Source organism: Leucoraja erinacea, chromosome 17 (assembly GCF_028641065.1).
Source record: "Leucoraja erinacea ecotype New England chromosome 17, Leri_hhj_1, whole genome shotgun sequence".
In the NCBI taxonomy this organism is placed as follows: domain Eukaryota; kingdom Metazoa; phylum Chordata; class Chondrichthyes; order Rajiformes; family Rajidae; genus Leucoraja; species Leucoraja erinaceus.
Window position 1 is genome coordinate 19,974,298 of NC_073393.1, and position 251,317 is coordinate 20,225,614.

General features: G+C 43.9%; 6 protein-coding genes, 2 long non-coding RNA genes and 1 gene segment (V, D, J or C); 6 read left to right on the plus strand and 3 right to left on the minus strand.

Moving 5' to 3' along the window:
- Positions 1-68,073: 68,073 nt before the first annotated feature.
- Positions 68,074-86,554, plus strand: LOC129705500 (tyrosine-protein phosphatase non-receptor type substrate 1-like). Its single transcript, XM_055649089.1, has 6 exons — positions 68,074-68,119; positions 69,060-69,212; positions 76,710-77,030; positions 78,040-78,354; positions 80,884-80,982; positions 85,828-86,554. Exons 1-6 carry the CDS (start codon positions 68,074-68,076, stop codon positions 85,851-85,853), a joined length of 960 nt encoding a protein of 319 aa, XP_055505064.1. The 3' UTR covers positions 85,854-86,554.
- Positions 86,555-87,020: 466 nt separating this feature from the next.
- LOC129705501 (Ig heavy chain C region-like) lies at positions 87,021-106,734 on the plus strand. The segment is given in 6 exon segments: positions 87,021-87,113; positions 92,111-92,252; positions 101,205-101,510; positions 103,093-103,197; positions 104,392-104,435; positions 106,615-106,734. Coding segments are annotated over 6 exon segments (810 nt in total).
- A 12,132-nt stretch (positions 106,735-118,866) lies between these two features.
- LOC129705256 (H-2 class II histocompatibility antigen, A-Q beta chain-like) lies at positions 118,867-126,926 on the plus strand. Its single transcript, XM_055648753.1, has 5 exons — positions 118,867-120,603; positions 120,725-121,036; positions 121,834-122,142; positions 123,681-123,794; positions 126,127-126,926. The coding sequence occupies exons 1-5, from the start codon at positions 120,558-120,560 to the stop codon at positions 126,132-126,134; spliced, it is 789 nt and encodes a 262-aa protein (XP_055504728.1). The 5' UTR covers positions 118,867-120,557; the 3' UTR covers positions 126,135-126,926.
- Positions 126,927-132,813: 5,887 nt separating this feature from the next.
- LOC129705258 (septin-7-like) lies at positions 132,814-156,026 on the minus strand. Its single transcript, XM_055648754.1, has 13 exons — positions 155,778-156,026; positions 151,509-151,611; positions 147,444-147,550; positions 145,883-145,983; positions 145,428-145,562; positions 143,835-143,952; positions 142,992-143,084; positions 142,278-142,374; positions 140,463-140,514; positions 139,412-139,537; positions 136,397-136,532; positions 135,788-135,933; positions 132,814-135,418 (listed from the first exon to the last, which is right to left on the minus strand). Exons 1-13 carry the CDS (start codon positions 155,814-155,816, stop codon positions 135,379-135,381), a joined length of 1,293 nt encoding a protein of 430 aa, XP_055504729.1. The 5' UTR covers positions 155,817-156,026; the 3' UTR covers positions 132,814-135,378.
- A 2,725-nt stretch (positions 156,027-158,751) lies between these two features.
- Positions 158,752-195,535, minus strand: dnaaf1 (dynein axonemal assembly factor 1). 4 transcript variants are annotated; one of them, XM_055648757.1, is made up of 17 exons: positions 195,192-195,535; positions 193,558-193,626; positions 192,234-192,405; positions 189,743-189,880; positions 185,779-186,012; positions 182,914-182,987; positions 181,251-181,425; positions 180,186-180,277; positions 175,536-175,757; positions 173,486-173,652; positions 171,674-171,795; positions 170,272-170,438; positions 168,299-168,634; positions 166,953-167,062; positions 165,855-165,923; positions 164,695-165,100; positions 158,752-159,826 (listed from the first exon to the last, which is right to left on the minus strand). In XM_055648757.1, exons 2-17 carry the CDS (start codon positions 193,598-193,600, stop codon positions 159,732-159,734), a joined length of 2,622 nt encoding a protein of 873 aa, XP_055504732.1. In that variant the 5' UTR covers positions 193,601-193,626; positions 195,192-195,535; the 3' UTR covers positions 158,752-159,731. The 4 variants fall into 4 exon arrangements, with proteins under 4 accessions (XP_055504732.1, XP_055504731.1, XP_055504733.1 ...); XM_055648756.1 differs by lacking the exon at positions 195,192-195,535 and adding an exon at positions 194,074-195,164; XM_055648758.1 differs by lacking the exon at positions 195,192-195,535 and adding an exon at positions 193,740-194,061.
- A 3,479-nt stretch (positions 195,536-199,014) lies between these two features.
- On the minus strand, positions 199,015-204,124 carry LOC129705261 (uncharacterized). The gene is made up of 2 exons (XR_008724869.1): positions 203,246-204,124; positions 199,015-200,105 (listed from the first exon to the last, which is right to left on the minus strand). It is a non-coding gene; the product is annotated as an uncharacterized LOC129705261 (long non-coding RNA).
- A 122-nt stretch (positions 204,125-204,246) lies between these two features.
- Positions 204,247-214,052, plus strand: LOC129705260 (glutathione S-transferase A-like). Its single transcript, XM_055648759.1, has 6 exons — positions 204,247-204,599; positions 204,716-204,781; positions 206,590-206,695; positions 210,538-210,656; positions 212,969-213,057; positions 213,596-214,052. Exons 1-6 carry the CDS (start codon positions 204,432-204,434, stop codon positions 213,726-213,728), a joined length of 681 nt encoding a protein of 226 aa, XP_055504734.1. The 5' UTR covers positions 204,247-204,431; the 3' UTR covers positions 213,729-214,052.
- Positions 214,053-228,605: 14,553 nt separating this feature from the next.
- On the plus strand, positions 228,606-229,190 carry LOC129705262 (uncharacterized). Its single transcript, XR_008724870.1, has 2 exons — positions 228,606-228,714; positions 228,802-229,190. It is a non-coding gene; the product is annotated as an uncharacterized LOC129705262 (long non-coding RNA).
- A 6,928-nt stretch (positions 229,191-236,118) lies between these two features.
- On the plus strand, positions 236,119-239,344 carry ccl36.1 (chemokine (C-C motif) ligand 36, duplicate 1). Its single transcript, XM_055649075.1, has 3 exons — positions 236,119-238,350; positions 238,764-238,872; positions 238,957-239,344. The coding sequence occupies exons 1-3, from the start codon at positions 238,272-238,274 to the stop codon at positions 239,051-239,053; spliced, it is 285 nt and encodes a 94-aa protein (XP_055505050.1). The 5' UTR covers positions 236,119-238,271; the 3' UTR covers positions 239,054-239,344.
- Positions 239,345-251,317: the final 11,973 nt, after the last annotated feature.

Sequence of the window (251,317 nt, forward strand, 5' to 3'; positions counted from 1 at the left end):
TGAATCCTTATGTAGGCTTCTCTCCCTTTCCAGCATAAGGCATGTGACTGTGTCACCTCCCCCCCGTCCATCCCCTCTCCCACCCTCCCATTCTATCCCCTCTCCCCCACTGTCCATAAACCCCCACTTCCACGTACTATTTCCCTAACCCTCACAGAAATACCCCCTACCCTTCTTCCCAACAGATAGATGGTTTTATGCCACTTCTCCCCCTCCCCCCCCACCTGCCAACATGACCCCACCGTAGTCGTGGCCCTGACCCTCCCCTTTTCTACGCACAGTTTGTGTTTGTGTTTGATGATGAGAAGCCATGCGGCCGAAACTAATATTTATACGCAATGACGCATGCCTGTATGTACAGGCAAAGTAATTATCTTGCGTAAATTTCTTGGTGCGCTGTTGCAGATGGGATGTGTTGAAGATGTTCGCCTATTTAGAGCATACTGCACCACCATGCTACAACTGCTTTCCATCCTCTGCGGAGCCCATGATGTACCCTAGGTCGTGGTCGAACTATGCAAAGACAAGTTTGCAGAGACTTTCCCTCAAAGGAGGGTTTATATTTTTTGCGAATCAATGAGAACACTGCTAAGGCAACGGATGGTTGTCAGAGTGCCAGTAATATGTTTGTGGCTGCAGACAGGAGCATGCCAGTTACTTGTGGAATGGCTATCCTAAAAATCAATCACATGTATAAGGATCGCCTTTCCGCATTTGCAGGATAACTTAATGCTCTATGTTTGAAAGATGTAATTATTTGGCTGGCCCCATTGTCAGACAGCTAAGGTCAGCTACACGCTACCGAATCCCAGTTGTGGAGACAGTGGTTCGTTACTGTCTCGTTGTAGGACATTGATCATGTTTTAAGTACATGAGCTGGATCTTTTTTGCCGTGCTTAACTTATGTATTATTTGACCTTCCTTGCGGAAAACATGTTTTCTATTTTTATTTTTAAAAATATAATTTATGATGCTTTTATAAGTGTCCATACTAAGATCCACTTACCCCTGTGTGCTTAAGATGATATTTTTTTAATATCGCAATGCGTTTTTTTGTCCCGGTATGTAATGTTGCCCCTGAAAAAGACGGTTGACGTCTGGACCTCGAGTCCGTAATAAAGATTATTATTATTATTATCACTCCAAGGATTTGAATCTGGCTTGGCATCAAGCGTCTACCCTATGAACTAAACATGTCTACTCAACAGACCTGTTTTCCAATGCCGAGGAGCTCGTTTTGAACCTCACAAACGCTCAAGACATACCCTTCAGATTTAAATTTTGCATCCATCTTAAAGTGTTTTTCGCCTGCTTTTTTTATTATTGTGAACCTTTTCCTACAGATCGCCATCACCGACGGATTCTGGACCGCGCTCCAAGCCTAACTGTTGGCGCCTTCTGCCGTCAAACTACATGGGAGAGATGTGCATATCACCTTCCGACGATCTTGGCTGCCAGATCAACATGGGGCAAAAGGCAGGTTCCGGGGGTGCTGAGGTACCATATGCTGCTGCTCCGCCCACGGGCTGAACCCCCCGCCCCCTGCCTGCCAATCCCGATGACCCAGCCTGCAGCCCCATGGTCCAACTATTTGGCCCCTGACCCTCCACCCCCCCCCCCCGTTTCCCCCCACCAGCAGGCTTTCATTTCCCCAAAAGAAGGTGATCACACGCAGACTCCTCAGATTCTTCGATCTGCAGCGTCCAACTGTGGTTACGTGCGACGCTTCCCCTAGGTGCTGCCTGCCTGCAGCTCTATGATGATCCCTCGTGCATAAATCCTCCTAACCATTACAGACAAGGACAGCGCCGCCTCAAATAGAAAAAGAGCTTCGTACGGTTGTGTTCGCCTGCCCAAGTTCAAGATTATCTCCCCCTGACAGCCCTGTGACAGTTCAATTGCACCCGAACTAGCATCCGTTTTATATAGGTCCCTAGTTGCCTAGTAAGAAAACCCGCAACGATCCTATCCTTTTATGCCCATCCACCTACACCAGGGCCACCGGCAATAACCTTAAACCAGTATTCCCTTGGATTATTCTGCTATTCCTATCGCGTACCGTTTTAATCATCAAGGGTAACCCGAGATCGCAACTGCCCATCCTGGAGGTCTGTCTTGCCCAAGAACAATTTTTTTTTGGGATCGTCTCTCCCCAAAGTTACATTAAGGCCCGTGTAGCCAGGGTCCTGATTAACCACTCTGCCCCAACTTCACAGCGAATACCCTGCCCTGACACCCCTCCCTGAATTCTTCGTCTTGTTGCAGGCCTCTCGTGGCCCTTTGCCGTCCACATAAATGGCATTAAGCTACGATATGGCTTCAGACCAACAAGTCGGCCGTCAGTTCACACAGTGCAGATAAGCTCGCTTTGTCTTCACTCACACCAGCTCCCCGGAATCCGTGTTTGCTGTCCACTCGTGGCATTCCGGGTAACAAACCAGGGGGGGACAATACCAGCACAGTCTGAGTCACCGCGTTGTCTTCGCCCACCGATGCCGATCGCCCAGCAAGCCCTAGTGCCCAAGCCTCCTCCAGCTGCTGCCGTCCAGCAACTATCTCTTGCACGAAACACAGCGCCGCCTCCCAATACTCCTGCCGCCCTCCTATCACCATGCTGACCAGGTCATCCGCTTGCAGACAGTCCTCCTCCCTCGGCAATCTGGTTGGGGTGGACTTTTTGCACCCTTGGTGGACTTTGAAACTTCTACCGCCGTAGCCTCTCAGCCTCTTTCTCCACCGTTCGTTTCAACTCGTCTTTGCGCGTGTCGAGCCTACCATTATAAACAATAATGTAGCTACCTCAACACCACTAACCACGCCCAGTCATACCAGTATAACTGTGATATCTTCCCCTTGTTCCTCCCTTTTGGTTCCAGTACGCCTGAAGACTAGATGCAGTCAGTGCTGGGACGTGTGTAACATGTGCTTTAATAAAAGACTCAGTAAAGGTCACAGTGTGTCAGACTGGACTCCTTTACAGTTCACGTCTATCACATAGTCACCAACTGATGTCAATGAGGAAGCTTTATGATTACTGTTTAGATTGGCACAGTGATGTAGTGAGGCGGGAGATGCGTGCAGCTTACAGGTGCGTTACCTCAACTCTGGAAGCCACGGTTAAAAGATGGCCGCCCGTGGGTTTTTTTCCCCGTTCTCCATTTGACCACGTCATGAGGTCATAAGCGATACGAGCAGAATTAGGCCATATGGCCCATTAAGTACATTCAATCATGGCTGATTATTCTTTCCTGTTAACCCAATTCTACCCATAACCTCTGACACCTGTATTATTCAAGAACTAATCTCTGGCACCTGTACTAACCACGTGCTACGTTAATTCACATATATCGAAAAAGTGAGAGTCGATAGGATAATTGAATAAGGTGTCGCGTTGTGTTGGTGGGTGATGGAACGGGAGAGTGAATTGATATGGATTTTGAGAGAATAAACCGGTATTAATGTACGACCTTGCTTGACACACGAGGTCGTTGGACCAAACAAACTGCGACGCCAGGTATTATTTTGTGACAGTGCATAGAAACGGACGAAATTAAACAGTTCTGCGTACTGATACAACAGTCCAGTTCAACCCTCTTGTTCAATCCATAGACGCCAAACGGCAATATATCCATAATGGATTTTAATGCAAGTAGTTTAATTTAATTAATGTGATTATTCTAATTAAATACCTTTGTTAAATTGCGGTCATTTCAAATGCGACCACATCATTCCGAATTGCAATTCGAAGTTGAGAACAGTTAAAACTCACTTTAACATTACAATTTGAAGAATAACCGTGCAACCAATATGTAGGTATGTTACAAAACCTACCTGAATCGTGGCTGAGCATCTGCCCCACCCCTTGTGTGTGATTTTGGAGCTGTTTGGAGGGGGCGGGTTTAAAACCCGATTTTACTAGGCTGTTCCAATCGCAGATGTTCAGCCTAGTAAATCATTAACGGAGAATCGCTGCAAGACCCGGTCCCAAAAGCTATTATTAGTTTTATAGGCCTCGAATAGTAGATATAATAAATTTAAAAGCTGTCGTTCAATTCGCAAGCTTTCGCAGCCCCAGGGTTTTATAAAGCAAACAATTAAAGGTATGTACCTTATTTTTACATTAAATGGGGCATGTATATAACCCTATAATTATAATTATCTATAACGAATAGCTCATTTTGGGCTTTTTATATCCCGCAGTATTTTTCTCGGCATTTGAGGGCACTAATCTAGCGCGCTGTCAACATTCTAAACCTGCGCGTTCACAGAAACCCACTAGAAAACCGATTTAAATGGGCATTTATTTACAGCAATTGAACACTAAATTCCTTCCATTTGGCCTATAAATTAATGTAAATTAGATATAAAAATCATGTTATATTGTGAATTATTTGTGAATAATCTTTGGACACTTAGGCTATTTAAAAATGTTAATCTTTCCTTAAGAAATGTGCTTTTGACTATCTAAGATCACAGCTTTTTTGTAATGCCCATTGAAAATCAATAGGGAACAAGATGCTAATTTCCGAGTATGAAAATGGTCATAACTTTTTTAATACTTGAGATATGAAAGTGAATTAGGTGTCAAATTAAACTTATTGTTATGCTTTATCTGATGGGATAAATTGCAGACTTGATTTCATTTGAATCTCAAAATTTTGATTTCACTTGAATCTCAAAATTTTGTAACATTGCTACAATATGAGCTCGTAATCGAATTAGTTGTGAAACTTTCAACACAATACCTCATAGCATTAACTACACGACGTTTGACAACCTGCAACATGAATTTGAAGATAAATATGAACAATGCAGTCGGTCGGGGGCGCTGCAAGTCGGCAGCCCTGCCAGCATTCTGTCCGTTTTTTCTACTTTTTTTGTTTATTTTAGTGTGTTTAAATGTGTGCTTTTGATGTTCCTCTGTGTGTCTTGTGTGGGGGTGGGGAGGTGGGGGGGGGGGGGGGGGGGGGTGGGGGTAAGGGAGAAACCGTTTCGGTCGCCTCCTCCATGGAGAGGCGACTTTTTCCATGTCGCCTCCCCCGTGGCCTAACATCGAGGATCGGTGCGGCCTTTCCGGGAGACCTGCCCGGGGCTTCAGCCGTGGGCGCAGCGCGGACTCTCGGCCTGGAGCGGGCGAGCCCTCGCCGGCGCTCGCCGGAGGGGAGCGCTCCGTTCACTGGCGCGCGGCAGCCTGAAGCTGCGGTCTGCAGAGCTCCAGCTGGCGCGTCGTCCTGGGCCTGGGATCCCTCGACGGGGACCCGGGAGGAGAAGAGCTCCAACCGCCGGACCGCGGCCAACTTCGCCAGCGGGCGCGGTGGGGACTTACCATCAGGAGCGGGGTCCCTCATCCCTGGACAGGAGCTTCGACCGCCGGCCCCGTGGTCTTCGATGCTTCCTGCTGCGGCGCAGCGGGAACTTTAAATCTTCGACCGCCGGCCTGTGGCCTACACCAACCTGAAGTCGCGGTCTCCGGTAGGGGAGCACCGATTCAGGACTTACCTGGACTTTTTACCTTGTCCGCACATCTGGACGCCCGCAGCGGCGGTTGCGGATGGTTGAGGTCCCGACCACGGAGGACAATGGAGGAGGACTGGCCAAATGTTGTGCCTTCCACCACAGTGATGAATGCTGTGGTGGATGTTTGTGTTCAATTTTTATTGTGTTTTTGTGTGTTCTTTTTCGTTGTACCGCTGCTGGGAAATTCATTTCACTTGCACTTTATGTGCAAGTGACCAATAAAACTGATTGGTTGATTGATTGAATGCTTTACATTTACTTACTCTAATTTAATATTGACGTTAATCTGTGAGCCTGTCGCCCGTTTAACATCTTAAATATAAGCTTTCCTAAAATGAGGGAAAAATGTACTCGGGAGGTCCGCTTCAGTTCATGTAAGGTCTCGTAATTAGATTAATATGCAGCCGGTAATGAAGACCTGTTAGTTTACTCGCTTCAGGCGGAGTATAAAAATAAGGACATTTGATTGAGTGAATGAATACGCTCTCTACATTATTTTACTTTCGTGCGGTTTAATTATTGCCTGACCTGTTCCGGATTGAGCCACGCCTTTAGTTTCCATTCTTCAAAGTCCCTGCAAGTAAGCGCGTAAATGTTCTGTGATTGCACATGAAGGAGATCATTCTAGCAGATGCAGAGCCACATGATTGACGTATTCTTTCCTTTCAGATCAGAAAATTAATTGCCTATTTTTTTTTTTGAACTCATCTCAACTTTAGGCGTGTTTCCTCTGCGGATTTTGCATGTAGGTACAGCTTTTTTTTTACAAAAAATAGTTTCAATTTGTGTTCATGGGTAGCTCATCCCAATTACTAGTATGTGTCAGGTGACATTGAAAGCGAACCACATTAGTGGGTCGAAATTACATTGCCTCGATTGGGGCAAGGTCATCCTATGAAGGGCTTAATTGAGCCACACGAGATTTCAAGAACAACCCCGCAATTTAATTATCATTAAGACTAAATTATTTTAGGAGGAGGGGGTCTTATTTGGCATCTTATTTTAATTAGATCCTCTCACGAGGCCGAAAATCGAGAAATGATCGACGTGCGTACTGTTTGATGTCCTCAAATAAAACAGCCTTCTATTTCCTGACTCCATTTCCGCCTTCAGGCACTCAGCCAAGCCCTATATTAAAAGCAACGCATTTCTCGACCATGTCATGGGGTGGCCGATGTGATGAGGAGTCAGTGTAGAATATACCGTGACGATTATTAACCAGACCTTCATCTTTCCCAGCCAGGCGTGCTTAGTAGTCGATATGTTTCTGAAAGTGTCACTTTGGACGATGTATTTCCTTGGAATTGTGAATGCGGGTAAACTAGGGCTTCTATTGTTTTTTATTTATGTGTCTTCAAATTAGGCAGATATGATGTTGTGCCTTATAATGTCATGCCGAATTGTCCATAAAGTCATTGCTGTCGTATGAGTTCTGGGAAGGAGGGTAATTTACGAAACCTTTACGAGGACACAAAAAGCGGGCATGATTATTATCTGGGCTTCCATTGTAAATATTTGGGCTGAGTGCAATAAGATTTTTGCCTGCAGTGTTACATTTCCATTGCTGTATATCAATGACTAAACTGGATTTGCACCATCTATTGACAGCTGCTGAGAACAGGTCGGGCAAGACGATATCGAATGTTGTTCAGAATACGTTGATCAGTGGCATAAACTTTACCTGTCGGTGTTCCTTCCCCTTCAATGTAAATCTGTCAATCCTGGAGGTTTTCTGGTGGAAAGGTGGAAATAAAGACTTCCTGAAAGAAGATAGCAGGAAAATCTTCACTATACGGGCAGGAGCCCCCTACCTGCACCTGCTGAATGTCACGGTCTCGGACGCCGGAACATACCATTGTCTTGCAAAACAAGCGGGCCGACCGGTTGGGACGGGAACAGGAGAGCAACTGATCGTATATGGTGAGTGAGCGGTACTTTAGTTGCTAGACAAAAGTGCTGGAGAAACTCAGCAGGTGCAGCAGCATCTATGGAGCGAAGGAAATAGGCAACGTTTCGGCCCGAAACGTTGCCTATTTCCTTCGCTCCATTGATGTTGCTGCACCCGCTGAGTTTCTCCAGCACTTTTGTATACCGTCGATTTTCCAGGATCTGCAGTTCCTTCTTAGGTACTTTAGTTGCAGCTCGAATTTGAATTTTGCTTCTCAGAAGTCTTTAATCCAGAATACAAATGTGAATAACGTTGGAAAATTATTCGAGATTGGTTCGTTTGAAAATATAGGTCAGAGGGCATGACAGCAATTATATTTGAGTTGATGTATATTGAAGGTAGTGAGTGTAAGTTGAACAAATACAACGGTTTCAATTTGACACCGAACGCCGAGGCGGGATCCTACTGATGTTTTCCTAATGATAATGTTATCAACATATAATGCTGTGTATTGAAAGAGCGAGGTTTTTACTTCCACAAAATTATTGAAATATAAATTATATTTCTTGCGCCGAATTAGAAAAACAATAAATGTTAGTCAAAGCATTCTCTGTAAGACAGTCCAAGTCTGCAACTGTTTATGACTGCTTATATTGGGGAGTTGAAGTATTCACAACAGTACTGTGCCTTTGAAGAGTTCAAACTTGAAAGTTGATTCGCGCATGTTAGCACAAGAAACAAGTATGCAAATTAGTGCTTTTTTCTTACATTAAATGTCAAGGGAATGCGTCGGGGGGGGGGGGGGGGGGGGGGAGTCCATTGCGATGAATTACACCTTCATCTGGCTCCCGATTTTAAAATGATGATGGAATTAAGTAACGTTGGAATAAATGCGATTAGATGATGTAATCGACTCTTCCCCTTTCTTTTAATTCTATTCCTCTTTACCTAGCTGTCCCTTCTCCTCTGAAGATTGTATCTGTTCGATCTAGAAATGCTGCGACTGATTTCCTGAAAATGCAGTGCAGAACAGCTGCCTTTTACCCGAAAGAATTTAATCTCACCTGGCATAGAAATGGTTCCGTCATCCAATCTGGATTTCGGCATGAACAAAGATCAACGGCAGACGGGTTGTATGAAGTTATCAGCTTTTTAGAGGAGAAACGGCCAGTCAAAGAAGGAACCGTTTACACATGTAAAATTATTCACCGTTCTATGCTAACTCCAGCAACTGCCAACTACACGGTTCCTCGTGCAGGTAACGTGTTCCACGGATAGTATAATGGATAGTCCACTGAATAATAATATTCATAGTAAAAATAAAATGTGAGGATTTTTAAAAGACCGAATTTTCTGCAGCAAATGTATTCACCTAGAACTTGTGCAATTTTCCTATTTTCTGCCAACGTAGATGGACGCTGTACAGTCCATCCAGCCTATGTTGCTTCCCAGAAAAAGTCCATCAATACCCTTCCCGCAATCGATCGCGCACCTGTAACCTATTCCCTTTCACGTGATCTACAAGTCCACTCTGATGCCCCCACAAACATCACACCTTCCCGAGAAATAATGTAAAAATAATCAATTAACTCACCAAGCAGTTCCTTGGTAAAATATCAGAGAATGTGGAATGTACATGCAGACAGTTCCCGAAGCCAGGCCTGAGCTCCGATCACCACTAACTCGGTGAAGGTTTTCTTTTTGTTTGTTTATGGCTGAAATTGGTAACCAATTGCAACACAGACACAGAGTCTACCTAAAATTAATCTGCGCAAATACCGAAATAAGAAGTACTCCTCCTCCAATTTGTCTGTGGCCTCACTCTGGTAACGCAGGATGCCCAGAACAAAAAGGTTAGTGTGCGAATGGGAAAGGGATTCTAAATAGTTAGCAAGGGCGAAATCCAATAGGCCTCGGCAGGAAGTAGCTCCAGCGTATTTGACGATGTATTCGAGACGGAGTTTTGAACAAGCACTGTACCATGTAACCAACACAAATGTAGCCAGTAGCTGTGGCTGATGTGAGTGTCTAGCTGCACCTTTAACTTGGAGAAAGTGAGAGGAGTCAAAAGAGAAATTGTTGAGGGTGACGATAAATTCCTCTAGACACAGGGGATTGTTCGTAGAAAAAAATATCTTTGGTCTCTTTTCAAGGAAGAAACGGAGGCCATGATATTTTCGTGTTCCTAACCACTCTACACCTACTACAGATGTCGGAGGACATTGGGAGAAAGCAGGAGAATGGGGTTAGGAGGGAGAGATAGATCAGCCATGATTGAATTGCGGAGTGGACATGATGGGCCGAATTGCCTAAATCTACTATTGCTTATGACCTTAATACCCCTCCCCTGCCCTCCCATGCACAGCTCCTCCCAACCCCTCCTCTCTGAAGCCCACTGGCCCCCACGCCCGAGCCTGCTTCTGCACCTCTGCTCGTCCCTGACCACAGCCCTCATCCCTGTCGTGTTTTCACCACCCCCTGACCTCCTTAACAATACAGAGCGGCCAGTCCTCGACAATTAGTGCTACATCCTACACCCGTGGAGAACTCAAATTCACCACTTATTTGCACCCTGCCCTCAAATTCACCTGGACTATCTCTGATACCGTTCTATGCTTCCCTTCTCTCTCTCTCCATTCACCCACCAGCCTCCGCAATCCTAAACATCAACTTCGGACAGTTCCGTCGCCTCTAACCTGATCCCACTATTAATCACAAATTTAAATCTCCATGCCTCTCCGCCTTTTGCAGACTGTTCCTCCACAACTATGGTTCATTCATCCCTTTAAACCCAGACCACCCCAACCGGAGGTACTTTTCTCTACAACTGCAGGAGATGTAACACCTATCCCCGTGCCTCCTTCCTCGCCTCTATGCACGGACTCCGACATTCTCTCCATGTTGGACAGTAGTTCACATGCACCTTCTCTAATCGCATCTACTGCATCCGATGGTCTGGATGCGGGGTCCTGTACAATAGTGTGAAAAGCTGTGGATTCTGCGACCATTTCGCTGAGCATGCTCAGACCTACTGGATCTCCCAATAGCTAAGTATTTTAATTCCCCTTTTCATACCTATACTGACCTCTCTGTCCGAGGACCTGCCTTACACAGAGTGGCAAAAGCAAATTCGACGATTTCACTTGTCTAGCATACAAGCCAGCGGCATGAACGTTGAATTCTCTCATTTTAGCAATGTCCATAAGCACTCACCTCCCTCTCCTCTCCCTCGCTCCCCCCCCCCCCCCCCCCCCCACCCCCCATTTGCCCCTTTTTCCTCTATGGGATTTACGTCCCACAATTTGCAACAATGTATCCTTCTTGGGATAACGTCGGCCTATCAGGGAACCTCCCTGCGTGGGGCCATATAGTGCTAGTCCCGATCCCTCGTGTTTTTTTATTGCTCCACCACCCCCCCCCCCCCCCCCCCCCCCCCCCTATCAGCCTGAAGAAGTGCCCCGACACAAAAAAAGTCTCCTCTCCAATTTCTCCAATTATGCTGCCTGACCCGTAGAGTTACGCCAGCATTTTCAGTCCATCTATGAGCACTAACTTGTTGGCTGTTGCATTAATTGGGGACGGTTAGTGGGGAGAAGACGTCTATAATGAGTCATCCGGGCCAGCGTCAGTGACATTAACATCTCCTTCGAGATTTGGTGAGCAGAATATATCCAAATTAATGTATTATGTTCTACAATTTTCTGTTTCCTGACGGTCAATATCCCACAAGATTCAGTTAAGATCTATTTCACTTGTAATCGCGCTATAAATCGATAATGTTGGCTTTTTCCGCATTCCACGCGGTTCTGGTGAAATCCAATGAGTGAACATTTGAAATATCTTGCTATGTTTCCCGCAAAGTCTACTTTAAAATAACGTAATTAAATATAAACATTTGGTAATCGGTTTAACTTCCCACAGCTGTCGAGGGTTTATCTGCTTCTCTAATCGCTGGAAGTATCGGTGGTGCAGTATTAATTTTAATGTTCATCGTTATCGTCGTGATGACAATTATATATAGAGGTATGTTTCTCAACCATTTTTTAACATTATCACCCCAGTATAATATTATAACATAATCGTATTGGTAATTACACGATTCTCTTGATAATAGAGGAAATGAAACATTTACACGGCCAAAATGTTTGATTATAGTAAACAGCACCGACTTAACGAAGATATTCAATTTTGCATTTGACTACTGTTTGATGATCACATATTTTGAATTCTATGTATTATTTCAACACATCATCACATAGCAGCCAGCATGTAATTGTACCTAATGGTCAAGATCTGAACATATGTGAATTTTGTGATAAAAATGTGTTCCATTGGTTGAAAGATAGCGCAGAGAAACAGGCCTTTTAACCCATCGCTTCCACGCCGGCCATCGATCATCCGTTCACACTAGCTCTACGTTAACCTACTTTCGCAGCCACTCAATACACAGTGGCGGCAATTTACAGAGGTCCATTAACCCGCAAATCCGCACATTCTTGGGATGTGGGAGTATACTGGAGCAACGGATGAAACCCACGTGGTCACAGGGAGAACGTGCCTCAAACTCCGTATTTACCTGCTGCTCCACTGTGTCGTTCAACATTTTGGAAAATGCGTGGCACAAACAACGTGGTTTAAGCCTTTATTCATATGTAGTGAAGCCGAATAAAGTGAAACTCTATCGGGCAATTATCACATGATATTACGTTCTTGGCGTGCAAAAAAAACACCATGTCGCACGGCCATTTATCACTATTTCCTTTTTTCCGAGCAGGTGCAAAGAAGCGTACAGTAAATACAAATCGGACACAAAGTTGGGTAAGGCTAATTTAATATGTGACTATTCCATTTGTGAAGGACAGGATTGTGCCTTTGTTGAAACCAAGCCGTTTTAATGAGGACCACGTCTTATTCTGTTTGAACGTATTCCCAATCAGTGAAGTTCACAGTACCCTACACAATGGAGGACATAAAGAACAATACAAAATGCATTTACAGGATTTCGCATTGATTATGAATATCATATATATTGTTTACACCAGATGTAGTGAAAGGAATATTTTCATTGCATCTTACTGTATCTTGTCCAGCCACAGGCGAGATTCCGGAGTACTGGAGAGTGGCCATGTTGTTTCTTTGCTTAATAAGGGAAGTAGAGGGAATCCAAGGCTCAACCAGTTGTGGCTAAATATAGGTCGTTTAACCACACCTTAGTGGTTGGTAACCAATTGGAAATACTTCTTCAAGAGAGGATCTACTGACATTAGGAAGAGAATGAACGAATTAGCGACAACCAGCGCAGCCTAACACGTTTTACTGATGTAATTGTGTTTTCTGAACAGATGACAAAGGAGATCGATGAAGGCAGGGCAGTAGCTGCTGCAAACACGAATCTAAGGAAGCTTAGTTCCTTTAAAGATAAAGTTCCTCATGATAGGTTGATCCAAAAATATCAAGATATACAGGATCCACTGTAATTTGGTGATATTAATTCAGAACTGGCTTCTTCAGAGCGACAGAGGTTTGTCGAAGGAAGATCTGCCTGAAGGTCTGTGATCAGTGGAATTCCACAGGAACCTCTGTTATTTGTGATATATATAAATGACGTAGACATAAATCTAGATGGGTTGTTGAGTAGATTTGCTGAACAACAGAACAGGGGGAGTTGCAGACAGCGAGGAGGGTTGTCGGAAGATACAGAGGGTTATTTATCATCGACAGAAGTGGGTGGAGAAATGGCAGCAGATGGAGCATGATGGAGTATAACACGAGCTGTCTGAGCTGTTTCACTTTAACATAGAAAGTAGGTGCGAGAGTAGACCACCAGGTCCGTCGAGCCCGCACCGCCATTCGCTCATGGCTGAACACTAAACAGACACACTTACCCACAAACAGTAGCGACAAGACACAGAACACAAGACACTACCCTCCCCTTTATACCGCTATCACCCCTCTCCACCCCAAGAACCTCGTGATCTCCTGGGGGAGGCAAAAAACCGGATAAAAACCCAGGTCCAATTCGGGAAAAAAAATCCGGGAAATTCCTCTCCGACCCCAATCCAGGCGATCGACACTTGTCCAGGAGATCACTCAGGTCTTACTATACTAACCATACCTAGGTCCATATCCCTGCCCTCTCCCCGTAGCCCCTTATCCCCTTGGCAGCTAAAAAACCATCTATTTTAGTCTTAAATATATTTAAAGTTTCTGCTTCCACTGCTCCCTGGGGCAGTGAATTCCATAAATTAACCACCCTCTGGGTGAAGAAGTTCTTCCTCATCTCAGTTTTAAAAGAGCCCCCCCTTATTCTGCAACTATGTCCCCTAGTTCTAGTTTCCCCGATCATTGGGAACATCCTCGGTGCATCCACCCGATCAAGGCCCCTCACGATCTTATATGTTTCAATGAGAGCGCCTCTCATTCTTCTAAACTCCAAAGAGTAGAGTTCCAGCCTACTTAACCTTTCCTCATATGTCAATCCCCTCATTGCAGGAATTAATCTTGTAAACCTTCGCTGCACTGCCTCCAGGGCTAGTACATCCTTTCTTAAGTATGGACCCCAGAACTGTACACAGTATTCCAAATGTGGTCTCACTAATACTGTGTACAGCTGCAGCAAGACCTCCGTGTTTTTATACTCAATCCCCCTAGCAATAAAGGCCAAAACTCCATTGGCCTTCCTGATTGCTTGCTGCACCTGCATACTAACTTTCAGTGATTCATGTACTAATACCCCTAGATCCCTTTGCGTTGCATTACAACTCAGCTCCTCCTCATTTAGAAAATAACTTGCCCTTTCATTTTTTCTCCCAAAGTGAATGACTTCACATTTATTAGTATTAAATTTCATCTGCCAAGTTGTTGCCCACTCACCTAGCTTATCTATATCCTTTTGCAGACTCTTCCTATCCTCCTCATCCCCTACTTTTCCTCCCATTTTTGTATCGTCCGCAAATTTTGATATATTACACTTGGTTCCCTCCTCCAAATCATTTATATAAATTGTGAACAACTGGGGTCCCAGCACCGACCCTTGCGGAACCCCGCTAGTTACCGGTTGCCATCCCGAGTATGAACCATTTATCCCCACTCTCTGCTTCCTATTTGTTAGCCAATCCTCTACCCATGCTAATATATTACCCCCAATCCCATAATTTTTTATTTTTAGCAATAGTCTCTTATGTGGCACCTTGTCAAAAGCCTTTTGGAAGTCCAAGTATACCACATCCACCGGTTCTCCTTTATCCACCCGGGTTGTTACTTCCTCAAAGAATTCGAGCAGATTCGTTAAACAGGACTTCCCCTTCACAAAACCATGCTGGTTCTGTCCGATGAAGTCATGTTTATCCAAGTGCCCCGTTAGTGTTTCCTTAATAATTGTCTCTAACATTTTACCCACCACCGATGTTAGACTAACTGGTCTATAGTTACCCGCCTTCTGTTTACTTCCTTTTTTAAATATAGGTGTTACATTGGCCATTTTCCAATCCACTGGGACCGTTCCTGCCTCCAGGGAGTTTTGGAAAATTATCACCAATGCATCCACAATCCCCACCGCTATCTCCCTCAAGACCATTGGATGTAATCCATCAGGCCCAGGGGATTTATCCTCCTTCAGTCTCATTAATTTCCCTAATACCACCTCCTTGGTGATCTTAATAGTATTTAGCTCCTCCATTCCTACCGCCCCCTGTTTATCCAGCGTTGGAATATTTTTTGTGTCTTCTATGGTGAAGACTGATACAAAATACTCGTTTAATGCCTTTGCCATTTCCATGTTCCCCACCAACAACTCTCCAGTCTCACCCTCCAATGGACCAACGTTCACCTTAGCCACCCTTTTTCTTTTTATATAGCTATAAAAACTCTTACTATTAGTTTTTATGTTGTTCGCTAAATTCCTTTCATAGTCTATTTTCCCCGTCTTAATTCATCTCTTAGTTATTTTTTGCTGACCTCTAAATGCTTCCCAATCCCTTACCCTCCCACTATCTCTGGCTACCTTATATGCCCTTGCCTTCAGCCGAATACTATCCTTTATAGTTTTACTGAGCCATGGCTGACTGTTCTTACCCTTACCCCTTTTTTTCTTCATAGGAATAAATTTTTCTTGAAGGTTATACAGTATACCCTTAAACGTACACCACTGCTCATGTACCGTCTTATTCTTGAGTCTGCTATCCCAGTCAACTTTGATCAGCTCAGTCCTCATACCTTCATAATCCCCCTTATTTAGACTAAGCACCCTAGCCTGAGTTTCAACCTGCTCCCCTTCTATTTGAATATGGAATTCGACCATATTGTGGTCACTTGTTCCCAACGAGTCCCTAACTATGACATTTTTAATTAATCCTGCTTCATTACACAGGAACAGATCCAAGATTGCCTCCCCCCTTGTCGGTTCTGTGACATACTGTTCTAGGAACCCGTCTCTAATACATTCTATAAACTCTTCCTCTAGTCTACCCTGCCCAGTTTGGTTTGCCCAATTAATATGAAAATTGAAGTCCCCCATGATTACAGTAGTTCCCTTTTTACATGCGTCAACTATTTGCAGATTTATGTTCTGACTAACAGCGTCACAGCTATTTGGAGGTCTATAAATTACACCCACTAGTGTTTTTTTCCCCTTATTATTCTCTATCTGTACCCAAGTTGTTTCACTATCCTGATCCTTCAACGCAATATCCTTCCTCTCTATTGCCGTTATTCCCTCTCTTATTAAAAGGGCCACCCCTCCTCCCTTTCTTTCCTGTCTATCTTTCCTAATTGTCGAGTACCCCTCTATATTTAACTCCCAGTCCTGATCCCCTTGCAGCCATGTCTCCGTAATGGCCACGATATCATAACTATATATACTTAATTGCACCGTTAATTCATTTATCTTATTACGAATACTCCGTGCATTGAGATAAAGCACTTTCAGATGATTTTTACTACCCTTCCTTTCCGGTTTTGCCCCTTTTACATCTAAAGCTTTATCTTCACACATTCTGTCTCCTGTCACATTTTGACTTTCCGCTTCCCCACTGATACCCTGCTCTATTTCCTCTACCCCTGCCGTTATTACCCCCCTTGATACCTCCCCCCCGTTACTTAGTTTAAAGACCTCTCTACTGCCCTAGTTATATGATTTGCCAGGACCCCAGTCCCAGCACCGTTCAGGTGAAGTCCGTCCTTACAGAACAGATCCCCCCTGTCCCAGTTTAGGATGGCGCATGTAAGGATAACCTCAAAATGCTAAAGTGAATTGATGTGCAGGGAGGTCACAGAGTCCAAGTTATAGCTCACTGAAGACTGCAGCACGAAGAGATAGGCTGGTAAAGATGGCGTATCATATGGTTACCTTCATTGCTACGGCCGTGATTATAAAAATCAAGAAACCATGATACAACTCTATAAGACTATGGTTAAGCCCCATTTGGAGTTTTCCGTGCGGTTCTCGAAGCCTCATAACAGAACGCATTTGGGGAAGGTGCAGAAGAGGTTTACCAGATGCGCTTGGATTAGAGAGGCGCAAGTGACCGAAGGGGTTGTATAAACTTGGATAGTTTTTTTTCTGGCAATTCGGTGCTTAAGGGCAGAATTGATAGAATGAAGCATAGATGGGGTAGACCGGCAGAACCTTTTCCACATAATAGAAATGTCCAATGCTAGAGGGCATAGCTATAAGGTGTGTGGAAGAATGTTTGATGGAGGTCGACACGACAATGGCGTTTAAGAGGCATTTAGATGGACATCTGCAGAAGGAAAGGGATATGGATCATGTACAGATAGATGAGATCGGTTTAACATGGCATCGTGTTCAACACAAACATTTTGGACTGAAGGGCGCGTTCAGATGCTGTCCTATGTTCCATATTATGTACTGTTATCATTTTTTGATCTGTTCAGTTGCGACTATTTTCCCCACAGTCGATTGGACTCTGGAAATTGGTCTTCATGCAATAAGTCACTCGAGACAAAACGTAAAATAATTGTCCCTCGTTTATTCTTGCCAGTGCATTCCACGAGAAGGCTTCATCTGTATTATAACTAATCCTAAAATGTTCATGAGTTTCCAGGAAGAAGGTGAGAACGTTAGCCATAATCCGATGTACGCCCATTTGGATTTTGTCCGCTCCAAAGAATATGAGAAACCTGAAGAGCACGCGAAGAGCCCAGTGTATGCAAAGGTACAGTTCGTTTCACGCTTTTACTCTACACATCTGAGAATACAGATACGTGTTGTTACTTGGAGAGATTTGTCGTTTTCTTGTCCAATTAACCTATAGCAAACATTTGTGCGCAGATCGCAATTATGGCTGCTGCTGATACCCAACTGGCGTACGCATCCTTGAACACGTCAAGCTCCAAAAATAATTTGAAACGGCAACATAAAGAAATAAGTGTAATATATAGCGGGGTGAAAAATAACAACTAAATTCGTCGGGCTATATGGCAGCGAATCGAAAAATGTCAGTTACTCTAGAAATGATTTATTCGCTAATTTGATTATAATCGTAATATCATTGTGTCATACAATATGGAAACAGACCCTTGGGACAAACTTCATGCAGTCCAATATGCCCCAATAATCACACCTACCCGCTTTTGACCCATATCCCTCTAAACGTTTCCTATCTATGTACCCAAATATCCAGTACATGCTGTTATAGTATCTGACACAACTCGTTGCAGACACCCGCTATGTGAAAGCAGTGCCCGTCAGTTTTTTTTTAAATTAAATTTCTCTTCTCTCACCTTCAACATGTGTCCTTAACTTTTTCATTCCCGTACTTTGGGCAAAATACTTTGTGCATTCGGCCTATCTATTCCCAAAATGTAATTCTTAACTTTCATTGCCGTAGGCCTTTTTGTGTACTGTGAAGTTATAATAAGCACGTTTCCTCATATAATAAGCACGTTTCCTTTTTCCGGTAGGCGGCGCGGCTCTGGCCAGCAGCGGCCTCTGCAGCCTGTCCGCGTTTTTATTATTTTTGTCTGTGTTTTTATGTAGTGTTTGTTATTTTATGTTGGGGTGTGTGTGTGAAACTTTTTGAAACTTTTTGAATCTCTCCCTGCACTGAGACCCGACCTTTTCTCGTCGGGTCTCAGTCGTCGTTGAGGCCGTAACGAGGAGCGGCCTCCAACAGGAAGAGACCGGGGACTCAGGTGTCGACTCACCTCACCGTCGCGGAGCTGGCCGAGTCCGGAGCGGTGGAGGAGCGCTGCTGCTGCTGCTGCTGCTGCTGTTGCTGCTGCCGGAGAGTCGGAGGCTCTCTACAGGTCTGTGGACGACGGCGCCGAGCCCACGGCTCCCTGGGGGGAGACCGCTTTTCGGGGCTTCTGCGGCGGCGACTTCTCCCGCCCGAGTTGCGGGGTCGAAGAGCTCCTGGAGCGGGGCCTACATCACTGCCCCGCGCGGCTGGAATGGCCGCGGGACTCTGCGAGCGCACACCGGGGGCTCCAACATCAAGACCCGGTGTGCGACCTCGCACCACCCGGCGTGGCTTTAATGGCCGCGGGACAATCGCCATCGCCAGCCGGGGGCTATGACTTTGACTCTGACATCGGGGGGGGGGAGAGTGCAGTGGAGAGATACGTTTATTTGGCCTCCATCACAGTTATGTGATGGATGTTTATGTTAAATGTAATTATGTTGTGTCTGGGGTCTATTTGTGTGTTATGTATGGCTGCAGAAACGGCATTTCGTTTGGGACCTCCAGGGGTCCAAATGACAAATAAATTGATTCTGATTCTGATTCTGATTCTGAGGGGGCTCACACAGCGTGGCTAACTTATAATTGGTCTAAGACCATCTCTTTGTTATTAAAATTCCATTATTCCTCATTAATTATGTTTACGTTCGAATGCGTGAGTCGGCATTCCGAATTAATTTTTTTCCTTTATTAAGCTTGCTGCAGGTGGTTATCAATTGATTATTTTCTTTCATACCAAATAATTATTTCAAGATTCCGATTAGTGAATATTAGTGAATTCGATATTTTATGCATCCATAATCCTTCAATCGCATGACTTGTGGTTTTCAAATGTTGATAATAATGATGATCATAATAATAATAATAATAATAATAATAATAATAATAATAAACTTTATTACAGACTCAAGGTCCAGACAAGGGGCAACATTACATAAAAAATGCATTGCATATTAAATATCATAAAATACATATAAAATCTTAGTATATCACTTATAAAAACATCATAATTTATATATATTTTAAAACAAAATACATGTGAAAAATCCAGATTAAAAGAATGATCAATGTCCTACAACGAGACCTGTGTCTCCACAGCTGGGATCCGTAGCGTGTAGTGCTGACCCTTATGTTTGACAAGGCCACAAGAAGCACATTTTTAGAGTCATTTATCCTGCAAATGAATTTATACATGTGATGTCTTAGGGTAGCTTCTAAAGTACTCACTCCTACAGCCACAAACATATTACTGGCACTACACCGTCTAGGTTGCCTTAGCAGTGTTCTCATGGCATCGTTATATGCCACCTTTAGTCTCTGCATACTTGTCTTTCCATAGTTTGACCACAGGTGCGCAGCGTAGAGTGGTATGCAGTATGCTCTAAATAGCGACATCTTCACCTCATCTGCACACGCACCAAATTTATGCAAGAGAATATTCGCCTGCACATACGGCATGCGTCGTTGCCTATAAATATCCTCATCATCTGTCATTTGTTCTGTACTAATATGCCCTAGATATTTTACCTTATTACAGACACTAAGATTATTGTCAGACAATTTAAAATCAGGATATTTTAGGCATTTATAACCATATGACCATATAACAATTAGAGCATGGAAACAGGCCATCTCGACCCTTCTGGTCCGTGCCGAACACGTATTCTCCCCTAGTCCCATGTACCTGCGTTCAGACCATAACCCTCCATTCCTTTCCCGTCCATATAACTATCCAATTTATTTTTAAATTATAAAAACGAACCTGCCTCCACCACCTTCACTGGAAGCTCATTCCACACAGCCACCACTCTCTGAGTAAAGAAGTTCCCCCTCATGTTACCCCTAAACTTCTGTCCCTTAATTCTCAAGTCATGTCCCCTTGTTTGAATCTTTCCTACTCTCAGTGGGAAAAGCTTATCGACGTCAACTCTGTCTATCCCTCTCATCATTTTAAAGACCTCTATCAAGTCCCCCCTTAACCTCCTGCGCTCCAAAGAATAAAGCCACAACTAGATCCCTCTGTTCACCTGCATGCTTCAATTCCCTACCATTTACCATGTACGTCCTATTTTGATTTGTCCTGCCAAGATGTAGCACCTCACACTTATCAGCATTAAACTCCATCTGCCATCTTTCAGCCCACTCTTCCAACTGGCATAAATCTCTCTGTAGACTTAGAAAATCAACTTCATTATCTACAACCCCACCTATCTTAGTATCATCTGCATACTTACTAATCCAATTTACCACATCATCATCCAGATCATTGATGTACATGACAAACAACAGTGGACTCAAAACAGATCCCTGTGGTACCCCACTAGTCACTGGCCTCCAACCTGACAAACAACCATCCACCATTACTCTCTGGCATCTCCCATTCAGCCACTGTTGAATCCATCTTGCTACTCCACCATTAATAACCAACCATTGAACCTTTTTTAACCTCATTTATCCTCTTTGGTTCTACAGACCATAACAGCACTCTTACTAGCATTATTTTTAATGTCATGTTCCACACCATACACAGAACATATAGTAAGGAGCTGCTGGAGACCAGCGCTAGATGGACTAAAGACCACAAGATCATCTGCATACATAATATGGTTCACTAAAATATTACCAATCACGCACCCAGTGTTACAGGCTTTCAATTGTTTAGACAGATCATCAATATATAGATTAAAAAGGACTGGGGACAAAATTCCTCCTTGTCTAACACCATTGCTAACCCCAAATGGGGCTGAGACCCTATTGCCCCATTTTATTTGCATAGTCTGGTGGGAATACCAGTAGGCCAGAATTCTAACAATGTATTCAGGCACCCCTCTTTGACTCATTTTACCAAACAGCTTTCTGTGATTAACACGGTCAAAGGCTTTGGAAGCATCAATAAAGCACATAAGGATTGAAGAGTTTTTGCCTCTATATTTGTTTACAATCTCCTTTAGGGCATATATGCATAAGTCAGTGCCATGTTTAGCTTTAAAGCCAAACTGGTTATCTGTGAGGTTAACAAACTCGTTTATTCTATCTAGCAGAACTCTTTCTAAAACTTTTGACAATATGCTGGCTAAAGCTATGGGCCTGTAATTATTTAGGTTACCTACTTTACCAGCTATGTCCTTAATGACCGGCACTAACAGGACAGACAACATTAAGTCTGGTAACAAGCCATGAATCATAAAGCCAGTAAAACAAATAACTAGGAGAGGAGCTATCCTCATACTCGCATACTTAAGATGTTCAGCAGAGATATGATCCAAGCCACTTGCTTTGTTGTTGGACAGCTTGTTCATGGCATGATACACCTCATGTGACATAATCACCATCGAGTCATTACTCTCAATATTGTCCACCCTACACAAGTCGCCTTGGACACAGTTGAATAAAGTGCTATAATGTTGTCGCCATAACTCCGCGATATTAGCTGTTCCGGAGATTCCATCTACAGTACATGGTAGAGATGTTTTGCAACTGCTAAGGGCTCTCACTTCCTTCCAAAAATCAGTATCATTGTTACTTAGCAGTTTCTTAGCCATGGAATCAGCCCTCATAGCTTGCTCATTTTTACAGATGAAGCGAACAGCATACTTATACCTTGCATTAGTGAGCTTCTTGTGCTCAAACACAGGCCCCTGTCTGGGTCTACCTGCCATAGCCCATGATTTGGTGGCTTCAGTATGATACTCAGCTACATACTTATTCCAGCCAGGTCTGATGTTATGTGTCTTATTTTTATGCTTGCAGTAGGGCTTACTGCCTACATATAAGGCGCTTACTATATCATTATACATGGAGCAGATATCTCTCCTATGCTTCATATATTTACAATTAACATTACTACATATTATTGCATCTTTAGGTAGATGAATATTGCTTAAGGATTTATCTGTATGGGCATAATAGGCTAGGATGTCTTCCTTTGTAAGCGTTGACCAGTCCAGTTTTTCTGTATTAGAGCTACTTCTATCTCTGGATACCACAGGTATGTGTTCAACATTTATTGTCATAGCAACAGGTATATGATCAGTCATTGCTGCCCCGTACAGCATGCTCATACACCCCAATGAGGCATGTGCATCAGCTGTACTAATACAGTGGTCCAGCCATGATGTGGTGTGCCAGGCCTCACTAATATAAGTCTAGCTATCTGTAGGTAAAAGCACTTTGCTTGACAATATTATTATCTTGACAGAACGGAGCCATATGATTGGCAAATAATGAGTTCCTACCTGAGATATCTGCATTCATATCCCCAATGACATATACACTACAATAATTATTATTTTGAATGAAAGAATAGATGAAAGCAAGTCTATTTAAATATTCATCCTCATTCTGATGGCATTCATAGGGTGTATATACGTTAAGGATAACAAAGTCCTTGTCGTTGTGAGTAAAGTGCATGGCAATGCACCAGTCAACATCAAGCCAAATCAATTTACTGATGAGTCAAGCTTCTTGTTCCATAGAATAGCCACACCACCTGGTATCCTACCTTTCAAGATTCAAGATTCAATTTAATTGTCTTTTGGACCCCTTGAGGTCCAAACGAAATGCCGTTTCTGCAGCCATACATTACAAACAAATAGACCCAAGACACAACATAATTAACATTTTACATAAACATCCATCACATCGTTGTGGTGGAAGGCCAAAAAAACTTATCTCTCCACTGCACTCCCCCCCTCCCCCCCCCCCCCCCATGTCAGAGTGTCAAAATCAAAGCCCCCGGCTGGCGATGGCGATTGTCCCGCGGCCTTTAAAGCCACGCCGGGTGGTGCAAGGTCGCACACCGGGTTCTTGATGTTAGAGCCCCCGGCGTGCGCTCGCAGAGTCCCGCGGACATTCCAAGCCGCGCGGGGCGGTGATGTCAGGCCCCACTCCAGGAGCTCTTCGACCCCGCAACTCGGACGGGAGAAGTCGCCGTTGCGAGAGCCCTGAAAAGCGGTCTCCCTCATGTGACCCGCGGGCTCCCGGTGCCGCCGTCCGCCAGACCCGCAGTTGCAGCCTCCGAATCTCCGGAGGTCGGGCCGCAGCAGCAGAAGCGCCCCACCACCGCTCCACCCGCTCTGGACTCGGCCAGCTCCGCGACGGTGAGGTAGTCGGCACCAGAGTCCCCGGTCTTCTCCTGTTGGAGGCCGCTCCTCGTTGCAGCCCAACGACGACACGGAGACCCGACAAGAAAAGGTCGGGTCTCCCGTGCAGGGAGAGATTTAAAAGTTACCCCCTCCCCCCCCCCCCCCCCCCCCCCCCCCCCCCCCCAATAACCCCCACCCCCCCCCCCCCCCCCCCACACACACACACAACCCCAACAAAAAATAACAAAAACTACATAGAAACATAGACAAAAAATAATGAAAACGCGGACGGGCTGCAGAGGCCGCTGCTGACGAGAGTCGCGCCGCCTACCGGTGAGTATTCCCATGGAAAGCCGGATTAGTGAGATTGCAGACGATTTAATTGGGTAATATTGTAGATAGCGAAAATAGTTATCAAAGGTTGCAGCAGGATCTTGTTCAGTTGGGCAAGTAGGCTGATCAATGGTTAATGGGTTTAATGCAGATACGTGTGAGGTTTTGTATTTTGGGACGTCAAATGTGGGCAGGACCTGTATAGTAAACGGTAAAGCGCCAGAGAGTTTGTAGAGCAGAAGGGTCAAGGTGTGCTGGTACAGTACATGGTTCCTTGAGAGTGGTGTCACAGGTAGACAAAGTAGTTAAGAAGGCTTTCGGCACACAGGCCTTCATCAGTCAGGGTAATGAGTATAGAATTGAGGATGTTGTTACAGCTGTATCAGGAGCTGGAGAGCCATTCCCCACATGATAGTGGGGATATGAAATGAGGCTGAAACTACAACAACATTTAAAGGCCATTTGAACAGGACATGGATGGTTTTGGAGACCAAACGCCGATAGATGGTACTAATGCAGATGGGATACCGTGATCGGCATGATGCAATGCAGCCCCTCTGCCAACATATCTCTGTGTAAAGAGCTTGCCCCATATTTCAATATTAAACTTCCCCCACTCAGTTTATATCTATGCCCTCTAAAGTTGGACATACCGCATCCTAAGATAACATTTGTGACAGACTACCCTATCTATGCCCGTCATATTTTAAATTTTTATTAATCTATTGTCCACTGAGCTTCTGACGTTCCAGAGAAAATAATACAGGTTTATCCAACCTCTCCTTGTAACTGAAACTCTCTAATCCAGGCAACGTTCTGGTAAACCTCCTCTGCATCCGCTCCAATGCATCCACGTAATTCCTGTAATGGGGCAACCGGAACTGTATGTAATACTAAATGTAGCTAATCAATCCAAAGTAACAAATCACCATGTCTCCCACAAATTGAAATCTTCTCCATTAGCATTCAATTACTGAATTTCTGGAAAAGGTGGACTCTTCAGTCATCTGGGAATTCGATTGTGGCTTAAGTGGATACGAAAATCCTCATCAAAGGCATTGCCATCTCATCTCCTCCCTTGCCTCCCTCAATAAAAGTGGGCAGATTCCACCGGACCCTTGGAATTTATGCACCTTAAGGCTTTTAAATTGAACCAACACCTCTTTCTTGTTCTCAAAGTGCACCAGCATATTGTCACCTAATTCTAATTTACAATATCTCAGGTTATCCAATCATTCCTCGCCTATATAACGTCATTCCTCCTCCTTACTGGCGTATACTGGTCCTAATTTCTGATCAGTTGGCCTTTAATCGACTCCACCATGTCCAATGTAAATGTACCCAACAACATCTGCTCACCATCTCCCCCAATATCTAGATAGATCCTTATTCGCAGCTGTCTTAAAACGTATGGACTTATGATCAGGGATCCCAAAATACACTTCTACTAAAACATCAAGCTCATTTCCCAAAGCAAGGTGTAACATGGTCCGGCTTCGAGTTGCAATATCCACAGACTGTTTCATGAAACTACTTTGGACACACCTAACCAAGCTTTGCTCTTTTTAGATTTTTCACATGAAGGAAGTCACAGTCAATAATGGGGTTTTGTCACCGATCCCAGAAACTTGATGTTTTTACATCTTTCTCTAATCTCCCCGCATATCTGTTTCTCTCTCATTCACAGGCAATAGGGTGTAATCCCATTAGAGTTGTTACACCTCTCTTCATATTGTGTTCCACTCTTATTGCCTCAGTAAATGAGTATGTGAGTGCCGCTGACATTTTCCTGATTTGTAATGCAATTCCTGTATCTCTTGTACCCCAATCCCTATAATGTATGAAACATCAAAACTCACAAATGTTGAGTTAGCAGTCTACGATCAAGTCAAGTCAAGTCAAGAGAGTTCATTGTCATGTGTCCCAGATAGGACAATGCAATTCTTGCTTGCTGCAGCACAACAGAATATTGAAAGCAAAAATACAGTACAGTTCAGTTCAATAGCTGTGTTAGTTGTGAGGAGGATGCTAAGAGGCTACACCATACCTTTGATCGGCTGGGTGAGTGCGCAAATGCATGGCAGATGCAGTATAATGTGGATAAATGTGAGGTTATTCACTTTGGTGGCGAAAACAGGAAAGCAGACTATTACCTGAATGGTGGTCGATTAGGAAAAGGGGAGATGCAACGAGACCTGGGTGTCATGGTACACCAGTCATTGAAAGGAGGCATGCAGGTGCAGCAGGCAGTGAAGAAAGCGAATGGTATGTAAGCATTCATAGCAAAAGGATTTGAGTATAGGAGCAGGGAGGTTCTACTGCAGTTGGACAGGGTCTTGGTGAGACCACACTTGGAGTATTGCGTACAATTTTGGTCTCTTAATCTGAGGAAGGACATTCTTGGCATAGAGGGAGTACAGGGAAGGTTCACCAGACGGATTCCTGGGATGCCAAGACTTTCATATGAAGAAAGACTGGATAGACTCGGCTTGTACTCGTGAGAATTTAGAAGATTGAGGGGGGGTCTTATAGAAAGTTGAAAAATTCTTAAAGGGTTGGACAGGCTAGATGCAGGAAGATTGTACCCGATGTCGGGGAAGTCCAGAACAAGGGATCACAGTTTCAGGATAAAGGGGCAATCTTTTAGGACTGAGACGAGAAAAACATTTTTTACACAGAGTGGTGAATCTCTGGAATTCTCTGCCACAGAATGTAGTTGAGGCCAGTTCGTTGGCTATATGTAAGGAGGAGTTAGATGTGGTCCTTGTGGCTAAAGGGATCAGGGGGTATGGAGAGAAAGCAGGTACAGGATACTGAGTTGGATGATCAGCCACGATCATATTGAATGTCGGTGCAGGCTCGAAGGGCCGAGTGGCCTACTCCTGCATCTATTTTCTATGTTTCAATGTTTCTATGTTTCTAATATACACTTAAATAAGCAGATAAAGTGCAATCGGCTGTTACAGTTCAGAGTCTGTTTGTTGGCGAGTTTCATAGCCTGATGGCTGTGGGGAAGTAGCTGTTCCCGATCCTCGATGTAACAGATTTGAGGCTCCTGTACCTTCTGCCCGGTGGTAGCGGAGAGATGAGTGCATGGCCAGGATGGTGTGGGTCCTTGATGATCATCCGCTTTACCTGAAATGCTCCTTGGAATAAACACATCTAAACCGATCTGTTTCAACGTGTTATTTAGCCTCACTCAAAACACACTTCAGAAAATCCATCTTAACATTTTTTTATTAACCTTTTTCTGTCTCACCTCCATTTCAGACTAATGGGTCATAACCCCGATCTTGCCACTGGGCCATAACTGGATCATAACCCCCTATCCCCCCTTCTTTAACGTAGTTTGCCATGGGCTGACCTGCTGCCACACACCCCCCCCCCCCCCCCCCCCCCCCCCCCCCCCCCCCCCCCCGTGCTCACTTCACGCCACCCCCCTCGTGCATAAATCCTCCCAAGTAACTGCAAGGACACCGCCTCTACCTCCCAGTTCAATTGCAACCCGTCCGTTTTAGATAGGTCCCATTTGTCCTGTAAGAATACCCAATGACCCATATATTTTATGCCCTCCCACCTACACCAGGGCCCTAGCCACGTATTCACTTGGATTATTTTGCTATTCCTTTCGATACAGTTTTATAATCCTGACATAGCAATACAGGAGGTCTTGTTTCTTTCACCGAATACCGAACTCCCTAAATTCTCTTTGCAGCCCCTCGTGTCCCTTTCTACATATGGCATTGATGCTAATATGGACCACGAGATATGAGTTCTCATCCTCCAGTCTCACAATATTCCGTGTTTGCCACGTGACATCCGTAACATCAGACAACAGAGTGAGGACAGAGCATTCTTGAGTATCTCTTGCTGCCAGTGATACTATTGACTGGAGGCGACTGTCACTATTTCATTTGAACTAATTTAATAGTGACGTTCAGCAGATTTAGATAAACAAGTTGTTTTCATACTTGTTATTTCTTCTCTGAATCACAAATATTTGATCAGAAATACGCTGAATGAGTTAACATTGAGCCTTTCTCTGACTGGCGGAACTAATTTCAGACGTTCAAAGATAGCTCCCGTCTATCACGTATTCATCAGCTGCTGTCAGGGCCGGATTTAGATGAATAGAGGTCCTAGGCTGTTCCACTTGTGAGGCCCCTCCCAATCCCCCACCCCCACCACTAGAGGAAGATGGTCCACCAGATTGACAGCGACACCGATTTGCAGCCGAGCGTAGCCAATGAGATAAGGGGCTGGAAAGCTGCGTTATTTAATTATTTAATTATTTATTGCCAGTGTCGGGTTATCGGCTTAAAGCACTATTATTCTGAAAAGGAGGGCAAGGAAAATCTGGACTTTCAGAAGGCTTTCGCCAAGGTCCCACATAAGAGATTAGTATACAAACTTAAAGCACACGGTATTGGGGGTTCAGTATTTATGGATAGAGAACTGGCTGGCAGACATGAAGCAAAGAGTAGGAGTAAACGGATCCGTTTTGCGATGGCAGGCAGTGACTAGTGGGGTACCGCAAGGCTCAGTGCTGGGACCCCATATATTAATGATTTGGACAAGGGAATTGAGTGCAACATCTCCAAGTTTGGGGATGACACGAAGGGGGGATCTTATAGAAACTTACAAATTCTTAAGGGGTTGTACAGGCTAGCTGCAGGAAGATTGTTTCCGATGTTGGGGAGTACTAAATCCATGAGTTTGGTGACCATGGAAAGACTGGATAGACTCGGCTTGTACTCGCTAGAATTTAGAAGATTGAGGGGGGATCTTATAGAAACTCACAAAATTCTTAAGGGGTTGGACAGGCTAGATGCAGGAAGATTGTTCCCGATGCTGGGGAAGTCCAGAACAATGGGTCACAGTTTAAGGATAAGGGGGAAATCTTTTAGGACCGAGATGGGAAAAACCTTTTTCACACAGGGAGTGGAGAATCTGTGGAATTAACTGCCACAGAAGGTAGTTGAGGCCAGTTAATTTGCTATATTGAAGAGGGAGTTAGATGTGGCCCTTGTGGATCAGAGGGTAGGGAGAGAAGGCAGGTACAGGATACTGAGTTGGATGACCACCATGATCATATTGAATGGCGGTGCAGGCTCGAAGGGCCGAATGACCTACTCTTGCACCTATTTTCTATGTTCCTATGTTTCTATTATTTCTTTCCACTTCCAAACAAAAATGTGGTTGGATTATTCAGCGTATGATCAACCTCGGTGAGACCAAGCGCAGGCTTGGCGTGCGCTTCGCACAACACCTCCGCCCAGTTCGACGTTGAGAACAGTTAAAACTCACTTTGTTGCATCCAGTCATCATTACAATTTGAAGAATAGCCGTGCAGCCAATATGAGCTCGTAATCGAATTAGTTGTGAATCTTTCAACTAAATACCTCATAGCATTAACCACACGACGTTCGTCAACCTGGAACATGAATTTGAAGATAAATATAAACAACGCAGTTTTTGCTTTACATTTACTAACTATAATATAATCTTTCTGTTAATCTGTGAGCATGTGGCCCTTTTAACATCTTAAATATAAGCCTTCGTAAAATAAGGAAAAATGTACTCGGGAGGTCCGCTTCCGTTCATGCAAGGTCTCGTAATTTGATTATATACAGCCGGTAATGAAGACCTGTTAGTTTAATCGTTTCAGACGGAGTATAGACATAAGGACATTTGATTGAGTGAATGATTACGCTCTCTACATTATTTTACTATCGTGCTGTCTAATTATTGCTTGACCTGTTCCGGATTGAGCCACGCATTTAGTTTCCATTCTTCAAAGTCCCTGCAAGTAAGCGCGTAATTGTTCTGTGATTGCACATGAAGGAGATCATTCTAGCAGATGCAGAGCCACATGATTGACGCATTCTTTCCTTTCTGATCAGAAAATTCATTGTCGATTTCTTTCAACTCATTTCAACTTTAGACGTGTTTCCTCTGCGGATTTTGCATGCAGGTACAGCTTTTTTTTTTACAAAACATAGTTTCATTTTGTGTTCAAGAGTAGCTCACCCCAATTACTAGTATATTTTAGGTGACATTGAAAGCGAACCACATTAATGGGTTGGAATTACGTTGCCTCGATTGGGGCAAGGTTATCCTATAAAGGGCTTAATTGAGCCACACGAGATTTCAAGAACAACCTCGCAATTTAATTATCATTATGACTAAATTCTTAATTTTAAACAAAATATAATTTCCATAGCGAAATTTGAACCTAGCCCTTACTAGATGATGAGCTGAATAAGAATGCGCCTTCACTTTACCTCCCGATTTGTTTTGTTTATTCTCTGATACCTTCAACACCGAGTCCGTGATTAAGTTCATTATCGAGAAGAAACACAGACATCTTCATCGCTAAATAAGATCTTGCGCCTAAGGTGCACATCGTCAGTAGTAGTACGGTGAGAATCAATACAGGGTCCACCAGGGAAACGAGGAGGATAATAAATATGTTACTTCGCCTTATTGAAATAATTATACATTGTTGAATTCAGGGCTGTGGAGTCGGAGTGGGAGTCATCGAGTCGGAGTCGGAGCAATTTTGATGCGGCTGGAGTCGGAGTCGGTAACAAAGTTCCGATTCCGACCTCCACATAAATTTCAGAGACTACGTAAATTGGAAAAAAAGAATCCCACTTTTTAAACATGCCGCACACTTTATTTCCACCCGAGAGAACGAGAAATCACATCGGTGCAGCCATCTGGCGGCAGAACGACCACAAACAAAACGTAAACAAACACCATCACCAGCTGATTTATCTCCACCTGCTACTGAGTGAACATGTCTGGATAATTTCTGAATTCAAAAGGTAAATGTAGTCATTCATTTATGGGGAAATATATTATAAATGAATACAGATTACGAATTTTCATGATTTACTGCAAAAGAAATCGTCAGTGATGATTAATTCCGCCTCAACAGCACTAAACACAGGGGGGGGGGGGGGGGGCGTCCCTTTGACCGCCCTAATCCATTAAAACAAGTTTCCTTAAATTATTTAATTATTACCTATGAATAGAGACTAGTAGTCACTCACTTTAGTAGAGTTAGTAAAGGTAAGTAAAGTGTGCTCGTTCTTCCGCCGGTATTTACTGTACTCTAACCTCGTATTTTGAGATGTATATAAGATGTTAATAATTCAATTTCAGGACTGAATAAATCACTAATGTCATTAATTATTTTCTTTTTCAGGAAAAACATTTGAGTTAATTCAAAATTACCCAAGTTAGCAAGTTTGAAATCTAAAGCCCCTTTCACAATGGCAAAGAAAACTCCAACAAGATTCTGCTTTTTTTGATTATTGTACAATAACTACAGATGAAAAACGGTTTGTGTGTCAGTGTATGATAGAGATGATGATGATGATGATGATGATGATGAAAAATTGTGTGAAACAAAACTCATTGTTTGTCTTGCTTTTATAACAATTGTAAATGAGAAAGATACAAGAACCGATAAAAATCTTACATTAAATGTCAGCAAAAACAACTTGAATCCGAAACTTTTTGTTGCTCGTGTTGATAAAACACGAGAAGTTTGGTTTAATGATGTAATTTATGTTGCCCATTACTCTGGACCTATGGGGGAAAGCGACATCCGATGCTGCTCAGAAGACGCAGCTCAACAAAATGAACGTTACACGCCAATTTCCATTCCTCTTCGATCTTAATCAACCCAACGTAACGGTGCACTGGCAAAAAGACGGAAATAAGAACTTCCTGAGAAGAGATAGCAGAACATTACGGGTAGGGGGCGCAACCGTTGTAGCTGAATGTGAACATGAACAATGTACTTCCACATTCCACAAACTTGCGGGTTAAACGGTTTTAAATGAAACCAGTCAAGAACCTATCATATAATGTGAGGGGCGATTGAATTTCAAATGTGAAGCACACGGGTGTTGCTGAAGGATTAACATGGTTTTCATGCAAAAAGACGTCCATAAAAATGACTTTTTTAATGGATTGGAACCATATTTGATGAGAACAGACCCAGCATGTATGCGGGATTTCCAAAGTCTAATCGGTATATCTAAAGCGCAGCAGTGCAATAAGATTCAAGTGTGGCAAGGTGGCGTTGCGGTATAGTTGCTGCCTTACAACGCCAGAATCCCGGGTTCGATCCTGAATACGGGTGCTGTCTATACGGACTTTATACGTTCTCCCCGTAACCGCGTCAGTATCCTCCGAAATCTTCGGTTCCCTCCCACACTCCAAAGACGTACAAAATAAGGTTAATTGGCTTGGTATTAATGTAAACTTGTCCCTAATATGTGTAGGGTGGTGTTATGGTGTGGTGGTCGCTAGTCGGTGCGGGCTCGGTGGGCCGAACGACCCGTTTCTCTTATTTAAAATTCCGAATTATTAATCAGAATTTAACTTTCCTTGTCGGACTTCAATCTTCGCACAAGTTTGCGGGTCTCCATGTTACTATCCAGCGATTAAACATTGTGCCTCCATCCTGACACAGATTACATCAAACGTGGCAAGGACTATACGACCGATGTTATTTGATTGGATCTTTATGAAGGATAATAAAATAAATACCTCGGAGACTAATATATTTTGAATGTAAACAACATGCGTTAGCATGAATAGTCAATTTGTACATATTATTCACCTAACTGATATTTTTTTTAACTGTCCAACTATAGGTAGACGCAAAACGCTGGAGTAACTCAGCGGGAGAGGCAGCATCTCTGGAGCGAAAGAATGGGTGACGTTTCGGGCCGAGACCCTTCTTCAGACTTTCTTCGACCCGAAACGTCACCCATTCCTTCGCTCCAGAGATGTTGCCTGCCCGCCTGAGTTACTCTAGCATGTTGTGTCTACTTTCGATTTAAACCAGCACCTGCAGTTTTTCCTGCACGTTATGTTCAGCTATATATATATACGGCCTGCTCATAATACCTGTAATTCAGACATCTTAGTTAGAACGATGGAAATTACGAGGACGAAATCGGTCTCAGTAATCGATTCAAATCTTCAAGATCGACTCATTCGATTTAGTGGGAAAATATTATCGCTGTTTCAACAGAATGCCATGGAGTCGCAGACTTCGTCGTTTGCTGTCCCGGCAGCGTTGACAAAATAGCACGATTTATCCAGTAGCTCTTTGGCATTGTCTTCGTATGTGGACTGCCAACAGGATTATGTCGACTTCCAACAAGTTTAGGGCGACACAGACTATGCGCTGCCTCACAGCGCCAGGGACTTGATCTTGACGACGAGTGATGTCTGCATGTTCTGATTGTGATCGTTGGGTTTTCCCGGCTGTTCCGTTTTCGTCCCACATCCCAAAAGGCTTGCAGGTTTAAAGGTTAATTGACCTCTGTAAATTCTCCCTGGTGTGTAGAAGAGAAGCAATATACAGATGATCGTTGGTCGGCCGGACTCGGCGGCCCGAAGGTCTGTTTCCGCGCTTTATCTTAGCTAATCTAAACTAAGATCAGAGAGGTAAAATAATATAACGAGAACAGGTCGCCTGTGCGTAATGCAATAAATAACATTGAAGCAGAGAGCAAGATATTCTTCACATTGATAACAAGGAAGAGAGTAACTAAATTAAACATTTTGCCGCAAAACGAATGTGTGTATTATATTATTCATGGGAGAAAAATGTGTCAAGGATTATAAATAATTGCTTAGTATCTGGTTTTCACGGTAGAGGAAACTGGGAACATCGAACAATAATAACTAAGTAGAAGCCATGGCGATAGAAGAACGTTCTCGGTGATTTAACTACGAACCTGTGAGGTGACTGGAGATGTGTCGGGTTCTATTTTGTACTGAAATAAAAATCCATGGATGTTGAATAGATCTGGGAAAACTGTAAATGTCATGACAGTGTAAAGACAAGAGGGGCACGAATAGGAGGAAACTATTGGCAAGGTATTCTGTCAACTGCTGTTGGGAAAGTGTTCAAATCCATTACTGATTAAAGTGTAATCAGTTGATGAAACTATGTCTATCAAGAGTCCGTGGGTTTATGAAAAACACACATATTTTGATACATCTTCTAGCACCATTTCACGATGGAGGGAGCAATGTGAATAAAAGGGAACTGCGAATCTGGATATGGATATCCTGAAGCACTTTATAGTATTCCCTATAAAAGATATCTGATCAAGATAGGAACACGCGAACGTGTTATGGATATAATTTATAAGGAAATGGATGCTATGGTGGTTAATTATCTGAAAAGGGCAATGGGATGAATGGATGATTGCTAGATTGACTAACAGTGAATGGCGGAATGCCACAGCATTCGCCACAGCAAGGTACTCAGGCATAACTAATTAAATCTACAGTTATGTCGTGATGGACTACATAAAACAAGAGGTGATCATATTGAAACATATAAATCCTCCGGGTTGTGGGCGGTCGGGTTGATTTCCGGAACGTACTTTTTAGTTAGGGTTTCTAGAACGAAATTTAAGGAAACCAAAGGGTGGAACACATGCTAAACAGAAAAGAGAAAGATTTGGGCGGGCGTTATTGAATGTATACAAGGCGAAATCTGAGCACATAAATGAGTTTTGAGGGTCGTTAAAGGGGAAAAGAACAGAAAAGCAGCGTTTGAAACAAAGATTGGTTCATTCATGGCCTATCAATTTCTCGAGGGAGCAATTTTCTTATTTGGCGAAAATCGAGAAATGATCGATGTGCACACTGTTTGGTGCCCTCAAATAAAACAGCCTTCTATTTCCTGACTCCATTTCCGCTTTCAGGCACTCAGCCAAGCCCTATATTAAAAGCAACACATTTCCCGGCCATGTCTTGGGGGTGACCGATGTGACGAGGAGTCAGTGTAGAAGATACTGTGACGATTATTAACCAGACTTTCATCTTTCACAGCCAGGCGTGCTTCGTCGTCGATATGTTTCTGAAAGTGTCACCTTGGACGATGTATTTCCTTGGAATTTTTAATGCGGGTAAATTAGGGCTTCTATTGTTTTTTTATTTATGGGTCTTTAAATTACGCAGATATGATAGTTGTACCTTATAATGTCATGCCGAATTGTCCATTATGTCTTTGCTGTTGTGTGAGTTCTGGAAAGGAGTGTAATTTACGAAACCTTTACGAGGACACAAAAAGCGGGCATAATAATTCGGTTCAATTCATTGTACGTTTTTGGGCTGAGTGCAATAAGATTTTTGCCTGCAGTGTTACATTTCCACTGCTGTATATCAATGACTAAACTGGATTGTGCACCATCTATTGACAGCTGCTGAGAACAGGTCGGGCAAGACGATATCGAATGTTGTTCAGAATACGGTGATCAGTGGCATAAATTTTACCTGTCGGTGTCCCTTCCCCTTCAATGTAAATCTGTCAAACCTGGAGGTTTTCTGGTGGAAAGATGGAAATAAAGGTTTCCTGAAAGAAGGTAGCAGGAAAGTCTTCACTATACGGACAGGAGGCGCCTACCTTCACCTGCTAAATGTCACGGTCTCGGACGCCGGAACATACTATTGTCTTGCAAAACAAGCGGGCCGACCGGTTTGGAAGGAAACAAGAGAGCAACTGATCGTATATGGTGAGCGAACGGTACTTTAGTTGCAGCTCGAATTTCGGTTTGCTTCACAAAAGTCTTTAATCCAGAATACAAATGTGCAAAACGGTGGGACATTATTCTGGATTGATTCGTTTGAAAATATAGTTCAGAGGGCATGACAGGGATGATATTTGAGTTGATGTATATTGAAGGTAGTGAGTGGAAGATGAATAAATACAACGTTTCAATTGGACACTGAATGCCGAGGCGGGGATCCTCCAGATGTTTTCCTAATGATGTTATCAACATATAATCCTGTGAATTGAAAGAGCGAGGTTTTTACTTCCACAAAATAATTGAAATATAAATTATATTTCTTGCGCCGAATTAGAGAAACAATGAATGTTAGTGAAAGCATCAAAGCATTCTCTGTAAGCCAGTCAAAGTCTGCAACTGTTTATGTGTCACAGTACTGTGCCTTTAAAGAGTTGAAACTTGAAAGTTGATTCGCGCATGTTAGCACAAGAAACAAGTGTGCAAATTAGTGCTTTTTTCTTAAATTAAATGTCAAGGGAATGCATGTCAAGGGAGGGGGGGGGGGGGGGGGGGGGGGGGGGGGGGGGGGGGGGGGGGGGGGGGGGGGGTCAATCGCGATGAATTACACCTTCATCTGGCTCCCGATTTAAAAATTAGGATGGAGTTAAGTAGCGTTGGAACAAATGCCATTGGATGATGTAATCGACTTTTCCCCTTTTCATTCTATTCCTCTTTACCTAGCTGTCCCTTCTCCTCTGAAGATTGTATCCGTTCGATCTAGAAATACTGCGACTCATTTCCTGAAAATGCAGTGCAGAACGGCTGCCTTTTACCCGAAAGAATTTAATCTCACCTGGCATAGAAATGGTTCCGTCATCCAATCTGGATTTCGGCATGAACAAAGTTCAACGGCAGACGGATTGTATGAAGTTATCAGCTTTTTAGAGGAGAAACGGGCAGTCAAAGAAGGAACCGTTTACACATGTAAAATTATTCACCGTTCTATGCTAACTCCAGCAACTGCCAACTACACGGTTCCTCATGAAGGTAAAGTGTTGCACGGATAGCAGGAAGTAGCCCCAGCGTAGTGGTCGATGTATTCGAGAACGAGTTCGGGGGTAACGCCAGCGGGTTCTATTTTGTACTGAAATAAAACTCCACTGCACAATGTAACAAACAAATTGGTAGCCAGTAGCTGTGACTGATGTGACTGTCCAGCTGCAACTTTAACTTGGAGAAAGTGAGAGGAGTCAAAAGAGAAGTTGTTGAGGGTGACGACAAATTCCTCTAGGCACAGGAGATTGTTCATAGAGAAAAATATATTTGGTCTCGTTTCAAGGAAGAAACAGAGGCCATGAGATTGTCGTGCTCCTAACCACTCTACTCCTACTACAGATGTCAGACGTCATGGGGAGAAGGCAAGAGAATGGGGTTAGGAGGGCGAGATAGATCAGCCATGATTTAATGGTTCAGTGGACATGATCGGCCGAATTCCCATTTCTACTATTCCTTATGACCTTAATACCGCTCCCCTGCCCGCCCATGCACAGCTCCTCCCAACCCCTCCTCTCTGAAGCCCTCTGTCTCCCACGCCCGCAGCCTGCTTCTGCACCTCTGCTCGTCCCTGCCTCCGGCCCTCACCTCTGTCGTGTTTTCACCACCCCCTGACCTCCTTTGCGATACAGAGCGGCCAGTCCTCGACAATAAATGCTACATCCTACACCCGTGCAGAACTCAAATTCCCACTTATTCCCACCCTGCCCTCAAATTTACCTGGACTATCTCTGATACCGCTCTATGCTTCCTTCCTCTCTCTCTCCATTCACCCACCAGCCACCGCAATCCTAAACATCATCTTCGGACATTTCCGTCGCCCCCAACCTCATCCCATTATTAACCACATATGTACATTTCCATGCATTTCCGCTTTTTGCAGACTGTTCCTCCACACCTATGGTTCATTCATCCATTTAAACCCAGACCACCCCAGCCCGATGTACTTTTCTCTACAGCTGCAGGAGATGTAACACCTGTCCCTGTAGCTCCTTCCTCGCCTCTATGCACGAACTCCGACAGTCTCTCCAGGTTGGACAGTAGTTCACACGCACCTTCCCAGTAGCTAAATATTTTAATTGCCCTTTTCATTTCTACACTGACCTTTTTGTCCGAGGACCTGCCTTGCACAGAGTGGCGAAAGCAAATTCGACGAACAGCACCTCATATTTCACTTGTATAGAATACAAGCCAGCGGCATGAACGTTAAATTCACAAATTTTAGTAATGTTCATAAGCACTCACCTCCAGCGTCAGTAACATTAACATCTCCTTCGAGATTTGGTGAACAGAATATATCTAAATTAATGTATTATCGTCCACAATTTTCTGTTTAATAACCGTCAATATCCCACAAGGTTCACTTAAGATCTATTTATTTCACTCGTAATCGCGCCATATATTGAAATTGTTGGCTTTTGCCGCATTCCAGGCGGTTCTGGTGAAATCCAATGAGTGAACATTTGAAATATCTTGATTTGTATTCCGCAAAGTCTACTTTGAAACAACTTAATAAAACATAAACATTTGTGTCATCGGTTTAACAGCTGTCGAGGGTTTATCTGCTCTAATCGCTGGAAGTATCCGAGGTGCAGTATTCATTTTAATATTCATCGTTATCATCGTGATGGCACATATATATATAGGTATGTTTCTCAACCATTTTATAACATTATCATCCCAGTATAATATTATAGTATTGGTAATTACACGATCTTGATAATAGAGAAAATGAAACATTTGCACGGGGAAAATTTATGATTATAGTATAATAATTTATAGTAAACAGCACCGACTTAACGAAGATATTCAATTTTGCATGTGACTAATGTTTGATGATCACATATTTTGAATTCTATGTATTATTTCAACACATCATCACATAGCAGCCAGCATTTAATTGTACCTATTGGTCAAGATCTGAACATCTGTGAATTTTGTGATACAAATGTGTTTCATTGGTTGAAAGCTAGCGCAGAGCAACAGGCCTTCTAACCCATCGATTCCACGCCGGCCATCGATCATCCGTTCACACTAGCTCTACGTTAACCTACTTTCGCAGCCACTCAATACACAGTGGCGGCAATTTACAGAGGTCAATTAACCCACAAATCCGCACATTCTTGGGATGTGGGAGTATACTGGAGCAAGGGATGAAACCCACGTGGTCACAGGGAGAACGTGCCCCAAACTCCGCATTTACCTGCAACACCACTGTGTCGTCCAACATTTTGGAAAAAACGTGGCACAAACAACGTGGTTTAAGCCTTCATTCATATGTAGTGAAGCCGTATATAGTGAAACTCTATCGTGCAATTATGACATGATATTACGTTTTTGGCGTGCAAAAAAAACCCACCATGTCGCACGGCCATTTATCACTATTTTATTTTTCCGACCAGGTGCAAAGAAGCGTACAGTAAATACAAATCGGACACAAAGTCGGGTAAGGCCAATTTAATATATGACTATTCCACTTGTGAAGTAGAGACAGGATTGTGCCTTTGTTGAAACCAAGCCGTTTTAATAAGGACCACGTCTAACATAGAAACATAGAAAATAGGTGTAGGAGTAGGCCATTCGGCCCTTCGAGCCTGCACCACCATTCAATATGATCGTGGCTGATCATCCAACTCAGTATCTTGTACCTGCCCTCTCCCCATACCCGCTGATTCATTTAGCCACAAGGGCCACATCTAACTCCCTCTTAAATATAGCCAATGAACTGGCCTCAACTACTTTCTGTGGCAGAGAATTCCACAGATTCACCACACTCTGTGCGAAAAAATAAATTCTCATCTCGGTCCTAAAAGACTTCCTCCTTATCCTTAAACTGTAACCCCTTGTTCTGGACTTCCCCAACATCGGGAACAATCTTCGTGCATCCAGCCTGTCCAACCCTTTAAGAATGTTGTAAGTTTCTATAAGATTCCCCTCAATTTTCTAAATTCCAGCGAGTACAAACCAAGTCTATCCAGTGTTTCTTCATAAGAATGTCCTGCCATCCCGGGAATCAGTCTGGTGAACCTTCTCTGTACTCCCTCTATGTCAAGAATGTATTTCCTCAGATTAGGAGACCAAAACTGTACGCAATACTCCAGGTGTGGTCTCACCAAGGCCCTGTACAACTGCAGTAGAACCTCCCTGCTCCTATACTCAAACCCTTTTGCTATGAATGCTAACATACCATTCGCTTTCTTCATTGCCTGCTGCACCTGAATGCCTACTTTCAATGACTGGTGTACCATGACACACAGGTCTCGTTGCATCTCCCCTTTTCCTAATCGGCCACCATTCAGATAATAGTCTACTTTCCTGTTTTTGCCACCAAAGTGGATAACCTCACATGTATCCACATTATACTGCATCTACCATGCATTTGCCCACTCACCCAACCTATCCAAGTTCTGTTTGAACGTATTCACAATCAGTGAAGTTCACAGTACACGACACGAAAGAGGACATAAAGAACAATACAACATGCATTTCAGAAGTTCGCATTTATTATAAATATCAAATATATTGTTTACACCAGGTGTGGTGAAAGGAATATTTTCATTGCACCTTACTGTTCCTTGTCCGGCCACATGCGAGATTTCGGAATACTGGAGAGTGGCCATGTTGTTTCTTTTTTTAAGAAGGGAAGTGGAGGGAATCCAAGGCTCAACCAGTTGGATCTAAATATAGGTCGGTTGACCACACGTTAGTGGTTGGGAACCGATTGGAAAGACTTCTTCAAGAGAGGATCTACTGACATTGGGAAGAAAATGGACGAATAGCGATAGCCAGCACGGTCTAACACGTTTTACTGATGTAATTGAGTTTTCTGAACAGATGACAAAGGAGATTGATGAGGGCAGGGCAGTAGCTGCTGCAAACACGAATCTAAGTAACTGGCTTTTGATAACGACCTTCATGATATATATTGAAACTTGGGGTTACAAAAGATCACCCTCAACATATGCAGGAACTACTCCAGAATGATATGAATTTTGAACTGGATTCGTCATGCAGCCACAGTGGGCTACGAAGGAAGATCTGCCTGATGGTCTGTATCAGTGGCAATCCACAGGGACCTTATCGTTATTTTGATCCATATCAATTGACCTAACATAAATCCCGGATGGGTGGATTTCGTAAATTTGCCTGAACATCAGAACAGGAGGAGGGTTGGCGGAAGCTACAGAGGGTCAGATCATCGATAGAAGTGGGTGGAGAAATGGCAGATGGGGCATGATGGAGTATAATCCGAGCAGTCTGAGCTGTTGCACTTTAGGATGGCGCGTGTAAGGATAATGTCAAGATGCTAAAGTGAATTGATGTGCAGGGAGGTCATGGAGTCCAAGTTCATAGCTCACTGAAGGCAGCATGAAGAGGTAGGCTATTTAAGATGGCGAATGATATGTTTGCCTTAATTGCTAGTGGATTGAATATAGGAGTCAATAAATCATGATACAGCTCTATAAGACTATAGTTAAGCCCCATTACACGATTTCCGTGCGGTTCTGGTAGCCGCATTACAGAAAGCCTATGGGGAGGGTGCAGAAGACCAGATGCGTTTGGATTAAAGAGGTGCAAGTGAACTAAGGGGTTGTATAAACTTGGATTGTTTTTACTGGAAATTCGGAGCATGAGGGCAGAATTAGTACAGTAAAAGGCGTAGATAGGGTAGACCGTCAGAACCTTTCCCACAGAATTGAAATGTCCAATGCTAGAGGGCATAGCTATAAGGTGTGTGGGATAAAGTTTGATGGAGGTATACGGGCTAAGCACATAGCGATTGTTGTTTGCCTGGAAGGCATTACCAGGTGTGGTAGTGGAGGCAGACACGATAGTGGCGTTTAAGAGGCATTTAGATGGACACATGCCCGTGAAAGAAAAAAAAGGCATATGGGTCATGTACAGATAGATGAGATCAGTTTAACATGGCATCGTGTTCAGCACAAACAGTTTGGGCTGAAGGGCGCGTCCCTATGCTGTACCGGTCTATATTCTATGTTATGTGCAGTTATCATTTTGATCTGTCCAGTTGCGACTGTTTGCCCCACAGTCGTTTAGACACTGGAAATTAGTCCATGCAATAAGTCATTCGAGACAAAACAAAAAATAATTGTCCCTCGTATATTCTTGACAACGCATTCCGAGCGAAAGCTTCATCTGTAGTATAACTAATCTTAAAATAAGTTCATGAATTCCCAGGAAGAAGGTGAGAACGTTAACCGCAATCCGATCCACGCCCATTTGGATCTTGTCCGCTGCAAAGAATAAGGGAAACCTGAAGAGCACATGGAGAGTCCAGTGTATGCAAAGGTAAAGTTGGTTTCACGCTTTCACTCAACACATCTGAGAACACAGATACGTCTTATTCGGAGAAATTTGTAATTTTCTTGTCCAATTAACAATAGGAAACATTTGTGCACAGATCGCAATTATGGCTGCTGCTGATACCCAACTGGCGTACGCTTCCTTGAACACGTCAAGTTCCAAAAAGAAATTGAAACGGCAACATAAAGAAATAAGTGTAATATATAGCGGGGTGAAAAATAACAACTAAATTCGACCATATAACCATATAACCATATAACAATTACAGCACGGAAACAGGCCATCTCGACCCTTCTAGTCCGTGCCGAACACATAATTTCCCCTAGTCCCATATACCTGCGCTCAGACCATAACCCGCCATTCCCTTCCCATCCATATAACTATCCAATTTATTTTTAAATGATAAAAACGAACCTGCCTCCACCACCTTCACTGGAAGCTCATTCCACACAGCTACCACTCTCTGAGTAAAGAAGTTCCCCCTCATGTTACCCCTAAACTTCAGTCCCTTAATTCTCATGTCATGTCCCCTTGTTTGAATCTTCCCTACTCTCAGTGGGAAAAGCTTTTCCACGTCAACTCTGTCTAACCCTCTCATCATTTTAAAAACCTCTATCAAGTCCCCCCTTAACCTTCTGCGCTCCAAAGAATAAAGCCCTAACTTGTTCAACCTTTCTCTGTAACTTAGTTGCTGAAACCCAGGCAACATTCTAGTAAATCTCCTCTGTACTCTCTCTATTTTGTTGACATCCTTCCTATAATTAGGCGACCAAAATTGTACACCATACTCCAGAATTGGCCTCACCAATGCCTTGTACAATTTTAACATTACATCCCAACTTCTATACTCAATGCTCTGATTTATAAAGGCCAGCACACCAAAAGCTTTCTTTACCACCCTATCTACATGAGATTCCACTTTCAGGGAACTGTGCACAGTTATTCCCAGATCCCTCTGTTCACCTACATTCTTCAATTCCCTACCATTTACCATGTACGTCCTATTTTGATTTGTCCTGCCAAGATGTAGCACCTCACACTTATCAGCATTAAACTCCATCTGCCATCTTTCAGCCCACTCTTCCAACTGGCATAAATCTCTCTGTAGACTTTGAAACTCTACTTCATTACCCGCAACCCCACCTATCTTAGTATCATCTGCATACTTACTAATCCAATTTACCACACCATCATCCAGATCATTGATGTACATGACAAACAACAGTGGACCCAACACAGATCCCTGTGGCACCCCACTCGTCACTGGCCTCCAACCTGACAAACAACCATCCACCATTACTCTCTGGCATCTCCCATTCAGCCACTGTTGAATCCATCTTGCTACTCCACCATTAATACCCAACCATTGAACCTTCTTAACCAACCTTCCATGAGGAACCTTGTCAAAGGCCTTACTGAAGTCCATATACACAACATCCACTGCTTTACCCTCATCAATTTCCCGAGTAACATCTTCAAAAAATTCAAGAAGATTAGTTAAACATGACCTTCCAGGCACAAATCCATGTTGACTGTTCCTAATCAGACCCTGTTTATCCAGATGCTTATATATATTATCTCTAAGTATTCTTTCCATTAATTTGCCCACCACTGACGTCAAACTAACAGGTCTATAATTGCTAGGTTTACTCTTAGACCCCTTTTTTAAACAATGGAACAACATGCGCAGTACGCCAATCCTCCGGCACTATTCCCGTTTCTAATGACATTTGAAATATTTCTGCCATAGCCCCTGCTATTTCTACACTAACTTCCCTCAATGTCCTAGGGAATATCCTGTCCGGACCTGGAGACTTATCCACTTTTATATTTCTCAAAAGTGTCAGTACTTCCTCTTCTTTGATCCTCATAGTTTCCATAGCTACTCTACTTGTTTCCCTTACCTCACATAATTCAATATCCTTCTCCTTGGTGAATACCGAAGAAAAGAAACTGTTCAATATCTCCCCCATCTCTTTTGGCTCTGCAGATAGTTGTCCACTCTGACTCTCTAATGGACCAATTTTATCCCTCGTTATCCTTTTGCTATTAATATAGCGGTAGAAACCCTTCGGATTTACTTTTACCTTACTTGCCAAAGCAACCTCATATCTTCTTTTAGCTTTTCTAATTTCTTTCTTAAGATTCTTTTTACATTTTTTATACTCCTCAAGCACCTCATTTACTCCATGCTGCCTATAATTATTGTAGATCTCCCTCTTTTTTCCGAACCAAGTGTCCAATTTCCCTTGAAAACCATGGCTCTTTACAATTTTTACGATTTCCTTTCAACCGAACAGGGACATAAAGATTCTGTACTCTTAAAATTTCACCTTTAAATGTACTCCATTTCTCTTCCACATCTTTCCCATAAAACAAACTGTCCCAATTTACTCCTTTTAAATCCTTTCGCATCTCCTCAAAGTTAGCCTTTCTCCAATCAAAAATCTCAACCCTAGGTCCAGTTTTGTCCCTCTCCATAATTATATTGAAACTAATGGTATTGTGATCACTGGACCCGAACTGTTCCCCAACGCATACCTCTGCCACCTGACCCATCTCATTTCCTAACAGGAGGTCCAGTACCGCCCCTTCTCTAGTAGGTACTTCTATGTATTGTTGCAAAAAACTATCCTGCACACATTTTACAAACTCCAACCCATCCAGCCCATTTACAGAATGTGTTTCCCAGTCTATGTGTGGAAAATTGAAATCTCCCACAATCACTACCTTGTGCTTACTACTAATATCTGCAATCTCCTTACATATTTGCTCTTCCAATTCTCGCTCCCCATTTGGCGGTCTATAATACACCCCTATAAGTGTTGCTACCACTTTCCCATTTCTCAGTTCCACCCAAATAGCCTCCCTAGACGAGCCCTCTAATCTATCCTGCCAAAGCACTGCTGTAATATCTTCCCTGATAAGCAATGCAACACCTCCTCCTCTTGCCCCTCCAATTCTATCACACCTGAAGCAACAAAATCCTGGAATATTTAGTTTCCAATCACAGCCCTCCTGCAACCATGTTTCACTGATCGCCACAACATCATACTTCCAGGTGTCAATCCAGGCTCTAAGTTCATCCACTTTTCTTACAATGCTCCTAGCATTAAAATATACACATTTAAGAAACCCACCCTCTCTTCTTCTCAGATTATTTTCTTTTTCTGCTTTCTCCCCCTACATTTTGGGTCAGAGTGCTACCATTCTCTGCCCCCTGCTTCACACACTGACTGCTAGCTTTCCCAATTTGAGTCCCTCCCCCCACCCATACTAGTTTAAAGTCTCCCCAGTAGCCTTTGCAAATCTCCCCGCCAGGATATTGGTCCCCCTTGAGTTCAAGTGCAACCCGTCCTTTCTGTACAGGTCGCACCTTCCCCAAAAGAGGTCCCAATGATCCAGAAACTTGAATCCATACCCACTGCACCAGTCCCTCATCCACGCATTTATCCTCCACCTCGCTCCATTCCTACTCTCACTGTCGCGTGGCACAGGCAGTAATCCTGAGATTGTTACCTTTCCAGTCCTTCTCCTTAACTCTCTACCTAACTCCCTAAATTCTTCTTTCAGGACCTCTTCTCTTTTTTTACCTATGTCGTTGGTACCTATATGCACCACAACCTCAGGCTCCTCTCCCTCCCATTTCAGGATTTCTTGGACACGTTCAGACACATCCCTGACCCTGGCACCAGGGAGGCAAACTACCATCCGGGACTCCTGTCTGCGTCCACAGAATCGCCTATCCGACCCCCTGACTATAGAGTCCCCTATTACAATTGCCCTCCCCTTCTTTTCCTTACCCTTCTGAGCAACCGGACCGGTCTTTGTGCCAGAGACCCGGCCGCTGTCGCTGCCCCCAGGTAGGCTGTCTCCCCCACCCTTACTCAAGCATGAGTACTTATTTCCAAGGTGTACAGCCACCGGGGTACTCACCAGTCCCTGCCTCTGCCCGTTGCCCTTCCTAACTGTGACCCAGTTTTCTGTCGGGCGGGCGATGTGGCAGCGAATCGAAAAATGTCAGTTACTCTGGTGGAAATGAATTATTCGCTAATTTGATTCTATTAATAGAGTCCTAGAATCATAGTATCATTGTGTCATACAACATGGAAACAGGCCCTTGGGACATGCTTCATGCCGTCCAATATGCCCCAATAATCACACCTACCCGCGTTTGACCCATATCCCTCTAAACGTTTCCTAAATATGTACCTACCTAAATATAGAATACATGCTGTTGTAGTATCCGACTCAACTCGTTGCGAACCCGCTATGTGAATGCAGTGCCCGTCAATTTAAAACAAATTAAATCTCTCTCCCCTCACCTTCAACATATGTCCTTGAGTTTTTCATTCCCGTACTCTGGGTAAAATACTCTGTGCATTCGCCTATCTATTCACAAAATGTAATTCTTCACTTTCATTGCCGCGGACCTACTTTTTTTAATGTACTGTGAAGTTATAATAGGCACGTTTCCTTCTTGATTGAGGGGGCTCGCGCAGCTTGGCTAACTTATAATTGTTGCAAGACCATCTCATTGTTATTACAATTCCATTATTCCCTAATAATTATGTTTACGTTCACATGCGTGAATTGGCATTCCAAATTCCATTTATTGTTTTATTTTGAAGCTTGGTGCGTGTGGTTATCAATTGATTATTTTCTTTCATACCAAGTAATTAATTCAAGATTCCGATTTAGTGACTGTTAATGAATTCGAAATTTTATACATCCATAATCCCTCAATCGCATGATTTGTGGTTTTCAAATGTTAAGCATTTTTATTTCACTGGATTACTCTCGTCAAACTGACAGCACATGCACATTTCGCGCCGTGATATTAGAGACACTCTTATCACCTCCTCGTTTGATCCAACAATAAGCTAAGGAATTTTAGGCACCAGGTATTAGTTCCCCATTGCAGGCCTCTTAGATATCTAATTCAATATGGTGAAATATTCTGGGGCTCAATTCTCTTTGTAACCATTAGGCTTTTTGTAGGAGTGGGCTCATAATCAATTGGCTGTGAACGTCGTCTCTTAATGTCTTGTAGTGGAACCAAACTGGTCTGTCTTCTCCATTAGAAAGATACTCAAGATTTGGAATAATCGAAAACACTCAGCAAGTCAGCCAGCGGGTAGACAAAAATGGTGCAGAAACTCAGCAGGTGAGGCAGCATCTATGAATCGAAGGAAATAGGCAACGTTTCCGGTCGAAACCCTTCATTAGACTGATGTGAGGGTGGGAGGCGGGGGGGGAAAGAAGAAAGGAAGAGGTGGAGCCAGTGGGCTGAGGGAGAGCTGAGAAGGGGAGGAGAAAGTAGGGACTACCTGAAATTAGAGAAGTCAATGTTCATACCGCTGGGGTGCAAACTGCCCAAGCGAAATATGAGGTGCTGGTCCTCTAATTTATGGTGGTCCTCACTCTGGCCATGGTGGGGGCCCAGGACAGAATGGTCGGATTCGGAATGGGAGGGGGAGATCAAGTGCTGAGCCACCGGGAGATCAGGTTGGTTATTGCAACCGGAACGTAGGTGTTCGGCGAAGCAATCGCCAAGCCTACGCTTGGTCTCACCGATGTAGAGCAGCTGACATCTAGAGCAGCGGATGCAATAGATGAGGTTGAAGTAGGTGCAGGTGAACCTCTGCCGCACCTGGAACGACTGCTTGGGTCCTTGAATGGAGTCAAGGGGGGAGGTGACAAGTGTAGCATTTCCTGCAGATGCAAGGGAAAGTCAGGCAGCATGTGTGGAAAGAGAAATAGTTTTAATGTTTCACGTCGGAGATTGTTCCATTAGAACTGGAAAAGAGAAATTAAAATATATATTTCCAAGTTACAGGACGATGGCAATCCATCCCTCTTGCAACCTTCTCCAACACGTACACTTACTGTTTTTTATCTTTATTTCCCTGTTACAGCAGAAGCTCGTGGTTGAAACATATACCGTTTTTCTTTCCAGAAATGTTATCAAACCAAATGAGTGTTTCCAGTTTATTATTTTTTAATTCACATCTATAGCATTTGTATATTTTATTTTAAATGTATGAAAATCTGCATATCACATACGGTTTTAAATGATAATCATGTTGTTCCTTAGAACAGTGAGATGAATGTTAGAGGTCTGAAATATTTGGTTTTCTATTTGAATCAAACATTCTGAAATGTGCACTGCGACTTCTAAGCAATTCACGTTTTCTGAATTAAATATTTGCTATCCTTTATCGAAACCTAATTTTGGAGGACATCATAGCATTTTTCCTTATCAATTAATCAAAACATATATGTCACAATTATGCAGAGTGGTTTGTTTTGGAGATATGATTCCAGGTCAAAGGTTCACAAGAGGCATATTCACACCAAGATTATTTATGCCGCTGCAAAAAATCCTAATCTCAATGTCCTTACCAATGGAAAACTATTAGATAACCGAGAGTCATAGAAATACACAATACGAAAAGGCCAATCTAATTGACATTGACCATCGGTCTCTTTGTCATATTCCTTCACTGGGACGATTTTATTTCCCCAGTTTCAGGACAAAGACTCTCCCCTCCCACTCCCCGCCTCGACATACATTCACACAAACACGTTGTACTTCTCGACCACACCCTGTTGGCAAACTTTGAGTCAGTGGACTGGTGCATATTCATGGATACGGCTGCTAACCTGAATGAGTACGTCACTACTGTGACTGACTTCATCAACGCAAACACACACACACACACACACACACACAAGCGCACAGGCACACACACACACGCGAGGCTTTGGAGGCTTCAGCCATGGGCCCTGTGGACCAAAGATATTATCTTTGCTGTGGACTGTAACATCGGGAGCTGACCTGGTTGGCGAACGACTCCGAACTCCAGCAACAGCAGATTCGTCCGCCCCGAATCGTGGTGCTTGAATCGGCCAGTTCACGGGGCCTTTCATCGCCCGACGCAGCTTAAAATCGGCCGGCGGGGGCTTCAACATCCGGAGCCTCGATCGCCTTGATACTGCAGTTTGATCTTGAGTCGCGCCGGGCGATGAAAAGATCCGCGAACGGGCGAATTCAGCCCTTAGAAAGCGTCTGATTCCCGCTTGAGTATATCAAAAACTACAATGGATCACAATGTGATAAATAACACTTAAACAAATAACACTGAAACAAATAAAGGCAAACAGAAGAACCATCCTTGGAAGGGGGAGAGAGAAAGATGGGGGGAAAAACTAATTAACGTGCGTGACCGTGAATGAGGGACTTACCTGCAAGCCAGCCAGGAAACCTGTTCAACCGGAGCCCTTAATGACCTGCCCCCTTTAAATCGGATACCAATTAAATCTTTCCCATCCACCAATACATCTAATTAGCTCAAATGGTAATTATGCCCGCATCAGACAGCTTTAAGAAATTCTCTGTGAATACCTTCAGTAATACTTTTATTTGTTTATTTGTTCCGAACAAGTAAAGACATAATAGGAATAAATAACAACAACAAGATCGAAATAGTCAACCAATTGGACATCCCAGGCAATATTTGCAAGGCATAAAGCAAAATTTAAATGTCCAACACTTTTTCTTTAAAAGATCGAAAAGGAGTGAGAAGAAGAATAACTTATTTAATCTCACCCCTTCTCCCTAAACCCTTCTTCCATATTTAATAATTAATTAATTAATAATATTAATACCCCAGACAATTTTTAGAGATGCATACAGACATATATATACATACAACTGATATTCCCCTACAAGGGGAATGAAGTAACCAAACAACATAAATAAATAATAAATAAAATAATAAATAAACATTAACCCCTGTTTGTCAACCATCCCCTTCATCCCTGTACCTTGTGAAAAAAAGTTTTTTGTATGTCATTTTGAACTGGTTCATATTTGGACATTGCTTTAGCTCCACATTCAAACTGTTCCACAATCCTACTCCACAGACCGAAATACAAAAAGTTTTTCTGGTCGTGCAGACTCTTTGTACCATAAAATTAAATATTCTTCTTAAATTATAACCCCCCACTCGCTCATTGAATAATGTTTGTATATTTCCAGGTAAGTTCTTATTTTTGGCCCTAAACATAATCTGTGCTGTTTTAAATGCAACCAAATCTTCTAATTTTAATAATTTTGACTGTAAGAATAATGGATTAGTGTGACCCAGATACCTGACATTGTGAATAATACGTATTGCTCTGTTTTGCAGAATAGTTAATGAATATAGCGAACTTTTATAGTTATTGCCCCAGACTTCTGCACAGTAATTTAAATAGGGTAAGATTAGTGAACAGTAGAGAATGCGGAGTGATTTGTAATCCAGAACCTGCTTAACTTTGTGTAATACAGAAATGCTTTTTGCCAGTTTGGATTGTACATGTTTAATGTGTGATTTCCAGCTAATTCTATCATCCATTATAACCCGAAGAAATTTATTTTCATGAACTCGTTCAATTTCAACCCCATTTATCTTTATATTTGCTTGTGTGCTTGTTCTGCAATTACCAAATAACATTATTTTGGTTTTGCTCAAGTTTAATGATATTTTGTTCCTGTCAAACCATGTTTTCAGTTTGCCCATTTATTTTGTTATTTTGTCCAGTAGTTGTTTTAAATTCTCCCCAGAACAAAATATATTTGTGTCGTCTGCAAACAAGACCAGCCTCAAGGCATTGGACACATTACAAATGTCGTTTATATACATGATGAATAGTTTTGGACCCAACACTGACCCCTGGGGGACACCACAAGCAATGTCCAAACATGTAGAACTGTAGCTATCCAGCTTCACAAACTGTTGCCTGTTGCTTAAATAGCTTTTTATCCAATCCAGTACTAGACCTCTGATGCCATACCTTTCTAATTGTTTTAATAAAATATCATGATTGAGCGTATCAAATGCTTTCTTTATATCAATAAATATCCCAGCTACATATAGTTTATTGTCAATAGCGTTTATGATATCTTCAATTGATTCTATTATTGCAAGTGATGTTGATCTGTTTGATCTGAATCCATATTGACTTTCAGTGATTCATTTATGCTTTTCTACAAATATGTCTAGTCTTTTGTTGAACATTTTTTCTAGTATTTTGAAGACTTGAGGGAGTAAAGAAACAGGTCTATAGTTTGTGAAATGATGCTTGTTCCCAGTTTTGTATATTGGTATGACTTTTGCTATTTTCATTTTGATTGGAAAAGTACCGGTTTGGAAAGATAAATTACAGATGAATGTTAGAGGATTGGAAATCCCCTCAATCACCATCTTAACTAACGACATATCAATGTCGTTGAAATCAGTAGACATTTTGTTTTTATATGTTTTAACAATATCCAACAGTTCTTTTTCATCTACTGCCATAAGAAACATAGAGCAGGGATTTCTCTCCAATAAATTCTCAGGAGTTTCTCCAGATGTCCCTGGATCAGGGATTTGTTTAGCCAGGTCTGGTCCAACATTTACAAAAAAATTATTAAAGCTATTAGCTACATCCTCCATATTATAATTTTCATTGTCCTTATCAATAAAATACTTCGGGTAGTTTGTTTTCCCCGGGCCATTTCTGATAATACTATTAAGTATGCTCCATATTATTTTTATGTTGTTTTTGTTATCATCTATTTTTTTCTTATAATAATCTTTCTTGCTTGTTCTTATAATATGTTAACTTATTTTTGTAATTTTTATCTTTATTTTCTGTATCTTTAGTTCTCTGTCTTATGAAATCTCTGTATAGTGCTTTTTTTGCACGCATTTTGTAATCCCTTTGTAATCCATGGACATTTAGTATTTGTTGATTTTCTGTTATAACCATATAACCATATAACAATTACAGCACGGAAACAGGCCATCTCGGCCCTACAAGTCCATGCCGAACAAATGTTTTTCCCCTTAGTCCCACCTGCCTGCACTCATACCATAACCCTCCATTCCCTTCTCATCCATATGCCTATCCAATTTATTTTTAAATGATACCAATGAACCTGCCTCCACCACTTCCACTGGGAGCTCATTCCACACCGCTACCACTCTCTGCGTAAAGAAGTTCCCCCTCATATTACCCCTAAACTTCTGTCCCTTAATTCTGAAGTCATGTCCTCTTGTTTGAATCTTCCCTATTCTCAAAGGGAAAAGCTTGTCCACATCAACTCTGTCTATCCATCTCATCATTTTAAAGACCTCTATCAGGTCCCCCCTTAACCTTCTGCGCTCCAGAGAATAAAGACCTAACTTATTCAACCTATCTCTGTAACTTAGTTGTTGAAACCCAGGCAACATTCTAGTAAATCTCTTCTGTACTCTCTCTGTTTTGTTGACATCCTTCCTATAATTGGGCGACCAAAATTGTACACCATACTCCAGATTTGGTCTCACCAATGCCTTGTACAATTTTAACATTACATCCCAGCTTCTATACTCAATGCTCTGATTTATAAAGGCTAGCTTTCTTTACCACCCTATCTATATGAGATTCCACCCTCAAGGAACTATGCACGGTTATACCCAGATCCCTCTGTTCAACTGTATTCTTCAATTCCCTACCATGTTCTTGAACCATTAACATGTTATGTTATTTGATTGGACAGTTTTTATCATATTGTGTCTTAAACATAGTAATACATGATTCATAAGCACTGTCAATGTCTCTTTTTGATATATAATGTCCCAATGTTGTGCCAATGGGTCCCTTTTTAGTGCATTGATAGCTTCCTCCGATCTCACTCGTCTATATTCTGTTAGTTTGTTTGATTTGTTGTTCCTGTGGATGTAATCATAAACTATGAAAACTGGCAAGTGGTCACTTATATCGTTGATTAATAATCCACTTACTGTTTTGTTTTCAATGTCATTGTTGAATATATTGTCAATGAGTGTAGCACAATGGGAAGTAATTCTACTGGGTCTGGTGATTTTGGGAAATAGACTCATACTGTACATTGTGTTGCCAATGTCTTCTGTAAGGTTATGTTGGTTAGGATTTAGTAGGTCGATATTGAAATCTCCACATAAAAAAACTGATTTGCTACTTGTTATTGAAAACATACTGTCCATCCAGCACCTGAAAATTTCAATACTTGACCCCGGTGCCCTATATATGCAGCTAATGATGACATTTTTATTTCTACCGTTGTATATTTCTATAGTTATGCATTCCTGCAGATTGTCAACCACAGTTGTCATATTATATAATACCCTATAATTCAGAGTTGTATCCACATATAGTGCTACCCCTCCTCCAAGGTCAAAACACAATTGGTGACCCATCGTGTTAATACGATGTTAACAGAAACATGTAACAAGTGATTAACAGTGACACCCCCTCTGTCTCGCGGAAAGCGAAGAATTTAATTGATTTTGTTTCACCGAATTTCAAAATCCGGATTACAAAACATGGGAGGGATTGTCCCCTATCATTCAAAACATGGGAGGGACGTGTCCCCCCACGTACCCCCCCCCCCCCCCCCCTTCCCCCAGAATTTCCGCCCATGCCTGCCAACATCTCCGCAAAGATGATAATGCGGATAAATGTGAGGTTATCCACTTTGGTAGCAAAAACAGAAAGGCAGATTACTATCTAAAGGGCGTCAAATTGGGAAAAGGGGAAGTACAACGGGATCTGGGGGGTCCTTGTACATCAGTCTATGAAAGTAAGCATGCAGGTACAGCAGGCAGTGAAGAAAGTGAATGGCATGTTGGCCTTCATAACAAGAGGAATCGAGTATAGGAGCAAAGAGGTCCTTCTGCAGTCGTACAGAGTACTAGTGAGACCACACCTGGAGTATTGTGTGCAGTTTTTGTCCCCTAATATGAGGAAGGACATTCTTGCTATTGAGGGAGTGCAGCTAGGTTTACAACGTTAAATGCCGGGTTGGCGGGACTGTCATATGCTGAGAGAATGGAACGGCTGGGCTTGGACTCTCTGGAGTTTAGAAGGATGAGAGGGCATCTCCTTGAAGCATATAGGATTGTTAAGAGCTTGGACAAGCTAGAGGCAGGAAACATGTTCCCGATGTTGGGGGAGTCCAGAACCAGGGGGCATAGTTTAAGAATAAGGGGTAAGCCATTTAGAACAGAGACGAAGAAACACTTTTTCTCAAAGAGAGTGGTGAGTCTGTGGAATTATCTGCCTCAAAGGGCGGTGGAGGCTTGATGCTTTCAAGAGAGAGCTAGATAGGGCTCTTATAGATAGCGGAGTCAGGGGATATGGGGAGAATGCAGGAACGGGGTACTGATTGGGGATAATCAGCCATGATCACATTGAACGGCGGTGCTGGCTCGAAGGGCCGAATGGCCTACTCCTGCACCTATTGTCTATTGTCTATTGAAATTATTACCTTCATAGAAACATAGAAACATAGAAATTAGTTGCAGGAGTAGGCCATTCGGCCCTTCGAGCCTGCAGCGCCATTCAATATGATCATGGCTGATCATCCAACTCAGTATCCCGTACCAGCCTTCTCTCCATACCCTCTGATCCCCTTAGCCACAAGGGCCACATCTAACTCCATCTTAAATATAGCCAATGAACTGGCCTCGACTACCCTCTGTGGCAGAGAGTTCCAGAGATTCACCACTCTCTGTGTGAAAAACGTTCTTCTCATCTCGGTTTTAAAGGATTTCCCCTTATCCTTAAGCTGTGACCCCTTGTCCTGGACTTCCCCAGCAATCTTCCTGCATCTAGCCTGTCCAACCCCTTAAGAATTTTGTAAGTTTCTATAAGATCCCCTCTCAAGCTCCTAAATCCTAGCGAGTATAAACCGAGCCTATCCAGTCTTTCTTCATAAGACAGCCCTGACATCCCAGGAATCAGTCTGGTGAACCTTCTCTGCACTCCCTCTATGGCAATAATGTCCTTCCTCAGATTTGAAGACCAAAACTGTACGCAATACTCCAGGTGTGGTCTCACCAAGACCCTGTACAACTGCAGTAGAACCTCCCTGCTCCTATACTCAAATCCTTTTGCTATGAAAGCTAACATACCATTCGCTTTCTTCACTGCCTGCTGCACCTGCATGCCTACTTTCAATGACTGGTGTACCATGACACCCAGGTCTCGCTGCATCTCCCCTTTTCCTAGTCTGCCACCATTTAGATAATAGTCTGCTTTCCTGTTTTTGCCACCAAAATGGATAACCTCACATTTATCCACATTATACTGCATCTGCCAAACATTTGCCCACTCACCCAGCCTATCCAAGTCACCTTGCAGTCTCCTAGCATCCTCCTCACAGCTAACACTGCCCCCCAGCTTAGTGTCATCCGCAAACCTGGAGATATTGCCTTCAATTCCCTCATCCAGATCATTAATATATATATTGTAAATAGCTGGGGTCCCAGTACTGAGCCTTGCGGTACCCCACTAGTCACTGCCTGCCATTGTGAAAAGGACCCGTTTACTCCTACTCTTTGCTTCCTTTGCCAGCCAGTTCTCTATCCACATCAATACTGAACCCCCAATGCCATGTGCTTTAAGTTTGTATATTAATCTCTTATGTGGGACCTTGTCGAAAGCCTTCTGAAAGTCCAGATACACCACATCCACTGGTTTTCCCCTATCCACGCCACTAGTTGCATCCTCGAAAAATTATATAAGATTCGTCAGACATGATTTACCTTTCGTAAATCCATGCTGACTTTGTCCAATGATTTCACCACTTTCCAAATGTGCTGCTATCCCATCTTTAATAACTGACTCTAGCAGTTTCCCCACTACCGATGTTAGACTAACTGGTCTGTAATTCCCCGTTTTCTCTCTCCCTCCCTTCTTAAAAAGTGGGGTTACGTTTGCTACCCGCCAATCCTCAGGAACTACTCCAGAATCTAAAGAGTTTTGAAAGATTATTACTAATGCATTCACTATTTCTGGAGCTACTTCCTTAAGTACTCTGGGATGCAGCCTATCTGGCCCTGGGGATTTATCGGCCTTTAATCCATTTAATTTACCCAACACCACTTCCCGGCTAACCTGGATTTCACTCAATTCCTCCAACTCCTTTGACCCGCGGTCCCCTGCTATTTCCGGCAGATTATTTATGTCTTCCTTAGTGAAGACGGAACCAAAGTAGTTATTCAATTGGTCCGCCATATCCTTGTTCCCCATGATCAACTCACCTGTTTCTGACTGCAAGGGACCTACATTTGTTTTAACTAATCTCTTTCTTTTCACATATCTATAAAAACTTTTGCAGTCAGTTTTTATGTTCCCTGCCAGTTTTCTTTCATGATCTATTTTTCCTTTCCTAATTAAGCCCTTTGGTCTGCTCAATCCCATTCACCTAAATAGATCCGGTTTTTTTTTAGCATTTATACCATAGAAGGAACAATTAATTTTCCCAACATGCAGAGACTGAAATATTTTTTCCATTTTCAGTAGCGATTTTTGTGCACTTCCTCCGGTTTGACATTAAAATTCGGTGTTCACAAATCGTTCCCCTCTGCATTGGAGAAACTAAACTAGATTGTTTGGTGACTCTTCAGAGAGACTCTGAGCATCCGGTGGCGTCCCTCTCTCACTGACTATTCTGTTTACCCATCCAAATCCAAATGAAACTGTTATAAGAACGCTCAATCATCTAAGCACATTCCAGACCTCTCCAACTTAAGTAATTGAGACTTTATTTCCGTGTATATCGTAAGTCTACATACGTGGAAGACTTTTAATTTTCTGTTCTGATATAAAACCGCAGCCACTAGCATGAAGATCATTGGGAAACTCAGCAAAGACAAGATTCGTCTGGATGGATGGCAAATATGTGTTTGCATCATGGAACATGACATGCACTTCCAACAGGTTGTTTCCAGAATTTATCCCGAAGCTCATTTCTGAACAGCTGCAATTGGGTCATTTCGTATCGGAAGTCATTTCCTTCAGCCCACGTCAAATCGCGTAACCTTTCTTTCACAGCAGCGACATGGTAATGCATTGTGCAACATGTTCCATTTGACAAAGTCTTTCGAACAGAAAAGTCTATTTCTCTTTATGCAGATCATACTTGACTTACATGCTGCTTTCCGCAATCCCTGAGTGAATTTCAGACTTCCAATATCTAGGACATGATTTTCATGGTTCAGTATGCCTTTACGGGATGTGGTTCTGTTGTTATCGTCGCTCCTGATTATAAATGCAGGTATTTCTCGATTTTTCTTTTGTTTTTATCTTCTTACTGACCTACACCCTCTTTGATCAACACCCGTATATCGAACGCACATCCACATTCACGCATCTTTCAAAAGTGCGACTAATTGTGTCTGGCCTCGTCTGTTATGCGATAATTTTTGATTTTCTTCTGCTACAGTTGCCGTTGATGCTCACTACCAAGTCGAACAATCTCCGACGAGCCAACAAGTGATCTTACATTCAAATATCACTCTATATTGCCTTATTGGACTATCGCAAAATAGTCCACCTGTGGAATATTATTGGTGGAAACTTGGCGAACAGAACTTTCTGCAAACAGCCTCTGACAGTAGGAAGATATTTGTTCGTTTTAAACAAGGTGGAGCCTCCTTGCAGATATTGAATATCCGTGCAGATGATGCTGGAGTCTATTACTGCGGAGTGGGTATCCAGGGAAGTGAAATGGTGAATGGATCTGGCTCCAGAATCAAAGTCTTCGGTATGTGTAACAGTAAAAGCAAATGCGCTGCAATATGGAGATGTTATTCTATTATTGTTCAATTCTATAATTCGGGAAAGCAACGTGGCCTGGTTTTCCATTCGAAGTACCCACGTTCTATGTAATATTGTGTCTTAATATCCCAGGACAACTGTCTAATTGGTTGGTTTGTTTGCTGTTAATATGAGGACGTTGCTCCAAATTCGCCGAAACAGATTCCAACACAGTTACTATATTGAGCAGTACTTTCCGAGGCCGATTAATGCGATCTGATATCTGCACTGGGTGGGAGGTATAAAGCTGGAAGAGAGGAGGGGCAGAACAAAAAGTTGGATGTAATAGACCGACACAGTTGGGAAGCATTTCTTTGGACCATTTTATTATCAACTGCCGGTGCGGCATCAACGGCCGCCCTGTTACGGTCACTTCTCCCGTCTCCAACATTCCCCTCATCATGGACCCTCCCTACCGGCCTTCTACCATAGCTGGATTTTGTTTATATCCAACGCGGTATCAAATTGCCGGAGCGTTATCTAACGTCTCCTCATCTCCCCCGAGTAAACATATATGGCGACACCTGATATTCCTATGTGTTGGTTTTTTTTACCAATTAATTTGTTCTTATTTCAAGAAAACTAAGTAATATAGGGCGCTCAGTCTGGGATTTGAAAAACAGAGCAAAACCGTGAAGTTCCGAGTTAGTTAAAGATAAACTGACCATTTGTTGTAAAAAAAAAATTCAACAGAGGTAGCAATTCACACTCTTCGAAAAAACGATTGGAAGCGCTAAAAAAAGTTTTCATTCTTCTCAGATGTTTGCTGTCAACTTGCTCATTAAGGCTTTTATTTTTAACCCATGCAGAACTCACTGACTTCATCGGTTTCACCACGAACTTTCATCCGGCACTCAAATTCACCTGGACAATTTCCGACATCTCCCTACCGTTTCTAGACCTCATTATCTCCATCGCAGGCAACGAACTACTGACCGACACTTACTACAAACCCACTAACTCCCATGGTTATCTGGACTACACTTCTTCCCAACCTGCTTTCTGTAAGGACTCTATCCCCTACTTCCAATTCCTGCATCTGCACCCAGGATAAGGTGTTCCAAACCAGGACATCGGAGATGTCCTCATTCTTTAGGAAACGTGGGTTCCCGTCTTCGACTATAGATGAGGCTCTCACCAGGGTCTCCTCCATATCCCGTAGCTCCGCACACACTCCCCAACCCACCACTCATAACAAGGACAGAGTCCCCCTTGTCCTCACCTTCCCCCCTACCAACCGGCACGTGCAACAGATAATCCTCTGACATTTTCGCCACCTCCAATGGGATCCCACCACTGGACACATCTTCCCATCTTCTCCCCTTTTGGCTTGCTGCAGCGACCGCTCCCTCGTAATGCCCTGGTCAATTCGTGCCTTCCCACCCCTTCCCTTGAAACTGCAGGAAATGCTACACTTGTCGCTTTACCTCTGCCCTTGACTCCGTCATCGAAGGACCTAAGCTGTCTTTCCAGTTGAGGCAGAGGTTCACCAGCACCTCCTCCAACTTCATCTATTCCGTCCATTGTTCCAGGTGTCAACTGCTTTACATCGGTGAGGCCAATCGCAGGCTTGGCGATCGCTTCGCCCTCCACCTCCACTCAGTTCACATTAACCAACCTGATCAGCACTGCAACTACCCCTCCCATTCTGAATCCGACCAGTCTGCCTGGGCCTCCTCCATGGCCATCGTGAGTCCCATCGCAAATTGGAGGAGCAGGATCTCATATTTCGCGTGGGTAGTTAGGTATGAACGTTGACTTCTCAATTTCAGGTATTCCTTGCTTTCCCCCCTTCCCCTCCCCTTCCCAGCGCTCCCACAGCCTCTGTATCCGCCTCTTCCTTTCTTCTTCCCGCCCCCACCCCCCCCCCCCCCCCCCCCCCCCCCCCACCCCCACATCAGTCTGAAGAAGGGTCTCGACCCGAAACGTCACCTATTCCTTCGCTCCATAGATGCTGCCTTACCCGTTGAGTTTCTCCAGCATTTTTGTCCACCTACGATTTATGTTGTTGATATCCGAAAAAACTGCCGAAATAATGCTAATGCTGAACGTTCATGCACCATAACCGTGTAATTATGAGGTCGTCGACCAGTATTGTACAACATAGTTATGCCCGTGTAGTTGTTTTCCGGATCACAAATACATTTCTGTCTTACATTTGCAGTTCCGCCAGCTCAGCTCAGAATCTCCGAACTGCCTGATCAAAACTCCACCACATTGAATCTCTTGTGTCAAGCGGATGAATTTTACCCGGAGTCACTTAATCTTACTTGGTACCGAAATGGCATTGAGATTTTCGTGGACATACATACAACGGTAAAACTGACTATGATTGGATTATATGAAGTTTCCAGTCATTTAAAGGAAACAAGGACACTCCAGGGCGGGTCGATCTATACTTGCCAAGTGGCGCACCTCACTCTTCCTACTCCACTGACTGCAACGTATCATGTTCCGGATTCCAAAACAGGTAAGGTAGAAAGCATTAGAAGGTTCGATTGTAGCGGAATCAGATAGTCGTGTTTGGAGAGCGACGTGGCTTCGATGGAGAGGTTGATTGCTAAGTTGCAAAAGTAATGTAATTCTATCTTGCTTACTGCCTTAATTCTATTGTTAAACATAGAAACATAGAAAATAGGTGCAGGAGTACGCTATTCGGCCCTTCGAGCCTGCACCGCCATTCAATGTGATCATGGCTGATCATCGCACTCAGTATCCTGTACCTGCCTTCTCCCCATACCCCCTGATCCCTTTAGCCACAAGGGCCACATCGCGAATCCCTCATAAATATATCCAATGAACTGGCCTCAACTTCTTTCTGTGGCAGAGAATTCCACAGATTCACCACTCTCTGTGTGGAAAAATAGTTTTCTCATCTCGGTACTAAAAGACTTCCCCCTTATCCTTAAACTGTGACCCCTTGTTCTGGACTTCCCCAACATCAGGAACAATCTTCGTGCATCTAGCCTGTCCATCCCTTTAAGAATTTTGTAAGTTTCTATAAGATCCACCTCAATCTTCCAAATTCTAGCGAATACAAGCTGAGTCTATCCAGTCTTTCTTCATATGAAAGTCCTACCATCCTAGGAATCAGTCTGGTGAACCTTCTCTGTACTCCCTCTATGACAAGAATGTCTTTCCTCAGATTAGGAGACCAAAACTGTACGCAATACTCCAGGTGTGGTCTCACCAAGGCCCTGTACAACTGCAGTAGAACCTCCCTGCTCCTATACACAAATCCTTTTGCTATGAATGCTAACTTACCTTTCGCTTTCTTCACTGCCTGCTGCACCTACTTGCCTACGTTCAATGACTGGTGTACCATGACACCCAGGTCTCGTTGCATCTCCCCTTTTCCTAATCGGCCACCATTCAGATAATAATCTACTTTCCTGTTCTTGCCACCAAAGTGGATAACCTCACATTTATCCACATTATACTGCATCTGCCATGCATTTGCCCACTCACCCAACCCATCCAAGTCACCTTGCAGCCCCCTAGCATCCTCTCGCAGCTAACACTGCCCACCCAGCTTCGTGTCATCCGCAAACCTGAGATGGTGCATTCAATTCCCTCGTCCAAATTATTAATATATATTGTAAAAAGCTGGGGTCCCAGCACTGAGCCTTGCGGTACCCCACTAGTCACTGTCTGCCATTCTGAAAAGCAACCGTTTACTCCTACTCTTTGCTGCCTGTCTGCCAGCCAGTTCTCTATCCACATCAATACTGAACCCCAATACCGTGTGCGTTAAGTTTGCATACTAATCTCTTATGTGGGACTTTGTCGAAAGCCTTCTGAAAGTCCATATATATCACATCCACTGGTTCCCCCTTATCCACTCTACTAGTTACATCCTCGAAAAATTATATAAGATTCGTCAGACATGATTTATCTTTCATAAATCCATGCTGACTTTGTCCAATGATTTCACCACTTTCCAAATGTGCTGCTATCCCATCTTTAATGACTGACTCTAGCGTTTTCCCCACTGCCGATGTTAGACTAACTGGTCTGTAATTCCCAGTTTTCTCTCTCCCTCCCTTTTTTAAAAAGTGGGGTTACATTAGATACCCTCCAATCCTCAGGAACTACTCCAGAATCTAAAGAGTTTTGAAAAATTATCACTAATGCATCCAATATTTCTGGGGCTGCTTCCTTAAGCACTCTGGGATGCAGCTTATCTGGCCCTGGTGATTTATCGGCCTTTCATCCATTCAATTTACCTAACACCACTTCCCGCCTAACCTGGATTTCACTCAGTTCCTCCATCTCATTTGACCCCCGATCCCCTGCTATTTCCGGCAGATTCTTTCTGTCTTCCTTTGTGAAGACAGAACCAAAGTAGTTATTCAATTGGCCTGCCATGTCCTTGTTCCCCATCATCAATTCACCCGTTTCTGATTGCAAGAGACCTACATTTGTTTTAACCAATCTTTTTCTCTTCACATATCTATAAAAGCTTTTGCAGTCAGTTTTTATGTTTCCTGACAGTTTTCTTTCATAATCTATTCCCCTTTCCTAATTAAGCCCTGCGTGGATTTCAGATTGTACTAAATTGTAGTTGGAGCAGATAAAGCCCCTAAGCGACTTGGTTGTTCCATTTAGAGTATGAAATATATTTAAGTACAATACGTATCAGGAGAGATGGGCACGTGCAATGTTTATCCTGCGCTTTGTGGGAGACCAGCAACAATTCTAATGGCGCTCGCGGCCATTCCTTCAGGAAATGCATTAAACATCAGCGTCCGACTTAAGTTCTTGAGCATCTGGTATTTAGGATGGATTCGCTGTGCAGCATCCGCGGTGCTTTCGGCGCTATGGATAGCTTGTTTCATCGTGTGACCAATATTGATCGCTTTCGAAAAAAGACGTTTGGTGTCCAATGGCCAAAGTAGTAGCACAATCGGGAAGTGTGGATATGCATTGACTTTGGACTTTGGAAAAGTTTAAGGAGCAAGATCCCTGAAGTTGTTTAATGGAGAGTTCTTCCAGTACCTCTTGCGAATGAATATAGTAATAGGAGGATAGACCAGGAGAATACTTGGCTAAATATATCGTTGAAAAGGGAGATCTTAAGGGAGATCTGAAGCGCTTTGCCAGTGGTGGTGTTGGAGGTACATGGAAGTACAGGCAATAGAGGAATATGGATTATGTACAGGGAGATGTGTTCGGTTTTTGACGGCATCTTTAGCACAAATATTGCGGCCGGATTGGCCCGTTCCCGTGCTGTACTATTCTATGCTCAATGATCTATAGAATAACAATCACTTTGATGATAAACTGCAAATGTAGTAGCCCTACTATCAAATGTGTTATCGGATGTTTGCGTCACAGATGTAGGCAAATCAGAATGATTTAAGACTAATACTGTGTAAGTAGTTGGAAATTTCAAATAGAGCAATATTATTTCGAAATGTTTTAGTGATTTAGACCAATTGTGCCCAGAAAGACATTCTGAGCTAGAATGTACGTAATCCAATCGTGACGATGTTGAGCAGAATCTTAGGGCAATTTAAGGTAATTATACGGTCCAGTGGTCGGGGACAACAATTAATCTGTCTTGTTCTGGAAATGTCAGTTAATTCTAGTTATATGTTTTTCATTCTTTTATTTTACAGAGAATAATTCGACCTATTTTCTTATTTATGGATGCGCAACGGGTGGAATTATATTTATTCTTCTGCTTATCATTACGATGGTGTGTCGACACATCAAGAGAAGTAAACGTGAGCATCTAATTAATCGGCTTGTATTTATTCTGTTTCGTGTGTTTTTTAAATGGTCATAAGTGGGTTAGGGTTTTGTTTTTTTTTTTTGTTTGTTTTTTTTTTTTTTTTTTTTTTTTTTTTTTTTTTTTTTTTTTTTTTTTTTTTTTTTGTTTTTTTTTTTTTTTGTTTTTTTTTTTTTTTTTTTTTTTTTTTTTTTTTTTTTTTTTTGTTTTTTTTTTTTTTTTTTTTTTTTTTTTTTTTTTTTTTTTTTTTGTTTTTTTTTTTTTTTTTTTTTTTTTTTTTTTTTTTTTTTTTTTTTTTTTTTTTTTTTTTTTTTTTTTTTTTTTTTTTTTTTTTTTTTTTTTTTTTTTTTTTTTTTTGTTTTTTTTTTTTTTTTTTTTTTTTTTTTTTTTTTTTTTTTTTTTTTTTTTTTTTGTTTTTTTTTTTTTTTTTTTTTTTTTTTTTTGGTTTTTTTTTTTTTTTTTTTTTTTTTTTTTTTTTTTTTGTGTTTTTTTTTTTTTTTTTTTTTTTTTTTTTTTTTTTTTTTTTTTTTTTCTACTCCACTTTATGGCAACGTCGTGATGGAGGGAATTATGTGCTGACCTATACCCTGAATCTAGCTTTCACGTCTGTGAATTGCCCTCCTTAATTGCGGCGCAGAATGGGACATACACCAAGAATATTGATTAGTGGTGAGTTTCTCAAACAAGTCGGTTTATTCAAGGCATTAACAGCATATGCTGTGAAACATTCTGAGAAAACGCAAGGTGTTCCAATTATATTCAGCGCCCACGGGCTTTACATTCTCAACACGATGGTTCAATGCGGACTTTACGTATTTGAAATAATTTAGAAGTGACCAACGATTCTTTGTAACTTTCACCCTTTATTCACAGACTAATTTTCAATCTTCTTTGACCTGGTTAGGGTCAGGGTTAATTTGGTTAGGATCAGTATTATTGCACTCAGACAGATTTACAATCCACTGTGTTTATCTTTACACCATCACGCTATGCCATGCCATCTAAAACCTCCGTAAACGTCTATTCATTGCCTTCCTAGCACGACCTTTCAGTTATCTTCGCACAGTTGTTCTATCTTTCAACATTTTTCTTGGTGTTGAGTAAACGGACCGAGCTGCTATGGGAGGTGTTAGGAGCACGTAACATAACATTTTAAATACATTTGGACGGGTACATGTATATGAAAGGTTTACATAGATACCACCAAAGCGTGCAAGAGCGACTAGCGTGGTTGTGCCTTTTTGATCGACAGGAGCAAGTCGAGTCGAAGGTCTGTTTCCGTGTTTAGATTTTAGAGTTTCGACATACAGCACAGAAACTGGCCGTCCGGCCCACCGACTTAGCGTCGACCAGCGACCCCTGCATATTAATTCTATCCTACACATACTAGGGACAATTTACAACTTTACCAAGCCAATTAACCTACAAACCTGTACGTCTTTGGGGTGTGGGAGGAAACCGGACTCCAGGAGAAAACCCACGCAGGTCACAGGGAGAAACTACAAACTCCGTACCAGCAGCACCCGTAGTTAGGATCGAATCCGGGTCTTCGTCGCTGTAAGGCAGCAACTCAACCGTTGGGCCAACGTGCGTATAGAGTCACGCAAGATATAGTTATGTGTGGCTCTATACCTCCACGACTCTTAGTCTCTCTAACTATACTCTATCATATTAATTAATATATTCTGGGCATGCCCAGTCATTCGCCGTTTGATGATATACATCCAAACAGATGGCCATTGTTTGCTCGTCAATCATTTCAGCCGGGTCTGGAGCATTGTGTACTTTTATTCAAGCTGGTATGGGACTAATCTTATATTCTTCAACCGGTGTGAGGCATGGAGCATAACTCATATTATACATGCTCCCAGATGTCTATGGTATATTTGATCCCTTTGACTAGCTGTAGTCAGTGATCGTAGGTTGCAATCATTTCGCATATCTTGACTCCACTGCTTTAGTAGTTGAGTCGATATCCAATTGGCGACTTGGTGGCTAGTTAATTATAGAAAGCCTCCCGTCGCTTTGACCCTGGTCAGATGAGATTAACACCTCGCACATGCTCCCTATGTTCTTGCTGAAAAAATATTACTCACGCATTCTATCATTCTATTTGTTTTCTCCTCATATGCTTTCAGTATTTTAACATCCCTAAGAAATACTTGCGCCGCTTCTTCCCCTGCGTCACATGGTGCTTTTTGTCATTTTTAAATCACTTTGCCGCCACTCTCTGTGTCTTTTCCATCAGCTGTTATAATTGGTCATGAAATCAAGAATAGCCCCGTTGCATACACTGCTCGCATTATCTATGCATTATCTATGTTGATCCCGCTTCGGGTTCTGCTGCTGCCTTAACATATGTTGAAATAATTCCGCACTAGTGCATCATTCCGAAATGTCCAAAAGCATTACCTGAATGAGACAAGAATGGAGAATCAGGGTTACTTTTTCTTCCTTGATAGCCATCACGAACAGTCACAACCCACCACCTTAATATCCTGATCGTACAGAGTCGTGGTGGTCAAAGGCGAACATGGTGGACATTTATTTAACAACACCACATGATATTGGCTTTTCCATAATACTGTAATGGGGTCTCCGGTTCTACAACAAGACATAATAAACGTTTTCATCTCCCCATTTTAATCTCTAGAGAACTAAACATGACAATTCCCAAGTATATATTTCCGCTCATACAGCACAGTTTGTCCTATGGTTGGGCTGGCTTTATCAATGCAGATATTTGCATTTCTACTATCATTTATAACTTTATCCATTCCTCGGTTTCGGTCCTTATTCCAAATAGTTCGCCTGGTCGTGATCGTTATATGTGATCTAGTTGGAACGCTCATGATTCCAGCCTGATCCATGGTCGTACCCCTCAAAGAAAAAAAGAAACATATTCAGCCAACTGCCAGTAGTTTAAATTTCTCCTTAATAATTTCTACTTCTTCAACTGAGTCCAATCTTTCCGCCCTGCAATGTCCCTCCTGTCCACCAGGACATGTTTTTTCCTTCCACTCTACCGCAATCCCTCCCCTCTCACATAATTCATACAATTTCTGAAATGAACTCACACGTGATACTGCAAATTCATTTCACACATCGGAGGAGCATCATTCAGTCAGATCCTATTCCACCTGGACCATAGGATTCGTTCAACATGTTCCCCCAAAGCAGCTATAACAAACAGATAACAACCTTTGGACCCAAAACCCATCTTGATGAGATGCAATATCTGCAAAATAAAATGCTGCAGTGCTCCACAGCACAACCACGTGGAGTTTGTTTCAGCTCTGTCGCGAGCGTAATCATGCCTGACAGATATTGCTTACTCTGTGGTTTAGCGCAATATAAAGTTTAGTGTCTATTAAGATGACAGAGGAGCTGCATCTGAACAAAGCAAAAATGTGTTATTTACAGTCAATGTACTGCCAAAGTAGTGAGAATCAGCAGCAATTGTATATATAACGCATGTTTAAACATCGAGGCCTCAATTTACTTTCTATCAGGGAATGGACGGCAGGCGAACGCCTTAAATATTGCTGAAGACATGGTAAGCTAAGATTTTTACGAGTTATTTCAACCTATGGCATTAACGCTCTCCACTCAAGTACAGTAACCTGTAACTATATCGCATGAATATCGATTGGATTTATTTATGCACCTTGAACAGCTCTGACATCCTAGTTTTGAACTACAATTGTTTTGTCAATTGTGGGTTCCTTTTAATTAAGATGAACGTTTTAGAATGAAGTGAATTCAGTCGTTTTTGTAGAAGGAGCAGTTGAGACCTGAAAAGCACAGCAAGAGCAGACGATGGACGTAAATGCAATTTATATGTACGAAAATCTTTAGGATACCAAGGTAAATAGATGGGGAATAAGAGCAAGTGGTATTAATGTGCAAGGCCGTAAAGATCAGCATAGCCCGGTGGGCGGGATGGCATGATTCTGTGTGGGTACTACGTGATTCCGGAGTCGTACAACACAGAAACAATTAGGATGAGCTCAAATCGATTAACAAGCAGGACCCAAAATGTTCCAGCGTTTTAAAAGAAAAAGTTATGTCATTGATAAAATTAGTCAAACGTGTAAAGATTTTCGTGATGCTGCCATGGCATTTTGTTTTTTACTCTTTTGAGAAATTGCCTTTTTGCATTCACCGTCTGAATTCAATTGCATATAAGGAGTGATACATATGAATAAAACATTATATTGCAGCGAACGGGAAAAGAAAATGATGAGTTCTGCTCATATGCAGCATTGGATTTATCCAAGTCAAAGATGATTTCAAATATGAAAGGCACGGAGGAAAGAACCACATACGCAGAGGTAGGTTGTGGGTTGTCGCAAGTCATTCGGAACAGTAAACGTGGTTTCTTTTTTTTTTAAGTGGCTTTCTTCTATAAATAATGACCTTTTCGTAAACATTGTATTCACAGATTAAACGAGTGAAAACCAGTCAGAAGCTGATTTATGCCTCTGAGGAGCTGAATGGATTCTCGAAAACCGAAGGGGCCAAATCGAAGAAAAAATGAAGGAATAGAATTTAACGGCGTGCTTAATTTAAGACATCAACATAAAATCCGTGCCAAATTATGCATTATCAACGTGGAACATTTTTGTTGTCATTTAACTATATTTGTTTGACATCAATAATTTAGCTTGTGTGCATTTGCATTTTTATTTCTTGCTGTTGATCTTTTTCAAATAGAAATAACTCAATGGCGACCCTGGCAATTGCATTGATAGATGCCGTGTTTGTTCATCGTGAGTGGAAGTCATATTTCATGAATTCGTTGCAACTAAATGTTATGTCTATTCATAGCAAATCCCCCCTAAGTTATCCTTATATGAACTACGAAGATAACGATCAGCGCCATGTGATATGTTCCCTGAAATAATGTGTAGGCTGGCATATTAATTTACTCTACCAAATTGCACCTCAAACATTTCCGACTGGAGGGGATGTTCAACATGGAGAAGCTTATACGTTTAAATAGATACCACCAATAAAAGGGGCGTTCCCAAGTCTGAATTCTCCCCCCATTTAGAAAATAGTCTATGCCTTTATTCCTACTACCAAAATACATGTCTCCGCACTTTGCTATGATGTATTCCATCTGCCACTTCTCAGCCCACTCTCTCAATCTGCCCAATTCTTTCTGCAGTGTCCCTGCTTTCTCTACACTACCTACCCCTCCACCTATCTTCGTAAGTACCTATGATTCAACTGTGGTGATGTGGGTCAGAATAACTGTATACCATCTAACTTCCTTCATAAAACAGAGTTTGGAATATATCACGAAAATTATGGAGATTTGGTTGATGTGAGGGATGTTTCACATCATGTGGGGATTGTGTCCTTATTGTTTTCTTTAACCCCTGACCCTTTCCGGCCAATTCATTCATATGAGTAATATGAGTCCAAGTCATTGGTCTTGTGACATCTTTAGTACACGAGTTAAATATTGTAGTACTAATACTTGTAATGTTATATGTCGTGTTTATCTATGTATGTAATTCAAACTCATCTTGATATCTGCAGCTTTGCATTGTTTTTCTATTTGCACAAAAACCGTTTTCCCCACCTTGCTCCGCTTTGTCCTGTGCTGTAAATTCAATAAGTTTTGTTCAGATCGATGGTATATTTAAAAACTTATTAAGGTTTAAAAACCGTAAAACCCGCGACTGCGCATTTTGGGGACAGTTCCCGTGCGCATCTTTGCTGGCGTCGCGAAGGGCACCCAACGAGTCCTCAGCCGCGCCTGCGCAGTTGGACTCTTTCCAGAATTGAGATGGCGGGACGGCGACGACGACGAGCCACGCCAACAATCTGGAGCATGGGCCCTGAAGCTGGCGGGTACATTTTAAAGTGATCTTCCACGCTACATATAATTAAACACGGGTCAAAAAGATTATGTCTTTGTTTGAGAATTGCTTAACTAAAATAAGTGTATGCACAAATTCTAATAACAACAAATCCTTGTGCAATTGTGTCCCATGATAATATGGCGAGTATTTCTTTTGGCGCTAAATATAAACCAACAAGTATATTCATAGAAACATAGAAACTAGGTGCAGGAGTAGGCCATTCGGCCCTTCGAGCCTGCACCGCCATTCAATATGATCATGGCTGATCATCCAACCCAGTATCCTGTACCTGCCTTCTCTCCATACCCCCTGATCCCTAAAGCCACAAGGGCCACATCTAACTCCCTCTTAAATATAGCTAATGGACTGGCCTCAACTACCTTCTGTGGCAGAGAATTCCAGAGATTCACCACTCTCTGTGTGAAAAATGTTTTCCTCATCTCGGTCTTAAAAGATTTCCCCCTTATCCTTAAACTGTGACCCCTTGTTCTGGACTTCCCCAACACCGGGAACAATCTTCCTGCATCTAGCATCGGAGTGTTTAAGAGGGGATTGCAGATGCTGGAAAATCGAAGGTACACAAAAAGCTGGAGAAACTCAGCGGTGCAGCAGCATCTATGGAGCGAAGGAAATAGGCAACTTTTCGGGCCGAAACCCTTCTTTTTGATAGGACAATATTATGGAAAATTATTTGAATTTATATTTCTGTTTATGCATAACATTATTAAACAATTGAATTAGTAAAAACATAATAAAATATTGTTTTTGTTGTCTCGATGGAGCATTCCAATCTCTGTGGAGTCCACTGATCGTTGAAAGCCTAGAATCAACATTCCCTGCGCTCTCTTCAGTGTCACCTATGCAAGAAACATAGAAACATAGAAACATAGAAATTAGGTGCAGGAATAGGCCATTCGGCCCTTCGAGCCTGCACCGCCATTCAATATGATCACGGCTGATCATCCAACTCAGTATCCCGTACCTGCCTTCTCTCCATACCCCCTGATCCCCTTAGCCACAAGGGCCACATCTAACTCCCTCTTAAATATAGCCAATTAACTGGCCTCAACTACCCTCTGTGGCAGAGAGTTCCAGAGATTCACCACTCTCTGTGTGAAAAAAGTTCTTCTCATCTCGGTTTCAAAGGATTTCCCCCTTATCCTTAAGCTGTGACCCCTTGTCCTGGACTTCCCTAACATCGGGAACAATCTTCCTGCATCTAGCCTGTCCAACCCCTTAAGAATTTTGTAAGTTTCTATAAGATCCCCTCTCAATCTCCTAAATTCTAGAGAGTATAAACCAAGTCTATCCAGTCTTTCTTCATAAGACAGTCCTGACATCCCAGGAATCAGTCTGGTGAACCGTCTCTGCCCTCACTCTATGGCAATAATGTCCTTCCTCAGATTTGGAGACCAAAACTGTACGCAATACTCCAGGTGTGGTCTCACCAAGACCCTGTACAACTGCAGTAGAACCTCCCTGCTCCTATACTCAAATCCTTTTGCAATGAAAGCTAACATACCATTCGCTTTCTCTACTGCCTGCTGCACCTGCATGCCTACCTTCAATGACTGGTGTACCATGACACCTAGGTCTCGCTGCATCTCCCCCTTTTCCAATCAGCCACCATTTAGATAATAGTCTGCTTTCCTGTTTTTGCCACCAAAATGGATAATGAACATAACGGAAGTAGGCGAGCAGGCAATGGGATGGGCAGATATATAACCATATAACCTGTTCCCAGAATTTTCAACTTGGATCAAGAAGGTTAATCCCAGTCATTCAATAAATACAATTGGGCACATTTATGTTTCACTAAATCGTTGTATATGCGAGACAAGCGACGAACATCTTTTTAAATTGCTATTATCGTCTACAATCCACTGTTCATGTGATTTGCTGGGTGCCGAGAAACGATCATCAAAGGTCCTTGCCGGTCAATATTCCCATCGTCCAAAATTCGCTAAACATCACTGACGAATATTTTTAATAGGTAGAACTGTAGCACTTCCACGACCTGCTTTCCAAAACAATAAATGTCTAACAATGTACTGGACATTCAACGTGGAATATGATATCCAATAATAAATCCTTGCATTGTAATTTCATAATTTAATAGATGTTATTGATGAATCTAACACGTGTGGATGAATGGTTAGTGTCCTTCATTTGATTGTAAAGAAAACATGGAAATAAAAGATTAGTGCAGGAATATATTGTATCCATTTTCTGGTATTGTTACTAACATCCTCTGTAAGATTTCCACATTCTGATAATTTCACAACTTACTGTTTCACCGTCCTATTTTCATTATATCCTTAAGTGGCCAAAATGCGCCTGACATCCTTGCGATATTTACCATACTCGTTATGATAGACGATAGAGCATCCAAATCATGTTAAGAGAGTAGGATATATTCGGCGTGAATATCTTTACGTGGAGTCATGTTTCACCCAAATCTATTGAATACATAGAGGCACAGAGCTACACTGCACTGAAACCGGACATTAGCCCAACTCGTCTATGCCAACCGACCTAGTCCCGGGTGGCTGCTCCTACACCCCATCCCTCCATGTGATTCTTATCCATGTATGTCCAATGGTCTTTTAAATGTCGTAGCGAGATTTGTTTATTTGATGAATATGGTTCAACGCATTGTGGCAGACAGAATCAGCGAAACGCTATTGCTAACTTCTTACCACCATAAACACGATGAATGGTTTACTCATGGTGGCAGGCAATTACTACTAGCGTACCGTGAGGTATCAGTGCCGGGGCCTTATTATTTCACAATATATATAAATCTTTCTCAATCAGTTGCCCCGGCCTGCGCACACGCACACACGCACAGAAACGCACATACACAGACACACACACATCCACCACACACTTGAATGGGTTCAATCTGACACTGATGGAATGTGGGGCCGCACAATGGCACAGTATGTAGAGCTGTTGACTCGCAGCGCCAAATACCTGAGTTCGATCCTGACTTCAGGTGGTCTCTATGTGGAGTGTGCACGTTTCCCCGGTGACTGCATGTGTTTTCACCGGGTACGCAGGATTGTGGGTTAATTGGCCGCTGTATATTGTTCCTAGTGTGGTGACATTGGATGAGAAAGTGGGATAACCATAGACAGAGTATGAAGGGATGACCAATGTACAGCGTGGGCTCAGTGAACCAAGAGACTGTTTCCATGCAGTATCTTTAAACATTTAGAATACATTTAGAAATTATAAAACATGTTATTTGTTTAGTATGTCTTAAAGTCTGTTTTTAGTGTTTCTTAGTGTGTTTTGTGTGGGGGGTGGTGTGGGGGGGGGTAAGGGGGAAACCGTTTCGGCCGCCTCCTCCATGGAGAGGCGACTTTTTCCAGGTCGCCTCCCCCGTGGCCTAACAGCGAGGATCGGCGCGGCCTTTCCCGGAGACGCGCCCGGGGCTCGGGACTCCGGCGGCGGGTACAGCGTGGACTGTCAGCACGGAGCTGGGGCTCGCTGGAGGGGAGCGCTCCGTTCCGTTGGCCCGCAGCAGACGGCAGCCTGAAGCTGCGGTCTGCACAGCTCCAGCTGGCGCGGCGTCTACAGCCCGGGATCCCTCGTGGGGGACCCGGGGAAAAGAAGAAGCTTCCTCCGCCGGCCCGCGGCCATCTTCTACCGCGGGTCCGGTATGGACTTACATCACCCCTGGAGGGGAGCTTCGACCGCCGGCCCTGCAGACTGCGGTGCTTATGGCTGCGACGTGGAGGGAACTTTAAATCTTCGGCCGCCGGCCTGCGGCCTACACCAACTAAAAGCCGCGGTCTCCGGTGGGGAGGAGCCGACTCTGGACTTACCTGGACTTGTACCTTGTCCTTTTACCATCTGGACGCCCGCAGCAACGGCTGCGGAGGGTTGAGGTCCCGACCACGGGGGGAAATGGAGGAGGACTGGCCAAATTGTGTGCCTTCCACCACAGTGATGAATGCTGTGGTGGATGTTTATGTTAAAAATTTATTGTGTTTTTGTGTGTGCCCTTTATCATTGTATCGCTGCTGACGTATCATTTCACTTGCACTTTTTGTGCAATGTGACAAATAAACGTTGTATTGTATTGTATTGTATTGTCATAATGAAAATCGGGTTAGGTTAAAATTTCTCCCTCTGTTCGACTTGAAAATCTATCGAATGCTTCACGGCTATGGGCAGATAAGCAGCTTTGATGATAGTCCCATGTAAGCTAAGGTAAACTAAATTTTACACAAGACGACAATAATCATATCATACGGAATTAGTCTAATCTTGAGATGATACCAGAAATAAGTTCTGCATCATGTTCGGAGCAGATATACTTGGCCAAAGGCCCGTGCCTATGCTATACTGTCCTTTGTACTTCTCAAAGGCCTTGCTAAAGTCCATTTAGACGACGTCTATGTCCCTGGCACCAGCAATCTTCTTTGCTGCTTCTTCAAAATACTCTGGGAAATTTGTCACTCATGCACAAAGCCATGCTTACTATATCCACTGTACGGATACCATTCCAAATACAGGTGTATCTCATCCCTCCACTTCACTCTGATTCATTTGTTCACTGTTCTCCATTCTGATTCAATGAATCAAACGCGAATCCACATTGGTATTTTCCCATATATACCTGTGTGTCCTTACGTGTGTCCAGTCACCTCTTTGTTAATTTGAGCAGTCAGGTGCGGGATTAACAACAATAGACAATAGACTACAGGTGCAGGAGTAGGACATTTGGCCCTTCGAGCCAGTACCGCCATTCAATGTGATCATGGCTGATCATCCACAATCATTAGCCCGTTCCTGCCTTCTCCAGGCCCGAAACGTTGCCTATTTCCTTCGCTCCATAGATGCTGCTGCACCCGCTGAGTTTCTCCAGCTTTTTTGTGTAACCTTTTCCCCATATCCCCTGACTCCGAAGAGAGGTTAGTCTACGTGGTAGTCTGGGGTACGTCCGCAACTCTCTGTAATTTCTAGCTGTCTTGGGAGTAGCTGTTCCCAAACCATGCCTTGATGCGGCCCGATAAAATGTTTTCAATGACTCATCTTTTGAGGCTGGGCTGTTGGGGACATGCGTAATTGCCCAAGCCTTCTAAGAGAGTAGAGGTATTGGTGTGCTTTATTTGCCATTGTATCGACGTGGCTGGTCCAGGACAAATTGTTGGTGATATGTATTCCTAAAAACCTGGAGCTTTCAGCCATCTTTACTTTAGCAGCGTCAATGTATATCAGGGTATGTGCACCGCTTCGCTTGCCGAAGTCGATCATAACCTCTTTGTCTTTCTTTCATTAAGAGAACGGTTATGTCATGATATAAGGAAACGTCTCTGTCCAGAGTCCCTTAGTCCTTGTAATATATGGATTTCCATGGATTATTGGGATTCAGGCATTGATTGACAACCAGCACACAAGGATGTGACAATACTATAGTATAAACCCTCTAATTCAGGTCAGCACTTTCAACTACCTTAGGCATTTACTGATCCAGGTCATTACTTCCAACTGTGGCACCCCCCTTGCATATACAGTAGCTTGTAGCACCGTGTACGTAAAGCAGGACTGCGCCTCTTTGCTTTCTGATTGCATTCCATCTGGATATCTGTGGAGTCTCCAGTTACCTTCAGGTTTCGCGTCCACAGGAAGTAAAGCAGTTCAGACTACACTGTCCGAAGGACTTATGCAAGTGCATTGGAGCATCTTGGAAGATAGAAAAATAACTAACAGTGAGGTACGGATTTCCCTGCATCCCAGCAAACTTTGCCAGGCTATTTTTATATAACCACAACTCATACAATGACCGAAACTTGGAGATGTTGCATACAATTCCCTCGTCCAAACCATTAGTATATAGTGGAAATATTGTATATATTGTATAGCTGGGGTCCCAGCACTGAGCCTTGCGGTACCCCACTAGTCACTGCCAGCCATTCTGAAAAGGACCCGTTTACTCCTACTCTTTGTTTCCTGTCTGCCAGCCAGTTCTCTATCCACATCAATACTGAACCCCCAATACCGTGTGCTTTACGTTTGTATACTAATCTCTTATGTGGGACCTTGTCGAAAGCCTTCTGAAAGTCCAGATATAACACATCCACTGGGTCTCCCTTATCCACTCTACTAGTTAAATCCTCTAACATTTCTATAAGATTCGTCAGACATGATTTACCTTTCATAAATCCACGCTGACTTTGTGCAATGATTTCACCACTTTCCAAATGTGCTGCTATCCCATCTTTAATAACCGACTCTAGCAGTTTCCCCACTACCGATGTTAGACTAATTGGACTGTAATTCCCTGTTTTCTCTCTCCCTCCCTTTTTAAAAGGTGGGGTTACATTAGCTACCCTCCAATCCCCAGGAACCACTCCAGAATCTAAAGAATTTTGAAAAATTATCACTAATGCACCCACTATTTCTGGGGCTACCTCCTTAAGTACTCTGGTATGCAGCCTATCTGGCCCTGGTGATTTATCGGCCTTTAATCCATTCAATTTACCTAACACCACTTCCCGGCTAACCTGGATTTTACTCACTTCCTCCATCTAATTTGACCCCCGGTCCCCTGCTATCTGTTTCACCGTGCCCGCCCACCGCCATCCTCGTCGATTATGGATTTTCTCACTGAATAATACAAAACCGTTTCACCAAACCGACGTAACACTGAGAGCTTTTCGGTGGTGGCGAAAGCAGAAACGCCGACAACAAAAGAACGAATGCCTCAGAAGCAGCGGTGAAGCAATTTATGGCTGTTTCCTGTTAAACCCGACGCAGTTTTCACCTGCAATCTCTATTGAATGGCGAATACCTCCCTCTGTTATGAACTTTAAGTATGTATTATCTATTTCTTTGCTAAACTATAGACCAATGGGTCTCACCAATCTTATCTGAAATGATTTCGCAGACTTTTCTGCTGAAATGACGCAAACTTCCGCTATCATTGCACAACCGTGTACCGATGTTTTTGCAGAGACTAACTGAGCAAAATGGGACTTTTCTCTTCATCCTGTGCGGAAAATCAAATGGGGACTAGCGCTTAAATGTCGTCATCATAGCTTGTGTTATATTTGTTTGGTGTATTGATTTCTCTTCATTCAGTGAAAGTCCACAGCAGATTGTGCCGCTGTTGACAGCAATGCAAGTAAACTTAAGTCTCGCCACATCGACATGAGCCGCGCTGCAGTCACAGAAGGAGTGACGTGCTTCATCGTCTGACAATTCAACCTTCAGATACGTTCACTGCTCCACACGCCCTGTGATCACTTGCTGCAGAATGTTGTCCAGTATTGCACTTCGCTGTTTCTCTTTTTGGGGGATAATTTTCACAGGTACATGGCATCCCCATAAACCGTTTATACAGACTAAAACCTACATCTATTCAAGGTTTCTTTAATGCGTGTCTTTATTTCCATCTGCAATTAGCCCTGCTCTTGCGTTTAACCTTCTGGTGTGAAATATTCCTAATATGGCCTGTTTTTCTTTCCTTTAGGCTCTGGGGAAACTGCAGACAATGTAAGTCAATTTCCTCAAGCAGTAAATGTCTCGACGGGCCAACATGCTTCGTTTCACTGCTCTCTTCCCTTCTTTCGTGAAGGGCCCAGCGTAAGCGTACATTGGTGGAAACAGGGTGAAAATGATTTTTTCATCCCAGGCCCTGACGGGAGAACGATTTCCGGCGTCAGCACTAAATTCAGTGGCTTCCTGAAAATAGCCAATGTGAGCCGACAGGATGCCGGAGTATATTATTGTACCATCACCCGCCGAGGCACTTTAGTTGGCAACGGAACCGGATCGACATTAGTTGTGTTGGGTAAGTATGTTTAAACATGTAACGAATGCGATTTCGCGACTGTGATATTGCCCGCAAGTAACGTGTTTTTTTCAGATTTTAATCATTCATACAGCCAGATGAATACTATAAATATTGTAATTGGTAAATCATACCATAGATGGTCTGCATGCTGATATGTATAAACAAGACGTATTGGCGATATTAATCAAAACGTATCTTATGTATTGGATGTTTATTTCCAAAGCACAGCATAACATCTGTACAATACAGGTAGCATTGTAGTGCCCGTCGTGAATACGTAAAAGACATATGCAACTATGATAGTGGGTGACCCCATACGATATACCATTTCGCCTGCGTTAGAACAAGTGTTTGTTTATATATTGGACGTTAGAGTCATTCAATTGTTCATCCAATTTGCGGTGAACCTCACTTTGACAATGGAAGACGCCCAGGACAAAAAGATCAGTGTGGGAATGGGAGGGGGAGTTAAAGTGTTGGCTAGTGGTGGGATCCCGTTGGAGGTGGCGAAAATGCCGGAGAATAATGTGATGTATGCGACGGCTGATGGGGTGAACGGTGAGGACTAGGGGGACTATGTCCCTGTTGCGACTGGGGGAGGGGGGGTGGGGGCAAGCGCGGAGCTGCGGGTTATCGAGGAGACACCAGTGAGGGCATTGTTTATGATGGAAGGGGGAAAAACCCTGTTTCCTATTGCATGAAGGCATCTCAGATGCCCTGGTATGGAACACCTCATCTTGCGCGCCGATGCGGCGTAGACGGAGGAATTGGGAATAGGGGATACAGTCTCTACAGGACGTAGAGTGGGATATACATTTACCATCATGTTTTTCTTCACTAGACAGCACGAGTAAACGTCATCTCTGATTTCAAATCGGGTATAAAGATTCCGTTTACATTATTATAAAAGCACAATGAACGCGCGAATCCGCCTCACATTAACCATTCGCACTCCGCGCACTTATTTTCTACTAATATAAACGTATCACTGACCTTCATTCCCTAGTTCCGCCAACTCCACTGAAAATTTACTCTGGAATTCCCGAGAAGACGGAATCCTTCTTTATTCTCTGCGCGACATCTCCCTTTTACCCAAAGGATATCAGCTTCATCTGGTATAAAGATGGTATAAAAACTACAACGGATTTAGTTAATAGCAACAAGCCCACCGCAGATGGATTGTATGAAGCTTCCAGCCGATTAAAGGTGACACAGTATGGCCCGTCCGGCACCGTTTACACCTGCCTTGTGAATCATGTAACTCGCAGTGTTCCTGCAGCAGCTACTTACGTTGTCATCAACTCCGACACAGGCAGGACAGGTAAGATCTCTATTACCATAGAAATATACGTAAAGTTTGAGATTTCACAAAATGTTGCATGATATGAATTACCGTTAGTCCGGGCCTGAAACTATCAACCATGAAGATCCGTCTATTATAATCACATCCGCTCGATTTCCATGTGGCTGCAAATGTTCTCATCAAGTACACGCAAAATTGTATTTTGACAAGTTAATTGGGAGCTGCGAATCTCAAGAAAGCTATTCCCACAAATCTCCTCGATACGGTATAACCGCTGGTTTTCCTTTTTCTTCAGGGGGAATAGGTTGTAATTGCCCCAGTAAAGCATCCTCCGTGACCAACTGCCCTTCATTTCTGCCCAAACGAGAAGACCCCAAACTTCTCCCAACTCTTCACTGAACCAGCCACAATGATCTCATCTATCATTCTCGCAAACAACCTGTGCATAGCCCTAAATTAAAAATTAGTGATTCTCAACCATTTGTCACGGTATCCTGTCCTTTGGATCCACTGCTTCATCCATGAGGTCTAAAGTTCCACGATCTGCCTTAAATCTTTTATCAGCTTACCAGAATTGTGTAATATTTCCTCTTTCCCGTACGCTTCCAAATTCCTCAAAATATAAGCATATCTTGGCTCATTTGTCCAGTCTAACAACGACCTTCTCACGTCTCCTGTTTTTTTTTAAATGTAGGATAACAGCACTCCCATAACAAACACAGAAACCATTCCCCGCCACCGCGAGGGTCAATTGTTTGATTCTAATCAAAATGCCGTGATCCCGATATCCGACTAACATATCTCGCTCTGCCGCCATGTCTCCACTGCCGGATGACATCTGCTCCTTGCCGAAAGTCCAAGGAGCTGAAACGGTGTCTCCCGTTCCCTGAACATGACATTACTTCCTACAGATCAGAAATGTTGCAAATAATTTAAAGCTTCAAATAAAGTAACACGCTGAAAATATTCTCATTGACATTCCTGAATTTTAAAGCGAATATAATTTGTGAGTCGGACAGACGGTTTGCTGTCTCCGATTTAATCAGGAGTATCTCTCATATTGAACTTTCATTTTAATAAGGAATAAGTGAACACCGGTTCGTTTTTTAAAGCTGTTGTTCTCGTAGTAAAGTATGAAAAACATTATTTCTCACTTATATGAATAGGTTCAGAAAATTACGCCTGAAAGCATGAGCAAGAAAGCGTTCGGCACAGTAGCCTTCATCATTCATAATATTGAGTATAGAAGTTAAGAGGTCGTGTTACAATTGCACGGGACATTGGCGAGGCAACATTTGGAGTATTGTGTTCAGTTATGGCCATCCTGTTACAGGAATTATGTTGTTAAACTGTAAAGGGTGCAGGGAAGATTTACGAGGGAGTTACCAGGACTCGAGAGCCTGAGTTATAGGGAGCGATTGAACAGGCTCAGACTTTATTCCTTGTGCTGCAGAAGGATGAGCGGTGATCTTATAGAAGTTCTCCGCATTAGGGGAACAGATAGGGTAAACGCACGGTATTTTTCTCAGAGGAGGGGAATAAAAAATTAGAGGGCAAAAATAAATCTGGACCAGCGCATGGAAAGGATAGTTTTAGGAGGTCATGGGCCAAACGGCAGGCAAGTGGAACTAGTGTGGATGGGCTATATTGGTCCGCGTGGGCAAGTTAGGCTGAAAGGCCTGTTTCCACATTGAATTACTCTTTGACTCCACAAATGTTGGTGGGTGAACATTTAGGGACCAGTAACTACAGTTCTATTTGCGAGAACATAGTTTTGAATCAACACAGGGTTCGTCCACAAGGTTAAAGTCCGAAGCTGGTGCAAGGTCAACTTTGATGGTATTCGACAGGAATTTACAAACGCTTGGTGGAGGCTTGGAGCAGACGCAACCAGGATACTTATTGACCAGCAGAGTTAATCCAGCACTTTGCATCATTTTAACTTACAACGATTGAGTTGAGTAGGTTATTTGCAGCCAAAGCAGCTTTGGGGAAATGGAATGCTCTTCAAAGTGCAAAGGCGAGAGTTCTAAGCATGCATGTTCATGCTAAAGTAATAGGTAAGACAAATGAGAGTAAAGAAGCCCAGATGACATGCAAATTTGAGTCTCTGGTCAGGAAAAAAAGGAGATATGGGCCAGTTATAGGCAGCTGGGATGAAGCGTATCCTTGAAGGAGTTTAGGAGACTGAGGAGCATAATTAAGAAGCAAATCAAACGGGCAAAAAAAAGGCAATGGATAATTCTAGCAAATAATATTAAGGAAAATATGAAGACATTTCGTGAGTACACTAAGAGAAACAAAAAAGGTAACTAGACAGTGATATAATGCCTGCTGTAACCTTTGACAACCTTCCTCCCAACCATCAATTTTATTAAATTTATTAAATTCAAATCTGTCAATTGTATTTGTTTGCTTTTCGCAAATGTTCAAATTATTAGTAGATTTCTGAGCTTGCAGCGTAATACATCAGATTCAAGGGAGAGGGATTTTCCGATTTCAGGAGCTACGATATTCATATGTATCTTATGTATTTCAATCTTACAGGTATTTACACCATCAATTGTGTCAGGATAATGTGCGGTTTAGTAACGTTACTACTGCCTCTTCTCGTTGCATCATGTTGTATTGCAAGAAAAAATAAAGGTAAAGAAAATTTAACCCAATTAAGCATTTTGTTCAGGGAGCTATAGCTATAGAAAGGGAAGCTCGTGATGTCTCTTTTCTTGGGCAAAATAGCTTAATTTATCTTGTCATCTCGGTCGACAAAGCCATTGTGGGCCGAGGGGCATTTTCCTATGCTGTGTATTTATGTTTTATGTTACAATGAGTGGTCTCCCTTCCATGAAAGTATTCATATTCGCCATTCCGCCCATTTTTAAGTATACTAATATCCTACTGTATCGTGCTGTTCCCCTCAGTACTGAAGATCAATTATGTGTCACCTGTCCAATTATGTGTCACCCATACTTCAGGAATCAGGTTTGATTCTGGTTCGAACAATTTGCAGGACTGGAAGCAACACAACTGCGCCCATTGCTTTCTGTGAGCAGTTGAGGTTTAGTCTCTTTCCCGCAGCCAGCCACGAATCGATCTGCAAATTGTCTCTAATTACGTATGCGCAGATCTTTTTTCATGTGTCATATGTTGCCAACCTATCTGACATTCCTTTGGAAATCTAGACAGTTTACATTTGTTTTCATTGTCAAAGCCCTGCCTCTCCGTATTTGCTCTCTGCCAGGTCAAATTATATGAATCCCAGCAATCGGGAGAGAATGCTAACTGGAGATTCTATTTAATTACCAGCGGCCTGGCTCCCGAAAAACACTGACTAGAATTAAAAGGCTAACGACATCAGCATATTAATATCGATTCGGGATAAAGCCATGTCTTTGCATATGATCGTCTCCATCGATCTATATTAACCACCAACTCTATGAGAACCGTTTTTTTTCGGGTGACAAAATGCCATTTTTGTAACTTGAGAATAAATTAGTATTTTTAATTTACCTGGTACCCAGAAGGAAGGAGAAATGTCTGATATTAATGGTATGTACTCAAAAATGAAGCATGGTCCTAAAAATAACTGTCGGTAGTCTGGGATGCATTTAATTGCCCTTAGATTAATCTGAAGTAACATTTCACATTTACACGCCCATGGAAGAAGTAAAGTTAAAATATCTGTGTTTGCCTTCAATACAACGGAAATTAGATAGCAGTATCGTTGCTACCAATACCTCTCGGTAGCAGCCGTTGAAAGGGTCTTGTACGTTAACACGATTGCTAGATGAAAACCCATCGCCAAGATGATATATTGCACTCACTTCTAAAAATTCGTGCCTCGTGTCAACAAAATGTCTAAGGTCTGTTAAATGCTCGTACATCCAGAGCAAAAACCTGAATGCCTACCACGGATGCATATATGTGCCGTTTTTGCCTTGCACCCACTGCATGCCCAGTAATTACCATGTGAAGACTCGAAGACAATGGTAGGACGTCCAATCAGTACAGAATCAAGCTGCCCTCTATTTGCGCACAGAAAGAAACCCCAATGCACCCGCAATCATCTCATTGGACCTTCTCTGAACTGTGTCGTGTAACGTTCTTGCGAAGAACGGCACTATCAGGCTCTAAAATGGATCCAGACGACAGTGTTCCTTAAGCGCATCGAAACAGACGACGTCTTTGCTACTTTGCACACTGACAACCACTTGGAAACAGAATTTTGATGTGAAATGAAATGAAAAATCGCGTACGCGATTATTTCCGTTCAAACAGTTGGCTGTAATTTGCTTATTTGCGCTTGTAAATGCTAAGATAAAGCAAAGACGTTTACGAAGATAATAAAGGTCATTTACGGCTAGGAAGCCTTCCCCCGCCATCCCCACACGGCGATTGTTTTAGCTAATCAGATCTACAGTGCCCTCCATAATGTTTTGGACAAAGACCCATCACTCATTTATTTGCGTCTGTACTCCACAACTTGAGATATTTAATGGAAAAAAAATCACATGGGGTTAAAGTGCACATTGTCAGATTTAAAAAAAGGCGTTTTTATACATTTTGGTTTCACCATGTCGGAATTACAGCAGTGTTTATACATAGTTCCCTCCCCCCATTTCAGGGCACCATAATGTGTGGTGCACAGCAATGTCATGTAAATGAAAGTAGTCATGTTTAGTATTTTGTTGCATATCCTTTGCATGCAATGACTGCTTGAAGTCATCGATTCGTTGACATCGCCAGTTGCTGGGTGTCTTCTCTGTCGATGCCTTGCCAGGCCTGTATTACAGTTATCTCTAGCTTATGCTTGTTTTGGGGGCTAGTACCCATCAGTTTTCTCTTCAGCATATAAAAGGCATGCTCAATTTGGTTCAGATCGGGTGATTGACTTGGCCACTGAAGAATTTACCATTTTTTAGCTTTGAAAAACTCCTTTGTCGCTTTAGCAATATGTTTGTGATCATTGATTTGCTGTAGAATCAACTGCCGGCCAGTTTTGATGCATTTGTTTGAAATTTTGCAGATAGGATGTGTCTATACACTTGAGAATTCATTCTGCTCCTACCATCAGCAGTTGTATCATCAATGAAGATAAGTGAGCCAGTACCTTCAGCAGCCATACATGCCCAAGTACTGGCTCACCGATGAGGTGGTATGCATTGGATCTTGGGCAATTCCTTCTCTCCTCCATACTTTGCTCTTGCTATCACTCTGATATCTTAATCTTCCTCTCATCTGTCTCATCTGACCTTTTTCCAGAACTGCGGTTGCTCTTTTAAGTACTTCTTGGCAAACTGTAACCTGGCCATCCTAATTTTGCGGCTAACCAGTCGTTTGCATCTTGCAGTGCAGCCTCTGTATTTTTGTTCATGAAATCTTCCACGGAGAGAGGTCATTGACAAATCCACACCTGACTCCTGAAGAGTGTTTCTGATCTTTCGGATAGGTGGTTGGGGATTTTTCTTTATTTTGGAGAAAATTCTTCTCTCATCGGCAGTGGAGGTCTTCCATGGCCTGTATGTCCCTTTGCGATTATTACGGTCAAAAATGCACTCTTTCTTCTTAAGGATGTTCTGAACAGTTGATTTTGGTAAGCCTACGGTTTGGCTGATGTCTCTAACATTTTTATTCGTGTTTCTCAGACTCATAATGGCTTCTTTGACTTTCATTGGCACATCTTCGGTCCTCGTGTTGTTAAACAGCAATACAGGTTTCCAAATGTGATGGAAAGACTGGAGGATAGACTAGGTGCTGAGAACCCCCTTAAACACACCTGAGCAATTACAAACACCTGTGAAGCCATGTGTCCCAAACATTATGGTGCCATGAAATGGGGGGACTATGTATAAACCCAGCTGTAATTTCTACATGGTAAAACCAAGATGTATTAAATGGTCTTGAATAAAACCTGACAATATGCACTGTAACTACATGTGATTTTTTTTTCTATTACAAATCTCAAATTGTGCAATACAGAGTCAAATAAATAAATGATGGGTCTTTCTCCCAAACATTATGGGGGGGCTCTATTACTCGCTTTTTTTAGTACTGTTGGAGCAGCAGAAGTGATAGACACGTCTATTCCTGTAATGGGCCATCGAATCCATTTTAGAGCCAGATTGTGTCGTTCTCCGCAAGAATCAATTCACCTTTGTTTAGAAGATTTCTCGTTTAGTCTATGGAAGCGATTGTGCCTTATTTTTAGTTTAGATTAATTTCGTTTAGTTTAGTTTAGATATATTTTGTTTAAGTTTAGTTTAGATGAGTTTAGTTTAATTTAGTTTAGTTTAGATTAGTTTAGCGATACAACGCAGAAAAAGGCCCTTCGGCCCACCGAGTCCATACCGGCCAGCGATGCCCGCATACTTACCATATCCTACACAAACTAGGAGCAGTTTTACAATTATAGCAAGCCAATTAACCTACAAACATGTACGTCTTACGACTGTGGGACCCGGTCTCTGGCGCCGTGTGGCAGCAACTCTTACGTTGCGCCAACGTGCCGCCCCAAATCTGCTCTAAATTTGAGCAAATCTAGGATAAATCGAATGCCGGTGAATCAAGAAAGGACAGGTACTCATACATGTACGCATTCAGGCTAGACATCAGTACCTCCGCCCTTCGGCATGCTTCGGCGTTCAATAAGGTGATGATTGACCTTAGCTCTGCGTTTACCACTGCCAACCGAAGTATTGACGGCTTTACTTATTTAGTACATATTTCATCTCCTGACAGAAAATATAAAGTGGAGAAAAAAAGTCAAATTCTTGTCCTTGCGCATAATGTATCAAATAGATTTATATGGCAAAGTTAGACACAAGATGCTGGAGAAACTCGGCGGGTCAGGCATCATCTCAGGAGAAAATGGATGTGGCGTTTCGGGTCCGGACCCTTCTTCAGACTGCATGCAGCAGGGAGAGTAGAGGGAACATTTGAAAGCGAAGTAAATTAGGAAAAGTCGGGGCCAGCTACAGATGACCTCAGGTAAAGTGGTTTCCCGATGGGTTGACTGTTGGCCAGGGACGGGTGTGAGTCCAAGAGGGATGCATAGTTACGAACTGCCGAATTCGGTAACCAACCTTTAGTGGAGGGCGGCGAGGGGCGGGGGGAGAGGAGGGTTGGGGGGGAGGGGTGTTGCCGGCCTTGATTGGTCCTGTTTTTTCTTCACCTCAGTTCCGCCTCCCCACACAAACACGCGCGCGCGCGCACACGCACACACACACACACACACACACACACACATAAGACGGGTCCAGACCCCAAGAGTCACCTGCCCATTTTCGTCATATATGCTGCCTGACCCGCTGACTCACTCTAGCACTTTGTGTCTATTTTTGGTATAAACCAGTATCTGCCGTTCATTTTTATTACTTTTAGTTGGCAGCCTGTTGTAATAATTTCTGATCTTGCGATGCTCTCGTGTCTGCATGAGATTTAAAGCAACTTAAAAATTAATTAATGTTCTTCCCCCTAATTTTCATCTCGTAGACCAAGCAGAAACCGACGCATGCTAAAGTGATCTACGCTCCGCTCGTTACGGCAGGAAACAAGAAAAGAGAGCAAACAATTGTACGGATAATGCCACTGACAACTAACAGCCAATAAAGCAAATGCGAGGTGCTGATGTAATCTATTCAGAATGGAATCCCGAGTAGTGTCCGTGCTCAAAGTGATGTCTTGTTATTTGTGTAATTACTTATCAGCTCGTCCATTCTCTGACAAAAAGCTGCAACAACCCTCAGAGAAAGGACGAGATTACTATATTACAAGCATGAAGCACTGATTTTACGTCAAAACTCCTAACCAACTGAGCCCTTCACCTTCAACACTTGGGGTGATATGGGTTGCAAATGATTGACAAAGTTATGTTCAAGTAAGTTTCGGTATCCATGCGTTTAGCAACTGTGCTCCCTGTCTTTGCATATCTTTTGTAAAGGTAGGCACCTAAATTATAATTTCTGTAAAATAATATGCACTCCCAAACGTGCTTTTACCGCATTCTTTCCAGTCGCTTTGCAATTGCTGAATGTTTGAAGATTAAAAACAAACATGATCAGAAATGGAAACGCTGTACATCATATGAATAAAAATCGAAACGATCAGAGACGAAACCAATCCGTCTTGACTCGGTTGGGGAAAAATAAACATGTAGTGGGAAGCCTTTTGTTGCATGCTATCAGTCAAAGAAAAGACTATACATGAGTACTATCAAGCCGTCCACCGTGTACCATTAAAGGATAATAGCCTTCAAATATCATTCAATGGGAAGGGCTGGAGCTTTGGGATTGCGAAATCTATAATATTGTAAGGGTCGGTGTTCAGAAGGACGAGGGGTGACCTTATAGAGGTGAACACGATCATGAGTGGAATGTGGTACTTTTACCCGGAGATGGGGAATGGACAAGCAAAAGAGGTCGGTATAAAGTGAGTGTGGACATTTTTAATTAGAACCTGCGGAGCATCTTTTTTACACAAAGGGTATGCGGTGTGTGGAACGAGTAGCCAGAGGTGTTAGTTGAAGCAGATACTGTAACAATGTTTACAAAACCTTTAGAAAGGTGCATGGATATGATAGGTTTAGATGGTTAAGGACCCATGCAAGTGGGCCGAGTGTAGATGCGGCACGTTGGTCGGCGCGGGCAAGTTGTGATAAAGGGCTTGTTTATAGGCGATGTGGCTCTATGATTCTCAATAAGTCTAACCGCAGGAAATGCAACACCTGTCCTTATACCTCCACCCTCGCCTCCATTCAGGGACCCCGGCACTCCTTCCAGGTGAGACAGAATTTCACGTGCACCGCCACCAAACTTATGTACTATATCCGCCCTTCCCGATGTGGCCTCATGTACATCCACTGGGCTGAATGTCGTCTCTGCAACCATTTCGCTCCTAACACTTGACATAAGTGCTTTAAGGGTGTAGGGAAGAACTACAGATATTGATTTACCCAGAATATATGCTCAAAATGCTGGAGTAACTCAGCGGGACAGACAGCATTTCTGGAGAGAAGGAATGGGTGACGTTTTGGGTCGAGGCCCTTCATTAGACTGAGAGTCAGGCGACAGGAATTCTAGAGATATGGAAGAATATGGTGTGAAAACGACAGATGTGGATAAGGAATTGTAGAATGATAACGCCCTCTGCGCAAAGCGGAGAGGGGTGAAGATGGGAAGATATGGCTAGTGGTAGGAACCCGTTGGAGGTGGCGAAAATGTCGGAGAAACGTGTGCTGTATGCGAGGGCCGATGGGTGAAAAGTGTGGACTAGAAATGGACCATATCAGGGGTGACAGTGGAACAGCAATGGCAGGAATTTCTGGGAATAATCCAGGAGATGCAGGATCTTTTCATTCCAAAGAGGAAGGAAGCTTCTAGTGGGAGAAAGACGCGACGGTGGCTGACAAGGGAAGTCAAGGACAATGTAAAACTAAAGGAGAAGGCGTATAACAAAGCAGAGATTAGTAGGAAGCCAGAGGAACGGAAAGATTTACCGAACAATAGAAGGTGCATGTTGGGGAAGTTCAGGACAAGGTTCCCGATGTCGGGGAAGCCCAGGACAAGGGGTCACAGCTGAAGGATAAGGCGGAAATCCTTTAAAACCGAGATGAGGAGAACTTTTTTCACACAGAGAGTGGTGAATCTCTGGAACTCTCTGCCACAGAGGGTAGTTGAGGTCAGTTCATTGGCTATATTTAAGAGGGAGTTAGATGTGGCCCTTGTGGCTAAGGGGATCAGGGGGTATGGAGAGAAGGCAGGTACGGGATACTGAGTTGGATGATCAGCCATGATCATATTGAATGGCGGTGCAGGATCGAAGGGCCGAATGGCCTACTCCTGCACCTAATTTCTATGTGTCTATGTTTCTATGTAACTAAAAAAGGCAGAACATGCAGGGAGAGAACATGAAATACGAAGGTAAAGGGCCTGTCCCACGAGCATGCGACCTGAATGCGGCGAGCGCGACCAAACCAGAAGGGAGGGGAGGGGGGGGGGGGGGGGGGGGGGGGGGGGGGGGGGGGGGGGGGGGGGGGGGGGGGGAGGGGTGGGGGCGCGCGGAGGTCGAGTGAGTGACGTGAAGTTCGAGCGAAGTCCGCGGGAAGTTCGCGCGTGACGTACGGCGTCAAGACGCTGCGTACGGCGTCAAGACGCTGCGTACGTCGTCGAGGCGGCTGCGGGCCTCGCGGAATCTTTGGACACGGTCAGTTTTTCGGAGCCCCGCGCGGTGTCGGGACCAGCTCCGCACAACTCCATACGGCTCCGGCGATCGAAGTGGGATCGATTAGGTCGTGCTTGCCGCATGGAGTCGCATGCTCGTGGGACAGGCTCTATAGATAGCCAGTAAAATAAAAGACGATAGTAAGAATGTCTTCAGTTATATAACGAGTAAGACAGAAAATAGTGGAAGTTGGGTCTCTGGAGAATGATGCAGGAGAAGTGGTAATGAGGAATAAAGCAATGGCAGAGGAGTTTCATAACTTTTTTGCATCAATCTTTAGGAGGGATGAGTCATTATTGAATGGCAGACTAGACTTGATGGGCCGAATGGCCCAATTCTACTCATATCACTTATGACCTTCTGACCTTCTTATCGAGTCCACATCACAAGATTAGATAATGTACAGCCACAGCTAAACACACTTCTCGGCATCTGCATACAATTGCATCTTGTGTTTCTTGTGCTTCTTGTGCGTGGTGGTGGTAAGATGGGTGGAAACAGGGCTGCGACGTGAACGCTTTCCTTGACCCCACCTTCTGACCTTATGATCTATGACCTACTCCGTTTAATTTAGAATTTAGAGATCCAGCTACTAGGGACATTTTGTTTCCATTTACCAATCCAAGTATCCTACATACCTGTAGGTCTTTGGAGTGTGGGAAGAAACCGAAAATCTCGGAGAAACCCACGTAGGTCACAGGAAGAACGTACAAACTCTGTACGTCGGCACCCGTAGTTCGGATCGAACCGGTGTCTGCTGCATTTGCTGTAAGGCAACAACTCCACCGCTTTATGCACTTTAACTACATGTGATTTTTTTTTCTATTACAAATCTCAAATTGTGCAATACAGAGTCAAATAAATAAATGATGGGTCTTTGTCCCAAACATTATGGGGGGCTCTATTACTCGCTTTTTTAGTACTGTTGGAGCAGCAGAAGTGATAGATACTTCTATTCCTGTAATGGGCCATCGAATCCATTTTAGAGCCAGATTGTGTCGTTCTCCGCAAGAATCAATTCACCTTTGTTTAGAAGTTTTGTCGTTTAGTCTATGGAAGCGATTGTGCCTTATTTTTAGGTTACACAGAAAAGCTGGAGAAACTCAGCGGGTGCAACAGCATCTATGGAGCGAAGGAAATAGGCAACGTTTCGGGCCGAAACCCTTCTTCAGACTGATCAGGGGTGGGGGGGGGTGGGGACAAGAAAGGGAAAAGGAGGAGTAGCCGGAAGGCTGGAGGGTGGGAGGAGACAGCAGGGGAGCTGAGGAAGGGGAGGAGACAGCAAGGACTAACAGAATTGGGAGAAGTCGATGTTCATGCCCCCGGGGTGCAGACTCCCCAAACGGAATATGAGGTGCTGTTCCTCCAATTTCCGGTGCTGCTCGCTGTGGCCATGGAGGAGACCCAGGACAGAGAGGTCGGAGACGGAGTGGGAGGGGGAGTTGAAGTGCTGAGCCACCGGGAGGTCAGCTAGGTTATTGCGGACCGAGCGGAGGTGTTCGGCGAAACGATCGCCCAACCTCCGCTTGGTCTCACCGATATAGATCTGCTGACATCTAGAGCAGCGGACGCAATAGATGAGGTTGGAAGAGATGCAGGTAAACCTCTGTCGCACCTGGAACGATTGCTTGGGTCCCTGAAAGGAGTTGAGGGGGGAGGTAAAGGGACAAGTGTTGCATCTGCTGCGGCCGCAAGGGAAAGTGCCCGGGGAGGGGGTGGACCGAGAGGGAAGGGAAGAATTGACAAGGGAGTTATGGAGGGAGCGGTCTTTGCGGAAGGCAGATATGGGGGGAGATGGGAAGATGTGGCCAGTAGTGGGGTCACGTTGGAGGTGGCGAAACTGACGGAGGATTATTTTTTGTATGTGATGGCTGGTGGGGTGAAAGGTGAGGACTAGGGGGACTCGGCCCTTGTTGCGAGTGCGGGGATGGGGAGAGAGAGCAGTGTTGCGGGGTATGGAAGAGACCCTGGTGCGAGCCTCATTTATGGTGGAGGAGGGGAACCCCCGTTCCCTGAATAGTGAGGACATTTCAGATGTCCTGGTGTGGAACGCCTCATCCGTGGAGCAGATACGGCGTAGACGGAGGAATGGGGAGTAGGGGATGGAGTCCTTACAGGAAGCAGGGTGGGAAGAAGTGTAGTCCAGATAGCCATGGGAGTCAGTGGGTTTATAGTGTATGTCGGTTAGAAGTCTATCACCTGCAATGGAGATAGTGAGGTCAAGGAATGGTAGGGAAGTGTCGGAGAAGTGCCTTATTTTTAGTTTAGTTTAATTTCGTTTAGTTTAGTTTAGATATATTTTGTTTAAGTTTAGTTTAGATGAGTTTAGTTTAATTTAGTTTAGTTTAGTTTAGATTAGTTTAGCGATACAACGCAGAAAAAGGCCCTTCGGCCCACCGAGTCCATGCCGGCCATCGATGCCCGCATACTTACCATATCCTACACAAACTAGGAGCAGTTTTACAATTATAGCAAGCCAATTAACCTACAAACCTGTACGTCTTACGACTGTGGGACCCGGTCTCTGGCGCCGTGTGGCAGCAACTCTTACGTTGCGCCAACGTGCCGCCCCAAATCTGCTCTAAATTTGAGCAAATCTAGGATAAATCGAATGCCGGTGAATCAAGAAAGGACAGGTACTCATACATGTACGCATTCAGGCTAGACATCAGTACCTCCGCCCTTCGGCATGCTTCGGCGTTCAATAAGGTGATGATTGACCTTAGCTCTGCGTTTACCACTGCCAACCGAAGTATTGACGGCTTTACTTATTTAGTACATATTTCATCTCCTGACAGAAAATATAAAGTGGAGAAAAAAAGTCAAATTCTTGTCCTTGCGCATAATGTATCAAATAGATTTATATGGCAAAGTTAGACACAAGATGCTGGAGAAACTCGGCGGGTCAGGCATCATCTCAGGAGAAAATGGATGTGACGTTTCGGGTCCGGACCCTTCTTCAGACTGAATGCAGCAGGGAGAGTAGAGGGAACATTTGAAAGCGAAGTAAATTAGGAAAAGTCGGGGCCAGCTACAGATGACCTCAGGTAAAGTGGTTTCCCGATGGGCTGACTGTTGGCCAGGGACGGGAGTCCAAGAGGGATGCATAGTTACGAACTGCCGAATTCGGTAACCAACCTTTAGTGGAGGGCCGGGAGGGGCGGGGGGGAGAGGAGGGTTGGGGGGGGGGGGTGTTGCCGGCCTTGATTGGTCCTGTTTTTTCTTCACCTCAGTTCCGCCTCCCCACACAAACACGCGCGCGCGCGCACACGCACACACACACACACACACACACACACACACACACACATAAGACGGGTCCAGACCCCAAGAGTCACCTGCCCATTTTCGTCAGATATGCTGCCTGACCCGCTGACTCACTCTAGCACTTGGTGTCTATTTTTGGTATAAACCAGTATCTGCCGTTCATTTTTATTACTTTTAGTTGGCAGCCTGTTGTAATAATTTCTGATCTTGCGATGCTCTCGTGTCTGCATGAGATTTAAAGCAACTTAAAAATGAATTAATGTTCTTCCCCCTAATTTTCATCTCGTAGACCAAGCAGAAACCGACGCATGCTAAAGTGATCTACGCTCCGCTCGTCACGGCAGGAAACAAGAAAAGAGAGCAAACAATTGTACGGATAATGCCACTGACAACCCGTAGTTCGGATCGAACCGGTGTCTGCTGCATTTGCTGTAAGGCAGCAACTCCACCGCTTCGCCACCATGCCGCCATGTTGTAACTGGAGAGAGGGTCAGCAGGAGTACAGCTGCTGTGATACTGGGGAGACCCGGGTGAGGGCCTCATCTGTGATGGATGACGAGAATCCCCATTTCCTAAAGAATAAGGACATCGGGATGTCCTGGTTTGGCACACGTCATCTTGGGCGCAGATGCAGCGTAGACGTTGGAATTCGGAACAGGGGACTAGGACGCAGTGTGGGAATAAGTATGATCTAAATAGCTGTGAGTTTATGATATATGTCAATCGATATTCTGTTTCCTGTGTTGGAGCCAGTGAGATAAAGAAACAGAAGGGAGATGTCGGGGATGGTCCTAGTGAACTTGAGTGCGGGATGAAACTTAGTCGTGATGTTAATGGAGTCTGTGAGTTGTGCATGGGAGCCCCAATGCAATCATCAGTGTAATATAGATAGATTTCTGGGATAAGCCCAGTGTACGCCTTGAACAGGGATTATTTGACCTTCCCCGCAAAGATAGACATAAAAAGTTGGAGTAACACATGGACACGCACCTTCTCGATTGTGTTACTTATTGTAGCTGCAGTACTTGTATTTGGGTCAGTTGAGTTTATACTGAATGGTAGAGCCCAGCGTATTGATAATGGCGTCACAGGGGGGGGGGGGGGGGGGGGGGGGCATTGTCTTCATTGGAGGAAAGAAGATGAGACTTTATTGCCTTCCTTCACAGTGAGGAATGTGGTGGAGCCGCTGTGGTGGATGTTTATGTTAATTTTTATGTATTTGTGTCTTGTTGCTTTTTTTGGTATGACTGTATGGCAAATCAAATTTTCTGTATGTTGAAAAACACGTTTAGCTAATAAATTACATGAGTTACGAGTTACGAGTTATTAGCTTCCTACTGTGTTCTCTATAAATATCTGATCAAGCCTGGGGGATTTGTCTACCTTCACACAACTTAGGACGTTCAGTACTTCATCGACCGCAATGCCGACTTACCTCAAGATCCTTCCATTAACTGTCCCAGATTCTGAGATGCCACCGTCTTTTTCCATAGTAAAGCCTCAGTTTCGCTCATTATCTGAACTTCCTCACACTCAGGTGCCTTGCCTTTCATTCTAACATGAATGTGTCTGCCCAGAACTCTTGTAATCATAATTTCTAAAGCATTCAACTTTTCAAATGCTTCGTTCCCCGCAATTAAACGCGTGCAATCAACTGAAGCAATTCCTTGTCCAATACGATCAAAGTAGGCCCTGCCCTAGTTAGGTAATTTAACGAGCGGGGTGGCCCTATCTCTATCCTTAACTATCTTTAAACTATCTTTAAACTAATTGAACAGCAGTCAACGGTCGCAGAAGGCTCACACAAAGAACGCTTCAGTCACATGCTCTTCCCAATTTCTTAAGAGTAGATCAAGCTCTGCTCTCTACCATGTCGGGCCCTCTGCATGTTGCCTGAGGAAACGTTCCTGTCACATTTGACACATTCCACCCCACCTAAGCCTTTTACACAATGCAGTCCCAGTGTATGTTTGAAAGTTAAAAGCCCCGATCATGATAACCTTATTATTAGTCTTGCAGCTGCCAGCAATGCTGGGGCATATCTTCTCTTCTAATTCCTGTTAACTATTTGTGAGTCACAACAAGGTGATAATCCCCTTTTTTATGTCTCCACTCTACCCATATAGTCTCAATGGACGAACTACCAGTAATGTCATCTCGGACTAGTGCCATGACATTCTCCTTAATCAATAAAGCAACATCCCCCTCCTCTTTTACCCCAGACCTATCTCTCCTGCAGCACCTGTATCCTGGAACATTAAGTTGCCAGTCCTGTCCCTCTGTTAGCCAGGTTTCCTTAATGGCTACGGCATTCCAGTCGCACAGACCTATCAACACCTTGAGTTCATCTGACTTATCAATAAGGCCTCTCGCATTAAAAATAAGTGCAATTCAATCCAACAGTCCTTCCTCACTCCCTACTGTAATCCTTTCTATTATGTCCTCTGACCTTATTTCATCTCCATGCATACGGCTTCCAGCCTCTCATCTGTCTCAGTCTTCCTTCGGATCCCCCACCCTTCCAATCTAAATTAAACCCTTTAAGGGATTCCTGTTTCTCCTTAAAATTATACCTAATTTCTGCATTATGTTCGGAGCAGATATCCTTGGCCAAAAGGTCCGTGCCTATGCTATACTGTCCTTTGTACTTCTCAAAGACCTTGCTAAAGTCCATTTAGACGACGTCTATGGCCCTGGCACCAGCAATCTTCTTTGCTGCTTCTTCAAAATACTCTGGTAAATTCGTCTCTCATGTACAAAGCCATGCTTACTATATCCACTGTACGGATACCATTCCAAAAGCAGATGTATCTCATCCCTCCACTTAACTCGGATTCATTTGTTCACTGTTCTCCATTCTGATTCGACGAATCAAACGCGAATCCACATTGGTATTTCCCCATATATACCTGTGTGTGCTTACGTGTGTCCAGTCATCTCTTTGTTAATTTGAGCAGTCAGGTGCGGGATTAACAACAATAGACAATAGATAATAGGTGCAGGAGTAGGCCATTTGGCCCTTCGAGCCAGTACCGCCATTCAATGTGATCATGGCTGATCATCCACAATCATTAGCCCGTTCCTGCCTTCTCTCCATATCCCCTGACTCCGAAGAGAGGTTAGTCTACGTGGTAGTCTGGGGTACGTCCGCAACTCTCTGTAATATCTAGCTGTCTTGGGAGTAGCTGTTCCCAAACCATGCCTTGATGCGGCCCGATAAAATGTTTTCAATGGCGCATCTTTTGAGGCAGGGATATTGACGACATGCGTAACTGCCCAAGCCTTCTAAGAGAGTAGAGGTATTGGTGTGCTTTATTTGCCATTGTATCGACGTGGCTGGTCTAGGACAAATTGTTGGTGATATGTATTCCTAAAAACCTGGAGCTTTCAGCCATCTTTACTTTAGCAGCATCAATGTATACCAGTGTATGTGCACCGCTTCGCTTGCCGACGACGATCATAACTTCTTTGTCTTGCTTTCATTAAGAGAACGGTTATGTCATGATATAAGGAAACGTCTCTGTCCAGAGTCCCTTAGTCTTTGTAATATATGGATTTCCATGGATTATTGGGATTCAGGCATTGATTGACAACCAGCACACACGGATGTGACAATATTATAGTATAAACCCTCTAATTCAGGTCAGTACTTTCAACTACTTTAGGCATTTACTGATCCAGGTCATTACTTCCAACTGTGGCACCCGCCTTGCATATACAGTAGCTTGTAGCACCGTGTACGTAAAGCAGGACTGCGCCTCTTTGCTTTCTGATTGCATTCCATCTGGATATCTGTGGAGTCTCCAGTTACCTTCAGGTTTCGCGTCCACAGGAAGTAAAGCAGTTCAGACTACAATGGCCAAAGGACTTATGCAAGTACATTGGAGCATCTAGGAAGATAGAAAAATAACTAACAGTGAGGTACGGATTTCCCTGCATCCCAGCAAACTTTGCCAGGCTATTTTTATATAACCACAACTCATACAATTAGCGATTCTTCACAGAGAATTCACCATACTCACATATAGAACAAGGTTTTAGAAACCGGTAATTGTTGTCAGTATATTGCTCAAACGAGTATCTTACTAATATTATATTATAAATAGTCACAATCATGCAGTTTATTCCGCTGTTTTCCTAATCCTGCCGTATTTGGAGCAATTGGATTGCTTATGTGAACTGATAACCTGATAATAATTAATCGCTGAACGCCTTTATTAGCAATCAAACAGCTTTGCGCAAACTATAGAAACAGGTGTCCGCACAACCCTTGTGAATTCTTCATTGACGTTGACATAGTTTAACCTGTCTACACGCACTACCCCCTCCGCTTGCATCCACTCCCCGACACTAAACTACACTAACCGTGCCTGCATCACTGCCTGGACAATCACATTATGAAGTATTGAGTCTGGCTTGATTTCCTCCATGTTCAGCAATGTTTGGCACGTATTTCGGCATTTCCATCAGTATATGTGTTACGGCGGCGAACGCTATTTCTGCTTGGAAAACCTACAATAGTCGGTCCAAATCCCACCATCTGGACAACAAATCACACAGAAACACAGAAACATAGAAAATAGGTGCAGGAGTAGGCCATTCGGCCCTTCAAGCATTAACGCCATTCAATATGATCATGGTTGATCATCCAACTCGGTATCCTGTACCTGCCTTCTGTCCATACCCCCTGATCCCTTTAGCCGCAAGGGCCACATCTAACTCCCTCTTAATTACAGCAAATGAACTGGCCAGAACTATCTTCTGTGGCAGAGAATTCCAGAGATTCACCACTTTCTGTGTGAAAAATATTTTTCTCATCTCGGTCCTAAACGATTTCCCCCTTATCCATGAACTGTGACCCCTTGTTCTGGATTTCCTCAACATCGGGAACAATCTTCCTGCATCTAGCCTGTCAACCCCTTAAGAGTTGTGTAAGTTTCTATAAGATCCCCCCTCAATCTTCTAAATTCTAGCAAGTACAAGCCGAGTCTATCCAGTCTTTCTTCATATGAAAGTCCTGACATCCCAGGAATCAGTCTGGTGAACCTTCTCTGTACTCCCTCTATGGCAAGAATGTCTTTCCTCAGATTAGGAGACCAAAACCGTACGCAATACTCCAGGTGTGGTCTCACCAAGACCCTGAACAACGGCAGTAGAACCTACCTGCTCCTATACTCAAATCCTTTTGCTATGAATGCTAACATACCATTGGCTTTCTTCACTGCCTGCTGCACCTGCATGCCTACTTTCAATGACTGGTGTACCATGACACCCAGGTCTCGTTGCATCTCCCCCTTTCCTAATCGGCCACCATTCAGATAATAGTCTACTTTCCTGTTTTTGCCACCAAAGTGGATATCCTCACATTTATCCACATTATACTGCATCTGCCATGCATTTGCCCACTCACCCAGCCTATCCAAGTCACCTTGCAGCCTCCTTGCATCCTCCTCACAGCTAACACTGCCCCCCAACTTCGTGTCATCCGCAAACTTTGAGATGTTGCATACAATTCCCTCGTCCAAACCATTAATATATATAATATAAATAGCTGTGGTCCCAGCACTGAGCCTTGCGGTACCCCACTAGTCACTGCCTGTCATTCTGAAAAGGACCCGTTTACTCCTACTCTTTGCTTCCTGTCTGCCAGCCAGTTCTCTATCCATAAACACTGAACCCCCAATACCGTGTGCATTAAGTTTGTATACTAATCTCTTATGTGGGACCCTGTCGAAAGCCTTCAGAATGTCCAGATATAACACATCCACTGATTCTCCCTTATCCACTCTACTAGTTACATCCTCGAACATTTCTATAAGATTCGTCAGACATGATTTACCTTTCATAAATTCATGCTGACTTTGTCCAATGATTTCACCACTTTCCATATGTGCTGCTATCCCATCTTTAATAACTGACTGTAGCAGTTCCCCCACTACCGATGTTAGACTAACTGGATTGTAATCCCCGTGTTCTCTCTCCCTCCCTTTTTAAAAAGTGGGGTTACATTAGCTACCCTCCAATCCTCAGGAACTACTCCAGAATCTAAAGAATTTTGAAAAATTATCACTCATGCACCCACTATTTCTGGGGCTACTTCGTTAAGTACTCTGGGATGCAGCCTATCTGGCCCTGGTGATTTATCGGCCTTTAATCCATTCAATTTACCTAACACCACTTCCCGGCTAACCTGGATTTTACTCACATCATCCATCTAATTTGACCCCCGGTCCCCTGCTATCTGTTTCACCGTGCCCGTCCACCGCCATCCTCGTCGATTATGGATTTTCTCGCTGAATAATACAAAACCGTTTCACCAAACCGACGTGACACTGAGAGCTTTTCGGTGGTGGCGAAAGCAGAAACGCCGACAACAGAAGAACGAATGCCTCAGAAGCAGCGGTGAAGCAATTTATGGCTGTTACCTGTTAAACCCGACGCAGTTTCACCAGCAATCTCTATTGAATGGCGAATACCTCCCTCTGTTATGAACTTTAAGAATGCGTTATCTATTTCTTTGCTAAACTATAGACCAATGGGTCTCACCAATCTTATCTGAAATTATTTCGCAGATTTTTCTGCTGAAATGACGCAAACTTCCGCTATCATTGCACAACAGTGTACCGATGTTTTTGCAGAGACTAACTGAGCAAAATGGGACTTTTCTCTTCATCCTGTGCGGAAAATCAAGCTAAATTCAGTATGGAGAGCAGGGGAATTTCAAAATGGGGACCAGCGCTTAAATGTCGTCATCATAGCTTGTGTTAGCACAAGGACTCGCTGATTATTGGAGTGGAAGCGAGAAGGGACGAAATGGGCGGTGCGGTGAGGGGAGGGGGAGCGGTGGGTCGTGGTCAGGGATGGTAGCGATCCGGAGTGATGACGTTGGGATGGCGGAATGGGACTGCTAGGGTTGGGGTGTGTGGATTGATTGGGGAGGCGGAGAGTCGATTTAGTACAACTAGATGCAAAACGCAGGATTTTAGAGCTCATCTACGTTATATTTGTTTGGTGTATTGCTTTCTCTTCATTCAGTGAAAGTCCACAGCCGATTGTGTCGCTGTTGACAGCAATGCAAGTAAAATTAAGTCTAGCCACATCGACAAGAGCCGCGCTGCAGTCACAGAAGGAGTGACGCGCTTCATCGTCTGACAATTCGACCTTCAGACACGTTCACTGCTCCACACGCCCTGTGATCACTTGCTGCAGTATGTTGTCCAGTATTGCACTTCGCTGTTTCTCTTTTTGGGGGATAATTTTCACAGGTACATGGCATCCCCATAAACCGTTTATACAGACTAAAACCTACATCTATTCAAGGTTTCTTTAATGTGTGTCTTTATTTCCATCTGCAATTAGCCCTGCTCTTGCGTTTAACCTTCTGGGGTGAAATATTCCTAATCTGGCCTGTTTTTCTTTCCTTTAGGCTCTGGGGAAACTGCAGACAATGTAAGTCAATTTCCTCAAGCAGTAAATGTCTCGACGGGCCAACATGCTTCATTTCACTGCTCTCTTCCCTTCTTTCGTGAAGGGCCCAGCGTAAGCGTACATTGGTGGAAACAGGGTGAAAATGATTTTTTCATCCCAGGCCCTGACGGGAGAACGATTTCCGGCGTCAGCACTAAATTTAGTGGCTTCCTAAAAATAACCAATGTGAGCCGACAGGATGCCGGAGTATATTATTGTACCATCACCCGCCGGGGCACTTTAGTTGGCAACGGAACCGGATCGACATTAGTTGTGTTGGGTAAGTGTATTTAAGCGTGTAACGAATGCGATTTCGCGACTGTGATATTGCCCTGCAAGTAACGTGTTGTTTTCAGATTTTAATCATTCATACAGCCAGATGAATATTATAAATATTGCAATTGGTAAATCATACCATAGATGGTCTGCATGCTGATATGTATAAACAAGACGTGTTAGCGATATTAATCAAAACGTATTTTATGTATTGGATGTTTATTTCCAAAGCACAGCATAACATCAGTAAAATACAGGTAGCATTGTAGTGCCCGCCGTGAATACGTAAGAGACATATACAACTATGGTAGCGGGTGACCCCATACGATGTACAATTCCGCCTGCGTTAGATCAAGTGTTTGTTTATATATTGGACGTTAGAATCATTCAATTGTAGCCACATGAATAAGTTTGGACGCTAACGTTGCGGACGTAAAATAACGAAGAATCGGAACCTAAATTTCCATCAACATTTCAAATAACCTGCATGGTATCCCGGACATTCCACCCAAAATTCTCATATCACAACTAAATTACATTTTTCAGAATTTTGTATTCACATTTTTTATTCAACATTTCCATGTGTGGCATTTCCCCGAGATCTCAGTGTGGCAAGAACAACACATTTACCATCATGTTGCGGGAACTGCAGATGCTGGTTTAAACCGAAGATAGACACAAAATGCTGGCGTCACTCAGCGGGACAGGCAGCATCTCTGGATAGAAGGAATGGGCGACGTTTCGGGTCGAGACCTTTCTTCAGATTGGCAGGGGAGACGGAGACACAGAGATAAGGAAACGTGTGGTGTCAAAACGAGACAAAGGGGATGACGATCAGCGGGAATGTAGAATAGATCATTGTTAGCTAGGAGAAGGGAACAACAAAGTAAACAGAGATAAAATGTAAACGAGGACAGTCAGATTAATCGGAGAACTGGAAAGAGAGCGAAGGCAAGGGTTACTTGAAATTAGAAATGAATATTCATACCGCTGGGGTTTAAGCTGCCCAAGCGAAATACGAGGTGTTGTTCCTCCAATTTGCGGTGGACCTCACTTTGACAATGGAAGAGACCCAGGACAAAAAGATCAGTGTGGGAATGAGAGGGGGAGTTAAAGTGTTGGCTAGTGGTGGGATCCCGTTGGAGGTGGCGAAAATGCGGGAGAATCATGTGCTGTATGCGACGGCTGATGGGGTGAACGGTGAGGACTAGGGGGACTATGTCCCTGTTGCGACTGGGGGGAGGGGGGGGGGGGGCAAGCGCGGAGCTGCGGGATATCGAGGAAGACACCAGTGAGGGCATCGTTTATGATGGAACCCCTGTTTCCTATTGCATGAAGGCATCTCAGATGTCCTGGTATGGAACACCTCATCTTGCGCGCAGATGCGGCGTAGACTGAGAATTAGGGAGTAGGGGATACAGTCTCTACAGGACGCAGAGTGGGATATACATTTACCATCATGTTTTCTTCACTAGACAGCACGAGTAAACGTCATCTCTGATTTCAAATCGGGTATAAAGATTCCGTTTACATTATTATAAAAGCACCATTAACGCGCGAATCCGCCTCACATTAACCATTCACTCTCCGCGCACTTATTTTCTACTAATATAAACGTATCACTGACCTTCATTCCCTAGTTCCGCCAACTCCACTGAAAATTTACTCTGGAATTCCCGAGAAGACGGAATCCTTCTTTATTCTCTGCGCGACATCTCCCTTTTACCCAAAGGATATCAGCTTCATCTGGTATAAAGATGGTATAAAAACTACAACGGATTTAGATAATAGCAACAAGCTCACCGCAGATGGATTGTTTGAAGCTTCCAGCCGATTAAAGGTGACACAGTATGGCCCGACCGGCACCGTTTACACCTGCCTTGTGAATCATGTAACTCACCGTGTTCCTGCAGCAGCTACTTACGTTGTCATCAACTCCGACACAGGTAAGACTGTGTATCGCTATTACCATAGAAAGATACTTAAAGTTTGAGATTTCACAAAATGTCGCATGATATGAATTACCGTTAGTCCTGGCCTGAAACTTTCAACCTTGAAGATCCCTCTATTATAATCACATCCGCTGGAATTCCATGTGGCCTCAAATGCTCTCATCAAGTACACGCAAAATTGTCTTTTGACAAATTTCATTGGGAGCTGCTACCTCCAACATGTCAGGCGCTGCACTCCGATTCTGAAGAAAGCTACTCCTACAAATCTCCTCGATACGGTATAACCGCTGGTTTTCCTTTTTCTTCTGGGGAAATGGGTTGTAATTGCCCCAGTAAAGCATCCCCCGTGACCAATTGCCCTTCATTTCTGCCCAAACGAGAAGACCCCAAATTCTCCCAACTCTTCACTGAACCGGCCCTATGATCTCGTAATTCTCGCAAACAACCTGTGCACAGACCTAAATTAAAAGTAGTGATTTTCAAGCATTTACCACGGCATCACGTGCTTTTGGGTCCACTGCTTCTATGAGGCCCAAAGTTCCACGACCTGCCTTAAATCTTTTATCAGTGCACCAGAATTGTGTAATATGTTTTCCGGTTTACAGTGTGCTTCTATATTCCTCAAAATATAAGCATGTCCCTGTATGTTGCAACTTACACATGAACAGCTACATCGTCCGTTTTAAAATGCAATTGATCCGAGCCTGCTAATCTCTGCAGTATATCAACTACCTCGTCGCGTCTACTATTATTATTTTGTGTTTGAGGACAGCACTCCCCTAACAAACACACGAATATTTCCCGGCCACCGCGTGGGACAATTGTTTGACTCTAACATTTCCCGTGATCCCGTTGTCCGATGAACATATCTCGCTCTGCCATTCTGCTTCCACAGCCAGGTAAGTCAGCGCAGAGATGTAAGATGGATACACGACCTACTATCCGCTCATGGCCGAAAGGCCACAGAGCTGAAACGTTCTCCTTCATTCACTGAACATGACATAACTTGCTACAAGTCACGAATTTTCCAACAATGTGAACCTTGAAATAAAGTAACACACTAAAAATATACTCATTGAAATTCCTGAATTTTAAAGCGGATATAACTGTGAGTCGGACCGCCGGTTTGCTGTCTCCGATTTAATCTGAAGTGTCAACTAAATATTATCGCTAATATTGGCGTATCCTTTTAACAAGGAAAAAGCAAATACTCCGGATGGTCTTTTTAAAGCTTTTTTTTGTAAAGTATGAAAACCAGGCTTTCTCGTTTACAGGAATATTCATAAAATGAGGCCTAAAAGCCAGTTTTATTTGTTTGACATATAATATAGAACAGCACACCACAGGATCAGACTCTCCATCCCGCCATGTCCGGGCCGTACACGATGCAAGTTAAAATAATTTCCACTCCCAGCAAGTGATCTATTTCCATCCACACATTGTATGTCGATGTGCCTCGACAAAGCCCACGTTCGATTCTACCTCCAACACCACCACCCCTGGCAACGTTTTCCAGGCACACACAACTATCTGTATAAAAACAATACGGTATACCTGATGTATTTCAATCTTACAGATCACGTCAATTACGTCATGATTTCGATATGCGCAGTGAGCGGTCTTGTATCGTTGCTATTGGCTCTTGTCATTGCAAAGCGTTGTATTGCAAGGAAAATTAAAGGTAAGAAATAATGTAAGCATTTTTTCCCAAAGTGTTATAGCTCCAGAAAGGGAAACATAGGAACTCTCAAAGGTATAAACATTATTTTTCATTGCAGCATTGCGGCGCAGGCCGGAGTTCGCCCGCCTCTCGTACCTTCTCACAATTTCCTACAAATCTAAGACCATTAACCATGTCTCGCTTGCCTGCTCGGCTTCCCATGTCGTGCGTGCAACTCGCTGCACCAACTCACCTTGGTTCCAATATCCCAAATATTTTTTTCAAACGTAACGTTTCTTTAGTCCTACCTTCTAATGACCGTCTATGTTTTTGATCTTTCCCACAAGACGCGTCATTCTTTCCATATCAATGTTCTCAGAACTTCCATTAATTTTAAAGGCAACCTTGTCGTCATCCCTTATCTTTCATAACAAGATCAAAGGGACCGAGCGTGATCTTTATTTATACTTTCCTTATATGTATAGTTCCCATTTTCTTCAGGATTTGAAACCGGCCCCACCAGAACTCTCCTGGTTACATCGACCGTGGTCAATGTGCTTAGCATAATGTCTCCCGTTTTCAGTCTCCTGCCTTCAACCGTGTTTCATTTGTGTTTTATGAAATTGTGTTTTATGATGAAGAGCGCATATGGTGCGAGTTCTCTCTAATATCCATTTACTCCATATCGCATGGACTGGCACCTTCCAAGGGATTAGAACTGCATCTCTATTCATCATGGAAAATCATCACGGAGTATGGAGCACAGTGAGATCAATGTTCGGATAAGTGACATATTGGGCAGCTGAACATCAAGAAGGAAGTGGTGTTTGGGCCTTTGAAGAGCATTATAGTGGATAAATCCCATGGCTTGGTGGAACCTATCACAGGCTATTAAGAGCTGATCATTAGATTTTCTCTAGTCACAGCCGAATCCCTGTAGGACTGGGGAGCAGCAAACTTGATTCAGCAGCGAAACGGAGATATTCCAGGAAATACAGACCGGTGAGCAGCATGTCACTGGTTGGGAACCTATTGCAGAGGCATCGGCATATTTGCTCTATTATTAATAATGATTCGGCAATAAAGCCATCACTTTGCACATGATTATCCCCATCGATCTATATTAACCCCTAACTCTATCACACCACCGTCTTTTTCGGGTGAAAAATTCTATTATTTAATCTAGATAAGTAATTAATATTCATAATTGACCAGGTACGCGGAAGGAAGAAGAAAGATCCGATGTTATTGAGCAACTGGTATGTATGAAATAAGTAAAGTTAAAATATTGCGTTTGCCTTCTATACGACAAATTTATTAGCAGTTTTATTGCTCTCAGTGCCTCTCGGTAACAGCCGTCCAAAGGGTTTTGCCCGTTAAAACGAATGCTAGATGAAAATCCATATTGCCAAGCTGATATATTGCAATCCCTCCTAAAAACCGTACCTGTTGTCTACAAAATGCCCAAGGTCTATTAAATGCTCTTACATTATGAGCAAAGTCATGAGTGCCTACCACGGATGCATATCTGCCGTATTTGCCTGGCACGCACAGCATGTAACTACAGGCTACAAATAGTTTAATTTATGTTTCACCCGATGCGCCTTCCCAAGCCCATGGCCATAGTCGCAGGACAACACACGATAGATACTAATTGCAGTTCCAGCATGCTGTCGACATCTCAGTGATGAATTCAAAATTCAGGATCATATCAGGAGCCAAAGGCGACCATTAAGCCAATCGAGTCTATTTCCCCAGGCTTTCGGCTGATTCAACATTCTTAGTCCAATTCCTCCGCCATTCATGCATATATTGTGATTCTCATGCTGGTGACAAATATAATCAGAGTTTCATCTTCATGTTGCTTTCTCAATTTCTGATAGGCGAATTCACTCCCCGTTTCAATGTCAATGCCCCCCCTCCCCCACCACCACCCATCCCAATTTCCGGAAGCTGCTGCGGCTCCAAAATTCATTCATGACTATCAGCATCCCCGAGTGTTCATCCTGTCAATCCCATAAAACAGCAGTACATAGTTCCCCTTTCCTTCTCGGGATGGGGTGGGGGGGGGGGGGGGGGGTGGGAGTGTCCTGTCTTTCCTCATAAATTGAAACCCAAAACACCCGCTGGCATCTCAGTGAACATTCTCTGAACAGTCTTGTGTATCAATGTCCCTTGCTTTAAGTGAGGGCATCGAAACAGTCCACATATTTTGTTGGGCTGTAAGATAGTGGAGTCAGGGGATATGGGGAGAAGGCAGGAACGGGGTCCCGATTGGGGATGATCAGCCATGATCGCATTGAATGGCGGTGCTGGCTCGAAGGGCCAAATGGCCTGCTCCTGCAGCTATTGTCTAGTGCCTATTGCTGTAGTTCAAATAACGCTTAGTAAATTTGAGCTAAGACTTCTATACATTTTTTGCTGCCTCCCCTCAGAAGATGACAGGCTAATGATGCTGCACAGTCTGACATTCACTTAGAAACAGAAGCTGAATTGTGATGTGAAATCAAATGGAAAAAACGGGAAGTAGAGAAAATGTTCGCGTTCAATCAGTTGACTGCAATTTGCTTCTTTGCGTATATAAATGCTGAGAATAAGCAAATAAAGTCGTTTACGAAGAAAACAATTGCCGTATACGGCTTGGGACGCCTCCCCCCACCATCCCCAAACTGCGATTTAATTAGCTAATCTGATCTAACTTGCTTTTTGGGGTAATGTTAGAGCAGGAGGATGATCGACATCGTGCGCATAGGTTATTGGCATTGGAACTATTCATGTAATGGGCCCTCGAAACCGTTTTAGAGCCTGATAGTGTCGTTCTGCGCAAGAATCAACGCACCTTTGTATAGAAGATGTATACTTTTCTCGTTCAGTCCATGCAACGTGCGGGTGAAGCGATGGTGCCTTATGCTGCGCTAAATCTGAGCAAACCCCGGGAAGTTTCAAGGCGGGTGAATCAAGAAAGGACGCTGTATGCACAGGTACATTTTAACATACGAACTCGGACCTTCTTGGGCTCTCACCAGTCCCTAGCCGACAGTCAACCTATCAGGAACCAGCTTACCTGTCATCTGATCCAGTAACCCCCTCATCCCCGCCTCCTCTCTCTCTCTCACTCACTCATACACACACTCACACACAAACACACACAGATATACACACACACACACGTGCGCGCGCACACACACACACACACACTCACACAATCAGACTGAAGTAGGGCCCCTACCCGAAACGTCAGGTATCCAATTTCCCCAGAGACGCGACCTGTCCCGCTGACGTACTCCAGCAGTTCGTGTCAATCTTTGATATAAACAAGCACCTGCCCGTTAATTTGATTACTTTAATTTCTGATCCTGCAAAACGTTCGGGTCTGTGTGAGATTCAAAACAGCTTTAAAAATGAACTAATGTTTTCTCCCTAATTTTCATCTCGCAGACCAAGCAGAAACCAATGCATGGTAAAGTGATTACTACGATGGGGAACAAGACAGGAGAAATCGGCACAACTGCGCCCATTGCTTTCCGTGAGCAGTTGCACTTTAGCGCCCTTTCTTGATTCACCCGCACTTTAGTCTGCTTTCTTTCCCACAACCTGCCGTCAATCAATTCTGCAACCTGTCGATAATTACTATTCTCTGATCTTTTTTTTTAAATTTTGTCGCCAACCTCTTTGACATTATTTTGGAAATCTAGACAGATTATAATTTCTTTATTACCATAGCTGTGTCTCTCTGTAATTTTCACGAAGTTTGCTGTTGGTCCAGCATGATTCCCCTGCTGAGATCATCATGAGTACACATTGCTGTACACTTTCTTTCTATATTTCTATTTTCTGTCCGTTAATTATTGATCCTGGGTGAAATTTCCTGTTACCATGAAAGCTAAGCTTATTGTCCTTTTGTACACTGGACTCATTCATCCCCCGTTAGTTATTCAGTTAGCTGTTCGCCATTCATGTTTATTGTAACTTGAATTAGTCAAACAACGACTATCCAGACTGAAAGAAATACACCGGTAACTGAATCCCGACAGTTTGAATATCGGGATGCCCTCACGGCCACTCAATTTCACGGGGTGCTTGGTAGTTGCTCACTCCCAGGTCAAAATGTTATGAACCCCAGCAATTGGGAGAGGTTGGTAACTGGAGATTCAATTTCCTTACCAGCAAGAAGACTTCCGAAAACACGCTAGGATTAAAAGGCGAATTAATAATGATTCGGCAATAAACCCATGACTTTGCACATGATCATTCCATCGATCTATATTACCTCCTAACTCTATGTTCATCGTCTTTTTCGGGTGACAAAATTCCATTTTTTGAAATCTAGATAAGTAATTTTGGGTGAGTGGGCAAATCCATGGCAGATGCAGTATAATGTGGATAAATGTGAGGTTATCCACTTTGGTGGCAAAAACAGGAAAGTAGACTATTATCTACATGGTGACCGATTAGGGAAAGGGAAGATGCAACGAGCCTTGTGTCATGGTACACCAGTCATTGAAAGTAGGCATGCAGGTGCAGCAGGCCGTGAAGAAAGCGAATGGTATGCTAGCATTCATAGCAAAAGGATTTGAGTATAGGAGTAGGGAGGTTCGACTGCAGTTGTACAGGTTCTTGGTGAGACCACACCTGGAGTATTGTGTACAGTTTTGGTCTCCAAATCTGAGGAAAGACATTCTTGCCATAGAGGGAGTACAGAGAAGGTTCACCAGACTGATTCCTGGGATGTCAGGACTTTCATATGAAGAAAGACTGGATAGACTCGGCTTGTACTCGCTAGAATTTAGAAGATTGAGGGGGGGTCTTATAGAAACTTACAACATTAGGACCGAGATGAGAAAAGCATTTTTCACGCAGAGAGTGGTGAATCTCTGGAACTCTGCCACAGAAGGTAGTTGAGGCCAGTTCATTTGGTTATATTTAAGAGGGAGTTAGATGTGGCCCTTGTGGCCAAAGGGACCAGGGGGTATGGAGAGAAGGCAGGTACAGGATACTGAGTTGGATGATCAGCCATGATCATATTGAATGGCGGTGCAGGCTCGAAGGGCCGAATGGCCTACTCCTGCACCTATTTTCTATGTTTCTATGTTTCTATGTAATTAATATTAATAATTGACCAGGTACGCGGAAGGAAGAAGAAAGATCCGATGTTACTGGGCAACTGGTATGTATGAAATAAGTAAAGTTAAAATACTGCGCTTGCTTTCTATACAGCTCAAATTAATAACCTGTTTTATTGCTCCCAGTGCCTCTCGGTAACAACCGTCCGAAAGGTTTTGTCCGTTAACTCGAATGTTAGATGAAAATCCATATTGCCAAGCTGATATATTGCACTCACTTCTAAAAATCGTACCCGTGTCTACAAAATGCCAGGGTCTATAAAAAGGTCTTACATTCTGAGCAAAATCACGAGTGCCTATTACGGATGCATATCTGCCGCATTTGCCTGGCACGCACTGCATGCAACTGCAGGCCACAAATTGTTTAATTTAAGTTTCCCCTGAAGCGCTTCCCCAGGTCCATGGGCATCGTCGCAGACCAACACAAAATAGAATCTAATCGCAGTTCCAGCCTGTTGTCGACATCTCAGTGAAAAATTCAAAATTCCAGATCACATCAGGAGCAAAAGGAGACCATTAATCCAATCGAGTCTATTTCACCATACATAGAAACATAGAAACATAGAAATTAGGTGCAGGAGTAGGCCATTCGGCCCTTCGAGCCTGCACCGCCATTCAATATGATCATGGCTGATCATCCAACCCAGTATCCCGTACCTGCCTTCTCTCCATACCCCCTGATCCCCTTAGCCACAAGGGCCACATCTAACTCCCTCTTAAATATAGCCAATTAACTGGCCTCAACTACCCTCTGTGGCAGAGAGTTCCAGAGATTCACCACTCTCTGTGTGAAAAAAAGTGAAAAAAGATACAACAGGCTTTGGGCTGATTCAACATTCTTCGTCCATCTCCTCCGCCATCCACGCATGTATTGTGATTCTCATGCTGGTGACAAATATAATCAGAGTTTCATTTTCATGTGGTTTTCTGGAGCTTGACGCTCCAAAATCTCTCAATTTCTGATTGGCAAATTCCCTCCTCCTTTCAATGTCAATGCCCCCCACCCATCCCCATTTCCCGAGGCTGCTGCGGCTCCAAAATATATTCATGACTATCAGCATCCCCGAGTGTTTACCCTGTCAATCCCATAAAACAGCAGTAAGTCGACCCCCTTATCAGTCCAATAAGCACAAGATTAAGCTGTCCTGTCTTTCCTCGTAAAGGGAAATCCCAAAGCACCCGCTGGCATCTCATTGAACATTCTCTGAACTGTCTCTTGCCACAATGTCACATGCTTTCAGTAAGGGCATCCAAACAGTCCACAGAATGTGTTGTAGTTCAAATAACGCTTTGTAAATTTGAGTTAAGAATTCTACACATTTTTTATGCATCCCCTCCGAAGATGACAGGCCAATGCAGCTGCACAGTCTGCCATTCACTTGGAAATAGAAGCTGAATTTTGATGTAAAATCAAATGATAAACCGGGAACTAGAGAAAATGTTTGCGTTCAATCTATCGACTGTAATTTGCTTTTTTACGTATATAAATGTTGAGAATAAGCAAATAAGACGTTTACGAATAAAACAAAGGCCATTTACGGCTTGTGACGCCCCCCCCCCCCCCCCCCCCCCCCCCCCCCACCCCCCCCCCCCCCCCCCCCCCCCCCCGCCCCCCATCCCCACCCCCCCCCCCCCCCCCCCCCCCCCCCGCGCCATCCCCAAACTGCCATTTAATTAGCTAAACTGATCTAACTTGCTTTTTGGGGTAATGTTAGAGCAGGAGAAGTGATCGACATCGTGCGCATAGGTTGTTGACATTGGAACTATTCATGTAATGGGCCCTCGAAACCGTTTTAGAGCCTGATAGTGTCGTTCTGCGCAAGTATCAATGCACCTTTGTTGAGAAGATGTATACTTTTCTCGTTCAGTCCATGCAACGTGCAGGTGAAGCGATGGTGCCTTATGCTGCGCTAAATCTGGGTAACCCCGGAAAATTCCAAGGAAGGTGAATCAAGAAAGGACGCTGTATGCACAGGTACCTTTTAATATACGAATTCCGACCCCCCCCCCCCCCCCCCCCCCCCCCCCCCCCCACCCCCCCCTTCCCGCCCCTTCCTCTGCAAATCGGTTAATTGGCCCCACGGTCGCGATCATGTATCCCTCTTGGGCTCTCACCAGTCCCTCGCCGACAGTCAGACTGAAGAAGGGTCCTACACGAAACGTCAATTACTCAATTTCCCCAGAGATGCGACGTACTCCAGCATTTTGTGTCAATCTTTGATGTAAACAAACATCTATCTCCCCGTCCATTTTATTACTTTCATTTCTGATCCTGCAAAACGCTCGGGTATGTGTGAGGATCAAAGCGGCTAAAAACATGAACTAATGTCTTCCCTCTAATTTTCATCTCGCAGACCAAGCAGAAACCAATGCCTGGTAAAGTGATTTACGCGCCTGTCGCTACGACGGGAAACAAGACAGGAGGAAACACAAATCGTTGGCATAATTACACGGACAACTCACAGCCAATGAAGCCAATGCGAGGGGCAGATGGTATCTATTCGGAATGGATTCCCAAGTAGTTTCCGTGCTCAAAGTGACGTCTTGTTATTTGTGTAGCTACTTATCAACTCGTCTATGATCTGACAACAAGAAGGCAGCAACAGCCCTCAGGGAAATGGCGAGATGTTCCATATTACAAGCATCAAGCACTGATTTGACGTCAAAGCTCCTAACCAACTGAGCCCACATTCAACACTAGGGGTGAAATGGGTCACAACCAGTTGCCCAAGTTATGCGCCAGTAAACGTCGGTGTCCTTTCGCTTGGCTACTGTGCTCTTTGAAATTGCATACGTTTTGTGAAAGGAGGCACCTCCTTATTTCAACATGAAAAACAAAAAGACATGCAAAATGTTCGGTGTTTAAAGGGGATCCAAAAGTGAATTTACTCCTGCAGAAATTGTTTGGAAAAAGCATATAATCCTCCACCTCCAACGAGATCCCACTACTGGCCACATCTTCCCATCTCCACCACTTGCTGCTTTCCGCAGAGACCGTTCCCTACGCAATTCCCTGGTCAACTCGTCCCTTCCCACCCAAACCATCCCCTCCCCCTTCCCAGTTCTCCCACCAGCCTTACCGTCTCCGGCTACATTCTATATCTGTCCCGCCCACTCCCCTGACATTTCACCTATCCCTTCTCTCCAGAGATGCTGCCTATCCCGCTGAGTTTTACTCCAGCATTTTGTGTCTATCTTCGATTGAAACCAGCATCTGCAGTTCTTTCCCACACATTGTTTGGAATCTTGCTCTTGCAACATTTATGAAGCGTCCTGACAAACACCTGACTTGCCAAATTTGGAGACCAAAACTGCACATAATACTCCAGGTGTGGTTTCACTAGAGCCCTGTACAACTGCAGAAGGACCTATTTGCTCCTATACTCAACTCCTCTTCTGCTCTCTGCAGGGACCACTCCCTCTGAAACTCCTTGGTTGAAGCAATAAAGTTAGAGATCCCCTGTTCCTTAGCTTTCATTCCACCAGCCTCCGCATTCATCTCATCATCATCCAACATTTCCAACACCTCCGATGGGATCCGAACAGCATTCATAGTTTCCTATCTCCAACCCAATCTGCCTTTTGCAGAGTCCACTCCATCTACAATTCCATGGTCCATTCATCTCTTCCCACCAAAACCACCTCCTCACGGAAAACTTTCCCCTGTCCCAAGAGGAATGGTGGATGAAGTTTAATATTGAAATGCATGAGCATTTTAGGAGGTCAACCCAAAGTATGATCTACACAGTGAATGGCAGGTCTCTGGGGAGTGTTACAGGGCAGAAAGATATGGAAGTGCAGGTACAAAGTCCCTTGAAAGTGGCGTCACAAGTAAATAGGATGGCCAAGAAGTCTTTCAGCACATTGGCCAAGAAGGCTTTCAGCATTCTGACCACATCGGTCAGAATATTGAGTATAGATGTTGGGAGGTCAGGTTACAGTTGTGTAAGACATTGGTGTGGGAATATTTGGAGTAGTGTGTTCAATTTTGGTCAGTCTAGTGCACGAAAGATGTTGTTGAGATGTAAAGAGTGCAGGTACGTTTTACGAGGATGATGCCGGGACTCCAGTTCTGAGCTATAGGGAGAGGTTGAGCAGGCCTCCTTGGAGTGCAGGAAGACGACAGGTGATCTTAAAGAGGTCAGCAGAGAAATAGATAAGGTACTTTTTCCCAGAGTAGCGGAATTGACAACCAGAGGACATAGGTTTAAGGTGAAGGGGAAACGTTTTAATAACCTAAGGAGCGATGTCTTTACACAAATGGTGGTAGGTGTGGGGAACGAGTTGACAGGGGAGGTATTTGCGGCAGGTACTATCACATTGCTTAAGAAACATTTAGACAGGTACATGGACAAGATAGATTTAGATGGATAAGGACCAAACGTAGGCAAGTGAGTCCAGTGTAGACCGGCCATGTTGGTCGGCGTGGACTAGTTGGTCCAAAGGGCCTGTTTCCACGCTATGTGACTAAATAACGTTCTCTGTTAATGGAACAAAACCGTACACATGATCTTTAGTTATGAAAGGAGTTATATTCAGTTACATAAAAATAATGCCATGATTTTGTTTCCAAATTGGAGACTTATTGTGCAGATCGCAGATCTCGCATTCCAATCGCCTTCTCATTGTGAAGGCTGTTTCAGACTTTTCTGATCCCAGGGGTATTTGCGTGATTTGAATAACAGACAAATCACACCATTCCGTTCTTATAGCTGTTTTCACATCACTTAGGTTTACATGGGGAGCAGTCTCCGCAGCCTCAGAGCGATTCCCAAATGTGTAATTATATCTATTTCCCAATTGTTTGGCTCCATGTATTAAGTATACGTAATAAGTGCGACACGAAGGAGTGGCAGTAGGGTTTCTGCTTTACAGTACCAGAGACCAGGGTTCGGAGTTTGTACGTTCTTCCTGTGGTTTTGTCCGGGTGTACCGGTCCCCCCCGCACTCTAAAGACCAGCAGGTTTGTAGATTAATTGGTTTCGGTAAAATTATAAATTGTCCGAGTGTGTAGGATACTACTAGTGTACACGGGTCCGCACGGACTCGACGGGCCTGTTTCGTGCTGTATCTCTAAACTAAACTAAACTAAGCTATGCTGCACAGCACGCACTCGCTTCCCCTTTTCACTGACCGTACATGTTATGAACAAACATGTGGATGAGAGCGAATTGCAAACATTGTTTTGTGGATTAGCACACGTAGAATCTGGCTTGCTAATGGCCTGAATATAAATATATTCCGTTTTAAATGAAAACATGCAACTTGCTGAGAGATGGGGCAAATTTTATTTGCAAAACAGAAGAGATGAAGAACGGATGCTTCATTACCATCGCAAACAAGTGTTTTGTTTTTTTTATCTGACTGGAACCATCACCGTAATGTGGTTACTGTGGCCTTGAACATTATTGCGTAATCCTCACTCGCGTACCGATGCGTGCAAAGAAGCAGTTTCTCGCCTATCTTTAATATCACGCATTGGAAACAACGTAATGGAAACACAATATGTGCTTTCTAATTGTAGCTGTTACAACACAAATCGTATGATCGATGTTATAGGTCAATAGCATTGGCGCATTTGAAATGTATTCGTTCAGCGCACGGTAAAAATTGTCATTGCAAAGCTCCTAATGATGTACATAAACATTTGAACATGTTTAATGGATGCGTTAGGTTTGTCCGATGGAGTATGAACGCTGAAGAAGTTCCTATTTGAATGCGGGATATAACTCAGCAACGCGTGTCTTAAACTTTCCGAATATGCAGTGGCATTTTGTTTTATCATGTGTAAAGTCAGAAATACGCGATAACAAAATTGGTCCATAAGAAACTGAAGATCCTGGTCCCAACCCGAAAAGTCCATCATTTACCTTCCACCGGTGTTGCCTGAAACGCCGTCCACCAGAAGTTTGTCTCCCTTTTTTTCGTGCAGCAAAATTGATGTCTGTTTTTGTTTTATATATGTTTAACAAAGTATGTGTGTCCGTCCATGATCATTACTGTCATCCCTATTATCCATTGAGCTTGAAATGACGGTATTTTTTTCCTTTAGATATCCCTTTTTCTTGCATATCCATGTGCCTAACTAAAAGTTTCTTAAACACTATTATTACACTTTATTTGGCTTCACCACCACAACAGCAGCGTTCCAGCTACCCACCGCCCACTCTGTAAAACAATTGCCCGAAAAATGTCCAATAAACTTTGCTCTTCTCCCATAAACCCCGCTCGTCTGACATTTCCAACCCTTGAAATAGGTCCTCACTCTCTACCCTATTTATGCTTCTTATACTTTCATATAACCATATAACCATATAACAATTACAGCACGGAAACAGGCCATCCTGGCCCTAAAAGTCCGTGCCGAACAACTTTTTTCCCCCTTAGTCCCACCTGCCTGCACTCATACCATAACCCTCCATTCCTTTCTCATCCATATGCCTATCTAATTTATTTTTAAATGATACCAATGAACCTGCCTCCACCACTTCCACTGGAAGCTCATTCCACACCGCTACCACTCTCTGAGTAAAGAAGTTCCCCCTCATATTACCCCTAAACTTCTGTCCCTTAATTCTAAAGTCATGTCCTCTTGTTTGAATCTTCCCTATTCTCAAAGGGAAAAGCTTGTCCACATCAACTCTGTCTATCCCTCTCATCATTTTAAAGACTTCTATCAAGTCCCCCCTTTACCTTCTGCGCTCCAGAGAATAAAGACCTAACTTATTCAACCTATCTCTGTAACTTAGTTGTTGAAACCCAGGCAACATTCTAGTAAATCTCCTCTGTACTCTCTCTATTTTGTTGACATCCTTCCTATAATTGGGCGACCAAAATTGTACACCATACTCCAGATTTGGTCTCACCAATGCCTTGTACAATTTTAACATTACATCCCAGCTTCTATACTCAATGCTCTGATTTATAAAGGCTAGCATACCAAAAGCTTTCTTTACCACCCTATCTATATGAGATTCCACCTTCAAGGAACTATGCACGGTTATTCCCAGATCCCTCTGTTCAACTGTATTCTTCAATTCCCTACCATTTACCATGTACGTCCTATTTTGATTTGTCCTGCCAAGGTGTATCACCTCACATTTATCAGCATTAAACTACATCTGCCATCTTTCAGCCCATTTTTCCAAATGGCCTAAATCACTCTGTAGACTTTGGAAATCCTCTTCATTATCCACAACACCCCCTATCTTGGTATCATCTGCATACTTACTAATCCAATTTACCACACCTTCATCCAGATCATTGATGTACATGACAAACAACAAAGGACCCAACACAGATCCCTGAGGCACCCCACTAGTCACCTGCCTCCAACCCGATAAACAGCCATCCACCATTGCCCTCTGGCTTCTCCCATTCAGCCACTGTTGAATCCATCTTGCTATTCCTGCATTTATACCCAACAGTTGAACCTTCTTAACCAACCTTCCATGAGGAACCTTGTCAAAGGCCTTACTAAAGTCCATATAGACAACATCCACTGCTTTACCCTCATCAATTTCCCTAGTAACCTCTTCAAAAAATTCAAGAAGATTAGTCAAACATGACCTTCCAAGCACAAATCCATGTTGACTGTTCCTAATCAGACCCTGTTTATCTAGATGCTTATATATATTATCTCTAAGTATCTTTTCCATTAATTTGCCCACCACTGAAGTCAAACAAACAGGTCTATAATTGCTAGGTTTACTCTTAGAACCCTTTTAAAACAATGGAACAACATGCGCAGTACGCCAATCCTCGGGGACTATTCCCGTTTCTAATGACATTTGAAATATTTCTGTCATAGCCCCGTCTATTTCTACACTAACTTCCCTCAATGTCCTAGGGAATATCCTGTCAGGACCTGGAGACTTATCCACTTTTATATTTTTCAAAAGTGTCAGTACTTCTTTTACTTTGAACCTCATAGTATCCATAGCTACTTTACTAGTTTCCATTACCTCACATAATTCAATATCATTCTCCTTGGTGAATACCGAAGAAAATAAATTGTTCAATATCTCCCCCATTTCTTTTGGCTCTGCAGATAACTGTCCACTCTGTCTCTCCAATGGACCAATTTTATCCCTCGTTATCGTTTTGCTATTAATATAGCTGTAGAAACCCTTTGGATTTACTTTCACCTTACTTGCCAAAGCAACCTCATATCTTCTTTTAGCTTTTCTAATTTATTTCTTAAGATTCTTTTTACATTCCTTATACTCCTCAAGCACCTCATTTACTTCATGCTGCCTATAATTATTGTAGATCTCCCTCTTTTTCCGAACAAGATGTCCAATTTCCCTTGAAAACCATGGCTCTTTCCAATTTTTACTGTTTCCTTTCAACCGAACAGGAACATAAAGATTCTGTACTCTTAAAATTTCCCTTTTAAATGTCCTCCATTTCTCTTCTACATCTTTCCCATAAAACAAAATGTCCCAGTTCACTCCTTTTAAATTATCTCGCATCTCATCAAAGTTAGCCTTTCTCCAATCAAAAATCTCAACCCTAGGTCCAGTTCTGACCCTCTCCATAATTATATTGAAACTAATGGTATTGTGATCACTGGACCCGAAGTTCTCCCCAACGCATACCTCCGCCACCTGTCCCATCTCATTTCCTAACAGGAGGTCCAGCACTGCCCCTCCTCTAGTATGTACCTCTATGTATTGCTGCGAAAAAACTATCCTGCACACATTTTACAAACTCCAACCCATCCAGCCCATTTACAGAATGTGTTTCCCAGTCTATGTGTGGAAAGTTGAAATCTCCCACAATCACTACCTTGTGCTTACTACTAATATCTGCTATCTCCTTACATATTTGCTCTTCCAATTCTCGTTCCCTGTTTGGCGGTCTATAATACACCCCTATAAGTGTTGCTACACCTTTCCCACTTCTCAATTCCACCCAAATAGCCTTCCTAGATGAGCCCTCCAATCTATCCTGCCAAAGCACTGCTGTAATATCTTCCCTGACTAGCAATACAACACCTCCACCTCTTGCCCCTCCAATTCTATCACATCTGAAGCAACGAAATCCTGGAATATTTAGTTTCCAATCACAGCCCTCCTGCAACCACGTTTCACTGATCGCCACAACATCATACTTCCAGGTGTCTATCCAGACTCTAAGCTCATCCACTTTTCTTACAATGCTCCTAGCATTAAAATATGCACATTTAAGAAACCCCCCGTCTCTTATTCTCTGTTTATTTCCTTTTTTTTCTTTCTCCTCTTGTGTCCGAGTGCTTCCCTTTTCTGCTTCCTGCCTCCCATTCTGTCTACTAGCTTTCGCTATTTGAGTCCCTCGCCCCAACCAATTTAGTTTAAAGTCTCCCCAGCAGCCTTTGCAAATTTCCCCGCTAGGATATTGGTCCCCCTCGGGTTCAAGTGCAATCCATCCTTTCTGTACAGGTCCCACCTTCCCCAAATATACTATACTTCTGTTAGATCTTCCCTCAACCTTTGACATTCCAGAGAAAACAAGCCAAGTTTGTCCAATCTCTCCTTATATCTAATTCCCTCTAATCCGGCAACATTCAGATAAATTAGACAAAGTGCTGGAGTAACTCAGCTGGTCAGTCAGCTTCTTTTCTTTAGACTGAGTTCTGACCCGAAATGTCACCCATCCTTTCTCTCCAGAGATGTTGCCTGGCCCGCTAAATTACTCCAGCACGTTTTGTCTGTTTTAGGTTTAAATCAGCATGTGCAGTTTCTTTCCAAGCTTTAAGACAGACCTCTTCTGCACGCGTCCACATCCTTCCGGTAATGGGGTGACCATAGCTGCACACATTATATCAAAACTCCATTCGTCTCTGAGAATCTATTCTTTATTTGTGCACCATGCCTTTGTGAGACCTTTTCTATTAGTAATGACATACTTTCGGTTTGTGCTGACCAGTTAAGAGGCAGTAGTAACTCCTCATCCGATAGGTCTATTTAAACAATAGACAATAGACAATAGGTGCAGGAGTAGGCCATTCGGCCCTTCGAGTTAACACCGCCATTCAGTGTGATCATGGCTGATCATGTTGATCATTTTAATTTGGAAGTAAAGCGCGGAAACATGGTCTTCGCCAACCGAGTCCGCAGCCATTCCCGTACACGAACACGAACACACTAGGGACAATTTACAATGATACCAAGCCAATTAACGTACATTAATTTACAATGACATCAAGCAAATTAACCCGGCGATCCCGGAGAAAATCCACGCACGGGGAGAACGTACAACCCCAGTACAGACAGCACCCGTAGTCAGGATCGAACCCGGATCCCTGGTGCTGTAAGGCAGAAACACAACTGTTGCGCCACCGTCCCGCCCTATTAATGTCAACCTCATGGATCAGTAGAACACTGAGTGAAATACGAACAGATCCATTTAACGTGACGGAAAACCACAAATCACAGTCATACAGCAAGAAATCAAACCCTTCGTCCAAACTAATACATGCGCACCAAGATGTCCCATCTACCTGTCCGCGTTTGTCCTTTATCCCTCCAAACCATGCACATGTAAGCGTGTATTTTAAATGCTCATAGTATCTGCCTCTTACCGCTCAGATCACCGTACACAATCCTTCCTCGGACATTAAGCCATGTTATTAAACCCCAACGTTTCAACAGAAGAAAAATCTTCGATAATTAACTTATCGATGTCTATCATGACCTTACATGCTTCTATCGTGTCAACTATCTGGGAAAGCACGCCAATACAATTGCCCCTTCAACCTCAACGGGCGGCATAGTGCCGGAACGGGAATAGTTGGTGTCTCACAGCGCCGGAGACCCCAGTTCGACCACCTCCCATATCCCAAAGTCTCGGGGGTCTGCACATTTATTGGCCTCTGTAAAAAAAAAAGCCTCGTATGTAGAGAGTGTTTGCGTTTTGGGATTGCACAGAACGAGTGTGGGCTGCTGAACGATGGTGGGATTGGACTCGGCGTGCCGAATGAGCCTGTTTCCACCTCCATCTGTAAAACTAAAACTAGATCTGTGTGCAGACGTTATTCCAGTGGCCTTTCCAGGATCAATCAATTTCAGTCTTCAGTGGTTACTCCCATAACACCAGGACTGTGAATGTTAACAGGAGAATGCATACTATTCGGTGCCAAATGAAAATCCACGGAGTGGGAACGAACATTTGCCTCAAACAGCTGATCTTTGAAGAATATTTATTGTCTGCTGAGAGGAAGTAGCATGGGAGCCGAGGGAGCAAAACATTATTCCTCAGCAGTGCTCTATCGAGAGTCTTTGCCGCCGAAACAGCTGCCGGGGCTCCTTGCATTAGCGATTCCAAGGCAGAGGAGTCGATAACTGAACTCCTTCCACTCTGAATCAATAATGTGCAGAGATATAAGAAAGCAGAAAATAATGATCAAGAGCGAGTAAGTTTAGAAATTTCGCCTCGATGAATGGGCGAGAGGAAGTTTCAAATGCCCTCTCGAACTATGAACTGGATCCTTCAAAATGAAGAGCAAGAGAAAAATACTGAAGGACGAAAGTAGTTTAGGCCAACTTAATCCAGACGAAATGTGTAAGGAGGAACTACAGATCCTGGATTAAACCGAAGTTACACACACAATGCTGGAGTAACGAAGCGGGACAGGCAGCATGTTTGGAGAAAAGGAATGGGTGGCGTTTCGGGTCTAGTCTGAAGAAGAGACTCGACCCAAAATGTCACCCATTCCTTCTCTCCAGAAATGCTACCTGTCCCCCTGAGTTACTCCAGCATTTTATGGCTATCTTCACCTAGAAGAAGGTTCACAAAAAAGCTGGAGAAACTCAGCGGGTGCAGCAGCATCTGAGCGAAGGAAAAAGGCAACGTTTCGGGCCGAAACCCTTCTTCAGACCTTCACCTAGAAGAATATAGTTTCTTATTTTCCCCTCTTCGCTTGTGTCGTCTACCACAAGACCAGTCCTCCGTCACCTTTGCTACGCCTCCCCTTATATACCTTCAGCTTAATACGTTCAGAGAGTGTCCTGTTGGCGAGTCATCGACAAGCATCACACCCTTCGCGCCCAATCAGGAGGTTGGTTTATATTCAACTGACATTTCCTGCTAAAATAGGTCACTTGGGCACAAATCCATTTTCCTCTGCAACTCACTTCCTTCGGTGGTTTAACTGCAGCAAGTTGGACGCTCAACATGAGAGCACGTCGTATCACGAACAAGACCTGACCTTTAGGGAACTGCTATCTCCAACGAAACAACGCCACAGTTTCTGGATAGACCTGATTCTGTTCTACAATGTTAATCTATTTGTACCTTTGCGCGCTGTGGATTTTTTATGAAGGTATTCTTCCTAATACTTCAGCGTCGGGTTGGCCCGTTGATCATCCATGTAACTACATACGATTAAACTATTTATTGTATCTACATTATATTTCATCGCAACATTTGTTTCTGTTTGACAGTGGCTCCAGCGACAATATCCCAGATCCCTAAAGCTAGCACGGTGATGGTGGGAACAGATATCACATTCGAATGCGTTACCAGCGAGGTGCCGAACAAAGCAAGTCTGATTGTAAATTGGTGGAAACTTGGTGATGAAGGGCTATTACAACCAAGTTCCCATGGCAGAAAACAGGTTATTCCGTTGGAAAACGTAAGGAGTTTGCTCAAAATCTTTGATGTCCGTGTCGCCGACTCTGGGATATACTACTGTAATGTAGTTCAGCAAACAGATGAGATTGTGAAAGGAACCGGATCCAGGCTTGAGGTGCACGGTGAGAGGACTGCAGTGCGGTACATAAGTCAAACGAGCAGAATTAGTTCATTCCGCCCATCGACTCCGTTTCGGGGTTCCTGTTGAGCAAGGGCTACTCCGTAAAATGTCAATGGGCCAGGTCAACCTATCTTTAAATAATGTCAACAGTTCATCTCTATGTACTTCTTACAACATTTGAATAAGGAAAATGTTGCTATTTCTACCACTATGTTTGTAACGTCGGTCTGCCGTTGGTTGCTTAGATCATTCAGTTAGTGAACGGTAGACGATAAGAACGCCTTTATATATATATATATTGTTGGTATATATATAATTGTACGATTCACGTAGCACAAGAGGAATCTGAAGGCCAACGGGCGGTGTTCGGTAGCAAAATGCCTTGTGATAATCTAGCACATAAAGTATCCCAGAAATCTATGGGAATATTGCTTGTATACCTCAAGGTAACTTACTGAGAATTGTTTAATGTTACATCGAATAACTAGAGTGCGTAGAGTAAGGCTAACTACCAGCGAACAGAAAAGCGGAATGAGTTGCTGGTGAAGTGCTATTCTCTGTGTAGACTTAATCAGGCTAACAACCCGGTCGAATTGGTTTGATTTGAACAATGTAACATTAAAATCATCCAAATTATAGGCGAATTGTAGCTTGTTGGTTAAAAAAAAATTCTTGATTACAAATAACCGGGGAGCCCGTCAGTATTCACCTGTCCAGTCTAATTTGAAGGACTAGATTCTAAACTGGACTGAAATGGTAATTCAGATAATCATTTTTCTTCTTTCTCGCGTCCCACAGCTTCTCCAGAACCTGTCAGCCTTTCCACCAAAGCGCCGGAAACAAACTCGTCCAATCTCGTCCTCGTGTGCAAGACAGGAGAGTTTTACCCGGAGTCTCTCACCTTCATTTGGTATAAAAACGACACCAACATTGAGACTGGTATCAGCACTAGTAAAATCCTGAACTCAAACGGAACTTATGCAGCGTCCAGCAGCTTGCAAACATTGCAGCCGTCCGGCAGTAGCGCTTTGTACACCTGTCTGGTAACCCACCGCACACTTCAGAGTCCAGCTATGGCTATTTACGTTGATGCCAGTTTTAATCCGGGTAAGATGCTGGCGATGTTTCATGTGCTGACAATAGAGGACGCAATAAACAGCTTCACATTATTTTCATTCCTATTGCTATGGGCATGTGAATTTTGTAGAATATCCACCAAAGATAGTCGTTCTGCGCCTGTTTCCAAAAATAAGATAAATGCCAATAAAATCAATGACAAATGTGAATTACGTAAAAATGTCATCATAGAAACATAGAAACATAGAAAACAGGTGCAGGAGGAGGCCATTCGGCCCTTCGAGCCAGCACCGCCATTCAATGTGATCATGACTGATCGCCCCCTATCAAAAACCCGTGTCTGCCTTCTCCCCATATCCCTTCACTCCACTAGCCCCTAGAGCTCTATCTAACTCTCTCTTAAATCCATCCAGTAATTTGGCCTCCATTGCCCCCTGTGGAAGGGAATTCCATAAATTCACAACTCCCTGAGTGAAAAAGTTTTTTCTCACCTCAGTCTTAAATGACCTCCCCTTTATTCTAACACTGTGGCCCCTGGTTCTGGACTCGCCCAACATTGGGAACATTTTTTCCTGCATCTAGCTTGTCCAGTCCTTTTATAATTTTATATGTTTCTATAAAATTTATTATATGTTTCTATAAAATCATCAATTCTATGATGCCGCACAGTGTGTTGCTGGTAGAGCTTCCGCCTCCCAGTTACAATCTGAAGACCCGAAGTGTCACCCATTCCTTCTCTCCAGAGATGTTGCCTGCCCCGCTGAGTTACTCCAGCATTTTCGTGCCTACCTGCCAGCTACAGTAGCCCGGGTTGAGTCAGTCTACATGACCAAATTAACCCACTTAGTGGAATTTGCGTTTTCCCTATAAATGCACGAGTTTGTTCCTAGAACTCCCGTGGCCTCCGTGTCCCAAAGATGTGCCCGTTGGACGATTAATTTCTCTGTACATGTCTCCTGGTCTATAGGTTTGTATTGTAACCGGAAACAGGGGGAGTTAACGACAACATGGAGAGAGTAAACTGGGTTTGGTGGGAATGGGTGCATGGTGATGGATCCGGAAAAGATGAGCCGCAGGGTCTATTTCTAAACTAGTTCACTCTATTAACTTGTTGGCCTGAAAAAGAGAGAGGCAAATACATATAAATCAATTTCTTCCCTCAATGAACTGTCTTCCGTGTTAAAACACTGCGGATTTGGGTCAGATCTTAAATCCGTTGTTACTTAGTGCGAGATATGGTCAGAAATTGGTATATATATTTTGTAAATCAAAAACGTCATTACCGTTGACTCAAATAAATTATAAAGATAATTGCTTGTTCGCATACTGAGCTCGAGTTGTATAGTGGTTCCAGCGAAATAAATATGAATAAAGTGAAACAATATTCATAAATGTAATATTTTAAATGGCGAAGGATAACAGTTTGCGTCCGTGATTTTGTTGTGCATAGTCGGAAAGTGCACATCACACCACAAAAAAACGAGCTTATAAAATTTGTTGCATAAGCTGCGTACAACATCAATGATAATTATTCCAAAGATGATTAATGCTGATGATTATTCTCGTAGCCAAAGAAAAACCACAGCTGTTCCTCGTGATTTTTGGATGCACATTGAGCGTATTGGTTTGCCTTACCGTCATAGTTCTCAGTCGGAGAAAATGCCAATTCCGTAAACAGGAAGGTAAGGAAGATTCAGTGTAATTTCCTTCGGGTTCGTTTAAAGAATAGAGGGAAACAGCGGGCGGCACGGTGGCACAGCTTTAGAGTTGCTGCTGTACAGTGCCAGAGACCCGGGTGCGATCTTGACTATGGGTTGTGTCTGTACGGAGTTTGTACATTCTCCTAGTGACTTGCGTGCATTTACTCCGGGAGCTCCGGTTTCCCCCACACTCCAAAGACGTACAGGTTTGTAGTCTAATCGCCTTAGTATAATTGTAAATTGTCCCTGGAGTGTGTAGGATAGTGTTAGTTTGCGGGTTTGCACTGTATTACTAGTGTATCTGTTTCTGCACTGTATTACTAGTGTAAACTAAACTAAGTTGGGGAAAAACGAAGGCCAACGTTACATCTGTCATAATTACTCAATTAATCGATTAGTGGATACCCACGTAGAGAGTGTTTAATATTGTTTTATTTATTACAATTGTTAAACTAAGTCAGGTTAAATTCAAATCTTACAGATGTCATGTTTCTTTTATTTTAAACCCACGACTCCCAAGGGGTTACGGCAGTAGATATTTCGCAGTATATGTTCACAATCGTATTATGGTGATAATGTAGTTTGAGAACGCTCTTCAAATACCTTCCCTCCGTGGATTTTACGTCATAACTGCTTCCGAGGACAGTTCGCTGCAACTTTTGTACTCTTCCTACTGAACTCTTGCAAATTGGATTGGAAGATTGGATTGGATACATATAAATGACCTGGATATAAATGCAGATTGGTTGTTGAGTAGGTTTATTGACGACGCCAACATTGAAGGAAATGCTGACAGTGAGGAAAGCAGTCAGATGATATAGCGGGATATGGACCAGTTGCATAAACCGGCGAAGAAATGACAGATGGGGATTAACCAGTGCAAAAATTAAAATGTACTTCGGGGGTTGAATGTAAGGGGAAAGTATACAGTTTATGGCAAGACACTTAACATTGATGTGCAGGGGTATCTTAGAGTCCATCTTCATTGCTCACTGGACGCAGCAACACAGGTAGATGGGGTGGTAAAGAAGGCGAATAGTATGCTTACCTTCAGTATTAGCGGCGCTTAATACAAGTCAATACGTCATTATGCAGCTACATAGAAACATAGAAACATAGAAATTAGGTGCAGGAGTATGCCATTCGGCCCTTCGAGCCTGCACCGCCATTCAATATGATCATGGCTGATCATCCAACTCAGTATCCCGTACCTGCCTTCTCTCCATACCCCCTGATCCCCTTAGCCACAAGGGCCACATCTAACTCCCTCTTAAATATAGCCAATGAACTGGCCTCAACTACCCTCTGTGGCAGAGAGTTCCAGAGATTCACCACACTCTGTGTGAATCTCGGGAAAAAAGTTCTTCTCATCTCAGTTTTAAAGGATTTCCCCCTTATCCTTAAGCTGTGGCCCCTTGTCCTGGACTTCCCTAACATCGGGAACAATCTTCCTGCATCTAGCCTGTCCAACCCCTTAAGAATTTTGTAAGTTTCTATAAGATCCCCTCTCAATCTCCTAAATTCTAGAGAGTATAAACCAAGTCTATCCGGTCTTTCTTCATAAGACAGTCCTGACTTTGGTCATGCCGTATTTTAGTATCGCATGGAGATGGGAAATGTTCTTAGTTACGAGTTCAAATATGGGCCCGTGTTTCGATTTCTACTACAATTGCATGTCTTCTTCTAAACTTCAGTTAGCACTCAACTGCTTAAAAAGCTACATTATTTCTGGGGGGTGGGCGTTTAATGGGGATGTGCGGGCAACGTTTTTACGCAGAGAGTAGTGGGGGCCTGGAACACATTGGCAAATGTCCTGGCAACATCTTCGTAAATATCTCTGCACCCTTTCCAACTGCAATAATCCTTTTAAAACTAATAAAATACCATATGAAGGAAATGCATGCCCATTCGAAAAGATGGACTGCTTCAAAAATCTACACAATTCTTTAGAAAGTCATCAGGTGCTTACGAACAAGACCTGATTCTGCAATTCTGTTCGCCCAATACTTGTCACAGTTATTCCAAATCTAATGTCAACAAGCTAACGCCCAATTGTTGCAACATTAACCTGATCACGTTTTTACGCCTTCGAATACAACAGGAGAAGCATTTCCCTACCAACATTCATCAATATAATCTTTCGTAACGATTTTAGTATTCATTTGAGCGATTGAAATATGTGAAACAAACACGGAGCCAAATGCGGTTTTCTCCTGAACCGCGAATGGAATATTCCTTCTTCCTACTGTTTTGCGAACCATTTGGGCGACTCTACGCGGTTGTGAGCTAACTACAAAATCCGTTGATTTTATAGATCATTAAGGAGGAGGTTGAATATACGCCAGTACACCATCGTAAATGGCGCAAAAGATAAGAACGAAAGTGGTGTGAATAACCTCTAGATATCCACTTGAAACAATGACCAATGATGCAGCAGGACAAATAAATAATTGGATGAGCTGGAGACTACATTAACCTGAACCACACGAACTGCCATCTGTTAATAAAAATGTCAATGTGGCAATTCTGACAACTTCAAATTAAAGCGGATCATTATTTCTTGCTCATTGCACACGCGCGTGTGTGTGTGGCTCTGTGTGTGTGTGCTCGCTTGTGTGTGCGTGTGTATTAGAGTGTGTGTACGTGTGTGTGTGTGTTTGTGTGTGTTTGTGCGTGTGTGTGCGTGCGTGTGTATGTGCGTGCGTGTGTACGCGTGCGCGTGTGTATACGTGCGTGTGTAAACGTATATGTGTATGTGCGCGTGCGTGTTTGTGTGTATGTGTTTGTGTGTTTGTGTGTGTGCGAGCGTGTGTGTATTACGCGCGTGTGTGTGTGTGTGTGTGTGTGTGCGTGTGCGTGTGTGTGTGTGCGTATCTGTGAACGCACGTCTGTTTAGGTGGTTTGGGTTTTTCATGAGCATGGGTTTGTAAGAAGGTTTATGCCCGGTTTTCTCTCTGGGTGTGAGCGTGCTGAGCCTGCGCTTTTGCGCGTATTTGTTCAGTACTGCAAGTCTGGTCTGAAAGCTTGCAGCTAAATGTTATTTGACAAATCATTAATTAATTAACATAATCTAGTTTAAAGGTCATCAACTTAATTAATGTTGTGGAATTATAAAACATTTCGGAACATGACGGTATACACTAACTATTTTAAATACCAATTATTTGTTTTGATTCCGAACACATCGGAGGCAACGGACAAGATGGCAATACAGTGATAAATTAACAAGCAATGTTGAAGCTTTGCCTAAACATGATATTTCCGGAGTCTTCTTGTAAACATGACGCAGAGCCGTTGAAAATCATGAATAAAACGTTTAGCAGAATATTTCTGTAACTAAGAAGGCGGGAAAGTCATGTATAGCTGAATTGTCATGAGAATAAGAGTTCCGATATTGATTTGTTTTACCTGTTAGAGTACGCCACTGTGCAGATATGCCGAATCTGACTGCTGTTGGGACTTGCACAAGAAAGGAGTGCACAAACATTTTTACCGTTAAATATTTTAGAAAGTGTGTTTCTGGCTGATGTTGAAATAAGAAATATTAGCTGGAGCAGAAATATGGGAATATTCGGTCCATCTGTGAAGGAATATAGTTCGAAATAAAGATTTGTTGGGCAGATGAAACTTGACTGAGAGAATACTTTTGTCGTGAAACACTGATGTAAAACATTAAATGCCATGTATCGAAAATGAGGAAAACGGCCGAGATGAGGAAAACATTTTTCACACAGAGAGTGGCGAATCTCTGGAATTATCAGCCACAGAAGGTAGTTGAGGCCAGTTCATTGGCTATATTTAAGAGGGAGCTAGATGTGGCCCTTGTGGCTAAAGGGGTCAGGGGGTATAGAGAGAAGGCAGGTACAGGATACTGAGTTGGATGATCAGCCATGATCATATTGAATGGCGGTGCAGGCTCGAAGGGCCGAATGGCCTACTCCTGCACCTATTTTCTATGTTTCTATGTTTCTCCCCGAAATGTTGTTTGTACTGGACGTCTCGCCCATTCCTCTCTCAGATTTCAGTTACTCCCTGGAACACAGACGGCATCCTAAGACACTGACAACTTCCTGACGCACATCATCTCCTTCCATCTGAAACTCATTCAATTTAACTCGTCTGCTAAAGAGAATGCATAAGTCCTCTTGTCCGGTCATTTTACATTTAGGTTTGGGTTTATTATTGTCACAGGTACAATGAAAAACATGGTCTTGCATGCTATCCAAGCCTATCAGATATATCATACATACATAATCAGTTCAAACTCAAGTACAATAGATACACCAAAGGGGAAATAGACATAGTGTTCTCATTTCTAACCATTGCAGCGCATATACTCCTTAGACAAAGTCCAATGTCCACAATGGGGTGTGTGGCGGCAGTGGTGAATCGTAGTGGTGTTGATGTGTGAATCGAATGTAACTTATGGAAGGAGCGTTCAGATGCTCACATTTCTCCTGAGTCAGGTGGTTTCCGCTGTGAAACTTTTTGTACCTTCTGCTGATAGTACCTTCTGTCAATGGTATCGTCTGCAAACGTGAAGACGTAATTTGAGCCGAATTTAGCTATACAATCGTGTGTAAAGAAAGTATAGTAGGGGACTGAGAATGCAATATTTCGAGCCACCAGTGTTGATTGTTATTGTGGAGGAGATGCTGTCACTCATTTCTGTCTGTGGGTCAGTACATTGAGGATCCAATGATAGAGGCGGAAGCTGATTCCTCGCTCCATCCGATGCCTCCAATTAAAAAAAATCTCCTACCCGTGTATGCATGTTCCACAGGCCTGCTTAGTTTCTATTCGGTGTCACCTCCTCTAGTATCTTTGCTTGTGTCCCTCTCCCCTCGCCCGCCCACCTTCGACTCTAGGGGGTGCCACCCGCAGCCGACCTCGAGAGACCTGTTTTGATGCTGTAATTCTGAACTACATCGCCTCTGCCGTGACATTTGAGGGGCAGTAGCTATTTATGGTAATGATTCCAGGGATGAGGGACTTTAGTTCTGTGGATAGATTGTAGAAGCTAAAAGAAGTTTCCCATAGAACTGAAAAGATACCTTGGGGATTTGATCGTGGGATGTTAAATCACGAGCACATTAGAGTGAAAGTGGAGTGAGGAAAACAGTTTCTAGAAAATGATAACTATGGGGCATAGAATGAAGGTGATGGGCAGAACCAAAACAAAACAAATCAAAAATGGTAGTTAGACAAAAATGCTGGAGAAACTCAGCGGGTGGAGGCAGGTTCCATGGACTACCCGCTGTTTTCCTGGTGTCACCCTGAAGATTAAATTAACATCAACATTAGATATACATAACTTCTTAAATCTTACCTTCTTGTTTACGGAATTTCCAATGAACGAAATGGCTGGAGATGGGAAAAAGCAACTTGCTTGAAACTGCATGGCTCGAAAGAACTGGAGCGAGTACTTTGAACATGGCGCCAAAACATGGCGCCTCTTGCAATCGATCTCAGTATATTTCTGTACAATTGCTAATCGGGGATCCGGGGTATTGCAATGCTCCAGTGGAGTCTTTATAATTTCTCCCTGTTGGCACTTCGCTCATGTGTCAGTAAAATCTCCATTGAATCATTCACTCTTGAACCATTTGGCCGAACCAGACCACGCCGACCTTCGGCCAACCACTTTCTAAATACCTACGCAAGGGGAACTCTACAGAGGCCAACTAATATACAAATCGGCACGTATTTGGGATGTGGGAGGGAAAAAAACTGGAGCACGTGGAGAAAACGCGCAATCTCCGCACACGGCATACCAGGTCAGGATTGAACCCTGGCCTCTGGCGATGTGAGGCCATGTTTTATTAGTACATAGGTAGTCCATATGTACTGAAACAGAACAATGAAATTCTTACGTGCGGCAGCATAAAAGGTTTGTAAACACAGTACTGAATGGATAATATAATAAACAAATAGAAGGATTGAACTGGGTCTCTGGCATTGTGGAGCAATCGCTCTACAACTGCACATGGAGTTCAGGCGAGAAAATCAAGAAATCAAAAAATTCACAGAAAAATTGGATATTCCGTCCTCCTTGTCAGGAGTACCAACCTTTCTGACAAACAATTGGAGAAATGTTGGCAGTTACTTGTGGAAATACGGTTCCGTGCATCGATTTGTACTTTAATCTCAATTTTACTTTTACATTTCCGTTAGCACTCAGCTGCTTTAAAAACTAATTATTTCTAGGGGATATTTTAGTGGAGACGTGCGGGGCACGTTTTTACACAGCGTGGCGGGGGCCTGGAATGCACCTGCCATGGGTGGTGGTGGAGGAAGATGCCATCATGGCGTTCAAGATGCTTCTGGATAGGCAATAGAGCGATATTGATTATCTCAGTTTAAATTGACATATTATTAGGCACAAACATAGTGGGCCGAGAGGGGCATTTCGTGTGCTATGCTGTTCTATGCCCAATGTTTTTTCTTGACCAAAAATTTGTTGAGAATGTTTTAATTGTGATGGGCAGTTTTGTTAGCTTGTGTAGGAAGTTGCTGACTGCTTGATGGATTTTTGTTAGCTTGATGGCATCACACCAGCTCAATATCATAGATTCCTGTCAATTCACGCTGAAAGGCATCGAAAATTAGAAGTTCTCGCTTCACAAGACCACCTGATCCTTATGAGAGCTTACTTGGGCGAGAAATCTAATCATAAAACTTATCAACTTTATTCGATGTCATTTCTGTTTTTTTAAAGAAGATCTTGTGACGGGATGTGAAAGGAATAATAATGCTGTTACTTTTTCATGCTGTGAAACAACATGGACTTCAGAGGAAATGTATTTAACATGGCGGCGAGCACATAATACGTGGCATATCATCGCCACCTACTGGTCATATAGTGTTCGATAGTTGACCGCACAGTAATCATTCACCTTTAGTTATACGAGTCAATTAGTTAATCCCGGCTCAAATCTCCCCGCAACCCACTAAGAAAACACCCCGTCGGCTTCTGCAGTCTATCGGCAGAACTAAAATCCACCATCCTTGGAATCATTTCAGTAAATCTCTTCCGCACTTTACACCTTCCATATTTAACACCAATTTAGATCCTCGGTCCCGTAGTATTTCTGGGAGATTGTTTGTGTCTTCCTAACCAAAGTACTTGTTTAACTGGTCTGCCATTTCCTTGTTTCCCATTATAAATTCACCTGTATCTGAATGTAAGGGACCGACATTTGTCTTCACTAATCTTTTCCTCTTCACATATCTAAAGCTGTTCCCCGCAAGCTGTCTTTCATGCTCTATCTTTCCCCTCTTAATTAACCCCTTTCTCTTCCTCTGTTGAATTCTAAATTTCTCCCAGTCCTCTGGTTTGCTGCTTCCTCTGGCTCTGTTTCTGATGGAACTGTGACACTCCATCTAAATGCAGAATTCCACCATATTATTTTCACTGTTGCCCAAGGGGCTTTCCATAGCAATATTGCTAACTAATCCTTCCTCATTACACGATACCCAGTCTATGATGGCATGCCCTCTAGTTGGTTCCTATATATATATATATTGGCTTAGAAAACAATCCCATATACACTCCAGGAAATACTCTTCAGTATTGTTACCAATATGGTTAGTCCAATCTACATGTAGATTAAAGTCACCCAAGATAACTACTGTACCTTTGCCACACACATCTCTAATTTCCTGTTTGATACTATCCCCAACCTCACTACTGCTGTTTGGTGGTCTGTACACAACTCCAACAAGTGTTTTCTGCTCTTGGTTATTTTGCAGTTCTGCCGATACAGATTCTACCGCATCCAAAGTGTCTCTCCTTACTATTGCATTAATCTCCTCTTTAACCAGCAATGCCCCCCCCCCCCCCCCCTCTCTCTCTCTCTCTCTCTTCCTTTCTGTCTATCTTTCCTGAATATTGAATACACCTGCATATTGAGCTCCCAGACACCACAGGGGGAAGCATTAACCAGATAACTAGGTTAATACCAGATAACTAACTCAATAGTCTGCCCCAGTGATAAAGAGACAGAGAGATCATGATAGGGGAGAGAGGTGTCAGGGATAGCCCAAGTGAATTTAAGGGCAAGGTGGAAATTAGTGGCAAAGTTAATGAAATCATGATTTCTGCACGGGTGCAAGAAGCAACCCTGATCAATGTAGTCTTCAATGTAGTAGAGAGTTTGGGGATGGTGTCAACGTACGTTTGGAACAAAGACTGATGTAATCGACAAAAAGGCAGGCATGCCAGTGCCCATGAAGAAACTTGAAGAAATTGAGAGGAGTTCCCACAGGTAATGTCAAGGGTGCAGTCAGTATGGGAGTATTCAGATTAATATGTCTTCTATGTATCTGTACACCTGGTGGGTATTGCCCCTGATCAGCATGCACCATACCGTTGTAGCTTTTAGTGATTTTGGAATATAGATCAAATCCCCATGCATCACCCTGCTGTGTGCAACAGAAGGGGATGGAGGTGACATCACCCTATTTTAATGCTTCCATCACATCAGTCTGTTGTCAGACCACAGGAATAGGGAGCCTGGTGCACCCAGTCATCGGAACGCGATTATGCATTGTGGGGAGCCAATTTCCAGTAAATGCATTATTTTACTTTTTAATATGTTTGACATAGGTTGGTCAGCTAACCTTGTGGAATAGACCAACCCGCTCAGTAATCCCTGGATAGGAAATCCATGACAGTTAACTAAATTCTGCTCAATGGTACAAATAGATACTGGCATTCAGAGTTTATCAGCACTAATCAAAACCAATAAATAAAAGGAGTTTGCTCGGATATGCACAGAGATTTTGGGGAGTTCTGTGCAGGATATCCCTTTTAATTTCTTCATGTTCTAGTTTAGTAGCCTGATATGTGAGCTGCTGGCACTGATCACCAGCAACAAAACTCCTTGTACCGGATTTGCTATAATCTTAGCCATTCACTTCACCACATCCACACCATGGGTACAAGCTGTGGGGGTCAGACTGAACGTATAAAGCAAAAACAGAGGCATCTGCGAGTGGAATGCTTGAACTGGAGAGATTATCTGTTTATTTCAATATGTATACTAAGTGGCAGTGAAGATTATAAAACAACAAGTAAAGCTTATTTCTTTAAAAAAAACCACCAAGGATAACATTTCAATTCAATGAGACAGCTCCAAGTTCCTCTCCCTGAAGTGTCGTTGCTCCTCCTCCTCTTACACCATGGCTGATGGAAGTTTATCACAGCGAACCAAATTATTGGCAGAAAATGCACAGGGCCACTGATACAACATAGGGTAGGGCAAGGCAATAAGGGAGTGCTCACCACTCAGAGCTAACATTGAGACACCACAGTGCAGATAAAGAAAGCCATTTCCACGAGAGGGATTTGGTGAGGACACTGGGTGACAGGACAGCAAGTAGAGAATATAGGATGGGGGAGGCTGAGAGGAAGGGACCCCTCCCAACATAGAAAAGCAAAGACGCCCCAATGCAGAGCACATGTGAAAAAGCAGAAGGGTTAAAAATCCCATCCCAGCACTCAAAGGCCTTGACAGTGACAGGGAGACACCCAGTATTGAGAAAGAGCGAAGGGGTAAGATTAGACAAAAAAAAAATAGGAGGAAGACGATGGAGAATGTGGGTACACGACCTAGTACAGAGTCATCAGTACAGAAGAAAGAAGTGGCCACAAAGCAGTGAGAGGTTTGGACACAAGGCTGAAACGTCTGATCTTTCATATGCAAAGAAGATGGATCAGCTGGGGAGAAATACAATACCAACCTTCTGGCTGTTGTGTCATTCATGGTTTGGGATCCACCCTGGAGCTGAAGCAGAGTAATGTCTTACAACACCAATTTTACAAATGTATCTGCAGTGATCTAAAAGCACTTTGCTTGTTTCCCCATGCAAAACTAGCAAAGAAAATAAGCAGGAGACACAAGCACCTGTGGGAAGAAGGGAACAATGCAGCTTCTCAACGGACGCTGCCACAGGAAGCATATGAACAAATGGGGTTGCCCGGGATTTACAAGTAACAGAGTAGCACAGCAAACCTATACCATATTTGAGACTCAAGAAACTGCAGATGTTGGAATCTTGAACAAAACACAAAATGCTGGAAGGACTTTGCAGGTCAGGCAGCATTCAGGAAGGGAATGGACAATGTTTTGGCTCTTCAGACTCTGATGCAGGGACCCAACCTAAAACGTTGGTTGTCCATTTCCTCCACAGATGCTGCTGACCTGTCGAGATCCCCCAGCACTTTTCTACATTACTTACACGACACGTTCCACCAGTCAGTCGATTCAAGAAATGTAGCCACCAGACTGGATAAAACATACAATTTTCTTCTGACTCCCCTCCTGGGCTGGATGTGAAATTATGTGAAGTGTCACCATGGACTCTGCAGCTGTTAAGTTTAGAGATAGTGTGTAGAAACAGGTCCTTCGTCCCACCAAATCCATGCTGACCCATTCACACAAGTTCTATGATATCCCAGTTTTGCATTCAACATACTAGGGGCAATTTACAGAAGCCAATTAACCTACAAACCTGCACTACTTTGGAATGTGGGAGGAAACCAGAACACACTGCGAAAACCACAGTCCCAGGAAGAATGTACAAACTGTGTACAGGCAGCACCCTTGGTCAGGATCAAACCCAGGTCTCTGACTCTAAGACAGTAATTCTACCGCTGCGTCATTGTATGAACTGAAATGAAGGGCAGTCTGCCACTGCATCGGTTTACTTGACTGGAGGACAAGATGTCTCCCCACACAGAAGCTCTTGCCCCCATTCAGAAAACCAGTTACTCCAAATACAGTGAATCATTGCACATGACTGGCAACCAGGTGGCCCATTCATGACCAACCAATCATGAATCCATGGGGCATTTGAGCTGGTGAAATACCAATACAAATAGAGAATCAATATGTTTCTGTCCTGCCCATTTATAATGATTGTTATCGCACGAGACTCACTATATTCGAACCACTCATTAAACATAACCTCACTTCAATTATGAAACAAAAATTGTTCATTTTGTTTTGCGTTGAATGATTAAAATCAGCACTTCAGTGATCTGTTTCTATGGCCCAGTGTGAACCAATGAGACTGCTGACCTTTTGCAAACCACAATTACCAGCACTGGAATTGCACAACTTGCTCAAGAAATTAATACTAGAGGAGGATACGATGGCCAAACTGGATGGGGCCACACTGTGATCCTTGTGTTGGATGAGTGTGTGGCAGCATATGAAGAATCTGCCACTAGGTGGCAATCACACACCAAGCAGACAGAATGTGGAGCTGAGTTTTACTCTCACATGGGGGGGAAAGTGTGAGGAGCATGCAGCATGAGCAGCAGGTACCAAATGTCATCATTACCACACAGCTTGTGATTCATGGGATATTAAGACAAGACAAGAGGCCCACTGTAAAGGAGCTCAGTGCCAGGAACATATGAAGAATTTACTGTTTTTTTCACTAGCCCTGGGCTTGCAGGGAGCTAAGTAATTGTCTGATCAGATTTAAGCAATGTCTCTCCGTTGCAGTATGGCCAAAGGAATGAGCCTTAAAACATTTGCACTAATAATAAACCTCTTCAGAAGATCTTCCCTTTCTTCTTGTTCTTTTCCATTGTTCTGGGAAGGATGGAAAAAGAAAAAGTTAATTCACTCAAACAAAGCACACACAATATGCAGAACAAGAGGAACCGTCCATGGAGGGCAGTGACATGCAGTAGCATGCAAGTTTTCATCCCTCATCTCATGCTCACTGTCTCCACTCTCCTTTCATGTACCCATGTACCATCTCCCTCATACCTGCAGCTAGCTGTACACGCTCCCTTATTTACACCACCTCTCACAGCCACCTTTGTCACACTCTTCCCTCATTTTCTCAGCCCACACCCGAGAGCAGGTCTCCCCATTGCTATACAATGCCCATTCACACTCAACGTTTCCCCCACACAAATCTCCTCATGCACTCCCTCAAGTACAATTACCACTAACTTTGAAGCATCCAGTTTCTGCTGTTCCAACAAGCGTTGCTCTGCCTCCCATGCTACTTTCTCTTCCTCAAACTGCTTCCTCTTCTCCTCCAACTCCTTGTATTGAGCCTCCAGGTTTTTCTTCATCTGTTCATGTCGGCGCTGCAGCTACAGGGGCATGGAGACAGAGAAGGGAGGAGGAGAGGGAGGGAGGGTGGGGGTAGCAAGGAAGGAGGTGGCAGTAAAGGGAAAGTGAGAGCAGAAGGAGGGGAAGCCAGGGAAGGGAGAAGGGGAAGGTAGTGGAGTAGGAGTGAAGAGGGAGGGAGTGGCAACAGGAAAGGAAGAAGAGCGCCTTTAGTTTCTATAACACTCTGAAATAGCTGAGTACATCACAGTCATGCTCCCTGGGTAATGTCCAATTCAAACCAACCACTCTCTTTCAGTACAGATGTGTCCAGGTAGGGACAGAATTACATATTCTGGATCAAGCAGAGGACACCAAGATGGATGGGTTACAAAACACCAGAATGCCATTAGTTGCAGTCAAAGGCTACAGAGAGAGGAAGGTGCAGAAAGCGTACGGAAGGGTCAATGGAGATGTGGGGTGGGAATGGTGGGTAGAAAAGCTTACTTCATTCTCAGAGTCCTTCAATTTCTGTTTCTTCTCCTTGACCTTCATCTCAAACACTTGTTCCATCTCAGTCTCCATTTTCTTCATCTTCGCCACATGCTCTCGACGCTCTTCCTCCATCTCAGCGAGAGGGCTCCTGCATTAATAAAAGTCAATTACCTTCTTGCACTTTAACTGTGCCTCAATTTGTTCTGGGCAGGCAGTGAGCATGACTAGGCCTATCGTCCGCCAAACAAACCCAAGATTGAACAGCAGGCTCCGTGACCATTTACTGAAGTACCTTCCACAAGGAAGTCGCACGCAAGCTGGCACAGGAAGTTTCACAAAAAAAGGATGCGCTCTCCAGTTTCTCCTTTTAACTATCCTTAATGCTAGTACAGCAAGGTCAACACCTGCATCCTGTTCATAGAATAATAAAGAAATATTCAGCACAGAAACAAGATGTTTTGACCGACTTTGCCTGTGATGCCTAAGCACTCTAAACGCATTTCCCTGCCTCAAGACCTCAACCATTGTGTCAGGGCCCGAACAGTCTGCTTCAGGGAGTATCAACGACCTGCCCAGTGGCACTCACCCGTCATTGCAAAGTGCTTTGAGCGCTGATCTTGGCTCACCTCAAAGCCAGCCTCCCTCCCACACTGGACCCCCATTAGTTTGCCTACAGGTCTACAGAGGACGCCATATCTGCGGCCCTACACTCTGCCCTGACCCACATGGACAACAACTACTTCTACATCAGGTTGTTGTTCATCGACTACAGCTCCGCCTTTAACACTGTCATCCCTGCCAGCTTGATCACCAAACTCAGCGGACTTGGCATCACCACCTCCCTCTGCAATTGGACACTGGATTTCCTCACCAACAGACCACAGTCTGTTAGGATCAACAACCTCACCTCCTCCACTCTAACACAGAACACTGGCGTGCTACAGGGCTGTGTGCTCAGCCCTCTCCTCTACTCCCTCATTATCCATGACTGCGTCCCTAAGTATGGCTCCAACTCCATCATAAAATTTGCTGATGACACCACGGTGGTAGGACTGATCAGTGACAACAACGAATCAGCCTATAGGGAGGAGGTCCAGAACCTGGCAGCATGATGTGCCAACAATAACCTCGTCCTCAACTCAAAGAAGACAAAGGAAATCATTGTTGACTTCAGGAAGACCAGAGGTGGCAGGCATACCCCCATCCACATAAACGGGACTGAGGTGGAGCGCGTCTCCAACTACAAATTCCTCGGGGTACACAGAGGATCTGTCCTGGTCCCTCAATACCACCAAATTGATCAAAAAGGCGCAGCAACGCCTTTACTTTCTGAGGAGGCTCAAGAAAGCTCACCTGTCCCCCCCCAGATCCTGTCCAACTTCTACCCCTGTTCCATCGAAAGCATCCTGACCACCTGCTTCATGGTATAGTACAGCAGCTGCACCGCAGCTGACAGGAAGGCACTGCAACGGGTAGTGAAAACCGCTCAGCACATCATCGATGCCCCACTCCCGGCCATGGATGCCCTCCACCGAAAACGGTGTCTGAGACGGGCCGGGAAAATCATCAAGGACCCCTCTCACCCTAACCATGGACTGTTTGCCCTCCTCCCATCAGGGAGGCGGTACAGGAGCCTCAGGTCTCGCACAAGCAGGCTGAGGAACAGCTTTTCCAACAACACCATTACACTGCTGAACTCAGAGTCCCGTCGCTAGCTTTAGACTCTCCCATTTGTATACAGTTATAATTCATCCACAATCCACACATTGTTAACCAGTATTTTTTATTTTTATTGTATGCTTATTTTGTATTTTTACTTCTACTATCTTGCACTATGACTATGACCAGACGCTAAACTGCATTTCGTTGTACCTATACTCGTATTTGTGCAATGACAATAAAGTTGAATTGAATTGAATTGAATTATGCCCCTATTGCTTTATGCCAATTCTTCAATTTTATGTAACACGAGATGGCATTGGAGAGTTCCAGGTATTGGCCTCCCCACCATTGAAGAGATCTACAAGAAGCAATGCCTCAAGAAGGCAGCATAATCAAAAACCACCCCATCTTGACCATGCACTCTTCTCACTGCTGACGTGGAAAGAAGTTCCAGGTGCCTGAAAATTGGTACCTCCAAGTTCAAAAAGTGTTTTTTCCCTATTAATCATCAGGTTCTTGAAACACCTTGCACAACCCTAACTACAACCCTAACTCAACACCAATTCATGAGGGGCTTTGTACTATGGTTGCTCTATGCCATATGTGTTTTTGCACTGTCATGGCCTGTTTTACTTAGAAAAACTAATAATTTATTTATTTATTTGTTATTGTTGTTATGTCCTATCCATGGTTGTTGGATTCAGAACTGGCTTACTGATAGAAGATACTGGGTTGAGGTGTAAAGATATATTGTTCTGGCTGTAGGTCCCTGACCAGTAGAGTTCCGCAGGGATGTGTGTCGGGACATCTGTTGTTTGTAATGTGAACAATTTTGATGTACATGCAAATGGGTTGGTTAGTAAGTATGCTACAAAGCATACTATCCCTAATCAGCCCTTGCCAATCCAAATGGCTGTATAACCTATCCCTCAGAATACTCTCCAGTAACTTTCCAACTACAGATGTTAAGCTCACCACCCTATAGTTCCCAGCATTTTCCCTGCAGCCTTTCTTGAAAAGAGGCACAACATTTGCCACCCCCTCCAGTCTTCCAGCACCTCTCCTGAATTTAAGGACTACTCGTAAATTTCAACCAGGGCACCTGCAATTTCCTCTCTGGTTTCACACAATATCCTAGGATATATCTGATCAGTCAATGGACAGGGGTCTTGATTCTTGATTAGTAAGCTTCAAGTACACAGCTCAAGTACACAGCTCAACATCTCCATACAGCTCAATGTGCTGCAGCGCAAATCTGATGTTTGGTTACTGCTCATCTCATTAATCGGCATGTGGATAAATTTATGGTGGGTTTGTTTTGCAAGCTAACTGGGCAACAGGCAGCATATTTTCCATGGAGCTCACCTGGTGAGGCGGCCTTTCGTCTTACTGGCGTCAACTCCATTGCCCGTCACAGCTGCCAGCTTTCGACTTCGATAGTTTTCGTAGTGGATATTGTTGGTAATCTCCTTCAGATCCTGCATATGTGTCCTGCAATAAAAGCATGACTAGGACGCGAGTTGAAGCTTCCTTGCAGATCACAAGTATAACTCAACACTAAGCTTGTGTCAAACCCAGGAGGCACAGTTTATTCCCCAATAGCTAAAACCACCCACCAACACACAGAATAATGCCACAGAGAAATGGGCCCTGTCAGCCCACCTTGTCTATGTCTACCATGATGCCTCCTATGCCACTTACCTGGATTAGGCCTGTTTCTCTCAATTCCTTTCCTATCTAACTATCTGTTTAAACATCTTTAAACGTGGTAACTGCCTCCAGCTCCTTTGGCAGCTCGTTCCAGTTATTCATCACCCTATGTGGAAAAAAAGACAGACCTCCAAATTTCTCCACTCTCACCCCAAATTTACTTCTAGGCTCTCCTACCTAGTAAAAAGACAATCTACACTACTTATGCCCCTCATAATCTCATAAATCTCTTAAGGCCACCCCTCAGCCTATCTCTCTTGTACAGGTCACCTCTGACACAGTAGAGATCTCAATGATCGAAAAACCTGAACTCCTGCTCCCAGCACCAGGTTCTCAACAAACATTCAGCCGTCTTATCTTCCTATTCGTACCCTCACTAACCATATACAATATCCCAAGATTGTGATGTAGCTCATTCCCAGGTCAACTACACCATTTGTGGATGGCAAAAACATTTTCCCTGATTGCCAACAACCCTGGAATATAGCTCAGAAACTGAGATTCTTTTGTCTTATATAAAAAGACTAATTGCCTCCAAGGATGGCGTTTATCAGCACTCTCAAATGAACATTGGATTTTCACTAAAGAGAAAATGAAATACAGTGAAAGAATAATGTGTCATTAATTACAGTTACGGAGCACGTCACACTGTGCTGCAATAACACAATGATTCAATGATTCATTCTCATTGTCTGATGAACTTTACCTGATCAGCATGTTGCGCAAAATGGAGAAATCACAATGGTCTCCATTTTCAACTGTAAAAGATTGAGAAAAAAGTAAATCAATTTTCATCCTCATCATACAGACATAGGTACTCATCCTACTCTAACAAGGCTGACCCGCTTATTAGCATCAATATTTCCCTTTTTGTTATGTAATAAACAATAGTCTGTATTTGTGCTTTTGGCACTGATAAACAGGATGCAGTGCTACGGGATTTAAAGCATGATTGGGAAAATGGTGTGTGTGTGTGTGTGTGTGTGTGTGTGTGTGTGTGTGTGTGTGTGTGTGTGTGTGTGTGTGTGTGTGTGTGTGTGTGTGTGTGTGTGTGTGTGTGTGTGTGTGTGTGTGTGTGTGTGTGTGTGTGTGTACGTGTGTGTGTGTGTGTACGCATGTGCGTAATATATACACACACACACACGTATATATGTCTAGTACATTATGTGATCTAACACTGATAAAGCCAATTATTTGCTGATTTGTGTAAAAGCTGTAGAATGTTAAATCTATGAACATGGCAAACATCTGTGGGGAGAAGTTCCAGGATCCAAACACAGTGTTCAACACCTTCCAAGCTTTGTTTGTCCAATTTATTTCTTAATAATATTCCAAAACAAATCAAGCCGCCTCAACTGTAAAATTATCAAGTTAATTGCAAAATGCTTTCCATCAATTTGTTGCTGTTTCACTGATCAACTGAGATTAAACTGAATGGTCAAACTAGATTGAAGGGTTCAAGAAGGAACTGCAGATGCTGGAAAATCAAAGGTACACAAAAATGCTGGAGAAACTCAGCGGGTGCAGCAGCATCTATGGAGCGAAGGAAATAGATGACGTTTCGGGCCGAAACCCTTCTTCAGACTGATAGGGGGTGGGGGGGGGGGAGAAGGAAGGAAAAAGGGGAGGAGGTGGAGCCCGAGGGCGGAGGGGATGGGAGGAGACAGCTCAAGGGTTAAGGGAGGGGAGGAGAGCAAGGGCTAGCAAAATTGGGTGAATTCAATGTTCATGCCCGCCGGCCGCAGGTTACCCAGGCAGAATATGAGGTGCTGTTCGTCCAATTTCCGGTGTTGCTCACTCTGGCAATGGAGGAGACCCAGGACAGAGAGGTCGGATTGGGAATGGGAGGGGGAGTTGAAGTGCTGAGCCACCCGGAGTTCAGGTAGGTTCTTGCGGACCGAGCGGAGGTGTTCGGCGAAACGATCGCCCAACCTCTGCTTAGTCTCACCGTTGTAAATCAGCTGGCATCTAGAGCAGCGGATGCAGTAGATGAGGTTGGAGGAGATACAGGTGAACCTTTGTCGCACCTGGAACGACTGCTTGGGTCCTTGAATGGAGTCGAGGGGGGAGGGAAAGGGACAGGTGTTGCATTTCTTGCGGTTGCAACGGAAAGTGCCCGGGGAGGGGGTGGTATGGAAGGGAAGGGAAGAATTGACAAGGGAGTTGCGCGGAGGGACCGAGTGGTGGGGTCACGTTGGAGGTGGCGAAAATGGCGGAGGATGATTTGTTGTATTTGCCGGCTGGTGGGGTGAAAGGTGAGGACTAGGGGGACTCTGCCCTTGTTGCGTGTGCGGGGATGGGGAGAGAGAGCAGTGTTGCGGGGTATGGAAGAGACCCTGGTGCGAGCCTCATCTATGGTGGAGGGAAATCCCCGTTCCCTGAAGAGCGAGGACATTGCTTTGTTCACCTGTGCACTGGTTTAAGGTCGAAAGCCTAGGTAAATAGTCAGATCCATGCAGTCTTTAACACTGAAAAGTTTAAAAATCTCACATGCACAATCAAAGCTCAACAGAACTTTTACCTTCCGCCACTCCCCATGGATACTGCCGACCTCTGACCTTTTTCCCACTGACCTCAAAGACAAGGTTGCTTCCAACAACTGCCAGGGGTACACAATCCTTCGGAGAGAAGAAATTATCATGAACTTTCATATCTATCCAGGTAAGCTCCCGCGGCGGCTTGGAGCTCCCGAAGTCGATCCCTAACCAGGGACCGCAAGCTCCACGATGTTAAAGTCCGCAAGGCTCCCCCGGTTGGAGCTCCCAAAGTCGGTCTCCAGCCGAGGTCGCCAACTCCACGATGTTAGGCCGCAGTGTGGACGGAGATACGATACGGAAAGTAAATCACAACTCCGTCGAGGTAAGAGATTAAAGAAAAGTTCCCCACCCTCCACATATAACAAGCTAAAGAACACTAAAACATACATTTAACACATACTAAAAAAAAACAAAGAAGGGACGAGACAGACAGTTGGCGAGTTGGCCGTTGCGCCAAATCTATGAACCCATCCATCTACATCAGTGGTCAGCAACCTACGGCCCAATGGCCGGATCTGGCCCGTAACCTGCAATCATCCGCCCCGCTCATCAAGTATTCTGCCATTCAATCTTGGCTGATCTATTTTTCTCTCAACCCCATTCTCCTGCCTTCCCATAACCCCTGGCACCCTTACTAATCAGGAATTTGTCAATCTCTAAAGGGCACTGAATGGACAGAAAGACAAGTAAGTATTTACCTTAAATTTCTTCACCAATTTATTATCATCTTCATCTTCTGTATTTGGGAATTCATAAATCTTAATCTTCTGTTCTTTGATTTCCTTCATAATCTGTGGAGAAAGGAAAATTCACAAGAATAGCAAAAACACTGACGGTTTGTGTCTCAATCCATGCTTATCAATACTAATGCTAATTTTATAAAGAGTCAAGGCAAAACATAATTCCCCCACTCATCACATTGGTCTGAATCACCATCTGACAAGAAAATGCTCTTGATATGATTTGACAAGAATAACATTGAAACAGATAGACACAAAAAGCCGGTGTAATTCAGCAGGCCAGGTAGCATCTCTGGAGAAAATAGATAGGTGACGGTTCAGGTCAGGACACTTCTTCAGGCTACCTGAAGGGAGCAGGGATTAGAAGCAAGAAAAGACCAGGACAAATCAGGGCCGACAACACATGACCTTAGGCAGGGTGGTTCTCTGATAGGCCAACTGTTGGCTAGGGTTAACTGACTTTTAATGGAGGAAGGGGGTCAAGGAGGGGAGAAGGGGTGCTTGTACGGTACCTAAAATTAGAGAATTGAACATTCATACTGCTGGGTTGTATGTTACCCAAACGAAAGATGAGGGGCTGTTCCTCCAACTTGCGATGACCCTGGTTACAGCGACCTCCCAGGGGGAAACCCTGGTAATACAATGTCTACCCCCCGGAACAGACCCCGGTTACACAGTGACCACCCATAGGAACAGACCCTGGATATACAGTGACCACTGGTTACACTGTGACTTTCCCTCGGACACACCCCGATTACACGATGGCATCTAATACTGTTACATCATCGGGCATTGCTTTACCTGTTTCTTGAACTGGTAGCACTCCTCAGTTGTGAGGGTGTCCGCTTTAGCAATAAGTGGAATGATGTTCACTTTCTCATGTAAACGCTTCATAAATTCAATATCCAGAGGCTTCAGCCTGCAAGAGAGTGGGAGAATCTAACTGAGAGCTGCAATAGGAACTGTTGCGTTAAGGAAGCAGTGAACATCATTCTTCCCCCCCGTGGCTGCTCACATTCAACGTTCCTCTAATATATTCCACCCTTCGCACCAACGATGGCTCTCTGACTAAATGTTTATTTCACCTCTGTGCAGGTGCAGTGTCTCAGAATGGGGTGCAAGAGGACACATGGACCAGAGCTCAGGTTGGCGAGTGGAGGGAGCGCTTGTGGCACATGTGAAAGTGTGCAACCTAGACAGTGGCTGAGCAGAAGTGGGAATGGGAACAGGAGGCCCAGCTGTGGGCGGACGAGGCCGGGAGTAGGGCTCAGCTGTGGATACACGAGGCTGGGAGTGGGGCCTAGCTGCAAACAAAGCAAGGGGAGGAGGGAGACCCATCTGTGGATGGAACGAGGATGGGGGGTGGGGTCCAGCTGTGTAGACAGAATATTGTGTTCAATTCTGGATACATTTTCTGGATGTGAAGATTTATGAGAGTATACAGTAAAGATTACTGAAATGATACCTGGAAGGCGATCCTAGAATGGTATTTAAAATTACGACAGCTGTAGATGAAGGCAGGATAGCTTTCATTGGAGGACAGGTAAAGAACTTGATATGACTGAATAAAGAGACAGAAGGATATTCACTTCCAAGCAGTAATTGGTGAGTGTCTGGAATTTATTCTGGAGAGGAGGGGGATTTAAATGTAACATTCGTATGGAGCTGAATAAACATTTGAAAGGAAGGAATGTGCAGGGTTCTGGGGAGTTGTCGGGGGAGTGCAACCGGCTGGATTGGTGACTGGGATACTTTGACGATCTATTGCTTATGGGCCTGTCCCACATAGGCGACTTTTTAGACGACCGCGGGAGACTTTGTTCACGGGTGGTTGCCGGGGAGTCGCCTTCATGGTTGTGAGGAGTTCCCACATTTTGGCAACTAGCTGCGGCCTCATTATGGTCGGCGAGAATTTTTCAACATGTTGAAAAATTAGCGGCATCCAGAATGAAGTCGCCATGGGGATTAGCGAGAATTCTCGAGCCGTAGGTGGGTCGCCAGGAGGTCTTAAGGTTCTCAGAGGTTCTCGAGGTTGGAGCCGATGCTGATTGGTGAATTTAATTGGCTCATTGGGGAAAAAAGGTAAGCAGTAGTTTTCAGAACCAAGGAACTAACCGGTAATGTTAAATGTCCGCCGAACTTCACAGCCGTGTATCTCTGGCTTCTTAAAAATTGTCTCTACTCCTTCTCCCTCCTTCTCCCCCCCCCCCCCCCCCCCCCCCCTTTGAAAGGACTTACCATACACTGTGCTTTAGCTCTCTTAATTACAGCGCCAACCTTCCCGTTCATCGCGGTGTGTGTCTGTATCACCTTGGCTTTGCAGCACCGTGGGAATTTTTTAGACAACATTCCCTCACTTGCCCTGACCCCATGCAACTCTCATGCAAATCTCACCCGTGTCCTGAGGGTGCAATAAAGTACAGGCAGCAGTGCACTCGCGTATCTGCTATCTGTCGCCGGTTCACTCGTGACTCAGAGTTCAGGAATTCCTCAAATCTGCTGTCGATATAATTTACAACTGGCTGCCAACTGCAAGGAAACCAGAAAGATTACAAATCAATAATAGACACCATCAGCACTTTGGGTGCTTTCTTACACTTGCATGTTTTCCTTTACTTTAGAGATACAGTGTGGAAACTAGCAAACATCACCTATAGTTAATGCTGAGTGATGCTCTACCTAGAGCTTTTCAGCGTACTATATCCAGATCCAGAGGATCTCTGGCGTTGTAAGGCAGCAACTCTATCACTGCGCCACTGTATTTTTTTCTTTAAAAATCTGACAACTTTCCAAGATGGCAGTTACAATTATAAGATACAAGAGACAGAGTAAGTAAAATCTGAAACTACCAATTACTGTTGTCCACCGCATCTCCAAATCCTGGGGTATCGACAATAGTCAGTGTAAGCTGTACTCCTCCTTCTTTAATTTGAACCTTTGCGTGTTCAACCTGGAAACAAACAGATAAACTGCATTCAGGCCACTGAATACCATGTCTAAAGCTAACACACATTTGCAGTGAAAGTGGAAAGAGCAGGGGTATGAGCAAATTTTAAGAACAAAAAAAAGGCAGGCAATCATTCAATGGTACTTTGTCACGTGTACCCAAGTACAGTGAAATTTTTTTTTGCATACCGTTCAGTGACAATCCTGCTAGACATTAGGCACAATATAATAAAAGCTCTAGGTAGAGCATCACCCAGCATTCTGAAAACTACTGCTTACCTTTTTTCCCCAATGAGCCAATTAAATTCACCAATCACCATGCACAATATAATAAATATAAGAGTGTAACACGGTGGACCATACTGAATCTGTACACAACAGTTGCCACATTTTATGTGCCATCTTCGTGGAACTCCAAGTGCTTCATGGGAGTCGGCATGCACTTGATGGTTCCAACTCAGCATACGGTTCTACACAAGTAGACAAATGCCCAAAATATTAACCAGACATATTCACTAAAGCTCAAATAAGTCAGGATCTAGTGAGCCTGGACCACAGATAAGAGCAGGGTGTTCAGGAATCCCAAAAGCCACCAGGAATAGCAGAAAGCTTCCAACACACATACACACCAAATAAAGTACTCCACAAGCAACAAACACATGAAGAAACAATCACACAAATTATACTATTGAACAATGTGGAGCTGTATCTGTCAACATGAATTCTAATCCTCATGTCATCAGTCCATCACAGACAAGGAAACTGCTTGCTGATTATCACAAATTGCTAGCCATCAGCTGATGACGCAAGACTTCACATTGATATGGACTAGGGAAAAGTAGGGGAAACACCAAGGACCAGTGATGTAGTGAAGACAGGAGAACCATCACTGCTCAAGATGCACAAATTGTGAAAAATAAAGCTATTTCACTTGGTGTGCAGCAAGTGGTGAGAGAATTAGCTGGGGATGACCAAACTTCACCAATCCACCATCTCCAGGTGTATGTGCTCATAACAGTACCAAGAGTAACCACTGCACAGCATTGTGGAGACAAACTCCCATCTTCGCACCCTGGATAACCTCTACTTGTGACAAATGGGCTCGACAAATGCGTTAAAATAGACACATTTAGAATACACCTTGCAACTAATGAAACACTATACATCATCAGGCATAGAAAATTGTACTATGTCACAAACTCTACCATAATCTCTATCTCTCCCCCCCCCCTCACCCAACTATTTTCAAGTTTAATGGACATCAATTGTTGTGAATAAACATCTCCTGCAGCACACAATGGATGAAGAAGCTCACAGCCAACCAGCAAATCGCCTGCACAGTTTAAGAAAATTAAGGATGATAAGCAACATCTATGAAAACAGAAATAACTTTTCACCGCCTGAGGTTTTCCAACATTTTGTACTTTTATTTAAGATTTCCAGAATCTGCAAATTTTTAATTACCTGTACAGTTTTCTTGATCCTAAGTGACGGACCAGGATATTCCTTGGAGTACAGGTCTGACAGGAAGAGTGAATTGATTAATGTTGATTTGCCAAGGCCTGATTCACCTGAAGGGGAAAAAAAACAGTACAGATAAATCTCAACCAGGCATCATAGGGTTAGATGTGGACACCCAACACAGGTCACCTTGGATGTGGGTCATGCAATGGGTCTTTTCCAAACAGCCAGTCAACTGGATGCTGCAGTAGTTCACTAGTACAACCTTCTCATTGTAGCATGAATTTTGCCTACTCTGTACATCACAAACAATAAATGGAACACAGCATGTGAAATAATTCATACCTAGCCAAAGCAATTGCTGGCATATAATCCAAAACTCCTTGTGGGACAGGCAGCATCACTGGAGAGAAGGAATGGTGATATTTCAGGTTGAGACCCTTCTTTAGACGAACGTCTGAAGACTGAGATGATAGAAGAGGGAGAGATGGTGGACACAGTCTACATGGATTTTAGTAAGGCATTTGATAAAGTGTCCCATGGTAGGATGATCCAGATTAAGATATGTGGGATTATCAGTGATTTGGCCATAAGGATTCATAACTGATTTATTGATGGAAGACAGTGTCGAGGTGGAAACATGATATTTAGGCTGGATGTCTGTAACCAGTGGAGTTCGGCAGAGATTTGTGCTGCAAACTCTGTGGTTTGTTATATATATATATATATATATATATATATATAAATTACTTGGATGTAACTGTAGATGGGTTGGTTGGTTGGTTGGTTGGTAAATTTGCAAATTACTCCAAGATTGCTGGAGTAATTGCGAGGAAGGCTGTCAAAGTACAGTGGGATCTAGATCAGCTCAGAAACAATGGGCAGAAAATACCTGGATTAGAGGGTATTCACTACAAGGAGTGATTGGACAGACTTGGATTGTATTATCTGGAACACCAGAGGTTAAGGAGAGACCTGATAGAAGTACAGATCCACCACCGATTTTCCAGCACAATGTCAGCCTCAGAAGTTGGCTATAGGAAGTGATTTTCCGGCTGCAGCTGGGCTGGAGTCCAGAGGCCCCAACCGCAGGGAGAAAATTTGTCCTGCTGATCGCAAGTCCGGCCATGAAAGCCATTTATGGGAACAGATTGCCCGGTCCGGAGTTCCAGAGCCCTGGCTGCATAATGAAAATTCGACAGACTGATCGGATGTCCAGCCACGAAAGTCCCGATGAGGTCAAGATGGACCACCTCGCCCATCCTAAGAACCATATTTTCAGGGAGGGACTTCCGGGGGGGGATTTAAAGTGCAATCTCATAATTGTTTCCATATTAAAGAAGGTGCCGGACCATCAGTTGCTGGAAAATTGATTATGCATCTGTATATAAAACAGAAGTATATAAAGGCAGAGATAGGGTAGATTGTCAAAACCTTTTTTCCCCAGAATGGAAATATCAAATACTAGAGACCATAGATGTATGGTGAGAGGGGTAAAGTTTAAAGAAGATTTACAGAGGGTGATGAGTGCCTAGAACGCAATGCTAGGTGTGGTGCGACAGGGAGATACAATATTGGTGTTTAAAGAGACTTTGAATTGGCACATGGATACGCAAGGAATGGAGAGATATGGATTATACATAGGCAGGTAAGAGTGTACATTTGCATCACGTTCCGCACAAACGTTGTGGGCCGAAGAACCTATTCCTGGATTGTTCTATGATCTACAAGCGTCATCCTGATTAATTGAGTAAAAAATGTTATTTAGATGGGTTTGACACATTGTAGGTTGATTTTAATGTACAGGGCGGCAAGGAGGCATAGCAGTAGAGTTGCTGCCTTACAGCACCAGATACCCCCGTTTGATCCTGATTACGGGTACTGTCTGCACGGAGTTTGCGTGTTCTCCCCGTAACCTGCAGTGTGTTCTCCGGGATCTCCGGTTTCCACTCACACTCCAAAGACATACAGGTTTGTAGGATCATTGGCTTGGTATAATGGTATATTGTCCCTAGTGAGTGTAGGATAGCATTAATGAGCACAAATGGCAGTTGGACAGCAGTATTAAGCGTCACAAACAGCAAAGCTGAGGGACACATCTCGCAGGCAAGATTGTGGAGAGGGATGTCTGGCAGAAATATCCCATTCTGTTGCAGTCCTCATAAAAGTACTCCAACTTTAATATTGGAAAAGAAGTTCCAGGATTTCCACCCAAAGATAATACACAAACAGTGATATTGTTCCAAGTCAGGACAGTGCGTGACTAGGAGATGAATCTGCAGGTACTGATGCCCCATGAAGCTTGCTGCCCATGTCGTTCTTGATGTTCATAAGGTCATAAGGCATAGGAGTGGAATAAGGACATCAGGCCCATCGTGTCTACTCCGCCATTCAATCATGGCTGATCTATCTCTCCCTCCTAATCCCATTCTCCTGCCTTCTCCCCATAACCTCTGACACCTGTGCTAACATGTTGCGGTCACAGTTCTGAGAGCTGCTGTGAGAATAACCCATTGCGATCTCAGTGCATTTTGCGTCTGGTGCACACCAGAGCCACTGTGCATTACAAGTGCCGAGAGTGAATGTTTAGCTTGGTCGGTAGGCACTAATCAAGTCGGCTGCTTTGTCCTGAATGTTCATGAACTTCTTGGTAATTGTTGGCACTAAACTCATCCAGGCAAGCAGAGGGTATTCAATCATGTACCTTATATTTGGTGGAAGAGCCTGGGGGCATCAGGTGTTAAATCACTCCCCATAGGATACCCAGCACGTAGCAATGGTATTTATGTGGCTGAGCCAGATGAGGTTCTGCTTTTTGGCTACATTCAAGAAGATGTATGTGATGGGTGACTTGACAAAAGGCAATGCTACTGAATATCAAGGTTACTTTGGATGGAATCTCTCTTTAGGAGATGGCCAGTGCCTTGCACTTCAGTGGCACAAATGTTACTTTTTATTTCACTGCTCATGCTATAAAGTGGTCCATCTTTGTGGCATGCTGATAATGGACTGCTTAATCTGCGGCAGAGCTGCATGTGGATTTAAACATTGTGCAATCATCGGCAAATATCTCAACTCTTGACATAATGATAGAAGAAAGGGTAATTGATGAGGCAGTTAAGGATGGTTAGGACCAGAATAGTACATTGAAGTAGTTCAGGAATTATATTATGGGGCTGGGGCATCTGATCTCCGACAACTAGAATCATTTTCTTTTATACAAAAGTTAACCCCAATCACCGGAGTGTTTTCCCTTTGTTGCCAATAATCTGTTTCATCAGGGGTCATTATTGCTATAGATAGACATAAAAAGCTGGAGTAACTCAGCAGAACAGGCAGCATCTCTGGAGAGAAGGAATGGATGACGTTTCAGGTCGAGACCCTTCTTCATTATTGCTATATTTGCTCAAAAACGGCCTTGATGTCAAAGGCAGTCACTCTCATCAGTGGAACTCAGCTCTTCAATCCATCTTTGGACCAAATTTGCAATAAAATCTCCAGCACAAGTGGTCTGCCAAAACCCAAGCAGGGCTTCAATGAAGTACCACGTGACAGATGTATTGACAAGTTTCCATCACTGGGCAAAGTTAGTTAGATTAGATTTGTCGTTCCTTTGCAAAGATATACCTGTGCAAATTTCTAAATTATTGGGTACAGGTACAGGCTAACATTGTACCTGTACCATAATAACTTACTGGAAGTGCGGTGATTTCAAGAGTTCATGTCTTCAGTACAATAACAAGGATGTTGTGTCAACCCATAACTGTTTTGTCTCCAACCCTCTCTCATGGTGTAGAGGTTCTTACTATAGCTGGGCTCATCCAAGCAAGTAGAGTGCACTGAAATTTCTGAATTGTTCCTTGTGAATGGATGAAAGACTTCAGTGAGCCAATGAACAATTCACCTGCCAAAGAATAATCTTTGATCTGGTTTTCTAGCCGCAATGTTCATGGGGTTATCCATTTTCGATTCTTGTCAATAATGACTCCAGGATGTAGATGGTGAATAAGGGAACAATGATTAAAAATACCATGTGAAAGCAAGGTGGCTATACCTAGTTTTACTTACCCACAACCATCAGCGTGAACTCAAAACCTCGTTTCACTGACTTCCTGTACACCTGGTTTGGGAGGTTTGCGAATCCCACATATCCTTCCAAGGAACGGGCATACTGAAAGGAAAAGGATGTAAGAGTTACAGCCATCTCATTTTCCCAGATCCCAGTCATTCCCACTCTGCTTCTCTCTGACCCTCTGCCATGTATGTTCTCTGCTTCCCATGTTTCTTGAATATGTAAGATCTGCCAGATGACTAAATGTTCCCACGTTTATACCGTACAAAATTATAATTACAATACAAAAAAGAGTTTTTAGGATAGGAGTTCACAGATGATGATAAAGGAGATACAGTTTTATGGTGTGACTCTAAGTAAGGGGGTTTGGGCAGATTTCCATAGCTTAGGGCATTGTCACCAGTTGAAAAATCATTCAATTGTGGAGTGACAAAAGGTGCAGGTGCACAATGCACACAGGACAAGAATGACAATTGTGAGGGTGCGAAGAAGAACCAAGAGAGCAGTTGAGCCATAAAGAAATCTGAAAACAAGACTAAGAATTTTTAAACTGTCTGACTGATCTTCAACATATAGCTCCAGCTAGCTGATGAACAACAAATGCTGTGCCTACACAGGAGATAAAATCCAAAATACCGAATTTTGGAAATCTGAAATACAGGCTGGAGTGGCTGACGATCTGTCTGAGTGAGACTATTTTAGAATTATTTCTCAATTATTTCATTTTCAGCCACTGCTGGACTCTGCATCTAATTTCTAACAAACTGTCTCCTCTGTCCTCATACATATCCCTCTGTTTACACCTCTTTCAAATAGAGTAGCTAAGATTAAGATGCAGTCACTGCCAACAGCATCCCTGCACTGCAACAAAATGTTATTGGATTCTCTTGGTCATACACATGCCCTGTTTTCTCCCACTCTCTACAACGCAGAACATTTATTTCCTATATTTTCCAGTTCCTACCAAAAAAAGAGCTAAATTCAGCAAAGAATTCGACATGGTTCCACGTGGTAGATTGCTCTGGAAGGTTAGATTGCTTGGGATCTAAGGAGCGATAGCTGAATGAATAGAAAATTGGTTTCATGGAAGGCAGCAGAGGTTAATGGTAGAAGGTTGCTTCTCGAACTGATGGCCTGTGAATGTTGTGTGCCTCAGGGTTCTATACTGGACCCATTACTGTTTGTCATCTATGTAAATGCTTTGGATGAGAACGGACATGGCAAGATTAGCAAGTTTGCAGACGATATAAATGTGGGTGGTATTGCTGATAGTGAAGATGTTTGTCAAAAATTGCAGCAGGATCTTGATCAGTTGGGAAGGTGAGCTAAGGAATGATTGGTGGGATTAAATACAGAGAAATGTGAGGTGTTGCTTTTTGGAAAGTCTAACATAAGCAGGACTCTGGTGAGAGTTGTAGGCACAGTGAATGGTGTAGCTCTGGTGAGTGTTGTAGCGCAGACAGATCTAGGAGTGCAAGATACATAGTTCCTTGAAGATGCCATCTCAAGTAGATAGGGTGGTCAAAAAGGCATTTGGCACATTGGCCTTCATCAGTCAGAATATTGAAGATAGAAGTTGAGAGGTCATGTTGTAGTTATATGGCGATACTGATTCTGGATGATCAGCCATGACCATATTGAATGGTGGTGTGGGCTCGAAGGGTCGAATGGCCTACTACCTGCACCTATTTTCTACGTTTCTATACAAGACGTTGGTGAGGCTGCATTTAGGGTATCGAGTTCAGTTCTGGGCACCATGTTACAGCGAAGATGTCTAGTTGGAAAGAGTACAGAGAAGATTTACGAGGATGTCACCAGGACTCAAGGCCTGAGCTATTGGGAGAAGTTGAGCAGGCTGGGACTCTATTCCATGCAGTGCAGGAGGATGAGGGGTGATCTCATTGATGTGTATGAATTCATGAGAGGAATAGATCTGATAGATGCACAACGTTTCTTGTCCAGAGTAGGGAAATGAAGAACCAGAGGACGTAGGTTTAAGTTGAAGAGGGAAATATTTAATAGGAATCTGAGGGGTAACTTTTTCACACAAAGTGTGGTGTGTGTATAGAACGAGCTGCCAGAGGAGGTAGTTGAGGCAAGTACTATTGCAACGTTTAAGAAACATTTAGACAGGTACATTGACAGGACAGGTATTGAGGGCTATAGGCCAAACGGTGAGACCAGTGCAGATAGAACATGTTGGTCAGTGTGGGCAAGTTATCAATTACCTTTCTTCTATCATAAGGTCAGAGGTGGACATGTGCACTAATGAATTATCGATGATAGATGCCATTTGCAACCATGACTACATACAGCAAGACGTAAACCCACCTCATTCCGAAACAAGTTATGAAATACCATTGGCACAACAATAACGCCATGCAATGACCCATCTCCAACAAGAGAGTCTTAATTATCTACGTCACTGCCTTACTCATCTCTCCTCCGGTTCCTCGCACCTTCACCCCTCCATCACTCCTGAACCGCGACCGCCATTCAACACTCAACCATGCACCCCACTGCCAGACCTTCCCCAGCAGCTCTTCTCCACCTCACATCCTCATCCTTCCCGCACCTAGATATCGACTCCAAACCATCTGCGTTGACCCTCTACCATTGATTGCCACCATCATCTGAACAGAACACTCAGCTTCAGTTTCCCCAACCACTACCCACGTTTCAGCCCCCACCACCTTCTCCCACCATGATATTCCAGAAGACACCTTCATACCATTCGTCCTCACCCAAGTTCGTACTAGCTGACCTCATAATTCCTTAATTCCCATCCCCACCTGCCTCCACTAAACCACCCCATCTGCCCTCTCTCCCTCGATCTCCACTGGGTCCCCTTCATCCCATCCAACCAGCCCACCCTCATCCACCTCCTCTCGCCACTGGGCCCTCCTCACTCTCCACCCATCCGGTCACCCACTCCTTCCACTCAGACCCCTATATCCACTACCTTCACATAGCACCTCACCCTTGTACCTGCCAGCTTGCCTCATAAATCCCCCATTCCTATCCCAACATTTTGCCTCCCCTATACCACCCCTACCTTTCCTTTGTCCTGACCTCCTACCCATCTTCTCCACACAACCTAGCCTTCTCTCTTTCTCCCTCCACCCAAACCCCCTCATCCTCCCCCAAACAGCTTATTTCCTGACCCTCCCCTCACTGCTTCATCCCACTTTTTCCCTAATCCCAACTCCCTCTCACTCAACCTGAACCCCTCACATGACTTCTCCCTCACTACCCAACCTACTAACGCTCTCCCTCCACCTAACCCCATCACCCTCCACCCAATGTCTTTGTTCTTCTTCCTCAACTTAACCTATCTTATCTCCGTCCACCCAACCTCCTCTCCCCGCTTCCTCTAATCCAGCCACCTTCACTGTCTCCTTCCATCCAGCCTTCACCCACTCCTTCCCACCATCCATCCATCCATCACCCTCGACCTAATGCACACATCCCAATTCACCTCCTTCCACTCACCTCACCCTCAACCTGCCCAAACCCCAACACCCTCTCCCCTCCACCTTCTCTCTTTACCCGACCCACCTCACCCACTTCCTCCACCCGACTGACTTCACCTTCTCCATCCATCTAACCACATTCCACTTTTATTCCACAGGAAGCCCTTCACCCAACCTCCTCTCCTCCTACTCCCAATGTCTACTTCCACACTCCCCTTGGCCATATCCTTCCCCTTCACATGCCCCCTCATCCTCTAAACCCACTTGACACCCACGCTCAACCGACTCCTATTCCACCCGATTTCCCTCATCCACCACCCGTCCCACCCTCTCATCCATTCCCTCCACCCGAACCCTCACCCCATTCCCCCCACCCGATGCCCCGCACACACTCCCTCGATCTGACCGCCCTCAACTTCCACCCTCTCCTCGACGTTCTCCCTCCACGACCTCGCTTCCCCACTTCTACCTAACCCCCACCCGACCTCCACTTCCATCCCCCTGGTCTCTCAACCCTACCTCAACCCTTTCCTTCACCGGAAGCCCCCTACGACCCCCACCCCCCCCCCCTTCCCCATCCCCCTATGAAACCCCCTTCCCCCCCCCCCCCCCCCCCCATCTCCCCCTCCCTTCTCCAACCGGATCTTCATCCCACCTCTCTCTCCACCCTCCACCCCACCACTCTCCCTCCCCCGACCCCCTTCACCATCCGACCCTCCACCAGACCATCCACCCCCCCACCAGACCATCCACCCCCCTCTACTCAACCCGATCCCTTCTCCCTCCACTCACCGGCAGGCCGCAGACGGCCGTCTCCGGTCGCTCAATCATGACCGGTGGAAGTGATGGGGCCCGGAGCTGCGACGACAGACGGATTGGCTGCAGCCGGCGCGGCCTCTGTCTCCGGGGCTCGGGATCCTGCTCGTGCGCGCGCTCCGCCGCCTACACCACACCCGGCGCGCCCCCGCGCCAGCTGATGTCTCGCGTTCCCAAAACCAAAGCACAAAACTAAACACCCGCCTGCGCGTCCACCCTGCCAGTGCGCGTGCGCGCTGCTCTACCCCGCCCCTTGGCTCCAGCCAGGACCCACCATCATCCCATTGGCTCACAAACCTGCGCCACGCCTCTCCTGACATCAGCAAGGCAGCGTGCTCATGATTGGCTGAAGCCCCCCCCGCCCCTCGCTCGGGCAGCAGCAAAGATCTTATAGCCAAAGATCTTATAGCGAAGCAAGATCTTTGCTTATAGCTATAAGATCTTTGGGCAGCAGTGCCGTCACTGTCGAGTGTCCCCTCTCGCAGTTGCACAGAAACATTTAATAGGTGCGGGAGTAGACCATTCTGCCCTTCGAGCCAGCACCGCCATTCAATATGATCATCATGGCTGATCGAAATTTGTACCCGCACCGCCATGGTATTATGCAATATGTATCACTAGGACCCTGCCAGAAGCCAGGCTCCAGTAACCGGATGTGTCTGGAACTCAGGGTGTGGGCAGTTAGAGAGAGAGGCCTGGGCTTACACGAGGCTGTTGCAGTTGCTGCTGTTATTGTACAGATTAAAGGTATACTCTGTTTACGTCGGTACGAGCCTTATTACAAGCATAACTCGACAATCCCCTATCCCTAACGGCTAAATCGATGTCTCTTGAAAACATCCAATTATGAATTGGCCTCCACTGCCTTCTGTGGCAGAGAATTCCACAGATTCACAACTCTGGGTGAAAACGTTTTTCCTCATCTCAGTCCTAAACAAAGATCCTCTAGCTCCTCTAGTATCTTTGGTCCTAAATGGCCTTGTAGTGGCACCTAGTAATATCAAACCCTCACGATTGGCTGGTGTGGGAACTTTTTCGCGAGTTTTTCTGTTAACCGTTCATTCTAGCGTCACGCGAATAGAATAGGCATCGTTTATATTTGGCTAGCTCGACTCGGGTGACAACTTTATTCTCGTTTTAAAATAAAGAAATTTGTTCACCCTACCATCTCGACTCGCCAAACTGGTGACCCCGCTAGTCCGATCGGAATTCAGTCTCTCGAAATGCAAGCCGCCACCATCCCCGATGCCAGCAAAATGCTGTGGGCCTCAAACTGCCCGTTTTTCTGGGCCGAACAGCCTCAGGTGTGGTTTGCCCACATAGAGGCCCAGTTCCACCTTCAGAATATCGTGGTCGACGACAGCCGCTATTTTTACGTCATTGGGGCACTCAACCAAGAGGTGTGCTCGAATGCTGGCCTGGTGTCTTTGACATCATGGGACTATGGTCTGCAGAGCTTCTAGCCGCGGGCGTGGTGTGGATTTACCATCCTGGGATCCCTCACTCGGGATTGCCGGAGTAGAGCTCCGGCCGACGGCCTGCGGTCTATAACATCCTGAAGCCGCGGACTACAGTAGGAAAGTGCCGATTCGGGACCTCCAAGCCGCGGAGTGTGTTTCACCGTTCTGACATCGGAGTTTAGATTATTCAGACGAGAGGGTTTTTATATGGCTTTTAGCTGCGTATATGTGGGGGGCGGAGGGGAAACTTTTAAATCTCTTCTCTGTACGGGGAGCCCGACCTTTTCCCTGTCGGGTCTCCGTTGTCGTTGGGGCCTTGCACCATGGAGCGGCCTCCAACCGGAACCACCTGGGGGCTGCAGACTTACCATCGTGGAGCTGGCCGGCTTCGGAGCGTGGACAGCTGTGGTGGCGCGTGGCTGCGACCCAACTCCGGAGCTCGGAGGCTCCAGCCGCAGCTCCGGTAGACGGTGACATTGGGAGCTCACGGGTCCCTGGTGGGAGGCCGCTTTTTTGAGCTCCCACAACGGCAGCTTCTCCCGCCCAAGTTGCGGGGTTGAAAATGACCTGGAGCGGAGCCTTAGATCGCCCGGCGTGGCTTTAATGGCCACAGGACTTGCCATCCCCTTCCAGGGCTCCAACATTAAGACCCGAAGCGGGGCCTTACATCGCCCCGCGCGGGACTTGCCATCGCCCGCCGGGTGCTTTAACAATGGGAGAAGAATGGAACACGGGAGAGACAAGACTTTGCCTTCCATCGCAGTGAGGAGGAGATTCACTGTGATGGGTGTTTGTGTAAATTGAGTTGGTTGTGTGTCTTGGTTCTTTTCTTGTTGTATGACTGCAGAAACCAAATTTTGTTTGAAGTTCATTTGAGGTTCAAATGACAATAAATAAATTGAATAATTGTAAATTGTATAATTGTACTTTTTCACACAGAGAGTTGTTAGTGTGGAATTCTCTGCCTCGGGGCAGGGGAGGTCGGTTCTCGGGATACTTTCAAGAGAGAGCTAGATCGGGCTCTTGAAGATAGCAGAATCGGGATATGGGGAGAAGGCTGGAAAGGGGTACTGATCGTGCTGGCTTGAAGCGCCGAATAGCCTACTCGTGCACTTAACCATTTAACCATATAACAATTACAGCACGGAAACAGGCCATCTCGACCCTTCTAGTCCGTGCCGAACACATAATCTCCCCTAGTCCCATATACCTGCGCTCAGACCATAACCCTCCATTCCCTTCCCATCCATATAACTATCCAATTTAACTATGCACTTATTGTCTATTGTCTGTAATTTCCCAACGTTTGTACTCAATACTCTGCCCAATGAAGACAAGCATGTCAATTCAATATGATCATAGTTGATCATCCAAAATCAGTACTCGTTCCGGCTTTTTCCCCATATCCCTTGGTTCCATTAGATTTTAGGTGACATCTGCTAGTTTTGTAACAATGCTAACGTTCAGAGTAATTGAACACATCATATTTATAAATGACACTGATAAATCTGATTGTTGCCAACAGTGCATCATTTAATATTCAATCAAAAAAAACGGAACTAAAACCATCATGGGGTTACACTTATCGTTCACAAATTTTCTTAACCAGAAGCAGTGTTAGTAATTCTTCAGTAGTTCAGATTGAAGTTACTGGAGTAGCTTCTTTATTCTCCAAACTTTAATCCAGAGGAAAGCATAAGGTAGACAGGATGAAAATTGAATTTTGGATTGCGAGGAAAGGAAGATAAAAAAAATCAAGGTCCATTGGGGATTTAGAGTAATGAGAAGACATCACCAGGCAAACAAAAGAAAGCCTCAAGATCATGCATAAAGCAATAAGGAAATGCAATATCATTACTATTGGAAAAGCAATATTTTGACTGGTATTCGGAACCTCAAGGTCATGTACAGGGACCACGCAGCGATGCTGGAAGGAGCCCAATCCATTTTTTTAATTCTCTCCAATACTGCCCCAACCACAGATTTTACCATTCGCCTTCAAATCAGCAAAAATTTCCAACTGGGAATTAACTGGCCAGCCCACACATTGTTTGGGATGCGAGTGGAAACAGGTGAGTCCGGTAGAAACAGGTGAACCCGGTGGAACCCATGCATTTACAAGGACAGCCGTGCAAACAATCAAATCTGGATATCAGCATTGCCTGCCTGGGTTGCACTAGGGACTTAGGATTTTTTGATATTGCACCATATTGGGCTTTTTCATTCTTTTTAGTCCACCCCCATGGATGGAACCCATGTTTCCTTCCCTCACACCTTGGCTTCTGAGTCTTTTTTGATGTAATATTATAAATATAAAATCATTTATCAAAATGTAAAGCAAAATAGATTCAAAAACAAGAACACAATATTGTTAAATAGCAAGGCAAACAAACATTTTTTGTCTAACAAGAACTATATATCAGTTACATTTCCTGTAAAATAACATCTATTGTCTTTTAACATGGACTTCTCAATCTAGTCCAAACTCAATGTCCTCAATGTTGATACGTCCTAGTTCCAAATTTGCTAATTCTTCTTGAATCTGTTGATCCTTTGGGCCAGGTTCTAAAAAGATGAATAAAAATAAAATGATGAATGAGATTTCCATCTTAGATATCTACACTGCAAGATCAGATTCACATCAGATCAGGAAATAGATGGCAAATACCTGAATAATTTGTTTCTTTACATACCATCCTTGTTTACATTTGTACAATTCTATCTACATATGATGTGCTATGGTTTACAATAAAGGCTGTGAAGCAAGCTGGTGAGAATGATTGCAGCTTAATTAAGTTACATTTAAAATTGATACTTTCTGACTATAAACAGTACAATACAAGAATATGTTTTCAGCCCACAATGTAGTGCTGAACATGAATCCAAGTTAAACTAATCACCTCAGCCTGCATGTTATCGATATCCTTTCATTTCTTGCATATCCATGCATCTATGGAAGATGTGACCTGATGTGCAGAAAGCCATGCTGGCGGTCCCTAATTTCCACATTCTGTTCCATATGGTAGTAAATCCTATCCTGATGAATCCGCCAACAGCTTCCCTACCACTGATGTGAGGCTCACCAGCCTATAATTTCCAGGACAATGTCTACTTCCCTCCTTATACAAAGGAATAGCACATTGGCCAGTCCTCCGGGAACTTGCTTGTGGTTAGTGAAGAGACAAAGATCTTCATCAATGCACTTGCAATCTCCTCTTTTGGCTCTTTATCTAACCAAGATAGATACCACAAGGACAGAGAGATGTATCCACTTAATGATCTGTAAGAGCCCCAATATCACCTCCTTCTATATCTCAAACTGCCGTAGTATATTAGTATAACCCACCCTGATCTTCCTGCCTCCATGTCCTACACCTCTGACTCCAAGCATGAATTCTCTCCTTTATAGTTGAGCAGTTCTACCTTCTCTCTGATTACCTTCTTGGTTTTTAATGCATGTATAAAAACCCTTAGGATTTTGTTTAGTACGACTTCTCAGTGACATTTCATAGTCCCCCTATTAACTATTGACAATATGGACTTCTCCAACTTCAAGTGACCCTTGCTTTCTTTCTCTCTACATCCCTCCCCATCCTAGCTCTCCAACCAGTCAGTCCTCCTGATTAAATATTTATCTTTGTATGCTTCGTTGTCAACTTCACCTAGCTAATGATACGATACGATATGATACGATACAATAGAACTTTATTTATCCCAGGAGGAAAATTGGTCTGCCAAATCATAACAATGATCTATTCTACATTTTCCTTGATTTACGTCCCCTTTGATGTCTCATTTTCACACCTTACCCTTCCATGTCTCCCTCTTTCCTGACTCTCAGTCTGAGGAAGGATCTGGCCCCGAAACGTCACCCATCCCTTCTATCCAGAGATGCTGACCATCCTGCTGAATTACTCCAGCATATCTTACATAGAAAATATTCTGATGGGATGCATCTCAAGCTGGTAAGGCAACTGCTCAGATTTTGAAGACTTCAATCTGCAGAATGGAAAACACGGCCCAGTCCATCACAGGCTCTTCCCTTCCTTCCATCTGATCTAACTTCACAGCATTGAACATCAAGGCGGCTTGCAATGTCGTCAAGCATGCTTGTCACCCTGGCCGTTTGCCTTCTCTTCTGGGAGAAGATACAGGAACTTCAAAGCTTAGTCATCCAGATTTAAGATTAACTATTCCCCCCTCTGCTTTCCAACTCCTGAACCAAACACCTCTTTCCCACCCCATTCTCAGAAGTACTGCCACAGCCATTTACTCATAATTTTACCTTATTAGGCTATTCCAATGTGTTTTTATGTTCTTCTGCCTTACTCAGATTTTGCTCCACAATCTTGCACCATTCTGCTATTTGCACTCATCATTGTATTTATTTGTTACATGTGTTATTATTGTATGTATACTGATTACACTGTGAGCTTCATGTTATCGATGAATTTCACTGCACGCTGATGTTTATGACAATAAACAAATATAAGCATATTCTGTTAGGAACCAATAACCAAATAATCCGCCTTTGTGTTTTAATAAGTAATTATCACAAACTAGAGTGGAATAGTGAGTAGAGCTGCTGTCTCAATCCTGACCATGAGTACTGTCTGTGTAACATTTCCACGTTCTCCCTCTGACTGTGTAGTTTCGTCTGACGTCCCAAAGATGTGCAGATTGCTAGGTTAAATGACCACTAGAAAATGATTATTGCATACAGCTGACTGATAAAATCAGTGGGTTGATGGGAATGTGGGGAAAATAAAAGGGGATAAGCACATAATTTGGGTAAATGAGTAGCTGCTGATTGGTACAGACACAGCCTGCCAAAGGGACTGTTTCTATTCTAAGATCTCAAGAAATGAAGGCCTACGCTGTCTTTCAGAGAAATCATGTCAATTCCATTTCTTAGTTTATCTCCGTTACATTTTCTCTTTCACACACCCGACACCTTCCCTCTGGTTCCCCAGACACCCACATCACCCCGGTAAAATCCACATGAACAAGGAGATAATGTGCAAACTCATGTGGGACTCATCAACAGAGGTTTGGACTGAACCCAGGTTGCTCAACACCGAGACAGCAACACTACCAGCTGTGCTCTTGACACCAATCTGAGTACTCCTGGAATAGGCGAATAAATTAAGAGATAACAGGAACCTCAGGTCATGCTTGCCCAATGAAACGTCGGTGGGACCTCGCTCGGAAGGTTCATCGGTCAGTGGGGTCTCGTCCAAAGGCTCGTCGGGGTCCACTTAAAGGCTTATCGGTCGCAGAACCAGTAACCCGTGCGAAGGCTCGTCACGGGCCGCCCAAAGACTCGTTGGTCAACGTAAACGGTAACCCACCCGAAGGCTCGTCGAATGACGGGACCAGGGAACTCACCTGAAGGATTGTCAGCCAGTATGACCTGCCTGAAGGCTCGTTGGTGGATGGGACCGGAAACCGACTCGAAGGCTCATCAGGCGGCGGGACTGGGAACCCTTCCTGAAGGCTCGTTGGACGGCGGGACAATAGACAATAGACAATAGGTGCAGGAGTAGGCCACTTGGCCCTTCAAGCCAGCACCGCCATTCAATGTGATCATGTCTGATCATTCCCAATCAGTACCCCGTTCCTGCCTTCTCCCCATATCCCCGGACTCCGCTATTTTTAAGAGCCCTATCTAGCTCTCTCTTGAAAGCATCCAGAGAACCTGCCTCCACCGCCTTTTCAGGCAGAGAATTCCACAGACTCCATACAGACTCACCACGTCCGAAGTAACCACGGACTAGTAACCCGCCCGAAGGCTCATCGAAGGGTGTAACTGGGAGTGAGCTGGAGACGCCGGACATGAGGAGCAATGGTCGGTAGGAGTGTGAACCGGGGTGATGCCTCCAGTTCCTTCAAGGTCGGCTGCAGGAGGCACCCCAGGACTCAAGGCGAGGAGAGAAGAGAGGAGACGTCGGTTCACGGGAACTGTTCCAGTACATCGAACATGCTACCTGACTGGACTTTGGACTTTGAATAATGGTGCTAGAAATGGTGGTGCCAGCATGTGTTGCATACGCAAAGAGAATTTCACTGTTTCACTGTGCAGTGGCATATGAGACAAATAAAGCACCATTGAACTATTGAAAGGAGGTGGTACATATTTTGTTTTCCATGCTATACAGGAAACCACCTTGTGAGCAATGAATAGTGTTGCAAACTTAAAGAAGCAGAAGTTCCAAAGAGAACAATAGCTCTTTCTTGACCCTCTAAATTACCATATAAGCCACAACATAGTGCAACATGAAGCAATTGTGAATATAAATGCATCGCATCTAGCATTGACCTAGCATTTTGCCACATATAAGACCTGGTCAACATACAAATATTTGCGTGCTCTAGCCTAAATTGTCCAAAAGACCGTTTGGGACTCATTTGGATTATCTCCCAGTTTCAAACCTCCCTGCCTTAACCCATAGGCTATCATACAGCAAAAGTCCATTTACAGATGTAATCTATATCTCAGCTGCTGGTGCCTCTTCACTGAGGCTCTTCTCTACCATTAGTAGCAGCGGGGAATAAAGAAATGGCAGACACATTTACTTTTTTTTTTGCATCAGGCTTCATCAGCAACATGACAGAAATTCAATAGAGTCAGGGACGGAAGTTAGTAGAGTGGCTATTACTAAGGAGAAGGTGCTTGGGAAACTGAAATGTCTGAAGGTGAATAAGTCACTTGGACCAAATGGACTACAACTCATGGTTCTGAAAATAGTAACTTGGAGATTGTGGAGGCATTAGTATTGATCTTTCAAGAATCACTAGTCAGAAGTGGTCACAGTGAGTGGGCACAACCTCAAAATAAAAGGATGTACCATGAGAAAAGTAATTGAGGAGGAATTTCTTTAGACAAAGGGTGGTTAATCTGCGGAATTCACTGCCACAGATGGCTGTGGAGGCCAAGTCACCAGACATTTTCAATGCCGAGATTGACAGGTTCTTGATTAGTATAGGTGCCGAAGGTTATGGGGGAAGGCAAGGGAATGGGATTGAGAGGGAAGATAGATCAGCCATGATTGAATGGTGGAAAAGACTCAATTGGCCGAATGGCCTAATTTGCTCCTATGACACATGAACATGAGTTTATGAGTTCTTATTGCTTTAAAGTTCAGGGTTATTTCCCATTGTCACTTCTCAATGCTTATTTCACCCAGTTATTTACTGGTACCAATTCTCAGTGCTTCTTTTCCTCTGATTTGCCATATCTCTGCCGTTCTTACCCCCACGCCATACCAGTTTTCTGCACTTCTTCCCTGGGCTATTTCCCAATGATAATTCTCAGTATTTTTCCATAGGTTAATCCCTGGCTCCAATTCTCATTGGTTCACATTTATTTCCTATTATCAGCAAGTGATTTCACCCTGGGATAATTTACCAACATTGGCTCTCATCAATTTTACCTTGTATTGATGGTGTAATTTTCTTGATGTTCTCCATAAAAAGCTGGTTGGAGATTTCCTCAATCAGCAGCTTCTTAGGCTTATCACCCTCATCTTCATCGGATAGGGTGTTTACCTTCATCAAAAAACTGTTATTCATTTCAGTTGTGCCTTTCTCAGGATTTCCTTCACTAATTAACAAGCTTCCTAATTCGCTGAGATTCTGTTGTATTGCAGGCTTTAGATCCAAAGCTCCTTTTGGTGTCTCCTGGCCGGACGGACTGATAGACTTTTTTTCCTTTGCAGAACTTTCCCCATTAGGTTGCTCACTTATCTCCTCTATTAGGGTTTGTACTCCATCTTCCAAGATAAAATTATTGTAATCACATCTAGAAGCAAGTACTTCAATCTTTGCATGATGATTTGTCTGAAAGAAGAATAGAATATTTTATATTTTTGAGTTGTACTTCTGAGAATATAATTACCTCCGAGATATCATCCGCTTAACAGGTTCAGAGATCTCCTTCATGGTGTTTTAAAAAGGACAGTCCTTCAATCTAATTTTAGATTATAATCATCAGCCATTTGATAAACTACACTCAACCTACTCATGAGAATAGTACTAATAATTCTATTGGAAAACTGGAGAGAAATTATCTTTGGCAATTTAGTTAAAACCTGCGGCCAGCATGCATTCAGAAGAGGTTCCAATGTGTTGTCTGCTCCTCTGAAGACAATAGGAATAATTCAAGGGTGGACTGCACGAACAGGAAGAGAGCTTGTGGAACGGTGGAACTATAAAGGTGCAAATCAGCTCAGTTTGGAAGGAAGTGGGAAGGCAGGGAAAAATCTAAGAGTGCAAGAAGTAAAATTACTATAAAACTGCAGATATGAAAAAATTTGGTTGGAAGTCTGCTACGCAGATTAAAGACTAGTTTAACAATTCATCTACTTTCCTTTTGTATGTAAAAATAAGTAAAAAAATAGATGAACTGTGAACCCCAGTGCCTGGATAATAAACTGAGCAAATTAAGTGCAATTCTTCTTCTAACCTCTTTATTCTTTATCATACTAAATTCTGCCCAATTGCCCAAAGATCCAGTGGGTTGACTAACAATATAAAAGTCAAGGCCAAATACAGTTGGAAAGTAACTGGAAGTGAACAAAACACAGTGGATTACCTCGTCACTTAAACTCTGTTCAGCCTGTGATAGGTCACTCATATCTACATCTTCCAGATCAGGTAAATCCTGCAAAGCAGCACAAAGTTGAAACTATTGTCTGTGAAGTTATTTATAACAAACAACTAGATATAAATCTCGATACGTGCAAATAATTGATTAAATATTCTTCAAGGATAACCAACTTTTAAGTACAAGCAATAATCACAAGAGATATGAAGAAGTTAAATCTATAATTAAATCTATCAACATAAATATCCATTACGAGTAAATCGGTTTTGTTTTTTTAATTAAAGGCTTGATAAAATGTGATGCACATCATTGGACTTTGTCCTCTTATCTGCTTTCTGCAATATGAAAACCTTATCACAGCTAGGGTTATAACACAGGCAAAATAAATAATGTAATACCATTGTGGTATTACTGTCAAAGTGAGATTGGAAATGGGGAGGCAAAAGAGTTGCATACACAAATCTTTTCATGGCTAAAAAAATAAATAAAAAAATTCTCAGCTACCAGCAATACAAAAAGAAAGAGGTTTTGCTGAACATTTATATATTTAGTTAAGGCTCAGGTGCAACCAATTCCATTCCAGCAGAAGGCTGTTAATACCTTAGAAAGCCTCAATGAACCTTTTCTTGAAGCATGATGTGGAGAGGATTCAGTTAAGTGAACAAACCAAGGAAGCAGGGATTGCCCTTTATGCAGCACAGATTTAATCAATATGATTGATCATTGGGCACGGTTTTGATTGGGTATACAAAATTTTTTTTTTCCACTGGCAAAAGGAGCTTAGAAACTGATTAAAAGGTAAAAACAAAACAAACAGTATGGGATGGCATAATTATTTTACAGCTACTCTATTCTAGAATAGTGCCACCTGTAAAACTGACGAAAAACATATTCAATAGGAACCATCAAAAGGGAGTGAGATAGACTGACATCTCTGCAAAGTTGACTTACCAGGAAAAAGCATGCGAGATTGATTAGTTCTTTCAAAGAAAGGACCACCTTCAAAGTGGTGGCACAGCCATCAGGAGTCATATGGACTCCTGAGATCTGAAGTTGATAAATTCAGACCATTTATTTTCAACTCACATCAATGTAAAGATGTTGTTCCCCTTCCAAGTAGATGGTCTCCATGGTATCTGTCTGATCCAGTTCTGTCACTAGTACCACCTGAGCTGTCAGTGACTTTGATGGCGTATCTAACCAGTCAGAAAGACAAACTGAGCCAGAGCATTTCAAACAGATCCACCACAATGATAAATCAACAGGGTAAAAGTACTTCAGTTCACCTTTTCAAAAATGTCCTTTCTACCTGGGCAGCCAGTAATAAAAATCATTAACACATTTGTTTCTGAAGCACATACATGCTCTAGTCGAAAATTAGCTGTGGTTACTAAAGATGAAATGATGGTGACAATAATAATAGAATATTATGCCTCAGGTCTGAAATTCCAGGAAACGTCTTGTTAGCAGCTGCCAGTCACCTCTGTATTCTCCATGATCAGAGAGAAATCACAGCAATGTTTTCATTACAAGGTTGCAAGTTAAATGGAATCTGAGGATGTTTGAGACATCTGACAAACAAGGTTTCCCCATGATGACAAAAGGACACAAGAAGGTGTGTTTCGGCCATCTTTAAGTAAGAGACACTGAAGGGATAAAACTGCAGGCAAAGGGCACCAAAAAGGAAAGTCACAAATTTTACCCTTGGATATTTAAAAAGTAGATTTTGATCCCCATAGAGATTAAAGTCCATTCACAACAGTTAATCCCGTAACAGCTCACTCCCCTGCCACAATTTCTAGCTAAAACTCCAGATGGGATTGGGATTAGTTTTGGAAATTACAGCAAATAGTGGATTGGATTATAGTGATAGGTTTGGTCTACTGAACTTTCTTGGGAAAATTCTGATCTTTGGAAATTAACCCAATGATTCCAGAGTTCACGTGCAAGACAATGGGAGCTCCTCGTGTTGCATCTGCTTTGGATGTGCTAGTGCATCACAGAATCAGATGCTACAGCGCAGAGTATACACTTGGGCTTCAAAAGTAGGAAAAGCCATCTATATTCAGGGTGCCTCATCAAGAACACCAACTGCAAAATAAAGCACTTTGGTCCAACATTTCCTCACTAATAACTCAACGTATTAGGGATATAACATAAATTAGCATATCGAAACATGCCCTTAATAAATTGAAGCACAAAATGCATAGCTGATAATTCCAGCTAAGATGCAGTTTCAGAAAAAAGCTTTACTGGTCTGATATGATGAGTGACATCCCCTGGCCTTTCGCTTGTGTCCTCTGGAATTAGTGATGAGCATTCTTTTATAAATACCCCTTTATATTCCTGTAAGTCAAACAATAATGCTGCCTTGATTTTCACTGTTTTCAATTTTTCTGCAAGTTTCAATGATATAATTAATGCACACTAACCTGCAGCATCACTAAAGGCAGTGCTCTGCAATTGGTCAGAGATACCAAGTGAAGACGAGGTGATCCTTTCCTCTGACTGCATAAGTTCAGCCTCACTTGCTCCCTCTGAATTGAAAGGCTGCTTTCTCTGGTCTGCCATTAGCAAACCTGATCCTCCCTGCTGGTTCTTGGTGGCAAACTCTGAATTTTCCCGTTCTGTCTTTTGTTGCCAGTATGCTGGAATTTCCTCCTGGATTGTTAATACATTATGCACAAACTTATCAATCTTTTGTTGGGTCTCTGCATCTGAGGAATATGGTATTGTGCCAGGCACAATCTCTGCAGAAGAATTTTCACCTAGAGATAAAATAAGGAGGATTACACCACAACAAAATATAAATACATTTCAGGACACAAAGTGCCAGAGTCATTTAGCAGGTTATGCAGCAATTTTGGTGAACACGGACCCTTCTACGGACTTAAAAATAGTCTCGACCCAAAATGTCATTTTTCCATGATCTCCAGAGATGCTGCCTGACCTGCTGATTTACTCCAGCACCTTGTCTATTTGTAAACCAGCATCTGCAGTTCCTTGTGTCCCAATAAATACATTTCATCACTTCTTCAAAACACAACTTTACATCCAACCCAGTTTTGTGTCGTCTTGCACAATATTGCAACGAAATTTGTTTTTTCAAACATAGCTTTAAAATTGTTAATGGCTAATGTACTAAACAGGGGTGAGGCCAACTTTGATAGTATTAGACACGAACTCACAAACCTTGATTGGAGTAGGTCGTTTGTGGGCAAAGTGACATCTGGAAAGTGGGATTATTTTAAGTGTGAAAGAGACAGTTCAAGGTATGCATGTTCTTGTTAGAGTGAAGGACAAGACAGGCAGGATTGAGGAACCATGGATAATAAAAGAAAGAAGGAGGCATTGGGACATGATCTTACCCAGCCTGGATCAACTGTACCCCTGGAGGAGTATAGGGGATTGAGGAACATGCTTGAGAAGGAAAGCAGGAGGGTGAAAAGGGGCAGGATATAACTAACAAATAAGATTATGGAAAATCAAAAGAAGATTTTCAAATCCAAATATTGTAAGTATATTAAAGGGAAAAATGACCATGAAAGAATAGGGTCCCTCAGAAATTAAAGATGCCGTTTATGTGTGGAGCTTCATGAGATGATCAAGGTACTCAATAAATATTTCTTCTGTTTTTTTACTGAGGAAAAAGACATGAAGCCAAGGATACAGGAAAATCAGTGACAACGTCTTCTATTACAATCTAGAACAAACTGGATATCATAAAACATATTGGTAAATAAATCTCCTGGACTGATCAGATATATCAAAATAAACTGAGGGAGACTAGAGGAGAAATTTCAGGAGCTCTGGCTCAGATGTATGAATTATCATTAGACAAGTGCTACATGGTTTTGAGAGCCTGAGCTATATAGGGAGAGGTTGGACATGGTGTGATAATATTATTGAAGTGCAGAGAACTAAGGGAAGTGGAAGTAGTAAGACAGGTACAATAACAACATTTAAAAGACATTTGGACAAATACATGGCTAGGAAAGATTTAGAAGGATATTGGCCAAATCGTGATATACGGCTAGCTTAGATGGTGCATCTTGGTCATCAAGGACAAGTTGGACCAAAAGGCCTATCTCCATGCTGTTTGACTCTATCTGGAACCATAGGTCACAGTAAAAGACTAAGGATGTCCAATGTGGCTCCAATCAGATTAGGAACATGGAGACATTCATTTGCAGAACTATTTGTGGGTGTGTTTTGCAAATTAGGTTCATGGAGAAGGAATGCTCACTGTGAATTTGAGTCTGACATCCGCACATTGCACTCATAACCCAATTCATGCTGCTCCTCAGAAGAATTAGTTGCACAAAACAGATTAATGGTTTAGGTCTGTGAAGTGTGCAGAATGTGCAGCTCATTTAAAGATTTCAAGCAACAGCTCAGCTTCTACCTTTTGCTTCCATTTCTTGCAGCCTACGTTTCTCCTCAGCCTTCTTTTTGATCGCTGTCAAGGCATCAATACTTTCCTGAATTTTCCTCCGTTCACTTGTTTCCCATTGTTCCCTCTCTTCCTTCTCAGCAGTCCATCCGCCTCGAGCCCAGGCCTCTGCACATGCCCTGCAAGAGAATACATGTAGATTGGTTAGGATGTATGTACTTCTACAATCAAACGTGAATATTTTGGGCCATTACGTTGTTTCCATTTATAACTATATCTTTCTATGTAAAGGGCAATGGAATTTCTCAAAGTTAATGCCCAAATATTGCACCGCAGACTTCTGTTTGTGGAACAGTACTTGTGTTTAAATGTTTATTAAATCTGCAGTTTATTGCCCAGCACCAGGTGAAATGGTTGTAGCAAACATTTTTTCTGTTCACTAATTTTATTCAGGGAATGGAATGGCTGTCCTGCACAGTTTGGAGCAATGGGCCAAACACACTCTTGCCTCAGAGCAAATATACATTGATGATGGTGCCAACATTCAATGAACAAAATTGAACAACTCATGCAATGTTTCCAGTTTACAATGAACAATGTTTCCAGTTTACATTATAGCATTAAAAGTTTGAATTTTATTTTGAATTATTTACATGGTTTGTTAAAACCTGAACATAATCGGTCCCACATTGAAGAATTTGAATATTACAATCTAGTTTTATATTATGAAACTGAAAGCAACATTAGCATTTAGCCAATGACATGGCACACAAGCACTGTGTAAACATGACAGATATCCCCACCAATGCTGCACATTAGTGGAATTCAATAAATAGTACAAAATAGCAAATATGATTTTGTAAATGTCCAACTGAAAACTAAAATTAAGTGACTTTTCCCAATGACCATATATTTAATATTCTTTGAATCAGAAACCAACTGATCAGTTAAATGCTAAATATTGGTCAACAAAATAGCAAACGATCGAAACTGGCCCTTGTAACTTAATTTTTATTGCAGCTACACACCAAAATGACCATTTCCTGCAATAGATTTCTACTTCATTTTAAACTTCTTTTAACTTTCTTCAACACGTTCTTCCATAGGATGTGTTGAAGGACGTGTTTAAGAAAGTTAAAAGAAGTTCAAAGTGAAGTCGAAATCTATTGCTGGAAATGCTCATTTCGGTGTGTAGCTACAATAAAAATTAAGTTACAAGGGCCAGTTTCGATCCTGAGAATGAACAAAGCTGCACAAGTGCCAAGTGTGCTTCAGCACTTGAGAAGTAGGCATTTTGACTTCCTGTTAGCCTGCTCAAGGAGCAACACTTTTAATTGAAAATTCATTCTGGGAAAGATCTCAGGGGATGAATAGGTTTAACTTTAGTCCACTCAAGTACTGCTCGGTTACGTACCTGTCTTTTGGAAAAACTGGACGGTCATCCAGGTATGTTAGCTGCTTCAGGCGCACAGTCAACTCCTTCCTGTAGTTAGAGATTTTCCTGATGACTTCATTTCCCATCAGGTTCAACACACGCTGTGTAAAAAAAGTGAAAAACAGGCTCTGCAGAAGGTGTCTGGCAGCACATTGTTCTACAACATAGTGAAAATGACGAATGTGGTTCTTTTTACCTGGCTGGTGTGTTGATTGGTCTCTCTCGTATTTTTTTCCTGTCTTTTCCTATCTGAAATTTCCTCTGCCCTATTTCTATCTTCATCTACTTGTATGAAATATAGTTTGTTAAACTCCCTTCTTCCTCTCCCATTTCTACTTTGCCTTATTCCTATTCTAAATTCAGTATTTTGAAGAAAATGAGAAAATAGGGGGCCATAGTCCCCCAGGTCAGCCCCAATATTCATTACGATCGAGGCTGATCTCCCCCAAGCCTCATCTCCTCTTCTGTACCAATTCTTCATAGGACGGTTGTTCCATCCTCCAATTAGCCGAGTGAATCCATTTTGGACTGCCTCCAGTGCAAATACAAATCTCTTTTGAACTGCCTCTAATGTTACCACAACTGTTCTATTCTTTACAATGCTCATAAAAACTTAAATGTATGACCAAGCTTTTGATTACCTGTCCTAAATACCATTGTGTGGCTTGGTGTCACGTTTTGTCCCACTTAATAACTCCTTTAACTTGAGTAATACATTTCCAACACAATGGCTATTCATTGCTGTACCAGTAATATCCGAGTGTTTTTGTTTCTAAATAACTCCAAATACTTCCCTCCTTTATATTTTTCATCATCTCTTTTGCTGCGAGACAATAGGAAGCAGCTTGGCATGGAGTAAAAAATGTTAAATAAACCACAAGTAAACAGACATCAAGCTGAAAGCAGTTGCATCAGCTGAACATAAGTAGGTTATGGAAATTTAAAAAACCTGTAGAAATTAGGAACTGCAGCTGCTGAAATCCTGAGTAAAACATAAAGCGTTAGAGTAACTTAGCAGGTCAGGCAACATCAGATAGATGATGTTTCGTGTCAGGACACTTCAAAATAAAACTAAGGATGCTAAAATAGAAATTCTGGAAATTGCAGTCAGCACCTGAATAATTCACGCAGTGAAACTAGTGTCATTTTGGCCGTTTTGCCAATTAAGGTCCTTGGCTCGAACATAGTTATTTTTTGTCATCTTTACTCCAATCACACAGTATGAGCTATGTGATCATTTGTTACTGTTTAGCAAAAGAGGGCGGATATCATTGGCTGTAAAGTGATCAACTAAATATCGAGAAGTTGTTGTCAACCACTTGTCAACTTTTTAGTTTTCAACGTCTGATTAATTAGACACTGGAAATGGGTGTCAGAATCTTCTCATGTCCCAACGATTATATCTAGTTCTTATATCAGCCTCCCAAACACACTTCCAAAAGTAGCTTTGGGACATTCCCCAAATCTGAACATGCTCACACTAAGCTCAAGTTTTACTAACCTATTCTTTGGTTTGAGGAGTCTTTTGTTCTAACAGTCTAAGCACGATTAAAATCCCGGATCCAGAGTTATTTTTTTATTATTCCTCTTACACAGGAGATACTACTCATTTATTTCACACCTTCCTATTGCTATGGTCAATTATGTGGAAATGTAAAAGTGCTTCCTCAATGGTGAAAAAAAACTTCAGCCATACAGCTTAGATTTGAATTCTGGGCTACACTTTACATTTTAAATACATTTAAATAAGTTTTCATTTGTACATAGGAAATAGACAGGAAAGCCACTTACTAGGTTAGGCATCATCTCGAAGACAGTGATAATATTAGGGTCCTCGAGCTTATTGTATGAAAGGTCAAGGACACTTAGGCTAGGGCACTGCTTCAGGTGTTCAACGTCCTGCACCTTACACAACTGGTTGTGAGCCATCTGCAATGTATTGAGTACTGGCAGGCAAGCTTAAATAAAAACAAAAGAGGTTACATGTGAAACATAACAGAGGAGGTTACATGTGAAAAGATGCAACATGATAGGTATGATGCTGGGCCCTTTTGTGGACTCATTCTCCACACTAAACCATTCTAGATTGAAGACACCATTTCACCACCAAGGCCAGAGAACAGACAGGCTGCCTGCTCTTTCCCTCTAAACAGCACTTTAAATGTATTGAAATGGGCCAAATAATCAGGAGGTCGGGTGTCTGCAGCAGTAGAAAGAGGCAAAGCAATTTGCAGAGTACTTTCAATGTTGGTGGGGCAAAGGGACGCATTAGAGGTGGAGCAGAGGAAACAATAGGCAATGGTTAAGGTTCAGTTCCATTTAGTTATGCCCCTGTCCCACTTAGGAAACCTGAACGGAAACCTCTGCAGACTTTGCCCCCACCCAAGGTTTCCGTTCACGTTTCCTAAGTTCCCATTATAGTCACATGTACTGAAGTACAGTGAAAAGCTTTTGTTGTGTGCTTACCAGTCAGCAGAAAGGCAATACATGATTACAATCAATCCACTAACAGTGTATAGATACATGATAAGGGAATAACGTTTAGTGCAAGGTAAAGCCAGCAAAGTCCGATCAAGGATAGTCCGAGCATCATCAAAGAGGTAGATGTTAGTTCAGCACTGCTCTCTGGTTGTGGGTAATTCAGTGGATGAATGTTCAAAAAAAAAAAATGAAAACAAGGCCATGAAAGAACTTAATTAAGGATGGGGATTTTACTATTTTAGAAAGAATTGGAGGTTTTTAAACGATTGTAGATAATGGCAATATGAGCTGCTGAGGCAGGCTCGGATGGATGATGGTATTTGGTGGAAATAAACTATCTTTATGTTATTGGGTTGGAATCTTTATTCAGGGTTAAATAGAATGCTGAGGTTGGAAATACCTGATTCAGTCTGGTTTAAGAAACAGCAACTGGATCAGTGACTATAATATAAAGCCCACAGTCCCTGCAATGCTTTACTGGAGTAAAGTGCAGTTCTCTGGAAGGCATTGTTTCACCATATTTAAAGTATATCTGGATGAGGCCCTGAATCTTCTTGACATAGAAGATTCGAGATTATGGACTGATAAATGGGATTTATACAAATGGGCAGTCATACAGCAAAGAAACTGGCCCTTCAGCCCCTCCTGTTCCCACCAACCATCGACCACCCATTTATATTAATTCTACATTAATCCCATTTTTATTCCCTCCACATTTTCATCAACTCACCCCCAGATTCTACCACTTAATTGCTCACTGCAACAATTTACAGCAGCCAATTAACCTACCAGCCAACACAGTTTTGGGGTGTGGGAGGGAACTGGGGCACTGCACAGTCATATGGACTTGTTTCTCTGATGTATGATTTTATGGCTGTCAAATATGAAACCCAGTGCCATCAATATAATGTGGAATCTGGCATATTTAATGACTGCCAACAAGGGCAAGGTGTATGTAAGATTGAGGAAGACAGTTGGTTCAAGAATTGATCGAGGTGCTGTAACAGTGCAGGAGTTGGTAACAAGCCATGGTTGGTCATTTTCTGGCTACATCTACAATGATGAGAGAATGTCCAAATGAAGAACATATTCAGAGAACAGGATCAGTGGTTGGGTTAAGTGGTCAACTAGAGAAAATGCAACAGTCACACTGGACATCGCATAGCTAAATTTGATTGGAGCTGCTTTGAAACCTTGATTCTGCTAGTTCCAGTTTCATGCAAAACTTTCATTTTCTTCCCTGGCCATAGAGTACCATTCCGTTCAATGGGTAATAAAACATAAACATGTCAGTAAAGAGAAGAAAGCCAATAACTCCATATTGCAATAATGTCTTAAGTTTAAGAATAGCTCCACTCACAAAGGTTCACAATGGTCTTTATGTAGTTGTTGCTGAGGTTCAACGAATCCAGTTTCTGAAGAGGCTCCAGGTTCTCTATTTTATGAATGAGGTTTTGATGTAGGAAGAGGCAGCGCAGCTCTGTCTGAGCTTCCAAGTTCCCTATTTTTGACAGGCCATTACACTCCAGCCACAGGCATCTCAGCCCAGTGTATTCCTCCAGGTTCTCAATGCAGGAGAAACCTACATAAGGAAAAGCAGTCAGTGCTCATCAAATACAAACACCTGATCTGAATGGCAACAAAGCCTGCAACTTAAAGCTAAATTATATGCAGTATACTCACATCTCTATAGCACCGGAACTTGGCATCCAGCAGCTCACGTTAACTAATTACTCCATTTACACTGGAGAAAAATTTACCCCGCCACAAAATGAAATGAATATTTTCATTTTTTAGCCTGAAAACCTGCAGCTTCCAAACAACTTTAGCTTCCAAAAAGAAAACCAAATCTATAATGTGATTAACAGAAGTGCTTTAATAATTTACAAACAAATAGGAAAATATAAAAATACCTATGCTGGGCTGGTGAAATCAGCCCTTTGAACATAGCCTCGAGAATGCATTCCTTTTGCAAGTTTGCTGTTTTCAGCTGGTGCTTCTATTCAGTTGAAAAATAACATCATTGGAAAATAACATCATAAATATTTCACCAATGATATTTGTAATTGTGAACAAACTTTCCAACATGAAGGTTCCTATTATTGTTTTCTCTCACAAAGTCATATACCACGGAAAAAAGCTCTTCAGCACAACTCGTCCATGCCAACCAAAATGCCCGTGCCATTTGCCTGCTTTTGGCCCATACCCTTCAATACCTTTCCTGTCCATGTACCCCTTCTGCTGATGTGTCCCCCCAAAAGATGGACCCAAGATCTCAATGCCATTCTGAGTGCTCATTCTCCACACTGAGTAGTCATGGGCCAGAGATTCCTAGGAGTTGGCAGGGGTGGAGCCTCATTTCAAGGAAGCTTTAAATACATCCTTGCTGGTAGATTTTTCCCATAATGGAACTCTGAATACAACATCTGTATCTGGAATCTGATATTGATCGTGTGAATGATGTGGCCTGCTAAGAGAAACAAGGCCCGCAGTTCAGAGGACGTTGGCTTGATAGAGGATGCCGATTTCGTTCGCCTAGTTTTCCAGTGAATTTGGAAGATTTAGGGGTGCTGCTTTGGTGGTATTTTACAAGTCCTTAGAAATATCTGCTGTACGCAGTCCCAGTTCCCAGAAGCAAACATGTGAACAAGGATTACTACTGCCTGATCAATCATGTGATGGGTGTTCAAATACCCCTTTTCCTCAGTTGACCCAAGGCTATGATGGAACATTCAAGAGAATGGTGAATCTCATCATCTATATCTGTCTTTGACTCGTAGTACCTTGCAAGATTACGGAAGTGGTTCCATTTTCCAAGTTGGTAGAGGACCTAAATGTAAGCTCCATCCAATCATATGCTTCAGTGAATGAGTCCACAATAACTTGACACTTGGCACTGAGTCTGTACAAATGTATGTGCCTTCTGTAAACTACAGCTCAATTCGGAGTTATAGAAAATCTTGATTCTGTAGTGTACCCACCATAGATTGAACAGCGTAACCAAGTGTTACCTTTCTTATACTTAAAACCTTCTAGTTCATTACAAGTAGCACAGAATCAGTTTGTACTTCCCCGCTGAGAGCCAGGCCCAACACCGCTGGCTGGACAATTGCTGCTGTTGCTCCTCTTCCCTGACCAGTCCTCTGCCACAACAGTATCCAAAAGGGTATACCTGTTGTCAAGGGGAATGGCCCCAGGTGAGTCCTGTACTTTCTGCCTACTACCTTTCCTGTGATCACCCATCTACTTCCTGTAACTGCCCCTGACTTCCAACATCCAGCAGGAGGAGCATTGCACTATCCACCTGCCATTACCAGGACACCAAAAAGGTAGAAAGAATTACCCAGAAATATACACCGCACATTAACCTGCTATTTCTTTTTTTTCCTCAGCTCTCTCACTGGCGCCTCTTCAGCCAAAGCAACAGTACTGCACTTTCCCTCAGAGCATTTCACCTCAGCCTCTCTCCCAACACGGCCGCTCTGCCAAACTCTCCCTACTTTTTTATTCCCTGCTATGTCTTTTCTCAGCCAATGAAATGTATTTTCCAAATGTCCCACATCACTTGAAACAAAGCCATTTTTTCAATCAAAATGCAGTTCTCTCTCCACTCTCAATGATTCTTCAAGAATGCTTTCTCTCCTTTCAACATGGCTGCTCACCAACTCTGCTGGATTTTTTAAGAAACAATCTCCCAGTGTTCTGCACCCCTGCCTTTTATTGGCTACCGAGGACAACTTTTTTTACACAAAGGGTGGTGGGTATATGGAACAAGCTGCCAGAGGAAGCAATTGGGGCATTATACTACATTTAAACAACATTTAGATATGTACATAGATAGGAAAGGTTTAGAGGAATATTGGCCAAATGCTGGCAACTGGGACCAGCTTACATGATATATTTTATTCGACATGGACAAATTGGGGTGGGCCTTTTTCCATGCGGTACAGAGGCAGCACAGCGGCACAGCGGTAGAGATGCTGCATCATAGTGCCAGAGACACATGTTTGATCCTGACTACGGGTGTTGTCTGAATGTAGTTTGTACATTCTCCCTGTGACTGCGTGATTTTTTCTGCATGCTCTGGTTTCCTTCCACACTCCACAGATATACAGGTTAGTAAGTTAATTAGCTTGGTAAAAATTGTAAATTGTCCCTTGTGTGTAGGATAGTGTTAGTGTACAAGGTGATTGTGGTCAGCATGGACTTGGTGGGCCGAAGGGCCTGTACCCTGAAAACATTTGCGCGTCTGTCATCGTGGGAAGCTGGCCAGGAATATAAAGAAGGACAGTCAAAGCGTCTTTAGATATGTTAAGGGTACTTCAGATCGGTCTTCACTAAGGAAGGCACAAACAATCTCCCAGATGTACTGGAGGACAGGTACTAAGGATCTAAGGGGGTAGAGGAACTGAAAGAAAGTTTCATTAGGCGAGAAATAGCATTGGGTAGGCTAATGGGACTGAAGGATGATAAATCCCCTGGGCCAGGTGGGCAGCATCCCAGGGTACTCAGGGAGGTGGCTCTAGAAATAGTGAACACATTGGTGATCATTTTCCAATGTTCAATAGATTCAGGGTCAGTTCCTGTGGATTGGAGGATAGCTAATGTTATCCCACTTTTCAAGAAAGGAGCGAGAGAGAAAACGGGGAATTACAGACCAGTTACCCTGACTTCGGTGGTAGGAAAGATGCTGGAGTCAATTATTAAAGATGTAATAATGGGGCATTTGGATAGCAGTAAAAGGATTAGTCTAAGAGAACATGGATTTATGAAAGGGAATTCATGCTTGACTAATCTTCTGGAATTTTTTGAGGATGTGACAAGTAAAATGGATGAGGGGGAGCCAGTGGATGCAGTGTATCTAGATTGATAGATCCTTTATTGTCATTCAGACCTTTCAGGCCTGCAGTCATACACAGAATCAATAATAACAAAACATACAATAAACACAAATTAAACATCCACCACAGTGAGTTCACGAAGCACATCCTCACTGTGATGGAGGCAAAATCTAGATTTTCAGAAAGCCAATGATAAGGTCCCGCACGGGAGACTGATGACTAAAATTAGACCACATGGTATTGGGGATAGGGTGTTGACATGGATACAAAATTGGTTGGCAGACAGGAAGCAAAGAGTAGGAGTGAACAGGTCCTTTTCAGAATGGCAGGCAGTGGCGAGTGACGTGCCGCAAGGCTTGGCGTTGGGGCCGCAACTGTTTACCATATATATTAATGATTTGGAAGAGGGAATTAGGAGCAACACTAGCAAGTTTGCGGATTACACAAAGCTGGGTGGCAGTGTGAACTGTGAAGAGGATGTTAGGAGGTTGCAGGGTGACCTAGACAGGTTGAGTGAATGGGCAGCTGCGTGGCAGATGCAGTATAATTTAGGTAAATGTGAGGTTATCCACTTTGGCGGCAAAAACAATGGGGCAGATTATTATCTCAATGGGGTTAGGTTAGGTAAGGGGGAGCTGCAGCGAGACCTGGGTGTCCTTGTACATCAGTCACTAAAAGTTGGCATGCAGGTACAGCAGGCAGTGAAGAAAGCTAATGGAATGTGGCCTTCATAACAAAAGGATTTCCGTATAGGAGTAGAAAGGTTCTTCTGCAGTTGTATATGGCTCTGGTAAGACCACATCTGGAGTATTGTGTACAGTTTTTGTCTCCTAATTTGAGGAAGGACATCCTTGTGATTGAGGCAGTGCAGCGTAGGTTCACAAGATTGATCCCTGGGATGGCGGGACTGTCATATGAGGAAAGATTGAAAAGATTAGGCTTGTATTCAATAGACAATAGACAATAGGTGCAGGAGTAGGCCATTCGGCTCTTCGAGCCAGCATCGCCATTCAGCCATGATCACAATGAATGGCGGTGCTGGTTCGAAGGGCCAAATGGCCTCCTCTGCACCTATTTTCTATGTTTCTATGTTTCTATCCTCGAGCCCAATGGAGACAATTCACAAGTCAGATTTTAGCAGATAAGCAGATTAATTAAATAATACTAACCTTTAAAGTGCAAATAGAGTATGTCATTCAAGTATGGTGTCTGGTAGAGCTTCTGGTCCTTGCAGAGCTGCTTCAGGAACTCTTTTGTCATTCTGCAGAGTTGCAAAAAAGTCAAGTTTCAGGTTCAGAGCAAGCCTTACTTCATAAGTTAAGCAGGAAAAAGGGTAGAAGCAAATGTGCTTAAAAAAAAAACTGCAGCCTGATCAGAAAGGAAAGCAAGTATATTATGCCACATTTTTTTTTATATTACTTTTTCCTGTCAATATTAAAATAACATTCAAAATTTCACTGCAGTAAGATTGTCAACTTCAATTACTACTGAACAACCATGTTTTCCTAATCTTCATAGAGCTCTGAATCTCTGTCCCTAAATTTTTCCATTCTCCTTCAAAACTCTCCTTAAAACCTCCCACTTTCCAGTCATCTGCCCTCACTTCCTGATACGGTATGCTGGCCAATAAGGTTTGATAAAAAAAAAGAGATACAAAGAAATTGCACCAATTTCTTGCACTAAAAAACAATGCAAGAGGAGCTCAGACAGAATCTGTGGAGGAAATGGACAGATGGTGTTTTGGTTCCGATTGGAGTAGGGGAACAAAACTGGAAAAGAGAGATGACAGTGGAGCAAAGCTTGGCAAGTAATAGGTGGATATAGGTGGGGAAGACGAGTGGAGTTAGTGACAAAGACACAAGATGAAATGTAGACAAGGGGTGTCAGATAAGGAAAGAAGATAAATAAAATGCTATGCTGGAGGATGGGGTATGGTTGGAAGGGGATAGGGAGAGGAAAGAGTGGGTATAAAGGAAAATATGGGAATTGGGATGCGAGAAAAATAAATCTGGTAGAGCCATGATCAAATGGTGGAGTAAACTCAATGGGCCGTATGCCAAAATTCTGCTCCTATGCTCTTATGGGAGATGAGCATAGAGAGGAGAAGAAGAGAGCTGATAATGTGGCGTGATTAGGTTTCAGGGAAAACTTGTGGGAGAATGAATTGACTTGTTTGCATAGACCTGATGGACTTAATAATTTGATAATCACGACATTATTGAACAGGTTCCAACCTTGGGCCCAAGTCTTTCTTGGCTTTCTCTTGACGTTTTGTTGCGTTGAGGTCATTTGTCCCCACGCTCTTAGTCCATTTCTCCTCAGACGGCTGCACGCTTCCGCATTTTTGCTCACTTGTCATTTGATTGATTGATTTCTTTCTTTCTTCACCATTAGTAAAGTGCTCATTGGCTAGAAACACAATAACAACAAGGTTTACTAAAAACTGGATAACATGCATTATTTTATCTCATGTTTTGGTGACCAAATAAATAGGGTTAGGCAGTTTGTACAGATTGAACAATGTCAGAATATTACTGTGGAGCATATGACGCGTGTTGGGATACACTGAGTGGTGGATGGGATATATCAAACAATCTGACAATGGTGTGAAAATGCTTTAAACCATTACTGAGAAGTAGCATAGAATATATTGTAGTGCATCACAACAAAAATGTGGAGTCTATCACAAAGTGTTCCGATATATCTCACAAGCCATATTGCAAAGTAATATTGTGAATGCCATGGGATATTTCATAGATTGAGCCGATAGAGTAAAAGGGATATTTGACTGAATGGTGTATTGAGTATGGAAATATTCTGAATTTTGTGAATAATGGACTACAAACTAATATTGTGAGGAAAATGGAATATTATGGAATATTTTTATGAGAGATAGCTGCATATAATGAACTGAACTGTGAAAAAAACCCAACTTCTATCGTTATTTATTCACTTTGAAGTTGTTGCTGGCAAATCCAACATTTATTCCCTATCCCAGTTGGTGATCAATGTTTTTGAACAGATCCAATTCTTTTTAGGTTTAGGATTATTATTGGCCCAGTTAAACTTTGTTTACATGCTATCCAATCAGATCAAATCTTCTGGCAAGTTGGCATTTATTAAGGAGGGAGTTGCAGGACTTGGACCCAGCAAAGAAGTGGCAGGCAACATTTGTGGAAAGACTTGGCTACATAGAACAGAGACCATAGAATAATGCAGCACAGGAGCACACCCTTCAAACCATTATATTTGTGGCGAAAATCATGCCAAATTAAAGTAATCCCACCTGCCTGCTCATGATCCTGGTTGCTTTATTTCCTGCATGTTCATGGCTTGTCTAAATATCTCATTAACATCAGTATCGTAGCTGCTTGCACCACAATCCTCCCTCTCAGCAGCGCATTCCAGGCACGCACCATTAACTGTGTAAAGGCCTTGCAACTAAAATCCGCTTTGACTTATGTTCACCAGTATTTGACATTTTGACCCTGGGAAAAAGGTTGTGACTATCAATCCTAATTTAATGATGTTTCAGCAATGAGCAATGTTTTCTTCATATAAGAACCACCACATTGATAGGCTCCATAGCAGAAGCGTCCACGTCACGGGGCTAGAAACTGGAAGTATCCTGAGCTAATTCTGCTACCACCATCATCTATTGCTAGCAATTGATGGCTCCCACTGATTGTCACCGGAAGTTGCGTCCTTTTCAGGACGGACGATGACAGTGATGTCAACATTTGAAACATGGAAGATGGACACAAAAGAAGACCACATTGATGTAAAATGACAGAAAGATGATGTGATGGGAAGACACTTGCATTGTCCACAAAACCTGCCACCATTTAATGTCAGAGGTGTGGCCATCAATTCAAAGCCACCTCATGTCCTACTCACCGTGATCATCCATAGTTTCTGCTTGCAATTTTCCATCTTCCAAAACGGATGAGGCAAATAATGAAATAACTGAGCTGTAGATGAAACAGTAGTATGGCAGAATGTTAGAATATATAGTAGTACAGCATCGTACTTCTCCTAATGCTGAAGGTATAACATTTGATCCAAAAACTTGATTATCAGTAAAAGGGACACACAAGGAACTTCAAATGCTGTAATGTTGCGTAGAACTAAAGTAACCCAGTGAGTCAGGCAGCATCACTGGATGACAAGAAACATATAAGCCACATACAGCAATGGGCTCAGCACTAATCCCCAAGGCACACCAGTAGTCACAGGCCTCCAGTCCAAAAACAACCTTTCACCATCAGCCTCTGCTTTGTTCCATGAACCTACTTCTTTATCCAGTCGGCTAGCTCTCCTTGGATCCCATGCAAACTAACCTTCCAGATCAACCTACCACACAAAACCTTATCATATGTCTTGTTGAAGTCCATACAGACAATGATCATATTGAATGGCAGTGCTGGCTCGAAGGGCCGAATGGCCTATTTCTGCATCTATTTTCTATGTTTCTATGCTTGAGTATATGGCAATAAAACTCGACCACTTGATTTTGAAGCATTCATGCATGGTGGAGGCATAATGTAGTCATTGAGTGATACAGTGTGAACTTCGGCGCAACTAGCCCACAACAAGCAGAGGAGAAATCCTCATCGAGGACCTTCCCCATCTCTTGTGGCTACACACACAGATGACTGCTTTGGTTTCTGAAGGGTCCTATTCTCTTTCTCATTACCCTCTTTCCCTCAATGCACATAAAATCTCTGGATTTTCCTTAATATTATCTGCCAAAGCTATCTCCTGCCTTCTTTTTACCTTCCCAATTTCCTTCTTAGGTGTGGTCCTCAGTTCCTGAAACTCCTCCAAGGATACATGATCCCGGCTGCCTATACCTGGCACATGTCCCCTTCTTTTTCCTGACCAGAGACTCAATTTCCTTTGTCATCCAAGTTTCCTTCCTCTAACAGGAACTTTTCCCTTCACTCTGACAGGAACATGTATGCCCTGAACTCTAGTCATCACTTTTAAAAGCATCCCATTTTCCAAATGTCCCTTTCCCTACAAACCACCTATTTGAATCAACTTTAGCAAGTTCCTGTCTAATAACATCAAACTGGTCTTGCCCCAATTCGGAATCCTCCCAACAAGTCGATCATCCGCAGATAGACACAAAAAGCTGGAGTAACTCAGTGGGTCAGGCAGCATCTCTGGGAAAAATGTATAATTGACGTTCCGAGTCGAAATTGTTCTTCAGAATGAGAGTCAGAGAAATCAAGAGATATTGATGGTGATGCAGAGAGATATAGAACAAATAAATGAGAGATATGCAAAAAATAACGATGATGAAAGAAATAGGCCATTGTTAGCTGTGGGCTAGCTGAAAATAAGTTACAGACAATGAACTCATCATGACAACAGTAAAATTAGTACAACGATCAGGGTGGGGGTGGGACTGGGCTAACCGTTTACTAATGCCATCTTGGACCACTGCCAAGACATTCTCTTTAATCAGCAAAGCAACATGTATTTAACCCCCACCTCTATCTCATCTGTAGCATCTTTACCCTGGAACATTAAGCTCCCAGTCCTGTCCCTCTCTTAGCTAGATTTCTGCATAGTTAAAACTTCCTAGTTGCTCATACCCATCCATGTCTTTAGTTCATCCGACATACCTGTCAGATCTTTTGCACTAAAATAGATACATTCAATCCGACAGTCCTTCCTCGCTCCCTGCCGTACTCCTGCCTATCCTGACAACTGAACCTCGTTTCATTACTTGCCATACCTACTTTCAACCTCTCACCTACCTCAAACCTGTATTGGATCCCACCCTGCTGCCAATCTAGTTAAACGAGGAGCACAAGCAAACCTGCCAGGATATTGGTTCCCCTCCAGTTCAGATGCATCTCATCCCTCTTGTACAATTCACCTCTACCCTAGAGGGGAACCCAATGGTCCATAAATCAGAATCACTGCCCCTGCGCCAACTCATCAACCACGCATTAATCTGTCCTCCTATTCCTATCATGTGGCACTGTGTGAAATCCAATCCTTGAGGTCCTCCTTTTTAACCTTTTGTTTTGGTCTCTACATTCATTTCACAGAACATCAGCCCTTTTCACACCTGATTATTTTTTAGCAACATGCACAACTTATGGCTGCTCATTCTCCCCCTGAAAAGGCCATGCAACTGTTTGGATATATCCTGGACTCTGGCACCAGAGAGCCAACACATTAACCTGGTGTCCCCATAATTAGCAAGTCTCCTACCACTATGGCTCTACCTAACATTGCCCTTCCTCGCTATGCCTCAAAACCAGGCCACAGATCTGACTACTACAGCTGCCCACCGTACTACGGTCATCCCCCAACGGTATCCAAAAGCATACAGATATTTTGAGTATGAGAATCAGATGCCAAATTAGGTAGTTGAAACAGGTTCTAAAACAGCATTTAAAAGACATTTGGACGAGTAAATGGGTTGAAATAGTTGAGAGGGATATGATCCATTTGTAGGTACATGGAACCTGCTTAAGGTGGTTTTGCATCTTGGTCGGCATGGATTGATTCTGAACAGCTTTTTTTTGTGCTGTATGCTTCCATAACCACGAGAGAAATAATGGAAAGATCAGTTCAGAAACTTGAGGAAATACAATGAGTACCCACCTTTTAATGTCTTACTGTCTCTGAAAGTATGGATCTGAGGAGTTAAGAGCGTCTGACTGAATAATCCGTTCAAGCAAAAGACCCTATTGGAACCATGGGAACAGTGATTCAGGCTCAACAGGACAAGCTCCTCACCTGGACTGCATGCCCTTTGTAGCATTTTCTTGGTGTTTTATGGGATTTAATTTTTTTCTTTTCATTAATTTAGCTCCTTCTTGATCAGATTGCTGGTTGCATTCTCCTTGATTTCTTGCAGGTTCTCCACCTTCATCACACGAGAATTGCACTGTATCACCTTGATATTCCACAATTTCCATTTGTGGCCTCCCGTTTCTCATTACTGACAAGGTGGTTGGTGGAACAATTGTGCTGTAATTTAAACAGACCAAAGGGAATGTTACAGCATTTTAATTACAGAATATCAAAACAGAATATGATGGAAACACTCAATCGGTAGGGCAGCTTATGTGGAAAGAGAAACATAATTAATATTTTGGGTCAAAGGCCTTTAATGAGAACTGAGAAAAAATTGTAAAAATATTAATTTTAAATCGTAGAGATGATGTAGGGAAGGATGTTGTCTACAAAAGAGAATATCTTGATTGGGAGAGACCAGGATTGCCATGGGGATCTGTTGTAGTGGTTCTCTCGTCACCTGGGTTAAGTGCAGCTAACACAGTATGATAAAGAGTGTTAAGTACTACAAGATAATAGGAATAGGAATACTTTATTGTCACATGTGACGAAGCACAGTGAGATTCTTTGCTTGCATACACAAATATACCAATAGCCGCCACCTACCGCGCTGACTATGGTGCATGTTCAGCACAACAGGGTGTTCCATGGAGACAGAAAAAAATAGCCAACATCACAGACATATGACCTATATCAGAAATGATTGGTTCTGATGTTGAAAGTGAGTTAGCAATGCATTATTGCTGCTTCATGCATTTTTTACAGAACACTAAACTTTCTTCCTGTATACTGCCAATTTCCATCCAGCTCTCATCAGTCCGTTTCTGCCTCAGCCCTACAAAATCTGGATTACTCCATCTCAGGGGATATGTTTACTGTAAATATCCATTATGGGCCTATAGATTCACATAGCTATCCAGGACATCTTTCCCCCACCCAGCCTCCTATATCCACTGTCCAGTTCCTACATCAGTCATATTTGCTTTGAAGATCAGACTTTCCACAAAGGTGCTTCTGTCCTCCTTCTTCCTAAACCTTGGCATGTCCACTATGGTGGGGGAAGAAGACATTTCAGAGGCACCCGTGTGGAAAATCTACTCTCACCCTCATCTCAACAGAGCAAGGATATTTTCCTGATCTTCATACTGCATCCCATGGCCACATTTATTGCTTTTGTTCCCCCACAAGCTGCAACTAGACTCCATCACAAGACCTCTTCCATCAACAACAACCTCACAATGTTTTCCCATACTCCTATCCTTTCACCTCTTCCTTTTCCACCATCTGAGGACCCAAACTCTCTTTCCAGACGTGCCACTTCTTCCAGCATTTGGAGTTCAATGTGATCTCCTCGACACAGGTGAAATCAGATGCAAATTCAGTGATCACTTTGCAAAGTACATGTGTTCAGTCCAGCTTGATCCTGAATTTCCTGTGAAACGCCACTTTAGTTTTTCATCACACTTCCACTCTGATCCATCTTTCTGTGGTTATGAGGCCTAACACAGTTTAAGTAATTGCAGCACATCTTCCATTCTAAATATATTACAGCCTTTCAGACAATATCCCACTATACAACTTCTAACAACTCACTTTCTTTCTGTATTATAACTGTCCATTTCTGCTACAATTTTCTTTTTTTTTGTTTTAGAGATACAATTTGGAAACAGGCCCTTCAGCAGAATGAGTCTGCGTCGACCAATCATCACCCATACACTCGTTCTATCCAACACACTAGAGAAAATGTACATGATCCAAATTACCTACAAACCTGCATGCAGGGATGTGGGAGGAAACCGAAGCACCTGGGAAAAATCCACGCGGTCACAGAAGGAATGTACAAACTCCATACAGACTGCATCCATGGTCAGGTTCGAACCAGGTTTTCTGGTGTTGTAAGCCAGCAAACACTACCGCTGCTCCAGTGTGCTGCCCGAGTCATCCACCTGTGGTATTGCCTCATTTATTTGTTTCCATTTGCACCATCGGCCCTGCAGTCTAACATTTCGGTGCTTGTGCTATTACTCTCGAATTGCGCCCATTGACTGCATGATTTCTACAGTTCCACGGCAACCCTACCTCACTAACTCATAGATTTTTTTCCCCAACTTGACAACTTTTGTTTGCTCACTTTTCTGGCAATTGATTTCAGTATGAAACATTAAAATTATTTCCCTTTCAACAGATGATGCGTCACCTGCTGAACCTTCCCAGCATTTTATGTTTAAACATCTGACTTCCAGCATTTGCATTTTTAATTTGCGTTTGTAACCTCCAGACAAGAATTCCAATAACTTCCTTGCAGATTTCCTCATGATTCTCTCCAAAGCCATATTTCGCATGTGACTTGCGCCAAAACATGATCATTCATTACTCCTGTATTCACTAACCTGCATCAATTGCTGCTTAGCAATAATTGTTTTTAAGCTGACATTCACGGTTTCAAATCACTCCATGTCTCTCCTTTTTTTTCTCTGTAAGATACTCCAACCCTCCAAAGTATTTCTGCTCCTTCAATTGAGAATCCCAGATTTTGACTACTCACATTTGGCCATGTTTTCAGCTAACAAGACCAACTTTGAGTTTCCATCACCAAATCTGACTATCTTTCTACTTTTCCATCCTCTTCAGGAAGGTCTTTGACCAGTAATTTGCTCAAACACAGCATTATGTTAAATTTGGTTTGAAAAGCTTGTGGTGGTTTATTGCTCTAAAGTCACATACAAATATTTGTTTTGTTATTGATGGTAGAGCCAACAGTGCCATTCCTCCTTAGAGGACTGGTAAACCAGCTGAGCAGCAGTGTAATACAGAGTGATTGAATGAAACGCTACTCCATTCATCATTTGCATCTCAATTGAAAATACTGCATGCATAGTTTTTCTCAATTCCTTTTCTGAATCTGGGCATTGCAGGCAATGCCAACATTTATTTTCCATCACTAATTGCCCTTGAGAAAATGGGGATGGTGAGCCACTTTCTTAAACAGCTGCAGTCCTTCTCACAATCCTATGGGCAGGAATTTCATGGCTTGGAACCAAATATGAAAGGACAACTGTGTATTTGCAAGACAGGATAGTATGCGACTTGACAGAGAACCTGGAGGTGATGGTGTTCCCATGCAGCCCTTGTCCTGCTTAATGGTGAAGGTTAGGAGTTTGGGAACTGATGTCGTAAGAGCTCAGGCCAGTGCACACGCTATATTTTATAGCCAATAAGTAAGCCTTAGAGCAAATAAAGTTTGGGGTCATTGATGGTCTTTCAATAAAGCAATCTGTTTTGTTCTGGAAGGTGTTGCTCATCTTGAGCATTTCTGGTACAGCACTCATCTAGGCAATTGGAGGCCATTCCATTACTCTCACTTTCCACTGTGGTAGAAAGGCCTTGGATGTCAGAAGGGGAGTTACTCTGCAAAGTACCCAACCTCTGGGTGTTCCGAAAGTGGTAATTGTAATTGGATTTCTGATCAGAGGTGATACATAAGGTGGAGAATGCAGCAATGAAAATGCTATTCAATGACAAGAATTGCTCTTGTTGAAGATGGACATTTTCTGGCACTTCTGTAATATTATTTGTTATTTATTTGCGTATGCCCGAACATTGTCCAAATCTCGCATCATGTGACCATTATCTGTTTCACTTGATGGGGTGACAATAGGTAACTTCCACTATGCATATCACCTCTCACTCCACCCTCCTTGCATTACAAGTAAAATTTCAAATAAGCTTTTCAATAAATGCAATAATTAAATAAAGTGTGATGATTTGCAATGCATTAGTGAAAATACAGAGAAATGCAGTCAAATGAATATCTCTTTCATCCCAGGGTAAAATTATATTATTGGATTGTAGTTTACAGGATACCAATTGAACCACAGAAACAATAATAGGACAAGTTCCTCACCTTGGCCCCAAGTCCTCAGCATTCTCTTTATGTTCTGTTGAATTGAATTCATTTATCCCCATGCGCTTAGAACTTTCCAGCTCGGAGAGATAGTCACCTTTGCATTTTTCATCATTTCTCATCAGATCGGTCGCTTTGCTGAAGGAAAAGTGTGCATTGTCTTAACAGCAAAATTTACAAAAAGATGACATTCATCCATTTACTCTATTTTACATAAACCACGTTCTGATGGACAAACAAAGAGGGCTGTGCAATTTTTATAGAAACACCAGTTAATTTTGAGGCATCTGCTGTGTGTGAGAATAAACACAAGGGTGAATAAGATGAAAGACAATAATTGAAAATTGTGTAAGAAATTTGTATTGCTGTGTGGTTTGGGATTCAAATCAAGAATTTTCCCTGCAAAAGTCACTTGGTTTATTAGAGATACAGTATATGCATTGTATCAGCAACATTTTCAAAGAGAATATGGGGAGTACATCGTGAAATTTATCCAAGGATAATGATAAGTATTTTTTAATCAAAGCTTTTGAAAAGATCCTGCATGGTACGGTAGTGGAGGTTCAGGCATAAAGGATCTAGTATGAGCTGGCTAATTGATTCCAAAATTGGCTTGGTGATAGGAGGCAAAGTGTAGTAGTGAATGGATATGTTTCTGATTCAAAGTTTGGGATAAGTGGCATACCCAAGTGATCCATACCGAAAACTATAATGTTTATCATATATATTAACAAATGGTATGTAAATGCAGGAGACACAAAGAATACACTTGCTGGTTTACGAAAAGTGCTGCAGTAACTCAGCAGGCCAGGATGACAAAGATAGGCAATGTTTCAGATCAGGATCCAACAGGACCTTGTCAAATGCCTTGATTAAAGAAGTCTGAAGAAGGGTACCGACCTGAAAAGCACCTATCCAAGTCCGTCAGAGATACTAATGAGCCGCTGAGTTACTCCAGCACTTTGTGAATTATGACTTTTTCATGGGTTTTACGATAGTTATGAATAAGGATAAGTTTAGACTTTGGGGGAAAGTAGTAAATTGGGGTAAAGCATGAGACATGAGACTTGTGGGAGTGGTTAAAAATCACAATATCATTTAAAGGTATTTAACAGCCCAAATTTCGTTCAAACCAAAAGGACTGAATGACAATAAAAGGAATTCAATTCAATTCAAATGAACTATCGCTGATCTATCTTTTCCTCTCAAATTCATTCTTCTGCCTTATCGCCTTAACCTTTAACAACCTACCTATGAAGAAGCTGTCAATCTCTGCTTTAACAATGCCCATGAATTCTATAGATTCACCACCCTCTGGCTAACGAAATTCCTCCTCATCTCCTTTCTAAATGTACATCCTTTTCTTCTGCGGCTTGCCTTCTGGTCCTAGACTTTCTCACTAATAAAAACACTTGACCACGTCCACTCCCATCATTCTAAACTCCAACAAGTACAGGCTTAGACCTGTCAAATACTCAGCATATATTAACCCAATTATCCCTGGGATCATTCTTGTAAATCTCCTCTGGACCCTCTCCAACGTCAGCACATCCATCCTCAGATATGGGGCCCAAAATGACCCACAATATTCCAAATGAGGTCTGGCCATTGCCTTATGAAACCTCGGCATTACATCACTGTTTTTATATTCTAGTCCACTTAAAATGAATGCTAACATTGCATTTTCCTTCCTTACTACCAATTCAATTTGCAGATCAATGTTTTAGGAATCCTGCACCAGCACTCCCAAGTCCCTTTGCACCACTTGTTTCTGAATCCTCTCGTCTTTCTAAAATAGTCTACGCCTTTATTCCTTCTTCCAAAGTACATGACTGCATGCTTTTCAATACAGTATCCCATCTGCAACTTCTCTGTCCACTCTCCCAACCTGTCCAAGTACTTCTGCAGTCACCTTGCTACTGCTACACTACCTGTCCCTCTATCTGTTAGAGGGTTATACCCTCTAACCTATGACATTTCCACCCTGGGGAAATGTTCCGAGTGCCTCCCTGATCTGTGCATCTCTTGTTTTTCTTTTAGCTAATACCCTCTAATCTAGGCAACATTCTGGTAAACCTCTTTTGCACCCTCTCCAAAATCCCCCATATAGTTCCTGTAATGGGGCAATCAGAACTGCATGGAATACTTCAAATGCAGCCTATTTTAAGTTTTTTAAGGCTGCAACCTGTCTTCTTGATTCTTAACTCTATACCGTAACAAATGAAGACAACTCTACATGGCTTCCTTTCTCAATTTCTTAGCGCTTCTTTATTTATTTCTTGTTCTGCTTTGCTGTTAACTCCATCCTTTCAGTATTTCCAAGAAATTCTGCTTTGATTTAAAATGTCTATAGTTTCTTTGACTTTTGAAAAAGAGTTTGCACATTTTAACTGTTCCTATTGAAAATATATGACTAATGGGTTGGCAATACTTACTGGGTTACATAATAAATGAGAATAATAACTCAGTTTAACCAGGACAAGATCCTCACCTAGACCCTATGGCCTTCGTGGCATTTTCCCAGTCCTTTGTGCATTTGATTTCACTAATTGCCTTGCCATTCATTTCTCCTTGATCAAACAGATGGTCACCTTCCAGCAGGTTGCATTTTCCATCACTTCTCACAGCTTCACTTCCTTTCCCACAAAAGGGTTGCTCCACACCTGTAAATACATTAAGTAAAAGTGTGCAAAGGGTTGGAATTCATGTAATTTCTTTCCGATTTGAAATACTTGCTCAAATATGGCAGTGGTGTGCAATGTCAGCCTTTCACTGAATGGTATCTCTAGGATGTATCTGTTACAGAGCGGTTGGACAAGATGTATTTTGCTCCATATTCCTAGCATACCTCAAACAACTCTAAGCCCAATCAAAATTCAAGTGATAATGCAGATGACAATTTGTATTTCAGCTCCAGACATGTCTCCTGCCAATTTGTTCCACTACATGTTGGTAACTACCCAGTAATCTGGAATATTGCCAGATGCATTTGTTCTCTTAAACGCAATACAACTCCAAACCAATCAACCATTCTCCTCGGTCAGCAATCATTGGCAAAACAAAATATGTTGAAATACAGTATCCCTTATTCAGTCAATTATGTAAACCTCCCCCCCCCCCCCCCCCCACCCCACCCCCCATTGACTCCTTCTACACTTTACGCTACTTAATGAAAACAGCCAGCTTAATCAAGAGTAACATCCCCTCTTCTCCTCTCACCCGCTGGCCAGACAATACAAGAACTTGAAAGCATGCAACTCTAAATTCAGGAATAGCTTCTTTCCCGCTGTTACCAGACTACTGCATGAGCCCCATAAGCTAATGGATGTTTCATAGGCTAAGAAAAGACTCCAAATCTACCACTTGCAGCCCTTTCACTTCTTTCTGATCTGAACATTTTCGCCGCCTGTAAGAGTAAGAGTAACACAGGTCTGAAGAAGGGTCTTAACCCGAAGCGTCACCCATTCCTTCTCTCCAGAGATGCTGCCTGTCCACTGAGTTACTCCAGCTTCTTGTGTCTATACACATGATATGTTTGCCTAAACCAAAGTTACAACCAAACCTGATTCTGTTCCCAGCTTACTTATGTTATGGTGTTAATAGAGGAATTTCCCTTCAAAATAGTAAGTGATAGCAAGCAGGTAATTATTTTAATTGTTCAAATGAGCAAATATGTTAAATATTATGGTATTGATAGATGAAGACCACTGGTGAGATATTATTAGACTGAAGAAAGACTGGCTTCTCTTTCTTCTCTCTTAAATGAAAAATTAGATGTCAGCATCATTTCAAAAACCTACTCACAGCTTACTCACCCAGGTGGTTCCCAGCTTCTATTTCCATGCTGTCATCTCCCATTCCTGACAAAATAAATGATCTGCAATCTAAACAACAAAAAATATACATTTGTTTATTCATGGGATATGGGCGGCACAGGTTTTTCCATTTTGTGTGGTCCCCAATTGATCCTGAACTGAGGAAGCTGTGAAGAAGTTACCACATTGCTGTATCCAGAGTCACACAAGGCTCGATCAGACAAGTCAGAGAGATATCATCCCTAAGTGAGCAGAGTCGACACAAAACGACTCCTATTTATTTCTCTTCTACAGAGAAGCTGCCTGGCCCGCTGAGTTACTCCAGCTTTTTGTGTCTATCTTCGATGTAAACCTGCATCTGCAGTTCCTTCCTACACACAAGACTATAAGACACCAGCAACCCCGCGATACTGTGCAAACCTGCGGGGTAAACACTACAACACGCCAGGCGACTGGTCCCCAGCAAAGATCATTGATCGTTAAAGCCCCGCTCTATAATCTTTGGTCCCCAGTTACCTCCGCTGTCCTGTGCCCTCCGTTACCAGGGCAACGCAGCCCACAACAACCCACAATTCTCAGCGGCATGGACCTCGCGAGGTTCCAGCGAAGCATGCGCAATGCGATTCTCCGCGAGCCCCAGGACAAGACAATTCAAGAAACTTGTTGCTGCAATGTGACTTTAAGAAGGAACTGCAGATGCTGGAAAATCGAAGATAGACAAAAGTACTGGAGAAACTCAGCGGGTGCAGCAGCATCTAGTTTCTCCAGCACTTGTGGCTCGCTGCAATGAATGTGTGTGCTTGGCCTGGACAGATATTCAGGTAATTGTCGACTTATAGGGAAATGGGACCGTTTCTGAAAAATCAGGTTGATTATCAACAGCCTGCAAACAATCAACTCTCCTCTTGTAACTGGAATCGAATGGAGATGGCTGAAAGTTCATAAATCGGGAACAAACGTGACTATGAAGGGCAGCACGGTAGCGCAGTTGGCCTCACAGTGCCATGGGTTTGATTCTGACCCGATTGATCTCTTTGCAGAGATTAAACATTCTTCATGCGTTCATGTGAGTTCCTCCCGGTGCTCTAGTTTCCAGCTGCGTGTGAGGGGTTGTAGGTTATTTGGTCACTGGAAAAATTGCCCCTCGTGTGTGGGGAGTGGATGAGAATATGGAAAACATGAAACTGGTATGAAAGAGTGATCAACGGTGGGCGTCGACTTGGTGGAAGGAAAAGCCTGTTTCCATGCTGTATCTCAAAACTAAATTAAACGACCCAAAATGGATAGGTAACCTTTGGCCAGGTCAACACTACATCATTCAAACTGAAACCAAGCTCACAATTGATTAGGCACATGTGATCCCGCCTGCCCTATGGCCATGGAAAATAATTATTAATGGTGCTTGTAAAATACCTTACATTTATGTTTTGGAAACTAAGTATCCTTCTTCAAGTTAGACAAAAATGTTGGGGAAAGTTAGCGGGTGAGGCGGCATCTATGGAGCGAAGGGACGGGTGATGCTTTGGGTCGAGACCCTTCTTCAGACTGATGGGAGGCGGGAAGAAGAAAGGAAGATGCAGAGACAGTGGGCTGTGGGAGAGCTGGGGAAGGGAATGAGAGAAAGCAAGGACTACCTGAAATTGGAGAAGTCGATGTTCATACCGCTGGGGTGTAAACTACCCAAATGAAATATGAGGTGCTGCTCCTCCAATTTACGGTGGGACTCACTCTAGCCATGGAGGAGGCCTGGGACAGAAAGTTCGGATTTGGAATTGGAGGGGGAGTTGAAGTGCTGAACCACCGGGAGATCAGGTTGGTTATTGCGAACTGAGCTCGTTTTCTTTCCTCTGGTTCTGGAGGGCGTCATGTAGCGACAACTAGTGGCGAAGCTGTGTATTCAGAACCCTTGTCATTGGTCGGGACTGTTACGTGACCAGGGGTTCGTTCGCGGGCTTTTCAATATGTTCAGTAGCTAGTGTTTAAGAGGGAACTGCAGATGCTGGAGAATCGAAGGTTACACAGAAAAGCTGGAGAAACTCAGCGGGTGTCAGCAGCATCATCATGGAGCGAAGGAAATAGGCAACGTTGATCGGGCCGAAACCCTTCTTCAGACTGATCAGGGGTGGGGGGGGGTGGGGACTTGGGAAAAGGAGGAGTACCGGATTTAGGGTTTGGAGGAGACAGCAGGGGAGCTGAGGAAGGGGAGACAGCAAGGACTAACAGAATTGGGAGAAGTCGATGTTCATGCCCCCGGGGTGCAGACTCCCCAAACGGAATATGAGGGGCTGTTCCTCCAATTTCCGGTGCTGCTCGCTGTGGCCATGGAGGAGACCTAGGGCAGAGAGGTCGGAGACGGAGTGGGAGGGGGAGTTGAAGTGCTGAGCCACCGGGAGGTCAGCTAGGTTATTGCGGACCGAGCGGAGGTGTTCGGCGAAACGATCGCCCAACCTCCGCTTGGTCTCACCGATATAGATCTGCTGACATCTAGAGCAGCGGACGCAATAGATGAGGTTGGAAGAGATGCAGGTAAACCTCTGTCGCACCTGGAACGATTGCTTGGGTCCCTGAACGGAGTTGAGGGGGGGGAAAGTAAAGGGACAAGTCATCTCCTGCGGCCGCAAGGGAAAGTGCCCGGGGAGGGGGTGAACCGAGAGGGAAGGGAAGAATTGACAAGGGAGTTATGGAGGGAGCGGTCTTTGCGGAAGGCAGATATGGGGGGAGATGGGAAGATGTGCTAGTAGTGGGGTCACGTTGGAGGTGGCGAAACTGACGGAGGATTATTTTTTGTATGTGATGGCTGGTGGGGTGAAAGGTGAGGACTAGGGGGACTCGGCCCTTGTTGCGAGTGCGGGGATGGGGAGAGAGAGCAGTGTTGCGGGGTATGGAAGAGACCCTGGTGCGAGCCTCATTTATGGTGGAGGAGGGGAACCCCCGTTCCCTGAATAGTGAGGACATTTCAGATGTTCAGTAGCTAGTGCTGCTCACGGCAATAGGAGCTTAGATCGTTTATTCCTGACCAAGTACACGTGCAGTTTGAGTGTTGTTTCACTAATAAAGAACATTTTGCTCTACCTGCTTAGTCTCACTACAATAGTAAGATTACCATACAGTAACTTGCATATCATGTGGACACAGTGACACAGCTGCAATTGTTACCTGCAGCAATCCAATTGAATCCTGCCCCTCGGTGCTGTGTGCATGATACCTTATGTTCTTCCTGTCATTGAGGTATTTCAGTTTCCTCTGACATCCCACAGATGTACAGAATGGTGGCTTAATCGGACGCTGTAAATTATCTCTACTGGAGATGATAGAATTGAAGAGAGGGCACAGAGAATATGTTGCAAAGCAAATTAGTTGGGAGTGTGATTTCTTTATGAACCGGCAATACTTGAAAGACCGAATGGCTTCCAATGTTAAAGGGAAATATGGAAAAGTGGACGCTGAACCCATCCTTTTGCAGCATGGAATTGTGCCTGAGTGCAGTCAGGGCACCCAGTCAAGAAGAGGTCAGAGAATGTTTCAAATGTATCCTCAGGTAAGCATAAAGAAATGCAGTCATCACCACGAGATTACAAATGACTATCATCTGGGACCATCCAGATGACCTAAATGTTTACTGATAGGATAAATAATTGAAACATCATCAATGGCAAATTCAGGGGAAGGAAGTCAGGCTTAACCCTCCAAACTAGTGTTATCTGTCCATCTATCTTCTATCTACACATAATCAATCTTCTATCTATCTATATATCTAACTACTTTTATTTATATTATATATATTATTTTATATTATATATTTTATTGTTACATAACAAAAACTCTGATCTTATGCTCTTTCAGTTTGCTCGGTTTTTCTACTTCAGTAAAAATGGTACACGACAGCACTATGATTTTTCGTCAGCTCACCCACCGTTCTCCTGTGTTGTGAGTGCAACAAGTTTGGTTCCGATTGGTAATATATTGTAAAACTTAGCAAGGTTTAAATATCGTTAAAAAATGCGCGTGCGCAGATCGATCTCCTCTCCTGCCAGTCAGCGTTGCGCGGATTGGTCTCTTCTCCTGTCACTCCCTGGAACAGTCTGCCCCTTCCTGCGTTATCGAGTTTTTACTGAAGCTGAGGGACGCTGCAGGTGGTCGGTGGAGGTCTCCAACCAGACATCATTTTCGGACGAACCGGAAGCAGCCCGGCATTGGAGATGTCGCCAAACGGAGAGTCTGATCCCGGTGGAGGAGAGCTTCTAGCGCCCACGGTGAGTCCCAACACACTGCCATCGCAACGCCCTGTAGCTCCAGCCTTTCCCCTCTGGTCCCCTTTGCTGGCTTCTGTCCCCCTCCCCTGTGATACCCCCCTCTCCCCCATGGTTCTTCCCCCATCTTTTCTCTGAGCTCTGCCCGCACGCCGGCTCTGCTGGTGCTTCCGGGCTCTGCCTGCTCTAAGGTCGCCGATGGCAGATGCTCCTCCAGGGTACGCAATAAGGGAGAGGAGCGGCAACCTTGAGATCCTGGGGAGGTGATCTGAGGCCTGCTCTAAGGTCGCCGATGGCTGATGCTTCTCCAGGGCATGCAATAAGGGAGAGGAGCGGCAACCTCGAGATCCTGGGGAGGTGAGGAGGGATAGTGTGAGGGATAGGAGGGGGGTAGGGAAGGGAGAGGAGTTATGGAGAGCGAGTGACTGAGGGTAGGGGAAAGGAGGGAGAGGGATTGGGGAGGGGAGGAGGAGATGGGAAAGAAGAGGGAGGATGGAGAGGAGGCGGAGTGTGCTTGGGATGAGGGGAAATGAGCTGTGCCTGTGCAGTTGGGGGTTATGGGTGAGTGGTGGAATATTGTGTTGGTGAACCAAACCTCCTCTGTGACCGCGACCCAACAGGTCCCACTTATTCTAGTACACAACTATAGCTTGCATTCTTGAATAGGCCTCCCAGTGCTCCCTGAACCAGGGATAACGCGTCCCTCCAGAAACAATCTCCCTGTATAGCAGGAAATGCCAAATAATGAATAGTTGTAATTGGAGCACCATTTGCAGGGATCAGAGAGTCAGCTAGGCATGGAGGATAATATTAACATTTTAAGATTTAGCTATTGGATGTGTCAGATATTGGCGACTGCATAAATCCAACACTTTTTTTTCCCAGTGCAACCGCAGCACTTCTGGTGCAATTAAGGCAAGTGAGACAAAATGTAATCTCTCAGATGGCCAGTGTTTGAGCTTATGGCACATAGAAATTGTTAGGTACAATGTTGTGGGTATCACAGAGATGTCACTGAAAGAGGATCCTTTGAGAGGCTGGTGAAGAAACACATCTGCGCCTTCCTCCCTCGGAACATGGACCGGTTGCAGTTCGCATACCGTCCGAACAGATCCACGGACGATGCGGTCTCCCAGGTCTTGCACACCGCTCTCTCCCATCTGTACAGCCAGAAGGGGGGCTTCGTGAGGATGCTGTTCATTCAATTCAATTCAATTGAACTTTAATGTCATCGCACAAATACAAGTATCAGTACAACAAAATGCAGTTTTGCGTCAGTCCGTAGTAGTTGTACATAAAGAAAAAAACAAAAAAAAATAGAAAGAGGGAAGATACAGAATAATCAGGAAATACAGAATAATTAAACAAAGGGGGCGGAGGGACCAGAGAAAATCTATCGTCGGGACTCCGAGTTCAGCAGTGTGATTGTGTTGTTATAGAAGCTTTTCCTCGTTCTACTAGTACGTGACCTGAGGCTCCTGCACCGCCTCCCTGATGGGAGGAGGGCAAACAGTCCATGGTTGGGGTGTGAGGGGTCCTTGATGATCTTCCCAGCCCGTCTCAGACACCGTTTTCGGTGGAGGGCATCCATGGCAGGGAGCAGGGCACCGATGATGTGCTGTTCAGCCTTCAACACGATAGTCTCCACCAGACTGGCCGGGAAGCTAATGGAATTGGGGCTCAACACCTCCCTGTGTGCCTGGGTCCTGGACTTTCTCACCGCCAGGCCCCAGGTAGTCAAGATGGGAGGGAATACATCGAAGTCCCTCACCCTGAGCACAGGATCGCCCCAGGGTTGCGTCCTTAGCCCTCTATTGTACTCCCTGTACACACATGACCGTGTGGCTAGGTTCAGCTCCAACTCAATAATTAAGTTTGCTGATGATACTGTGGTGGTGGGCCTGATCTCAGACAACGACGAGAAGGACTACTGGGAGGAGGTGGCTGATCTAGCACTCTGGTGCCAGGATAACAGCCTCCTCTTGAACATCAAAAAAACAAAGGAGCTGATCATGGACTTTAGGAGGGCACATCATCCGAGGACGTACACTCCATTGAGGATAAATGGGGATCCTGTGGATAGGGTGAACCGTTTTAAATATCTGGGAGTCCACATCGCCGAGGATATGACATGGTCATCACACGCCTCAGCACTCGTGAGTAAGGCAAGGCAGCGCCTTTACCACCTCAGACAATTGAGGAAATTCAGAGTGTCTCCGAGGATCCTCCAGTGCTTCTTCGCAGCGGCGGTGGAAAGCATCTTGTCCGGGAACATTACCATCTGGTTTGGGAATTGCTCTGCCAAAATAAATTAAAAAAATAATTATTATATTTATAGAGCACTTTAAAAACAATCACAGTTGCAACAAAGTGCTGTACATCACTAATCATTGACAAAAAAGTTAATACACACCAATAATAACAATCAAAAGAAATAGTAGGAAAAGACATGTAAAATAAAGAAACATTAAAAATACCAAAAACAGAAGCAAAGTCTCAGGCATGGTCAAAAGCCAGGGAATAAAAATGTGTTTTAACACTGGATTTGAAGATGGACAGTGAGGGGGCCTGTCTGATGTGCAACGGCAGGGTGTTCCTGAGCGCTGGAGCAGCAACAGAGAAGGCTCTATCCCCTCTGAGCTTCCGATTAGACCTCGGTACCTCCAGGAGCAGCTGACCAGCTGACCTGAGGGACCGGGCAGGAGCGTATGGGTGGAGCAGCTCAGAGAGGTAAAGCGGGGCGAGCCCATTCAGAGATTTAAAAACAAATAACAGTATCTTAAAATGAACTCGAAAGTGCACCGGGAGCCAGTGGAGGGAGGCCAGAATTGGCGATATGTGCTCCCTCTTTCGAGTCCCAGTTAAAAGGCGAGCAGCAGCATTCTGAACCGACTGGAGACGAGCCAGTGAAGAACGAGCAACCACAATAGAGCGCGTTAGAGTAATCCAGCCTAGATGTAATAAAGGACAAGAAAGATCTGCAGATAGTAGTGCGTTCGGCTGAACGCACTATGGGAACTTCACTTGCCCCCCTGCAGGAACTATACATCAGGAGGTGCAACTCCAGAGCCAACAATATCATGAGAGACCTCTTCCACCTCTGCAACGGACTGTTCCAGCTGCTACGGTCTTGCAAACGCCTCCGTTGCCATGCGGTGAGAAGGGAGAGGTTGAGAAGGAGTTTCTTCCCAGAGGCCATTCGGTCTGTAAACGCCTATCTCACCAGGGACTAACTCTACTGAATGTTTTTCCTTCCATTATTTATTATGTAAAAGAATGTGTGTGTTATGATTGTGTTTATAGTTTGTTTGGTTGTTTGTCTTTTTGCACAAAAGTCCGCGAGCATTGCCACTTTCATTTCACTGCACATCTAGTATGTGTATATGACAAATAAACTTGACTTGACTTCATTTGGAGGTGGGAGCTGAATATCCAAAGAGCGGAAACTATAGGCCAGTTAATCTGACTACTGTGTTTGTTATGATTTTTGAGTCGATTATAAAGGATGAGGTTTCCGAATACTTCGAACCACATGATAAAGTAGGCCAAAGTCAGCATGGTTTTGTGAAGACGAGATCTTGCCTGATGAATCTTGGAATTATTGGAGGAAGAAATAGCAGGACAGAAAAAGAAGAGTCACCGGATGTTTTTACCCGGGATTTTAGAAAATCTTTGATACAGTGCTGCATGTGAGGCTGCTAAAGAGGATAAGAGCCCATAGTATTAGAAGGAAGATACTTGCATGGATAGACGGCTAAATGGCAGAAGGCAAGGAGTGCGAAGAAAGGGAGTTTCTGGTTGGTTGCTAGTGATTAGTAGTGTTCCGCAGTTAATCTTCTTGTATCTCAATTATTTGTATGATGGAATTGAAGGCTTTGTGTGCAAATGATACGAAGATAGGTAGAGGGGCAGGTAGTGTAGAGAAAGCAGGGGCTCTGTAGAAGGATTTGGACAGATTGGGAGAGTGGACAAAGAAGTGGCAAAAGTTCATTGGCCACTTTGTATGAAGTGGCATTGTGTGCGGTGATACACTTCATACCAGGTGTGTGAGTTGGGGGTTTTCAGAGGGCTAGTATGCAAATTGTGCGCCAAATGGATTCTTGGGCTGGCGTCTCAGTCAATCAAGCCTGTTGTGCTGGCAACTCGCTCACGGCTGGTGGGCTGGTAGTTGACTAATCCTTGAAATTCTATTTCAAGCAGGGTATAAGGCCACCAAATTCAAGTGCAGTTTCTTACCACTTCTAGCAGGGTGCAAGGCCACCAAATTCAAGTGCAGTTTCATACCATTTGAAGTAGGGTGCAAAGCCACTAAAGACAGCGAGTCGTGACCTCTCCCTCCTCCATCTTGCAGAGACTGAGCCACACCCACATTTCCGGGTTTCATACCCCCCCCCCCCCCCAAAGTAAGTAGTGTCTTTCAACTTCAAGCCAATGCACCCACACCCCCATTTGCAGTAAGTAATGCATTTTAACTTCAAGCCATTGCACCCAAGCCACCATCTGCAGTAAGTAGTGCCTTTCAACTTCATGCCACCATTTGCAGTAAGTGGTGTCTTTCAACTTCAAGCCACACCCAAGCCATCATTTGCAGTAAGTGGTGTCTTTCAACTTCAAGCCACACCCAAGCCATCATTTGCAGTAAGTGGTGTCTTTCAACTTCAAGCCACACCCAAGCCATCATTTGCAGTAAGTGGTGTCTTTCAACTTCAAGCCACATGCAAGCCATCATTTGCAGTAAGGAGTGTCTTTCAACCAAGCCAAAGCTCCCAAGCCACCATTCGCAGTAATAGTGCCTTTCAACTTCAAACCAAAGCTCCCAAGCCACCATTTGCAGTAAGTAGTGCTTTCAACTTCAAGCCAAAGCACTCAAGCCACCATTTGCAGTAAGTAGTGCCTGTCAACCTCATGCCACCATTTGCAGTAAGTAGTGCCTTTCAACTTCAAGCCAAAGCTCCCAAGCCACCATTTGCAGTAAATAGTGCCTTTCAATTTCAAGACACACCCAAGCCAACCAGGGGAGGGGGCGCGCTTTCTGGAGCGCTAGTGTGAACCATTTTAGAACCAATAGACACTTTTTTTGCAAGCTTTAGAACCAATAGACTTTTTTTGCAAACTTTAGAACCAATAGACATTTTTTGCCAGCTTTAGAACCAATAGACATTTTTTTGATAGCTTTAGAACCAATAGACACATTTTTTTGCTAGCTTTAGAACCAATAGACATATTTTTGCAAGCTTTAGAACCAATAGACATTGTTTGCAAGCTTTAGAACCAATAGAGCCACTTTTTTGCTAGCTTTAGAACCAATAGACATTTTTTGCAAGCTTTAGAACCAATAGACATTTTTTGCAAGCTTTAGAACCAATAGATTTTTTTTGCAAGCATTAGAACCAATAGACACATTCTGCAAGCATTTTAGAACCACTAAGGAAACTTACATTTGAGTAGACATGTGTTCAGTGTTAGTCACAGCTCAGAGAAACGTGACCCTCTGCCTTCCTCCATCTTGAAGAGTAAGTGAGGCACAATATTCCTGGTTTTATAGTCCCTCCCCTCTGCCACCAGCGGGGGCAGCAGAGAGAATGGGGAATTTTGTAAAAACATTAATATCTCTGTCATTTTTAATCGACGGGGAAAATCCTCAGCACACATGCGGCGGAGGGGGGCTCTGAGCAAGGTGGCCAAAAATGACGGGCCTTAGGTGGCGGCGTTCTCTCAGAAATCGCAGCACAGATGGTGAAAACCGGTCAAGAACAGACTTTTAGTAATATATATATATATATATTAAGAAGATAGATGGATAGATACTGAGTTGTAATACTGAGCTGCATTTCGAGTGGGCAGATTTGGGCCACATATCTGAGAAATTATGTGCTGGCATTGGAGAGAGTCCAGAGGAGGTTTACGGGAATTGTCCAGGGGATAATTGGGTTACTTTTTGATGAACGTTTTACCATACTGGGCCTGTACTCACTGGAGTTCAAAAGAATGGGATGGGATCTTATTAAACTTACCGAATAGTGGAGAGCCTGGATAGAGTGGATGAGGAGATAATGTTTCTGCTAGTGGGAGAGTCTAGGACACAGCCTCAGATTAAAAGGATGTGTTTTTAGAAAGGAGATGAGGAAGAATTTATTTTGTCAGAGGGTGCGAATTTTTGAAATTCATTGCCAGACAGCTATGGAGGCCAAGTCAGTCGATATTTTTAAGGCAGAGATGAACAGGTTTTTGATTAGTCAGGGTGTCAAGAGTTGTGGGGACAAGGCAGGAGGATGGGGTTGGGAAGGAAAGATAGACAGATCAGCCACGGAATGGTGGTGTAGACTCTTTGGGCCGAAAACCGTAGTTGTAACTATCTTCTTCATCGCCAGGCGGGGGACGGAAGCGGAAGGTTGCGGGTTGTTGCAGTGGACGTCAAAGATCTTATAGTTATAGGATCTTTGGTGGACGTTATCAGACAGTTAAGATTTTATTCAATGGCAGACGGCTCGAGGAACTTCTGCCTTCTCCTGTAATCACCGGGACGTCACTGTCTTTTCCGATATTGCACCACAGGGTGAGGTCAGCTGACGGGCTCGGAATGACTTTGCAAAATTAATCGGCGTGCGTTGCAGAGTGTTGGAGATGGCGGATCGGACGATGCTGTTCTGGGGATCCGGCTCGCCACCCTGTTGGCGCCTGATGATAGCGCTGAAGGAGAAGCAGGTGCTCGACATCCCTCAGAAGCTGCTATCCTTCGACAAACAGGAGCACAAGTCGCCCGAAGTTCTGGCACTGAACCCCCGAGGAGAAGTAAGGACAATTGGAGTTTTAAACTGTTAGGCAACACCTCTCATGCAAAGTTGGGGAGACTGTCAGCGATTTGGGAGACAGTTCGGCCGCGAGTAACTGCTTTCGTTTTGTTTCAGCTCCCCACCTTTGTGCACAATGGCAACATCGTGAACGAGTCGATGGCGGCCTGCCTCTACCTGGAGGTGAGTGAATAGACACGGGCACACACACACACACACCGCCGTCCTCCCGCTAGATCCGGCACAGAGCGAGTAGTTCCCGGGCTCAGAGAAAATGGAGTGGAATCTCTAAAACGATTCCAAGTCTGTGCAAAGTTCGGGAGACATTTTGTTCAGTGGGCGGATCAAACGGGAGTGCCTCTCGAGAAGCACTGCCTTGTTACGTTAAGTGTCCTATTGCCCCAGGAAGGGGTGAGCAAGTCCCACCACCCGCTTGACCCGGATCGATGTGCACGCGGTCGGCCAGAGTCATCAAATCAAATTGATTCTCTATAGATAAAACAAATCCGAGTATAATTTTGATCTGCAGAAAATGACTAGCCAATATTTATTTCCGTTTTTAAAGCTTTAAATGTTTTAAAGCCTTTGACTAATGAGCGTTGAGTAAGCCGATTTTACAGATGAAGCAGTTCTGAAGTGCAGACCACTGCTGCGAACCACGAGGAGTTAGTATCGCTGCCCCGACAAAGTCCTTTTTACTGATTCGTTCGTCAGGGTGTACGTCAATGACTGGAAGTGTGGTAGATTGGGGTGGAGCAGCGGTAGCGTAGCTGCCTTTACAGCGCCAGGGACCTTTTCGATGCCTGTAGAGTGGGTTTCCTCCCACATTCCAGTGACGTGTAGACTTGTAGGTTAATTGGCTTCTAAAAATTGCTCCTGGTGTGTAAAACAGATCTAGTGTATAGGTGATCCCTGATCGGTGGGGACTTGGAGACCCTTGCACATTATCTCTAAACTAAATCACATGAGTGCACATGGACTACACTCCGTGAAAGGATTGTTGGATTGAATTACATTTATTTCAATGCAAGAGATGAGTAGGGTGTATGAACTCGGTGAGTGTATAGTTATGTGGGATTGGGATGTTTTAGCTGCAATGTATAGTTTGCTAGGGACAGTGCTACGAGAGGCAAGTACCATTTATTAACCAAAAAAAACATTTAAAAGGCATTTGAACATGAACATGAATATGAAAGATTTAGAAGGGTATGGGCCAAACGTGGGCACATGGAACTAGTGTAGATGGGACATCTTGGTTGGCATGGGCATGTTAGGCTGGATGCCCTTTTTCCATGCTGTATGATTCCATGATACATCCATAGCATTTGGTGCTCCCAGTGTGGCCTCCTTGAGATCGGCCAGTCAAAGTGTAGACTAAGCGGCCATTTCGCCAAACACTTGGGCTCTGTCCACCAAGGTCTGGTGAATCCCTGTTCGCTCCCCATTTTAACACTCCTTCCCGTGCCATACTGACCTTTATGTCCTGGACCACCTCCATTGCCAGAATAAGGCAACGTGCAACCTGGAGGAACACCACCTCGTGTTACGCTTGGGTACATCCAACGGCATAAACATTTCTCTCATCCCTGTCCCCTTCCACCTATATGCTTTCTTCTAGCTTCACATTTCATGCCTCTTCTCTTTATTTCTGCCTTTTGTCTTTTCATCTCTGACTTGTCCAACCATACCAATCAAACCCCCGCCCCCCACCCCCCATCTGTATCCACCTATCACATGCCAGGCTTTGGCCTAGCCACACCTTTCTTCCAGCTTTCTCCCACCTTCTACAATCGGTCTAAAGAATGGTCCCGACCAAAACGTTACCCACCCATGTTCTCCAGAGATGCATGCTGACCCACTGGATCACTCCAGCACTTTGTATCTTTTCTTTGTAAACTGGCAGCTGCAGTTCCTTGTGTTGAAATTGTTTGCAATTATCTCCGGTATGTTGCTAATGTTTCCCTGGGATGTGTTTCTTCATTGCTTTGCAGAATCAATTCAAGTCCCAAGGCAACCAACTGATTCCAGATGGCCCCGCAGAGCAGTCTCTGGTTTACCAGCGGATGTTTGAAGTGGTAACTCTGCACCAAAAAATGGGTGAGCTTCTGACCAAGCTGTTGTGTTCAGCCTGTGGATGGTTGGGGCTGTCACGGGGTAATGAGTGGGATGGAGGTGGTTGCTTCCGATCACAGCTGGGGCAAGTGTCAACACAGAGAGTCCACCCAGTCCTCGCCAGGAGACCCCACATGGGCGCCCCTAGGCAACTACAAATGGGCACTGGCCAACTAACCAGTGGGGCCCTGATTAAGTACTGGAGGGGGTGGGAGGAAGGTTGCCAGCCTGAATACCAGATAACTCCAGTACTGGTTTGAAAACAACCTGAAAATCCATGTTAATTAATCAAAAACTGGAAATTCAACCACTAAATGCAGATTATCAGTAGAAATACATTGCTGAAAAGAACTGCTGATGGATGCTGAGAGCACAGATAGCAAGGCACCTTGCTGACAGACATGACACGCAGTTTCTTTATCACTGTTCAGGACATCTGCTGCCCAAGCATCCAAGGCTTACCCAACAGAGCCAAGTTGAATAATCCAGAAATCTGAGGTCAAATTCACCATGGCAGCTGTAGAATTTCAATTTGATCGATAATCTGGTATTTAGGAAAGCAACTCGTCATGGTAATGATGCCCATAAACAACTGCTATTAATCATAAAACCCATCTGGTTCACTGGCATCCTTCAGGGGAGGAAACGTCATCTGTACCTGCACCGTCCAGCATGTGACAACAGACCCCCCCAATGTGGTGCAATTGACTGTTAAATATCCTCCAAAAGCCATGGTTGAAATATGGGCTGATAAGTGTCGCTTGAGAGGGACCTGGAGAATTCTTGCCCACATTTTAATTACATTAGGGTTCTACACCATCCTGTGGCTCGTACATGACGATGGACAAAGCCATGAATTTAAGCAAATGGCCCATCACAGACTCCTCTCCGTGCAGACTGCCATCTACGAGGGTGCATTATTGACCTAACACTTTTCCCAATCTTTTTCACTGCAATATTGCACTTCATTCCGAATGAACTTCCTGTTGGTGGCAATAATCTAATTCAACTTCAACTTCCATTGCTCCCACTCCACATCTAAATTCTCATTCAAGTTCGGTCATCAAATTGTGGAGTATAGGTTATGCCTATATAGCATGCACTTCATGCCAAATTTCAAGTGGTTATTGTCTGATTTAGAAGCAAAGGGGAATGGGCTTTGCACTCAACACCTGCAAGACCAGTGTCCTCTCTCAACCTGCCTTTGCAAACCACGACAATGAAGGTTCATGATACGACTCTGGAAAACACAGCATCTAGAATAGTACAGCACAGAATGGGCCTTTGATTGTGCTGAACATGATGCCAAGACAAACAGTTACCTGCCTGCCTGCCTGCACATGATCCCTATCCCTCCATTCCCTGCATATACATGTGCCTAAATAAGAACCTCTTAATCTCCACCATCGTATCTGGTTTCACCACGATCCCTGGCAGCATGTTCCAGGCACCCACCATCATCAGTATAAAAACAATACTTGTTCCACTTTGGCCCACTCACCTTAAAACAATGCCTTCTCGTATTTGATATTTCCATCCTGGGAGTAAAGGTGCTGACTGTCTACCCTATCTTTACCTCTCATAATCTATATAATTAGATCAGCTCTCAACTCTTCCTCAGCTGTCTGTCCTCAACTCTTCTTCTGTCCCAGCTTCCATAAGCTTCAATTCATCCATCTTTTAAATATTAATCTATCTCTTCGTGAAACTGATCGACTGATCCGGCGGCCACCTCCCTCTGGGGCAGAGAGTTCTGCAGATTTGTTACCTTCTGAGACAAGTTTCAAATGACCGACCTCTTTTGTCACCTTGTCCCCTTGTTTGTGGCACACCCACAAGTGAAAACATCTCTAGAGAATGTGTTGTGTACCATCTATACGTTCCTCTATTTTGGGCCTACTTCATGGCAAAGGCAATCATTGAGAATTAAATTCAGCACCCCCATTCAGTGTCCCATTACATCCAATCACACCTGTTGCATACATTTTTTTTTTAGAGATATATTGCAGAAACAGGCCCTTCAGCCCACCAAATCCACGCCGACCACCCCATACACTAGCACTATCAATAGACAATAGGTGCAGGAGTAGGCCATTTGGCCATTCGAGCCAGCACTACCATTCAATATAATCATGGCTGATCATCCACAATCAGTACCCCGTTCCTGCCTTCTCGCCATATCCCCTGACTCTGCTATCTTTAAGAGCTCTCTCTAACTCTTTCTTGAAATCATCCAGAGAATTGGCCTCTACTGCCTTCTGAGGCAGAGAATTCCACAGATTCACAACTCTCTGGGTGAAAAAGTTTTTCCTCATCTCAGTTCCAAAAGGCCTATCCCTTATTCTTAAACTGTGGCCCCTGGTTCTGGATTCCCTTAACATAGGAAACATGTAACCTGCCTCTAGCGTGTCCAATCCCTTAATAATCTTATATGTTTCAATAAGATCCACTCTCATCCTTCTAAATTCCAGAGTATACAAGCCCAGCCGCTCTATTCTAGAAACATAGAAACATAGAAAATAGGTGCAGGAGTAGGCCATTCGGCCCTTCGAGCCTGCACCGCCATTCAATATGATCATGGCTGATCATCCAACTCCGTATCCTGTACCTGCCTTCCCTCCATACCCCCTGATCCCTTTAGCCACAAGGGCCACATCTAACTCCCTCTTAAATATAGCCAACGAACTGGTCTCAACTACCTTTTGCGGCAGAGAATTCCAGAGATTCACCACTCTCTGTGTGAAAAATGTTTTCCACATCTTGGTCCTAAAAGATTTCCCCCTTATCCTTAAACTGTAACCCCTTGTTCTGGACTTCCCCAACATCGGAAACAATCTTCCTGCATCTAGCCTGTCCAACCCCTTAAAAATTGTATACGTTTCTATAAGATCCCCCCTCAATCTTCTAAATTCTAGCGAGTACAAACCGAGTCTATCCAGTCGTTCTTCATATGAAAGTCCTGACATCCCAGTCTGGTGGACCTTCTCTGTACTCCCTCTATGGCAAGAATGTCTTTCCTCAGATTAGGAGACCAAAACTGTACGCAATGCTCCAGGTGTGGTCTCACCAAGACCCTGTACAACTGCAGTAGAACCTGCCTGCTCTTATACTCAAATCCTTTATCAACATATGACAGTCTCGCCATCCCTGGTATTAACCTTGTGAACCTACGCTGCACTCCCTCAATAGCAAGAATGTTCTTTCCCAGGGACAATTTACAATTTTACTGAAAACAATTAACTTACAAGCCTGAACATCTTTGGAGTGTGTGAGGAAACCAGAGCACCCCACCCAGTCACAGGGAAAGAGTAGAGACAGCATCCATAGTCGGGATTAAACCTGGGTCTTTGGCGCTGTAAGGCAGCAACTCTACCACTGCGCTACCCTATTACAGATGAAAGTCTAAAGATGAAGACCTCAAACCTGGTGCAGTTCATTGTCTACTGGGCAAGATGATTCCCTGTACTCAACTTTTGTTAAGACCTCTTAGAGCAGCAACCTCAAGGAACTTGAGTGATACCACCCATATCGTCCCCACAAATTCCACCACACGCATTTGATGGGAGTATAAATCAACAACAGTCCTTTTCCAGTTAGTCCCTGGTGATGCCTATCCTGCACTGGTGGACAGGTCACATCGACGTGGAGATTCCATTCCAGAAGAGGATCTATTGTGTTAATGTGTGATATGATTTGATGCATAACATTCAGAATAAGCATTCACTTTCTCTACACTCCTGCTATGCCAGTGGAAAATTGAGGGAGACCTCTCAACGCTGTTCCTGAGGGCAAGAGTCATTCTAACCTTTCTGTCCTTGCAACCACAGCTGACTTCCTCTTCTACAGTTGGAGGGTTCCAGAACCTGAGCGACATGACACAGCGCTGGCAAGGAACAAGTCTATGCTGAGTTCAGAGTTTAAACTCTGGGAAGGATATCTGTGGAAGGTATGTCCCTTTATGTGAAGACTGCGAGCAGTTTAGATAAGTTGATCTGCAGTTGCATGAGCCATGGTTAAGTTGCTGCTGGAAATATATAAATTAGGAGATGGCCCGGACCTTTCAACCCTTTGTCCCTGCTCTGATTTTTTATATGGTCTTGGCCGATCTTTCATCATGTACCATATTCATACTTTCTCCCCATTCAGGAACTTGTTTATCCCCTCTGGCAGAGAGATCAAATGATTCACTTCAAGAGGTCTGCTTCAACCACAAACCCCCGGCAGCACGTTCCAGACCCTCACCACCCTCTGTACATGTAAAACAACATCTTGTCCCATGCATCTCCTTTAAGCTCCGGCCCTCACACTTTAAAGCTATTCCCTCTCGAATATGATTTTTTCCATCCTGGGAAAAAGATTCTGACTGGCCACACTAGCTATGCCTCTCATAATTTTATACATGTCTATCAAGTCTCCCCTCAACCCCCAGCACTCCAAAGAAAACAATCCAAGTCTGTCCAACCTCTCCCTGTAGCTAATACTCCCTAAACCAGGCATAATTCTGGTAAGGCAGCATCCCTGGCGAAAAGGAATAGATGACATTTTGAATTGAGACCCTTTTTCAGACTGAGTCAGGGAAGAAGTCCTTCTTCCCCCTCTTCCCACTCTCTTGATTCTGTCTGAAGAAGGGTGTCAACTCAAAATGTCACCTATTTCTTCAGAGATGCTGCCTGACACACTGAGTTGCTCCATCTTTTTCTGTCCATATTTGATGTTCCTTCCTACACGTAATTCTGGTAAACCTCCTCTGCACCCTTTCCAAAGCCCCCCTGTAATGGGGCAACCAGAACTGCATGCAGTACTCCAAAAATGACCTAACCGAAGTCTTATAAAGCTGCATCCTTGCTCTTGTACTTTATACCCCCTGATTGTATCATTTCTCTTTACTATGTTGGGCTTTTAGTGATTCATGTACAAGAACACCAACTCTCTTTGTATATCAACTCATCCCTATTTCTATTCTGCTTCTGCTTTCCCCTGTTCCTGACAAAGTGGTGAACCTCGTAGAGTCATACTTATCTATATTATGTTGTGCCTCAGTTGCATTGAATCCACTTTACATGCTCTTCATTGTTCCTAATCTATGTTGCATGGAAACAGATCCCTTGCCGATTAACATGTCCCATTTGTCTGCATATGGACGATATATCTCTAAAATATTCCTCTCCATTTACCTGTCCAAGTGTCTCTTAAATGCTGTTCGTGTACTTGCCTCGGCAACTTCCTCTGGCAGCTTATTGCATTGCGAAGGCAGGTACAGGATACTGAGTTGGATGATCAGCCATGATCATATTGAATGGCGGTGCAGGCTCGAAGGGCCGAATGGCCTACTCCTGCACCTATTTTCTATGTTTTCTATGTCTATGTTTCTATATTCACCTACTTTGACAACATTGTAGCACTGCTTTATGATGAATAGTGAAGGCTAATTACTGACTGCTGTGATGCGCAACTAGTCACTGCCCACCATCCTGCAAAAGACCCATTTATTTCAAAATCAAAACTGTCCTGTGAACTAATTTTCAATCTGTGGCATTGGATGACCTATAAATCTATGTGATGTGATGTTACACACTAACCTTGCATGTAGGCCAAGATGTGGATGTTTCTAGGTTAATTGCCTTTAATAAAAATTGTAAATTGTCCCTAGCCTGTAAGATAGTGCTAGTGAACGGGAATCGCTGGTCGGCACAGACTCGGCTGGCTGAATGACCCATTTCCACGCTGTATCTCCAAACTAAATTAAACAAATATGGAACAATACAGCATGGGAACAGGCCCTTCGATCCACAGTGTTAGTGCCGAACATGATGCCAAGACCAACTGTTTTCCGTGTGCACATACCTCCTTGCATACCTGTATGCCTATCCAAACGTTTCTTGAAAGCCACGGCCATGTAGGGTGAATGCACAGAGTCTTTTACCAAGGGTAGGAGAATCAAAAACAAGAGGACAGGTGTCTAAGGTGAGAGGGGCAAGTTTTACTACAAACCTGAAGGGCACCTATTTTCACTCAGAGAATGGTGCATGGAATGAATTGCCAGAGGAGGTAATTGAGGCAGACACTATAATAGCATTTAAAACACATTTGGACAGGTGCATGAATAGGAAATGTTTAGATACAGTAGATGTGGTCCAAATGCAGGCAAGTGGGACAAACTAACATCTTGGTCAGCATGGACGAAGGGCCTGTTCCTGTCAAAGATTATTCTATAATTGCATAAGTGTGTGCTTTAACCATACTTTTTCTTCCCGTCAGATGGGACCAAAGTCATACATAGCTGGAAAAAACTTCACTATGGCTGACGTCATGTTGTTTCCACATCTGGCCTTCTGCGTCCGATTTGGGTGAGTTACTGATCGTCTCGCTGTAGTCTGTTAATTGGATTCAAGAACGGTGAAACACAACCCTTGGGTGATGATGGGCTTTGAACTGAGATTATGTGTCCAGCCAGCAGAGCACACATCCTGGACTATCTTCAGTTTCCATATTTCCTTACAACATAGGAGGCCATTCAGCCCATTAAGCATTAACTATGGCGATAGATGTGGCCCGTCATCATGGGTCCTGGCCCCTATGCAATAACGGTTGCTGACCCCTGGACTGAACCAAACCCTTGATCCTGTCCCGACAGCTTTTTTTCAAAGTGGGGGTGTGTCTTCATTGCCGGGAAATTCAGTAAATGCCAGTTGTTCCAACACCTAGTTCCCCCAGGCTGGTCCTCGAGATGGCTTTTGTTAGTTACTTCCCTGTTGGAACCAAACATCCATATGAATTTGCAGCACAGAGGAATTTAAGTGACTAAACATCTCGTTGTGTATGTATGAAAATTTAAATATTCCTGACTGAAAAATTCAACCATGCATCTTTTATTGTTGATTTCAGACTCTCTCAGAAAAGGTACCCACATCTGCTGGATTACTACAACCGAGTGAAGGAACGCCCCAGCATACAGGCCACTTGGCCCCCACACTGGAAGGAGAGCCCTCTACCCATTGACTCCCTGAAGGAGGTCTAAGGTCCCTGTTCTCACTAGGCATGTTCTCTGTCTCTGTCAACATGCACAGGCACATTCCATGCAGGTTGTCATTGAGCCTGCAGTCAGTATTTTGTCAAGAAACTAGACCAAGTGCAGACCCGTTGGGTCTGTTCCCCCAAACTGCGGTTGTGGGGTGGGGTGGGGGGGCATGCAGCGTCACCCACTAACTACGTTCTCTCGGAAATTGCAGCACAGATCGCCAAAACCGGTCAAGAACAGAGTTTTAGTAATATAGATGTGCTGGCATTTTCTAGGCAGTGGCTGATTTTAAACCTTTGAATAAATTCTCTTAGATTTATTAAAGTGGCTGGATAAATGAGTGTTCATTATTAACACATAGTCAGACAAGAAGCTGCTTCAACGGTTTAGTACTGAATCAAGATGTAACCAGTCTTTGAACATTTGGGTATTTCTCTGCTCATTGAGCTTCTTTCACGGGGATTTCAAGGAACTGTGTGTACTGGCCTTTTCTATTTTCCAATCCTATAGTTGAATCCTGGTCATCTCATATAAACACCCTTCAGGAACTTTAAAAATATTCCTCTGATAATGAACCAGGGGGTAACTAATTGCTCTTTTACCCGGTGATTATAGGCAATTTCTAAACACCTCTGCTTAGAGATAGTCTGGGCTTTCACCGTCAGTAGTACCCACTGCCTGCTGCTCTCATTCTGTTCTCTCACAGTCTGGAGCACAATTGATACATGTTAATTAAGATAAACAGGTTATTGAATGTTTTTACGTTATCCTTGAAGTGTGAAAACGCACACCTCCAGATTCAAGGATAGCTTCTTCCCATCAGGCAACTGAACAACTCTTATCAACAATTAGAGAGTGATCCTGAGCCACTATTCACCTGGAGATCTTTAGACTATCTTTAATCTGACTTTACTGGACTTTATCTTACACTAATTATTCCCTTGATCATTTATGTTTACTCTGGATCGCTCAATTGTAATCATGTATTGTCTTTCCGCTGACTGGTTGGCACGCAAGACTTTTACCTGGTATATATGACAAAACTAAACTTCAAACTTTATTAGTAAAAACATCATAAATTGTACAAGGATAAGAGAATTGAAGAATGCAGATGGTGCCACATTCGCAACACTTGGGAGTTTGTAGAAGGCTTTGTGATTGATCCTTGATGTACAGCTGTAACATTTCACCTGAGGAACCATGGCTTGATCACTATAGCAAGGACATGGGCAGGAGTATAGTCATGCAGAACGGAAACAGGTCCTTCAGTCCAACTTGTCAATGCTGACCAACAAGCTCCATCTAAGTTGTCCCATTTGCCTGTGATTAGCCCACATCCCTCTAAACCTTTCCTATCCAAGTGTCTTTAAAATGCCTTACATACCTCCTCTTGCAGATTGATCCACGAACCCAGTTATTGTATTTATTTAAGGCAGAGGTAGATTCATAATAGGTGATGATAACAAGGAGAATGGCAAAAATGCTGGAAGATGCACTTGAAGAAAGTCAAATCAGTCATGATCCCATGGAACGGCAGGGCAGGCTTGAGGGGTGAATGGCATCCTGCTGGTCCTACCAAGTAATGGTTTAACTTGCCGAAGTGGCTGAGTCATTATGTCATCAAATAAAAAAATCATTTGTTGTGATGTGTGACTATAAAGTTGGCATTGTCAGCACTCAGTGAAAATGATTGAGGTGATCTGCTAGATCCATTAAGATCTTTTTCATCTCTGGCCTTTGTCTAATCATCTGCCCATCAAAACACCCTCCAACCCCGAGCCTGCATTAACTTATTACTTGCCACGCTTGGTCGCGTCCCTCCTCTTCCACCTTTCTTTCAGAACCCCCCCCCCTTCTCTCAACATCTACAATAAGTCTGAAGAAGGGGATGCCCCTGTCCCACTTAGAAAACCTGAACGGAAACCTCTGGAGACTTTGAGCGCCACCCAAGGTTTCCGTGAGGTTCCCGGAGGTTTTTGTCCGTCTCCCTACTCTTGCCTCCGAGAAGCGGAGTGACCATGGCCCCTCACTACGGGACGAGAGAAGTGACCGAGGACCCAAACTCATCGGGGGCTCAGTGACCAAGGCCACTCTTTCGGGAAGCGCAGACAGTGACCTTCACTCGAGAGAGTGGAGTGACTGAAACCATCGCCGTAGAGCGAGCATGTGCGGAGTCCGGTGTGCAGGATGAAGGATCGTCCGAACTGTCACACTAGATCGTACACAGAGAGTTGGTAAATCAAATGCTCCACTGCCGCGGTCTCTAACACTTAGGGATGAAGTCTGTGCCTCGCTCTGTGTCTGACTGTAGATCCCCAGCCTTTGTGGTATTATTTGTGATGAAGATGCGCACCCTGCTGGCTCATTCCAGCTGCGTCTCTGCCTGAGGAGACGGAGATACAATTTAAATGGCACATGGTTTGAGTAGTTTGCCGCGTATCTTGTGGGGCTGCTCTCGTTGTACAGGTTTCGCTGCTACCTCAGCACTCGGGTCAAGAGGCAACATGGATACAGGAGCACCTTCTTCAATTGCTGCCGGACTTTGTTCTGCGTGACCACGTAGATGCAGGTATTGCTGCAGGTGCCCAGTAGCTGCAGCATGGGTCCCAGGTAGGCGACGAGATCGGGCAGGCGCTGCTTCACCAGGCGGTGTAAGATGTGGTTGATTGTCAGTCTCTCGTGGATCCTGTACACCGCGTGTGTCGTCCACAGCAGCACGAAGCTGGCCGAGATGCTAAAGAGCAGGATGACAGACTTCCTGCGATTCTCTAGCTCCGCGTCCGGTTGACTCTCGGCGCCGCCGTCTTTCCGCAGCCGCCGGCGGGCTCGACTGGCCAGCACGATACACCTGACGGTCAGCGCGTTGAAGAGCAGGATCAGCAGGAACGGCAGCAGAGGGGTGGTAATGTGATTCATCAGGTCGAACGCCTTCCACAGAGGCGAGGTGTAGTAACTGAGGTCCACTATGCAGAACAACGGGATCAGAAAGAAAAACAGGGGCTTGTAGCGAAAATACCACGGGATATTCTTCAAAATGCTGAGCGCGCACACGACTCCGAGAACGGCCGCCGCCGTCCTCACACGGCAGTACTTCGCCTTCAGCTCCCGGCAGCTGATCGCCACAAACCGGTCAAAGGTGAAGGCGACGGTGAACCAGACGGACAGGTCAGTTGCGGCGTGCGTGAGGCAGTCGATGAGGCCACACAGCCTGATGTGGAAGAAGAATATGTTGACTGTGTACAAGGGGACGATCTGCTGCAATATCACGTCCGTCAGCACCACGGACAGATCAGCCAACGCCATGGCCACCAGGTACCAGGTGATGCAGCGTGTGAGACCACACCGTCCCCGGGACAAGACCAGGATCACCAGCAGGTTAACTGTAACAAAACAATTGGCAGATATATCCCCCAACAAAGCAACGCAATGCAAACATGGTTTTCAGTTTAAAAAACCCCAGCAGCGCACACCACATTGTCCAACTAGAAAGTACTCCAAAATCCGGGCACAGACAGTGCGGGGGATCTGGGCAAAGCAAACATAGAGACCATGCCCAGATCCAGTGCGTGCAGCACCGATCACCCCTCATCCTCCTCTGCTCCATCGTAACCAAACCAACCCATCCCAACTCCCTACAAACTGAAATGCTCCAATCCAGGCAGGCATGGTGAAAAAGGAAAGCAATTAGAGGAACTCAACCGCAACATGTGTGTAGTGAAAGAGACCGTAAGCATTTCAGCTCGGGACCCTTCCTTTATGTTGGAGGCAGGACAGAGCTTCATCAACGGACAGGAGGGAGGATGATGAGGACTCATTTACAAAGAAATAGGCACTGAAGCGGAGGGCAATGTTAAAAGGAGCTTGACGTCATGGTGGGCTCGGAACTTATTGAGGTGCTGTTGCAGGGTGAAGGTGAAGCCAATGCATAGTCCTTAGTTCCTCCAACATCTTAGTAAATGTCCTCTGGACCTTCTTTAGTCCAATTAATATTTCCATTAGTTTGACGAACATTACTGCAGTGCAGTATCAGGCATGGCCCCTGTTATAGCGATATATAACGCTATAACATGACGCCCCAGCTCTTATATTCCCCGCAATGGCTAACGATTGCCAGCATTAAAATTGTCTTTTTCACGACTCGAAACGTCACCTGCCCATGTTCTCCAGAGATGCTGCTGAGTTACTCCAGCACTTTGCGGGGGGTTTTGTTAACCTGCATCTGCAGTTCCTTGTTGCACCATTACTTGACTTCTTAAAATGCATCATCTCTCATGTCTTAAAGAGTTGCCGAGATAATAAATTACGTGAATATAGATGGGATTTGTAGGTAAATGGATAGGAGTGGTTTAGAGGGATATGGGCCAAACGGGAGCAAATGAGACTAGGTTATATGGGGCATCTTGATTGGCAAGAACGAGTGGGCCGAATGACATGTTTCCGTGATGTGTGACCCTCTGGCTCTATCTATGACTCTCTTGTAAGTTTGCAGACGACACCAACATTGATGGAGTTGCAGGCAGCGAGGAAGGCTGTCAAAGTATGTAGCTGTGATAAAGGCTGACAAAGTATTTAGAAATGGGTGGAAAAATAACAAATGGAGTTTAATCCAAGCAAAGGTGAAGTGTTACACTCTGGGCGGTTGAATGTATGGGGAAAGTATACAGGTAATGGCAAGGTAATTTATAGCATTGGTGTACAGGGAGATACTGGACTTCATGCCCATAGCTCCCTGAAGGTCGCAACACAAGTTGATAGAACTGTACAAAGAAGGCATATGGTACGCTTATCCTCATCGGTCGGGGCATTGAATATAACAGCCGGGAAGTCGTTTAGCAGCTACACAGCACTCTCGTTAGATCCCCATTTTGGAGTATAGCGTTCAATCCTGGTCGCCCTATTACTGGAAGTATGTGCAGACTTTGAAGAGGATAAGAAGAGGTTTACCAGAATGTGAAATCAAATAGCTGCAGATGTTAGTTAATACACAAAAGAGCACGAAGTGATGAAGTAAATCAGTAGGTCAGACATGGATAACCATGTTCTCCAGAAATGCTGCCCTGCCGCTGAATTACTCCAGCACTTTTGAAGATGGATCAGAGGACATTAGCTGTAAGAAGAGGTTTGACAAACCTGGATTGATTTCTCTGAACTTCGGAGGTTTAGGGGAGATCTGATAGGAAATATATACAATTCGGAGTGGCATAGACATGGTATACACGGAAACCATTTACCAGCTGTGAATTTGAAAGGCTAGAGGCCATAGCTTTAAAGTGAAAAAGGAAAATTTTAAAGATGTGCGGGGCAGGTATTTTAATACAGAGAGTGGTGGGTGCAGAATGCGCTGACAGGGTTGGTGGTGGAGATATGGCAGTGGTATTTAAGAGCCTTTTAGATTGGTAAACGAATGCAGGGAATGGAGGGCTGTGGATGAGGTGCAGGCAAAGGAGATTAGTTTAATGTGGCATCGTGTACGGCACGGATATTGTGATCCGAACGGTCTGTTCCTACGCTGTACTCTTCCATGTTCGAAATGTCAGCACATGAATTGACAAGGTACAACGTGTTACGGACTAAGTGGTGGATTTGGAATAAATTGGTACTTCATCGTTGGCATTAAGGGTCTGTTTGTTACATAGAAACAGGCAGAGGGAGATACGCAATGGGGGACACACAGCCTCGCTCCAACAACTCACCAAACGGAAGACGCACAGAATCAGACGCTGATCGAAGTCACAAAAATCCGCAGTCAGACCGAGAGTGATACGATTGATGTGAGAGTGGCAAAGAGCGTGAGATGGCAGGAATGCAAGAGGAAGAAAGAGCGAGAGAAAAACATACTCAAGTGGGCGGGCATTAGATAGGTGAGCTTCCCCTGAATGGAGCCGGGTCATAAAACCAGGAATATATTATTGTGCAACTCCGACTTCCTTCAACTGGTACGGGGAGGACGGGGACGAGGAATTGGAGAATGTGAAGCCGGAGCGCAGCACAGACAAAGGGTAGGAGCAGCCCAGGGCCAGGTGCAGACTGTGTGCCGGAGATTGCCAGCGCACACATGGACCAGCGTCACTTCCACTACAAGCCGGTGTGCAAGAGATTCAGATTCAGATTCAGATTCAACTTTAATTGTCATTGTGCAGTGTACAGTACAGAGCCAACGAAATGCAGTTAGCATCAGCATGGCATCAGCAAAACGAAGCCCACAGCCTCGATCAGATTATCGGCGACACGCGCGACTTACTTGGGATAGCAACGGCAGCGAGTGCGGGATAGAAAATTTTCCGGACCTGTATCAGCTCCATGCCTCCGATTCTCCTCCGTAGAGTCGCTCCCGGAATGACCCCACCGTCGGCCTCTCTCAGATACTTGCACTAACGAGAGCTCCTATTTCAGAGCAGTCAAAGAAAAGCAAATCCTGGGAGACAGGAGAGGGAGGAGAGGATTGCATAACTCAGGCAACAGCTTCAATTGCTAATAGAGTACCAATCCCGCAGGGACCTAGCGAAATCCACCCACGAAACGTAAATCTCCATTTCATCGTAAACTAGCGAGGGCTCCAACTCAAGAGATGTAATCATCTACACACAATGTAAACTGACTTCTGCGCGGTTGCCCTCGGATTGCCGTGGCCTATTGCCATGCCGTATGATTCTATGATAACGAGATGAATGGGTAGCTGGTGGGAGATAATCCGCGACTCACAATTATCCAGAACATAGGCTGGGCTTTCCTTCGCGGTTCTCCCACAGCACCGCAAATTATTTTCACTGCAAATGAATGCCAAATTGGGCTCGATGGGGCGATTCTGAGCTACGTTTGTTCTGTTCTTAACAATTATACAAGCGAAAACAAAGTGCTAGAGTAATTTAGCGAGTAGGCAGCATCTCTGGAAGACATAGAAAATGGTCGGGCCGATTGCAGTAGGGAGGAAATTGCTGGAAACGAGGTGAGGACGGGGCAGACGGTGGCAAGTGAAGGGTGGATAGAGGTAAAGGATGCGGTGGGAGTTTATTGGATGATGGATGGAGAACTAGAGAGGGAAAGGAAACAGAAGGGTGACAAAGGGGACCTTATGGACAAAGGGACAAACTTTTAGAAAGGAGATGATACCCTTTCTTTCGACAGAGGTTAGTGAGTCTGCGTTATGGCCACAGATGGCTATGGAGGCCGCCATTGGGTGTTTTAAGGCGGAGATGGACAGATTCTTGATTAGTAAGGGTGTCAAGAATTATGGGGAGTAGACAGGGGAATGCAGTTGAGAGGGAAAGATAGATCATCCATGATTGAATGGCGGAGTAGACTTGATGGGCCGAATGGCCTAATTGTGCCCCTTTGACGTAATGCGCCTATATATCGGCGAGATGTAGCGCAGACTGTGGGATCGTTTTGTTGAAGACCTTCGCCCAGTCCGCCTTGGCCAACGTGATCTCCCTGTTGCCAAACAGTTTAACACCCCTTCCCATTCCCATTCTGACCTTTTTGTCCTGGGCCACCTCTTTTTGTCAGAGTGAGGCGTAATGCAAATTGGGGGAACAACAACTCATATTTCGCTTGGGCAGCTTACAACCCAGCGGTATTAGATGTCTCTAACTTCAAGTAACCCTTGCATCCCCTCTCTCTCCAGCATTCCCCCGCCAGAGTTGTCGCACTAGTTTTACTGTGGTCCTGTTGAGTTTCACTGTCTGTATAACTCAATATCACATGGCCCTCATAGCTGTAGGCCACATTAGGCTTCCTCTCCAGATTCTTCACTGCAGCCGTAACCCACATCTCACCAACTCTGGTGCAAATCTTCACATTCCTCCTGTTGGTGAACCTGAAACAGACCAGACCGTTGTGTTTACCGGAGTGTCACCAACCCGTTAATTAAACACATGACCAAAACTGAACATTATACGCCAACTGCAGCCTCATCAACATCGTGTACAACTGTAATATAACACTCCGAATGGCCTACTCCTATTGTCTATTGACTGTTGTCTGTCATTCTCGTAAACTTCCTCTGGACCCTCTCCACAGCCTGCACATCCGTCCTTAGACATGGGGCCCATATTTACTCACAGTATTCCAAATGCAGCATGACCAGCGCCTTATAGACCCTCAACATTACATCTCTGATTTTGTATTCCAGTCCTCTTGATATAAATTCTAGCATTGAATTCACCTTCCTTACTTCCGGTTTGACTTGCAAATTAACGTTTTGGGAGTCCGACAGCTCCCCTTCACCCTTGGGGCACCAGGGAGGCAATACGCCATCCTTGAGTCTCGAATTTTGCCGCAGAATCTCCTGTCCGCAACTCTGACTATGGAGTCAATGACCACGATGGCTCTGCCTGAGGTCGGTCTCTCTGGTTGAACCTCTGCGCCAGGATTCGAGTCACGCTAGGAATAATGATAGACTCTTTCCCGGGTGGCCTGCCGCGTACTGTGAACTACAGATTACCAGAGGACCCAGAAGAACAAACCAGCAGAGGGCTGCCTTCATCTTATGCTTCCCAGGGTGGCATTGCTGAGTCTGGCCCAGTGAACGAACAGACCCCATTCACCCTCTTTCATCCAGGTTGGTAGAACGACCGCACAGGGAGTCAGGCGGTGCCTGCAAAATCCCCCAGACCTCCTTGCCCCCGTGAAACTGTCACTCGATTCCGCTGTTCCCTGAAATGCGAAGTATGGGGAATTGAAAGAATGATGGTTCCAATGTTAAAATGGAAAGAACAGCGTGCAACTTCCTGGGCCCGAGATTCTCAGTATTGGCAGTACTTACTTCCTTCAGGCAATCCCACAACATCCGTGCAGGAGAGGAAGAAACTGGGCGACAATCCAGCTTCCTGATCGGCAAGTCCCTCATTCTGAGAGTGTGGGCCGGGTTCTGAACAGTCCAGTTGGAAGAAACATCATCTATGCATTTAGTCTGTGCTGCAGTGAAATCAGACCTCACTGTTCCCTGCTGGCGAATAAAGACGCAGTTTGTGTATGAAGGAACTGCAGATACTGATTTTAAACCGAAGATAGACAAAAAAAAAGCTAGGTTAACTCAGCGGGACAGAGAGCATCTCTGGAAAAATAAATAGGTGACATTTTGGGTGCAAACCTTTCTTCAGGCTGTCTAAAGAAACGTCAACTATTCACTTTCTCCAGAAATGCTGCCTGTCCCGCTGAGTAACTCTTGCCTTTTGTAACTCCTGCCTTTAAGGCCATGCTTCAAATGCCTCCGCGCGCTTAAAGTAATGTTGCATGTTGCGGTTGCGTTGCGAAGAAAGCTTTTGGCAAGCTACCTTCATAAGTCAGGGAAATTAGTATAGAAGTTGCGCGTTAAGTTTACAAAATGTTGATGAGGCCCCTCTTCGGGTATTGTGCTCTGTTTTGGTTACCCTGCTGCAGTAAGGCTTGACGTCGGACTTTCTAATAAAGGCTTTAACAAGTTTCCACAGGTGGAGCCTGGAATAAACATTTTGGGCCCATGGAATCCAGGGCACCTTAGTAAAATTTGTTTGGCAATAGGCGACTGATGGTGATGGTAGAAAGTCGTGTTCATGATGTAATGCCTGTGGTCAGTTATAGACAATAGACAATAGTGCAGGAGTAGGCCATTTGGCCCTTCGAGCCAGCACCGCCATTCAATGTGATCATGGTTGATCATCCCCAATCAGTACCCCGTTCCTGCCTTCTCCCTATATCCCCTGACTCCGCTATATTTAAGAGCCCTATCTAGCTCTCTCTTGAGTATCCAGAGAACCGGCCTCCACCAGAGGCAGAGAATTTCACACTCACAACTCTCTATGTGAAAAAGTGTTTCCTCGTCTCCGTTCTAAATGCCTTACCCCTTATTCTTAAACTTTAGTCGGAGAATTGCGGATAGCGGTTGGTACGTTATGTTACAGTTGATCGAGACCTCAGTGACGCTGCACATTTTTTAACAAAGAAAGATTGTTTACAGGCACCGAGTGGTAGCCGTTTCATACAGAGAGTGGTAAGTGCATGGAACTAGCTGCCATGTGACAGGCCGGTGCAATAACAACATTTTAAATAGTCTAGGAATTTATTGGGGGCGATATGGGCAGGGAAATGGGATGAGTTTGAATGGGGCATGTTGGGTGGCATGACTCTACGTTGATAAATACTAACCACAGTTGCAGAATGTGGAGGTAACAACATTTCCTTGGGTCCTTTTAGCTGCCAACATTAATATACAGAAGGATTTCGGGGCCAAGTCCATAACTCCGTGAAAATGACAACACGGATGAATAAATTAGATGGCACAAAGGCGCAGTGGGAGAGTTGTTGCCTCACTGCTCCAGAGACCGAGGTTCGATGCAGACTACGGGTACTGGCTGTATGGGTTTTGTAAGTTATCCCTGTAACGGTGCGGGTTTTTGCCGGGTGCTCCAGTTTACTCCCATATTCCAAAGACGTGCAGCTTTGTAGGTTAATTGGCGTCTGTAAATTGTCCCTAGTGTATAGGATAGAATTAGTGTATGGTGATCATTGGTCGGCGCAGACGGTGGGCTGAAGAGACTGTTTCCACGCTATATTCCTAAACTAAACTAAACTAAAGTAGCAAAGAAGGCAAATGGTAGACTTGTCTTTTTTGGTCGTGACACTGAATAAATAGTCAGCTCGTCATAATGCAGGTCAGTGCATTAGTGAACGTTAGTTAGGCTGCATTTGCCGGATCGCGTGTAATTTTGGCTGCCCCATTATAAGAAGGATGTGGAGGCTTTGGAACGAATGCAGAGAACAATATAATGATTACATTAGGAGGTATTAGCCACAGGGAGAGGTTGAACAGACATGGATTATTTTCTCTGGAACACTGGTGATTGTGACAAGACTGAGATATATAACATTATGAGAGGTACACACAGGGTAGACATTCAGAACCCTTTTTTCCCAGGATGGAAACACCAAATACTAGAGGGCATAGCTTTAAAGTGAGAGGGGCAAAGTTTAAAGGAGCCGAGCAGGGCAGGTGTTTTACATAGTGGTGGTGAATGCCTGGAACACAATGCCGGGTACGTGGTTGAGGCAGATATAATGGTGACATTATAAAGGGATTTGGATATGCAGGGGATGGAGGGATATGGATTATATGCAGCCAGATGAAAGGTGGTATTGACATTGTGTTCGGTACAGACATGGCGGGATGGGGGCCTGTTGCTGTGTTGTACAGTTCTATGTACTGTGTTCTATGGAATCTCTGCTTGACTTTTCTTTTTTCTTGGAAGCACTTGCAATAAGGTTTGGGGTTACTAGCTGCTGAAGTGTAATAAGGCACTCAGCACTATAGAGAATCGAATTACATCCTGCAGACACGTTTCCAGGACTGTTTAGTCCAGAGGTAATGTTAGTGGGCAGCCAGAATAAATGAAAGGGTAGAACACAGTGGGGGTGGCACAGTGGCGCAGCTTCATGGTTGTTGCCTTACAGCTCCAGAGACCCGGGTGTGATCTTGATTACGAGTGCTGTCTATACTGAGCTTCTACATTCTACCTGTGACCGCTGGGTTTTCTCCGGGTGGTTCGGTTTCCACCCACATTCCAAAAATGTACATATTTGTAGTTAAATTGGTTTCTGAAAATTATCCATGGTGCGTGGGGTAAACCTAGTGTACGGGTGATCGCTGGTCGGTATGGATTTACTGGGCTGAAGGGCCTGTTTCCGTGTTTGCATCTTTAACCAAACACACATTTTGGGTGGTTACTGTGTATCATACCAAACCTGTTCATTGGGGAAATCAAACTGAACATTTCATTTGCGAAACCTGTGAATCGCACACAGCTGCTTTGTCGAATTGGGATAATTTTGCCAAAATATTCAACCCAGAAAAGTGAATTTGGAATGTGACATTGCATTATGGTGTGGTTCAGAAAGCATGTCCCAGAGCCCTCGGGCCGATGAAGCGGTAACTACCGTGAAACAGAAAGTGATGTACAGGCAGATAACCCACACCTTGGTCCAGGTCTCCAACCACTATCTGGGGTGCCTGCCGACTAGTACGTCTGCTGCATATCCCAATACAACTACTTGTGGATAATTCACACTAGGGGGGAGGAAGGTGTGGAATTATATTCATATTGTTGTGGAAGTCACGTTCCTGATCTCCGGGTTGGATTCCATATGTCCTTTCCGCATCAGAGAAACTTTCCGTTTCAGTTTAGACTCTCCCAGATTTTGATCAAACTTGGAGGTCAGGTTTGATCTCCACAACGATTGAGGAAAGACGCGGCTAACTGTGAACTCACCGGACCCCGGTCGTCTGTGTACTTCCTATATTTAGTCAATGTCACCGAGACACGTAGATATTCGCCTCTGTTAATGACAGGAAAGGACTACGGAAATATTTGTTGCTACTAACTGGGAGCTGGGCAGGAGAGGGAAGGAACGAGGAAGAGATTTTCTGGGGAGGATCATAAACATTCTGCCCGGAATATTGGTTGAAAACGTCAAACTAATGAAATAAGGTCAGCCTGAAAGTCCACAACAACGGCACAAGAGATGGGGTGATGATGAGGGGGCAGTATTTGCACGAAAGGGGAAGCCTCCACACGGCTTTATGAAACCACACTGCCCCGTGGTGAACACTACTGCCAGGGAAAATGGGTTCACACCAAATTGCTGAGATATAGTGAACCTCAGAAGCTGCAGTGAGAGCGAGCGAGAGCGCGTGACTCCTGATGAACAGTGTCCTCGACTCCTGCAGCACGGAAACGACCATTTCAGCCCATCTCATCCATGGCAACCAAGATGTGCACAAAAGGCCCCAGAATGTACTATCGGGAAGAGACTCGGGAAATTGAGGCTCTGGTGAAGAGTTAGAAGGGGGCATTTGGCAGGTATAAGCAACTGGGGTCGATTGTATCCCTGGAGGAGCTTTGGGACCTAAGCAATAAGCTAAAACAGGAAATCAAGGGGGCAAAAAGGGGAACGGAGATAGCTCTGGTGGGTAGCTTTAAGGATATTAGCGGTGAATGGGGTTGAGAGCTCTCACTGGGTTCTGAGGGGGATTACAACTCCGACAATGGGGAGTGATTCTTGATTAGTACGGATGTCAAGGGTTATGGAGAAGCGGCAGGAGAGTGGGGTTGGAAGGAACAGATGGATCAGCCATGATGGAATGGCGGAGTGGACATGATGGGCCGAATGGCCTTATTCTGCTCCTACCACATGACCTTATGACTTTATGATTGTGGTGAGACTGACAATCTGGGATCCACTTGGGAGGCTGCAAGGTTACAAAGCATAACTTGGGAAGTCGGATGTAGAGGATAGAGCGACATAACTCACACCAATCAAATTCATGGCCTCACTCACTGATCACGCCATCCGGATTAGTTACATGGACATCGAGCCCATGAAACGTTCAGCAGATCGGGAGTACCTGGTGAGACAGAGTCCACTTGCTTTTATGGAAGGGAAGTCAAATTCAGATATAACTTCGCTGGGATGTTCCAGGGTCGGGGGCGGAGAGGCCGGAGAGGATTAGAGATAAGCGAAGTGAATGGACAAATGCCCTGCATCATATTGGGCACACAAGCGAACAGATCCAGTGTGATGCAAACACAGGAAGGCCGTGTATATTCGATGGTGATACAATGAAGGATTTCGGTGCTCAGTCGGCCCCGCTTCCCTTGTACACAAATCACTGCACGGCATCATCCTGAAACAACAAGGAACTGGGCGTCAAGTGACAAATTGGTCTTTATTGCCAGAGGATCTGACCAAGTGTAAAGATGGTTCGTTCAGTTCTATACTGGCCGGAACACCACATCTACAATATTGTGATCAGCTCTGATCTCTCCGCCATAGGATTTCTGTCCCTGCTATAGAGGGTGTGCGACCAAGGGTACACACTCCTGTGCTCATTGTATTGTCTTGTGAAAGTGTGTACATAAACGGGGCCTATACTCTATCCAGGGGAGAAAAACGAGGGCTGATATCACGACAGCCTATACAGTTCTACTGCTGCTCGGTGGGGTAGATGCGGGGAATATGTTTGTCCTGACTTGGCCGTCCGGGGCCAGGGTTCACACTCGGAATCAGTGACTTGTTATTCGGCAAGCTTCATTCTTCTCTCAGCTTTCCCCTTCCTCTTGGTTACGGGTGTTGTGGGATTGGAAGGAAGTGAAACGTACTGATACTGAAAACACGGGTTCTGGAAGATGCAGCGTGCTCCTTGCAGTTTAACACTGGAAAGGCCATTCGCCGAATCGTCCGTACTTCCCATTTCAGGGAATAATGGTTTCGTTCTTCGGAGTAAGGTCAATGTGGAGTCTAGGGACTTTACAGGCAGCCCCTGCATTCCGGTCTGACTCTCCCGCTACCCTTTAAAAGGTAGACGGAGTGTAAGCTGCTCAGTCACTGAGCCCCAGCCAGCACTTCAATCCTAGGAAGCACCATGAAGACAGCGCTCTGCGTCGTTGCCCTTGTAGGAGCCCTGGTGATCTGCAGTTTCCAGAATGTTGCAGCCGCCCCGAGTAAGAGACCTTCCTTATTCCCAATATTCCGGCTTCTCCTGACTTTGAAACACGAGCTGCTCATTGTCGTTTCCCTCCGTCTGGTGGTCGGTGAATAGCTCCCAGTTGAATAATCTCCTTGCTATTTGGAGGGAGGGGTCGGGGAGGATACAACAGCATCTGAGGGGGTGAGAGGGGTTAGCAGACTGGAAACTTGTATTGATGGTGGGAGTGGGGGGGGCTGAGATTGTTGGCGGAGGGGTTGGCCAGCTAGTGTAAAACACGGAAAATCTACAGAGCCGAGGGCACCAATGCCCCCCTTGCTGTGTAATTTCTGTAAACGCGAGCCAGTACGGTAACCTGCGATGGAGAATGCTGGAAACCCCTCAGTGTGTAACGTTGTCTCTTCCTCCCTCTCCCCCAGTGGGATCGATAATCCCGGAATGCTGTGAGACGTTTAAGACCACTCGTATTCCTCTCGGGAGGCTTAAAAGCTACATGGCAGCTCCATGGTGCTCGACTCCCGCTGTCATGTAAGTATTTTAATGTGGTGCTCCAAAGTGTGTTTCAACAAGTGATGAGTGACTTTCAGGTAATCACACCTGCTTGTTCTGCTTCAGATTCGTCAACCGGAGGGATATGAAGATTTGCACCAAAGCCGGCGACGGATGGGTCAAAAACTGCAATGAAGTATCTGGACAGCAAACACAAGAAGTGAGAGACGAAGTGAAATCTCTGCATTCCAACAGACTGCCAAGAGTCGTCCCTGAAAGTCCGTTCCATTCCCTCAGACCCACTGGTGTGGATAAAAGCGTCGGCATTGAGTCCACATCCCACACAGGTCGGATTACTGCCTGGTGCGTTGTAGAATTGGACATCATAAAGCATTCACTCGTTCTCCTTATCGACGATATAACCTGTATATTATGTTAATTTATTTGTAGTTCTTGCAATTATCTTCTTTTATTTGTCGAGTTGCAGTGTTAATAAACTTTGAACATGCGGTTAATGTGTGTGAGCTTTGATCAGTGTGACCGTATCTGCAAGGGTTCGGGCTGTGCTCAGAGAATCGGTGGGAGCGAAAACTACCTGCTTATAGTGGTGGGCGGTCTGCGCCGGTGGAAGAAGATGGGTCCGTGTCATTCCTTTCAAAAATAGCGAGGAAAGGGAGGAAACCTCCGGATAAGAAACCTGAGATCGAAATAGACACAAAAAATTGGAGTAACTTAGCGGCACAGGCAGCATCTCTGGAGAGAAGGAATGGGTGACGTTTCGGGTCGAGACCCTTCTTCAGACCATCCAGAGATGCTGCCTGTCCCGCTGAGTAACTCCAGCTTTTTGTGTCTATCTTCGGTTTAAACCAGCATCTCCAGTTCCTTCATCTACATAAGAAACCTATGAAATGGATATAATCTCTGGTAATGTGCATGTCTTCTTTATGCTGCGATAGTGCACTTGCTTCTTCAATCTTAGCCGATCAGATAAACTGTGGAGAATTAAGACACCACCACTGACCGCTGGGAAGGTAGTTGTCCATCCCACCGATTCTCTCAACTTAATAATGTCACCTCTCAGCCCCCTACCACGGTGGCGCAGCTGGTGGAGCTGCTGCCTCACATTGCCAGAGACCCGGGTTCGATTCTCATTGTGTGGAGTTTGCACGTTTGTCACAGGACTGCTTGGAGTTCCTCCGGATGCTCCGGTTTCCATTCACATCCCCAACACGTGCGAGTTGGTAGGTTAATTGGCCTCTGTAAATTGCCACCAGTGTGTAAGAAGGAGATGAATAAGTGGAATAGCATTGAATTAGTTTGAACTGGTGGTCGGCGCGGTGGGCAGACGGGCTTGTTTCCATGCTGTATCTCTAAACATATCTCTAAAAAGGTGGTGACAGTAACCACTCACGGAAGGATTTTAAACATATGTCAAAAATAAAACCTTGAATCTGAAATGTTGCAAAGAGAGACAACCACCCTGGAAAAAAAACCTCTTCTGCTTAGTTGAGACAGCCAATGCTGTGCGGAACGCGAAGGAAATGTGGAATTGAAACAAATCAATAGCAAAGCTGGAAGAAGTGGCGGGGGGGCCGAGTAAAAAACCGCGCTAGGTTATCACTGGATGACTGGTACGCGGATATTGGGTATATAGATGAGTCGAACAAACAATACAAAGAGGGCGAGAAGAGGATACAAAATAATAGTGGGAGCTCGTCCAAACTAACGTTCAAATTGAATAGAGAGAAAATAACCAATTACCTCATCTGGAGGATGATCAATCTGAAACCACAGAAAGCACTGTCAGGATTATACTACCATAAAATTACAAGAAACCGGAGCCAGGATGAAACAGCCACCTGGCGAGCCATTGTCTACCTAGATCACCCGGCTGTGGGCTCAGGGTGCCGGCCAAATTGATTTACAAGAGACTGAAGTAAGACACATGGGTCCGTTAAGTACAATGCACTTGTGGCAGCAATACTTGTCGGTAACAGACACATAATCTCTGGTACTGGATCACTCGGCCCCTTAGAAACTGCTACCTCATGGTCACAAATTGGGTATCAGAACCCCAGAACTGGCGCACAATTTGAGAAGCTATTTCTAGATTACGGGGCACGGTTTCTCATATGGAGATGTGTACGCAGCTTTTTGAATGTCCGGAGGCTGAAATATTCGGTGACGTGTAGCTGTCTGACAAGAAGAGGGCCCAAACTCTGCATGAGATCTTGTTAACTGTGCTAGGCTGACTTTAGGCAGGATCACAATAGCTTGCACAACTGGATGCGGTAATTGTGGAACTAATTAAAACTAAGGCAGCCAAAATAAATCTAGCACAAAACAAGAGTGAAAATAAATGGAAAACAAAGCTAAACCGAGATATATGAATTGTCACTAGACATGGGTGAGGTGCCAGATGACTTGGGGATGACTAATGTTGCTGCTCTGTTTTAGAAATGTTTGAAGACAAACCCTGGGTACTATAGACCAATGAGTCTACCATCTCTGGTCGACAAGTTACCGGAGAGGCTACTGATGGATAATATATATATATATATACTAGACCAAGTGCAGACCCGTCGGGTCTGTATCCTCAACGGCGTTTGCCCCCAGGGGGGGGGGGGGGGGGGGGGGGGGGGGGGGCTGCGGAATCAAACTCACATTAAACACCCCGCAAACACACAGGTGGGGGGAGGGGGATGAGAAGAGGGGAGGGAGGGGAGAGGAGGAGGAGGAAACGGGACAGATTTGGGAGGGAAAGGAGGGCGGAGTAGGGGGTGAGAGAGGGGGATGGGGAGAGATGATGTGGGGGAAGGGGGATGGGGGAGGCTAGGGATAAGGGGGGGGGGGGAGGAGGGTGGGAGGGGGAGAGGGAGGGGGGAGGGGAGAGGGAAAGAGTGGGGAGGGAGAGTGGAGGGGGAAGGGGGAGAGGTGGAAGAGTGGGAAAGGAGGAGGAGAGGGGTAGAGGGAGTGATGGAAGAGGGACAGGTGTAGGAGGAAGGGGCGGGTGGAGAGAGGGAAGGGGGTGGGGAGAGAGGGATGGGTGGGAGAGGTAGAGGGGTGAGGAGAGGGAAACAGAAACATAGAAATTAAGTGCAGGAGAAGTCCATTCGGCCCTTCGAGGCTGCACAACCATTCAATATGATCATGGCTGATCATCCAACTCAGTATCCTGTACCTGCCTTCTCTCCATACCCCCTGATCCCTTTAGCCACAAGTGTCACATCTAACTCCCTCGTAAATATAGCCTATAAACTGGCCTCAACGACCTTCCGTGCCAGTGAATTCCAGAGATTCACCACTCACTGTGTGAAAAATGTTTTTCTCATCTCGGTCATAAAAGATTTACCCCTTATCCTTAAACTGTGACCACTTGTTCTGGACTTCCCCAACATCTGGAACAATCTTCCTGCATCTAGCCTGTCCAACCCCTTAAGAATTTTGTAAGTTTCTATAAGATACCCCCTCAATCTTCTAAAATCTAGCGAGTACAAGCCGAGTCTATCCAGTCTTTATTCATATGAAAGTCCTGACATCCCAAGAATCAGTCTGGTGATTATAAATATATATATATATATATATATGGATATACCGAGATGGTCAACAGTGGCATGGCTGGTAGAGCTGTTGCCTCATAGCACGAGAGAACCTGGTTCGATCCTGACCTTGGATGCTGTATGTGTGAAGTTTGTACATTCTCCCTGTGACTGTGTGGGTTTCCTCTGGGTACTCGGGTTTCCCACAACATCCCAAAGATGTGGGGTTTTGTGGATTAATTGGCCTCTGTAAATTGCCCCAAGTGTGTAAGGAGTGGATGGAACTGTGGGATAACACAAAACTAATGTGACAGACACAAAATGCTGGAGTAACTCAACAGGACAGGCAACATCTCTGGAGAGAAGGCGTGGGTGACGTTTTGGGTCGAGCCCCTTCTTCATATCTTATGAATTTGATTGAATATTTTGAAAAACTAACCAAGAAGGTTGATACGGGCAAGGCCGTGAACATCCTCTGTGTCGATTACAGAAAGTCCTTTGATATGGTTCCACATGATAGGCTGCTCTGGAAGGTAAGGTTAACATAGAAACATGGAAACGTAGAAAATAGTTGCAGGAGGAGGCCATTCGGCCCTTCGAGTCAGCACCGCCATTCATTGAGATCGTTGCTGATGAGCCCCAATCAATAACCCGTGCCTGCCTTCTCCCTGTATTCCTCTGTGGCAGGGAATTCCACAAATTCACAATTCTCTGGGTGAAACGTTTTTTCTCACTGCAGTCTTAAATGGCCTTCCCTTTATTCTAAGACTGTGGCCCCTGGTTCTGGGCTCGCCCAACATTGGGAACATTTTTCCAGCATTTAGCTTGTCCAGTCCTTTTACAATTTTATATGTTTCTATAAGACCCCCCCCCCCCCATCCTTCTAAACACCGGTGAACACAAGCCTCATCTTTTCAATCTTTCCTCATATGACAGTCCCGGTCATCCCAGGGATCAACCTCGTGAACCTACGCTGCACTGCCTCAATCACAAGGATGTCCTTCCTCAATTTAGGAGACCAAAACTGTACACAATACTGCAGATGTGGTCTTACCAGGGACATATACAACTGCAGGAGAACCTCTTTACTCCTATACTGATATCCTCTTGTTATGAAGGCCAACATTCCTTTAGTTTTCTTCACTGCCTCCTGTACCTGCACGCCAACGTTCAGTGACTGGTGTACAAGGACACCCAGGTCTCGCTGTAACTCCCCCTTCACCTAACCTAACCTAAACCTCATTGAGATAATAATCTGCCCCCTTGTTTTTGCCGCCAAAGCGGATAACCTCACATTTATCTATATTATACGGCATCTGCCACGCATCTGCACACTCACTCAACGTGTCCAGGTCACCCTGCAACCTCCTAACATCCTCTTCGCAATTCACACTGCCACTCAGCTTTGTGTCATCCGCAAACCTGCTAGTGTTGCTCCTAATTCCTTCTTCCAAATAATTAATATATACGGTTAACAGTTGAGGCCTCCAAAAATTCCAGAAGATTAGTCAAGCATGACTTTCCTTTCATAAATCCATGCTGACTTGGACTAATCATTTACTGCCATGCAAATGCCCCATTATTACCTCTTTAATACCGAAGTCGGGCTAACTGGTCTGTAGTTACCCGTTTTCTCTCTCACTCCTTTCTTGAAAAGTAGGATAACATTAGCTATCCTCCAATCCACAGGAACGGATCCTGAATCTATTGAACATTGGAATATGATCACCAATGCGTCCACAATTTCCAGAGCCGCCTCCCTGAGCACCCTGGGATGCAGATCATCAGGTCCAGGGAATTTATCATCCTTCAGTCCCATTAGCCTACCCAATACTATTTCTCGCCTAATGAAAATTTATTTCAGTTCCTCTACCCCCTTAGATTTCCGGACATAGAATTGGGTTCATTGATGGGAGCAGAGGATGGCAGTAGAAAGTTATTTTTCGGACTGGAGGCCTGTGCTCGTGGTGAATGTTGCTGGGCCCGTTGTTCTTTGTGGGTTATTTCATGATTTAGGTGAGAATGTGCAAGGCATGATTAACAGATAACACTGACGTGGGTGATAAATGACACCCCTCCCCGAGTAAAATGTTTGGCGACTGGGGCAAGGAAAAGGTGAATATGAAAAAGGAATCTTCAAACACGCAGCATGGCGAAGAAATAATACGAATGGGTGAAAGGGTGCGCACAGGATGGGGTAAGCCATGCATGAGAATGGTGCTTATGATGAGGACTACGGGACAATGTTGAAATGGAAAGAGCAGTGTGTAACTTCCTGGGCCCGAGATTCTCAGTATCGGCAGCACTCACTTCCTTCAGGCAATCCCACAACATCCGTGCAGGACAGGAAGAAACCTGGGTGACAGCAATCCAGTTTCCTGACCGGCAAGTCCCTCATTCTGAGAGTATGGACCGGGTTCTGAACAGTCCAGTTAAAAGAAATATCATCCCTGCAATTACCCACCAAGAGGAATTAGTCTGTGCTGCAGTGAAATTAATGTTCCCTGCTGGCGAATAAAGCCCCAGACTGTGTAAGAAGTAACTGCAGATGCTGATTTAAACCGAAAAGAGACACAACAAGCTGGGTTAACTCAGCAGGTCAGACAGCATCTCTGGAGACAATGAATAGGTGACATTTCGGGTGTAAACCCTTCTTCAGACTGTCAGAACAAACGTCACCTATTCCCTTTCTCCAGAGATACTGCCTTTTCTGCTGAGTTACTCCAGCAAGGTCAATCGCGTGGACAAAGGAATGACGCTGGGGAGTCTTAACTGTGCTCCTTTTATTCGAGGGATATCATTCCTTCTGTAGGGAACCAGAGCTGACCATAATATTCAGCAAATGGTCCATCTTGGGCCGTAAAGTAGTGAATGCTAGCGCTTTATCTTGGATTCAGATCCTCTAGTAATGAGGACCATTGTGTCATTTACCGCACAGTGGTCCCGCAGTTGCAGCGCTTTGTGTAGAAGGACAGCGAGTCCACCTGAGTACAGATATTCTTCACTCTGTCACTATTGAAAATACAACGCTTTCCTGTGGCTAGATCACACTGACTAAGCTGCCTATGTTCTCAATGCGTTTCACTCATTCACTCCGTCTGCTACATCCCGTTCAGCTTCTCTACCCCCTGTACTGGGCTGCTCCGGCACCAGGTTTATTTCACCGAATACGTTGGGTCATTTAGGTGGAAATGCCGGCTCGGCTGCTGATCGGGTGGGTAGATTCAGCAGGAGGATGTGTCGAGTATTCATCAACATACCGAGTCTCCTCAATCTTCCAAGGAGGTACATATATTGGTGGCTCTCTTTATGATTGCATCAGTATGCTAAGACCAGGACAGGTCTTCTGAGATATACACATCCACGAACTTGAACGCTCTCCACCCCCAGATCTCTCTCCATTTGAACTTCCACTTTAGTCTGCCTTATATTCCCCCAATTATGCGCCTATGCCAAAGTTCAGCGGGTCCTTGTCTGCTCCTTTGAGCTCCGCCAAAGCTCCCCTAACTTGCCTGTTCTCCTGTTGTTCCAAGAACAAATGGGGCTGCAATGTATGGACTCTTACCACGGGAACCTCTTAATGATACAGATTACACAGAGCCGAGCTCTGTGTAATCCATCCGTCAATGATAACATTGTCCTGATTTTCGGGACTCTGTTAGTTGCCTGTTCATGCTAACATTGTGGGATGATCTGGTAACTTCGTGTAACAGCCAGCACTCCGAATTCAACACTCACTCTTGTGATCAATATTCCAGTGATATGGTAAGAATGATAATGTCAAGGAATATGGTTGATTTATTCAGGTGCATTTTATTTTGATTAGAGCTGTTAAGATAGGCTTGGCACTTGTTTAAATTGTAATAACCCTATAACATTCACCAATTTGACAAGGACTGTCAGGACTGTCTTATGAAGAACGACTGGATAGACTTGGTTTATACTCTCTAGAATTTAGGAGATTGAGAGGGGATCTTATAGAAACTTACAAAATTCTTAAGGGGTTGGACAGGCTAGATGCAGGAAGATTGTTCCCGATGTTGGGGAAGTCCAGGACAAGGGGTCACAGCTTAAGGATAAGGGGAAAATCCTTTAAAACCGAGATGAGAAGAACTTTTTTCATACAGAGAGTGGTGAATCTCTGGAACTCTCTGCCACAGAGGGTAGTTGAGGCCAGTTCATTGGCTATATTTAAGAGGGAGTTAGATGTGGCCCTTGTGGCTAAGGGGATCAGGGGGTATGGAGAGAAAGCAGGTACGGGATACTGAGTTGGATGATCAGCCATGATCATATTGAATGCCGGTGCAGGCTCGAAGGGCTGAATGGCCTACTCCTGCACCTATTTTCTATGTTTCTATGTTTCTATGTTTCTATGAACAGTGTCCTCGACTCCTGCAGCACGGAAACGAGCATTTCAGCCCATCTCATCCATGGCAACCAAGATGTGCACAAAAGGCCCCAGAATGTACTATCGGGAAGAGACTCGGGAAATTGAGGCTCTGGTGAAGAGTTAGAAGGGGGCATTTGGCAGTTATAAGCAACTGGGGTCGATTGTATCCCTGGAGGAGCTTTGGGACCTAAGCAATAAGCTAAAACAGGAAATCAGGGGGGCAAAAAGATGTTAGCGTTGAATGGGGTTGAGAGCTCTCACTGGGTTCTGAGGAGGATTACAACTCCGACAATGGGGAGTGATTCTTGATTAGTACGGATGTCAAGGGTTATGGAGAAGGGGCAGGAGAGTGGGGTTGGAAGGAACAGATGGATCAGCCATGATGGAATGGCGGAGTGGACATGATGGGCCCAATGGCCTTATTCTGCTCCTACCACATGACCTTATGACTTTATGATTGTGGTGAGACTGACAATCTGGGATCCACTTGGGAGGCTGCAAGGTAACAAAGCACAGAGCGTAACTTGGGAAGTCGGATGTAGAGGATAGAGCGACATAACTCACACCAATCAAATTCATGGCCTCACTCACTGATCACGCCATCCGGATTAGTTACATGGACATCGAGCCCATGAAACGTTCAGCAGATCGGGAGTACCTGATGAGACAGAGTCCAATTGCTTTTATGGAAGGGAAGTCAAATTCAGATATAACTTCGCTGGGATGTTCCAGGGTCGGGGGCAGAGAGGCCGGAGAGGATTAGAGATAAGCGAAGTGAATGGACAAATGCCCTGCATCATATTGGGCACACAAGCGAACAGATCCAGTGTGATGCAAACACAGGAAGGCCGTGTATATTCGATGGTGATACAATGAAGGATGTCGGTGCTCAGTCGGCCCCGCTGCCCTTGTACACTGCACGGCATCATCCTGAAACAACAAGGAACTGGGCGTCAAGTGACAAATTGGTCTTTATTGCCAGAGGATCTGACCAAGTGTAAAGATGGTTTGTTCAGTTCTATACTGGCCGGAACACCACATCTAGAATATTGTGATCAGCTCTGATCTCTCCGCCATAGGATTTCTGTCCCTGCTATAGAGGGTGTGCGACCAAGGGTACACACTCCTGTGCTCATTGTATTGTCTTGTGAAAGTGTGTACATAAACGGGGCCTATACTCTATCCAGGGGAGAAAAACGAGGGCTGATATCACGACAGCCTATACAGTTCTACTGCTGCTCGGTGGGGTAGATGCGGGGAATATGTTTGTCCTGACTTGGCCGTCCGGGGCCAGGGTTCACACTCGGAATCAGTGACTTGTTATTCGGCAAGCTTCATTCTTCTCTCAGCTCCCCCTTCCTCTTGGTTACGGGTGTTGTGGGATTGGAAGGAAGTGAAACGTACTGATACTGAAAACACGGGTTCTGGAAGATGCAGCGTGCTCCTTGCAGTTTAACACTGGAAAGGCCATTCGCCGAATCGTCCGTACTTCCCATTTCAGGGAATAATGGTTTCGTTCTTCGGAGTAAGGTCAATGTGGAGTCTAGGGACTTTACAGGCAGCCCCTGCATTCCGGTCTGACTCTCCCGCTACCCTTTAAAAGGTAGACGGAGTGTAAGCTGCTCAGTCACTGAGCCCCAGCCAGCACTTCCATCCTAGGAAGCACCATGAAGACAGCGCTCTGCGTCGTTGCCCTTGTAGGAGCCCTGGTGATCTGCAGTTTCCAGAATGTTGCAGCCGCCCCGAGTAAGAGACCTTCCTTATTCCCAATATTCCGTCTTCTCCTGACTTTGAACCACGAGCTGCTCATTGTCGTTTCCCTCCGTCTGGTGATGTCGGTGAATAGCTCCCAGTTGAATAATCTCCTCGCTATTTGGAGGGAGGGGTCGGGGAGGATACAACAGCATCTGAGGGGGTGAGGGGTTAGCAGACTGGAAACTTGTATTGATGGTGGGAGTGGGGGGGGGTGGGGGGGGTTAAATTGTTGGCGGATGGGTTGGCCAGCCAGTGTAAAACACGGAAAATCTACAGAGCCGAGGGCAGCAGTGCACCCCTTGCTGTGTATTTTCTGTAAACGTGGGGCAGTACGGTAACCTGCGATGGAGAATGCTGGAAAAAGCCTCAGTGTGTAACGTTGTCTCTTCCTCCCTCTCCCCCAGTGGGATCGATAATCCCGGAATGCTGTGAGACGTTTAAAACCACTCGTATTCCTCACAGGAGGCTTAAAAGCTACATGGCAGCTCCATGGTGCTCGACTCCCGCTGTCATGTAAGTATTTTAATGTGTTGCTCCAAAGTGTGTTTGAACAAGTGAGTGACTTTCAGGTAATCACACCTGCTTGGTCTGCTTCAGATTCGTCAACCGGAGGGATATGAAGATTTGCACCAAAGCCGGCGACGGATGGGTCAAAACTGCAATGAAGTATCTGGACAGCAAACACAAGAAGTGAGAGACGAAGTGAAATCTCTGCATTCCAACAGACTGCCAAGAGTCGTCCCTGAAAGTCCGTTCCATTCCCTCAGACCCACTGGTGTGGATAAAAGCGTCGGCATTGAGTCCACATCCCACACAGGTCGGATTACTGCCTGGTGCGTTGTAGAATTGGACATCATAAAGCATTCACTCGTTCTCCTTATCGACGATATATCCTGTATATTATGTTAATTTATTTGTAGTTCTTGCAATTATCTTCTTTTATTTGTCGAGTTGCAGTGTTAATAAACTTTGAACATGCGGTTAATGTGTGTGAGCTTTGATCAGTGTGACCGTATCTGCAAGGGTTCGGGCTGTGCTCAGAGAATCGGTGGGAGCGAAAACTACCTGCTTATAGTGGTGGGCGGTCTGCGCCGGTGGAAGAAGATGGGTCCGTGTCATTCCTTTAAAAAATAGCGAGGAAAGGGAGGAAACCTCCGGATAAGAAACCTGAGATAGAAATAGACACAAAAAATTGGAGTAACTTAGCGGCACAGGCAGCATCTCTGGAGAGAAGGAATGGGTGACGTTTCGGGTCGAGACCCTTCTTCAGACCATCCAGAGATGCTGCCTGTCCCGCTGAGTAACTCCATCTTTTTGTGTCTATCTTCGGTTTGAACCAGCATCTCCAGTTCCTTCACATTAATGATCTGGATGAGGGAATTGAAGGCAATATCTCCAAGTTTGCGGATGACACTAAGCTGGGGGGCAGTGTTAGCTGTGAGGAGGATGCTAGGAGACTGCAAGGTGACTTGGATAGGCTGGGTGAGTGGGCAAATGTTTGGCAGATGCAGTATAATGTGGATAAATGCGAGGTTATCTATTTTGGTGGCAAAAACGGGAAAGCAGACTATTATCTAAATGGTGGCCGATTGGGAAAGGGGGAGATACAGCGAGACCTGGGTGTCATGGTACACCAGTCATTGAAGATAGGCATGCAGGTGCAGCAGGCAGTAAAGAAAGCGAACGGTATGTTAGCTTTCATTGCAAAAGGATTTGAGTATAGGAGCAGGGAGGTTCTACTGCAGTTGTACAGGGTCTTGGTGAGACCACACCTGGAATATTGCGTACAGTTTTGGTCTCCAAATCTGAGGAAGGACATTATTGCCATAGAGGGAGTGCAGAGACGGTTCACCAGACTGATTCCTGGGATGTCAGGACTGTCTTATGAAGAAAGACTGGATAGACTTGGTTTATACTCTCTAGAATTTAGGAGATTGAGATGGGATCTTATAGAAACTTACAAAATTCTTAAGGGGTTGGACAGGCTAGATGCAGGAAGATTGTTCCCGATGTTGGGGAAGTCCAGGACAAGGGGTCACAGCTTAAGGATAAGGGGAAATCCTTTAAAACCGAGATGAGAAGAACGTTTTTCACACAGAGAGTGGTGAATCTCTGGAACTCTCTGCCACAGAGGGTAGTTGAGGCCAGTTAATTGGCTATATTTAAGAGGGAGTTAGATGTGGCCCTTGTGGCTAAGGGGATCAGGGGGTATGGAGAGAAGGCAGGTACGGGATACTGAGTTGGATGATCAGCCATGATCATATTGAATGGCGGTGCAGGCTCGAAGGGCCGAATGGCCTACTCCTGCACCTATTTCTATGTTATGTTTCTATGTTTCATCTACATAAGAAACCTATGAAATGGATATAATCTCTGGTAATTTGCATGTCTTCTTTATGCTGCGATAGTGCACTTGCTTCTTCAATCTTAGCCGATCAGATAAACTGTGGAGAATTAAGACACCACCACTGACCGCTGGGAAGGTAGTTGTCCATCCCACCGATGCTCTCAACTTAATAATGTCACCTCTCAGCCCCCTACCACGGTGGCGCAGCTGGTGGAGCTGCTGCCTCACATTGCCAGAGACCCGGGTTCGATTCTCATTGTGTGGAGTTTGCACGTTTGTCACAGGACTGCTTGGAGTTCCTCCGGATGCTCCGGTTTCCATTCACATCCCCAACACGTGCGAGTTGGTAGGTTAATTGGCCTCTGTAAATTGCCACCAGTGTGTAAGAAGGAGATGAATAAGTGGAATAGCATTGAATTAGTTTGAACTGGTGGGCGGCGCGGTGGGCAGACGGGCTTGTTTCCATGCTGTATCTCTAAACATATCTCTAAAAAGGTGGTGACAGTAACCACTCACGGAAGGATCTTAAACATATGTCAAAAATAAAACCTTGAATCTGAAATGTTGCAAAGAGAGACAACCACCCTGGAAAAAAACACCTCTTCGCCTTAGTTGAGACAGCCAATGCTGTGCGGATCGCGAAGGAAATGTGGAATTGAAACAAATCAATAGCAAAGCTGGAAGAAGTGGCGGGTGGGCCGAGTAAAAAACCGCGCTAGGTTATCACTGGATGACTGGTACGCGGATATTGGGTGTATAGATGAGTCGAACAAACAATACAAAGAGGGCGAGAAGAGGATACAAAATAATAGTAGGAGCCAGTCCAAACTAACGTTCAAATTGAATAGAGAGAAAATAACCAATTACCTCATCTGGAGGATGATCAATCTGAAACCACAGAAAGCACTGTCAGGATTATACTACCATAAAATTACAAGAAACAGGAGCCAGGATGAAACAGCCACCTGGCGAGCCATTGTCTACCTAGATCACCCGGTTGTGGGCTCAGGGTGCCGGCCAAATTGATTTACAAGAGACTGAAGTAAGACACATGGGTCCGTTAAGTACAATGCACTTGTGGCAGCAATACCTGTCGGTAACAGACACATAATCTCTGGTACTGGATCACTCGGCCGCTTAGAAACTGCTACCCCATGGTCACAAATTGGGAATCAGAACCCCAGAACTGGCGCACAGTTTGAGAAGCTATTTCTAGATTACGGGGCAAGGTTTCTCATATGGAGATGTGTACGCAGCTTTTTGAATGTCCGGAGGCTGAAATATTTGGTGACGTGTAGCTGTCTGACAAGCAGAGGGCCCAAACTCTGCATGAGATCTTGTTAACTGTGCTAGGCTGACTTTAGGCAGGATCGTAATAGGTTACTATGCTTGCACAACTGGATGCGGTAATTGTGGAACTAATTAAAACTAAGGCAGCCAAAATAAATCTAGCACAAAACAAGAGTGAAAATAAATGGAAAACAAAGCTAAACCGAAATAAGCGGGAGCTTACTCAGAAATATATATTTTGGAGCCCAGACAGAGATATATGAATTGTCACTAGACATGGGTGAGGTGCCAGATGACTTGGGGATGACTAATGTTGCTGCTCTGTTTTAGAAATGTTTGAAGACAAACCCTGGGTACTATAGACCAATTATTCTACCATCTCTGGTCGACAAGTTACCGGAGAGGCTACTGATGGAAAATATATATATATATATATACTAGACCAAGTGCAGACCCGTCGGGTCTGTATCCCCAACGGCGTTTGCAGGAGGGGGAGGGCTGCGGCATCACACTCACATTAACCACCCCCCAAACACACAGGTGGGGGGAGGGGGATGAGAAGAGGGGAGGGCGGGGAGAGGAGGAGGAGGAAACGGGACAGATTTGGGAGGGAAATGAGAGCGGAGTAGGGGGAGAGGTGGAAGAGTGGGGAGGGAGGAGGTGAGGGGTAGAGGGAGTGATGGAAGAGGGACAGAGGGGGAGGGGAGAGGGGAAGGAGGAAGGGGGCGGGTGGAGAGAGGGAAGAGGTGGGGTAGAGAGGGGAAGGGGTGGGGAGAGAGGGATGGGTGGCAGAGGGAGAGGGGTGAGGAGAGGGGAAACATAGAAACATAGAAATTAAGTGCAGGAGTAGTCCATTCGGCCCTTCGAGGCTGCACAACTATTCAATATGTTCATGGCTGATCATCCAACTCAGTATCCTGTACCTGACTGCTCTCCATACCCCCTGATCCCTTTAGCCACAAGTGCCACATCTAACTCCCTCGTAAATATAGCCAATGAACTGGCCTCAACTACCATCTGTGCCAGTGAATTCCAGCGATTCACCACTCTCTGTGTGAAAAATGGTTTTCTCATCTCGGTCATAAAATATTTACCCCTTATCCTTAAACCCCTTGTTCTGGACTTCCCCAACATCTGAAACAATCTTCCTGCATCTAGCCTGATCAACCCCTTAAGAATTTTATAAGTTTCTATAAGGTATCCCCTCAATCTTCTAAAATCTAGCGAGTACAAGCCGAGTCTATCCAGTCTTTATTCATATGAAAGTCCTGACATCCCAGGAATCAGTCTGGTGAACCTTCTCTGTACTCCCTCTATGGCAACAATATCTTTGTATATATATATATATATATATATTTGGATATATCGAGATGGTCAACAGTGGCATGGCTGGTAGAGCTGTTGCCTCATAGCACGAGAGAACCTGGTTCGATCCTGACCTTGGATGCTGTATGTGTGAAGTTTGTACATTCTCCCTGTGACTGTGTGGGTTTCCTCTGGGTACTCTGGTTTCCCACAACATCCCAAAGATGTGTGGTTTTGTGGATTAATTGGCCTCTGTAAATTGCCCCAAGTGCGTAAGGAGTGGATGGAACTGTGGGATAACATAAAACTAGTGTGACAGACACAAAATGCTGGAGTAACTCAACAGGACAGGCAACATCTCTGGAGAGAAGGCGTGGGTGACGTTTTGGGTCGAGCCCCTTCTTCATATCTTATGAATTTGATTGAATATTTTGAAGAACTAACCAAGAAGTTTGATACGGGCAAGGCCGTGAACATCCTCTGTGTGGATTACAGCAAGTCCTTTGATATGGTTCCACATGATAGGCTGCTCTGGAAGGTAAGGTTAACATAGAAACATGGAAACATAGAAAATAGTTGCAGGAGGAGGCCATTCGGCCCTTCGAGTCAGCACCGCCATTCATTGAGATCGTTGCTGATGAGCCCCAATCAATAACCCGTGCCTGCCTTCTCCCTGTATTCCTCTGTGGCAGGGAATTTCCACAAATTCACAATTCTCTGGGTGAAAACGTTTTTTCTCACTGCAGTCTTAAATGGCCTTCTCTTTATTCTAAGACTGTGGCCCCTGGTTCTGGGCTCGCCCAACATTGGGAACATTTTCCCTGCATTTAGCTTGTCCAGTCCTTTTATAATTTTATAAGTTTCTATAAGATCCCCCCTCCCCCCCATCCTTCTAAACACCGGTGAACACAAGCCTAGTCTTTTCAATCTTTCCTCATATGACAGTCCCGGTCATCCCAGGGATCAACCTCGTGAACCTACGCTGCACTGCCTCAATCACAAGGATGTCCTTCCTCAATTTAGGAGACCAAAACTGTACACAATACTGCAGATGTGGTCCTACCAGAGACATATACAACTGCAGGAGAACCTCTTTACTCCTATACTGATATCCTCTTGTTATGAAGGCCAACATTCCATTAGTTTTCTTCACTGCCTGCTGTACCTGCACGCCAACTTTCAGTGACTGGTGTACAAGGACACCCAGGTCTCGCTGTAACTCCCCCTTACCTAACCTAACCTCATTGAGATAATAATCTGCCCCCTTGTTTTTGCCGCCAAAGCGGATAACCTCACATTTATCTATATTATACGGCATCTGCCACGCATCTGCCCACTCACTCAACGTGTCCAGGTCACCCTGCAACCTCCTAACATCCTCTTCGCAGTTCACACTGCCACTCAGCTTTGTGCCATCCGCAAACTTGCTAGTGTTGCTCCTAATTCCTTCTTCCAAAACATTAATATATATGGTTAACAGTTGCAGCCCCAACACCGAGCCTTGCGGCACTCCACTCGCCACTGCCTGCCATTCTGAAAATGACCCGTTCACTCCTATTCTTTGCTTCCTGTCTGCTAACCAATTTTCTATCCACGCCAACACTCGACCCCAATACCATATGCTCTAATTTTAGTCACCAGTCTCCCGTGCGGGACATTATCAAAGGCTTTCTGAACGTCTAAATACACTACATCCACTGGCTCCCCTTCATCCATTTTACTTGTCACTTTCTCCAAAAATTCCAGAAGATTAGTCAAGCATGACTTTCCTTTCATAAATCCATGCTGACTTGGACTAATCATTTTACTGCCATCCAAATGCCCCATTATTACCTCTTTAATACCGAAGTCAGGCTAACTGGTCTGTAGTTACCCGTTTTCTCTCTCACTCCTTTCTTGAAAAGTAGGATAACATTAGCTATCCTCCAATCCACAGGAACGGATCCTGAATCTATTGAACATTGGAAAATGATCACCAATGCGTCCACAATTTCTAGAGCCACCTCCCTGAGGACCCTGGGCTGCAGACCATCAGGTCCAGGGAATTTATCATCCTTCAGTCCCATTAGCCTACCCAATACTATTTCTCGCCTAATGAAAAATTATTTCAGTTCCTCTACCCCCTTAGATTTCCGGACATAGAATTGGGTTCATTGATGGGAGCAGAGGATGGCAGTAGAAAGTTATTTTTCGGACTGGAGGCCTGTGCTCGTGGTGAATGTTGCTGGGCCCGTTGTTCTTTGTGGTTTATTTCATGATTTAGGTGAGAATGTGCAAGGCATGATTAACAGGTTTACAGATAACACTGACGTGGGTGACAAATGACACCCCTCCCCGAGTAAAATGTTTGGCGACTGGGGCAAGGAAAAGGTGAATATGAAAAAGGAATCTTCAAACACGCAGCATGGCCAAGAAATAATACGAATGGGTGAAAGGGTGCGCACAGCGTGCGTGAGGACTACGGGACAATGTTGAAATGGAAAGAGCAGTGTGTAACTTCCTGGGCCCGAGATTCTCAGTATCGGCAGCACTCACTTCCTTCAGGCAATCCCACAACATCCGTGCAGGACAGGAAGAAACCTGGGTGACAGCAATCCAGTTTCCTGACCGGCAAGTCCCTCATTCTGAGAGTATGGACCGGGTTCTGAACAGTCCAGTTAAAAGAAATATCATCCCTGCAATTACCCACCAAGAGGAATTAGTCTGTGCTGCAGTGAAATTAATGTTCCCTGCTGGCGAATAAAGCCCCAGTCTGTGTAAGAAGTAACTGCAGATGCTGATTTAAACCGAAAAGAGACACAATAAGCTGGGTTAACTCAGCAGGTCAGACAGCATCTCTGGAGACAATGAATAGGTGACATTTCGGGTGTAAACCCTTCTTCAGACTGTCACAACAAACGTCACCTATTCCCTTTCTCCAGAGATACTGCCTTTTCCGCTGAGTTACTCCAGCAAGGTCAATCGCGTGGACAAAGGAATGACGCTGGGGAGTCTTAACTGTGCTCCTTTTATTCGAGGGATATCATTCCTTCTGTAGGGAACCAGAGCTGACCATAATATTCAGCAAATGGTCCATCTTGGGCCGTAAAGTAGTGAATGCTAGCGCTTTATCTTGGATTCAGATCCTCTAGTAATGAGGACCATTGTGTCATTTACCGCACAGTGGTCCCGCAGTTGCAGCGCTTTGTGTAGAAGGACAGCGAGTCCACCCGAGTACAGATATTCTTCACTCTGTCACTATTGAAAATACAACGCTTTCCTGTGGCTGGATCACACTGACTAATCTGCCTATGTTCTCAATGCGTTTCACTCATTCACTCCGTCTGCTACATCCCGTTCAGCTTCTCTACCCCCTGTACTGGGCTGCTCCGGCACCAGGTTTATTTCACCGAATACCCTGGGTCATTTAGGTGGAAATGCCGGCTCGGCTGCTGATCGGGTGGGTAGATTCAGCAGGAGGATGTGTCGAGTATTCATCAACATACCGAGTGTCCTCAATCTTCCAAGGAGGTACATATATTGGTGGCTCTCTTTATGATTGCATCAGTATGCTAAGACCAGGACAGGTCTTCAGAGATATCCACATCCACGAACTTGAACGCTCTCCACCCCCAGATCTCTCTCCATTTGAACTTCCACTTTAGTCTGCCTTATATTCCCCCAATTATGCGCCTATGCCAAAGTTCAGCGGGTCCTTGTCTGCTCCTTTGAGCTCCGACAAAGCTCCCCTAACTTGCCTGTTCTCCTGTTGTTCCAAGAACAAATGGGGCTGCAATGTATGGACTCTTACCACGGGAACCTCTTAATGATACAGATTATAATCAGTCGAGGCCGAGCTCTGTGTAATCCATCCGTCAATGATAACATTGTCCTGATTTTCGGGACTCTGTTAGTTGCCGATTCATGCTAACATTGTGGGATGATCTGGTAACTTCGTGTAACAGCCAGCACTCCGAATTCAACACTCACTCTTGTGATCAATATTCCAGTGATATGGTAAGAATGATAATGTCAAGGAATATGGTTGATTTATTCAGGTGCATTTTATTTTGATTAGAGCTGTTAAGATAGGCTTGGCACTTGTTTAAATTGTAATAACCCTATAACATTCACCCAGAGAGTTGTGAATCTGTGGAATTCTCTGCAACAGAACGCAGTGGAGGCCAATTCACTGGATGTTTTCAAGAGAGAGTTAGGTTTAGCTCTTAGGGCTAAAGGAATCAATGGGTGTGGAGAAAAAGCAGGAAAGGGGTGCTGATTTTAGATGATCAGCCATTATCATATTAAATGGCGGTGCTGGCTCGCAGGGCCGAATGGCCTACTGTTGCACCTATTTTTCTATGTTTCTGTGTTTCTAATTCTTACATTTTATACCTGCATTTGGACAAATGGTCTGAGCATTTATTGCAGCCTAGCTGCTTCATATTCACAAATCCACCCCCCTGCCATCGTATGAGAAGTCTGGTGACCATTTCCCAGCCAGTGTTATCGAAAACCTCTCCCTGCGATGCTCTTGGGACATTGCATAAGGAAACTAACTTTCCATCAAATGCTTTTTTTGTACATTTAATTAGAAAGAATTCGTGGAGTTTCTTTCTGAAATTACCCAATTGTGATCTTCATGGAAAACTAGGAAGCAGTTTGTTTCCACGTTCACCAGAACCACTCTAAAATTGAAAATCTGCCGTGAATCAGAAAATGTTGCAACCACTTCCTCTAACCGTCCATTTTATAAATGAGTCAGCACACAGTTTAGCTTTGCTGAATGAAAATTATAGATTTAGAGATTTTGAGTGAGAAGAACCAAATATGGGTAAATAACCATATAACCATATAACCATATAACAATTACAGCACGGAAACAGGCCATCTCGACCCTGCTAATCCGTGCCGAACACATAATCTCCCCTAGTCCCATATACCTGCGCTCAGACCATAACTCTCTATTCCCTTCCCATCCATATAACTATCCAATTTATTTTTAAATGATAAAAAACGAACCTGCCTCCACCACCTTCACTGGAAGCTCATTCCACACAGCTACCACTCTCTGAGTAAAGAAGTTCCCCCTCATGTTACCCCTAAACTTCAGTCCCTTAATTCTCATGTCATGTCCCCTCGTTTGAATCTTCCCTACTCTCAGTGGGAAAAGCTTATCCACGTCAACTCTGTCTATCCCTCTCATCATTTTAAAAACCTCTATCAAGTCCCCCCTTAACCTTCTGCGCTCCAAAGAATAAAGCCCTAACTTGTTCAACCTTTCTCTGTAACTTAGTTGCTGAAACCCAGGCAACATTCTAGTAAATCTCTTCTGTACTCTCTCTATTTTGTTGACATCCTTCCTATAATTAGGCGTCTAAAATTGTACACCATACTCCAGAATTGGCCTCACCAATGCCTTGTACAATTTTAACATTACATCCCAACTTCTATACTCAATGCTCTGATTTATAAAGGCCAGCACACCAAAAGCTTTCTTTACCACCCTATCTACATGAGATTCCACTTTCAGGGAACTGTGCACAGTTATTGCCAGATCCCTCTGTTCACCTACATTCTTCAATTCCCTACCATTTACCATGTACGTCCTATTTTGATTTGTCCTGCCAAGATGTAGCACCTCACACTTATCAGCATTAAACTCCATCTGCCATCTTTCAGCCCACTCTTCCAACTGGCATAAATCTCTCTGTAGACTTTGAAACTCTACTTCATTACCCGCAACCCCACCTATCTTAGTATCATCTGCATACTTACTAATCCAATTTACCACACCATCATCCAGATCATTGATGTACATGACAAACAACAGTGGACCCAACACAGATCCCTGTGGCACCCCACTCGTCACTGGCCTCCAACCTGACAAACAACCATCCACCATTACTCTCTGGCATCTCCCATTCAGCCACTGTTGAATCCATCTTGCTACTCCACCATTAATACCCAACCATTGAACCTTCTTAACCAACCTTCCATGAGGAACCTTGTCAAAGGCCTTACTGAAGTCCATATACACAACATCCACTGCGTTACCCTCATCAATTTCCCGTGTAACATCTTCAAAAAATTCAAGAAGATTAGTTAAACAAGACCTTCCAGGCACAAATCCATGTTGACTGTTCCTAATCAGACCCTGTTTATCCAGATGCTTATATATATTATCTCTAAGTATTCTTTCCATTAATTTGCCCACCACTGACGTCAAACTAACAGGTCTATAATTGCTAGGTTTACTCTTAGACCCCTTTTTAAACAATGGAACAACATGCGCAGTACGCCAATCCTCCGGCACTATTCCCGTTTCTAATGACATTTGAAATATTTCTGCCATAGCCCCTGCTATTTCCACACTAACTTCCCTCAATGTCCTAGGGAATATCCTGTCCGGACCTGGAGACTTATCCACTTTTATATTTCTCAAAAGTGTCAGTACTTCCTCTTCTTTGATCCTCATAGTTTCCATAGCTACTCTACTTGTTTCCCTTACCTCACGTAATTCAATATCCTTCTCCTTGGTGAATACGAAGAAAAGAAACTGTTCAATATCTCCCCCATCTCTTTTGGCTCTGCGGATAGTTGTCCACTCTGACTCTCTAATGGACCAATTTTATCCCTCTTTATCCTTTTGCTATTAATATAGCGGTAGAAACCCTTCGGATTTACTTTTACCTTACTTGCCAAAGCAACCTCATATCTTCTTTTAGCTTTTCTAATTTCTTTCTTAAGATTCTTTTTACATTCTTTATACTCCTCAAGCACCTCATTTACTCCATGCTGCCTATAATTATTGTAGATCTCCCTCTTTTTCCGAACCAAGTGTCCAATTTCCCTTGAAAACCATGGCTCTTTACAATTTTTACGATTTCCTTTCAACAGGGACATAAAGATTCTGTACTCTTAAAATGTCACCTTTAAATGTACTCCATTTCTCTTCCACATCTTTCCCATAAAACAAACTGTCCCAATTTACTCCTTTTAAATCCTTTCGCATCTCCTCAAAGTTAGCCTTTCTCCAATCAAAAATCTCAACCCTAGGTCCAGTTTTGTCCCTCTCCATAATTATATTGAAACTAATGGTATTGTGATCACTGGACCCGAACTGTTCCCCAACGCATACCTCTGCCACCTGACCCATCTCATTTCCTAACAGGAGGTCCAGTACCGCCCCTTCTCTAGTAGGTACTTCTATGTATTGTTGCAAAAAACTATCCTGCACACATTTTACAAACTCCAAACCATCCAGCCCATTTACAGAATGTGTTTCCCAGTCTATGTGTGGAAAATTGAAATCTCCCACAATCACTACCTTGTGCTTACTACTAATATCTGCAATCTCCTTACATATTTGTTCTTCCAATTCTCGCTCCCCATTTAGCGGTCTATAATACACCCCTATAAGTGTTGCTACCCCTTTCCCATTTCTCAGTTCCACCCAAATAGCCTCCCTAGACGAGCCCTCTAATCTATCCTGCCAAAGCACTGCTGTGATATCTTCCCTGATAAGCAATGCAACACCTCCACCTCTTGCCCCTCCAATTCTATCACACCTGAAGCAACGAAATCCTGGAATATTTAATTTCCAATCACAGCCCTCCTGCAACCATGTTTCACTGATCGCCACAACATCATACTTCCAGGTGTCATAGAAACATAGAAACATCAAAATTAGGTGCAGGAGTAGGCCATTCGGCCCTTCGAGCCTGCACCGCCATTCAATATGATCATGGCTGATCATCCAACTCAGTATCCCGTACCTGCCTTCTCTCCATACCCCCTGATCCCCTTAGCCACAAGGGCCACATCTAACTCCCTCTTAAATATAGCCAATGAACTGGCCCCAACTATCCCCTATGGCAGAGAGTTCCAGAGATTCCCCACTCTCTGTGTGAAAAAAGTTCTCCTCATCTCGGTTCTAAAGGATTTCCCCCTTATCCTTAAGCTGTGACCCCTTGTCCTGGACTTCCCCAACATCGGGAACAATCTTCCTGCATCTAGCCTGTCCAACCCCTTAAG

Bases quoted from the DNA above. Each gene is read 5' to 3' on its own strand.
- LOC129705500 (XM_055649089.1), top strand. From the start codon at position 68,074: ATGGCGACCCTGGCAATTGCATTGATAGATGCCGTGTTTGTTCATC. The intron at 77,031-78,039 runs GTAAGTATGTTT...TTCATTCCCTAG, and splicing joins ATCGACATTAGTTGTGTTGG to TTCCGCCAACTCCACTGAAA. The intron at 80,983-85,827 runs GTAAAGAAAATT...TTCATCTCGTAG, and splicing joins TATTGCAAGAAAAAATAAAG to ACCAAGCAGAAACCGACGCA.
- LOC129705256 (XM_055648753.1), top strand. From the start codon at position 120,558: ATGTTAATCTATTTGTACCTTTGCGCGCTGTGGATTTTTTATGAAG. The intron at 121,037-121,833 runs GTGAGAGGACTG...CGCGTCCCACAG, and splicing joins ATCCAGGCTTGAGGTGCACG to CTTCTCCAGAACCTGTCAGC. The intron at 122,143-123,680 runs GTAAGATGCTGG...TTATTCTCGTAG, and splicing joins TGATGCCAGTTTTAATCCGG to CCAAAGAAAAACCACAGCTG.
- LOC129705258 (XM_055648754.1), bottom strand. From the start codon at position 155,816: ATGATTGAGCGACCGGAGACGGCCGTCTGCGGCCTGCCG. The intron at 147,551-151,508 runs GTAAGTAAAACT...TTTCCCCTTCAG, and splicing joins GTTCACGCTGATGGTTGTGG to GTGAATCAGGCCTTGGCAAA. The intron at 143,085-143,834 runs GTAAAGCAATGC...CTTTCTCCACAG, and splicing joins GCTACCAGTTCAAGAAACAG to ATTATGAAGGAAATCAAAGA.
- dnaaf1 (XM_055648755.1), bottom strand. From the start codon at position 193,660: ATGAATAAACAAATGTATATTTTTTGTTGTTTAGATTGCAGATCATTT. The intron at 186,013-189,742 runs GTGAGGAACTTG...TTTAAATTACAG, and splicing joins GCTGAGGACTTGGGGCCAAG to CACAATTGTTCCACCAACCA. The intron at 181,426-182,913 runs GTGAGTAGGACA...TTGTGTTTCTAG, and splicing joins AGAAACTATGGATGATCACG to CCAATGAGCACTTTACTAAT.
- LOC129705260 (XM_055648759.1), top strand. From the start codon at position 204,432: ATGGCGGATCGGACGATGCTGTTCTGGGGATCCGGCTCGCCACCCTGT. The intron at 204,782-206,589 runs GTGAGTGAATAG...ATTGCTTTGCAG, and splicing joins CGGCCTGCCTCTACCTGGAG to AATCAATTCAAGTCCCAAGG. The intron at 206,696-210,537 runs GTGAGCTTCTGA...TTGCAACCACAG, and splicing joins AACTCTGCACCAAAAAATGG to CTGACTTCCTCTTCTACAGT.
- ccl36.1 (XM_055649075.1), top strand. From the start codon at position 238,272: ATGAAGACAGCGCTCTGCGTCGTTGCCCTTGTAGGAGCCCTGGTGATC. The intron at 238,351-238,763 runs GTAAGAGACCTT...CCTCTCCCCCAG, and splicing joins GAATGTTGCAGCCGCCCCGA to TGGGATCGATAATCCCGGAA. The intron at 238,873-238,956 runs GTAAGTATTTTA...GGTCTGCTTCAG, and splicing joins TGCTCGACTCCCGCTGTCAT to ATTCGTCAACCGGAGGGATA.